Here is a 259,146-nt window from a genome sequence, read left to right on the forward strand (position 1 = left end):
CAAAATGAATACTAGTCGTGATGCATCCCTATTCTCTCCAGGATCAGAGGAGCATGCCTATTAAATTAGGGGCCATGGAACACGGGCAGGACGGTGCTGCTGCAGTGGTCTTGTTTGGGGGCTTCCTAGAGGCCCCTGGTTGGGCCACTGTGTGAACAGGCTGCTGGACTGGATGGGCCCGGGTCTGATCCAGCAGGGCTTTTCCCACGTTCTTCTCTGGCCGCCAGAAAATCCTCCCCAGCCCTGCGGATGGCCTGGCACCCGGCGGGCAACACCGAAGGGGAGGGAATCTGGCTCGGCGAAGGGGCCCGTCGCTTCTCACGCCCCCTCCCCGGCTCTCGCCTGGGCCCTCCGCCATCTGCCGCCAGCGAAAACACTGGCCAACCCCCCGCCCACCCCCGGTCCCCCGCGGCGTTGTTTGGCTTCGCCTGACCTCCCCGCAGGCTGAGCCGCCGCCGCCCACTCCTCGACCTGCTGCGCGCTGCGCAGTCCGTGGCCAACGTGCGTCCTCTGCTACCCCCTAGAGGAAGGCAAAGCCCCCCCCCCCGAAGGTCTCCTCTGGAGGAGAGGGAATCTCCGGATCTCCCCCCCGTCCCCCCTTTTCCAGTTGTTCCTCTTAACCAGGAAGAGCCCCACTTTTCTGGAACAATCTTCTATTTAGTTCCTAATAATGCCTTTGGGAAAACGCCTTGCTAAAATTTTGCTCGTTGCAGGTAGGGTTGCCAACGTCCAGGTACTATTCAAAAAAATTGTAAATTCAACTGTAAATTGGTAGTATTCAAAAACACAGATGTAGGCTAATAATTCACTTATGTCAGTACTAGCTGGGGATCTCCTGCTATGACAACTGATCTCCAACTAGGGTTGCCAACCTCCAGGTACTAGCTGAGGATCTCCTGCTATGACAACTGATCTCCAACTAGGGTTGCCAACCTCCAGGTACTAGCTGGGGATCTCCTGCTATAACAACTGATCTCCAACCAGGGTTGCCAACCTCCAGGTACTAGCTGGGGATCTCCTGCTATGACAACTGATCTCCAACTAGGGTTGCCAACCTCCAGGTACTAGCTGGGGATCTCCTGCTATGACAACTGATCACCAACTAGGGTTGCCAACCTCCAGGTACTAGCTGGGGATCTCCTGCTATGACGATTGTTCTCCAGCTGATAGAGATCAGTTCACCTGTGGGAGGGGCTGTGGCTCAGTGGCAGAGCATCTGCTTGGCATGCAGAACATCCCAGGTTCAATCCCTGGCATCTCCAGTTAAAGGGACTAGGCAAGTAAGTGATGTGAAAGACCCCTGCCTGAAACAATACTGACTGATGGGCCAAGGGGCTGATTCAGTAGAAGGCAGCTTCATGTGTTCACCTGGAGAAAATGGCCGCTTTGGCAATTGGACTTTATGACATTGAAGTCCCTCCTCTCCCCAAACCCCACCTTCCTCAGACTTCACTCCCAAAAACCTCCTGCCGGTGGTGAAAACAGACCTGGCAACCCTTTCTCCAGCCAACAGAGATCAGTTCCCCTGGAGAAAACAACCATTTTCTCCAGGGGATCTGATTTATATCACCTGGAGATCAGTTGTAATAGTGGGAGATCTCCAGCCACCACCTGGAGGTTGGCAACCCTAGCCCTGAAGCATCTGACTCTGGAAAGGAACAGAACACCCAAGTTTAACAGCTCTGGTGCCCCATTTAGTAGTTCTTGGGCGATCACAGAAGTGGCCACAATAGGCAGAACTGGGAACACCTCTCCCTCCCAACACAGCTACACCAAAGTTTCTCAGCCTTTTGGGAACTTCCATCTTCCGAACGTCCTCTGCCTTGTTGTGGTTAACTTCCATCTTTTAAGAACTCCCCCCCCCCCAATGGCCACTATTCTGTTCCACAGGGGGAACACATGGGGAGATTCTCATCTACTGTTGCATATGAACCTGCATCAGATCTTTACGCCGCTACCTTAGCATCATCCAATATGACTGGCGGTAGGAGTGTGGATGCTGACCAGATTTTCTTGGAGGGAGGGTGGGATGAAAACAAAGAGGAAGAAGATCCCAGAAATGTTCACAGGTGGGATGAGAGTGCCTCAGAGCTTGTGCAGAGTGCATTTCCCCCTTAACGAGTAATCAAAGTCCACCGGAGGGGCAGAGTCCCAACAACTCTTCTTTATCCTTACCTGTGTGTGTTAGGTGTCATCAAGTCGCTTCTGACTCATGGTGACCCTTATGAATCAAAATCCTCCAAAATGTCCTATCTTTGACAGCCTTGCTCAGATCTTGCAAACTGAGGGCTGTGGCTTCCTTTATTGAGTCAATCCATCTCTTGTTGGGTCTTCCTCTTTTCCTGCTGCCCTCAACTTTTCCTAGCATGACTGTCTTTTCCAGTGACTCTTGTCTTCCTTACTTACTTCATTTGTATTTTCACACACACACACACAGCCTGTCAGCTGCGTCTACCTTAAAACAGGATAACATATTTTACTCTGGCCTTTCTTGCCCAGAGGTTGTTTTTAGAACTCCGGTGTACTGTACCCAACTCTTTGTTTCTGCCAAAATTATTTTGCCCTTAAGGAAACTCACCTTTTTATATATGTATCCCTCATCTGAGATCAATAAACGTTTGCTTTGATAGATGGCTGAGAGCTGAGGAGACCAGGAAAAGAAGCAGACACATGCTTTACTATTAGGGTCCCCAAGATATCTGTGAATTTCTTTCCAGTGGCAGTTTACTACTGACTGAGTGCTCTATTGCTGTGAAGATGTACTGATTTGACCAGCGGCACTCTGGCATTCAGTTATCGCTGGTAGATCCAGCAATGGTCGCTGACCACCGTGGTGATGCAGAAGATCATGTAAAAAATAAGCTCCAAAGCAGAATGTAACTCCTTCTGTCCTCCAAAGCAGAAATGGTTGGGTTGAGTGGTCTTTTCAAAAGCAGCATCCTCAATAGTTCATGTGATCATGAGATAGCCGTTCGCTCCCCCACCCCCCTACTTAGCACGGGGCTAACTAGGGTTGCCAACCTCCAGGTAGGAATTCCAACTGATCTCCAGATGACAGACATTGGTTCCCCTGGAGAAAACGGCTGCTTTGGAGGGTGGACTGTATGGCATTATACCCCACTGAGGTCTCTCCCCTCCCCAAATCCTGCCCTCCCCAACCTCCAGGTACTAACAGGAGAGCTCCTGCTATTACAACTGATCTCCAGCCGATCAGTTCCCCTGGAGAAAATGGCCACTTTGGCAATTGGACTCTAAGGTACTGAAGTCCCTCCCCTCCCCAAACCACGCCCTCCTCAGGCTCAGTCCAAAAAACCTCCCACTGGTGGCGAAGAGGGACCTGGAATCCCTAGGCAACCTGCCTCCAGCGATTGCTTTGGGTGTTAATAAATATTAGGAATCCAGCTGCTTGTTTCAAAAGTGCTATGAAATGCTAGCGCCTCACAGTGAGATCCCATCCATATTTAAATCCAAGCACATCAGCTCTGACCGATTCCTAGGGGAGACAAGTCGTATTCTTGCACAGAAAAATAATTGCGGGCACACTGTGAAATCCTCACTACACAAAGATGTGTGTTTGCATCAGAGAGCTATTCATCACCATCTAAAACCCAGCACCACAAAGATGCAGCACTCATACTCCCCAAAGCAGAAAGTGTACATACACACACACGCAACTAGAGAGAGAGAGAGAGAGAGAGAGAGAGAGAGAGAGAGAGAGAGAGAGAGAGAGAGAGAGAGAGAGAGAGGGGATAGGAAACATACATGCACAAAGCCAAACCACAAAAAAAGACAGAGGAGTTATATAACACATCCAGCAGTCTCTCTCTTTCTGACACACATCAGCACAATTCTTATAGATCCCCAGAGACTGTCTTAGCACACAAAGAACACAGGGAAAAGAATTAAAAGAATGCATAAACATTCAGAAATGATCACACGCCAACTTCACAGACAGTCAGGTGTCCTCTCCAAGATATGTTAACAAGGATGCAGAGAAAGAGAGAAAGAATAAATTTGTATGTTTGTATGTATGTATGTATGTATGTATGTATGTATGTATGTATGCATGGATGGATGGATGGATGGATGGACAGACAGACAGACAGACAGATAGATGATAGATAGATAGATAGATAGATAGATAGATAGATAGATAGATAGATAGATAGATAGATAGATAGATAGATAGATAGATAGGATGAGCAAGTGAACAAGGAACACGTAGGCAGGATGTGGGGGTGTGAAGGCCATGGGGGAGACAGGGAGAGAGAGATGACTTATAATTAAAGTCAGAGAATAAAAGGCATCTCAGGTAGAGACTTGAGCAGCCAGACAAAGAGACGGGAAAGGTTAGAGACGGAGGTGTCTGCAGCTTGCCGCTGACAGAGGGATTCCTGTGCAAAGCATTACCTCCGCCCCCAGCTGCGGCTGCACTGCAGCACCAGGTGAGGGATCTCCATCCTTGTATGAACCCTGGCCCCCTCCTGCCCTGTAGTTGGCTACTCCCCATAGCTCCAGATGAGGAATCCCTGACAATACAGACAACTCCAAGCCCAGACGTCTCACAGTTTGGGATGAAGGCTCCCCTGTGAAAAGATTCAGAGGCATCTCACAGCCCAAAAGGGAATTCCTACCCAGAAAGCCACCTGATATCTAATTTATATCCCACGAAACCCCCTTTTCTCCAGGGCCCCCAGCATTTTAAGGCTGACACAAGCTTTCAGGTTGTGCGGCACTTCTCATCAGTCAGCGCAAGTTATTTGGCAAGTGTCCGCACAGTGGATTTATTCCCCAGGTAACTCACATACGTTTAAATCTCCAGACCCAAATGCCTGCGATAATGAGGCAAAAAGGTCTCGTCAGCAGGCTGGCAACGGTTTCAGCGAGGGCTTTTGAGGAAGTAAAGGGGTTTAGGCCAGGTTGTCGTCGATCGAAGAATAAGTCAAGACCGGGAAGGAAACGCAAGGCGCGGGAGAGGCTAATTGGGCCAGCTTGAAGCCAACAAACGAGACTATGGATTTAAAGGTTAGAGAATCTCCAGAGTGCACAATAAAATTCCTCCACTGCCTGCCAAACAGCCACCCCCGTAGGGATATAATTAAGAAACGGGGGCCCAGCTGGCGAGGTGAGAAGACAATGACAGGTGTCAGTCCAAAGAAAGAGGCCCCTCCACAGGAGAAGGAGGAGGAGAATTGGCTTGGGAGGGGAGGGCCTGAGGGCTGGTGATGGAAGACTCTCCCCACCCCTTTGAGGAGGGCACTGGCTCCAGTCCGGAAAAGGCTGGTAGTGGGCAGGGGGGTGGCAGGTTGCGTCAGCCTCTGAGGATAAGGGAGGGTTAAGGCAGAGGACGCTTTAGGATCTCATTAGCACAGTGTGATTTGCTGCCTCACCAAGGAACCTGCCACTTAATTAGGTCTCCACTGGGACACAGACAACCAGATGCGTCAGTCATTACTTCCCGGACTTGGTTTTGTGAAAGGGCTCCTGGGTTTTATGGGAGGAGGGAAAGGTCCCATGGGACAGAAGAAAGGGAGAAGAGCCAGGATTCCTGAGGGGGACAGTGGTTAGAAGTCGAAAGGGTTGGGAGGCAGCGATAAATTCAGAGAGATTTTAAGGATCTGACGAGGGGAGGCCCTTCTCAGAAACATGAGGCCGATCTTTGCTCAGCCGCTGCAAATAAATGAGGTTGGCCTCAGACGAGTTGCTGTCAGTCACCGCAGCCTGTAAAATCAACACATTAGTGACCCATCTCACATAGAAGAGTTGTGAGAATGAACCCTTGAGCAGTTCCATGGGTGTTAGGAACACCGCGGGTGTTTTCTTCACACAACACATAGTTAAATTGTGGAACTCCCTGCCCCTGGATGTGATGGCTGCCAACTTGGAAGGCTTGAAGAGGGGAGTGGACGTGTTCATGGAGGAGAGGACTATCCAATGGCTACTAGTCAAAATGAATACTAGTCATGATGCAGACCTGTTCTCTCCAGGATCAGAGGAGCATGCCTATTATATGAGGTGCTGTGGAACACAATAAGGTACCCAAAAGTTAAGGAATCAACATGAAACCATGGGCTAATATTGATACAAGTGATTTTGTGAATAATATATAGTAAATTTAACACAAACAGAAACATAAATATAAATATAGACAACTTGTATGTGGCCCTGTTCAAGCCTCTATGTATCTATGCTAAACATGCCAAATAAACATAAAAACACAAAATTACAACAGCACAACAATGTATCCAAACAATATCACAGCTCAGACCAAACACGTTTTGGCCGTGAAGGCTTCCTCAGTGGTCTGAATAATACAATTCTGAATATACCTCTGCCATTGTGAAAGTACATAAATGTATGAGAAAATTGCAATCCTTAGACTGAGTCAAATTACGTTCTATAGTAGTATACCTTTCACAGTCTCTCAGTCATCAAGATGAAGAAGAAGAGTTGGTTTTTTATATGCCAACTTTCTCTACCACTTAAGGCAGAATCAAACTGGCTTACAATCGCCTTCCCTTCCCCTCCCCACAACAGACACCCTGTGAGGTGAGGTAGATGTATAAAGTTAAAATGGCTGTGGAACACAGGCAGGATAACGCTGCTGCGATCTTGCTTGTGGGCTTCCTTAGAGGCACCCGTTTGGCCACTGTGTGTGTGAACAAAGTGCTGGACTTGATGGGCCTTGGTCTGATCCAGCATGGCTTTTCTTATGTTCTTCTGGACATCCCAGGTATCTTTCAACCACAACTTCCCCTGTGCTGGATGGAACTCTCCAAATGCAATTACCCCACCCCACCCCGGGACCGCTTCCTGAATGCCAGTCTATGTATCTTCACAATGCATTTTCTAGGCAAAGTAGAGCCATATTCCGAATTATCTCCCGGATCCATTTTCAGGCTCTCTACTGGAGCGGTTTTCGAATTGAGTGCTACCTTCAATTCCCATTCTAGATGCTTCCTGGACCCACCTGAGTCCGAAGGCTTTTCCACCCTCATTGCAGACGTCGTTCTAAGTCATCTCCCAAATAGCATTCCAGACGGTTCCTCGGAGGTTGGCCAAAACCCTGTCACCTGCAGCTTATATTGTCTTCAGATGACAAATGCAATACAATGCCAAAGCTGTGTTTTCTAAACCACATGTGCAAAAAAAGGTCCAGCCTTTTTCCATTACCCGCGGACACATCTACCCTTCTGCTAATAACTTGTCCTGTCATAAAGGCAGCCCAGTCGTGTTATAAATCAGCCCCTGAGACGAAAACTGTCTGTTTCAAACGAGGCTGTGGATGAGCAGAAGGGCGCCGATAAAACCCACCGGAGTTCTGCAACAAGCCACATGCCAAGTGTCCTAATTACCTGTGACCCGCATATCGTATTTTCTCTCTTGCCAACATCCACACACTTTGATGAGCCCAGACAGACGCAGACGGGTGTACTTATATGCATGCGTGCTCACACAGCCCAGACAAATGCAGGTGGGTACATGCGCACTCATGCCCTATCTTGGATGTCCCCAAATCCTTCTGCAGTGCTGAGAGCATTTCTGCCGTTAATGTGGTCCAACGGACAGGGACCTAGCAGTAGAAGGATTGCTGGAAACCCTGGACAGCCACTGTACGTTTTTCTGGGGACAGAATATCCACAGACGTATCCATCACAGCTCCCTTCTCCCTGTCTCCCACCCCGAACTGCAAACATCTTCCCTTCATTTTCTGCCTTCCATTACAGCCCCCCACACATTGTGGCTACTCAGGAAGGAGCTTTGTACAGCCTTCTCAAGTTCTTTTGAGATCCATCAGTGCCAATGCCAGAGACCCAGTGTGGCGTAGTGGTTAAGAGCAGTGGTTTGGAGCGGTGGACACTAATCTGGAGAAGCGGGTTGGATTCCCCACTCCTCCACATGAGTGGTGGATGCTAATCTGGTGAACCGGGTTGGTTTCCCCGCTCCTACACATGAAGCACCCTGACCTGGATGGCCCAGGCTAGCCTGATCTCGTCAGATCTCAGAAGCTAAGCAGGGTCAGCCCTGGTTAGTATTTGGTTGGGAGACCACCAAGGAATACCAGGGTTGCTGTGCAGAGGAAGGCACTGGCAAACTACCTCTGTTAGTCTCTTGCCATGAAAAACCCAAAAAAGGGGTCGCCATAAGTTGGCTGCGACTTGATGGCACTTTACACACACACACACATGAAGCCAGCTGGGTGATCTTGGGATAGTCACAGTTCTCTTAGAGCTCGCTCAGCCCCACCTACTTCACAGGGTGTCAGTTGTGGAGAGAGGAAAGGAAGGTGATTGTAAGCTGGTTTGAGTCTTCCTTAAGTGGTAGAGAAAGTTGGCAAATAAAAACCTCCTCCTCCTCCTCCTTCAACAGAAATCAGTCACCACCTGATTCCCTCCAGCACTCCTCTCATCAGGGAATGGAAGATCTCGCCAGAAGCATCTGGAATGTTGTACTGTGCATCTTCAATTGCCACTGGCCAATAGGAGGTCAACCCAGTATTTCCAGCCAAGGGAGGTCCCTTTGCCAGGTCATGGGTTGGAGCAGATGTTCCACCATGCCAACCCCTGATGCTGGCCCTGAGCTACTACAAGACAGAGTTGGCAGATTCTGACTAGACAGAGGCCTGACTTGGAATAAGCCCACCTCTTACGCTTCATGTTTCCCTCTGACTGGGAACATAGCCATCAAGCGGCCAGTGATGAGAAAAATTAAAGAGAGAGGAGGTCACGCATTTGGACACAGGCGATGCCGGTGTCCTGCTCGGTCATGAAGTTCACTGGAATGGCCTTAGGCAATCCCTTACATCCATGTGACATTAAAGCACTGCCTGGTAGGAAATAAAGGAAATGCTGCATGGAGATTCTTATACATAATGACTTTTTTGGGGGTGGGAATAGGCTACATAGCCACAATCAGCCAATGCTTCCTCTCCCATTATTAGTACAATGATCCTGTTCTATAGCGTCCTTAGTAAATAAAATTTTTTTTTAAATTTGCAGATAAAACAGGTAAAACAGAAACTGACCATACAGAGTAGATGTTTCCAACCAAGGCCAACAAAATTAGGAATCGCCCAATTTTACACTCCCACAGATTAAGGAAGTACATTAAGGCGACGTAGCTTCATTGCTACTGCACAGTATTTTGCGACCTGGGCGGTTATTGGTGAGCTGTCTCCCAGCAGACAACCTTTTGGTCCATTCGCCCTCATCACCAGAGCCCATTTCCCTAATCAAAGGGTCAATAATATTGAAGCGGGCTGTTTTGTAGAGGGGACATCTGAAAAATACACACTCAATGGTTTCCAGCTCCCCAGTGTTACACAGGCAAAGTCTCTCCACCCTGGAGATCTTCTTAAATCTCCCTTCTAATATGGCAGATGGTAGGGCTGCACATCTGGCCAATGTATAGGCCCTCCTATGTGTGTTCCTTTCTAGGAAGTATAAATATGCAGCTGGTGCTAAAATATACCTGGAATGTTGAGGTGCTATAAATGCCGGGGATCTCAAGAGATCCGTTTGACGCTCAATGTCTTTGACTCTTTCATTTATAGTTAGAGCGTCCTTAGTATAATGGTCCTTCTGGTCCCAATAACCACGATCTCACAGAGCCAAAACCCAACTCCTTGCAGCAAAGTAGTGGTACCCGCTCACTACCCTCCAGCCCCCCCCCCATCCCCAGTATGGAATCAAATTACTGATGAAGGGAGCTCTGACTCGGTTTATAGCCCCAAGGGACTCCAGCCTAGCTCTTCTATTGCAGACCAACACAGCTAGCCTCCGGAAACTATAACCCATTTGCATAATCCATGCAGCAGAGAAGTCTCAAAGGAGCAGGGGAAATCCCAAATATGGGAGAAAAGGATGTGTGTGTTAAGTGCCGTCAAGTTGTTTCCGACTCATGGCGACCCTATGAATCAACGTCCTCCAAAACGTCCTATCTTGAACAGCCTTGCTCAGGTCTTGCTAACTGAGGGCTGTGGCTTCCTTGATAGTCAATCCATCTCTTGTTGGGTCTTCCTCTTTTCCTGCTGCCTTCAACTTTTCCTAGCATGAGAAAAGGGTAAGGAATGAGAATCCAAAACAGACCAAAAGGCACCCCCAGGACTTGAGACACAGCCCCAGATGGGGCAGGGGGGCGGAATCAGGAGCTTCATGTCAGAGTTGTGAGATTTTGGAAGAAAGGTCAGAGGAGAAGTACAGTGCAATCCCAAAACATGTTATGCCCTTCTAAATCCATTGAAGTCAATGGGCTCCGAAGGGTATTAACTCCGCTTAGGATAGCGCTGTAAAAATTCCAACTCTCGCCTTTCTCAGTTCCCTCGACGCCTCCAGAGACAGGTGTCAGTGCCCAGATCCTCAAACCAAAATATCACATACACAAACAGGCAGGCTTCTGTGCAAGATGCTCCCTTATACACACCACCATAACCGCCGCCGACATGCCCCCCCCCCAGTAAACAGCCCTGGAGGCGGGTGCGAAAATGCTTCCAGGAATAGCAGCTGAAGGCAGAAACGTGCCAAGCAAAATCTGGACAGGCTGTGCTCGGATTATCAAAGGGCCAAGACGGAGGGGGATGCACGGCTGAGCTAGGGGCTGCCAGTAGAATTGGAAGTTTGGAGAGGTTGCTCTCTCTCACACACACACAACCTCTCTCTCTCACACACACACACACACTCACACAAATCCACAGTCCAGATTTCCAAATTCTAGGTATGTTATGTTCACCGGCTAGGACAAGTAGCAGAATGTCAGCCACCGTTCCTGCTGCTCTTGCATTCTAATCAGGCAGCCAATTAATAAGAAGGAGGAATATCAAACAAAACTATTAAGATTCCTTCCCCCTTCCCATTCTGCCACCCCCCTCCCCAGCTGGGGGGTCGAAGGTGATTGGCATAAACTGGCTCATCCCCACCCCGCCCCTGCTGTTTATCTGCCTAATTAAACCCGCTCTCTTCCCCAGCTTCCCCCCACACCCCACACACACACACTCCCTCTTGCTTCAGAACTTGACAGATAGCGGAGAAAATTAATGGCTGGGAAGGGAATTAAATTGATCCTTCTCACTGCGGCGGGGACAGAAATAAAGCCACGGAGGACGGACCCGGGGCCCTGGGATGTTAACACTGCCGCAGCCAAAGCAGCGCCGGGCAGGCAAGGTCTAGGGAATATGATCCAGTGCCCCCTAGAGGGGAAAGACCCCAAATCCTCGTTTCTGCAGGCATTTTCACACATGACCCTTTGTGCTCTACTTGTGTGGATGTGGGACGCGCAACAGAGTCAACAAATGCACAATCAAGCCAATGAATTTTTAATATTCATATTTCAGAGGCAAGATACATAAACTTAGAATCAGAATCATAGGCTCATAGAGTTGGAAGGGACCACCAGGGTCATCTAGTCCAACCCCCTGCACAATGCAGGAAATGCACAACTACCTCCCGCCCCCCCATAGTAGTATCCCGTAAAAATGCCTCAGTTCCATCAGTTATTCAAAATGCAAAACAGGGAAATAACGTGGGTCTTATTTGGGGGTCAAGGTCTTTTATAGGGTTTCCAGGTCCCTCTTCGCAACTTTTTGGGGGATTTTTGGGGTGGAGCCTGAGGAGGATGGGGTTTAGGGAGGAGAGGGACTTCAATACCATAGAGTCCAATTGCCAAAGCAGCCATTTTCTCTAGGTGAACTGATCTCTATCGGATGGAGATCAGTTGTAGTAGCAGGAAATCTCCAGCTACTACCTGGAGGTTGGCAACCCTAGTCATTTAGCTAATTAACTGTTTAGCTTCCCCACCCCAGTTAAATCAATGGAACAATTACTTGACTGAGAAATCAGTTATATCTATGGACACTTACGAAGCATCCTGAGTGAGGATGACAGTTTTTCAATACGGCTTGACCATTTTTAAAAAGAAAAGGCTACCGCTCACATTTGGAGAATAGAAAGCAGTCATTATTTGACAGCTTTGCAAAGGCAGGCGCTGTTCCGACGGGCTTTATGAATGCAACTGGTGACTTCTGAGGCCACAAAAGGTGGCCATGCTCTAGTCGCCTAATCAGCCAGAGGTCTGCCGCTGTGATTTTTCAACACCAGCAGAATCAAGAGATACATGCCAGGGACACCCTTCCGAAGGCCCAGATCTGGTTAGAACATAAGAACATAAGGAAAGCCATGCTGGATCAGACCAAGGCCCATAAAGTCCAGCAGTCTGTTCACACAGCGGCCAACCAGGTGCCTCTAGGAAGCCCACAAGGGGCTGTAGCTCAGTGGTAGAGCAACTGCTTGGCATGCAGAGGGTCCCAGGTTCAATCCCCGGCATCTCCAGTTAAAAGGGACTAGGCAGGTAGGTGATGTGAAAGACCCCTGCTAGAGACCCTGGAGTAGACAGTACTGACCTTGATGTACCAAAGGTCTGATTCAGTATAAGGCTGCTTCATGAGTTCATGTGACTACAGCAGCATTCTCCTGCCTGAGTTCCACAGCACCTAGTATGATAGGCATGCTCCTCTGATCCTGGAGAGAATAGGTATGCATCATGACTAACATTCATTTTGGCTAGTAGCCATGGATAGCCCCATCCTCCATAAGAACATAAGGAAAGCCCTGCTGGATCAGACCAAGGCCCATCAAGTCCAGCAGTCTGTTCACACAGTGGCCAACCAGGTGTCTCTAGGAAGCCACAAACAAGACCACTGCAGCAGCAGCAGCATCCTGCCTGTGTTTCACCATACCTAATACATTCGGCATGCTCCTCTGATCCTGGAGAGAATCAGAGAATCCTGCTTAGGGTGGAGAGCTTCCTTGGCGTGGGGTTCTTCTCCCTTTGTGTGAGACCAAGGTAGATCCTGAAGCACAAAAGGAATTTATTTGTTCATCCTTGGGCTGATTAGGATGCTTTTCTAAAGAATCTGCGACTAAAGCTTAAGCTGATTAATTGCCCCAGTTAACTGATTAAAGCTTGCAGCCTTACTCTGAGCAAACACTGGATGTTATAATAAGACCTAGAATTTTAATCACCTCAGAAGATCTCATAGGTACTCCAACATCTCTTAGCGAAGCCAGGAATTCTAATTCCTCTCTCACACACCTCCCTTGCATTCTGGAAGATCCAGGAACATAAGAACATAAGAAAACCCATGCTGGATCAGACCAAGGTCTATCAAGTCCAGCAGTCTGTCCACATAGTGGCCAACCAGGTGCCTCTAGGAAGCCCCCAAACAGCACGACTGCAGCAGCACCATCCTGCCTGTGTTCCACCGCACCAAATATAATGGGCATGCTCCTCTGATCCTGGAGAGAATAGGTATGCATCATGTTTAGTATCCCTAACCTCCATGAACATGTCCAGTCTCCTCTTAAAGCCTTCCAAGTTGGCAGCCATCACCACATCCTGGGGCAGGGAGTTCCACAACTGAACTATGCGTTGTGTGAAGAAATACTTCCTTTTATCAGTTTTGAATCTCTCACCCGCCAGCTTCAGCAGATGACCCGGCGTTCTAGTATCATGGGAGAGGGAGAAAATCTTCTCCCTGTTCACTCTCTCCATACCATGCATAATTGTATAGACCTCTATCATGTATAGAGTCCTGCCCCCTACCTTCCTTCTGCTATGGAAAACTATCACGTTTGGCAGGCAGAAAGTCCCAGGTTCAGTCCTTGGCCTCTCCTGTTAACAAGATCAAGGACCAGTAGATGTAAAAGATTTCTGAGACCTTGGAAAGCCAGCCCTGGTCAGAACAGACAACAGTGACCATAACAGACCCATGGTCTGGTTCGGTATAAAGCAGCTGTGTGCGCTCGAGGCAGGAAAACAGGCCTTTCCTCCCCCAGCTGTTTGTGGCTACCCAGTATTGAGGACAAGGCATTTTGCACAGGCACAGAAGGATTTTCCTCTTTATTTTTAACTTCACATATTCCCAAAGCCAAGCCCTGACATAGAAGGCAGCTTTCTGGAGCTAAAACCCTTGTAAGCCCTGACTGGGATTAAGCCTCATTACCAGAGGACTCCGATTTCTTGGCTCCCGGTTCCTTTACCCGGTCCAAACTCAGGTTTATCTATTTGACTTAACACTTAAAATGTCACTCAACAGCATATGCGGCATCACAAATATTTCCTGGTCTGGAGCCGGTCCAGGACAGGGTTGCCATAGTAACTGGGGGAGGGGGGGGGAGTGAGAAACTTCAATCCCCAAACTCGAGGGATGAAATATGGCCTCGTAGGATAAAATACTTGAGCCGTCTTTGAGGTCACACTTGGAAACTCAGTAAACAGCTCAGAGTGAAGCAAAAATGGGGTGGCGTGAAGACTACGACAAAGCGGATTGTGGTGTTGCCCCTGGGGAAGAGCCTTGGGTCAGGCCTGAGAGGCAGTAGCCTAGCATCAAACACTTGGAGCTGTCCTCTTGCTTGGGAACTCCTCGTGCACGCGATTATAAAATCCTCCTTTGGGTGCATCTGTTTAATCTTGCCCCTGGTGCTGTTCACACAACCTCCCGGCCTCCTACCCAGGGCCAGGGGTCAATCTTCTGCCGCGTTTTCAAAACCAGGATTCAACGCCTGTATGAAACGAACTGGGTTCCCATGAAGGCCCCACACACCATGGGTTTAGGGGCAGAGGCGAGTTTTCAGACCGGCTGGTGTTCTTATCAACCAAACTGGAGTCCCAGAATCTTTAAGCGATATTTTCTCATCATTTTTCTTTCTTTCTTCCCCACCCCATTCTTATTCCGTCATCTTTGTATTGTTCTGAACCACCTCTAGTACACCTTTTTCCTTTTAACACTTCCTCCAAGAAAGTCTCTTTCAGGTTGCTGGTTTTTTGTTTTTTTAAAATCCTGTCTCTATACTATAGAAAATTCTTTTCTCCCTCTCCTATTCATTCACTACACACACACACACACACACACTATCAACTCTAACCTCACCTGTTACCACAAGAGACCTTTCCCCCTATCTATAGTTCATCCCTCCTTTTTAAACTGCATTGTTAGTGAGATTCATTCATTTCATTGAATGGAGATATGATAGAGGTGGAGATATGATAGAGGTCTATAAAATGATAGAGGTCTATAAAATTGTGCATGGTATGGAGAGAGTGGACAGGGAGAAGCTTTTCTCCCTCTCATAATACTAGAACGCGGAGTCATCTGCTGAAGCTGGAGGATGAGAGATTCAAAACAGATAAAAGGAAGTATTTCTTCACACAACGCATAGTTAAATTGCGGAACTCCCTGCCCCAGGATGTGCCAACTTGGAAGGCTTTAAGAGGGGAGTTCATGGAGGATTGGGCCATCCATGGCTACTAGTCAAAATGAATACTAGTCATGATGCATACCTATTTGCTACAGTATTAGAGGAGCATGCCTATTATATGAGGGGCTGTGGAACACAGGCAGGATAATGCTGCTGCAGTCGTCTTGTTTGTGGTCTTCCTAGAGGCACCTGGTTAGCCGCTGTGTGAACAGGCTGCTGGACTTGATGGACCTTAGTCTGATCCAGCACGGCTTTTTTATGTTCTTATGTTATTGTGCAATTATTATTAATTTATATATATATTTATACTCCCCCCCCCATTTTAACAATGCATGGCCACCCACCTACCCCCTCTGAGACTCAGGGACCGAAAGGGCTCAAAGTTCTCAAAAAGATTTGTCGCTTTTCTCTCTTTGTCCCCTCCGTTTGCTCTCTCCATAGAGAGAAAGGGAGCTAAAGATGAGCTACAGATCTCTGGTCTGATACTGCGGACCAGATCTCATCCCCTTTCTTAAACCTGATGCTATCGACTGCAGTATCAGGTGGTCCCTCCTCTCCCTGAAGTGCAAATGCGAGTACAACGTGCGCTCGCAGGGATGCTCCAGCCGGGCTTTGCTATCTATCTCAATCTAATCTAATCTCTGTGTTGCATATCAGATCGCGCTTCTCTGCACCCTCCGCCTCCCTTTCCCCTCTTTCTCTATTGTCTCCACCTCCCTGCCTGCAACAACCCCCCCTCCTCGCTCTCTGGCTCTCTCTGTCTCTCTCTGTCTCTCGAAGTCTGTGGGATCCCCCAATCGACGGTCTCTCATTCGCTGTGCCATCCCCCTCCCCAACGTTACCTGTTGACAGGAGCAGAGCTCAGGTATGATGAGGGGTGGGTGGGAGAGAGCTGGGCTCCCAGGGGGGCAAGCATGGCAACCGTGGGCATGAACCTCAGAGACTTTGGGGAGCATGGAAATATGTGGGGAATAAGTTGGGAGGAGTGAGGGGAAATGTGTGGGGGGCAGTTTCTGGCAGAGTTTCGGAAGAAGAGGGGGAGTTGGGAGACTTGATGTGTGTGGGGAAAGCCTGGGGGCAATTTGGGGGCAGGAATGTGAAATATGGTTATTGGGATGTGGGGCTGCTTTTGGAGTAAAGGCAAGGAAATAACAAGGGGGAATTCAGGTTTGCCTCTGAAATGATGAGGAGGAGGCACTAAAAGATGTATTTGGCAGGTGTACGGTAATGATGGGATCAGTTTCTCAGAATTGGGATATCTAGGGGGAGAAGTTGGGTGGGGAACAAACAGGTGTTAAGAAATTGTGGGAGATTATTCACATTTATTCAGATGTGTGGGGTAGATGCTGGGAGGTGAATTATATGATCTCAGGCAGATCTGGGTAGGGGGTGAAAATCCTTTGAAAACGGACCCACGGAAATAACATTACAAAAAGAAAAAAAACACCTTCCCACAGACTTCAAAAAAAGGAGAGAGAAAGGAGGGGAGACAACTCAATTTAGCAAACTCATTCTATTAATATCTTTTAAATAACCGAGTTCTAATTAATTAAAAATAACCCTCTCAGGATGGCTGGGCATTAAAGAAACTGTCAAATAAAAATGTCATTCGATCCCGGCAATTAAACGCCTTATTCAATTATAATTTTCTCCCCCTGCCCTCCCCACTTGCCTCCCCCAAAAAACCAGCGTAGCAAATGAATTCTGCATGTGTAGAGTTAGGAATCTTGTTATCTGGCCCATTGATGTTCCATATGAACATTTAATCGATTTGTTAACACTTAATTTAATGTTACTATCATTACTAATAACTAACACATCGAAGGGTTTTTTTGTCATTTAAGTCACTTGGGGATTTTAGCACCTGTGAATGTCAGTTATGATTTTTGAAAATGGAATCATTTTTTCCCATTGTGTCATAGTCTATAACTTTTGACCTGCTACAAATTCATGGGAAAAACAGGTTTTAAAAAAGACAGCAAAGAGAAAGAATAAGCCAAATTTTCTGTTTCACCTGGGTAGGTGCAACGGAAAGATCTGTTGTTTTCCCAGCAGAGCAATGGGATATCAGGAGAAATTCACCATAAAAGCTCACATGTGACTGTTACATAGGGTTGCCAACCCCCAGGTACTAGCTGGAGATCTCCTGCTATTACAACTGATCTCCAGCCGATAGAGATCAGTTCCCCTGGAGAAAATGGTCGCTTTGGCAATTGGCCTCTATGGCATTGAAGTCCCTCCCCTCCCCAAACCCCCACCCTCCTTAGGCTCCATCCCAAAAACCTCCTGCTGGTGGTGAAGTGGGACCTGGCAACCCTACTGTTATACAAGATGCAGGGTGGCAGCTTTAGACCTGAGCCATGTAGCTAGGGCTGCCAGCTCAGGGTTGGGAAATACCTGGAGATTTTGGGGGTGGAGCCTGTGGAGGGCAGGGTTTGGGGAGGAGAGGGACTTCAGTGATGTATAATGCCATAGAGTCCACCTTCCAAAACAGCCATTTTCTCCAGGTAAACTGATCTCTGTCACCTGGAGGTCTGTTGTAATGGCGGGAGATCTCCAGCTGCCACCTGGAGGCTGGCAACCCTGCATGTACCCTGTAATGTGGAGATCAGAAACTGAGGCAAGCCACTAACATGCTGGCATCACCACAGGGCTCCGCTTGCTCCCAATATGTCTCTTTGCGAGCAAACCAACATTTTCATCTGTGGCAACTGGGGCTCCTAGGCCTGATCTAACCATTCTATAAAAATGGCTTAATGGGGCAAAGTTTCTTTACTTAAGAGCATAGGGAAGAAGAGAGAAAATGGTTCCCACTGCAAACCTTTGTGTCTCTCAGAGCTGATTCGCGTAACAACTCATGAACACCTGTCACGTGTGACGGGAAGATAAGGGTCTATGCAATAGTCTGAATAGCTGTGACCAATAGTGGCTTTATAGCATATGCCCATTGAATCAGAATCAGATAACCTTTATTGGCATAATATTGATGGTCACAAGATCAGAGAATATGCCCATTGTATGAAGTTCCAGAAGGTGGCAAGGAAGGGTATGTGCCAGGGCCCCAAAGGACTCAATGCCCAAGTAGCAAAGGGTTGCCAGTCTCCAGGTGGGAGGCTGGAGTCCTCCCAGAATTATAACTGATCTTCAGAGTACAGAAATCAATTTCCCTGGAGAAAAAGGCAGCTTCAGAGTGTGGATTCTATGGCGTCAATATCCCTGGTGACCTCCCTCTCCTCTCCAAACTCTGCCCTTCTTAGGCCCTGCCCCCAAACCTCCAGGAATTTCCCAACGCAGAGTTGGCCACCCTATGTAGTATCACCCTCCCCTCTGTGGATGAAACACAGAAGAAGAAGGAGGAAGAGGAGGAGGAGGAGTTGGTTTTTTTACCCCAATTTTCTCTACCAAAAGGAGTCTCAAACTGGCTTACAATCCCCTTCCGTTCCTCTCCTCACAACAGATATCTTGTGAGGTAGGTGGGGCTGAGAGAGTTCTGAGAGAACTGTGACTAGCCCAAAGTCACCCAGCAGGCTGCATTTGGAGGGGGGGGAAACAAACCTGGTTCACCAGATTAGAGTCTGCCGCTTATGTGGAGGCGTGGGGGGTTAAATCCGGTTCTCCAGATTAGAGTCCACTGCTTTAACCACTACACCATGCTGGAAGAAGATGAGAGAGTTTGCACATACCAGTTCTGTAAGGGATTCTGCTGATGAGGACATCCCCATACCACATGGAGCCACCACCAGAGTGGCCCTGTGTATTCACGGATGCAGGACTCCTCTTCAGACATTATGCTGCTCACCAACAGAGAGACACAAATGAACAATTTCACATGCCAGATGTATGAATGTGTGACAGTGCCTCATAAATTCGAGTCAGATCATTGGTTTATCAGGCCCTGTAGATGGCTACTCTACCTGGAAACATCTCACCAATATCTCAGGCATCAGTCTTTCCCTGATAACTGGAGATGCCAGGACTGAATCTGGAAACTTGTGCATATGAAGTGTGACCACTGAGCTATGGATGCCACTGCAAAGCATGAATGTGAAATGTGAACTCTCAGACGTGTTTCTAACCATTTGGACAATATGTCTCAGCAACCATTTTATCTGCCTATTTTCTCAGTGCTGGTGGATAACATCAGTAGAGGCCAGTGTTTTTTATGAAGTGGAATATTTGCCCCAGCAGACCATTCCTATATCAATATAGTGCTATCAAAAGGTGGGACATTTTCCACAAGAAAAAGATCAGTTGTTCTGCCAAAGCAATTACAGTATATATTTTGCAATCTGGATAAGATTTTCTGCCAAAAGTATATATGAAATTGTCAACCAAAAGACCTGACTTTATGTCTCCCACCAAAATAGACCCTTCTGCCCAAGATTTTTTCATGTTACCACTAGAAATAAACAATATTTTCTGAATCAAGGGAGATAGATAGATAAGATAGATAGATAGATAGATAGATAGATAGATAGATAGATAGATAGATAGATAGATAGATAGATAGATAGATAGATAGATAGATAGTTCAATTGAACAGGGTGGACAATTTCCAATAGAAGTACACATTTTCTGCCAACTAAGAAATATCTGCTAGGAACTCGCAAGCATTAAGTTCTAAGGAACACTGGGGTTTCTATTTGTTAAGATTTGGAGGTGGGGAGGCCAAAGGTTGAGCATTTTGCAGTCAAAGCATGAGATCAGCCTACAACTGAGAAGGGGGGGGGGACAATGAATCACAAGAAATCCCTCTTTTTCATCTTCCAGAACTGACCCCCCTGCCCTTCTGATGACGGTCCGCCGGGGAGAACGTGCGCCAGTCCCTATCCGGGAACACATGGCCATCGACGTATCCCCAGGACCAATCCGACCCATTGCCCAGATCTCCGCTTATTTCCCACACCCTGGGCTGGAGGGAGTACTGTCCACCAGGGACAGAATGAGGGGTCCAGGGGCAGCTAATGTATCTCCCGGAACCGGAGAGGGAGAAGCAGGTGACGGAGACGACTCGGATGAGAACAGTGAGTGTTATCTCTACCCCATGTGTGGCGAAGGGGACCCGGATGCTCTGGCCAAATTTTCTATTGGTTCAATGGGGGTTCACTTATCTACACCACACATTTTCACACAAGCAGATTGTCTCTCCACAGATCAGGTTTCCTTTCATGTACATCTTTGTATATGTGTTTGTTTATTGTGGTTATGGTCGTAGACCAGCACATATATAAAACACTGTCTTGAACCATCGCTTATATAAAATACAATCAACATTCCACACTAAGAGTTACATGTGTGTGTGTGTAAAGTGCTGTCAAGTCGCAGCCGACTTATGGCGACCCCTTTTTGGGGTTTTCATGGCAAGAGACTAACAGAGGTGTTTGCCAGTGCCTTCCTCTGCACAGCAACCCTGGACTTCCTTGGTGGTCTCCCATCCAAACGCTAACCAGGGCTGACCCTGCTTAGCTTCCGAGATCTGACGAGATCAGGCTAGCCTGGGCCATCCAGGTCAGGGCAAGAGTTACATAAACCGTCATAAAAGTAAAATCTTTGTGTATGTGGACTTTGTTACGCAAGATTGAGACACAGAAGACCATGAAAACACAACAAAAAGAATCATGTATGTTGTGTCAGTACTAGGGTTGTCAACCTCCAGGTACTAGCTGGAGATCTCCTGCTGTTACAACTGATCTCCAGCCGATAGAGATCCGTTCCCCTGGAGAAATTGGCTGCTTTGGCAGTTGGACTCTATGGCATTGAAGCCCCTCCCCTCCCCAAACTCTGCCCTCCTCAGGCTCCACCCCAAAAAGCTCTTACCAGTGGTAAAGAGGGACCTGGCAACCCTAGGCAACCTGCCCCCAGGGATTGCTTTGGTGTTAATAAATATTAGGAATCCAGTTGCTGGTTTCAAAAGTTCTATGAAATGCTAGAGCCTCACAGTGGGATCCCATCTATATTTAAATCCAAGTTTTACATCCACTCTCATACGCACAACACAGAGACATACATCCCAAAACATACACACACAAACACATTTCTTCCCTCACACTCAAACGCTCATTGTCTCTCCACAGCAGGTTTCCTTTCATGTACATCTTTGTATATATGGACTTTGTTACTCAAGGTTGAGACGCAGAAGACCACGGAAACAAAACAACAAAGAATCCTGTATGTTGTGTCCATACCCGTAGTCTTACATCCTCTCTCATCCACACAAACATAGACACGCATCCCAAAACATACAAACACATTTCTTCCCTCACACTCAAACGTCACAGACTCACTCCAGAATAGGGTTGCCAGCTCCGGGTTGGGAAATACCTGGAGATTTTTGGGGTGGATCCTGAGGAGGGGAGGGGCTTCAACGCCATAGAGTCCAATTGCCAAAGCGGCTATTTTCTCCAGGGGAACTGATCTCTTATTGGCTGGAGATCAGTTGTAAAAGCAGGAGGTTGGCAACCCTACACCAGAAACACTCCTTGCCCTGCATATAGAGATGTATACCCAGACACACATGCTCTATTTTATATACATGCACACTGTCTCACAAGCACTCTCTCTTGCACTCTGGGTAGGGTTGCCAGATCCCTCTTCACCACCGGAGGTAGGTTTCTGGGGCGGAGCCTGAGGAGGGCGGGGTTTAGGGAGGGGAGGGACTTCAATGCCACGGAGTCCAATTGCCAAAGCAGCCATTTCCTCCAGGTGAACTGATCTCTATCAGGTGGAGATCAATTGTAATAGAAGGAGATCTCCAGCTAGTACCTGGAGGTTATCTATACAAATAACTCACTCTACTGTAATGAGTGTTGATCAAATAAACAGTAGTAGGCAAAAGTAAACAAGCAAAAATAGCAAGTGCAATCAATGTATTACCCAAATGTATTACCCATCATCAGTACCTGGAGGTTGGCAACCCTAGCTCTGGGCCCCCAGATCTTTTTGTTTAATGCTTTATGCTGCAGTTGTGTTGAAATACGAGCTCATTGGGTCTTGCAACCTTCCCAGTTCTCTCACACATACACTCACAGAAGAACTGTCTCGCTATCGCGCCATCCTAAGCCGAGTTACACCCTTTTAAGCCCATTGACTTGAGTGGACTTAGAAAGGTGTATCTCTGCTTAGGGCTGCACTACCAGAGAGAGTCGCCTCATCGTGTGGAGAAGCTCGCAAACAGATATCGCGCACGGTCTCTCCAGTCTGCACCAAAGCTCCTTCCCTCCCCCTTTTTCACAAAGCCCGTTGAACAGGAGGCTACGGCAACTGTCCTATGAGGAGCGGTTAAAACGCTTAGGGCTGTTTAGCTTGGAAAGAAGGTATTTAAGGGGAGGTATGATAAAGGTCTATAAAAACTGCATGTTATGGAGAGAGTGGAATTCCCTGACCCAGGATGTGGTGACGGCTGCCAACTTGAAAGGCTTTTAGAGGGAAGTGGACATGTTCATGGAGGAGAGGGCTATCCATGGCTACTAGTAAAAATGAATAGTAGTTATGATGCAGACATTCTCTCCAGTATCAGAGGAGCATGCCTATTATTTTAGGTGCTGTGAAAAACAGGCAGGATGTTGCTGCAGTCTTCTTGCTTGTAGGCTTCCTAGAGGCCCCTGGTTGGCCACTGTGTGAACAGACTGCTGGACTTGATGGGCCTTGGTCCAATCCAGCGTGGCTTTTCTAATGTTCTTAACACAGTGAGACTTACTTCCAAGAAAACATGCATTGGATCGGGCTGCAAGACCCTTTGTTACCAGCACATATAAAGCCTCTCTCAACCAGATGTGCACTTTCCTCTCTCAGATGCATGCGGCCGTGCACTCACACATACCAGCTGCCCCTCACAAATAGTTCTTCTTCTCCACTGGTTCACACGCAGGCAAAGTCAGCTGTGACAGGACCCACAAACCCTGCTATGCAATGCACCAGCATCCTTACATTACCACCACACTGTGCGCTGCGATCCCCCCCCCCCGTTTGCATCCCCGTCAATACACCAAGGGGTGTATACTTAATCCAAGATACAGAAACAAACAACCACGCACAGCAACCCACCCCCAGAAGCACAGACAAAACACAGCTGGGGCTTTACAACTTTTGCGCTCAACCCTTACGCACCGAGAGGTTTTCACACAAACCAGAATCTTGTCCACAGACTGTCAAACAGACTAACGGAAGGTCAGTTTGGCCGCTTCTGCTTGATCCCCGCAGAGAAAAATCACGACACCTATACTTAACACAGTTTATCAGTACCCAAGTATGCGCCAAACACATGAAGATGCACCATTCCCCACGCACAACACAGGAGGGATCCCCAAGAAACACCCCTGGAATCATACAAAAGGATTTTACTCAAACAATTCAGTGAGTGAGAGAGAGAAACTCACTCACGTAAATACAGGAACACACACTTCTGGGGACAAAGTCACACATACAAATGCTCACTCAGCCTCTCTAACAGAAACAAACCCACACAAACTCACACCCTCACCAACACAACAGCCTGTTGCGAGGGACCCACATTCCTAACCCCCTCACTCGCTCTCAAAACTCATAGATACACGGAGCCACAGAAAGGAGGGGGGAAGAAGGAATGAACGAAGGAAAGAGGTAGATGAATGGACGGGAGGAGAGACAGGCAGAGGGAGGGAGACAAGGACTGATGGAGAGAGGCAGAGGGCGGGATGGATGAATGGGTAGGGCTAGACAGACCAATAGATCATGTCTCTACAGGTGGACAGGTGGTTTATGTGGATGGTCAGAGAGCAGTTCAGAAACCAGAGAGAAGGAGATGCAGACAGATAAAGCACCCGTAGATGGGCTGAAATAGGATTATAGATTGATGCTCGTGTTGATAGGCCTATCAGAGTTTATAAAACTGAGCCCCAGAACCTATTTGCCATGCCAGGGCTAGGGTTGCCAACCTCCAGGTGAGGCCTGAAGGTCAGGAATTACAGCTGATCTCCAGATAACAGAGATAATTTCCTCTGGAGAACATGGCTGCTTTGGAGGATAGGGTTGCCATCCTCCAGGTGGGGCCTGGAGATCTGCTGGAATTACAATTGATCTCCAGACTAAAGAGATCAGTTTCCCCCTGGAGAAAATGGCAGCTTTGGAGGGTGGGCTTTGTACCCCACCGTGGTCCCTCTACTTCCGAAATCTGGCCGTTCCCGGGCTCCCCTTCCCAAATCGCCATGGATTTTCCAACCCAAAGCTGGCAACCCTATTGGAGGGTGGCTCCCCAAACCCTGCCCTCACCAAAATATTTAGGGACTTCCCAACCTGGAGCTGGCAAACCCTAGCCAAGGTTCTGCCATAGAACATATGAATGAATGCTTTGAGCATGTGCTGAGTATAGAATGTCTTATCCTCACCATTAGGTAACTGCAACTCTACATCAGGCTTGCAGAAGGATACCGGTTCCATGCAGGCTCTTGGCAACCGACGGGAGGTTTTAGGGGTGGAGCCTGAGGAAGGCAGGGTTTGGGGAGGGGAGGGACTTCCATGCCATAGAGTCCAATTGCCAAAGCAGCTATTTTCTCCAGGTGAATTGATCTCTATTGGTTGGATATCAGTTGTAATAGCAGGAGATCTCCAGCTAGTACCTGGAGGCTGGCAACCCTATGCAAAGTTAATCTGGAAGGCACTGGGGAGGGTCTGTATTTTGGGAATTGAAGACAGCCTGAACACTTCTGGTTCTGCAATGATAGATAGTAGATATATGTATTCATTGCCCAATCAAAGAAAAGCCAACTAAAGATGCTCTACTTGTTATATTTCTTGCCATTACAAAAACCAAAAGGAATAACAATGGGCTGATAACCGCCATTCATTTCCCTATGGTTGGCCTTTCATTAGCTATAATAAAACTGGGTACTTGTCTATTATGTGAAATTTGGATGGGGGCAGAAGCCTTGAAATCATCGTCCAAAGGGAAGAAGTTACAGCCCAAAATGCTTCCTGTAGAAACCAGCAGAAATGAAACGAATTTAATAATTAAACCAAATGTGCGTAATAATGAATACAATTAAAATGAATGAAGGTGTTGGAACCACAACAAAAATAGTATGAAAGAAAACTGCACATCCCTAATAAACAGATGCAGAACCTCCAGTGGAGAACTTGAGAACTGGGGTTCTGACACCGAATTCAGCATCCAGAGTTTCCATTAAGAAAGGAAACAAATAAAAAAGCACCTAGTTTCTATCCCGCAGGGCCATAAAGACAAGAAGCAGAGGCATATGAATAACGCCTGCTGAAATCTCCAAAGTCAGAGGGGAGTTTAGCAGGATTTCTAGTAGTCAGTGTGGGGTGCAGTATTCGTCTCTGTCCCATAACCTAGTAAAAGCAAAACAAGCTATGCCATATAAGCCTATGGGCCTATAATTAGAAAATGCATACAGGTCACTGAATTCAGATCTCCTATCACCAAATATTGAAGTCACTGGAGAAGACAGTCATGGTAGGAAAAGTTGAGGGCAGCAGGAAAAGAGGAAGACCCAACAAGAGATGGATTGACTCAATAAAGGAAGCCACAGCCTTCAATTTGCAAGATCTGAGCAAGGCTGTCAAAGATAGGACATTTTGGAGGACTTTCATTCATAGGGTCGCCATGAGTCGGAAGCGACTTGACGGCACTTAACACACACACACATCACCAAATATAGTCCACTTGTACTGGAGGACAGAATTTTTATTTTGTTTAAGCACAGACCACACTGCCCTGTGTATATATCAATGGGTGGCAGGTAATGTCTATGTAGTGTCAAATAACTAAAAAAGACAGATTAAAAAAAGGCACAGGCCTGTGTGTAGGCAGATGAATGCAGTCAGAGTTGTCAGCCGAGAAAAAATAATATAACGAGAGAGAGGGGGGCGGCGGGGGGGACGGGAACTAATGCCACCGACTGACATGTTGATTCCTTTTCTTCATTCTGCTGGGTAACCTGGCCTCTTTCTAGCCTCCCTGGGGACTCTGGAATTTGACGTCCTTTATGATCCTGAGGGCTGCACTCTCAACTGCACCATCCTACGGGCCAAGGTAATAGCATCCCTCGGTCCCGAAAAGCACCCTAAACACACAGACAGACCGTCCCAGCACCAGCGATGCTTTTTTATCAGCCAGACCAGCGGACTTTTTTTTAGCGTCGCGTGTGCGGCTCGCACCAGTAAAGGGACATGATTTAATAAAAAGAGGCCACACAGGGATGGGAAAAACTCATTATGGAACCGGCGCTGCTCATTTCAGTCTGCTTCTCTTCTGCATCCAGCCCATCCCTTTCTTCTGTCCTTTGTGTGTGTGTGTGTGGGGGGGTGGCAAGTCCCTGAGACACAGATAGGCTCACTCAAAGGGCTCTCCACTCTCATGTTCCCCCACATAGCCTTCAGCTGTCTATGTTTGCACAACCCCTACCCTCACGTACATGCCAACCAACACAAACCCCTTCTTCCTTCCCAGCTGGTGGGCTTGCAGCATCTTCAAGCACCTCGGCGAAGCGCCAGGCAACCGGGTATCCGCAGGCATCTGGGGTTGCCACGGCAACAGAGGGGGGGGGAGCCAGGGAAACAATGCGGCAGCTCAATACCACAGCAAAAGTGAGGCTTGGCCCTCCATAGGAGGCACCACTCCCCATAACCTCCTTGCTCTTTCTTGCACTTCCTAGGTGACCCGATCAGCCCAACTTGTAGGTGGCCCTCTGGGGCTGCCCCACAAACTATGTCAGGTCTGTTTACATGAAGGTTTCAGGGCTCTGGTTTTTTTTGGGGGGGGGGTGGTTAAGTGCTGGAAGTGTGTGTCCCCGTCCCCCCCACCCCCGGCAATTCTGCAATTATTCCAATCTAGCTAGATGTTTTGGCAGCCGTTCCGAACATCCCAAGAGGACCAGCATTAAAGAGCATAGCACAAACAGTTCCAGGATTCGGAATAATTTATTTTTGCTTGGAGTGATGTATGACTTGTATCCCAATCAAAGGCAAACAGTATAAAGGTACTTTTGGAAGAGTTACTGAAGAGGGCTTCCTTCCAGAGACTGTTTAGGGGCAAGATGGTTGCATAAAAGATCACATTCCACTAAACCATATCATAATTTCCAAAGGGTCTCCTCTGTTTTCAGGGCACTGGCACCTAATGATGGGCAATAGACTCGGAACAGATAAAAGGAATCACTTTTTCACTCCAAGAGTAATTAGCTGGTGGAACTCACTGCCACAGGATGGCCGCTGCTTTCATTGACATTGAAAGGAGATAAGACAAATTTATGGAGGAGATGCCCTCGAATGGCAGTGAAGGAACAGGCTTGCAAGCCATTCCCTGGTACTTCTGGGTGGCCCCTGGGTGTTCAGAAAAAAAAGCTCATGGCCATTGCAAGTATATATGACAGTGATGTTCCTTCCACTTGCTCTCCAGGGGTGCAAAAAACAACTGGGCACCCATTGCCACAAAAGACTCTGAGAGTATCTCCTGCTAAATGGAATTGTATGTCTAGCACTCTGCACTTGCATTGCCATTTAAAGACTCCACCTAGTTGCCGTGCCTCCCACTACTCTTACAAGCAACTGGGGGGGGGGGTCTACTAACGCTATCATGCTCTAGGGATAGCCAGCTGATCTGCTGACCCTCCCCCATTGCCACACTCTAGATAGCAAGAATGAATTACAGTGTTTCCAGAGACCAGACTTAACAGATTCAAAATTTAAGAACAAGTAATCAATGAATAAAAGAACACACACGCATTGGACTGAGCAAGGGAACAAAGAAAAGGTAAAAACACGCAGTCCTCTTTCCCTACACTAGCTGCTTCCTAAATGATGTTAATATAGGACAGGTAGCTTTGATTGAAGTTGTGGTAGTTTAAAGTTCATTGTGAGCATAGATCTCTTGGTGGGGGCTTCTCCCCATAGTCCCTTGCTGCATGAACAAGATGAGGTCCCTAAGTAAAAGGTTAGTCCATCATAGCTTGTGTTCATCCAAGGAGCTGGAAGCTAAACAAGTTTCTTCCTCAGGACTTGAGTTTAAATAGCCTCTGTTGTTTCCCCTTCCCTCTAAGGATGACTTTATTGTCCCTGCCTGTCCCAAAGGAAGAGTTTTCCTTCGGTTGCTTTAATCTCCCCCAGTTTATGGCTCTAGGTGTGACTTGCCAGCAAGGTGAGAGGCAGTAAGACATTGTCTTGGTTCAGCCAGTGCTAAGTAGAGTGTTCTACTTGGGGTAGCCATGTTCGTCCCTCAGAAACTGAACTTCTCAAGACTTTAGGGAAGGAGTTGAAGAACGACAACTCTAACAACTCTGACTAGAAAGGAACAAGGCATTCTCTAAAGGCAAATTATAGCAACAGTGATTTTCAAGGGAGAGGCAATAGAAAATAGAGAGACTGTCCTTAGTAAATCAGGGAAATTGAGGCATATGCTCAGGATCGTTTCCTGCATTACAAAAATCCCATTTGAGAGGCAACCCCTCACTGAAATGCACAGTCACATCTCACACACACATTGCTAGCAAGTCTCTCAAGACATTCTAATTCACACATGTTTTTCATGCTGATCCCTACCTCTGTGTAAGAGATTTGTAATGTCCTTCAGACAAAGAGTCACAAGTGGGGGGGAAAATGTACACCAGGGAAGGTGTGGAATGTGATTAGGGTTTTAATGAAGCGCACCAGGGAGAAAAATGCATAGTTTGGAGGGAAAGGAAATGATTGCTGTGTTTTCCTCTTCTCAGGGGCTGAAGCCGATGGATTTTAATGGTCTGGCTGACCCCTACGTGAAACTCCACATCTTGCCAGGGGCCTGCAAGGTAATATGCCCCTTCCCTATTGCTTCTCGGTCTCTGAGCCTAACACAATCCAACACGAGAATGGAACATTCGACAACTCCTCCTCGGGGAGGCCGGGCCTGTCAGCATAGGTCTACATCCCCATAGAACACAAATAGGGCTGTGTTTCCCAATCAGAGAGGACTGGGTATGGGGCACCCACCGTCCTGGGGAACAAATAACGTTGCTCGTCTTCTTGGTAATAAGAATCCTATAAGCAGTCGTGATTCAGGGTTTTTCCAAGGGCTGACTGATGACCCCACTGGAGCTGATGAAAAGGAGATTGTACTCTCCTGACTGCCAAAAGCCAAGAGACCTAAGTCTGGAGGAGAAATCAGACAGGGCGAGAAGGTGTATCGGATCAAAAGCAGAGGCTAGATGGCCACCTGTCAGCATTGCTGACAGATAGCCATCTAGCCTCTGCTTTTGATCCAATACACCTGCTCGCCTTTTGATTCTGTTAACTTAGGCAGTTTATGAGAGGGAGGGAATCTTGGCCATCTTCTGGGCATGGAGTAGGGGTCACTGGGGGTGTGGGGGGGCAGGTAGTTGTGAAATTCCTGCATTGTGCAGGGGGCTGGACTAGATGACCCTGGTGGTACCTTCCAATTCTAAAAGAAAGAAAGAAAGAAGGAAGGAAGGGAGGGAGGGAGGGAGGGAGGGCCTGGGTGGGGAGGAACAGTGCAGAAGGTGGACAAGTAAACCAGTCTGGTTAGGTTTGCTGGCTCTGGGTTGGGACATTCCTGGAGATTTGGAGGCGGAGCCTGAGGAGGGCAGGGTTTGGGACTTCAATGCCATAGAGTCCAACTGCCAAAGCGGCCGTTTTCTCCAGATGAACTGATCTCTATCAGCAGGAGATCAGTTGTGAGGAGGAGGAGATCTCCAGCTAGTACCTGGAGGTTGGCAACCCTACTTTCAGGAAATCCTTGGGCAGGGTACTTACCTAGAAAGAGTGGAGCTGAAGCTGGAAAGTCATTTAGCAGCCAATGCGTGCATATCCCATGGCATAGCTTCCTGATCCCCAGCCTCAGCCCTGAAAACAAGAGGCAGAACCTGTGCATTCACCGGGATATACAGATGCCCTGTTCCAATTTCACCCACCCCTCCTCTTCCCCTCCAGGCCAACAAGCTGAAAACACGAACCCAGCACAACACCCTCAACCCTGTGTGGAACGAGGCTCTAACATACAATGGGATAACAGCTGAGGATATGGCCCGGAAAACTCTGCGGTGAGCAACCCACCCAGCCGAAAATGTCAGCCCCCTCCACTGCAGTGATCCCTTGACCGCAGCACCCCTTCATCCTTCTCTCTGTCTCTCACTCCCAGAATCTCTGTCTGTGACGAGGATAAACTGACCCACAATGAGTTCATCGGAGAGACCCGGGTGCCCTTAAGACGCCTCCGGCCCGGCCAGAAGAGACACTTCAACCTGTGTTTGGAACGGCAACAACCAGTGAGTGTCCTACATAAGGAGAGGGGTTATATTATACCCCCACAATCCAAAGTCAGTCATGAACTCTAAGGGACTACAGCGAAGGGTCTTAAATTCAGGGCCCTGCCTCCCACCTCCTTGGCCCCTCTGTCTCCTTGGTTGCCATCGTGGTCTAGTGGTTAAGAGTGGTGGTTCGAGCAGTGGAGTCTAATCTGGAGAACCGGGTTTGATTCCCCACTCCTCCACATGTGCGGCGGACTCTAACCTGGAGAACCGGGTCGGTTTCCCCACTCCTCCACATGAAGCCAGCTGGGTGACCTTGGGCTAGTCACAGCTCTCTCAGCCCCACCTCTCTCACAGGGTGTCTACTGTGGGGAGGGGAAGGGAAGGCGATTGTAAGCCGGTTTGATTCTCCCTTCAGTGGTGGAGAACGTTGGCATATAAAAACCAACTCTTCTTCTTCTTGCCCAACCAGCTTGGCCTTCTCTCCCCATTCTCCCTAACAGAATGCAGCCCCCTCCTCTCCACAGACCCCATGCAAGATATGTCCCCTCTCAGACCAACTGATCTGCTTTCCTGGCTACAGCACTCCATTATAGAGTCTTCCTCCTACACAAGCACAATGTTTGCAGATATTCTGTGGTCTAGCAGGTCAGCCGTCGGCCGGGGTGTTGAGTGAAGAGGCTCGCAGGCAGCAACATTTTAGCCTGGGTTGCAGAGAACCACTGTAGTTCCCCAGCCAGAGTTTCCCTCTGGGCTCCCCTCACACACAGACACTCCCAACTCAAACATAATATCATATGACTTACCTAGCTTTGTGAGCTCCCAGGGTGACATATTTCTAGGAACCCATTAGATCCCACATAAACCATTTTCGCTCAGTGGTAGAGCATCTGCTTGGCATGCAGAAGGTCCCAGGTTCAATCCCTGGCATCTCCAGTTAAAGGGACCAGGCAAGTAAGTGATGTGAAAGACCCCTGCCTGAGACCCAGGAGAGCCACTGCCAGTCTGAGTAGACAATACTGACTTTGATTGACATTGATGGTCTGATTCAGTATAAGGCGGCTTCATGCGTTCATGTGTGTACTTTTTTACAAAATCATTTACTGGGTACCATTGATTAATTTTTATAAAAGAGAAAACCTGTGGCTTAAAGTGCCAGAATGCTATAACCTTTTGACCAGCAAGTCCTTATCTAGGGTTCCCAACCTCCAGGTACTAGCTGGATGGGGTTGCCAGGTCCCTCTTCGCCACCGGCGGGAGATTTTTGGGGCGGAGCCTGAGGAGGGCGGGGTTTGGGGAGAGGAGGGACTTCAATGCCATAGAGTCCAATTGCTAAAGCGTCCTTTTTTGTCCAGGTGAACCGATCTCTATCAGCTGGAGATCAGTTGAATTAGCAGGAGATCTCCAGCTAGTACCTGGAGGTTGGCAACCCTATAGCTGGAGCTCTACTGCTATTACAACTGATCTCCAGCCGATAGAGATTAGTTCCCCTGGAGAAAATGGCCGCTTTGCCAATTGGACTCTATGGCATTGAAGTCCCTCCCCTCCTCAAACCTCGCCCTCCTTAGGTTCTGCCTCCCCCCAGAAAAACCCTGATTGTTCCCTCTTCCCTGAAAAGATCCAGGAATGACACTATCTAGCTGATTCCTTGTGGGTGAGAGGACACGGGGGACAACGTAACCACAGCCTTGTAATATTTGCTTTCTTGACACATATAAAAGCAGACGCTCCTACAAGGCAGAGCATCTACTGTCCCACATCAGATGCAGAGAGAGAGAGAGACAGGGAAAGAGAGAGAGAGATCCTGCACCGTCACTCAGGTGTGTCACCTTCAATCAGTTCACAGAAGTTCTCTCGCCTGCTTCCTTCTCTCTGTCCCAACTCAATCTGCTGCATATGAAGCTGCCTTATACTGAATCAGACCCTCGGTCCATCAAAGTCAGTATTGTCTACTCTGACCAGCAGCGGCTCTCCAGCATCTCAGGCAGAGGTCTTTCACATCACCTCATCCCTTTAACTGGAGATGCCGGGGATTGAACCTGGGGCCTTCTGCATGCCAAGCAGATGCTCTGCCACTGAACTACAGCCCCTCCCCTAAACACACATGAAGCTGCCTTATACTGAATCAGACCCTTGGTCCACCAAAGTCAGCATTGTCTACTCAGACTGGCAGAAGCTCTCCAGGGTCTCAGGCAAAGGTCTTTTACATCACCTGCTTGCCTGGTCCCTTTAACTGGAGATGCCCGGGATTGAACCTGGGACCTTCTGCATACCAAGCAGAGGCTCTACAAACTGAGCCACAGCCCCTTCAGCTCCAAAATGTTGTTTCTCTTAAACACATGCACATCGGCCCCTCTTTTCTCTTAAACACATACACATCGGCCCCTCTTCCTTCAATGGGGAGGTGTCACCTTCTCTTTCAAGAATAGGGGACTAATCCTTGACAGCAAGTCTAACTCGGAAGTAAGTCCTATTTTATTCAGTGGGTCTTACTCCCAGGAAAGCGTTCTTCAGATTTCAGCCAGAGCTCTCCAGGAACCATCTCCCAACAGTCAGCCCCTTACTAAGGAAATATCCACATCTATTAGCGAACATTAAGATCCTTAGAGTGGCTTTCGGCCAAACTACAGAGATAGATAGCAAACCCACAATCCTATTTCGTGTCAATGATTATTTTGTGCTACTCAACTACAATTTGTTGGCAATTGTAGGGGCGGGGGAAGAGATCCAACTGATAAAATCTGATACAACTGGGACAGGGGCGAATGGTAATCTGATTTTTTGTGTGCAGTTGTTGTTTTTTAAAGGAAATGTGCTTTTTTTTTTTGCAGAATTTATCCTGGTCATGCAATCCATCTTTTCTCGTTGCAGATTAATTTAGGTTACCTTGACACGTAATTCTTTCCCACACATGCAACGGGACAACAATATTCAGGATGTACATCCATCATGCCTTCACATCTCCATGTTTTTTTTTGGGGGGGGGTGTATGCTTTGACAGCTCAGGAAAGAATTCTTTTCTCCTCAGTTCTGTCTCTCCCAGATTCTCTGTCTTTCTCACACACACACACACACACACACTGTCTTGTGCCTCCTCCAAATAAGTTGCTAATGTTGGCTAAATTCCTGCTTCCCAACAGCTGGCCTCTCCCTCCTCCATGACGGCTGCTCTGCGTGGAATTTCCTGCTACCTGAGAGAGGTGAGAGCTTTTCTTCCTCCCACTCCCCATTAAAGGATTATGTAACTGTTAATGTATAATTATATAACCTGACTTTCACTCGTATGTATCCGAAGGGAAGGGTGGGAGTTAAAAGCAATATCCCATCTGAAGAAAAAACACAACAGGCTGGGGTATATGGAGTTAGGTTTGATATGGGGAAGGGCCATAGCTCAGCGGTAGAGCATCTGCTTGGTATGCAGAAGGTCCCAGGTTCAATCCCAGTCAAAGGGACTAGGCAAGTAGATGATGTGAAAGACCTCTGCCTGAGACCCTGGAGAGCCGCTGCCGGTCTGAGTAGACAATCCTGACTTTGATGGACCAAGGGTCTGATTCAGTATAAGGCAGCTTCATGTGTTCATATCTGATAGAATAGCCCAATTAACAGCAGAAATGTTTCTAGGAACCAGTTAGGTTCCACAATAACCATTTATTTTTTTTCACAAAATCATTTATTGGGTACCATTGATTAATTTTATAAAAGAGAAAACCTATGGCTTAAAGTGCCAGGATGCTATATACCCTTTTTGACCGGCAAGTCCTTACCCCAAATCTCAAATGTTGGTTTTGGTTCTTCATAGGGGGGAAAGGCATTTAGTCTATGATCAATCTTGGTTTTAAAAAAAAACCCAGAAACACCTCACATTTCAGGGCCTTCCAAATTATTTATCTATTTTACAAAATTTCCGTCCCACCTTTCTGTCCTCAGGAAGGCCACCAAGGCAGATAATGAATTAAAAAGTAGATACTAAAATCACATTTTATAGCCATTACAACCACATACACCCCTCCATAAGGAGCCCTGTGGCGTAGAGTGGTAAGCTGCAGTGCTGCAGTCAAAAGCTCTGCTCACGATCTGAGTTTGATCCCGACGGAAGTCGGTTTCCGGTAGCCAGCTCAAGGTGGACTCAGCCTTCCATCCTTCTGAGGTCGGTGAAATAAGTACCCAGCTTGCTGGGGGTAAAGGGAAGATGACTGGGGAAGGCACTGGCAAACCACCCCGTAAACAAAGTCTGCCTAGAAAACGTCAGGATGGGACATCACCCTGTGGGTCAGGAATGACCCAGTGCTTGCACAGGGGACCTTTACCTTTTTACACCCCTCCACCCCAAACCGCAGATCATTAAAACAATTAAGAACAGGGGCACAATGCAAAGACGTAAGAACAATAAAAGCATAGTTGTTCTTCCAATCAGAAACAGGTTCCAAGGTTGAAGTTTCAGGGGGTGAAATCGGCGGAGAGGCTCTGGGGAAGCGAAGAGACCAGAGGCCAGGGAACCAGTCAGCAATTAGGAAGCCGGATGGAACAGCTGTCTGACAGGACTGTGCGAATGAGAGTGGGTGGGTGAAAGAAGCCCGGTTGACGCCTGAAAAGGCCAAACTGGAGGCATGAAGAGCGCCTGCCTGACTCAGGAGCTCAAGAACGTGAAGCAGAATGAAGAGCCGCCGACATTTTCCCTGGAATGAATGCCAAGGCCAACTCTGATTTTTCGGGATGCGAGGATTCTTTTGGAGGGCAGGCATTCCATGCAAAAACACCCAACAGTCTCTCCTCTTCCTTGGTGTGCAGTTAGAGCCCCCGGCCGGCTGGGCCCTGGAGGAAAGGGGCCGCATCCTACTTGCCCTCATGTACATCTCCGAACGCCACGGGCTACTAGTGTCTATTCTCCGCTGCGCCCACTTAGCTGCGATGGACGTGTGCGGCTACTCCGACCCCTACGTAAAAACGTGAGGAATTCATGCATGAACAGAGGGGTGGGGGCAGCCGTTGATTGACATCACTTGCCATGAACAGTGGTTAACCAGAGGAGAGGCAAGAGGAATTCACATTGGAGAGGGGAGGAACTGGGGGTGAAGAGAGCGCGTGGCTAGTTTGTCATTCCTAAAGCATGAGTTTGGAAACACTTTTTGAGAGGATCGCTTCAGGGCTATCCTTAGGGTTGCCAGCCTCCAGGTACTAGATGGAGATCTACCTGCCCTATATTAACATCATTAGGAAGAAGCTAGTGTAGGGAAAGAGGACTGCATGTTTTCACCTTTTCTTTGTTCCCTTGCTCAGTCCATATGCATGTGTGTTCTTTTATTCATTGATTACTTGTTCTTATAGTTTGAATATGTTGTCTGGTCTCTGGAAACACCATGTCTATTCATTAGGGTTGCCAACCCCCAGGTGTTAGCTGGAGATCTCCTGCTATTTCAACTGATCTCCAGCCGATAGAGATCAGTTCACCTGGAGAAAATCGCTGCTTTGGCAATTGGACTCTATGGCATTGAAGTCCCTCCCCTCCCCAAACCCCGCCCTCCTCAGACTCCACCCCAAAAAAACTCCCGCCGGTGGCGAAGAGGGACCTCGCAACCCTAGGTATCCTGCAAGCATTCACAACAAAACACAACCTCAGTTTGCTGTTTAGGAAGGCTTTTAGGGTGGTTGTCTTTACAATGAGGATTCATTCTCTGAAGAAGTCCAGCAGCAGGTGTATTTGTCTTCTACATTCTCTGTGTATTTAGCCCTTTTGAGTTTCATAATGCTCTGTTATGTTTTACGGTGGCACTTAAGTGTCTGTGCATAGACTTATCAGGTTGGTTGGTCACCTCGATCTCTCTTTGGGAAAGAGGGAGACAGACAGTCTAGACAGACGGACTCATTCTCCGTTTCTTGGCAGGTATCTCAAGCCAGATGAAGAGAAGAAGTCAAAGCACAAAACAACTGTGAAGAAGAAGACGCTGAACCCGGAATATAATGAGGTGAATGAAGGACAGGCTTTGGAGGGAGGCTGCCTAGTTTCTCACCCCTGCTGGTGCAGCGTGCAAATCCAGCCCCCTGAGTCTTTATTATCTATTTCCTCACTGCGGAACATTTCCTGTTTAAATAAATGCATTGTTCAATGTTGCTATTATGTAAACGGCATAAAACAAACAGATGAGCAACACCAGCAATGGAAATGGGCAGAACATTAAGTAACACGAAAACATACAAAATAAACAGAAAGGGTCATATGAATGGGAGAGGTGTGGAGTCGGAAATCCTGGTTTCTAATGCTAGCTCTCTTCTGCCCCCTTCCCCCCCCCCCCAGGATTTTTTCTACGAGATCGAGCACTCAGATCTTGGTCAGAAATCTCTGGAGATAACTGTTTGGGATTACGACATTGGAAAATCCAACGACTTCATTGGTAAGAAAAAGTATAGCTTTTGGGGGGAGGTGTTTACCTGGTGTCTGTGAGACACCTAGAACTGTATGCATATCTCAGCACAGACTTAAAACTGGTTTAAGCGTCCCTATTTTCTCCAGGGAACTGGGTCCCAGGACGGGGGGGAGGGACATGATATAGCAACTTAGCTGAAAATGCTCTGGGCCTCATCAGTGCATGAATGAGAGAAAACCTAGGAATCCATAATTAGGGTTGCCAGGTCCCTCTTCACCACCGGCAGGAGGTTTTTGGGGTGGAGCCTAAGGAGGGCGAGGTTTGGGGAGCGGAGGGACTTCAGTGCCATAGAGTCCAATTGCCATATTCTCCAGGTGAACTGATCTCTATCGGCTGGAGATCAGTTGTAATAGCAGGAGATCTCCAGCTAGTTACCTGGAGATTGGCAACCCAATCCATAATAGAAACAAGGTGGGAAAGATATAATGAATTTTTTAAAGTTCCACAATTTGGCAGTGTGCTGTCTCCGATGTAGAATTCACAACCTCCTCGCCAAATTACAGTTCCCAAGATTTTTTGGAGGGGTGGGGAGCCATAGTACCCACACTGGTTTTATCACAGCAAGGAAGTCTCCCATCCATCAGATCTGACAAAGGGAGCTTCGACTCCTGGAAGCTCATACCCTGAAAATCTTGTTGGTCTCTAAGTAGGGTTGCCAACCTCCAGGTGGCAGCTGGAGATATCCTGGTATTCCAACTGATCTCCAGCCGGTAGAGATCGGTTCACCTGGAGAAAATGTCCACGCCGGCAATTGGACTCTATGGCATTGAAGCACCTCCCCTCCCCAAACCCCGCCCTCCTCAGGTTCCGCCCCAAAAACCTCCCACCGGTGGCGAAGAGGGACCTGGCAACCCTATCTCTAAGGTTGGACTGGACTCAAATCTAGCCGCCCTCATCTTTCAGTGGTCCCTTTGCTACAGGGAAAGAGAAGGCATTGTTTGCTTCAAAGAGCCATAAGATCCTCTTCCGTCCTTCCTTGCAGGAGGGGTGACCCTGGGGCTGGGGGCCCCTGGCGAATGCCGACAGCACTGGCTCTCACTCCTTCAGACCCCCAACCATCGCCTCGAGCACTGGCACACGCTCACCAACGAACTCCCAGAATCGTCCGCTTTCGGCCCCTGAGATGCCACCTGGACTGCCTACGGAACCGCATCCTCCCACCTTGCCTGCCTGCTGAAAAAAAAGGGAGGGGCACCGCACCAGAGGCCCCTCCTCTGCACGAGGACGTTTGCACGTTTTTTCACAGTTTACTTGTCGTCGATGTCCACTTATATTATGCTCTGGGGAGGGGCTCAAATGGAGGCCGTCCCCTCTTCTGGTTAGGTGTCTTGAGGCAGTGGGAGGGGCAGCCCAGGAGAGCCAAGGGAGTACAGGTGGAGCCCGATAAGTGAAATCAGGATGGCCACTGGTACAAAAAAATGGTTATATCAATGAACAGCCCCCCCCCAAAAAAAGTATACCTTTCTTTCAAAGTTGCCTCTGTGAACTCTGATCTGGGGAACTGGGTTCGATTCCCCACTCCTCCATGTGAGCTGCGGACGCTAATCTGGTGAACTAGATTTGTTTCCCCATTCCTCCACATGAAGCCAGTTGGGTGACCTTGAGCTAGTCACAGCTCTCTCAGCCCCACCTACCTCACAAGGTGTCTGTTGTGGGGAGGGGAAGGGAAGGCGATTGTAAGCTGGTTTGATTCTTCCTTAAATGGTAGAGAAAGTCGACATATAAAAAGCAACTCTTCTTCTACTACTACTCCCCAGCTGACTATATCTCTTTAATCACTCCTCGTTTCTTTTATGCCAAGTTTTGGCATGAATTTCAAGGGACAGGCTATTTGCTGGCCTGTGGTCAGGGATACAGAGCATGTGTTTTCTAAACACCCGTGAAAATGAAATCCCTTGAAAGGCATATCCCAGGACCGAATTTTTCCTAGTCCAACACGTCCTGTTATTTCCTTCTTGCTGTATCAGTTCCTATCCCTGCTTACATTACTTGGAGTGACATATGCAATTAGTATCCTTGAACAATTTCAAAGATGATCTGTAGCCTTTTGGCCTTCCTTTCGGGAAAACTGAAAGGGCTTCCTTCTGGCACGCTCCTTCCAAATAACACAACAGAGTCATGGAATCAGACTTCGCCACTCTCTTGTTAACTTTTCAAGAAAAAAAGGTCTCTCAGCAAGACTCCTTTCCCACCAGTTCTGGACAGGCAAGCAAGCTTCATCTCCCCTCCCACCTAGCAGTTTTAAAAACAGAGGGTAGGGGGGAATATTGTGCTGTGAATGAGGCGCTTTCTGTATTTTTTGCTTCGCCTTCTATCAGGAGCACAGCAGCTGCCAGTTTTGTGTTGTCTAGGACAGATGCTTCCAGATGAGGACTGATTGATGCTTTTTTCCCCACAGACAGCTCAGAATTTATCCTGGTAAATGCTGCTCTGTCTGAAAGGGAGCGGTATGTCTAAATATATGGGGACAAACAGTGGACGTTGCTCAGGGAACCGACACTGGCTGTGGTTCCCCGGTGGGCATCCATCATGCGTTGACAGCCAGCCCAGGGCCGGTCCTTCCTGCTGTTCAGCGGGGTAAAGAGGGCAGCAGATTGTACGGATACTCAGAAAGGGGGAAGCAGATTGTCAGGCCTGCCCAGCAGGATCCTAAGCACGTAGCAGTGATACTCACTCCCTGGTAAGCACACTCAAGATGGCAGCCTTATTATTTATTCTGTTGTTTATTTCCAATATAAGCTTTTAGAGACTTGCGTTCTCCAAAGCAGTTTTATTTTTTTAAAAAAGTAAATCAATTAAAACCAAATAGGGGATAACACAGAAGAGCAAATTAAAAAACAACACTTTTTAATGGAGGAAGCTGAATCCAGGCAGGTTTTTATTTATTTAATTTATACCCCCACCTTTCCCCTCATTGGGGACCCAAAGTGGCTTACAGCATTCTCTTCTCCGTTTTATCCTCACAACAACCCTGTAAGGTAGGTTAGGCTGAGCACGTGTGACTAACCCAAAGTCACCCCAGAGAGCTTCCATGGCACAAGCAGGGATTCGAACCTGGGACTTCCAGATACTAGTCTAACACTCTTAACCACTGCAACACACTAGCTTCTGGGGTTGGGATGTCTGTCTGCTGCCCCTTCCGTGGCTTCAGTGATATTGGCCATTAGCTGGAAGACAGGAGCCCTCGGCTAGTGCTGGTTGCAAGCATAACAGAACATTTTCCGCTCTGGCAAGCACCACTGGGATTTTCTGCCTTGGGTACCCAACACATTTTGGGCTGTCTCAGTCACAGATCCCGGTTCCCCCAAGTCTTGACCAGGAGAGACTCAGAACATGAGCGACAAGCCCGACGGCTGAGTAAAACGTAATTCAGCTCTAACAGGAGTGCAGTCTTCCATCTCTGTTTGTAAGCAGCTGCTTGCCGCCTGGCACAAATTTGGCATCTTTGAAAGGCAGCTGGCTAAATATGTTGCCTGTACAACAAACACGACATTCTCTTTTCCCTCTCCATTTTGACAAGATCATTTTCCCCCTTACATTTGTAATTAGAGGATGGTTTCGCAGAGAGGTGACTTAAAAAAAGTATCTGTAGCAAAAAACCAAAATGCTGCCAGTAACGGCATTTGAGTGCTTAACAAGAGACCTTCTAGTAAAGTATATATCTAAGATCCACTGCATTCCCTTTACTGTCTAAAAGAATCCCTTGGGGCTTCTGAAAGAGAAATTTCTCCACAGGTTTTCTTGTAAGCAGATTGATGTTAGACTTCACATTTTTACCTGCACAATGAAAAACTCTTTCCTGTTTCTTAAAAGTCTGCCCTTTCCTCCCCCTCAGAGGATATGAAGCACTTTTCGCACTTTCTTCCCTTTTAAAGAATTTTTCTCTCCACGGTCAAAAAAGATTCACTCCCCACCTCATAAAGCGAACAGTCCCCCTCCCCAAGGGTTTTCCTCTAGAAAATGATTTGTAAAGGAGCGTGCCTGACTGGAAAGAGACACGAAACCTCTGTCCTCGTTTTATGGGGCGATTCTTCTAAGGGCTCATGAGGTTTTCAGAGAGGAAGAAAGCTGGGGAGGGCAGGGTTTGGGGGAAAATATACAGAAATTGCAACATGGATTCTTTTTATACAAAACAATTGCATTTATTGACTGATTTGCATGTTTTTTGGAGTCTGTAAACAAGCAGAATAAAATATGGGGCGCAGCCCCCCCCACGTATCGCAAAGAGGCCTGTGTCCTTTGAACAAGGAACGACAGCTTGGCCAGGGTCATTCGGGAATGTCGATGACCAGCTCATCGTCACCATCCAGGGGGTCTTCGCCGCTTCCCTCCCCTGTATCACTGAACATCTGGTGGGGCACTGTGCTGAGGATGGTGGGTGGTGGAAGCTTGGGGGTCCCCCGGGGCGAAGGAAAGGGCAGCCCCACGACTACATTTCCACAGTCGGCCATGGAGGTAGGGGGCAATGGGAGCTGGAGTGAAGAACAGAAAAAGACATTGTGAATTGGACAGCGAGCAGGGTCTTTCCCCCATCCCTGTATGTGAAGAAGGACTGCATAGGATACCTCTTCCACGTGCAATGCCAGAATTTCTGGATACCTGCCCGTGAAATACCGTTTTTATTATAGATCATAATAGCTTTCCTGTAACGATTCAATTGAATTTTCCCTCTAGCTCGGGGGTCCCCAACCTTTTTGAGGCTGTGGGCACCTTTGGAATTCTGAAATAGTGTGGAGGGCACAGCCACAAAATGGCTGCCACCGGCGGTAAAGCCAGCCACAAAATGGCTGCCACAGCTTGCCTTCGGTCGCACTGTGCTGTGCTGTGGTGGCAGCTGCTGCCAAACCAATGTTTTAAAAAACCTGCACAGCCGATCAAATCTCTGGCGGTCGATCAGAAGCCTTGCTGGGCAGAAGCCCCACCTGGCCCTGCCCATTTCCTATGCTGTCGTCCTCCAAGGAACTCAAGATAGCGTTCATGGCTCTCCCCTGCCCCATTTTCTCCTCATGGCAAGTCTGTGAGGCAGGTTTGACACCAGGCCATCCGGTGAGCTTTATGACTGAAAAGTGACTTGCGTCTGGACACCCAGGTCCTAGTTTGGCGCTTCTAACCACACCACCACCACCACACTGGCACTTCAAATATTAAAGAATCGTTCGCCCAAAATATTGGAGATGGTGGCACAGTTTTTAAAGTTTGTTTTAATAGCCCGGCAAACAGAAAATTAGATGGCAGTATCAACAATCAGCGCACTGACCTGGATGGCCCAGGCTAGCCTGATCTCGTCAGATCTCCAAAGATACGCAGGGTCAGCCCTGGTTAGTATTTGGATGGGAGACCACCAAGGAAGACCAGGGTTGCTGTGCAGAGGAAGGCACTGGCAAACCACCTCTGTTAGTCTCTTGCCATGAAAACCGCCAAAGGGGTCGCCATAAGTCGGATGCGACTTGACGGCACTTTACACACACATCAACAATCAGCACTATTCGATGTCACTGTCTTTTAACTATTCTATAAAGGGCACTTTTTAATATTTCCATTCCTTCTGCACCCTTCTGTATTGTGTTTTATGCCAATAAAGGAATGATGATTGATGTATCCAGAAAGCATCAGTACCAAATGGAGTCAAGATGATCTTGCCTCACAGTAATTTACAGGATAGGCCTGCATCATCATACAAAGCCTTCAGTCCTACATGGGAACGCTCTGTCCTCCTACTTTGTCCCACAACATCCACCTCCCTTCAAAAATCAGCACATCACCTGGGATGCTATGCAGAAGAAAGGCAATGGCAAACCACCTCTGCTTGTCTCTTGCCTTGAAAACTCCATGACGAGTCAGCGTAAGTCCACTGTGGTTTGATGGCACTTGCCACACACAAACCCATTGAAAGTCAATGAGCTTAGAAAGGGTGCCACTCTGCTCCGGACTGCACAGCAAATGCACTCCCTGCATTTGATTCAGCACCACATGTTCAGATTTAGGTGTGCCTACCGCTCCGAAATGCAGGCGCCCCACGTGACACCCTCCCCCCCAATCCTGACAGTACCTTGAGCTTGCGGGGCCTCGGGGGCCTCCGGGCAGAATGGGTAGCGCTGGTGTCAGGTTGAGGGGCCCCAGCCTCAGGCCCCAGGGCCAAGTAGTCAGAGGGGAAAGGAGCATAAGGGGGCGAGGCCAGCTGGGTGGAAAAGGGGTGGTGGGAGGGAAGAGATGGGATAAGAAATCAAATGATAAATGATGAGCATGCGAGTCCTGGAAGAGTAGGTGGGTTTGAATTAAAACTTTTGAAAGCCGCATAAATATCAACACGCGTATAAGTGAGACCTCTGCTTCTGTAATCTTCAGCTGGGGAAAAGAATAAGAAGAGCTGGCTTTTATATGCCGACTTTCTCTGCCACGTAAGGAAGAATCAAATGGGCTTACAATCACCTTCCCTTCCTTTCCCCACAACAGACATCATGTGACGTAGGTGAGGCTGAGAGAGCTCTAAGAGAGCTGCGACTAGCCCAAGGTCAGTCAGCTGGCTTCGTGTGGAGGAGTGGGGAAACCAACCTGGTTCACCGGATTGGCCTCCGCTGCTCATGTGGAGGAGTGGGGAATCGAACTCGGTTCTCCAGATCAGAGTCCACCGCTCCAAACCACCACTCTCAACCACTACACCACACTGGCTCTCCAGCGATCTGTTCTAAGATACCACATGTTATTTAGGGTCAACTCTTTGCTGAAATTGCGCCCACTCCCCATTCATCTCCTCTTTGGCATGCACCCATACACAAAACCTGATCGACTGCACGAACACAACAGTCAAATCCCAACACTCTGCACAGGCGGATGTCGTGACACCAACACAAGCAACTGACGGTGCTTCATTGAGGCCTAGTCTTAACGAAAGCCTTTTTTAAACAAACGAACGGTACCCCTTTCTTGCCTGCACCCCGACACACCGCCCAGCCTCTGGCCAAGAGAGACATCAAGATGGAGCTTCAGCCTACCCACACACAGTGGCGCGTCAACATCTACGAATAAACATGGCTAGAGAAAATAATGAGGTGAAATGGAGGTGGTCTTGAGGAGGCCGAAGGGAAGGGGTTGTGGGGCAGCCCAAGGCAACAACATCCAGTGGCGGTTCTGCTGCCCTTGAAATTGGAACAGCCATTTTGGGAAAGAGGACAGAAATAGCTGCGCTCATAACAGAAGTGGCCAAGTCAGGGGCTGGTGTGTGTGTCCCCGACTAAAACGGGAAGCTCTACCTGAGGCACTGAGGAGAATGTAAGCAGGAAACCCTATCCACAGTTGGCAGTCACACTCAAAAGCCAATAAAAGTTTTTTATGCTTGGCTGTTGCCCTCACGGTCACATTTCCCCACGTTTTGAGGGACCTATTTTATCTCAAATTTGAAAACTCGGGGAAACGCAGGGGGAGAGCGAGGCAACCTCCGACGGTCAGAAACAGCGTGCATAATCCAAACAAAGACCCAAAGTCATCACAGGGGTGAACGAAAGGGAAACAGCCATGCATAAAAGGACACAGCCATGTTGAATAGTACACAAGACTAGTATGTTGATGTTGTACATGGCATCTTGGGCCTAGGACAGCCAAGGAAGCTTACCAGCTATAGCCTAGAAACCTTCACCACCACTTTGATTCTGGGCAGCAATATCATTATGGCTGCCATGTCAAAGGTGTGGTGGGCTCAACGAAAACCTGGCCAAGGCATCTCTGACACTAAAAGGGACTTCTTCAAAGTTATTCCCCGGTTTAGTGTGGGTGATGGCTCTGGGGCCCAAGGCTTGATTTGGGCAACATATTCTACCCAGCTCTATCACCCATCGGAAGATGGAGTTACTCACAGATGTCAAGTAGGGGGATGGTGTCCCTGACGCCGGAAGCCCAAAGCCGGACGTCGGCTGGAGGGAAAGTCCTGAAGACGAAGGGGATGAGGCACTGCCAAGCTGGGGACTCCGTTTTCTGTAGGCAAAGAGATTTGGGGATGAAAGTTTGCCACGAGCACACACCACAAGGCCACTTGACCTAATACACCGATTGATGTATACACATCCTCAGGAGCCCGGCATGTAACAGAAGGTGGGACAAGGAATCCATGTTCTAGTATCTAAAAAATAAATAACTTTACAGGAAGTTTCATTATACTAGAAGGGCTTTTATGCATTTTTCTACTGTGCATTATGACACTATTACATTATTAGGATGTGGACTAGATATAATTCTATGAATGACCACTGAGGAAGGCCTTTTTCAGGCCGAAACGTGTTTGGTCCTTACTGGGCCCTACTTTGGCCAATGTAAGATTGCACATCGCATGTGTATGAGTTTATATGTATGTTTTGACTGTGAAAGACTTGCCTATGTTATAGGCCTTATGTTTTTAACTTGACTGTGCACCTTATTAAAATTTATATATTTGTAATTTTAGCTTTTTTTTTAGCTCAACCTCTTCTGTTTGAAACCATATTTGAAATGGTCACGCTACGCCATGCAGGAAAACAACGCAGGGTCTTTTCTGCCTCCTAGCAAACAGAGCAGAGTTTTTGAAAGCAGACTGAAATTAAGCCAAAGGAAGGATTCTACCCCACTAATCTAAATTGGCCTCACAAAATGGCCTCAGCCTGTGGTCAGTGGCAGCCATCTTGGGCACTGGCGCTTTTCCGCTAGTTCATCTACTCACCTCTTTAGAGATGGCTGCTCTCCTCCTTTGGGCATCTCCCCATCACTATTGTCAGAAGAGGCTGTTGCTTCAGAGTCTGAAATAGAAATTTATTTTAGTTATATTTGGATGCCATGCTTCTGCCGAGGAATTTTTTGGTGCGCCTTCAAGTCACAGCTGACTTAAGGTGACCTCGTAGGGTTTTCAAGGCAAAAAGACGTTCAGAGGCGACTTGCTGTTGCCAGCCTCTGCATCACAACCCTGGTATTCCTTGGAGATAGCCTGGAGCTATCCAGGTCAGGGCCTGCCAAGGATTACATGAAGGTTATTTTGTGAGATAGGATTGCACTGTTAGTTATTTATGGCACACAGCCAGACTAAAAGAGAAAGGAGATACCAAACTCTCTTCCTTTTTTTTAAAAAAAAGTTTTCTTGCCTGATCACTTGGAAACAAATTTCACTCACCACAGGCAACCAGGTGCGTGGCTTTTTTCAGGCCTGTTTATGCAGGTGGATTACAACAGATCAGGTGCAGTGTAAATAACAAATATCAGAAAATCTACTCAGAATCCTTCCCCATCTTTCCTGGATGGAGAAACTGTCATTCAGTCAGTGAAGCCCTGGTATGGTAACCAGTCCCCTATTGACCCTACTCTTTTGACCTATTCCATATACGATTGGGAGACACACACATCCCAACCCCAAATACACGTGAGCCTCAAATTACCTGACGATTCTTCATCCACATTCTCATATTGGAGCAGGCGATCAAGTAGGAAACTTGAGGGAAGAAAGAGGCAGAAACAAAGGACATTATACTAATTCAATCCTGTGTCTCTGTTTCTAACAAGAGAGCGTTGTAAGGCTCACGTTCCTTTGGAAGCTGCACTGGCTGCTCTCAAAATCCCGCTCCTTAGTCCTAAGTCTTTGAAGACCCACTGTAGGGAGGAAAGCACTCTGCACATACTGGGAGACACTTTTTCTTTATTTTACTGCACATCGTCTTGCTATTCTGGAATCACAGATTCCAGGGCTGAGCGCTGGGTAGCTTTGGCTCAAACTGAATCCTGTCCCCTCACACCTACGCTGTCCCCCGCTCAGCCCTCCCCTCCATTACAGAGTTGCCACCTTTTTTTCTGAAAGGGCTCCTGTGCTTTGGAGACAGTCCTGTTTCCAGCAGGAACAAACCAGGCCTCTTTTCAACAGCATGAGATATAATACTGAAGGAAAGGCATGCTGTATTCCTTCCAGTTGTGCACTTGTTAAGGATAGATTAATCTTGCCAGGGGAAAACAGGAACATAAGAACATAAGAGAAGCCATGCTGGATCAGACCAAGGCCCATCAAGTCCAGCAGCCTGTTAACACAGGGACCAAACAGGTGCCTCTAGGAAGCCCACAAACAAGACAACTGCAGCAGCATTCTCCTGCCTGTGTTCCATGACACCTAACATAACAGGCATGCTCTTCTGATACTATAAAGAATACAAAAGAGGCAGCCCTCTTCAGCTTTCCCACCCTGGAGCATTTCAGCCCCCACTCCCAGCTCCCAGTTTGCCCCTCTCTCCATCCCACCTTTTATCGCGTGAAACTTTTAAAAGTTTTCTTTGTGCTTTTCTCAGCTCTTCTTGGAAACATTCTTGTTCCTGAGAAGTAACAACAGAGACTCAGTGAGAGCCAGAAAGCTACCCCACACAGTCGTTCTGTACCAGCCACCGTGCCTCAGGTAGTCAGTTCTGGGGGGCAAATATAAGACACCAAATTATCAGCAACACAGAGTTAAAAGCACTTCACCCGTATTCTTCCTTACAACAGCCTTGAAAGGTAGGCCGACAGCACCCCCTATTTTACATATGAAACGCCTCTTTACAGCCCAGTTTAACAATAGGTTGTACAGATGGAAAGTTTGGTCTCCACCAGCATGCCCTTAAAATTAGGCCCAAGCCTACAAATCCTAGTAACGTTCTCCAGGGATCTCATCCTATTTAAGTCAGGGGCACGGCAATCCCATCTCTGCTCCCTGAGGTCAACCAAGGCAGTCTGGCTCTAGAGGTTTTCATTCGACTCTGATGTAAACGCAAACTCAGATTTGAATGTGCAATGATAACGTTCCTTGGAAATAGACGAACCAGCAGGTCTAAACTTCCCCATCTTCCCACAACACAGAATGCAGACGTGATACAATACAGAGCGGAGAGCCCCTGAACCCATGAGTGTCCTTATTTGGGGGAATTATACACATTTCAATTTGGCCCAGACAGACACCCCTCCCTCCTTCCTTCCTTCCCCCTCTGTTCCACCCCAGTCTCATCTACCTCTAAAACACTGGCGCTTCTCCTGCTATCTCCCCCCCCCCAACAACAACAACTTGGCACTAGATAATTCACAGTGGGTAGCCGTGTTAGTCGGTCTGCAGTAGTAGAAAAGGGCAAGAGTCCAGTATACACCTTAAAGACTAACACAAATATTTTCTGGCAGGGTATGAGCTTTCGGGAGCCACAGCTCGCTTCTTCAGAGAAAAGAGCAAGAGTCCAGTAGCACCTTAAAGACTAACACAAATATTTTCTGGCAGGGTATGAGCTTTCAGGAGCCACAGCTCACTTCTTCAGAGAAAAGAGCAAGAGTCCAGTAGCACCTTAAAGACTAACACAAATATTTTCTGGCAGGGGATGAGCTTTCGTGAGCCACAGCTCACTTCTTCAGAGAAAAGAGCAAGAGTCCAGTAGCACCTTAAAGACTAACACAAATATTTTCTGGCAGGGGATGAGCTTTCAGGAGCCACAGCTCACTTCTTCAGAGAAAAGAGCAAGAGTCCAGTAGCACCTTAGTCTTTAACAAAATATTTTTTGGCAGGGTATGAGCTTTCAGGAGCCACAGCTCACTTCTTCAGAGAAAAGAGCAAGAGTCCAGTAGCACCTTAGTCTTTAACAAAATATTTTCTGGCAGGGGATGAGCTTTCGTGAGCCACAGCTCACTTCTTCAGCTCATACCCTGCCAGAAAATATCTTTGTTAGTCTTTAAGGTGCTACTGGGCTTTTGCTCTTTTCTACAACCTGGCACTAGGGTGGCCAGGCGTGGCTTGGGAAACCCCTGGAGATTTGAGGGCAAAATCTGGGGAGAGGAGGGAGGCCAGCAGGGCTGTATAATGCCAAAGAGCCCACCCCTCCAAAGCTGCCATTCCCTCCAGGGGAGCTGATCTCTGCAGTCTGGAGATCAGCTGTAATTCTGGGAGAACTCCAGGCCCCTCCTGGAGGATGGCAACCCCACTCGGCGACCACCCACCCACTTACCCACCCCTTCTCCTGCTCCTTACATAGATCAGGAACTTGAGCCTCCTTTTCAGGGCCCTGTAACGCCTCTTGTAGCCCCCACCACCAGGATCAGGCTCTCCCGCCCCATTCATGCCCAGCCGAGGAGCAATCAGGGACAGGGACGGAGACACAACGAGGAAGCCAGGTGGCGCGGAAGGACTACAGTTCCCAGAATGCCCCGGGAAGGAGGGGGCGAAAGGTGGGGAAGGAGCAAAACTACGACTCCCGGCATGCAACAGAAGAGAAGGGGGAGGGCTGAGACGGCCGTTGCCGGCAGATGTCTATCGTTGCAGAAGAAGTGAGCTGTGGCTCGCGAAAGCTCACACCCTGCCAGAAAATATTTTTGTTAGTCTTTATGGTGCTACTGGACTCTGGCCCTTTTCTACTGCTGCAGAGCAAGGATGCGCAACTTTGCAGCAGCTTGCGGTGCAATCCTAAAAAGAACCGGTCCATTCTGAGCACGTTCATTTCAATGAGAGACTGGCGTATCTCGGCATAGGACCGCGCTGTTAGTAAATGAATGCAAATTCTAGCGAGGATAGTAGCTGTGCTAGTCTGTTCCAGCAATAAAAGAAGCGATAGATAGATAGATAGATAGATAGATAGATAGATAGATAGATAGATAGATAGATAGATTTCTGAGTTACACAGAACTCTTCCTCAGGCTACATATTCAAGGCTTTAAAAAAAAAACTTGATGCCTCTGAGGGCGCATCAGATGCCAAATAATGCCTGTAATAACACATAACACATGCCAAATAATGCACTTTCAATGCACTTTGCAGCTTGATTTTACTGTGTGAAACCAGGGCACTTCAGTTTTAAGAATTCAGATTGGGGGAAATGTACATCTAGAGAGCGGCAAATCCAAGGGAAAACCTCCCAGGCATAAATGGTACATAAAGACTACATTTCCCATGATGCACGGCGGGCAGCCAGCTCCCTTCCCATTGGTTCCCTTCCCAGCAATAAGTGGAGGGGAACTGAGTCTTCCTCGAGGGGGAGGAGCACGGGTTGACGTCACCGCCCGTTTGGAAGGGAACTACATTGCCCATCGTGCAGCGTGGGACGAAAACTACATTGCCCATCATGTAGCAACGTGCGTTTCCCTTTGCTTGTCCTTTGGACTACATTTCCTATGAGCTCTTGGGGAGAAAGGAGGAAGACGTGAGCCTGGAGCAACTCCGGTGGCGGGAAAGCACAGCATCGCTGGCTGCAGCGGAGCAGGGCATGGAGGGATTCGTCAAGGGTCTTTTCCAGGGGAGCCCTGATCTCAGGTGGGAGGGCCCGGACTCCTGGGTGCTTCCCCACCCCCCACCCCTCCTGGGCTAGGTGGGACCTGGAAGCCCTGCGACCCAGGACTCCTGGATTCTCTGGGGGGGGGGGGGTCAGAGTAGACAATACCGACTTTGATGGACCAAGGGTCTGGATCAGTAGAAGGCAGCTTTCATGTGGGCTGTTAGAAAAGAGCAAGAGTCCAGTAGCACCTTAAAGAATAACAAAAATATTTTCTGGCAGGGTATGAGCTATCTGAGCAGGGCTGTCAAAGGCAGGACATTTTGGAGGACTTTCATTCATAGGGTCGCCATGAGTCGGAAGCGACTTGACGGCACTTAACACCCACACACATGAGCTATCTGAAGAAGTGAGCTGTGGGTTTTTGTTGGTTTGTTTTTTGTTTTTGCCAGTTTATCCCAATATGTGATGGCCTTTGCCCAAGTTTTTTTTTTTAATTTAAACTGGCAAAAATGGATTTTACTACTTTAGTTAGTGAGTTATAGAAACAAGTTTATTTGCTTTTTTATTATTATTATTAACAATTTTCAAAACTGTTTAGGCACTTCTGCGGAAGTCAGGTGATGGGTCACTTTTTAAGGCGGGTGGAGGGTCAAAAGGGTATTTTTGCTTGGTTGAACTTTTTAACTTCGTATAATTATAGCTGATACTCTTTTGTATTTTATTTTTTTTGTTATTATTGTATTTGTTTTGTTTTATATTATAAAAAAAATTACAAAAAAAATGAAAAAAGAAGTGAGCTGTGGCTCACGGAAGCTCATACTCTGCCAGAAATTTTGTTAGTCTTTAAGGTGCTACTGGACTCTTGCTCTTTTCTACTGCTATTGACAGGGAAGCACAGCTACCCATCGATATTTGCTATAAACAGCTGTATCGTATATTATTGTGTGTGTGTTTGGTGGTGTGGCGCACAGGGTGTACTGTAATTATATGGCTCTTTTGTGAGAGTGTGTTCAGTTTTGACAAGTCGCTTCTGACTTATGGAAAACCTATGAATTATAAGGTAAAGGTCCCCTGTGCAAGCACCGGGTCATTCCTGACCCATGGGGTGACATCACAACCCGACGTTTCCTAGGCAGACTTTGTTTACAGGGTGGTTTGCCGGTGCCTCCCCCAGTTATCTTCCCTTTACCCCCAGCAAGCTGGATACTCATTTTACCGACCTCAGAAGGATGGAAGGCTGAGTCAACCTTGAGCCGGCTACCTGAAACCGACTCCCATCAGGATCGAACTCAGGTCGTGAGCAGAGCTTTGGCTGCAGTACTGCAGCTTACCACTCTGTGCCATGGGGCTCCTATGAATTAATGACCTCCAAATCATCATATCATGAACAGCCTTGTCCAGGTCTTGCAAACTGAGGGTCGTGGCCTGCATGCCTGAATCAATCCATCTCTTGTTGCGTCTTCCTGTTTTCCTGCTGCCTTCTACTTTTCCTAGCATTATTGTCGTTTCCACTGACTCTTGTTTTCTCATAAGGTGACCAATGGCTGTTTTTGGTTGGTGGTTATTTTGAATGTGGCTGTCTATGGTGCCGAGTTGTTTTCTGTTGCCCCAGAAAGTCAGACAAGAACCAACAGGTTGAAATTAAATCAAAAGAGTTTCCGTCTAAATGTTAGGAAGAACTTTCTAACAGTTAGAGCGGTTCCTCAGTGGAACAGGCTTCCTCAGGAAGTGGTAAGCTCTCCTTCCATGGAGGTTTTTAAGAAGAGGCTAGATGGCCATGTCAGCAATGCTGAGTCTAGGACCTTAGGCAGATCATGAGAGGGAGGGCATCTTGGCCATCTTCTGGGCATTGAGTAGGGGGTCACTGGGTGTGTGTGTGTGGTGGGGGAGGTAGTTGTGAAATTCCAGCATTGTGCAGGGGGTTGGACTAGATGACCCTGGTGGTCCCTTCCAACTCGATGATTCTATGAGCTGCAGAGTGAATACCACTGCAGTGTGGCTTGGGTGAGTCCCCAAATGCATTTGCAGTGGAATGTGGGTAGCCAAAATAAAAGTTAGGATGTTGAATGAAACGCCAGCCAGGCCTTTCCCCATATCAGGGTTTTTGGTGGAGAAGGGCTTTTGGATCAGAAGGTATGGATTTCAAGCCCTCAGAAATGGGGGACTCTGCAAGATGTGTAAGCAGCTGGTAGAGAGATGCTGGCCCTGACCTGGATGGCCCAGGCTAGCCTGATCTCGTCAGATCTCAGAAGCTAAGCAGGGTCAGCCCTGGTTAGTATTTGGATGGGAGACCACCAAGGAATACCAGGGTTGCTGTGCAGAGGAAGGCACTGGCAAACCACCTCTGTTAGTCTCTTGCCATGAAAACCCCCAAAAGGGGTCTCCATAAGTCGGCTGCAACTTGACGGCGCTTTACACACACAGAGAGAGTGACCCACACCTGAGATGACACTGTAGCTTGGGTTCCTGTACTTATTTGGGGTGTAAGATGTGTATCATCCGTAAATGCCTGCCTTGACTTTTCTGTCCCATTGCAGCACCCTTACTCACACCATTGTGCGGAAAAAATATCTTGCCCATGTTGGGAAGGAGTTTTTGATGAAAGAGGAGAAAGATAATCTCAAACGGCTGATAGAGAAAGAACTGCTCCAGATTCAGGTACAAGCAGCGATTTGGGGGTGGGAGGAAGAGTGCTTCATCTCAGGAAACAGCTGAGCTGGAGAGGAAGAATGGGTCATGCCATTTGTGGAAGGGGAAATGATCTTAATCTTTATTTCTCCACCCCATCCTTGGTTGCAGATTGAAGATTCTGGCGATGAAGATTTATTGACTGAATTACAGCCTTCAGTCAGATCTGGGGGCCAAAAGAGAACTCTTTGCATCTCTGGTAGCTCTGGAGATGAGGTAGAATACAAACCCGAGCTGAAGAAGCGACGAACTGTGAAGGAGTCGGGTAAGTGGTGTGGTTGTAAATGTGAGAACTCTCCTATGCAAACGCTGCGTGACACAGGGAGCTAGACGGCTGGTTTCCACCATTCTTGGCAAACAGTAGATGAGCATTCCTGAAGAGCAGCTATACATTTGTTAATTGTCTTTATTTATTAAAGCATTTCTATCCCGCCTTTCCTCATGGTTCAAGGAGGCTTACAATAATAGTTAAAATAATAGCTAAACAATAATAGTTTAAAATGTTATCCGTTAAAACCAAAATAAAATAGCAAGCAAACCCCAAATCTTTCCTCCTGGACCCTTTAAAAGACTCCTGTCTTTCAGACCCCCTCAAAAGCCCTGGCAAACAGGTAGGCCTTGCAGTGTCTCCTAAAGATCACCAAGGAAGGCCCCCCCACCTCTTCAGGGAGCCCATTCCACACAGGCCGAGCCACAATGGAAACGGCCCAGGTTCTGGTTGATACTTTACTTGCAATACCGAGCCACATAGAAGACTCCCTGAGTGTGCATTCTAAGGCATGTGCTTAAGTTCTTTCTGGCTATAACATGCTCTGTGATTCTGTAAGGAACTTATGTGCTGTGGAAAGAAGCACTTCTTTTTCTGTGTCCTGAATGCACACAGCCAGTCAGTTTAGTAAATGGAGGCGGGAAAGGTCTGTGGTGCTGCAGAGCATCTGCCTTGCACGCAGAAGGTCCCAGGTTCCATCCCTGGCTTCACCAGGTCAAGGCTTTCAAATAGCAGGTGCTGAGAAACACCCTTCTCTGCTTCAGACCCTAGAAGAACCAGCATGGTATAATGCAGGTTTGTCTAAACTGTGGCCCCCAGGCTGCATGCAGACCAGGACGGCTATGAATGCAGCCCAACACAAAATCATAAACTTACACTAACGATAGCTGACTCATAATGTTTAAAGTATTTTATGTGCTGCCCGAGTTAGTGTTAATGTATTATATGTGCGGCCCAAGACAATTCTTCCAATGTGGCCCAGGGAAGCCAAAAGATTGGATAGTGGTTAAGAGTGGTAGATTCTAATATGGAGGACCGGGTTTGCTTCCCCACTCCTCCACATGAAGCCTGCTGGGTGACCTTGGGCCAGTCACAGTTCTCTCAGAACTCTCTCAGCCCCACCTGCCTCACAAAGTGCCTGTTGTGGGGAGAGGGATTGTGATTGTAAGATGCTTTGAGACTCCTTAAGGTAGAGAGAAGCAGGGTATAAAAACCAGCTCTTCTTCTTCTAGAAAACCTCTGCCAGTCACAATACACCATATCAAGCTAAAGGGACAGTCTTGATTTTTTGGTTAGCATGAGGCAGAGAATGAATAATTTGTATACAAAGAGAGGAAACAGATTGCTTGTCTCAGTAGCTGTTCTTTTTTCAGCAATGTTCTGCTGAAATCTGTCACTTTTTTACAATGCCATTTTGTTACTGTTTTCAAATTCCTACATTTGGTGGAGGAACAAAACGTGAAAAGATTATCTCCCTCCTCACCGAAAAAATAACAACTGTTGATGGATCGTTGAGGAATGGCTATCTAGGGAGGGCTCCGTAACCCTGGGAACAATGTAGTAGACGTGATCTGTTCATAATTGTTGTATTTTATTGCCCATTGAAAAAATCAATAACTTTGGAAATAGAAGGCTGATCTTTTAACAATAAGCAGAAGCCTTGTTTTGTTAAATTTGAAGTTATTGCCCCTCTTAAGGATTCTCATAAAGGTCCCTTCTTTGATATTTTTGATGTGTAATTTGCTTAATTAATTGGTGATCAATTAAGGTTGGAGGTTAATAGGGCTAATGCTCTATTAATTGGTGAGAGGTAGCCCTAGCTGTAAGTAAACTATTGAATAAGGACTGATTTGGACTTCTCCAAAAAGTCCAGAGAAATCCTGCCTTTCCAGGATGTATGGAACTATAATTAAACGCTCTACTATATCAAAACCTCCCTGTTCGTGGAAAGCCAATATATCAGCTAACAAGGGAGGAAGCCCCAGATTTTTCATGGGGTGCTAGTTTTCTATATGCAAGGTGTGGAGGAAACTTTCAAGCGTGCAGTTTCCCCATCTGCATTCAGAAGTGGCATAATACCGCTGCTAAGCTGCCACTGTCTACTTTTTGTCAACCTTCCTTGGCTAGGGCCTGGTAGTGAAGATCAATATCAGAAGGGAGAGTCAGCCAAGGGCACAGCTTTCACAGTGCTATTCTGCTTTATGGGGCCAGCACTATGTAGGCTACACACAGGAGCTGATGTGCTGTGGCACCAGCAAGTATTACACACCTGGAGACCACTTGGGGCAATTGTTATTTGCCCCCAAATGCCAGATGAGGTACTAAATTCCAAAGGTAGCATAGCAACTGCTGCCTATTTCAAGGGCTGTCTTGTGTTTTTTATAGTTTGTGTTCATCTTTTAGAACTCAGTTCCGACAAAGAGGATTCTGGTATTGATTCCAAGAAGGCGCAAGTCTGTCATGGCCCAAAGCATGCTGGGAAATCCTCGAGCTCTGACCACGGAGACTCTGGTGCAGAAGGTCACGCCGCCACAACTGGGAGCGAGGAGGAGAGTGTGAAGAACAGCACTACACCATTGGGTAGCCTGTCCAGCAAGGGGCGGCAAGGCAAGGGAAAGGGGGGAAAGTCGGGGACTGAGTCACAAGGGAGCAAAGGTGGTGATGTTGAAGAAGAGGTCAGCAAAACAAGGAAGGCAACCAAGGGCCAAAGTGGAGAGTCTGAGAATAATTCTGAGCAGGACCTTAAAGACTGCAAGCTCCAGAAGAAGAAAGGGACAGACAGAAAACGGAAAGGACCTAGCAGGGCGGAGAAAGGCGAGTGTAGAAAAAAGGATGAGCAAGGGGGGAAAAGAGAGGCTGAGTCGGAAGAGGAAAGCGAGCTGTCTGAGAAGTGTGGAACGAGGAGAACGGATTGGAGTGATAGTGAAGAGGAAAGGGCAGGAGGTGATGGCCGAAAGGCTGAGATCCCAGGAGGCCCAGGAAGTCAGAAGGCTCGAGAGCAGAGCCAGAGCGAGGAGGAATCCGACCACGCTTCAAGGGAGAAGCAGAAAACACAGGGAAAGGTGAGTGGTTATAAACACCGAAAGAAAGCTGCGAGCGCAGAGGAGTCGGAGAGCGATTCGGACAAGACCAAGGGCAACGGCCAGATGAAGAAAGACGCACGCAAGACCAAATCCCAGAGGGCGAGTGCAGAGAAATTGCAGTCAGACAGCGATTCGGAAGAAAAGGAGGTGCTTAAGAAGGTGAAAAAACAAGGGACGAAAAGGGCACAGGAGAGGAGGACGGGCAGGAAAGAACCTGAGGAAAATCAGAAGTGCAGGAATCCAGTAAAGCCACAAGGAGGGCTCAAGCCCAAGAGGCGTGTGAGCAGAAAAGAGTCAGGAAGTGAGGCGGAGGCAGAGAAGGGCTCAGGACAAAAAAAGAAGGGAATGTGGAACTCCAGCAGCAGCGAAAACGAGTCCCAAAGCGAGGAAGCCCTGAGGAGGAAAGGTAAAAAGCAGCCTGAGAAGATCACCATTAGCAGCGATGACTCAGAAAGCAGCTCTGAAGAACCTGCAGGGGTGAATCAGAGACGAAAGAGAATGTCAGAAGAGAGGAAAGTGAACAAGGAGGTGTCCGGGAGCGAATCTAGCCAGGAGGAAGAAGAACCAAGAAAGAAAGGAGCAGAGAAGCCCCGGCGCGAAAGCATCAGCGAAGCAGAATCAGAGAGTCATTCTGAAGACTGGGGCAGCAAATCTGCAGGGAAGGCGAAAAGCAAAAGCAGACAGGAGAAAGGGACACAGAAACTCAAAGGCAGAAGTAACAGCAAGGAAAAATTGAGCGAATCAGATGAGGAGGAAGAGCACGGTAGCTCAGGAGAGGAAGACATCCCTAGTTCTTCCAAACAGCGACATCAAGGAAAGGTAAAGTGGTCTGCAATTGGTGATTGAATGTTAGCAAATAAACTCTGCCAGAGTCCCATTTCTGCTTCCTGTGATGTATCCACTCTGTGCCACGCTTCAAGTGGGGAACCAAACATTTGAATGTTCCCCATGACATTAAAATATTCTGTACTTCTACAAAACTTGCATGCCAGTGAGAAGGTTCTAGCTAAGCTCCTGCCGTCCAGGGATATTAGTTTTATAGGGCGCATAGTTTTATAGGGAGTATAGTTTTATAGGGAGCGGTGGTTTGGAGTGGTGGACTCTGATCTGGAGAACTGGGTTTGATTCCCTACTCCTCCACATGTGCGGCGGAGGCCGATCTGGTGAACCGGATTTGTTTCCCCAGTCCTACACATGAAGCCAGCTGGATGACCTCGGGCTAGTCACAGCTCTCTCAAACCCACCTACCTCACAGCGTGTCTATTGTGGGGAGGGGACAGGAAGGTGATTGTAAGCCGGTTCGATTCTTCCTTAAGTGGTGGAGAAAGTCGGCATATAAAAAAACAAACTCTTCTTCGTCTTCTATTTTGTGTAGTAGGGATCAGTCAAACATTGGATTCTCCAGTCTGCAGTTGGATGTGGTTCAGCCCAGCAATCAGGATGGTCATCTCAGTGTCATATACCGGGCTGGAAATTTCTCTGGTTTTCATCGTCTGCCGTCCCCGACTGTTGCAGGACAAAGAGCATCGTTCCACAAAGGGCGAGGATCATCCTTCAGTCCAGCGTTTGAAGCGCTACATCCGGGAGTGCGGGGCACGCAGGAATTACAAGAAGCTGTTTATGGGATGCCGTTCCCGCAAAGCTCAGTTGGAGGTCTTGAAGCAGGAGTTGGAAAACCTGGGCCTGAAGGGTAAGTGGACAGCGGAGAAACTGGACAAGACCTCAGATGGCTGCCTGGAGGGGGAAGTTCTTTTCCAGAGGAGATGCATAAATGGAAGAGGACCCAAAGGGAGTACATGAAGCTGCCTTATATTTAAGGAAGATGTAGGCAAGGTGGAACGGGTCCAGAGGAGGGCAACAAAGATGGTGAGGGGTCTGGAGACCAAGCCCTATGAGGAAAGGCTGAAGGAGCTGGGTTTAGCCTGAAGAGAAGACTGAGAGGGGATATGATAACCATCTTCAAGCACTTGAAGGGCTGTCACATAGAGGAAGATACCAAGTTTTCTGTTGCCCCAGAAGGTCGGACCAAAACCAACAGGTTGAAATTAAATTAAAAGAGTTTCCGTCTAGACATCAGGAAGAATTTTCTAACAGAGCGGTTCCTCGGTGGAACAGGCTTCCTCGGGAGGTGGTGAGCTCTCCTTCCTTGGAGGTTTTTAAGTAGAGGCTAGATGGCCATCGCCCTGACCTGGATGGCCCAGGCTAGCCTGATCTCGTCAGATCTCAGAAGCTAAGCAGGGTCAGCCCTGGTTAGTATTTGGATGGGAGACCACCAAGGAATACCAGGGTTACTGTGCAGAGGAAGGCACTGGCAAACCACCTCTGTTAGTCTCTTGCCATGAAAACCCCAAAAAGGGGTCGCCATAAGTCGGCTGCGACTTGATGGCACTTTACACACACACACAGATGGCCATCTGTCAGCAATGCTGATTCTATGACCTTAGGCAGATGATGAGAGGGAGGGCATCTTGGCCATCTTCTGGGCTTGGAGTAGGGGTCACTGGGAATGTGGGCAGGGAGGTAGTTGTGAATTTCCTGCTCTGTGCAGGGGGTTGGACTAGATGTCCCTGGTGGTCCCTTCCAACTCTATGATTCTATACTGACTCAAACCAAGGGTCCATGTACCAGCAACTGGACCTGGGACCTTCAGCATGCACTGAAGCACAATTCCTTCCCATTCCTTGTCTTAGAGGATACAGTTGGCTGGACTGGGGTTATGCTGTCCCCCACCCACCCAAGAGTCCACAAAGTTCTGTGCTAAAGTAATCTATATTTTGACTACCAGAAAGGTGAACTCTGCAGTGAACTCTTTGGAGTGGGGCCATGGCTCAGTGGTAGAGCATCTGCTGGGCATGTAGAAGGTCCCAGGTTCAATCCCCGGCATCTCCAGTTAAAGGGGATAGGCAAGTAGGTGATGTGAAAGACCTCGAGACCTTGGAGAGCCGCTACCAGTCTAAGTAGACAGTACTGACTTTGATGGACTAAGGGTCTGATTCGGTATAAGGCTACTTCATGTGTTCAGCCAAACTGTATGAATTATTCAAGTCAAACTAAATTTTGCTTATTTTGCTGAAATCATCTTTGTAGAAAACATGGTTGGCATGCCGAAGGACTCGGTTTCCATCCCTGGCATCTGCCCTTAGAGAATCTTGGGTATTCAGGAGTTGGGAAATCTTCTCTTCTAGAGACCATGAAGAGCCCTTACCAGTCAGGGTAGACAATACTAAGCTAGGCGGACCAATGATCTAACTCGGTATAAGGGAGTTTGATCTGAGGATGAGCAAACAGCTATGCAGGGAATCTTGCTTCCTTGCTGTTCAGATTTCACCAGGCGTTTCTTCATGCATGTGTTCAAGATTGCCTTGCTTTGTCTTCTGGTAAACCAGTTCTACATTGTCACTGTTTTATCTGTTGTGATGGGAGCCAGTAAACGGCAGTGGGATGTGGAGGAAGTTGTTACTCCACCTGCTAGTAAATATTATTTTGTTCCGGGGACTGCCTGCCTGTCATGCAGCTGTTAAAGGCACAGAGTTTCTGTTGGGGGGGAAGCAACCTTGTTTCATTCTTTGGCCATTTCTGGGTTTCAGAATTTTAGGGCTTGGGAGCAATCGCCAGTGTGGTGTAGTGGTTAAGAGCGATGGTTTGGAGTGGTGGACTCTGATCTGGAGAACTGGGTTTGATTCCCCACTCCTCCACATGAGTGGCAGAGGCTAATCTGGTGAACTGGATTTGTTTCCCCACTCCTACACACAAAGCCAGCTGGGTGACCTTGGGCCAGTCACACTCTCAGCCCCACCCACCTCACAGGGTGTCTGTTGTGGGGAGGGAAAGGGAATTGTAAGCCGGTTTGAGTCTCCCTTAAGTGGTAGAGAAAGTCAGCATATAAAAACTAACTCTTAATATTATTATTATTTTCCCTCAGGGACACCCACTCTAGCCAAGTGCAAGGCCTTGAAGAAGAAGCTGGAAGAAGCTGCTGAAGTGGCATCACTTGACCTCAGCAACATTATCACTACGGAAGGTAGTGTGTGGTGGAAGGAGCCAAAGAGAGGCTGGCATAATGGGCCGGGAAGATGGGAAGCCCAGAAACATCTAGTTGTTTATGGGCAAGTGTGGCAGTTAAGAGCCACGGACTCTGATCCCGAGAACCATGTTCGATTCCCTTCTCCTCCCTATGAAGCCTGCTGGGTGACCTCGGGCCAGTCACAGTTCTCTCAGGACTATCTCAGCTTGTGCAGAGGCAGGCAATGATGGACTTTTTAAAAAATGGAGCAGTTGTGTAACACTAATGTTACAGTATGTGTAACAGGTCTGAATTCCCAGCTTTCATTTTTTTAAAAAAGAAGAGTTTTCATTGAAGAGATATAAGGGGAAAGGCACTGAAAGGGGCTAGAAACTTACTTGTTTCAAGAATGAAACCTGGGATTTCAAAAAGCCTGTTACACATATTGTTATTACATTGTAATTATATTCAGTTGCTGATTAAATTGATGACGGGGGGATGACTGCTCCTGGGGGACAAGGGTAGGGAAACTGTGTTTAAATCTGCCATGTGGAAAAATAGTTGTTGCTGTCCTGTATCTGCAGCTTTACCAGCAGCAGGGAAACCACACAAGCCTGTCCCCCATGGGGAAATCACACCAGTGTGTCCATTCATTCAATTCTCCTCTCTCCCTGTACCTGCCTTCCATCCCTACAGGTCGCCCGAGGCGTCGTAACGTCTGGAGTCTCTACCGCAAGTCGGAGGAGCCACCCAGATCCCCAGAGGAGTCTCCCATCCGCCGTCCTGCGACGGACTGGTCCCGTCTTCGAGGGGTCATCAGTTCAGATGATGAAAGCGATTGACTATGAGGTGGAAGGGAGGGCATCCAAGCAGTTATGGGTCTATGGACCCTAGGTTTGAGGAGAGGGGGGGGGGATTAAACTAAGAACTATCCTCTGATGACCAGGAGGGGGCTTCTGGGTTTTCTTAGCCCACCTCTCTTGATACAATAAGGGGAAAAGCTAAGCAACTTTGAGCACAGAAGTGGTTCCCCTTCTGAAAGTACACCTGATGTCAGAGACGGTGGGCAGAGAGGGGGCGAACTGTTCCTTCAGATACCCTAAGTACATTGCGTGTAACTTTGTCAGGCGAAAGGCATCCATCCTCATGTGGAGAATTCCAGAGAAGAGGGACATACATGTACACAGGTTCTTTAAATATTTGTATTTTTCGCTGGTTTAGTTATCTTCTGTATTCCTAAATAAGATGCAAATAAGCGTGAAGGGGGGGTTATTTTCATTTCAGACATAACGCTAAACCGTGATGCGGCACATGGAAATGGCTGGACTCGCCCACACCCTGCTTCCCCTCCCCTTTCCCTAGCAAACTTTGGATCAACAGCATAAACCATAGTTTGCATTTACATCCGACTTGAAGTTTACATCCGACTTGAAGTTTACATCCGACTTGAAGTTTACAGTTTGTCCTTCAGTCTAGGATTGTAAGCTACAGTTTGAAGCTGGTTTGCAGTCTGTAACAGGAGGGGAAGCACAAACTGTAACTTGGCAAATTTGGACTTAACTGCAAGATGTGGTTTGTATAAGAGTGGAAGGAGCTAATTGATTGATTTTGTTTGTTTAGGAACAAACTATGGCTTGGTGTTGCTCTGAAGCAACCCGTATTCTGGGACAAGGTCCTTTTCCTTTCCGTGTCCCAGCTGCCCCCCCCCCAATTTATTTTGGTTCATCCATGAAAGAATGGACCCTGTTCAGATGAAAGTAGATAGATGCACCTTTGTAATGGGGAGCATATATTATTGTAGTAAGTGTTGTGCTTTGGAGATTTTTATGACTGAAATACACTTTTTAATATTTGTTAAATAAAGTCTTCTATTGGATTCCTGGAAGTCTTGTATTTCTTGTAGTTTAGCTTAGGATAGGTTTCTAAATCTCATGGAACAAATACTCTGGTCCACAGGGAGGAAATCCTCTGGTGCATACATGCTTCCTTCATGTTCACACCCAATGGCCTGGGAGTCATTTCCATGTTGTGTTATCCCATACTGCAGAGGAATCAGTGTGAATGATACCATTAGGGTCTTTCCCATTAGCTGGGCACCAAATCCATGCAATCAGCACAGCCCACTTGTTCTTCATACACATTCTTCTCCAGTGTGAGATCATACCACAGGGATCATACCACAGCCATCTAAAGGCATGGCTGAAGAGTCCCTTCAGGGCCTCCACTGGTATTCTCCCAGCCCTCTCCCTTGGTTCATCCTCACTTGCTCAGAACTCTCTTTGTGATACTGCAGCATACTTCAGTAAAAACTTTCCCAATGGCTGTGGAAACCGAAAGATTGGTGTCTAAATACAGCTTACAGGTTTGGGAGAGTTGCAACAGCAAAATAAGGATTTTATTTTTCATGTGGAATAGGAGAGCCATCGTGGCGTAGTGGTTAAAGAGCGGTGGTTAGGAGCAGTGGAATATAATCTGAAGAACCGGGTTTGATTCCCCAGTCCTCCACATGAGCAGCAGACTCATCTGGTGAACTGGGTTGGTTTCCCCACTCCTACACACGAAGCCAGCTGGGTGACCTTGGGCTAGTCACAGTTAGACCTCAGCCCCATCTACCTCACAAGGTATCTGTTGTGGGGAGGGGAAGGAAAGGTGATTGTAAGCTGGTTTGATTCTTCCTTAAGTGGGAGAGTAAGTCGGCATCTTCTTCAATGTTTGATGCATAGTGTGATGAACTATCTTTCGTTGGAGAAGACTTTCTGGTCCATGTATAGACTTCCGGGATTGGCAGTAGTCCACCAAGGCCTTTTTCTGCACAGCTGTCTGGGAACACCTTACCCAAGCATTAAATTTCTCTACCTCTCATGTCTCTTTTTTGTCTTCTTGCAAAAAAAAAAAAGAATTTTCACAAAAAACAGGCATGAGTTTTAAAATGTTTATTATTTATTAAGATCTTTGAACTGAAGCCATAAGAAACCCAAATTTTAATTAATATAGAGACCCCCCCTTTAATCCTCTAATATGTACAACCTATACAGAAAGGCCGAGGCTTTAAATATTTATAGATATGTATATATAACACTCGGAAAGAAGACTCACTGTGCTTTAACCCTCATTAACCTGCTGTCTGCTCCTTGATGGGAGCTGAAATTCTCATGGGCCCAACCCATATCTTGGGAGGAAAATGTTCTGTATGGCTACATGACCGATGAATTAACCAGTGCTACATGCTGGCCTAAACATTTGTCTCTATATAGTGTGTTAACACACACACACGGTTCAGATGCCAGCCATTTTGTGAGATTCTAACCTCGGGTTCTGTGTTTAAACTGGAAGAATGAATTTGCTATGGTGTGAGAATAAATTCCAGCAGTTTTCAGCTCCCAAACCTTCCTTAGCAAACAGCACTGCCTGGAGAGCTGAAAAACAGACTTGAAACAGATTTGGGGGGGTGGGGGTAGAAATGTGTGTGCATGGGTGGGGGGGGGCTGAAAAATCCCTGAACAGGAGCAATCTTGCTCGCAGGTACCTTCAATTGGCTTTATTTCCCAACTCACCACTAATCTAGTTTCAGCTTTGTACATTCACAGGCGTCAGCCCAGAAGGTCATACTTGAAGGGTATTGCTCAAAACCATATTAGTTTTACAACTGTTACGTTCCTCCCTTGGGTCAGCTTTCAGCTGTTGCTAGTAATTTTGACCCAGGAAGCTTCTAGAATACTCTACCAAAGAGTAAAAATGGGTTTCTGTAAATATTTTGAAGGAGTGTTTTTGTTATACAACGCCCCTATTTTCTTCTAACAAAGTGAAATAATAAAATGTTTGAAAAAGGGAAGGGGGATATGCGGTCTACACTTTGAAAGTTGTGAGATCCAATCCGCCAAATACTGTCTGCCTGTTTTTCAGGCTGAGATAATAAAGACACTTCGATTTATTCAAGAAAAGTAAGGTGGGTGGGGGAGTAGTTATTCACCCTCAAAATATAAGAATCAACACATTCCAAAGCGGCTTAGTTTTTGCAAAGATTTGACCTAGAAATGGCCTGTTCTTTGCAAAGATCACATTAGACTAGTAACTTATTTCACTATGGCAGAACTCTGATAAGCCAAAAGAAGCTGAAACCATTTTCAAACATAAGGACACAATGTGCTGAGTTCTTCAAAGAAAATACTGATTTGAAACTGCTACTGCTACTGTCGAAGGAATCTGTGAATGTTCAGAATTCTACAAATGACCATGTTTACAAGATGGCAGGGATGTTTTTTTGTACAAGGGGCTGACTCTTGACAGAGGCTGGTAGAGGACGTGCTTCCTTCACAATAAAAACCAGCAGTTCCTTTCAAATTTCCTTAAGTGGGGGTTTGGATGGCAAATCTGAGCCTTTCAACAACCCTTTTGAAAAACTTTGACCTGACCAAAGAACAGGCATCGAAACCGCTTCTGCAGCTTAAAAAAAACAAAAACCCATGGCTGCTGCTTCCCTTCAACTTCTTGGTGCAGGCTGGTCTGCTTGTATGCACTATTTTGAAATGTTACGCAAAATGAGTATGTTTCTATAGAAAATGTCCACAACTGTAGAATGTATCTTTCCCTTTCATGTCACTATTGTAGAGCTCCTCTTCAAGTGGAAGAACTGTAACGTTTTGCTTGAAATTCACCCCTCACATAGCTTGTTTAAAACACAGAAGTGCCTCTTCAGATATTAAATTCACTACCAAGAATGTTGCTTCTTTACTATTCTTTTGGGTGGATTTTTATTCTGTCAGTCTCCAGTGGTAGATGCTTCTCTTTGGAAATGTGCTTCATTGTGAGCGAGATGTTTAGAAGACTCCCCTCTTCCCACCCACACACTACCAGGGCCCTTTGTAATTTGTTGGTCTTGAGGGGCAGAGATGAGATGGACTGGTTTTTAATACTAAACTGTAATTTCTAGTGCCAGAAGTAAAGGGATCTATCAGCCTCTAACCTTTTCCAGTTAATCTGTACTCTCCTTGGTGCAATATGTTCTCCCCATCTTTGGGTGGGCTCTGTACTGAGGTAATGCTACAATTCTTCCTCCCTTTCCCTCTGGATTCTCCTCCCTGAGTTGGAATGCTCTACTGAAACATAGTATTTATGCCATTCATGGGCCAGATTGCAGCCTGCTCAGTGAAAACCAGTGTTTATATTAGTTTCCCCTCCTTTTTCCGTCTTCCCTCTACCACTGGATGTTCTGTCATTTTTAGGTTCCTGACTTCTGGCTCAGTACTGGTACAGCACTCCTTGAATGTTTGGAGTAATGTTAACAGTGGTTTACATCGCCTTGGTGCTTCAATATCACTCCCTGAGGAGGAGGGGGGAATGTATTCTGTTCACTAATAAAAATAATTCCACCCTCCATTACTGGGAAGCAGTTATCTCCAAAAGGTTAATTTTCCACCTCCTAACTAGGGAGAGGAACTTTACTAAGACCTTGGGGCCCTTCTTTTAGATGGTTAAGAACAAAAAGTATAGGGAGTAAAGGTTACTATCTTCTCAGAATAAGCAAGTTGACATTCCTGGTAATTTCTGCCCACAGTGGAACCAAACATAAAAGCCTACCACACTGGAAGGCCCAAGTAATTCGATTCTTTTCCATGATCTAATATTGCAAGGCTTTACAAAAAGACTAACCATAACAGATTTTTCTTATCAAGGTCCACCATGTTGGAAGGTCATACCAAGGTCCTACCCTGGTGGAACATTTTGATCCTAAGTCCAGCCAGCCCACTGCCCGCCCAACCATCTTCCCAAAGCCACCCAGTGTCTATCTCAAGTTCCACAAGGGGACCAGCCCACGGGTCTCCTTCTCGTAGACATCCGGGACTAACCCGATGGGCGAGGGCACCATCTTGACAGTGTTCTTGCCGAACAGCTTGCGTTCGTATTCAATTAGTTGCCTCCAGAAGCCTACGTTGGGCCTCACGACGGGTCGCCTGCTCTTCACCCACTCGTGGGCATCCAAGAGACTCAACCGGTGGTACTTCATTAAATAGGCAATGCAGAGGGAGGCGGACCTACTTACACCCGCCACACAATGGACAAGGGTTCTTCCGTTCTTCTTCCCTGTCTGGTGTATCCTATCAGCCACAGAATCAAAGTACAAGGACAGCGGGGCGTGAGGGAGGTCAGGGACGGGCACCTTGACGTAGTCAATATCTGGCCAGTTGGTGTTGGGGATTTCCATCGTCGCATTCACGACGCACGTCACTGCCCTGGAGTAGACCAGATGTCTGTTGGACGCTGCGTTGCCAGAGCAGAGGTAGAGGCAGGGTGAGATCTGGGCGATGCCTCCTAAGACAGACAAAGCGTTCCCAGCGGTAGGGGACGGTTTGGTCACTGAAGGGGGCGGAGAACGGCGGAAAAAGCCGTGGTTCCGGAAATTCATGGTGGATGGTTCAGCGTACATAACAGCTGTGGAGAAGAAGAAAGGCAAGGCTTAAGAACTGGTGCCCTATTAAGAGTTAAATGACCCCATCCTATTCCCTAATGCTCTTACTTAACCAGCTAGTATTTGATTACCATGGGCACCCTACCAAGAGGTCACAAGCCACTCTTCCCCACACAATTCTTGATCCCGTTTTCTGACAAACCTCTATCAAAACAGTCGCTCAAAATTAAATCCTCTGAGCGGGATAGAGGGGTCTGGGCATGGGTTTGTGTAAGAGAAATAAATTTGGGCAGATATGGGGCGAACTAGGGATGGGGATTATAAGTGATTATTGGAGTAAACAGGAGAAACCTGACAGTAATGGTGTGTGTGTGTGGGGGGGGGGACAGTGATTAAGAGAACAGAGACAGATGAGAGGACTCAGCAATGTGAAGCCACAAAAAAGTCAATGAAGAAGCAAAAGAGGAAGGCAAAGGAATATGTATCAGCAAGTTCTACGTTTGTGCAAAGCCAAATGTCTGGCAATGTCCTACCTTAATCATTTCCTTGAAGTCCTCTAGCCGGCGGCTGCCCCCGACTACTGCTTCCAAGGGCCAGGGATGGGGGGGGGGGGGGAAGGAGGGAAGGAACTAGAAACTGTGATGCAGCAGGAATGATGCGCAGAGAGGGGATGATGGAGAAGAGGGGAAAATGGAGGGATGGGGGAGGGAGTGGACAGCCTCTTAAAGGGGCAGTGGGCTCTTTACCGGTCCCTGGGCTCTGCCCCCCCACCCCCTTTGCCAACACAGCAATGGGCTCCAAATGGGGGGGGAAGGTTTCGATACTAATTTGTAACTCGTGCTTTGCGATCATTGGTGCACAGGGAGGGAGTGGGCTTTGCATCAGAGGTTCCTTTCCCCTTCCTCTATACCAGGGCTTCTTAATCTTTTTCCACTCACGACCCCTTCTCGCCCAAGAAATTTTTATGCGACCCCGGGTATATAAAATAGGCATACAAATCAAACATTTACTGACAATAAATCATAAAGAAATTTAATTTAAAACAATTCTTTGGTATACATATTTTACCATTTACTGTTGCCAAACTTTTCACAACCCCCATATTCAGTTACACGACCCCATACGGGGTCACGACCCACAGTTTAAGAAGCTTTGCTCTATACGACAAACAGCCCCTCCCCCAATATCTGTATTCATTACACCCTACAGTTTACACTTTCCTGCTTCCCAAATTGCTTCCTGCTGTTCAAATATCACACCTCGATAATAAACTCCAGAACACACAAAACACCCCTGAGGCTCAGAGACTGAACCCCTCCCCCCCCCTTTCTAAATGCCAGCGTATTATCCAAACCAGGATGTACTGGTTTGTCCTGGAATGGGAGTTGGGCTACCAACGTATAACTGAAAACACAGAGTCTAACCAGGATACTTTGGGATAAGATTACCCCAAGATTAATAAATAGATTCTGTAGGCAATGTATTACAAAATGGTTATGCTCCCTGGGGTATATGCTCCCTGGGGTATACAACAGCCCAGAGAACTGTGCTGGGCCTTGCAAGTTAGGCCAAGGCATTCAAGAGCATGCTTTTATCTCCTTAGAAGGGCCTCATTACAAGAATCCCGCTTAGGTATATTGCACTGTGCAGTTATAAGTGCCATCCCAATGTACTTTGAACCAAGGTAGGGTTGCCAGCTCTGGGTTGGGAAATAGCTGGAGATTTTGGGGGTGGAGCCTGAGGAGGGCAGGGTTTGGGGAGGGGACAGACCTCATGGGGTACAACGTCACAGAGTCTACCCTCCCAATAAGGCATTTTCTTCAGGCAAACTGATCTCTGTATTCTAGAGGTCAGTTGTAATACCAGGAGATCTCCAGGCCCCACCTGGAGGTTGGCAATCCCTAAACCACAGGCACTCTAAGCTTCTTGAGTTAACTCATTTCCAGACTCAATTGCCAGCTCACACAACCCTTCTTGTGGCTACTGTACCCAAAAGCTGCCCCACCAGAGAACATAAGAAAGGCCCTGCTGGATCAGACCGAGGCCCATCAAGTCCAGCAGTCTGTTCACACTGTTGCCAACCAGGTGCTTTTCAAATCATGTTTGGAAAGTAGATGAGGACACCGTCAAGGGTAGAGGCACATGTTTGAGATCGCTTAACAGAGATCAGTTACCTTTTTAACCACATTTCCACTAACTGCAGATTTGAGCGGGGTGGGGGGGAATGCAGGCTTTCTACATGTATGTTTAAATCCAGGGTACACACATGAAGCTGCCTTATAGTGAATCAGACCCTTGATCCATCAGTCAATCATGTCTGCTCTGACCGGCAGAGACTCTCCAGGGTTTCAGGTGGCGGGCTTCCACCTACCATCTGATCCTTTTAACAGGTGTCTGAGCCTGGAATCTTCTGTGTGCTAAGCAGATGTTCCACCCCTGAGTCACAGCTCTTTCTCAAGGGTAGTAATTCCAATATGCGCAAGGGACGTTGAGTGAAGAATAAGGGGACAGATAAATATTTTGGTTTAATCAAAATAAAAGGTTATCTCGAGAGCACGCCTTGCAGCTGCTTCCCAAAAGCCCTTCCTCTGATTCAGCCTGGCGTTCATCTATACCCCACCCTCTGGTATCCCCCCCCCTTGACATAATATCTCCTCGCTCTAGGAATTAGTCAAGTCCAGCCTGGTTGCCTCTCTAGGAACGAGGAGCCAAAGGTTCCGCCTCCATCTACTCTATTGTTTCATCACTTTCAACCTCCTTTGGGCTCACATTTCCCTCTGGTGTGTGTTGAAATCATGTCCCTTACAAACCTCGCTTGTATGCCACTTATAAACACTGCCCCGCCCCCCTTAACCTCTGCAGCTCAGACAGACGCTTTATTTCGACGCACCCTGCTTAACTCTTTCAGCCTGCCTGGCCGCCCAAATGGATCTTCCTAACAAATATAGTCGAATACATATAATATTCCCCTTCAAATGCTAATTATTTATTGCACCCCCTCTTCTCCCTTTAACTTTCTGAGCAACTGTTCCTTTTCCATAGAACTCTAGATCTGTCTAGAAACAAACTGGCGTTTGCCCCCACTTCTCAAGAATGTACAAACCACCTCTTCATGCCTCATTTCTAACTCCTCTTAAACCACCCTTTTAAAAATAGCTTGAATAGGTTTTGTGTCCGTAAAAGAATAGGCTGAATTGGTTTTGTGTCTTTGCCACAAAAATAATGCGCTCAACCATTTCCCAGTTACAACGATGGTAGCAAAACAATGCCCCCTGGGCGAATGTATCCCGGGTCATATTTTTGTATGCAGAAGTGGAATGCTGACCCACCTTTAGTAACTATAAATACACAACGCAGGGTGTGTCAGTTATGTTGGATTAATTGCTTTGGGGGAAAAGGTGGAAATCTTACCACGTACACACCTCCAGCCCGGCTCCCATATAGTCACAGATCCCGGGCTCCCCTTCTAAGCTCCCCAAATTGTTCCACACCAATAAACCACTTTCTCCCCCCCCTCCAAAGCACAATTCCCACCGCCAATAAACACTCAGATGCTCTCGAGCCCTGGGATCCAAACCTACCCCCCAGCAACTCAAAGAGCCCTCCTCCTCCAAGTGCATCCACTCCCCAAACGCATAGGAGGTTTTGCCTTGGATTTGCCGCTCTCTAAATGCACACTTCCCCCAGCCAAATTCTCAAAACTAAAATAATAATAATAATAAGCTCCCATGCAGAGTTTTGAGAATTCAGATGGGGAAACTGTGCATCTAGAGAGAGGCCAACCCAAGGCAAAACCTCCCCTCCGTTTCCGCCCATACAGTTTCCCCTCCAAGGCCTCGAACCTCCTTTCCCCCCAGCTCAAAAACCACAGCTCAAAAACCACAGGCGAAACAACCCGAAACTTAAAAAACGAAATCAATTACCAGTCAGTTTCTCGCGGTCTTCCAGCAAAAAAAAAAAAACCTCTTCTCCCAAGTTCCTGTTCCTCTTTATGGGAAGAAAAATGTCCCCGGGGGCCGCCTACTGCCTTTAGGCCGGAGAGGGGAGGAGGATCTGAATGCCTCCGCCGCGCCTTCGATGCAGCGAGTCCTCCTTCCTTCCTTCCTTATTGATCACTTTTTCTAGGCGCGTATAAAATAATGCAGATAAATAAATATATATATAAATATATATATATATTTTTTTCTGCCTTCCTTCCCTCCTTCCTCCTGGGTGGGGATCCGGAGTTTCCTGCCTTGGCTCCCCCCCAGCGCTGCCTATATACCACCCCTGCCAGCCCCCTCCCTGGCTGGACCACTCAAGCGTTGGAGGTAACAAAGGGTTGCCATGGCGACGGGATGCGGGGGAGGATGCTGTCGTCAGAGCCGGTGACACAGGCCCGCCGCTCGCGCGAGGGGGGGAGGAGGAGGAGGAGGAGGAGGGAGGAGGAGGCGGCGCCGCGGCGGGGGCAGGAGCGCGCAACCCCGGGGCTTCCCCCCCCTCCTCCGCTTCCGGTGCAAGTTCCCCCTGCGGCGAGCCGGGGGAGGGGGGCGCCCAGTCGGGGTCCCGAAGACACCCCCCCCCCGAGCGCTGCAAAAATGTACCCCAAGGCTGTCAGCTTGCCCGATGGCAAGTGGGGCCCCTTAAACATTAGACAATATGTTAAAAAATGTTAAGGGCCTTTTCGTCGCTTGAAAATATAATAGATGCATTTAAAATGTTTTATTTAAAATGTTTTTTTTTTAAAAAAATCAAATATAACAATCTGGTCTGATCTCAGAAGCTAAGCAGGGTCAGCCCTGGTTAGTATTTGGATGGGAGACCAACAAGGAATAGCAGGGTTGCTGTGCAGAGGAAGGCACTGGCAAATCACCTCTGGTAGTCTTGCCATGAAAAACCCAAGGGGTCGCCATAAGTCACACACACACACACATTTAGTATCTACTGTATACTGCCAGTAATGTGTACAATATATGTACACTGTAATTACTAATATATATTTATAATATAGTATATCATAGTATAATATATACTAATATAAATATATATATTTTTTGCAAAAAAATTAATTGTACCTTTTCCCCACTTATGTATTTTTTGAAAATTTTATTTCTTATAAAAATTAAATGATAGCCTTATAGTTATGTGTGGGGCCCCTTTGTCTTCTGGCAACCAGTATTTTTAGACCCAGTCCGCCACTGACCCCAAGACGAAAATGCCCTTTCAGGAAAAGCTTCAGAAAGTTAGGAGGGCCCGTATTTCTGTAGAGAGGTATTTCTCACCAGGATCAGAGCATGCCTATTGTATTAGGTGCTGTGGAACACCGGCAGGATGGTGCTGCTGCACTCGTCTTTTTAGTGGCTTCCTAGAGGCACCTGGTTGGCCACTGTGTGAACAGACTGCTGGGCTTGATGGATCTTGGTCTGATCCAGCAGGGCTTTCCTTATGTTCTTATGTTCAAAGGGGTGCCTAGGATGGCCTAGGCTAGCCTGATCTCGTCAGATCGCAGAAGCTAAGCAGGGTCGGCCCTAGCTAGTATGTGGATGGGAGTGTGTAAAGTGCCATCAAGTCGCAGCCGACTTATGGCAACCCCTTTTGGGGGGTTTCATGGCCAGAGGCTAACAGAGGTGGTTTGCCAGTGCCTCCCTCTGCACAGCAACCCTGGTGGTCTCCCATCCAAATACTAACCAGGGCTGACCCTGCTTAGCTTCTGAGATCTGACGAGATCAGGCTAGCCTGGGCCATCCAGGTCAGGGATGGGAGATGGGAGACCCCCAAGAAAATCCAGGGTCTCTATGCAGAGGAAGGCAAGAGGCAAACTACCTCTGTTAATCTTAAAGTCGCTAACATTCAGGTAATAGCTAGAGATCTCCTGCTATTCCAACTGATCTCCAGCCGATAGAGATCAGCTCCCCTGGAGAAAATGGCTGCTTTGGCCATTGGACTCTATGGCATTGAAGCCCCTCCCCTCCCCAAACCCTGTCCTTCTCAGGCTCCTCCCCAAAAACCTCCCGCCGGTGGCGAGGAGGGACCTGGCAACCCTAGTTAATTGCCTTGGAAGTCGGCAACGCGACTTGACCCCGCTTTACACACGCACATTTTAAAGGGGTGCATCGTTCTCTCTTTCCCCTCCCCTCCGGTTATGATGCATCATGCATGATGGTGCTGCGTTCGCGCACACAAGCAGCGATACCAGCTGGGAGATCCTTCTGGGTCCCTGCTTGGGGGGTCGCTCACGGCCGCTGCGCGAGTCTCCCCCTCTCCTCCTCCCCTCTACCCACACTATGCGCGTCACAATCTCACCCCACCTTCTTCCTCCCCCTCCCCACCCCACTCTCACGCTCTCGCAGGAAGATTCGTGAGTCACAGCGAAGGTGCAAAGACTCCATCCAGCCCCTGGAGGGTTAATTAGCACAGAGTTATTCCAGGGGACCAGGCTGGAGGTTCAGCAGTGTGGGGATCCCAGAGGTGACGCCGGGACAGGGCAAAGACAATTTATGCCTGGGAGGGTTTGCCTTGGGTTTGCCACTCTTTAGATGCACTTTCTCCCTATCCATATTCTCAAAACTCAACAATAAGCCCCCGTGCAGAGTTCTGAGAATTCGGATGGGGGAAATATGCATCTATAGAGTGGCAAATCCAATGCAAAACCTTCCATGAATAAATGGCCAGAAAGAAAGTCAGCCTTTAGTCCTATCCTGTTGGCAGCACGTTGTTCTGAATTGAATAACCCACGTTATTGGGAGGGAGCTCCCCGCCCCAGAGACAAAGGTTGGCCTATTTAAGCCGTGGCAACTGAAGAGAACCTCCATGTTCAGAGGCAGTGTACCTCTGAATATCAGGCGCTTGCTTATTTATGTGTTTGTTTGTTTTGTGATTTGCAGCCCGCCCTCCCCGGCCGAAGCCGGCTCAGGGCGGATCACATCATACGAAAGCGTTAATACATCAATAATACAATTAACCACAAAATCTAAATTTAAAGCAATAAAATCCCAATTAAAACTTTTTTTAAAAAATACAAAATTACAGATGGCGTGGGGTGGAGCCTTGATTTCTTGCTTGTGGGGTTCCTGGGACCGTCTGGCTGTCCGTTGCTGGAAGCAGAATGCTGGACTAGATAAACCTTATTTAACAGGATAGCTCTCCCCCGCCCCTCCTTCCAGGCACACATGTTATGAAAGATATGAGCCAAGCTAATTTACTTCTCTTCATAACTGTACGCAAATGGATGACTTCTTCCGCATATTGAGATCTCGGGGTTCGAACAGGAATTCCATGCAGTTAAAGGTCGTGTGATAATGGCAGATCTGCTTGCGTACATCATGCGACTGGGAGTCTCAAAAAAGAGAGCGTTAAAGGACCCATAGACGTGTGCTTGTATTCCGCTTATTACAGTAAGCATGAGTCGGCATGTCAAAAAAAAACCCTCCCCTTTTTCTCCCTGGGAAAGCTTTACCATATTTTGCAAGCTGAAGAGCTTCTGCTTCCTAAAAAAGAACGCAGGAGGCGAATGAAATGGCTCAGCTGAACAGTGCCTGTTTGCACATGATAGATAAGACGCTGCCCTGGGAAAGGATGCAGAACTGCCAGATGCACCGGAGTAAACAGATCCCCTGCCGATAACGCTACCATAATTACTAGTGTGAAGGCTGTTCAAAGGGGATATATGAGGTGCTGTATTTAACAGAAGTAGGTCACTGCTATGCGTGACGTGTCCATTCAGAAGACGATCTGTGACCACTGGTGCTTACTCCCAGGCAACTGCGCACAGGATTCCACTGTTAAAGTAAAGTAAATAGCCCATTTCTTGGCCGGGGGGGGGGGACTATTAGAATAATATAATCATAGAGTTGGAAGGGACCACCAGGGTCATCTAGTCCAACCCCCACACACACCCAGTGACCCCTACTCCGTGCCCAGAAGATGGCCAAGATGCCCCCTCCTCCCATGAACTGCTCAAGTTCATAGAATCGGCATTGCTGACAGATGGCCATCTAGCCTCTGCTTAAAAAACGCCAGGGAAGGAGAGCTTACCACCTCCCGGGGAAGCCTGTTCCACTGAGGAACCGCTCTGTTAGAAAATTCTTCCTAATGTCTAGACAGAAATTCTTCTGATTTAATTTTAACCTATTGGTTCTGGCCCAACCTTCTGGGGCAACAGAAAACAACTCGGCACCATCCTCTGTATTAAATACCGAGCAATGTAGCTTTCCCTCATGACGAACTGCATGATGAAATTTTCTGTTCTACGCTGTTGGTCTATAATATATGGTGTAGCATCTATCTTATTTTTTCTGTATTCCCCCCAAGGAATCCTGGGAACTGTAGTTTGGTAAATGGGTTTAAAATTCAGCAACACAGAGGCCCAGTTTATACCAGCCATCTAGTTGTTTTGTCTACTCTGACTGGTCAGCCTATTTCATTTTCCAACAGCAGGGAGGAGCAGAAGATTTGCTCAGTATAGAATGGGACAGTCTCAGGTGAAATTTTCTTTCTCTCTTCCCCTTTGCAGCACAGAGACACAGACGCCACGGCTTTTACAAATGGTGCGTTTTATTTATTGCTCCAAAATAAAAGCAAATGACAAAAAAAAAAAAATACCCAAGGGCTGAAAAATTAGGGGTATGAGAGATTGCAAAGGGCAGCGTTCCCCAGTAAATTCCATCTCCCTCGGGAATACCCCTCACTTGCTCTTTCCCCAGCAAGACAGAATAGTGGGGGGAGGGGAGGGATAATCCTTTTGCCTTTTCCCAAAATCCAACAGAACATCCTTGGAGATGGGGTGGATCAGACAATCAGCAAGTAATAACAGAGAGGTGGGAAAGAGACCCTTGCATGTGTGTGTGTGTGTGGGGGAGGTAATACTCCGGTAGGAGGTGGGTGGGTGGAATTCTGAACAGAGACCACCAGCACGCGCTCTTAGGACCTTTTATTTTCCTCCGGGCAATCCCACCAGAGTTCTCTCATATGCTTGGGGAGGGTATATTAAAGCAGGGGTGGGGAACGTCAGGCCCGGGGACCATTTTAAGGCCCGCGAAATCATTTGATCTGGCCCTTCATGGGCCCTGGTAGATCTCTAGCTCAGAAGGATCTAAGACTGGCGATCCACCCCCTCCCGTGGACAGGAGTAGCCTCTATTCAAGGCAGATGTGAGTTTGTTTTGTTAAGAAAAGGAACCTTTTTCCCCCTTGCAGAAAATTCATGAGCTATGGAGCTGCTAGGACTGCCCAAGAAACTGTTAACCCTTTCCCGCCTGGGCAGTGGAGAAACGTATTCCCTCTATACTACAAGAGAGCTGGGGGCAGAAGTGGCGACAATGGAGGGGTTAAAGGGGGCAGGGCCAGAATTCTTGGGGGGGCAAGTTAAGTTGATAATTTTGTATGGCCCGCGAATGATGTTATAAATATCCAAATGGCCCTTGGTGGAAAAAAGGTCCCTCACCTCTGTATTAAAGGGATGAAATGGGAGTCTTTTTACAACCCTAAATTTCTTAAAAGGTTCTTTTGGCACTGTGGGTCCTGCAGTCTTTTTCAAAACCAAAACGGGCTTAAAGGAAAGAACCTTGGGAAATGGCCCCACCCTAGCAAAATGTCCTTAAAGTGGATGCCAAGTGACAAGGAGAAGACCTTCCAACTCTGCTGCTTAAAGGGGAATCCCTCCTTTCGTGTTTGCAAACTCCCTTCTACGTTTAATCCATAAAATACTTAAGTGCACATGTTATTTTCCTGGTAACAGGATATGGCAGAGACATCTCCTCTAAAACAAAACCCAGCCTCCAAATTAACATAATTTCCCATACAAAACCATTATCTCCTGTGGGGATTTTTTTTTTAAATCATTCAAGGGATACTATGAAAAATGGAGAGCACAAGGCCGCCAGGTTGTTGTGTTGTTGTTTTTTGTAAGCATACTAAATAGATGGGGGAAATATACAGGTGTGTTTTTTCTTCCTTAAAGAGTTGCAAACCAGTTAACAGTCAATGGCACAATTGTTCTTAAAAGCCTGTATGAAATTATTTGTGACTTTCAATGACTTATGATTTTTAAGAGGCAAAAAAAATATTGTGGAATGCCTGCGCTATAGCCATTATACTTGCATGCCCTAAATCTTATTATTAAAGGAACACCCTTGATAACAAAACGGCCTCCTGTCATTCTTTGCAGGAAATGCGTGTTCTGGATTGAGTTTCATCCTGCATTTAAATTCTAAAAGGCCTTTTTTGGGGGTGGGGGAGAATATGAACATATGAATCTGCCTTCTACTGAATCAGACCCTTGGTCCATCAAAGTCAGTACTGTCTACTCAGACCGGCAGCAGCTCTCCAGGGTCTCAGGCGGAGGTCTTCCACATCACCTACTTGCCTAGTCCCTTTAACTGGAGATGCCAGGGATTGAACCTAGGGCCTTCTGCATGCCAAGCAGATGTTCTACCCCTGAGCTTCCCTCTAACTTTCAGCTTGCTCAGAACTGACATCAAATGCTCAGGAATCCAAAAAGTGGGAAGCTCCACTGGGAAAGTGGTCCATGGAAACCTCACAGCAGTTGCTCAAGAGCAAGTCAATGGATCCTACGTAGACCTTCCTGGTGGATTGGGCCCTCGTTTCTAGGGAACGCTGGAAAGAATTTTTTTATGAGCCTTGCCAACCGGCCTCCAGTATTCTTTAGAAGGGGACTTATTTTAGAATGCTAAGGTATGTTTTCTTATTTAAAGGCAGAGAACGCCCAAGAAATTTCAGCACTCGAGACAGAAAAATCTAAACGTTGCCCTGATGCTGATAAAAATGTATCAAACTGAGCAAGCGATCGTTTTCTGCTCAGGGCAAGAAGCCGCCCCCCACCCCGCAGCCCCCAATGGCCAGCATGGTCCCACTTAAAGGGATTACTTCTTGAGGGCGAATTCTCTTTTCTGCAAGTCCTACACCATATAAGGCGCCTTCTCGACCTTTTCTTGCTTTTTGGAAGGGATGGGAGGCAAATCAGGAGGAGGAAGCGGGTCAGGAGTGTAATCAGAAAGCCCTTGGTAAGTAGTGCTGCAATTCTATGCACATTTATGTGGCTGCAGTCCTATGCGCATTTACATGGGAATAAGTCCTATTGAATGCAGTGGGATTGGGCTGCACAGGTACTATTATGGTGCCTTTTTAAAAAATAATTTTGCAAGAGCCCCTATATTACAGACCATTACAGCAGGGATTGGCTCCTGTTATGCTATCTTAATGTCTCTATAAAACTCTAAGTCATGTATGCTGGCTTCTTTCACATAAGACAACTTAATGACAGATCTGTTGTGCAGGACCTTTTCCAATCCAGATTGTGGCAAGGTCAGAGGGCACTCACTAGGGTTGCCAACTGCCTGGAGGAAAAACAACAAGAGGCTTTAATGGGACATTATTTACTAGTTGATGTTATTTACCTTCTTGCTGTGAAAAGCTTCAGCTGCCCATTTCATGCATTTAGCCTCTGTGGCCACTCTGAGCCCGGCCTTGGCTGGGGAGAGCGGGGTAGTAAGTCAAATAAATAAATACATACATAAATAAACATGGAAGGGACAGGACAATTTTTTCGCCAGGCCTGTTGGCAACCCTAGCAGCCGTGCGCACTCTGATCCCGCTTTACTCCCTCCTAAATTTAGCATGTTGGCTTTTTTTATGGGAGGCTCTAGCTTATTATTTTGCAATTTCATGTAATTTTATTTTGCAATTTTCCCGCACGGAAAAAGTCCTACTGAAATCAATGGGACTCGTTTCCTTGTAGAGTGTTCTGGGCCGAGGTTATGAATCTGGTTCCCTCATCATTGGATCTACCTGTATATAGGTCTCTTACCTGCTTATTTTCTTCTTGTTGGGACTCATCTGCTTTAGGATCTTGTTTATTTTTTGCTTTTTACGGCAGGATCTCTTCTACAAGCCACATATGCTGGTTTTTTAGTTATTTTACAACCTTCTTTATAAAGATATATATATCTATAAATTTTAAAATGGCAGCACCTAGATGTGATATCCACCTCACTAGAAAAGAAGTGGGGGGGAGGGCGGGGCCAGGCTACGAAGGATGGGATGGGGTACAATACCACCACCCCATTGCATTCTTCCTCAGCCACTACAGAAATACAAAACTGAAGGAAGAGAGGAGGCGGCATGGGTTAATAAATAAGATAAACAGATAAAGCAGAAAGTGTGTGTTTGTGTGTGTGTGTGAACGCATTTTGGCACATTGAAAGGGTATTTACAGGGGGAGGGAATGTGGATGGCATCCAAAACGGGGGAGGGGGAGTGGACGGTGAGGCGGCAACATAGGAAGGAAGGGAGAAAGCTGAATCTGTGGGGCAGAGAGGAGGGGTCCGTAAACCTCCTTTCTCCCCTCCCTTTCCCCTAAGCCCTCCCCCCAAACCGCCTTCCCACTATTCCCTCCTAAATAGGAATCGTTCTCAGTCACTGCTCCTCAGACTCGCTTGGGATGGGGAAAGAATGCAGATTCTTTAATAGCTTCTAGATGGAGACTTCATATTCTCTGGTGTCCTGCAGGCAGATGGTAAAGATAAGACAGAAGAGGAAAAGGTCAAGTTATTATGCCTATCAACATATTTCATCCGCTGGGAAATATTTCCCCAACCCTCCATCACATATTCCCCCCCCATCCCCCTTCATTCCAAGCCCTGGGTTGGATCCAGCCAGCTTTTTCATCACTCCATTTTGCCCAATTTTACAGCTCCCATTTAGGAAGAATTTTCTAACAGTTAGAGGGGTTTCTCAGTGGTGATGGAAAAGTGCCATCAAGCTGCAGCTGACTCAAGGTGGCCCCTCGTGGAGTTTTCAAGGCAAGAGACCAACGGAGGTGGTTTGCCATTGTCTGCTTCGGTGTCACATCCCTGGACTTCCTTGGTGGGTCTCCCATCCAAGTACTAGGCAGGACCAACCTTGCTTAGCTTCTGAGATCTGATGAGGTCAGGCTAACCTGAGCCATCCTGGTCAGGGCACAACCTGTTCTTTCTGGATTTAAATCCTTCTGCCATTCTTTAAAAATGTAGAATGGATTAAATCCACATTTAATGGATAACTGCATTTAAGGGAGGGGCTGTGGCTCAGTGGTAGAGCCTCTGCTTTGAATGCAGAAGGTCCCAGGTTCAATCCCCAGCATCTCCATTTAAAGGGATAGGCAAGTAGGTGATGCGAAAGACCTCCGCCTGAGACCCTGGAGAGCCGCTGCTGGTCTGAGTAGATAATACTGACTTTGATGGACCGAGAGTCTGATTCAGTAGAAGGCAGCTCCATGTGTTCAATGGGGTTGACTGCAATTTGCTACTTACCCCAGCCTCGTAGAGAGGGTTGTTAAAATCAGACTCCACGGTGATGGGACTGTAGCTGTGGGAGCTGGAGAAGGAGAAACCAAAGAGAGATTTTCCCTGGAACCTGCAGGGGGAATAAAGAGGAACACTGTTTGTTTGTTTTTTAAGTCTTTGGTGAACATCCAGAAGGGTTAGAAAATCCACACATTTTGATGTACAGATCAAGCGAAGGATGTCTATTTCTGTGGTGTGAAAAGCTTCCACCAGCTGATTTCCACATATCAAGCTGCTTGAACAGCCCCAAGAGCAGCTCTCGTTTTTCCTTTAGGTCAGGTGGCAACCCTACTAAAAACATGTAGATAATTAGAAAAACAGGATAAAGCTTAGCTAATCCAGCAGCATTTCCCCACCCTTTCACTCCCCATTTTTATTTATTTAGGGTATTTCTTTTATTTGTTTGTTTGTTTTATATATTGAGGTTACAGAAAGGAAAAGGGAGGGGGAAAGGGGGAAATGAAATAACACATTTTTTAATCTTCTGAGCTTTAACATAGTTTGTGTATAGAAGGAAAAATAAAAATACTGCCAGATATTCCATCCTTAATCCTAAAACCTAAAATATCATAAAAATCACAGTACATCGTCTCTATTGAGTGTCTTGAACATAACTTCACTTTGTATATCACTACAAATTCTCTGCTAGGTTACTATCTAAAGCGTTAAATGGTATTATTTACCACCTAAATAGTAATCATAAAAAGACTGCCATTTCAACTCGAATTCTTCCATTGGTTTCATATTAACCAATTACGTTAATTTGGCCATCAAACCAAAATCTGAAAGTTTGTTGGTCCACTCTATTATATCAGAAATATTTAGGATATTTCTATGCTGTGCCCATATGGAGTCTTGGTCAAGGCAGCTTACAATTAAAACAATGTAACAATGTAAAAATAAGCCACTGGACATAAACAGCGTAAAAACTATCCCTAAAACAGAAGCAAACTGTTTAAAAAGCCTGAGTAAAAAGATGTGTTTTTTTTTTTCTGGTGCCTAAGAGAAAGCAACACATATGCAGTGACATCACTTCTGGCGAGCACCGGAAGTGACATCATCATGTCACCAGCGATGTGGGGATGCTCTGGTATTTGGACAAAAACTCTAGGGTAAAAATGACTTCTACCATAGATTTTTTGCCCAAATAACAGAGAGTTCCCAGTAACATGATGACATCGCTTCTGGGCACACCGGAAGTGACATCTCTGCCTCGTTGGCCTAGTCCTACTTTTCTTGCCAGTAAGCCCAGGTGGTACCTGCCAACCCTATACAGGTTTAGTTCTTTGTGAGCGACCAAGAAAAATATTGCCTCCCTGCTTTTCATTTTACATCCCTGAGTAAAAGGGCTGGAGCTATTTTAACGAAAGCTAAAAGGTCACTGGCAAACCACCCCGCAAACAAAGTCTGCCTTGGAAACGTCAGGATGTGACGTCACCTCATGGGTCAGGAATGACCCAGTACTTGCACAGGGGACCTTAACCTTTTCAAAAGGTCAGAGTGGGGGCTGGCCCCCACAGGTTTCCTGGGTAACAATGTGAACAAGTTCAAGGTCCTTAAAACTCCGTCTGCATAAAGTGGGGCAATTCTAGTTCAGCAATGGAACCTGTTTTCCATGCCACGGCCAAGAAATAAAGGGTGCCTTTCAAGAGTGCCTCTGAGCATGTGCAGAATGCATTTCTTCCACTACAAGAAACCTGCAGCCTGCCTGCGTATGTGTAATTGGGGGGCCAAATGTTAAGGTTAACCATGTGCTTTCAAGGCAGACTCAAGGCCCCAATTCTGTTTAAAAACAAGCCCCAGATCTCTTGGCTTCATCAGGTAGCTTGACTTGTGATGCCACCGCCTACATCCGATTGGTTAATACCACCACCTGTCAGAGACACAAGCTCCTCCTCCACAAATGACACTCACTTGGTGTAGTAGACATAGATGCCACCGATCAGGAGGATGGCAAGAATGATGGGGAGGAAGATCGCCAGGGCGATGTTGCCGCCTTCCATCTGGTGGGAAGGGTCTGTCGTCTGGGTAACTGCCAAAGAAGTGGGGACATCTGGTTGACAACCTGGCCACACCTGGAAGCAGAGGTGCCCTCACCCTGTCGCCTGCCCTTTCCCAAGCTCCCCCATCCCACGCCCATCCGCCATCCTCACCTTCTAGTTTCCGGTCGTTCAGAAACTCCTCATAGGCCACTGGTGGGGGAAAGAGACCAAGGGGGAGTTTAGAGCATGATAAAAGAGGCAAGCACAGCAGAGGGGGATGGGATGGGGTGGGCTATACGTCACAAATGGGGAGGAGGGGCTGCAGACGCTACCTTTGCAGAGCGGCGGCTGACTGGTCCACTGGGACGGATGCCCTGGTATGCAGGTGATGGTGACCTCGCCAATGAGCTCGAAGCCCTCGTAGCAGAAGAAGCGCAGGGATTCACCTGCCTGGTAGTGGTGCTTGTACAGTGTTTGGTACCCGTTGTCCGGGACACCAGGGTTCAGGCAGGGCTCGTATTTCACTGTAAAGGAGACAAGGGAAAGTAAGTAATGCAGATATTTCAGTTTTCCTGGGGCTTCATCATTTATAGAAATGTTCACATCTCTCATCTCCCACTACATCAGGAGATTTAAAGGAACACGTCCAGGGAAGGCATGGGCACGTGCCCTCTGCTTTATCAGAACCTGCAGCCTCCTATGCTATGGGAGGTTTATATTTTTTCAGCTGGAGGTAAGGAAAAGCTACCCAGAATTTTTAGGTGTGTCTGCTTTCAGCCTTCCTTTCCAAGTGCCCCCCAGCACGTCTTGCAAACTGGAAATTATTTGAGGGATGCCATCTTGAAGCTGAACTTAAGCAAGCAGGCCACACCGCATACTTGCAAGGCAGTGGAAAGAAACGAAACTCGTGTTTCAGGACACTTTGGTGGGGAGGGGGAGCAAAATATATGAAGCTTTTCTCCCTCTCTCATAATACTAGAATATGGGGTCATCTGCTGAAACTGGAGGGTGAGAGATTCAAAACTGATAAGAGGAAGTCTTTCTTCACACAATGCATAGTTAAATTGTGGAACTCCCTGCTCCAGGATATGGTGATGGCTGCCAACTTGGAAGGCTTTAAGAGGGGAGTGGACATGTTCATGAAGGAGAGGGGTATTCATGGCTACTAGTTAAAATGGATACTAGTCATGATGCATCCCTATTCTCTCCAGGATCAGAGGGGCATGCCTATTATATTAGGTGCTGTGGAATACAGGCTGGATGCTGCTGCAGTCGTCTTGTTTGGAGGCTTCCTAGAGGAACCCGGTTGGGCCCCTGTGTGAACAGACTGCTGTACTTGATGGGCCTCGGTCTGATCCAGCAGGGCTTTTCTTATGTTCTTATTGCTGGCATGTTATGGCCCCCAATTTACAACCCTGGGGCTTCCCACAAACTCCCCGTGGCTCTCCCTCCCCATCCTTTTCTACTCACAGACACACTTGGGCACGCGGTCGCTCCACTTGGGGGTGCCCGTGTCCCGGTTGTAGCAAGTCAGTGTGCTGCTCCCTTCCACTATATAGCCCTCGTGACAGAAATACTGGACGTGGGAGCCGATGGAGAAGCGTCGGTCCGAGACGCTGCGCTTGCCGTTGCTGATTTCTCCAGGATCTGCGCAGTTCACAACTGAGGAAGGGGGCAAAAGCACAGAGTAGGTCAGATGAGACCAAGAAGGGTGTTCTGGGTTGTCTTCCTCTTGCTCCCAAGGATGGGATCAGACCTAACAATACAGGTGCTGCTGCTCTTCCCACTACTGTGTGTGATGCGGACCTGCTGCTTAGAGGTGCCCAAGTCTCTCAACTCTGCTTAGCAAAACAAGCTCCTAGTCCTTAGTGTAACTGAGAGAAGGCTGCACAGGCTGTCTACTGAAAACACAGAAGTGAAGTAGGATCACACGGGTCTTCAAGCAATCAGGTGACGTTGCCCCTCGTGACATTCCGCTGGACACTGCATTGGTCAGGCTGCACCTGGAGTATTGTGTGCAGTTCTGAAGGCCCCACTTCAAAAAGGATGTGGACAGAATCGAGCAGGTGCAGAGGAGAGTGATGAGGATGATCAGGGGCCTGGAGACCGAGCCCTATGAGGAGTTGGGAATGTTTAGTCTGGAGAAGAGGAGGTCAAGGGGGGACATGATTACTCTCTTTAAGTATTTGAAGGGCTGTTGCTTAGCGGAGGGCAGGGAGCTGTTCCTAATGGCAGCAGAGGATAGGACTGGCAATAATGGGTTTAATTTGTGGGAGGAAAGCTACCGGCTGGATATTAGTGGGATGGAGGGAGTTTTACAATAAGAGTTGTCCGACAGTGGAAATCAGCTACCTAGGGAGGTGGTGAGCTTCCCCTCACTGGCAGTCTTTAAGCAGAGGCTAGACAAGCACTCATCAGGGATGCTCTAGGCTTATCCTGAATTAAGCAGGGGGTTAGACTCGATGGCCTGTATGGCCCCTTCCAACTCTATGATTCCCCCCTTGACTCCCTCATTTCTTCCTTCCCCCCATTGAGCCAAATGGTCCCCGTTTCCCCACTGCTCTCCCTCCAGCAGATCTTCCCCATCACTCTCCTACCCCACTGCTTTCTGAACCCCGTGGGGCAGAAACAAAAAGGAAATTGGCGCTCTCTGAATTATCAGCCATGCTGGTGTTAGAGGTAAGGACGACTCACTCTTCTGGCAAGTGGGAGGGCTGTTGCTCCAAGACAGGTCCCATTGGCAGGTCAGGATGTCAGACCCCACTATGTCGTAGCCGGGCTCACACTGGTAAGTCACAACCGTGCCTCGGATAACAGCAGCATGAGAAGCGGTGCGCCAGCCAAACTCCACTTCCGGCAAGTCGGGGCAAGTGTCATTCCGTGGAACCTCTGCCACAGCAGGGAAAAGAGGAAGGGGTTAGGTACGGTCTTCCTCTTCCACCCAACCCATGAAGAAGAAGAGGAGTTGGTTTTTATACGCCGACTTTCTCAACCACTTAAGGGAGACTCAAACCGGCTTTCAATTACCTTCCCTTCCCCTCCCCACAACAGACACCCTCTGAGGTAGATGAGGCTGAGAGAGCTCTAAGAGAGCTGTGACTAGCCCAAGGTCACCCAGCTGGCTTCGTGCGTAGGAGTGGGGAAACAAATCCAGTTCACCCGATTAGCCTCCGCCACTGTTGTGGAGGAGTTGGGAATCAAACCTGGTTCTCCAGATCAGAGTCCACCGCTCCAAACCACCGCTCTTAACCACTACACCACGCCATGACTGTCCTGGCTCCACTTTTCACCCGTACATCTGATATACCTTGGGAGTTCTACTGCTTTGTTGACAATCCCTTTGGGTAACAATCCCTGAACTTAACTAAGCCTCTGTTTACACACTCAAGGGGTGAAGAGAAGGTTGCAGGTTATTCCAGGATAAAGGATCTAGGCAAACAAAACTCAGGGGATTCGTTTGGTGAATGAAATCTACATAACACAGACAGAAATGGGGTGTGGCTGGAACAGCCTAGAATTCCTCAGGCAGTAGGCATAGATTGTATTACAGGGTAATAATAGAAGAAGAGTTGGTTTTTATACCCCGCTTTCCTCTACCTTTCAGGAGTCCCAAAGCGGCTGACAATCGCCTTCCCGTCCCCTCCCCACAACAGACACCTTGTGAGGTAGGTGAGGCTGAGAGAGTTCAGAGAGAGCTGTGACTAGCCCAAGGTCACCCAGCAGGCTTCATGTGGAGGAGTGCGGAAACAAACCCGGTTCACCAGATTAGCGTCTGCCACTCATGCGGAGGAGCGGGGAATCACACCTGGTTCTCCAGATTAGAGTCCGCTGCTCTTAACCACTACACCATGCTGGCTCTGAAGAGACAACAAACTTTGAATCTGCACTGAGTAAACAAGCCATATGTTACACTTCAGGCTGTGATGCCAACAGAATTGGTTGCAGTATTAGGATTCTCATCTTCTCCAAACGATTGCCAATTGAGAGCAGCAGGTAATGAGCCGACTATGGGGAAAGGGGTGAGCCCTTGCTTGGAAACCATAGAGGAGAGGGATGAAGGAACTCCTTCCCCTGAAGGAGTTGCAGCAGGGGGTAGGTGGAGAAGGGATCTGTCCTGGCCTTAATTATTTGGGGAGTAGCAGCCCCCCAAAAAGCAATGGAGGGTATATGGAGGAGGAGGAGAGCTGGTGGGTCTTCCCCAAGTACAAATGGAGGGGCCGTGGCTCAGTGGTAAGAGCATCTGCTTTGCATGCAGAAGGTCCCAGGTTCAATCCCCGGCATCTCCAGCTAAAGGGACTAGGCAAGTAGGTGATGTGAAAGACCCTCTGCCTGAGACCCTGGAGAGCCACTGCCGGTCTGAGTAGACAATACTGACTTTGATGGACCCAGGGTCTGATTCAGTATCAGGCAGCTTCATGTGTTCATGTGTGTTCAAGCGGGAAACTGTGGGCAAGCTGATCACACTGAATGCCACGCTCTTTGACCCCACGCAACTCCCAGACACCTTTTGTTCACTGGGCCCCATCTTGCTTTTGGGTGGACCCCATGGGCTACCTTCACAGCAAGTGTGTCAGCAAGATACGCAGCTTCATCGAGCTCTCTCCCGCATCCCGCCCGCCATTCTGAAGTTCTTTCTCATACCCTTGTACCGCACCAGGAATCCCTGGCTGAGTCCGAAGAGGGGGTCCCCCGGATCGGACTGAAACTGGAGGGTGACTGCTGGGCCTGAAGAATAAAGGCTGAAGCGGGGGTGGGGCCCCAAGTACTGGCCAAGAATCCGAGCCGTTAAGTCCCCCCCATCGAAGATGGTCAGCACGTCTGACTTGCGGATGTTGAGGCTGGAGGGAGAATTGGGGGATGGGAAGGACACACAAATGGAAACTAGAATTAAGAGGGAAACAAGGAAAGGCCTTGGAGCAGGATAAAGGACCCCTACACCCGCCGTTATTTCTCTCATCCAAATGAATGAGTGGCTGTGACACAAAATGAATAAATGGATTGAAGGTGGTGGCGAGAGAACACGTTAGATTTTTCTTGCGCTGGTAAAGGAAGTGGGGTCCTTTAAGAGAAGTTTGTTTAATGCAGTAAAACAAGGGGCGTCTTTAATAACCGTTTCAGTTTGGTAAGTACAGAGAGAGGGTTTGTAAACATGTTCCCAAAATCGGAGAAGCTGCGATAACCCTGGGAAGCAGCAGAACTAGGTTCATGTAGCCAGTTCTTCTGTTTTATGGAATTGGTTTTGATTGTATTTTAATCAATTGGATGGAGTAGAAGAAGAGTTGGTTTTTATATGCCGACGTTCTCCACCACATAAGGAAGACTCAAACCGACTTACAGTCACCTTCCTTTCCCCTCCCCACAACAGACACCCTGGGAGGTAGGTGGGCTAAGAGAGCTCTAAGAGAGCTATGACTAGCCCAAGGTCCCCCAGCAGGCTTCGTGTGGAGGAGTGGGGAAACCAACCCAGTTCTCCAGATTAGCCTCCGCCGCTCATGTGGAGGAGTGGGGAATCAAACCTGGTTCTCCAGATTAGAGTCCACCACTCCAAACCACCGCTCTTAACCGCTACACCATGCTGGCTCTCCAGTGTTCGAAAGACTGTACCACTGTTCATTTTTAGAATGTATTTATTAGGCAATTGAAGCCATAAATGTATTTTTCCCCAGAAGGTTGGGTCTCCAGGCTGGGGAGGGGAAGAGAAAGGTTGGACAAAATCAATCAGGTAACTGATACTCCATTCCTGCCACTTTTTTAATGGAATCACATCCTCTCCCATCACTGTAATGCTACCCAAGGCTTCGTGGTAAAGCATCAGCTCTGCATGCAGTAGGTCCCCGGTTCGATCCCGGGCATCTACAGCTAAAAAGAATCAGGGAGTAATGTGATAGGCAAGACCTTGTAAGGAGACCCTTGCGAACTGTTGCCCATCAGAGTAGACACCCCTGGCCTTCAGAGACCTGTGTTCTCACAGTCTACAGCAGATCCAATCTGTAAACTCTTTGGGGCTGGGGGCACGTTATTTCCATGCTCTCTACTGCCCCACCTGCACTGCTGGTGATGAGCACTCCCTAACCAGCAGGAGAAGCTTAAATTACAGCTTTAATGCCCCTCACCATCAACTCCATTTAAAAGACTCCTATGAAAACTGCAATACAGGTTGGTTTAAATCACTTAGATTTGAGTCCAGCAATACCTTAGAGACCAACAAGAGTTTCAGGGTATAAGCTTTAGAGTGAAAGCTCCCTTCCTGTCACCCAAGTTACAAAAGGCATCCTCTTTGTCGGGTGAGATGCTTCTCAAAACCATACAAGGGGCCTTACCATATTTAATGGATGAGATGAATGACTTCAACAATCAATCTAATGATGGGTGGTGGTTTCGGAAGACCATGAGGACGTGATGGGATGTCGATGCCTGAGCCATGAGGATTCTCCCCCAACGAAAGGAGCAGTGGTGGTTGTGATGCAGGACATGGTGGTGGGCAGGGGGTACCTACATCTCGATGTCCAGCAGCACCCGCTTCTCCTCCTGCACCCGGATTCCCCAAACGCAGTCTTGGCCTTTCCCGTAGGACTGGGGCCAGTCGGGCGAGAGGACCACTCCGGTGGGCTCAGAGAGCTCCCCCCCACACAACGCTGGAGGGAAAGGTAGAACAGTCAGCGGGAGGCTGAGACAGAAGGAACACCTGCTGTGCAAACCAGGAGGCAGTTTCAAATGAGTGATGGGTTTCCCTCCCATGTTCCTAGAGAGAAAAGTGTTCTAAGCATGGATGCCAACAAGGGCTGTCAGGTCTCCTGCTATGGCCTCCTCCTCTGGACCTACTGTCCCCACCGCTGCTATGCAGGGAGGTGGGGGATAAATGGGTGGGGGGAGGACAGTGTTGTGTCTATGCCGCAACACCACTTCTGGTTGTGCCAGAAGTGATGTTGTCGCATTGGTGCGACACTCCAGGATTCACCCAAAATTCTATGATTAAACCAAAGAGTTTGGGGGTGAATTCTAGAGTGTCATGCCGACGCATTGATGCCCCCTGCAGTTTGCGCCAGAGGGGAAGTCGCAGCGTCAGCGTGATGCAAACCAGGTAGGGCCTCAGGCACCCCACAGTCTCTCTTTGGGTGCCAGTGCTAGGCTGGCATCCTTAATACCAACTAATTATTAGATTTGAGTCCAGTTTCACCTTAGAGACCAACAAGATTTTCAGGGTATAAGCTTTCAAGAGTCAAAGCTCCCTTTGTCAGACACAAGCAGTGATGGAGATCTCAGTCTTTTTATCCCAGTCAGAAGGTGAGAGGGGTGTTGTAAAGAATGCTTCTGCAGGATGCAAAGGTACAATCCATATTATTGCTTCTCGGCCTTTTGGCTAAGATCAAGTGTGTACAATCCATATTGTAATTATGAACTAATTATGAAAAGGTAAAGGTCCCCTGTGAAAGCACCGGGTCATTCCTGACCCATGGGGTGACGTCACATCCTGACGTTTACTAGGCAGACTTTGTTTACGGGTTGTTTGCCAGTGCCTTCCCCAGTCGTCTTCCCTTTACCCCCAGCAAACTGGGTCCTCATTTTACCGACCTCGGAAGGATGGAAGGCTGAGTCAACCTTGAGCCGGCTACCTGAAACCAACTTTCGTCGGGATCGAACTCAGGTCGTGAGCAGAGCTTGGACTGCAGTACTGCAGCTTACCACTCTGCACCACAGGGCTCTGTATGAACTAATTATAAAAACCCTAATACCAACTAATTATGAAACTGCTGGCCTGAACTGACACAGACATCCCACCTTCAGTCTGAAACTGTTTACTTGGAAGGAAGACCCATTCGAAGGGCCATTTCCAGGGGAGCACACTGCAGCCACAACCACTGGCCAAATCTAGCTGAAGGGTATTATTTCCTTCATGGCCTGCGCAAAGCGATAGATGGAACTTTCTACAGCTTCAAACTAGAAAGCCAAAACCCCTCCATGCACACTCCAAGGAACAGGGTAAGAATTCTCCCACCCAGTTCTTTTAAGAACACCACCTTTGATAACGTTCTCTGTTTATCTTTAGAGCTTCTTTTTCTTCTTGTGTAGAGACTTTATTCTTTCTTCTCTGTGTGATCAATTCCTACCACATTTTAAAAAGCAAAACAAAACTCTGTTCCCTGTTTTTGTGACCTGGATGTCTATGAAGCAGGAGGCCACTTTCAAACAAGAAGAAGAAGAAGAGTTGGTTTTTATATGCTGACTTTCTTTGCCACTTAAGGGAGAATCAAACTGGCTTACGATCCCCTTCCTTTCCCTTCCCCACAACAGACATCATGTGAGGTAGGTGGGCCTGAGAGAGCTGTGACGCACACAAGGTCACCCAGCTGGCTTAGTGTGTAGGAGTGGGGAAACAAATCCAGTTGACTAGATTAGCCTCCGCTGCTCATGTGGAGGAGTGGGGACTCAAACCCGGTTCTCCAGATCAGACTCCACTGCTCCAAACCACCGCTCGTAACCACTACACCACACTGGCTCTCCAAGTCCAAGAAAGTCTGCAGGAAACAAAACTTTGCATCCTTTTGCATTGGTGAAGACTAGAAAGCACAGAGTTGTCCCCACAAATGGTCTAAGCAGCCCCACAGAAATCAATTCCACCGCTGTTATCTTTCCTGCGTTAGCTGGCTGAGGCGGGGGGGGGGGCTGTAGACTGATTACCTTTGCAGGTAGGCTCACTTTCGTTCCAGCGAGGGTCTCTCGAATCCACGCACTCGATGGCAGACGGCCCTTGTTCCAGCATGTATCCAGCGCTGCAGGCGAACTCGACCACGGTCCCCACGCGATACAGCGGGTCCGACGTGCTGAAATTTCCGTGCGCCAGGAACGGCTCATAGCATCGGTCTTCGTCGAAAGCTGCCAGGAGGGGGAGCTCGGGAGTCAGGAAAAACCCTCCTCCAGGTGCAGTAAGGTGGCCTGGCCACTCCCCACTGCAATATCACACTTGGCCAGTAGATGGGGGCAGCTGAACACCTATGGTTGACTAGAAGCCTGCCTGAGAATTGGCTGGATAGGTCAGATAAATGTGTGATAAATGTGTGAACCTAAGAACATAAATAAATGTGTGAACATTAAGAACATAAGAACGGCCATGCTGGATCAGACCAAGGCCCATCAAGTCCAGCACTCTGTTCACACAGTGGCCAACCAGGTGCCTCTAGGAAGCCCCCAAACATGCTCCTCTGATATTGGAGAGAATAGTTCTGCATCATGACTAGTATCCGTTTTAACTAGTAGCCATGAATACCAGCTGCAGAGTCAACAACACCATCACAGCCTCTCAGTCTATGCTGCCTCCCTATGCCGCTGAACTGACAGCAGAAGCCACAAGCGGCAGAATTCCCCTGTCCAGACCTAGCAACCCAATGCCACTCTGCTAAAAATGCAAAGGTCCTCCCTAGGGTTGCCAACCTCCAGGTGGTGGCTTAGGGTTGGGGTGGAGCCTGAGGAGGGTGTGGTTTGGGGAGGGACTTCAATGCCATAGAGTCCCACTGCCAAAGCGGCCATTTCCTCCAGGGGAACTGATCTCTATCGGCTGGAGATCAGTTGTAATAGCGGGAGATCTCCAGCTAGTACCTGGAGGTTAGTATAAAAATAACACCTCTATACCTATTATAGTTGTACAAAAACAGTATAGGTCACACACAAAAACATTGAATGTGAATATCTATACTATAACAACAAAAGTTCAATTCCTTAGAACAAAGCTCAGTTCTATAATATTCCAACCGGTACAAGATCCAAAAAGATACTTCTTCATGAAGCCAAACAATTGTAAAGGAAAGTCCAAATCTGGATCGTTTCACCAAATGACATAAGCTCCAAAAAATCCTTCACAGAGGTTGGCAACCCTATGGTGGCTGGAGATCTCCCGCTATTACAACTGACCTCCAGTTTCCCACTCCCTGCCTTCAGCCTCCTGGCTTCTCTGTCCATCAACTCTCCTTCTTATACCAGGGCCACTTCAAAGTCCATAGCCATCTGCTGTGCGGGGTTGAAAGCCCAGCCAAGCTGACAACTTCCCCTTCCTCCAGAGAAACTGGACTGCGAATTGAACATTCTGAGCCTTCCCATTAGCTCACCCTTCAGAGACTTCATCAGCACCAGAGCCATACAATAAACAGGAGACTTGTTGCTATTATGGCACCCAGTCAGTGACATTACCACATTTGCCAGATTGAAAATATATTCCCCCACGGGGCCAATTCCCCTACAGGGTGCTTGCAACGAGCAGATTGCACCCTTCTGCAAAATCCTAAAATGATATAATGGTTAACAGACTTAGTCTTGTACTCTGTTTATAGGATTAAACATGTCCACTAAACACCATGTGTCACAGGTTAAATAGTTTGGATTACCCACCCACCCCCCAAAACCTGAGTCATTTCTTCAGTGCTAAATATGCATTGGCAAATGGCACATTATTCCATTTGCTGGCCTGAATGAGAAGAAGAACAGTTGGTTTTCATATGCAGAATTTCTCTACTACTTAAGGAAGAATCAAACCGGCTTACAATTACCTTCCCTTTCCCCTTCCCACAACAGACACCCTGTGAGGTAAGGTGAGGCTGAGAGAGCTCTAAGAGAGCTGTGACTAGCCCAAGGTCATCCAGCAGACTTCATGGTAACATCAGGAACATGCGGGATCTGAAAGTTTTCTACAGGGCCTGCAAGACAGAGCTTTTCCACCAGGCCTACAATTGAGGACAGCTGCCTATATTTGCTCATATTATTTATACCATCTACTGGCCTCCCATACACACACACACACACACCTTTTCCCCTTAGTGGGAACAACATTCTATCTTCAGGACGTATGATCCAGTCTATCAGTGCGGTCAAAGTGGCTGCCTGGTGATATAGTTTAAGATTGGGTAAATTCAATCCGCATCTGTTTTTCTCGTCTTGTAGGACTGTAAATCTCACTCTAGGTTTTTTGCCATTCCTAACAAAATTGTTCAATCTTCTCTGCCATTTTTTAGAATTTTATTGATGGTTTTATTATGGATTTTACTGTATATTTATATTTGTATTTTAAAAATGATGTTACCCGCCCTGAGCCGGCTTGCTGGGGAGGGCGGGTTGTAAGTCTAATAAATAAATAAATAATAAATGTGGGGGAGTGGGGAAACCAACCCGGTTCACCAGATTAGCGTCTGCCGCTCATGTGGGGGAGTGGGGAATTAAACCTGGTTCTCCAGATGAGAGTCCATCGCTCCAAACCACCGCTCTTAACCACTATACCCCGCTGGCTCTCAATCATAAAGCAGAAACGGCCACCATCCGAATAGGCCATCTAGGAGAGGGTCCCTCGCTTGCCTGCCTCCAGTGTAGGGTTGCCAGGTCCCTCTTCGCCACCAGTGGGAGATATCTGGGGTGGAGCCTGAGGGCGGGGTCTGGGGAGGGGAGGGACTTCAATGCCATAGAGTTCAATTGCCAAAGCAGCCATTTTTCTCCAGGTGATCTGATCTCTATCAGCTGGGGATCAGTTGTATTAGCAGGCGATCTCCTGCTACTACCTGGCAGTTGGCAACCCTACTCCAGCAACGTTCGAGCGTATGGCCAGGGGAGCAACGTTCTCACCTTCATAGCGCAAGCTGAGGATGAGGGGTGTGGCGGGACCCTCGCTGGTCAGCTCCACAATGAGAGACTGGGCATCGCTCAGCAGCCCCCGTTCCGGGACATCGTCCATGTCGGAGTCGTAGGTGATAGGGGAGAATGCGCTGCTCCCACTTCGGATCATCAGTCTTAAGGAGAAGGCAAAAGACCCTGGGTGATGGAGGCCATTGCTTCCACCACACACACACCGCACCTTGCCCCTCCATCCCACGATGGCACCAATCCCACATTCAGGAGGCTGCCTCATGTTCCAGCCTTTCCACACAGCTGCCAACAACCTCTCCCTTCCCACTACTCACCGACTTCTCTTCCTGGCTTCTCCTCTGCTTGGCCCCTCCTCAGCCCCATTCCCACATTCCCCAAACCCATAAGAACATAAGAGAGGCCATGCTGGATCAGACCAAGGCCCATCAAGTCCAGCTGTCTGTTCACACAGTGGCCAACCAGGTGCCTCTACGAAGCCCCCAAACAAGACGACTGCAGCAGCACCATCCTGCCTGTGTTCCATGGCACCTAATTTAATAGGCATGCTCCTCTGATCCTGGAGAGAATAGGTGTGCATCACGACTAGTATCCATTTTGACTAGTAGCCATGGATCGCCCTCTCCTCCATGAACATGTCCACTCCCCTCTTCAAGCCTTCCATGTTGGCAGCCATCACCACATCCTGGGGCAGGGATGTGGGGCAGCCCTCTCAATTCATTCCCCTCTATCCGTCACGCCTCCCCTCCACAGACGTCCCTCTTCTCTCTCTCCTCTTGCCCTACAACCTCAATGACTTCCACTCTGTTCTGCCCCTTGTTCCCTCTGCCCTTCCTCCTCTTCCCTCCTGCTTTTGCCTCCCCCGCCTCTTCACCCCAGGGGCTCTCTTACTTGTCATTATCCTCATCCAAGGCCACTCGTTCAAAGTGCAGGTGGAGCCGCTGTCCCTCAGGTGCCTCCACCAGCCAACGGCAGGTCAGGTTCCGACCGTGAGGCCCACCCGGCGCCTCAGGAGCCACAATACGCCCACGAGTGGCATTGTGAATGGTCCCTCCACAGGAAGCTAGGGCGGGTGGGGGGAAAGGAAGGGTAAATGTTATTAACAGGAATTATTCCATGGCGTGTTTAATATTACAACTGCCTTCTAGTCTTTTTCTAGTCATCCTGACAATTTTGTGAGGTAAGTCATTAAAACTCCTCAGAAAATGGAGAGTGTAGGCTGGCCTACACCCGATACATGAGCCTCCCTCTCCCAGGTCCACATTTGATGCTGTCCTCTGGAGTTCAGGTCTGCTTCAGACCTAGGGTTGCCAGGTCCTTCTTTGCCACCAGCGGGAGGTTTTTGGGGTGGAGCCTGAGGAAGGCAGGGTTTGGGGAGGGGAGGGACTTCAATGCCATAGAGTCCAATTGCCAAAGTGGCCATTTTCTCCAGGTGAACTGATCTCTATTGGCTGGAGATCAGTTGTAGTTAGGGTTGCCAGGTCCTTCTTCACCACCGGCTGGAGATTATTGGGGTGGAGCCTGAGGAGGGTGGAGTTTGGGGAGGGGCGGGACTTCAATGCCATAGAGTCCAATGACCAGAGTGGCCATTTTCTCCAGGTGAACTGATCTCTATCGGCTGGAGATCAGTTGTAATAGCAGATCTCCAGCTAGTACCTGGAGGTTGGCAACCCTATTCAGACCAGATTTTGCTGAAGAAGAGAAGGTGGAAATCTCATACATTGGTCTCTTGCAGTGACTAGCCCAAGGTCACCCAATCAGCTTCATGGCAAACCAACCCAGGCCTCCCAAATCCTAGTCTGGCATTCTAACCAACACACCACACAAGTCTTCATATGCTGTACTGTACTGAACTTTCTTTGTCTTTTCTATGAGACTCTGATTCTTGGGAGACATTCTGGGAGCCAATTTTTAGCTGAAAGATACCTATAAAGCCCTGAGATAAAAAGCAGCTGCCCTTCTTGTGCAAATCTTTAGGGCAGGGGTGTCAAACAGAAGGCCTGTGGGCCGGATCCGGCCCCCTTGAGAGCTCATATCTGGCCCACAAGCCAACAGAGGCAGCCACCAACTTTCCATCTGGGCTGGCAAGGCATGGCCCGGCTTGACCAAGTGACATTTATGTCATATCCAGCTCTCGTCACAATTGAGTTTGACACCCCTGTTTTCAGAAGTCCCCCATATGGCCAAACTCCTTCCATTCCTGCTCTGCATTCCTGTTATTTTTCGGTGAGGCCAGCATAGCTCCATGGCCTGTGACCCCTCACTCACCCACACATGTGGGGCTGGTGCCACTCCAGCGAGGGCGGCTGACATTGAGGCAGATGAGGGTCTCCTCTCCTCGCAAGTGGAAGCCCGACTCGCACTTAAAAGTGGCGGACCCTCCGGGATGGAGGTCGGTTACCATGACATCGCCGTTTTCTGGCCGGCTGGGAAAGCCACAGCTAAGCAAAAATGCTAGAATGGGGAAAAGAATAAAGGAGAAAGGTTTTTTGTCTGGCTGAGGTTAACAAAAAAGAAAAGAACCTCCCCTGATGATTTACTAACTTATTTATATCTTTTGCCAAAATAAAGGTAGAATTTGTATATTATTTTAAATCCAGAAGGCAGAAAGCAGACAACAGCAGATGGAGATAACATTGTTCTGAAATTGTCCTGATGGAACTTGAGTCGGTCTTGAAAGATTTCAACTTATGCATTAAGAAACAGACCAAAGGGTATCATCTTTCTGGCTATGTTCTGGCTCATTGTTTTGAATCCCTTATGGTTTTTCACCAATACATTTCCAGCGTATTTTCTAAAGCACGAGGACTGGAAAATACAAGACAACAAAACCCCTCCAACAGGCCCAGATTTAGGTTTGATGAGGCCCTAAGCTATTGAAGGTAATGGGGCCCTTTATGTGTCCAGCTGTCAACAACAAATTCTTGCTGTTTTTTGTGTTGAATATATGCTATATGGTAATTTATGGACCTAATAGGTTTCTAAAGCCATTTGCACATAACAAAATATGTATTTTATCAAAGTAATTGTTGATTTTGGAAATGTACATCCAGGTTTTTTTCCTTTAAATTTTTTTGGGGGGCCCTAGAGAGTGGGGCCATAAGCTATTGCTTGTTTAGCTTATACGTAAATCTGGCACTGCCCTCCAACCAAACAAAAGGTTTGATTCTATTGTTTCTCACAAGTCCCCAAGGGGTTCTCCACAATGTGTGTATCTTCAATGAAGGGTGCGGAATGGAGGGACAAGCCCACCTGCGTGCTCAGGTACTCTGAAAAACAGCCTCTCATTCCTACCTGCCATATACATGATGGGGGACAGAGGCAGGTTTACACAGCTAGGTTGCTGCTGCCGTGTCTAGTTTGCCCTTAATGACATTGTGTTGCCAACTCTAGCTTGAGAAATTCCTGGAGATTTTGGGGGTGGAACTGACCTCCAAAGCAGCCACATTCTCCAGGGGGAACTGACCTCTGTAATTTGGAGATCAGCTGTAATTCCAGGAGATCTCCAGGCCCCACCTGGAGGTTGGCAACCCTACACAAGTGGCCTGTGTGCTCCCTGGCTGGGCCCAACAGGTCTTTTCAAAACCTCAGGCTGTCACTGGAGGAACACGAGTCTCCAACCTATTTTTTCTCTCCTCAGTGGTAAAGGGTGTGTGTGTGAATTTGCTCCATCCCCTGTTTAAAGGGGAAAGGGCCATTCATTACCTTGATAGTGGAATTTGAAGACTCCAGGGGTGGTGGTGTGGTAGCTCTGAAAGTGAATCAAGACTTGGTTGGTAGGACTGCGAATCACCTGTCCCTCGACCATCAGGGACTCGTTGGCCAAGACCACGGGCTTCTCTAGTCCTAGGCCTTCCACGGTTAAGGAGTCCTCTTTGGACAGATTCAGGCTTTGCACCTGGGAGTAGAAGATAGAAAGTGGCAAGCAGAGAAAGAAGCAGATGGACACACACACACAAATTTTATTTTTGTCGAAGGCTTTCACGATCAGAGTTCGTCGGTTCTTGTAGGTTATCCGGGCTGTGTGACAGTGGTCTTGGTATTTTCTTTCCTGATGTTTCGCCAGCAGCTGTGGCAGGCAGGCAAGAGGAGTAACACTGAAGGACAGTTACTACTCTGAAGATGCCTGCCACAGCTGCTGGCAAAACATCAGGAAAGAAAATACCAAGACCACGGTCACACAGCCCGGATAACCTACAAGACATTTTATTTTTGTTCCTGTTCAGTGACAATAAATTATTTTAAGAGGACATATCCATCCTCGCTCACCTACCAGCCTCCCACCCCAATAAGCCTGAAAGTTGCTTAATTTTCTGAGAACCCAAAGTTAGAAGTAAACGTTTTCTGTCAGACGGAAGCAATTATTGGCCTGTAGAATGGATCTTGTTAGAAAATATCAGAGTACAACAAACTGTCTGTGGGACAGGTAACCAAATAAATTGTTAGTATTTCTCCGGAGCGAGAGAAGGGAGTTTCAAACATAGCCGCATTCACACATCCTACATCAAGATAAAATGTTTGAGCTTCCACAACTGTAACAATGCCAAGAGCTAGAAGCAGTTCTCAGTGGTCAAGCTAACTTTTTCCGCCTGGAGGACAGAAAACGAGGCAGTATGTATCAATATAGAGGACAAAACGCAAAGGCAACAGTGAAAGGGGTGGCTATTATGCTACCTCCAGCAATGGTTTCCTTTAACCTTTAAAAAGAAAAGATCAGACCATCAAGCTTCCCCAACTTCTGACAGTTCAGTTCTGTCCCCACCAATCCACACAGCTTACCTGTACTTCTATCCCATACCCCATGTAAACGGAGATAGTATAGGTACAATCCAGGCCTCCATAGAAGGTGGCACCAGCGTAATCCGGAGATTCAACATAGCCCTCCACATCGGTGATATTATTGTTGCAAAGTACTGGGGAAAACACAGGTAATTAACATCCATTTTAATAAGTTTTATTTTCAAAAGAATAAAGGGATGAACATAAAAAAGGGACAAGGGGAATAAGGGATTAAGTTTCAAAAATCTTATATCTACTATTCAATTATATAATATACACACACGCATGCACACATACACACAATGGGTGTGAATATACCTTGTCCCAATATAATCTCTATCATTCTAAAATACAATATATTTATTCTCTATTCCTTGGTATTCCTTGGTGGTCTCCCATCCAAATACTAACCAGGGCTGACCATGCTTAGCTTCTGAGATCTGACGAGATCAGGCTAGCCTGGGCCATCCAGGTCCTCATAGTTTATGCTATTCTCATGTAAGCATAATAAAACCTCCAGTTTAAAAAATTATTCTCTGGGTCTTTTATTTACTATATTAGTTAGTTTTGCCATCACAGCATATTCTGCCAATTTATGCTTCCGTTCTTCTATGTTGGGACCTTCGTCCAATTTCCATTTTGCAGCTAGTACCGCTCTGGCTGCTGCGACCACATATCTGTATAATTACTCAGATGCCTTACACAGGCTACTAACATTTAAATCAGCAGCATCAAGATAAGGCCCTATAATGGGAAACCACCATCCACCACCACTGAACACATGAACATATGAAGCTGCCATATACTGAACCAGACCCCTGGTCCATCAAAGTCAGTACTGTCTACTCAGACTGGCAGTGGTTCTCCAGGGTCTCAGGCAGAGGTCTTTCACATCACCTATTCGCCTAGTCCCTTTAACTGGAGATGCCAGGGATTGAACTTGGGACCTTCTGCATGCCAAGCAGATGTTCTACCACTGAGCCATGGCCCACTGGAGCCTTCCCAACCCACTGCACTGTTCCCACTCACCAGGCGTGTGCACTGTTGTGATGGTTGTGGTGGTGATCAGGGTGGTCGTGGTCTCTTCATCGCCTTCGGGGATGAAGGCTGTCGTAGTGGCAGAAATGTGCTGGCCGGTAGAACCGGCCTCATCCGGCGGCGGCGGGAGGCGTGGAGGAGCAGCAGCCGTGGAGGCTGGTGGGGTGGTGAGAAGGAAGCCCGTGGGAGGCGCTGCGGTGGTCAGAGGGGACGGGCCGGTGGCCGTGGCTTCAGAGGTCTCGGGGACCATCCCGCCATCTAGGTGCTGGATGGGAGGGTGGAACGGGGGCAGGGTGGACGGGCTACCTCCTGAGATAATATGGTGGTGGGGAGAGAAGCAGAGAAAGGAGGAGAGGGGTTAGGAAGGTAGAGAGGAAAGCTTTCCTGTGGCTGCAGCCCCACCACTGCCCACAAAAACCCAGTTTTTTCCACTTGAGTGCTTCTGTTAGAAAAAAAAGGTAAAGGTAGCCCCCATGCGCAAGCACCAGGTCATGACTGACCCATGGGATGACGTCACATCCCAACGTTTACTAGGCAGACTTTGTTTGGGGGTGGGTTGCCAGTGCCTTCCCCAGTAGTCTACACTTTACCCCCAGCAAGCTGGGTACCCATTTTACCGACCTCAGAAGGATGGAAGGCTGAGTCAACCTTGAGCCGTCTACCTGAAACCGACTTCCGTCGGGATCGAACTCAGGTCGTGAGCAGAGCTTTTGACTGCAGTACTGCAGCTTAACACTCTGCGCCACCGGGCTCTCTGTTTCCATTAGAAAACCATGTATAGATAATGTAAATATTAGAACCCAATAATATAAATGTTAGAACTATATTTTTTCCCAATCGATAATGGGAACTTCCTTCCAATAATCCTCCAACCAATGACTGAGAGCCATTCTCTCATCTGCTACCCTACTTTACCTCAGCTGTTCCCACAGGAGCACCCACCCACCCCCAGTGCACCCCACCCCACATGCCACCCGATTTATTTCCCCTAGGTGCTTCTCTTTCTCTCACCAGGGATGGGCTCCTCCATCAGTTCATCCCCCAGAAACTCCTTCCTCAGCAGGGCCCCCTGCAGCAGCTCAGAGAGGCCTTCAAGATTTGGGGGCGAGGATCCCTTCACCTCAGCCGAGACCCCCAGTTCCTCCTCCTTGGGTCCAGCCATGGCCTCTGAAGACAGGGCCTCCAGCTGAGGGGAGGGGGTGGCCGGGACCACATCGTCATTTTCCCAGAGGGGCAGGCCTGCAGGGAAAGAAGGGTTAATGGATGCCTATCGAACCTACTCCACTCAGAGGAGCTGCAAAGGTAATAAAGACATAATCACCACCACCACCCTGCCTGACCCAGATTGTTCGGGTTGCCAGGTCCCTCTTCGCCACCGGCGGGAGATTTTTGGGGCGGAGCCTGAAGAGGGTGGGGTTTGGACAGGGGAGGGGCTTCAATGCCATTGAGTCCAATGGCCAAAGCTGCCATTTTCTCCAGGTGAACTGATCTCTATCAGCTGGAGATCAGTTGTAATAGCAGATCTCCAGCTAGTACCTGGCAGTTGGCAACCCTGCAGATTGTACATCTTCCTCCCTATATTACACCTGGGCTGCTTGTAGACTTGGGTACCAGAGCATGTGTGTTATAGGGCTGCCAAGACCCTGGCAACCCAAACCCCAAGACAGGATGTGGGCTGGTGATGTCATATTGAATTAGGGTTGCCAGCTCCGGGTTGGGAAATACCTGGAGATTTTGGGGGCGGATCCTGAGAAGGGCAGGGTTTGGGGAGAGACTTCAATGCCATAGAGTCCAATTGCCAAAGTGGCCATTTTCTCCAGATGAACTGATCTCTATCAGCTGGAGATCAGTTCTAATAGCAGGAGATCTCCAGCTACTACCTGGAGGTTGGCAACTCCATACTGAATATCGGTACTGCACTAAGGGCTGTAATTTCTCTACCGCTCAATGTGTCGTGTGAATACTTATGCTATGCTTCAGTTCTTTCTGGTGGTTCCAGACATCTAAAAACCTAGGGCATTGGTTGCTGAATGTCCCATTTTTGTCATTGTACCGGTTCGCTATGTGTAATCCGCCTTGAGACCCTGTGACAAAGGCGGACTAAAAATAACATAAAACAAACACATAAAATAGGAATTGTACCACATGGTATCTTTGACTGTGAAGAGCCACAGTTATTTATTTATTCAGATATTTATACCTCACTTTTCTCCCCAATGGGGACCCAAAGCAGCATAAAACATCATTCTCCCCTCCTTCATTTTATCCTCACAACAACCCTGTGGAGTAGGTTGGGGTTGGAGAAGATCATTGACCCAAGGGCACCCAGCAAATTTCCACGTCAGAGTAGGGATTTTAATCCTGGGCCTCCCAGTACTATAACCACTACACCATGCTAGGGCTATTTATCACACATACACATAAGCACATGCACAATAAGCATAATATGTAGCTGGGAATGAGATACTATTGCTTCCAGTTTAAATGTACAATAGTTACCACATGGAGGCAAGTATAAAAATCTTGAAAGAAGCCATCAAGTGTGGACTTGATCAGGGCTTCTTAAACATTTTTCCACTCGCGACCCCTCTTTGTCCAAGAAATTTTTACGCAGCCCCAGGTATATAGATATATAGATAGGTATACAGATCAATAATAAATCATAAAGAAATGTATACTGTTGCCAAATTTTTCGTGACCCCCACATTCAGTTACGCGACCCACCAAAGATTTGGGCTAGATGATGGTTCTGATATTTCAACGTGTTGCCCTGAAGCCCTTGGAACGAACCCTGAAACATCGGGGCCAAACCTCAAAACCTTGCAACCTCATTTTTAGGAAGGCACTAGACATTAGAAAGAATTTTCTAACAGTTAGAGCGGTTCCTCAGTGAAACAGGCTTCCTCGGGAGGTGGCAAGCGCTCCTTCCCTGGAGATTTTTAAGCAGAGGCTAGATGGCCATCTGTCAGCAATGCTGATTCTATGAGAGAGAGGGCACCTTGGCCATCTTCTGGGCATGGAGTGGGGGGTCACTGGGGGTATGGGGGAGAGGTATAGGGTTTTCAGGTCCCTCTTCACCACCGGCGGGAGGTTTTTGGGGCAGAACCTGAGGAGGGTGGGGTTTGGGGAGGGGAGGGACGTCATTGCCATAGAGTCCAATTGCCAAAGTGGCCATTTTCTCCAGGTGAACTGATCTCTATCGGCTGGAGATCAGTTGTAATAGCAGGAGATCTCCAGCTAGTACCTGGAGGTTGGCAACCCTAGGGAGGTCGTTGTGACTTTCCTTCATCGTGCAGGGGGTTGGACTAGATGACCCTGGTGGTCCCTTCCAATTCTATGTGTACATATCCAGGCCTTCATGCCACAATGTCCCCCTCCACTGCAGGAAAAGAGAATATTCTTTTATAAGTGAAGTGGGGCAACCACCCTGGGGTCGGGACCTCTCATGGCTGAGCGAAGTATAGGGACCAGGGCTGCTAGGCCTGCTCGACAGAGACCACAAAGACAGGCCCGAGGGGCAGATGGGCCAGATGGCACTGAACCGGCATGGCAGGTGAAAGAGGAAAGAGGCACCATTGCCACTAATCTGTGGTGAAATACAACCAGCCACTTCTTGCCTAGGCCCCAATGGCACCGTATTGCATCTCGGACGTTTGGCCTCTGCAGGAATGTGAGAAGCGCACGTATCGTTTGCCTCTTCTTCAAAATCGCTTGTGCCACCACATTTTTTAATGTCCGGCCGCCTTCTCCTCACCCCTCCTGGATATATGAATCCCGACCTATGGTTGCACAGACATTTACATTTGACGGCGGCATAACGTCACAGAAAATATTTTTCTAGCTTTGTAAGGTGAGACCTTAAAAATTGGATGCTGGCATCTGAAAATGTGAAAAACCTGATCGCAAACCACCACCACCCCAAAAATGATTTTACTCTCCTATTTCACCCGGTTAATTAAACCAGAAAAGGTGTTTATCTGCTTGCTGTTTTAAAGCAATAAATTAACACGTTTCGTTCAATGGGCCTTCTTCCTAGAATTATAGTATTAATCACATTTTTGTTTCGAGTCACAGCTAACATGAGTAAAGGTGGATTTCCCCCATGCATTCACTGCATGCTCCCATGATCCTATGATGATCCTAAGTTTTCTATTTAATACTGAATTAACTTGAAGTGTTTTCACTTCAAAATGCCCCCAAATCATCGCTGCTCCACTTACTAAGCCCTTTTACTAAGGAAAAATCCACCCACTTCCGTTACTAACCACCTTGGCAATATGAACATAACGGAGGGGCCACTGATGAGTGTTAATTAAAATAATTCATTGGAAATAAGTCAGCTTAACAAAAATAGGTGGCTTAAGTATTTAACACTAATTTGGTGTTAAATCAATCCTGTCAGCAAACCGGGTAGCTACTGTATGCCAAAGAGGCAACAGATTTGTGCTGTAGGATCTTGTGGATTAAAAAAAGGGTAGTTTAAAACACCTCAGGGGAAGTCATATGGCCATTTATTCATGGGAGGTCTTGCTTTGGATTTGCCGCTCTCTAGATGCACATTTTCCCCATCCAAGTTCTCAAAACTCAACAATAAGCCTCCAAGCAGAGTTTTGAGCATTTGGATGAGGAAAATGTGCATTTGGAGAGTGGCAAATCCAAGGCAAAACCTCCCATAAATAAATGGCCATAATGTGTGTGAAGTGATTTTTGTGAATGCCAGCCTCCCTCCTCCCTTGTTTTACTGCAGCAGGCTGCGTCATTTAGCTCCATATTTTACACATTAAGCTTAGCCTTGGCGCTGGGGGGGCGAAATGTGCGTGGGGGGGGGGTTGGGAAAATGCCTGCGGCTAGGATGCAGGATGCTGGCTGAAGGGTCTGGGCAGCTCTGGGGTTGGACAGGAGGGGAGGCTGCGGCTGAGGGGCTGAAGGGTCTCGAAAGACGAGCCGGGCACATCACTCGGCGCAGCCTTGATGTGACAAGTTCGGCAGTGACAGCCGTGGCCGCCGCGGGCGACTGCCAGCGTGTCAGATCCTGGCAGCTGCTGGCGAGCCATTAATTGCTCTGAACTCGCTCCATTAAGAAGGCCAGCTGCCTCCTAGGCCTTGTGGGCCCAGCCCATTCTCCACCACCACCACCACCACCACCACCACCGCGCCATGCGAAACGGCAAATCTCTACCCCACGGAATAGAAAAGTCGCGCCGAACCCATCTCCCAACGTGCCCACCCTCCCCTCATCCGCTCAACCAGCCAGCTGCCCAAAATCAAAAGCAGCTGTCTCTGGGGTGGGGCAGAGCCATTGTGAAATGGCAAAAGAGACCCTTCTGTGGAAGACATTGACTTCCATCTCGCCGCACACATTCTGCACGTCCTTGGGACCTGCGTGCACGTGTGTGTGTGTGTCTGTGTGTGTGTCTGTGTGTGGTATATGTTGCTTACTTTCCCCTTAGATCAACAAGGGGGGGGGACACTTTCAGAATGGGCTAAAGGGAACACGGTGAACTTGGAACCCCAGAAAAATCTCTCATCCTCCACTGGTGAGCATCCCTCCCTCCAGTACCTCCACTTCCTGCAGCAATGCTTCTCCATTTGTGACCCCTCCTCTCCTTCATTTTCTCCCAGGCCCAGCTCTCTATACAATCCTCCATCATTCCACCCCACAGCGTCTCTGTCACCCCATGCCTTCCTTCTTCGCTTCCTTACCTCCTCATTGCCTGATGGGCCTTGACCTTGCAGCCTCCTGCCCCCCCCCCAGGTAGGCACCCCAAATTATGTCCAGTCTTTCGCAACACTGAAAGTCTCCCCCCACCCCATCGTACCACACCACCAAGTGCTTTTGCAAAGCTTCATCAGTGTGAAACCCCTAGTTGTTCATAGCATCTTCTTCACATCCATTCCCTTCTTGTCGTTCGGAGCAGCTCCTTCCATTCTTCCCTCCCCCCAAACTGTACAATACGGCACAGCTGTCTTTAACCCATCGCTTACGGTTGGGCACCCGTTTTCCTGATCTTGTTTCGAAAAACCACCTTGTTCTATCAAGGGGCAATTTTCTGGGGCTGGAATTCTACGATGCACAGAACCATGTCTCCTTTTAGTAATTTGTGTCTCCAACATCTGTTTCCCTTTGCAAACACCTACATTTTTGCCAGCTCCTTTCCTGCGTGGCACCCATTAACATCTCTTTGAACCCCAATTCTGCGACCTCCAGGTCACAAAATTCATCACAAAATGAGTGGTACCCATAGCAATTATTCCCCGTTTCCACCTAGGGCCGGCCCCTAACTTCTGCTTCTCCGGTTAATATATTCTGCGACAGTCTTGACACCCCTATTTGATCAGTCATCTATTCCTTTCAAGTCTGTTTCCCTTTACAGCCTTGAATGGGAACATACCAAAAAGCAAAATTAAAGCTCACCCTCTCCACACCACCTCTCTTAATCTTTTAAACCGTGTCACCGTTTTTCCACCTAGGAGCACCCCAGATTGGCGCATACAACTCCTCCGATCTCCCTGCTACGCATTCTCAAAAAGGGGCAGCCCAGCCCCCCTGCCCAGAGCACCCAGTTTTCCATCCCCCCATCTTTAAAACATCATTTGCAAGTGCCTCTAATCCCGACATGCTTCTTCTAGCTACCCCGTCTCCCCAATCTCATTGCCACATCTGTATTAATATATACGGGTCCCCCATGCAATACAGACAAATGTTTCCCTTTATACTGAATATGTTTTCTTCAAAAGGCACATTCGGACATATTGTTCCGATGCCTGCAACACCAGGTCCCCCACAAACCCACCTGCCATTTACAGCCCAGGGGGTGAGAGATGTATTCCCCATCCTTATTTTCCCACCCTTTAGCACAAAACCCCTCTCCCCATTCTGACAGCAAAAGGCAACAAGCCCGGTTCCTTTTTGGGACCCACCTCCCCAGCCCCTTTTCTCCCCTTACCTTTGAGAAGAGGAACGGAACAAAGGAGCAGAAGGAAGAGCATTTCGGACGCGGCTCTTTCCGAATAGCCCATTTTGGATTTCTTCTAGACCTGCAGAATACCTCGTCTGGCTATTTCCTTCTCCTACCAGGCAAGGGAGCCGTGGAGCCAGGAGCCTGGCTTTGCAAATGAAAACGCAGTAGATTCCTTTGCAATGGCTCTTTCTGTATTTTATGTCCCCCTCCTTTGGAAAGAAATCTAGACGATATATTTTAGAAAGATGCAGCTGTCTATCTCTGAAGAACAAAGCCCTGCTATATATTCATTCGTGCTCTTTTGCAAATTTACAGCACTTAATCTCTCTCTTTCTCTTAAATGAAAAATGCTATAGATATCTTTCTTTGTATAAAAATCTTTTTTTTTAAGGTGAGGCAGCAAGACACCGCTTCGTTTTAGATTCCAGGCCTCTTTAGCAGTCTCTCTTTCCCTCTCTTACGGTTGGCCGAAAGGATTCAACCACCTAAGCTCACTTGGCCAGAGGAAATGCACGAAGCAGAGATGGATTTTTTTTTTTTGCATATCAAAAAAGGCACCAGCTCACGGGCATCTTGGCAAGAGGATGTCTCTCCGCAAAGCAAAACGCTACCTAGAAACTAGTCAGCAGGACCTGTAGGCAAGCTCCCCCCACTTCTGCTCGCCCACTTTAAAAGTCACCTCTGGGTTCCTGTCGTTCCAAGGACTCTTTATTGTCCCTAACCCGCAATTTCTATCTCCACAGCCTTGCCAAAGCAATACGTAGATTCTGTTGCAAAGAATAAGCTGTGAGCTGTCGGTTTTTTTTTAAATAGGGAAAACCTGGCCGCTCTCTCCCTCTCTGCCCTTGACAATGCAAGGCAACGGATGGTGGTGTGCGCCTTTGCAAAACCTACGCAGCTGGCCGCTACAGATTGTTCTGGGCTCCTAGCCCTTGCCTTTTGCAGAATGTAGAATATGGATTCCCCACCCCCAACCTAGTGGATGCCGGTAGTTCTGTATGGTTTGCAAACGCAGCCAGGGAAAAATAATTACCTGCTCTTCACAAAAAAAGAATGGTCTGGCGTGTAGAACCTCGCAGCCCTTGGGTTAAAAAAAAAGGCACGCTTTTCATTTGCAAAATAACAACTGCAGGTTTTAGCACTCTCTGTTTTCACACAACCTGATCACGAAGGCTTTTGTTTGACTGTAGTGGGGAGGGGGGAATGTTCCAAAGCAATGGAATTTATTCATTTGCTAATCCGCCTTCCCCTGAGGACTAGAATTTTGGGTGAAAACAATGAAAATGAATCATTTTGTTTGATTGCAGAAAGGCTAATGGTGAACTCTCAGGCCCTGCTTCGAGTTGAAGGAGGTCTGGGGACGAAACACAACAGGGCCCTGGTTTCATCCATTGGTTGAAAAACAGTGCAGCAATGTGGCGTGCCAAGGATTTAAAAGTCACAACCTTGCAAATCTAAGGGCCAGCAAACAAACCACAGCTTTATTCAGCGCACACCTCTCTCTCCAGGCCAGCTTCAGTATCTTCATCCTTTGCAGCCTTTTACAAACTGCTGGCCTCAGGCCTTTCAGGAGTATTCAAGGGCCCCAAATCTCTACACTTTAGGCTAGACCATGTTTGTGTATGGTGCAAGGCTCCAGCTTTTCTTTTTCTTTGTTTCCCTTTTGCTAAGGCCCAGATTGCCTTTCGGAAAAATACAGCCCCAGTGGCTGCCTGTCATGCACCAAGCTGTTACTTCTGCCTTCCTTTCCACCATTCTTCATGGCCATTTCCCCCAACCATCCCCACCCATACATCCCCCTTCATTGCACTGAGACCTTCCTCCCACCTATAGCATCCACATGAAACTCTCACCACCACCACCCCCAACCCCGAGGAAAGAGCTGCCCTCTTTCCTCCAGGGATGCTCAAGGTGCTGAACAAGAAAGATCAGAGAGAAAAAAACAAACGTCAGTTCCTGAAATGGATGGATTGGGGAGGGAAGGGAATGAGTGCAGAGGGCTGTGGGCAAGGGGGTTTGGGGATGGAGTAGCAGAGGAAGGGGAGGGTTATTATGGGAGCAGCAGAAAGGCTCCCACAACCTTCCTTCACGACGGTTACTATGGGAGGGTGGTTGCTAAGGGAGGCGCTGCGGTTGCCAGGCGGTCGCTAAGGAAGGTACCAGAAGCTGGCAGGGAAGTTGCTAAGGGCGATTCACAGGGAGGTTGCTATTTTCAAGCATGGGTTGGTAGGGAGCTATGGGGTTCGATGCTGCATGAGAGGTCCTGGGAGGGGCAGACAGGGAACGGGTTTTCTTTCAGGCTCTGTTCCAGGGAACTTGGAGTTTCCTTAGAAGCGTATCAGTCATTCCTAGGGTTGCCAGGTCCCTCTTCGCCACTGGCGGGAGGTTTTTGGGGCAGAGCCTGAGGAAGGTGGGGTTTGAGGAGGAGAGGGGCTTCAATGTCATAGAGTCTAATTGCCAAAATGGCCATTTTCTCCAGGTGAACTGATCTCTGTCGGCTGGAGATCAGTTGTAATAGCAGCTAGTACGTGGAGGTTGGCAACCCTAGTTGTTCCTCAAGATGACAGCAGCAGAAACTTTCCCAAACACCGCTTGTCCTCCACGACAAACCTTCCTTCTACAACATGCAGTTACGGGAGTGGGGGGCAGGTTGTCAGTTTGCGTGAGGCAGCAGTGAGGCCTTCTTTACCACCAGGGGGGAGGTTTTTAGGGTGGAGCCTGAAGAGGGAGGGGTTTGGGGAAGGGAGGGACTTCAATGCCATAGAGTCCAATTGCCAAAGTGGCCATTTTCTACGGGCGAATTGATTTCTGTCGGCTGGAGATCAGTTGTAATAGCAGATCTCCAGCTAGTACCTGGAGGTTGGCAACCCAACCGAGGAGGCAGTAGACAGTACCACTTCTGACTGGAGGAGTCCAGCTTTGAATGTTTCTTCATTAAAAAAAATTTAAAAAAAATATATCCATGAAATCAGGAAGAAAAAAAAAACGCACAGGAAGGAAAATATTCTACCCCCCCTCTCTCACTCTGCTGGTTTTCTGTTTGCAGGGAAGATTTAGCAGAGGGGAGCATTCCAAAATGTGATTGGCATTCTGAAGTGGTACAGTCCTTTCTAATCCTCCCCCTCCCCCTAGGGTTGCCAGGTCCCTCTTTGCCACCGGCGGGAGGCTTTTGGGGCAGAGCCTGAGGAGGGTGGGGTTTGGGGAGGGGAGGGACTTCAGTGTCATAGAGTCCAATGGCCAAAGTGGCCATTTTCTCCAGTGGAACTGATCTCTTTCGGCTGGAGATCAGTTGTATTAGCAGATCTCCAACTAGTACCTGGAGGTTGGCAACCCTATCCATGTATGGACCTGGCCTGAGTACAAGCCCTAGGAAACTGCCCCCAATTCTCTGCCATATAGAAAAGATGACAAAGAGCTTTAAAAACGCTGATTTTTAGGCCCCACACAGAGGTAGGCGACCCTAGTCCCAAGGTATCTCCCTCCTCTCTCCCTCTCCTCTCCCCCCTTTTTGTCTTTAACTTCCATGCTAGGATTGCCAGGAGCCTCTTTGCCACTGGCGGGAGGTTTTTGGGGTGGAGATCCCACCAGAGGATCCCCAGGTCCCACCTGAAATCTGGCATCCCTAACTCCTTGCTGGGGGAAGTGGGCTCGAGGAGGAAATTGGGAGCAGTAGGTAGGGCTGCCAACCCTGGGTTGGGAAATTCCTGGAGATTTTGGAGGTGGAGCCTGGGGAGAGCAGGGTTTGGGGAAAATAGGGAAGTGATTGCTATAATCTGTTGTAACACTGGGAAATCTCCAAGCCCACCTGGAGACTAGCAACCCTAGTTGGGGGGGGCACCTGGGAAGTAGTTGCAACAATAATTGATGGAGACAGAGGTTTCAAGGTGGAGTTGTTGCTAGATGCAGGGTTGCTAGGCCAGTTGCTAAGGGAGGCGGTTGCTAGGGGGCCGGGATTATCTCCTAGATATGAATGGAAGAGGTGGAGGCTGATGAGTGAGCCCATGCTTGCTTCAGACTGGGGGGGCGGGTGAGGTTGTCCAAGGCAGGCCCTGGCCCACAGCGCTTCCCCTGACCGCAAATGTGCAGGTGGCAAAATCGGTCCTACAGTTCACACACCCACCGTGGAAGCAGAAGGGTGGTACCGTTTCTCTGTCCTTTGTTGACAAGTCCCTTTTCTTAGTGTTTTAATCTGGAATTTTTTTGGGAGGGGGGGAGGAGCTGTTTATTCAAGGGTTCTTTGCCCAGTGCTGAGATGCAGCAGCTCTCTGTTGTGGGGGTGGCTAGATATGCAGCGGAGCCTCTCCCAGCCCTGATACGAGGAAGGATTCGGACGTCAAAGGGAGGGATGAAGCCAGTGGCGGATGGAAGTGTGTGCGTTGGGGAAGGGGGGGGGGGCTCATCCTAATATTTTCCGGATGTCCCTGGCACGAACACATGCAATGAAAGGCTACAGGGTGATGGAGGTGTGAGTGGTGGAGAAAAACTGGAGTTGCAAGTGGGTAAGAGGGAATTCACTGAGACGGAGGAAGAAAGACTGGAAACCCTGCATGAGCGGAGATGTGACAGAGGTTGGTCCGGCAGGGGGTCATGGGGAGAGAGAAGAGCTTTGGCAGCAGAATCCAGCAATGGAGCAGAGAGCAGGGCGGCTGGGGGACGCGGGAGCAGCAGAGAGGACCAAGGAGAGGATGAGTCAATGGTGCTTGAAGCCAGAAGCAAAGCCTTGCTAGAGATGCGAGACGGAGCGAATTGGCGCAGCGGCTGAGTGAAGTACGGAGAGGACAGCACCCACCATAGCGCGAGGGGTTAAAAGGGCACCAGGAAGGAGCTACGGCATGAGAAGGCCGGAGAGGTCCACAGACGCTCATGGGGTGCTCTGAGCCTGCCTGAAGATGCCCTGTATCATGTCCGACTGGGGCCTCCGGGGCCTCTTCTCGCCACTCCTCCCGGATACGTCGTCGTGGCGGCCTCGGCCAGAGTCCACCATAGCTGTCCTGGGTACCCTGGCCTTGCTGTTTATCTGGTATTGCTACCGGGTGGGGAGCGGGCAGGCCACCCCTGCATCCCACCAGCAGGGAGTGCCAGCGGAGGAGCGGTGCCCTCGCCGTGCCCTCCGGAGCGACGCCGTGAACCAGCGCCTGTATCGCAGCCTGCGAGATTACGCCAAGCGCTACTCGTGGTCTGGCATGAACCGGCTGCACAAAGGCATCCGAGACCAGGCCCATTACCAGCTGGGGGAACGCCTTGCTATCCAGAAGCCCAGCACCTTCTACCTCCCAGATTTGCCCTCTGCCCCCTACTTCCCCCGGGAGTCCCTGCGCCACGACGTCGAGATCCTGGAACTCAGTTACGCGGCTATCCTGCGCGAGTTCGAGAGCATCGTGTGGGATTTTGCGCCCGGGGCACCAATGCCGCGGGGATGGACGGCCAATGCAAACCCTGGCTGGCATAGCTATTACCTCTACCGGCAGGGGGAGTGCGTGGCACAGAACTGCCGCAGCTGCCCGTGGACCTACCGGGCCCTCAGTGCCCTGCGCACCTTCGTGAACGCCAATCGCTTTGGAAACGCTTGCTTTAGCGTCTTGCAACCGGGAACCGTGCTGCCAGGGACCTATGGGCCGACCAACACCAGAGTGCGGTGCCATCTAGGTGAGCAAACTCTGGGGGGGACAATGAGGTGGGGGGAGCTTGGTGGGAGAGGGCATGAGTGTGTGTGTAAATGCTTGTAGTGCTAGTGTCTTCCTTCCCGGGTGTTTTTGCGGTCCAGTTGTTGACCTTCTCCTTAAGAAGAAGAGTTGGTTTTTATATGCTAACTTTCTCTACCACTTAAGGAAGAATCAAACCAGCTTACAATCACCTGCCCTTCCCCTTCCCACAACAGACACCCTGTGAGGTAGGTGAGGCTAAGAGAGCTCTAAGAGAGCTGTGACTAGCCCAAGGTCACCCAGCTGGCTTCATGTGCAGGAATGAGGAAACCAACCTGGTTTGCCAGATTAGTGTTCACCGCTCCTGTGGAGGAGTGGGGAATCAAAGCCGGTTCTCCAGATCAGACTCCACTGCTCCAAACCACTACACCACGCTGGCTAAGCAGGAGAGGGGACTTTTCTGTTTTTAAAGAGCAGAAATTAGGGACTCCCCTTAGCGAATTTTATAGCCGAGCAAGCCCTCTGCCCGAACTCATCAGATCTTGGAAGCTCGGCAGGGTTGGCCCTGATTAGGACTTGGATGGTAGACCACTAAGGAAGTCAGGTTGCTACACAGAGGCACACATGAACACACATGAAGCTGCCTTACACTAAATCAGACCCTTGGTCCATCAAAGTCAGAATTGTCTATTCTGACAGGCGGTGGCTCTTCAGGGTCTCAGGCAGGGGTCTTTCAAATCACCTACTTGCCTAGCCCCTTTAACTGGAGATGCCGGGGATTGAACCTGGGACCTTCTGCATCCCAAGCAGATGCTCTACCACTGAGTCACGGCCCCTCCTCAGGCAGGAAATGGCAAACCACTTCTGAGCATCTCTTGCCTTGAATACATGCAATAGCCACAAAAGGTTCTGGCATGCAAGAGGTTTCTATTCCCCGTCCTCTCCTTCCTATTCTCCAGTCAAGTTTCCCCTCACCAACACATTCCTGCTCTGACCTTTGCAAGACGGAGCAAGAAAACCCCTCCTTCCCACTTTCTGCACAATAAGAGGATCACGATACAGTGGGCAAACTGAGTGTATTCTTCACACAACGCATAGTTAAATTGTGGAACTCCCTGCCCCAGGATGCGGTGATGGCTGCCAACTTGGAAGGCTTGAAGAGGGGAGTGGACATGTTCATGGAGAGGGCTATCCATTGCTACTAGTCAAAATGGATACTAGTCATGATGGCTACTAGTAAAAGTGACTACTAGTCCTGATTCATATCTGTTCAATATCAGAGAAGCATGCCTACTATATGAGATGCTGTGAAACACAGGCAGGATGGTGCTGCCGCAGTCATCTTGTTTGTGGGCTTCCGAGAGGCACCTGGTTGGCCACTGTGTGAACGGACTGCTAGACCTGATGGGCCTGGGTCTGATCCAGCATGGCCTTTCTGATGTTCTTATTCATGCACTATAATCTCCATGTGGGGCCCTTTGTGTACACAGCTGTCTTGTGTTTATTTTTTCCAGTTCATTTTGTGAGGAGGTAAGAAAGAAGTGGCAATTCAGGGGCCCTCCTTCTAAACGCTGCTGCTTTGATCCTCTTCCAGGGCTGAAGGTGCCTCCCTGCTGCGAGCTGGTGGTGGGCGGCGAGCCACAGTGCTGGTCCGAAGGATACTGCCTCCTCGTAGATGACTCCTTCTTGCACACGACAGCACACAATGGTAAGACGGGACAGGCGACAGGTTTTGAAAACCCCAGGTACATTCTTAAGAGACCCAGGTTCAAGCTTTAAAAAAGTGTGCAGGGAGTAGCAAATTGTCCCCTTTTGCATCCTCAGTACCCCAATCTGTAAAGTGGGGAAAATGTACAACCACCCCAGCTGCAGCAATCGTCAGGATCTGACTCCCTTGGGTCAGAGTCTGAGGGTGCCGCACCCTCCAGAGAGCCAGCATGGTGTAGTGGTTAGGAGCAGCGGACTCTAATCTGGAGAACCAGGGTTGATTCCGCACTCCTCCACAGGAGTGGCGGAGGCTAACCTGGTGATCCGGGTTGGTTTCCCCACTCCTACACATGAAGCCAGCTGGGTGACCTTGGTCCAGTCACAGCTCTCTTAGAGCTCTCTCAGCCCCACCTATCTCACGGGGAGGGGAAGGAAAGGTGATTGTGAGTCGGACTGATTCTTTCTTAAATGGTAAGAAAGTCAGCCTATAAAAACCAGCCATTGGAGGAGCCCTTGCCAACTGCTGGGTGGGGAGGGCGGCCTCAGAGCCAGAAAGTGCAGAGGCAGGGCCCCCAACAGCAATAATTTGTAAGTAATGGGGATGAGGTTTGCTCACCCATGCAGTTTTCCTTTAATCTTCAAGATCAGAAAGAGCCAGGGGCTCCGCTGACATAGCCTTGCCTGTTCAATAAAATAGGTGCACGGTCACCTTAGGCCACAGTTAGTTATCATAGGTGACCAAGACAAACGTCCTATTGCAAGACAGGACATATCTCACCTGGATTTCCTAAGGCTACCTCAAGATAAAAGATTATGAAGTACGCCACACCTTTTTTTTCTGCAGACATGATAATTCTAACAATGTTTATTGCAGGCTCCCCCATTGATGGGCCACGGGTGATTTTTATCGTTGACCTCTGGCACCCCAACGTGGCAGGCCCAGAGCGGCAGGCTCTAGACTATATCTTTGCTCCTGGCCGATAGGTACCAAGAAAAATGTGTTAAATGTCACCCTTATCTGCTGGCGCTCACTGCTCCTTACAATCATCAAAAGCCTCTCCTGTTACTGCCTTGGTATGAATATTCTTATTTGCACCATTGCACACGCTGAACTAGAGGGTGGAACCCCCACCACCATTAGAGGTTCTGAAGTATCATGAGAACGGGCCGTCAATGTGCGTCATTCTGTCTCAAGACGATGCTGTGACCGGTCCCGTAGCTCTTTTGGAGACAGTGTATCTAGGTTGCTTTCTGCTTCTGATGCACCAGTCTGGATGGGTCCTTCTCTTCTGAGTTCTCTTCTGAGTCTAATCTTTCAGGGGCTCAGGTGTGGATGCTGCCACGGTCCATCAAAGCCCCATAACCCTATGGTTTTAGTATTATGGACCTCTCTGTTTTTTGGGGAAACAGTGAGGGAGAAGCAAGACCAGTTAAACACTATGTCTCAACCAGTCTGTAATCCTTTGTTAATATTTACCCTGTATCTGTATTGCATTGTTTGCGTGATGGGGTTTAGTCCCGTGGATTTCTGCTAATTAATCTGTACTCTAATAAAAGTCAGAAGATTCCCCTCACCTCTCTGTCCCACCTTTGTTTCATTGCAAGTGTTCAGACTCCTTTTAAAGAGTTCGTTTTTATATGCCGACTTTCTCTACCACCTAAGGCAGACAATCACCTTCCCTTCCCCACAACAGACACCCTGTGAGATACGTGGGGCTGAGAGAGCTCTAAGAGAGCTGTGACTAGCCCAAGGTCACCCAGCTGGCTTTATGTGGAGTGGGAAAACAAATCCAGTTCACCAGATTAGCTGCTGCCGCTCATTTGGAGGAGTGGGGAATCAAACCCAGTTCTGTAGATTAGAGCCCACCGCTCCAAACCGCCACTCTAAAATCACTACACCACACTGGCTACACCACACTGATCATCCTTAACCTGACATGCTTTATTAGAGCAGAACCCACAGGCCCAGAACCAAATAATTGCTCGTCCAATATAAACTCAAAAATTTTAAATCCAAACATCAACAGAGGGATCCATGACATCACAAGGAAGTTAATAAAGGCTGGCAAAATTCCCTCCTGAGGAACGGATTCTGATGGGAACGAAGATGTCAGCAGCAGCAGGAAGGACGCTCTCCTGGAGGACTACGGATGCCCTGTGAAAGTACTGAATAATACGGCTCTGTGTACGGGAAGGGAGTGGGCGCCAAGGGACCGCGTCATTCCCACGATACTGCTCTACAAAGGCAGGCAAATCTTTCTGCCAGCCTTTCATACCCATTAGGTTACACTGGTCCTGGAGAGCCAGCGTGGTATAGTGGTTAAGAGCAGTGGTTTGGAGCGGTGGACTCTGATCTGGGGAACCGGATTTGATTCCCCTCTCCTCCACATGAGCAGCAGAGGCTAATCTGGGGAACTGGATTTGTTTCCCCGCTCCTAATCATGAAGCCAGCTGCAACACCTTGGGCTAGTCACAGCTCTCTCAGCCTGCTACCTCACAGGGTGTCTGTTGTGGGGAGGGAAAGGGAAGATGATTGTAAGCCGGTCTGATTCTTCCTGAAGAGGTAGAGAAAGTTGGCATATAAAAACCAACTCTTCTTCTTTATCGCTGGTTGCCCAATTAAGGCTAAGCGGCTTTTGATTCACACACAGTATCCCGAGCCATTTCTGTGCCCTTTACCAATTTTTGCTAAACTTTAGTGCCATAAAAAAATCTTTATGTAAAAAAAATAATTCTCAGAGTCCTGAATTCAACTGTCAATACTGGATGCGCTCAGCTTCCTTCTTGTTCCTCCTGCCCTTCGAAGCACTCTTTCTGAGCCAGCCAGAAAATGGTTTCCTAAGCATATGCAGCTTCCACTAAGGCAAGACAAATTTGACACTGGCTCCCTCTTCAACCTGGGATGGGGAAGAGACGGAGAAGGGTAGGAGAGGATTACATGCAGAGTGCACATCCATGCTGCTTGCACCACTTTCTTGGCTGAGGCCTCTACCTCCTAATTCACCCACCAATTTATTTCTGGGGGAACAAACACACCCAAAATCTCGATATCAACAAGTAAAAAAAAAAAACTCATGGAGTTTTATTATTCCTGGATAACTCCAAGTAAATACTTCCCGCAGTGCAGGATCTGAGTTAAAGTCCGAGACACTGTCTGACTTAACGTGGCAGTGTATTAATTTGCTTCTACATTCAAGAACTCAAATGACCTTAGCTCCATTTAACCCACCCCCAAAGGTCCAACAGCACATCTCCTTCACTGATGTTAGTATTTGCGCTGGCGCAAGAAAAGACCCGGAGGCCGTTTTGGAGTGGGCACATCGTCAGAGTCGAGGTCAAAGAGGTCCCTGCCGGTCTTCAAAATCTGCTCCTCTAAGACTTTGTGGCGCTTCATGTCTGACAGCACCTTATCCATGCGGGCCTCCCTCTTCTGGCTCTTGGCCAAAGTCCCTGAAAAATGGAATAGAAATTAGGACTTGCGTACTCGGCAACAGGAGTGAGTGAACAGAGGGTCAAGGTATTCAAAGTGAGTTGGTGTGTGTATGTGTGTGGGAGGGGTTAGTGCAGGGAAGCATGGCTTTCCTTGGTCACATACCAGGGGTTCTCCGGCGATCGATCAAGGAGCTTTTGGGTGAGATAGGCTCATCGTCAAAGTCAAATTCTGTTGGCACGTGAGGCCTGGAGCAAAGAGAATTAGAATCACTACCGCCCTGCCTGCTAGCGGCTCCCCCCCTCCAGATCCTTCCTCCCACCCCTTAAATCAAATATCAGACCCCCACTCTCACTTTTCTTCCTCCTCTTCTTCCTGATTGTCAGGCTCCCCCTCGGATTTATCCTCATCTTCACTGTCAGGCTCCGGGGTGGGGTTGCGTCGGGGCAAAATTTCCGCCTGGATTTCCAGAGTCCCCTGGGCAGCAATGAGTTCGTAGAGGCGGCGGATCTCCCCAGGGGGAGGCATCCAGTTGTCTGGGGAGTCCAGCTCCTCATCACTGCAGGGCACGCACCAATCCTCCTCGGCAGATTCACCTCCCTCTCCTGCCTGTTCCCCCTCTGCTTCTCCTGGCGCCTCCTCTTGTTCCTCCGTGGGGGTGGCCAGCTCTGAGGCAGGCCCGTCTTCCACTGCCAAGGACTGCATCCCCGAGGTCACTTCTCCTTCCTCCACGACGCTGGCCTCCTCCATTGCTGCAAGAGATGGATGCCACAAAACTGAAGGTGAGACTTCAAGACCAAAAGGCAGTTGGGCGAAGGACTTGCCTGGATCAACACAGCAGGCATTCTGGAGCTGCAGGCATGGGGGAGCGGGGCAAAGTGTGGGATCTGAACTGGTGAGATCTAGGCTCAAATCCCCCTTCGCTATAGAACAGGTAGATTCGAGTCCAGTAGCGCCTTAGAGACTAACCAGATTTTTCAGAGTATAAGCTTTTGAGAGTCAAAGCTCCCTTCGTCAGATGCAAGGATTATAATAATCCAAAACACAAGACGCAAATGATATATGTTATTATTTTAAAATGCTGATTGGGCTTTATTAAAGAAGGGGGCATCCCAGCTTTTGCCCAGGGTGCCATGAAAAGTAATCTTGCCAAGGAAGTTTAATTCCTCTGGCCCAGCGTGATGTAGTGGTTAAGAGCGGTGGACTCTGATCTGGAGAACAGGGTTTGATTCCCAACTCCTCCAAATTAGCGGCAGAGGCTGATCTGGTGAACTAGATTTGTTTCCCCACTCCGAAACACGAAGCCAGCTGGATGACCTTGGGCTAGTCACACTCTCTCAGCCCTACCTCACAGGGTGTCTGTTGTGGGGAGGGGGAGGGAGGCCGGTTTGATTTTTCCTTAAGTGGTAGAGAAAGTCAGCATATAAAAAACCCAATTCTTCTTCATATACACTTATCCATGGAGTTTTTCTCAAAATGCATGTGGACTTAAAATTATGCAGCAAGAGATGCCAATAGCCCTTATTCCCACACAGATTAGAATTTGGAATTGGTCTTTTAAACTTCGGGCCTCTCCCCAGGGTCTGATGGATGAGAATAACAGAGATCCTTCTACAGGGCCACAGGCATAAAACCAACTTGCCACACAAGAGGCCTAGTTTGTTTATTTAGCTTATTTATAGTCTGGTGGATTACAGAGTAGAGAAGAAAAATGTACTCATACAACAGTAAGACATCCAAGGAACAATGCAAAGACAAGGCGAGCAACAATAAAAACAGCACACTGCCTAAGGCATAGGTATTGTGTGAGCTTAATGCACTCATAGCTTATTGTGACCCAGCAGACCAAAACATGGTGTCGGCAGAAAAGTACCTTTTATCAGGAGCCCTCAAAGGTACAGGGAGATGAAATCTGTACACACAAGCAGTCTTTGTGAACTTCCTAGAAGGTGATCTCAGCCCAAGCCTATAGATTGAAAATACAAAGTCATTAGTTTTCAGGAAAACATCTAAAAGATTGTACAATGATGAATCCATGGTCTAGACTGGGAGTTGTGTGAAGGAGCACCTAAGGTCCCCCCACATTTTAAAAAGCAGGTGCATGCAAACCTGGTTTTTAAAAACAAACAAAAACTTAGGAGTCCAGTGGCATGTTAAATACTAACAAAATTTGTAACAACATGAGCTTTTGTGAGTTAGCTCATTTCTTCAAATGTCAAATTATTTGCATTTCCTTTTGCTTCTCCTGAACTTGTTTCCGAATGGGTGCTCCCAAGTCCCAGCTTTACGGGAGAGGGAGAAAGAGCTCTCTGTATCCACTTTCTCCACCCTATGTCTCCTCTTAGCTGTCTTTTTTTCTAGACTGATAACTCCTGGAGTCTCTGGCCCATTCCGAAATGTAAGGGGAAAGGCAATAGAAACCACCAAAGCCATACTTAACTGCCTAATACACTTTCTGCATCAGAAAAAAATTAGCCCACAAAACCCTATACTGGGGGGAAATTGTTAGTCTTTAAGGACTCCTGTTTAATTTTGCTGCTACAGGCCAACCTGGTTTTTTACTCCTCTAGAATTTTAATGTACACAAGCCACTTTCCTGCTATACTACAACGGTAACGCAAACTGCATTAGCAATTAAAAATACAGTAACGTATTGCTTAAAATGGCACAAGCGGACTTTCAAATTACATACAAGTCTCCCCCCAAACTACATGCATTTCTTCCTTTTTCGTACTGAGCAATAGCGAAAACCTGCAGCCAAGTGCAAACAGGCCAGCTAACATCCCAAACTGAAATGTTTATTTCTGCATTTAAAACACTTTTTTTTTGGGGGGGGGCATCCAGCCTTAAGAAGAATTGCATAACTATCTAAAGCAGCCGCAGACTGCAAAAGCAACCGCCCCTCTGGACGCACGATCCGGCCACCATTAAGCACATCCCAAAACCTAGCGGAGTGAACGCAGGAGGCGGTCCTCTGATGCACACTTACTTGGGAACAGGCTCCACTGAACTAGGTGGGGCTTACTTCCGAGTAGGGGTTGCTCTGCCATTGTAGGATGCGGGCTCTTCTCCAGGCGAGCCGTCCAAGAAAGGAGCCCGGCTGGGGCGCGACTCACAAATCTCTCCGCCCTTAGGGCTACCCAAGGGTGGCCATCTCTGGCTCTTCAGCCCTTTCAGATCCCGCGACTCAGCCTCCTGCTGCTGGGAACGAATTACAGCCAGAGGGGGGCCCGCGCTCAAAAGGCTCCCCTCCCGAACGGACGGCGACTCTATCAGAGTTGCTCCCCGGCCCTCCTTCGCACGCAGCCAGCCAGCACTAGCGGAAGTCAACACAATCGATCGCCGCTCGTTCCTCTCCCCCGGCCCTTTCCCATCATGCCAAACGAAGGTGGGCCATGTCTTCCCCCAGGCGCATGCGCCGTTTTTGAAACTTCCCTGCGCCGTCTTCTAAGCGTCCCCTTCCCCCCCCCTCAATCCTTCCCGTCAGCCTCTGCGGCTCTTTTCTCCTATTATCCTGTTGTGTGGCTCACGAAAGCTCCTACCCTACCAGAAAATATTTTTGTTAGTCTTTAAGGTGCTACTGGACTCTTGCCCTTTTCTACTGCTCTTATTATCCCCAACCCCTTCCCGCTTCAGTACGCGTGCGCGGAACCTTGTGACCGCGGCCTCCTCTCCAGGCGCAAGCGCAAATGACAGGCGGCCGTGCGCATGCTCAGGAGTCAACCGCTTCCCCTGCCTATTGGCCTGCTGGGGCGGATGGGGCGGGCTTAGCGCCAAATACAAACGGAGGTCGGAGAGTTTCTTAACGTTTCTTTGTGCGCTGGGTCGGTTTGGACGGAAAGAGCCGGTGAGTGGCTGCACGGAGAGGCCCACGGGGGGAAGGGAAGGTTATGTTCTCCAGCCTTCCTCGGGAGTAAGCTCCGTTGGGCTAAATAGGGTTGCCAACCTCCAGGTGGGGCCTGGAGATCTCCCGGAATTGCAGCTCACATCCAGAGCTGAGTCCCCCTGGAGAAAAAGGGGGGTTGGGAGGGTGTGTCCCACGGAGGCCCCGCCCCTTCCCAAGCCCCGCCCTCCCTCGGCTTCACCCACAAATCGCTATTCCTTTCCCAGGGTGGAGTTGGCGACCTTCCCTAAAAGAGCCTTTTATATCTGAGTATATCTAGGTGCAGCCTGTGAGATGGGGGGTGTGTGCGCGTCAGGTGGAATTTTATTTCATTTACTTTATTTACATCCCAACTTTCTTCCCAATAGGAACACAAAGCAGCTTACATCATTCTCCTTGCCTCCGTTGTATCCCCACAACAACCCTGTGAGGTACGTTAGGCCGAGTGTGTGTGACTGGCCCAAGCTTCCCTGGCAGAGTGAGGATTCGAACCTGGGTTTCCAGATCCTCAAAGGGCCGTGGCTCAGTGGTAGATCATCTGCTTGGCATGCAGAAGGTCCCAGGTTCAATCCCTGGCATCTCCAGTTAAAGGCACTAGGCAAGTAGGTGATGTGAAAAACCTCTGCCTGAGACCCAGGAGAGCCGCTGCCGGTCTGAGTAGACAATACTAACTTTGATGGACCAAGGGTCTGATTCAGAGGAAGGCAGCTTCATGTGTTCAGACAGGTGGACATACTCCAGGATACTGTTTCACATAGTAGCCAATCCTAGTCTGACAATTCAAACCTCAGCACCATGCTGGCTCTCAAGCTGGAATGGCTTAGATTGGGTCACGTTCCTCTAGTGAAGAAAAAAATGTGTGTCTGTAAAGGGCTTTGGGTGCTGGAAGTGCGATAGGAGGCCGATGTGGTGTACTGGTCATAGGGGAGATCCAGGTGCAGATCCCCCCTTTGCCATGGAAGCTGTCTGGGGGATCTTAAGCCAGTCCCTTGCTTAGCCTGATCTACCTCACAGGGTGGTTGCTGTGAGTCCAAAATGGAGGAGGAGAGTGAACAATGCTGTAAGTTATCTTGGATCCCCGGGGGTGGGGGGGTGGGAGTGAGGTACAAATATCTAACTAAACAAACATTGCTACAGTTTTACTGTCAGAATAATATTACCTTTCATTTGTGCTGGAATACCCCATGTCCTAATTTAGGTACCTCTTGATTAGCAAGCGATTTGGAAATATGTGGGTGGAGACTGGGTCTTGATGAGGCTGAAGCAGTTATGTCACCCTAGTATTTGGCTACTTGTGAGCACTGGGGCTGTGAAGCTCCAAACAGCTGCTGGTACTTCCCGAGGCTGACATTGACAGGAGGCCACCGAAAGAACTTCCAGTTTTGCAGAAATGTCAAGATCACAATCAAAAACCCGGTAAACATTTCTTGGAGTATAGGACTGCTGGTTGCCCTTCCGTCTAACCCCAAAACTTTTCTCATCGTAGGTATTCATGACGACTAGTCAACGATTAAGTCAGGCTGAGTTCCGCCGAGTCCCTGTTAAAGCACAGGCACAAGCCCGGGTACGGGTTTGTGTGCGATTGCGCCCTGCTGTGGGAAATGGACAGGGTCAGGATGCCCCGTGTGTACGAGGTGTGGACTCCCACTCCCTGGAGATCCTCAACTGGAGAAACGAGATGGAGACCATGAAGTACCGGTGAGTTGGGAACAGAATTCAGGAAGACTGGATTCCCCCGGATCAGTAAGTAATTTCTGACGTGAGTGAAAACTGACGGGACAGCTGTGTTGGCGCCGCCTATTGATTTATTCTCACTCAAGGGCTCTTCAGTGTTCTTGTGCCACTCACCCAGTGAAAGCGGGAATATGGTGTGTGTGTCATCGAGTCATAGCTGTCTTAAGGCGAGACCCCGTAGGGTTTTTAACGCAAGAGACATTCAGAGGTGGTTTGCCATTGCCTGCCTCTGCATGGGTTGAGAGAGTTCTGAGGGAACTGTGACTGGCCCAAGATGACCCAGCAGGCTTCGTGTGGAGGAGTGGGGAATCGAACCCGGTTCTCCTGATTAGAGTCCCGCCGCTCTTAATTCCTATACCACGCTGGACCCCCTCCCCAATTAGGAACTTTGCTGCTTGCGGCCATTTGCTTCTGTCTTGTTTTCCATGTGGGAGTGAGTGGATGAGTAACATAAGGGGGGAAACTCTCACAGGGCCTCTGTTGCTGTTTGCACTGTGAGGGAGGAGTCCAAACGAGTCCTTTGCTGGGTCTTGGCTTGGCCAATGTGCACGATGGTGTCTCTCCACAGGGGAAGGGTCTTTTGATGTCATGGCTATGCAAGGGGAAGTGCTTGAGAGCTGGATTTGACCTCGGGTTTCCTCTCCCTACCTTAGAAACCACTGGTTTCCCAGAAAAGCCAGTGGGCTGCAATCACGCCTCCTTTCTGACCAGGTTCGATGCCTTTTACGGTGAAACAGCCACCCAAAATGACATCTACGTGGGATCAGTTCAGCCTGTTCTGAGCCATCTGCTGGAGGGGCAGAACGCCAGCATTCTGGCTTATGGGCCTACCGGAGCAGGTGACTATAGAAAGGGGACAAATGGACAAAACCAACCTGGAGGAGCTGGGAAGAAGTAGAGTTGGCTTTTATATGCCGACTTTCTCTACCACTTAAGGGAGTCAAGAAGTGGGCTGAAATTTGGAACTGACCCAGAACTCTTCTCTGAACTTCTCTCTTCCCATTGCCTTTTCTCTCACCAAAATGGCAGGCAAAACACACACCATGTTGGGGAGCCCGGATCAGCCAGGGGTGATACCGCGAGCACTTCGGGATCTCTTGCAGATGACGAGGAACGCTTCAGGGGATGAGTGGAAGTACTCTATTTCCATGTCCTATCTGGAAATCTACCAAGAGAAGGTAAATGATGATGAACTAGAGCTATGTGAAAGAACCGAAGCGCAGTGGGGAGGAAGAACTGGGAGGGGAGGTTTGGGGAAGAAGCTGGCATAGAACAAGACAAGGAGGGAGGAGCCAGCCATCATGGGAATCAGAGTGGGAAGAGACCACCAGGGTCATCTAGTCCAACCCCCTGCACAATGCAGGAAATTCACAACTACCTTCCCCCCCCCCCACACACACACCCAGTGACCCCTACTCCATTCCCAGAAGATGGCCAAGGTGCCCTCCTTCATGATGTGCCTAAGGTCCCATAATCAGCATTGCTGACAGATGGCCATCTAGCCTCTGCTTGAAAACCTCCAGGGAAGGAGATCTCACCACCTCCCGAGGAAGCCTGTTCCACTGAGGAACCACTCTGTCAGAAAAGCACTGCCTGCAGGCTTGCAACAAGGGATACCAGCAACGCTTTTCTTCTTTGATCTAGTTCCCCTCTTAGCGTTGTGTTGAAGGGTGCCAATGCAGGTAGTGCTCCATCCTGGGATTAGCTGGTGACTTTGTCATTCCTCAGGTTTTGGATCTCCTGGAGCCCTCCCTCCACGACCTGCCGATCCGGGAGGATCGCAACCACCACATCCTGGTGCCGGGCCTGACGCAGAAGGAGATCACCAGCTTCTCAGACTTTGAAAGCCTCTTCCTGCCGGCCAGTGCCAACAGGACTGTGGCATCCACGCAGCTGAATCAGCGCTCCAGCCGCAGCCACACCGTGCTGCTGGTATGGGTGAGCCAGACCCAGGGCTGGCCCCCATATGCGCGCCGGGCTGCCAAGCTGTGCCTCATCGACTTGGCCGGCTCGGAGGACAACCGGCGGACGGGCAACAAAGGCCTGCGCCTGAAGGAGAGCGGAGCCATCAACTCTTCGCTCTTTGTGCTCAGCAAGGTGGTGGATGCCCTCAACCAGGGGCTGCCTCGGGTGCCCTACAGAGACAGCAAGCTCACCCGTCTCTTGCAGGTAGCTGGGTTCTCTGGAGGGCCAAGGAATCTTACAGTCATCGGGGCAAGGAAGTGGAGTTTCTCCTGGATATTCTCTCTCTCTCTTTAGGATTCCCTGGGTGGCACCGCTCACAGCCTGATCATTGCAAACATCGCCCCAGAGAAGAGGTACTACTTCGACACCCTCACAAGCCTCAACTTTGCTGCCAAGTCCAAGCAGGTGGTGAATAAGCCCTTTACGCAGGAAACCCTGCCAGATCACGGTAAGGCAAAGCTGGGGGTAATTAGGTTTGAGCTAAGATTCCTGATTTACCTAGAGCAAAAAAAAAAAAAAATGCCAAAATACTGCCCTAGACTCTTCCAGGGTCAACCCTTTCTCATCCTCAGCAGCGGCCAAGAGACCTTGTGCAGACACCAGTGATGCAAATGTTGAGGCTAAGAGACCCTGCCTTGAGGAGGAACACCCAACTGAGTTGAACGAGAAACCGCTCAGGTTAGGCAGCACGTCTTTCAGTGGGGGATGGGTATATTTACAGACGCATTGTAGCTGCATCAAGAGGATGCCCGCTTCTAGATGTGAGACATCTAACTGAGAAGGAATATGGCTTTGGTAGAAGTTGTGGCCAAGGCATGATAAAGAACTGTTAAGTCTTCCTCCCCCCACCCTTGCCAGTTCTTTGATACCTCTGGAGAACCTTGAGCCAGCTGTGGCCCAACGGCTGTTGCGCCTGGAGGCCCTGGAAAAAGAGCACTCGAGGGCTGGGAATCACGGGCTGCCCCTCCTCAACACTCCCCGCAAGGAGCGGCAGGGCCTTGTGAAGCAGCTGGAAGAGACGAAGCTGAAGCTGAAGGTGAGGCTTTTTTCCTTCTTTTTTTGCCATCAAGTTGCAGCCGATGTACAGTGACCCCCATAGGGTTTTCAAAGCAAGAGAAATTCAGAGGTGGTTTGCCATTGTCTGGCAAAGTGTCGCTACCCTGGACTTCCTTGGTGCTCTCTCATTCAAGTACTGAGAGCCAGCATGGTGTAGTGGTTAAGAGTGATGGTTTGGAGTGGTTGACTCTGATCTGGAGAACCGGATTAGATTCCCCACTCCTCCACATGAGCGGCGGACACTAATCTGGTGTGCCAGGTTGGTTTCCCCACTCCTGCCCATGAAGCCTGCTGCGTGACCTTGGGCTAGTCACAGTTCTATTAAGAGCTCTCTCAGCCCCACCTACCTCACAGGGTGTCTGTTGTGGGAGGGGAAGAGAAGGTTTGATTCTGATTTTGATTTGATTGTAAGCCAGTTTGATTCTGCCTTAAGTGGTAGAGAAAGTCAGCATATAAAAACCAACTCTTCTTCTTCTACTACTAACTAGGGCCGACCCTGTTTAGCTTCTGAGATCTGACGAGATTGGGCTCGCCTGGGCTGCTGAGGTTTCCTTCCTGTGGAATATGTGTTACTGTAGCTCAGAGGTCTCCTTTCTCCTCCTCAAATAATTAACTGTGTGTGTGTAAAATCACATTCTTGACATTTGATATCTTATCCTGTAACCAAACTTTTTTCAATGCAAGTACTTCCAAAATATGCAGCTGGCGGGCAGCCTCTTAGAAGTGGCTGTTCTTATTGTTCCTCACAAGAGAGGATGCCTCTGCTAAGATGCTGTCTTCCATGTAAGTCAAACTGGCTATTTTTATTAGTCCCAGAGCATGTGCGGCGTGCAGTAAAAACACAGTAGCCAGATGAATCCTAAATTTTAAAAAAGATAGAAAGTTTTACTCAAAGGGGTACTTGGATGGGGAACTCTGACTTAGAAGTCAAGGTAAATATTGTTCAAATTCCACCAAAGACCAACTCTGCAAGGATTACATATCCTCTCAGGTACATTCCTGACTCCAGCCTGATCTCTGGAGTTCTTCCCTTCGGCTGGATCCACAGCACGCCACTGGATTGCCCTGGGCTGCATTTCAGCAAAACAGAGACCAAGAAGAAAGGATGCTCTTGCATTTTATAATAATTTCAAATCTTAAAGCCCCATCGTGGTATTGGCTGCTGTGTTCTTGCTTGAACCTCTCAGTGTAGTGTGCAGAGCTGTTACAAGTAAAAAATCAATGTCAGTTGCTGTCTGTTCCAAGGCCCCTGCCAATCTCTGGCACCTTCCGCCTTACCCACACCAAAGGATGGGGGGGTAGTTTGGTTGAATCTCTGGAACGTCCTACTGTGCTGGGCTGTGAGCCTGCTGGTAGCCTCCTTGATTCTGCACAACCTCTCTCTGCAGGCTCTCGAACAGAGGCAGCTGGAGATGGAGGCCAAAGCCGCTCAGAATAAAGAAAATGTGCCTGCTTCACGGCTGCCTGCCAAACCCCGAAAAAGGGCGGTGGTATTGCCCCTCCAGAAAGGTAAGCATACTTGAGAGTCCCAAGTCCTGCATCCAGATCCTTTCTCCTCTTTCTTATGAGGTTCAAGCTCCCCCTCTTTTCCTGTGCAGTACAGAGACCTGAGAATATCCAGGAAGAAGACACTGTTACCATCATACAACAGAAGAAGAGAGGACGGAAGAAGGAGGTGTGTATGTTCAAGCAGGGGGAGGGGTTGCTTAAAGATGAGGCTGGATGGGAAATGAAGACAGGAAGAAGGATAGTTTGGGAGATGTCAGACCAAAACAGCACAGCTGCTAGTCACATGAAGACATGAAGCTGCCTTATACTGAATCAGACCCTTGGTCCATCAAAGTCAATACTGTCTACTCAGACCGGCAGCAGCTCTCCAGGGTCTCAGGCTGAAGTCTTTCACATCACCTCCTTGCCTAGTCCCTTTAACTGGAAATGCCAGGGATTGAACCTGGGACCTTCTGCATGCCAAGCAGATGCTCTACCACTGAGCCACGCCCCCCCCCAAAGTCAAAGCCATCAGTGTCCCTTGCTCACCTATCTGACACCTTTTTAGCGGAGATTGAATTTTGTGCTGCATACGTGGAAAATGTGGACTGAACCAGTGGTTTTCGAGCTTTGAGCATGGTTTTGTCTGCTTAGGAAGCCTGTGTGCTGCAGGGACCTCTGGGATGTGGTCTAGCCTGTGTTCTTAGTTTGCGCAGAGTGTTTGCCAGGCCTGTGGAGCAGCCTCCTTTTTCTGCACAAATGAGGAACGTGCCCTGGAACACCCATAACGACAGGAAGGATTATTTGTTTAGCTTTGTGTATTTACAGACCACCTTGGTACTAAACAGTCCCCAAAGTTGTTTAGAACAAGAATAAGATACAGAACAAATCAATTAAAAGCCAGTAAAATACAGTCAAAAGCATTTGTCCTGCCACACCATACCTTACTGATCTAACTCGAAGGCCCTTAAGTAAAGGCAGGTCTTCATACCCATCCAGTCAGCTTTTCAAGAAAGTCGTCCGCAGCTCCTGAGGGAAGGAGTTCCAAAATGGGAGGGAGAGAGATCATTAGCGGGCAAACTTCCTTTCAGGGAAGGTATATCCACCACAGCTCACTGAGTTTCTGAGATGTGTAGGAAGCGGTCAGGTCAGGAAGCGGTCCAAGGAAGTCAGGGCAACATCTCACCCACTTTTCCCTTCTGACGAACGAGCAGACATCGACCTCCAGCTGTGACAACGAAGCTCCCACCGAATGGGAGATGGCCTTGCGACCCGACCTGCTAGCTCGCGGCAAAGAGAACATCTTGGCCATCCTGAACACGGGCTCAGAGAGAGATCTCATGGCTCTGCACCGGATCGGCAAAAAGAAGGCTCGCCTAATTTTGGCCTGGAGAGACCTCCACGGGTCGTTCGAGAAGGTGAGTAGATGCTGCTGAGAGTAGGTATGCCTTTATTCTGATGACGGAGCTGCTGCTTCAGAGGGGGAATAGCTGTTTGCTCAGAAAGCCCCGTGTGGACTTTGGCCTATTGCCTTAACAGGCAACACGGCCCTGATTCACTGCTTTGAAAGCCAGCATGTACAGTAGTTAAAATGGGTTGGATTATGAACACCTGGGTTCAGACCCCATTTCGTTGGGTGACCCTGATCTAGCCATTCCTCCTAAGCATGATTCAACTCAGATGAGAAAAAGAAAACTATGTACCCTGCCCTAAACACCCTTTGAAGAAGAGGGGGATAAAAAAATAATAGTCCAATCTAAGGAGCCAGCATGTTCTAATAGACAGAGCTGGTCTTGACCATAGGGAAGCTGGATTCAAATCCCACCATCTGGGCAGCCTTGAATATGTTGACTCATGCTCAGCTGAGGAAGAGAGGAGACACTTAGAATCACAGGATCATACACTTGGAAGGTTTATCTAGTCCAACCCTCTGCACAATGCAGGAAGTTCACAACTACCTCTTTGCACCACTTATTCCAGAATGGCTTCCTTCCCTTAAAAAGGTAAAGGTCGGGGGTGATGTCACATCCCGACTTTTACTAGGCAGACTTTTGTTAATGGGGTGGTTTGTCAGTGCCTCCCCCAGTCATCTTCCCTTTACCCCCAGCAAGCTGGGTACTCATTTTACAGACCTCGGAAGGATGGAAGGCTGAGTCAACCTTGAGCCGGCTACCTGGAACCGACTTCTGTCGGGATTGAACTCAGGTTGTGAGCAGAGCTTCTGACTCTGCGCCACGGGGGCTCCTTCCTTCCCTTAAAGAGATTTATAAACTGTTAAGAGTTATCAACTTCCATTGACACAATGGACCTTCATGCCCACAGCCTGTTTTTGCACGAGATCGTCTTCCTCCCTCCCAAGAGCACACCTTAACCTATGGTATTGTCCTTGATCCGGAGTGGTATGTTCCCGGAGTGCCTCATTCTGCGCAGTTCTTATGCCAACACCTGATTCCTAGACTTGTCTCCTCCTCGGCGTTTTGGCACCTGTGTAACGCCACTGCATCTCTTTCCAGGTAGAAGACTTCGAAAAAATTGAAGGGGTCTCCACCAAGCAAGCAGCTTCCTTTCTAAAGGTGCGTGTTCAACTTCATTTACATGAATGGTTAAGGGTGAAAGAAGGCAGGGCTGCTTTGGAGCACCTCATAGTTTGTACTAGCAATTTTTTGGATGTAAGAAATAGATTTTTAACATTTTATATTTTAGGGGTTCAGAAAGGAAGAAAAAAACAGGGGAAAGTAAAGTTTAACATATTACATCTTCCTTGACATAATTAACACGTTAAAAATAAGCATAAGATATTGCCAATATTCAATCTTTAATTATACCCAAAGGCACCTTAAAGGTTACAGTTGATCCTCACTATCTAGTACCCTAAACATACTATAATTCAATGCAACGCTATATATTATCTACAGTATATTCTCTTCAGTATAATTATCTGGTAAATTAAATTGTTTATCTAGCTCCTGAATGATAGTCATAAAACGGCTGCCATTTCAACTCAAATTCTTCTGATGGCTTCATGTTGACCAGTTGGGTTAATTTGGCCATCAAAGCAAATTCTGACAACTTGTTAATCCACTCTATAGTATCAGGGATGGTATCCGATGGTCCAGGCCAGTCTCTGGATTATCACCATGTTCTGGCTAAAGTTGTTAAACCAATAAAAAGGGTTGATAACAGGAACCCTGTTATTAACAGACTCTTTTGTAGCACCCTGGCAGTTCGCTCTTAATAAAAAAATTGGGTCACTATGGGCTCTCGTGTCAGCGACTCATGATTTGGTCAAAGAACTTATTAAGACTAGAGTTTTTGAGGTAGAGAGGCAGCACGATCCGAATAAGATTCAGAATCTCCTCTTTAGAAAGGACCTGCTTATTAGGAATGCCACTATGCCTTATCTGTCAGGTATTACAAATCATGAATATCGTAAGGCTTTTATGCTCCTTCGATATAATGCTCTTCCCTCTAAGTTTCTTGAAGGGATATATAATAAAAGGCCAATGGATGCACGAAAATGTATATGTAACCAGGACGCATTAGAAACCACTGAACACATCCTATTTGAGTGCACATTGTATGATCATATACGATCAGGTCCTCTGATTTCCTTGGTGGATTGTCACAGACCTCTCAGAAAGCATCATCTAGAGCTCCTTTTGTCAGACATAGTACCAAATGTATCTGTTAGTATGGCTAGATTTGCCTGGCTGGCAACTAAAATAAGACAAAATGCACTTAAGGCTCTAGAACAGGGATGGGGAACGTCCGGCCCGGGGGCAAATGACTGGGCCGGTTGGGGTCTCAAAGGGGGGGTGTTGCACCTAGATAATCCTGTGTAGGAGAGGCTAAACAGATAGTTTCCTCATCAATGTCTTTGTCACAGCAAGGAACTCCCATAGCAGAGGCTAGCAAAAAAGGGTCATAGTTGACACACTGACAGCAGAAAGGGGCAATACTTTCAATTTATATGGTGGCCATTTATGCAGGGTCAATTTTGATGCTTGCTCAAAGCTCTTTTTAAAAATGCAACTTTAAAAATGCCCTTTCACGGCCCTGACGCAAAAGGAGAAATTCCACTCCCCCTTTTGCCTGCTCCTTCATTCATTTGCATAGCCATTCGCATAGCTAACGCACCCCTGTTGTTTTGCATGGTTCGCGGCGGAGCAAAGACAAAAGGTTGAGTTGATTGGGCTCTTTTGTAATGCGAAGGTCTGTGCCGGCTTGGCAGGTTCAGCTTGCAAAATTCAAAAAAATATTCGGGGCAATTCAGCCTGGAACACGTTGCTAATTACCATGCAAAAATGGCCAGTGAGTCACCAGGGTGCAGTTTGCCCTGGTGCTTCCGAGTCACTATTTACAAGGTTGTTCCTAAAAAAAGCTTGAGGGTTTGTATTTAGAAGCAGAAGGGAGGATGAGTTCAAAACGGGAGTTGTGGAGGATCACTTTGTGCCGTAAGCCGTGTGACGTACTTGTATGCATGAGATCTTGAGAGAATAAGAAGCTGTTTTAATATCCTTGTTTTTCTTTTCTCTTTCCCTCCTTTCCAGGCAAATATCCTCAGCAGTCTTGGAAACCTTCAGCCGCTAAACTGATTCTGCATCCCCTGCATGTAGTTTTTGGGTATCAACTACAGAGTCTGAGATTTGGCAAAGGAAAATGTTTGGGACAAAGGTCAATGGAGAAGAGGGAATCTGCTTTTATGAAAGGAAAAACTTCTAATAGTGTGAATGGTCTTCGAAAGGATAAGTGAACACTGACTCTCTACTAACAACTGGGTTTCACGATACTTAGTAAGGCAGAAGCATGCTTGTAACCATTGAGGCTCGAACAAGAGATGCATCATGTATAGTTCAAGGGTGTCTTGGATTTTTTAAAAAGCTGTTTCATTTATATGCCCCCTTACAATGTTTATCTGCTGGTCAAATGACCGTAAATAAAACTGAACTTTATATGCCCCCTTTCCTGCTTCCCAGTTCATCATCTCAACAACTGTGAAGTCAGGCTGAGAAAGTTTAACTGACATACAAAAACCAACATATACGTGTGTGTATGTAGCCCTTGGAGCGGGGCATATCAGCAAAATCTATCTGCCACTGGCTCCCAGGCGCGGAACCCCGGGTAACCATTCCTATTTCCTGCATCCGAGGTCTAGAGCGGGCATTAACTTGTTGGCAGATCTCGTAAGCAGCTGGGACTTGCCAGATTGTTGTTGCCAGGTGATGCCCAGTGAAGTGTTGGGAGATAAGGTGTGTCAGCTTTTCCCAACCTGCATGACATCCCTGGTGAAGCATGGACACAACTGCATGTTGTTGCACAGATTGCAGGAGGACCACAGGACCATTAGGAAGTGCATACCACCCATCTGGAGATCGCACACCCATTCCAATTCCTCTTTGGAATACGTTGGGTGTTGGGGCAGGGAGTGAACAACTGGCAACCGCGGGAACTGGCCCCATGAGGTTGAGTAGGCAGCATTCTTAGCTGCTTCATCTGCCTGCCTGTTCCCCTTGGCGACAGGATCACTTGCCCTCGTCTGAGCCCTGCAATGCACCACAGCAACGGGAGTGGGGAGAAGTGCAGCAATCTCTGAACCGTACTTTACTGGTTCCCCTGAAGAAGTCGGGAAACCCGTTAGCCCATAGTTGCCCAAAAGCATGAACCACCCCAATGGCATATTTTGAGTCTGTGTAGATATTGCAACGCTGACCAGCCTATTTCCAGTGCACGAGTATGAGCCACAAGTTCAGCTTTCTGTGCTGAAGTACCTGCAGGCAGCCCCCCACCCCCGGCTTCCAGAACCTCATAACCCGCCCTCGGGATACCATCACGCATAAAGCTGCTGCCATCAGTGAACATTTCCAAATCTGGATTGTCAAGAGGCACCTCAGACAGATCAGATCGGGGTTGAGTGATCTCGTCCAGGACCTCAAGGCAGTCATGCGTCCTGGGAGAGTCCGTGGGCAGCAAGGTGGCTGGGTTCAGGGCATTGGTCACCTCAAACTAAGCCTGGGGCATCCAGAAGAATAGCCTGGTACTGGGAGATACGCTGTTGAGTACAGAAGTGAGAACCCTTATTTTCAAGAACAACCAAGACAGCATGTGGAACATAGAGTTAAATCTGCTCCCAGTCAAGTTCATAGCCTCTTTTGCTAGTAAGGCAGCTGCCGCAACGGCTCGCAGGCAAGCTGGCCACCCCCTTGCAACACATAAGCAACCGGCCTGCCGGCATCTGCCCACCGCTGAGTCAGCACCACGTTTGAAACTTCCTGCCTCATGAACGAAAAGGTAGAAAGGCTTCCTAGGGTCAGGGAGTCCCATTGCAGGGGCAGACATGAGTGCCTCCTTCAGTTCCCGAATGGCATTATAGTGTTCCCTCTCTAGCACTAAGGGCAAATGATCACCCCCCTTTAGAAGCTCATAGAGAGGTTAAGTGAGTGAGCCAAAGTTCACAATCCAAATTCTGCAATAGCCCACCAACCCAAGGAAGGAACGCAGTTGGTGCATAGTTTTTGGAATGGGTAGACTACAGATCACCTCCCTTCTGTCCCTAGTCAGATGTCACTCTGCCTGAGAGAGAGTGAAACCTAAGTAGTCCACTCGTGGCTGGCAAATCTGTGCCTCATCCTTTGATACCTTGAACCCTTCCTGGGTTAAAAAATTCAATAGGCTGACAGTCCCATCAATGCAATCACCCCTATTTTCAGCTGACAGGAGCAAATCATTCACATACTGGAGCAAACGAATATTGGGGTGTGGGGGTCCCCACAGAGCCAGCCTGGCTGTCAGAGCCCTCCCAAAGATTGTGGGGAGATTTTTGAACCCCTGTGGGAGAACCTGCCAAGTCTTCTGGACACACCCCACCTTCATTCTCCCATTCAAAAGAAGAAAAATTTAAACTGTAAAAAGCGTCTTTCAGATCTAAAGTGGTAAACAAGGCAAGTTCAGAGGGAATCTGGTTAACCAGTGTGTAGGGATTTGGGATTATGGGGTGAATGTCTTCAATTATTCGATTTATTTATCTCTGATCATGCACCAACCTGACCTTGCCATCTTTCTTAGGGACCCCAATGATAGGTGTATTGAAAGTAGAAACAATTTCTCTTAACAGCCCAATGCGAAGGTTTTGAGCAATCAGAGAAGCAAGGCCCTGCTTGATTTCTTGGGAGGGCGGGTATTGTTTCTTTCGCACTGGGCGGGCCCCTTGCTTTAGCTCAACTACAACAGGTGGAACATTCTTTTCCCAGCCTGGGAACCCATCTGCCCAAACCCAAGGTGCCACTGCCTCCTCTACTTCCTGGGGGATTGTGGGGGCTTGGGAATGAGATGGATCTGGTTGTGCAGCCTGGGTTAGCATAAGGAGATACCTAGGGGCTTCTATTGTGGGTAATTCCAGAGTGCAGCCTTGATCATCGAAGGTTAGCGTAGCTCCAAGTTTGCACAGAATGTCCCTACCCAGCAAGGCTACGGGGCAGTCCGGTACCAGCAAGAACTGATGCTGGAAAGTTTTCCCATTATGGCACACTCTGCACTGCCCAGGAACTGTGTGATCTGTTCCCTGTCAGAGGCCCCCTGTATATCCTCGTGTGTTCAGGGGCAGCTGCAAGACCTATTGCTTGGGGAAGGACAGAGAAAGTGGCCCCTGAATCGACCAGCATTTCTACAGTGTCAGACCCCACCTGTACCCTGACCATAGGATCCTGCCCGTGGGGTAATAGGGCTGTTGTGGATCCCGGTCGTTCCCAGTCTTTGCTGTGGGAGCGTGTAAGGGAGCCCCTTTGGCGCAGCACGTAGACAGAGTCAGGGTTCACACGGCCACCCCTGGAGGGGGGATGGTGTGCGCCCCGGTACTGCCCCAGCAGAAAGCAGTGGGGTAGGTGTTGGGATGGTCAAAGAATCCCGTGGCATGGGGGCATTCATTTCCCCAATGTCATTCTTCCCCACATACCCAGCATTGGTCCCTGCCAAGTGGAGGTCCAGTGGCGAACGGACCACGTCTCTGGGTCACGGCCATTCTTCTGGAAAATCCCCCTCCTCCCTTCTGCAGACCCAGAGCAACAGATGCTAGCGCTGCTACCAGAAGATGGAAGCTGAATGATCAAATCCTGAGTAGAAAGAAGGTGGTGGACCAATACGAACGCGACTTTACCAAGTTTCTTAAATTCAATAGCACTTTCATAAGAAGAGGACAGATTGCTTTTAACAGCAAAAAAAAAAGCATCTGTAGAGATCTTCTAAGACAATTGAGAGAATTAGAGAAAAGTCATCAGAGCCTCTTGGATAAGAAAACAAAGCAGAAAATAAAACTGGTTAAACGTAAGATTGAAACCACTGAGGCAGAAGAAATGCAAAGAAAAATCAAATATGCTAAGCAAAGATTTTTTGAAAAAGCCGATAAGCCAGGTAGATATTTAGCAAAGATATTTAGCAAATCAAATAAGACACTGAGAAATGAAAAGGAAAATTCTGGGTGCCAAAAGTAATGGAAAAACATAAGAAGAAATTGAAAGAATTTTTAAAGATTTAAAAAAAAAACTCTACACGAAAAATAATTTACAGGGGTCTGAATTGCCACAGTACAAAAAAGTTAAAATCACTATCTCCATGGCCCTTTTCAAGAAAATGGGATACAAGGGGCGCGTCTTTTACCCTTGCTCTGATACGGGAGCGGTGTTCACAAATTTTGTAATCTTTGTAATTTTTGTAACTCTTGTAAGATTTATATATGTATTTCGATGTAGACACGTTAAGTAATTTTCCCCACACTCCCCAGGCAGATGAAGCCCTCCAGCGAAATGTGATTAATAATCTAGAGACCACGTTCTGTTCACCTTGTCTTCTGTACCAATTTCTATGCAGCTAATTATTATAACATTTAAAAGTTGTGCTAATTCTTCCCTGCGGAGCTTGCCTACTGCGCATAAACTATTTCTTCCAGCAGTCACTTACCTTCAATCTTTCTACTGCGCATGATCAACTTCACTCCGGCAGCCGCTACATTGCGCATGCCAATTAATCTCTGCCTTCGATTGTTTCAAATGGGGCAAGCTTTCACGCTTACCAACTTTGAGAATGAACTTTTCAGCTACACGCATTGTTGATTTTCATCTGTTCAGCTGTTATGTTGCTTTTGCCTCTATGCCTATGGTACAGTTTGTTTTTTGTATTTGTAGTAGTGTGTGATTCTATATTCCATACTATTGTCCTAGAATACAGCATTGTTCTTTGCTAAGTTAAGAGCCTGTGCTGTTCTTTCGTATTCACCTCCAGGTATTAGCAGAAGTCCTCCTGCTATTACAACTGATCTCCAGTCGATAGAGATCAGTTCACCTGGAGAAAATGGCCACTTTGGCCATTGGACTCTATGGCATTTAAGTCCCTCCCCTCCCAAACCCCGCCCTCCTCAGGCTCTGCACCAAAGATCTCCCGACGATAGCAACGAGGGACTTGGCAACCCTACCAATAAAGGTGGAGTCTGACCTGGAGAACCGGGTTCAATTCCCCACTCCACCACACCAGCGGCAGAGGCTAATCTGGTGAGCTGGATTTGTTTCCCCACTCCACCACAAGAAGCCAGCTGGGTGACCTTGGGCTAGTCCCAGCTCTCTTAGAGCTCTCTCAGCTCCACCCACCTCACAGGGTGTCTGTTGTGGGGAGGGGCGGGAAAGGTGATTGTAAGCCGGTTTGAGTCTCTCTTAAGTGGTAGAGAAAGTCAGCATATAAAAACCAACTCTTTTTCTTTTCTTATCCTAGTAACCATTTTTAAAAGTTTCAAAGAGTACAAAAACTCCCCATACTCCACCAATTCGCACCCTGTGCACAACCCACCCTATAGTTAAGGTTAAAAGTAATTGCAAAATAAATACAAACAATAGGGTACAGACAATACATTACAAACCATTACAAAAATGTTTTAATAAGACTATAATGTTCCTAAATATCTAACACCTACCTGCACAATTTCAGCTGACCGCAGAGGGCTCCTCCAAGACCTTAATAGTTACGATAAATCTCTCCATCTAACCCTAGGTCATTTATAGAAACGCTCGCGTTCATGGGGTCCCAAACTCAGCTGCGCTGTATTCGCTCGTTAGCATTCTTAAAGGGACAATGTCATTAGAAGAGCAATACAGTCCGTGCCTCGGGGGAACTGGAGCCTTGGTAAATGAATAATTTCAGTATGATGATGGAGAGCATGTGCTTGCAATGCAAGTTCTACAATACAAGTGTGTGTGTGTGGGGGGGAGGTAGTTGTGAAATTCCTGCATTGTGCAGGGGGTTGGACTAGATGACCCTGGTGGTCCCTTCCAACTCTTATGATTCTGTGTGTGTGAGCACGCTAGGGGAATAATGTGTAAACAAATAGGTATGCTGTCAAAAAAGCACAAATTCTAACTCTTCATTGTCAATTCAGGCTTAGCACTGGAGGAAAATCCATTTTATTCATATACATATTATATATATATATACTATATTATATATAATATAATAATTATATATATTATATATGTGTGTGTGTATACATACACATATGTGTGTGTATGTGTGTGTATATACACACACACATATATACACACACATACATATGTGTATGTGTGTATATATATATATATATATATACACACACACATATACACACACATGCTATATATATATATATACACACACATATATATACATATAGTCAAAAAGGGCAAGAGTCCAGTAGCACCTTAAAGACTAACAAAAATATTTTCTGGTAGGGTATGAGCTTTCGTGAGCCACAGCTCCCTTCTTCAGATATCTGAAGAAGTGTGCTACTGGACTCTTGCCCTTTTTGACTACTGCAAACAGACTAACACGGCTACCCACTGTGAATTACATATACACACGCTCGATATATATATATATATATATATATACACATACACACACTAACTATCTATCTATCTAAATAGACTAGGGTCTCCACGCAATGGCTGCGGGCCCACAGTAAACTGCCAGAGATCTGTGCCTTTTAAAAGTCCTGTTTTGCCTCCCCTTCATGCCTCTGAACCTTCTACAACACGGAATTGAGGGGCGATCCTGGAGGGTCTTGTCGAGGGTGGGGACAGAGAAAGACGCCCAACCCATTCCGGCCTGACCCTCCGGGCTTCTTTGGAGGGCGTCGCGGAGGGAGGGAACACCGCCTGTCTCTTCCACCGGGTTTTAGAAACGGGGGAAAGAAAGGGGCGACCGGCTGCGAGGAGGTTTCCCCTCGTGCCTCCTCCGTGAAGCCAGGACGGTACCGGTCGAGGCCTCCTCTGAAGACCAACTGCCTCCGTACCGGCTTCAAAGGCTTTACGCGCATGCGCCTTCCCCCGAACTGTCGCCCCTGTCGCGTTTTTCGCGTCACGTTCCCGCAGGCTCGAGTTTTGCTTTTTTGCGCAGGCGCGAGCCTTACATCCGCCCCCGCCCTAAAAGGAGGGGGGGAGCTCTGTCGGTGCGTCGCCTGTCTTAAGGCGGGCTGGTGCCCGGATGTTGCTGTTACCTATTCGGCGAGGCTGAGGGCACTCAAGCGCATGCGCTGTGGCTTTTGGTCCCTCTTTCTCCGGGGTTTCGACGTCTGAGCTGGTCGCTAGGCCCTGGGTCCAGGCGGGGCTAAAGGGGAGGGGCTTGGGCTGAGCCCACCCCACCCCCCTTGGGGAGGTGAGTACCATGGGGGATAGGCAAAGGTCAAAGGGCACCTGGAGCTGGGTGGGTATAGATAGGGCTGTCAGAAACAAGCGATGAAGGGGGTGGCTCACAAGACTGTGGGGGAGGGGTACAGACACATGAAGCTGCCTTCTACTGAATCAGACCCCTGGTCCATCGAAGTCAGTATTGTCTACTCAGACCGGCAGCGGCTCTCCAGGGTCTCAGGCAGAGAGAGGTCTTTCCCATCACCTCCTTGCCTAGTCCCTTTAACTGGAGATGCCGGGGATTGAACCTGGGACCTGCTGCATGCCAAGCAGATCCTCTGCCACTGAGCCACGGCCCCTCCCCAAAAATGCAGGCATGAACACATAAAGCTGCCTTATATTGATGTCTCAGGCTGAGGTCTTTCACATCACCTGCTTGCCTAGTCCCTTGAACTGGAGATGCCGGGGGTTGAACCTGGGACCTTCTGCATGCCAAGCAGAGGCTCTACCACTGAGCCACAACCCCTCCCCTAAAGAAAAGCATGTGCCCAACGTGGGGCTCGAACCCACGACCCTGAGATTAAGAGTCTCATTGGGGGGGGGGTAAAAAGGGATGAGTGAGGGAAGAAGGTCTAAAGGGAATTCATAGATTCATAGAGTTGGAAGGGACCACTAGGGTCATCTAGTCTGAACCCCTGCACAATGCAGTAAATTCACAACTACCTCTCCCCCCCCCCCACACACAGTGACCCCCTACTTCATGCCCAGAAGTTGACCAAGGTGCCCTCCCTCTCTCTGATTCTGAACCAAAAAGGGAGCCTTGGACAGGAACTCAGGTGGAAACTAGTTTAGTTACTGTGTGCATGCTTGTGTGGGGTGTCTTTGTCAGCCGTGTTGGGGGTGGTGGTACTAAAAGGCGGTGTATAAATAGTGTCAATGGATATAAATAAATCCAGGGATAGGAGGTGAATAGTAGGTGTTAAGAGAGGTAGAAGCACAAAGGAAGGGCTGTGGGTGAATGGGGAGGAGTAGCAGGAAATAATCCCCAGGGATACGTCTGTAGGGCAAAGGCTAGCAAGTACAGCCGTGAGCACAAATTTTGTTATCTTACTGGTATCCTGTTAACAATATCCTGCTAGAATCTTTTTTGCCATCTTCCTAGTTCCAGTGCCCCTTTTGCGTGTAAAAATTAATCAGTGGTCCAGCGGCACCTTAAAGGCTAGTGAAAAGTACTCTTACATGAACTTCTGTGAGTTACAATGCTGAGCTCTGACTTATGAAAGCAAATGCCAGAATGTTTTTTGTTAGTTTTTAAGGTGTCGCTGGAATACCGTTTAAATTTTTTTACAACAGATTGACATGACTGCGCCTCTGGATTTAGTTTTAGGGGCTGTAAAGAACATGTAATCAACCCAGTTCTTGCTCATGGGGCTTAAAACAGAAGGCCAGGGTGTGATAAAAAGGTGGTGTGGGGGGATTCCACTGAAATGGCAGCAGAATAATAAGACATTATGAAATTGCCCTGAATGCTTCAAATACTTTCTTAGTCCCCCCCCCCCCATTTTTTGAAAATGTTTGCTTTTTGGTCGTTAAGACAAAAGGAATTAAGTACTCAAACGGTCAAGAAAAAAATAAATAAACATCCAAGGCCAAAGGTTGGGCTTAATTGTTTATTTATTTTTTCTTGACCTTTTGGGTACTTAATTCTGTTGTTTAGGGTTAAGTTTCCCCCCCCTTTGTTGTTGGTGTAGCTAAGACAAAAGGCCCTAAGTCCCCGATCTGAGCCCTTTGCAGAAAGCCTGATGCTGAAGATCGCTATGTCTTGTCTCTCTTTCCACAGGCGGTGATGTCAGCTGAAGCCACAGCAGACCTGGTCCCGCCCCCTGAGGCCTGTGCTCCGCTGGTCCCAACCCAGCAGCGACGGGATGGCGGGGTAACGGGTGTGACCTTTGATCTCAAACCTCTGAACCCCAGCAGCAAGTATGTGAAGCTGAACGTGGGGGGATCCCTGCATTACACCACGGTGCAGACCCTGACCAAGCAGGACACCATGCTCAAGGCCATGTTCAGCGGCAGGATGGAAGTGCTGACGGATAGTGAAGGTATCTCCTAATTGCATGTTTGCCCTACCCTGTAGCCATTTTGCGGGACAGGAAAGCCGGTAGAGAGATATCTTAAGTAAATAATTGCTGAAGGCCAGCCAGGAACTCTGCTTTGTGGCAAGATGGTGCCTGCATCATGAATCACATCTGCTGTTCAGTGTGGTAGAGGGAAAACCCTTAAACGCTTCAGATTTTAAACAACTTTCTAGGAGTTCTGGGATGAAACCTTTGATGGGTTGGAGGCATTTATTTGGTGAACCTGAATACATTTCATGAAGCTGCCTTATACTGAATCAGACACTTGTTCCATCAAAGTCAGTATTTTCTACTCAGACCGGCAGCGGCTCTCCAGGGTCTCAGGCAGAGGTCTTTCACATCACTTACTTGCCTAGTCCCTTTAACTGGAGATGCTGGGGATTGAACCTGGGAACCAGCATGGTGTAGTGGTTAAGAGCAGTGGTTTGGAGCAGTGGTCTCTGATCTGGAGAACTGGGTTCAATTCCCCACTCCACATGAGTGGCAGGCGCTAATCTGGTGATCCAGGTTGGTTTCCCCACTCCTCCGCATGAAGCCAGCTGGGTGACCTTGGGCTAGTCCCAGCTCTCTTAGAGCTCTCTCAGCCTCACCTACCTCACAGGGTGTCTGCTGTGGGGAGGGTAAGGGAAGGTGATTGTCAGCCGGTTTGATTCTTCCTTAAGTGGTAGAGAAAGTTGGCATATAAAAACCAACTCTTCTAGTGACAGGAGCCAGGCTTGAACTTTCCTTTATTGATGAACTATTTTCTCTGAGGCCTGACAGGCCCAATCCCTGTTGGCCTTTCTCTTGTCTCCTACCAGCTGGTTTCCCTCAGTCCCATGACATTCCTTTATTTTAATTAACAGCCTACCCAGTCCTGAGGGCTTTTAGTTATTTATAATGAGTCATCTGTGTACTTCACAGAACAATGCAATCAGGACCCAGGCAAACAAGAAAAAAACCCTGATACATTCCTGTGCCTGGGATTGTTCAATTTAACTTTTGCCAGAGAGAAGATACATGGTTGTTGTCTTTTTACTTGAATATTGAGAGGACAGGATCTGAGAAGTCATGTTGGCTCTGTACAGCAAACTGGTACTATTGCTGTTCTTAAAGCTCAGTAGCAGATGTCAAGTAGGGGAGGGGCTCTGGCTCAGTGGAAGAGCCTTCTTTGCATGCAGAAGGTCCCCAGTTCAATCCCTGGCATCCCAGTTTAAAAAAAGGATCAGCTACCAGGTGATATGAAAGACCTACTGCCTGAAAACCAGGAGAACTGCTGCCAGTCTGAGTAGACTATACTGACTTTGATAGACCAATGGTCTGATTCAGTAGAAGAAGAAGAGTTGGTTTTTATATGCCGACTTTCTCTACCACTTAAGGAAGAATCAGTCGGGCTTATAATCACCTTCCTTTCCCCTCCCCACAACAGACACCCTGTGAGGTAGGTGGGGCTGAGAGAGCTCTGTGACTCGCCCAAAGTCACCCAGTTAGCTTCATGTGTAGGAGTGGGGAAACCAACCGGGTTCACTAGATTAGTGCCCGCCGCTCATGTGGAGGAATGGGGAATCAAACCTGGTTCTCCAGATTAGAGTCTGCCGCTCCAAACCACCGCTCTTAACCACTACACCATGCTGGCAGCTTCATGTGTCACATAAGAAAACAGATTTAGCAAAAGCTAAATGAAACCAATGGTCCGTTTTGTCCAACATCCTTTTTCATATGGTGGCAACCCCTAATGATCCTGGAAGGCCCACATGTAGGATGCTCAGGCCGAAGCTTCCCCTTCTCCCCTCCCTAATGATTGGTATTCAGACGTCTGCTGCTTCTGAACATGAGGTTCCCTTTAGCCCAGGAGCCCCAACCTTTTTGAGCCTGCGGGACATTTGGAATTATGACACGGCATGGTGGCAGAAGCAACACAATGGCTGCCAGCTGCAGGAGGCGGAGCCAGCCACAGAATGATTGCCACAGCTTTAACGTCAGTAACACAGTGCCAAAACCATATTTTTTGAAAATGCACAGCCCGTCAGAAGTCTTGTTTGGCAAAAGCCCTACCTGGCCCCTTCCACTTCCTAACAACGCTTGGCGGGCACCAGAAAAGGTGTCTGCTAGTGCTAAGGCACCCATGGGCACCATGGTGGGGACCCCTGCTTTAGTCGTTATAGCAGGTAGCCATTGATAGACCTGTTATCCATGAACGTTTCTAATCCATGTTGTTTAAGGCCATCTAAGCTAGTGCTCCCCACTGTGTTTTGTTCCACTGAATGTTGTGTGAAGAGGTCTTGTCTTTTGCCTGTCCTGAATCTCCTGCCTGTTGATTTTGCTGGCAGACCCATGTGGGCAGGTGCTGGTCTAGTGTCCAGCTATTTTTTAAGTAATGAACTGTCCCTTGAACTTTATGGCAGAAGCTCTCTGAAGAGAGAGATTCTTTCTATCCTGGTTCAGATGCAGTTGAAGTCATTTTGTGTTTCAGAGATAATCTCCCAAGCTCGACACCAGTTTTCTCTTTTGTCCCTCAGTTTGCTGTTCTTAATACAAGCCAAACACTATGGCAACAGACACACAGATATATGACTCAGATATAAAAAAGGAAGCGATAAAAAAAGAAGTTAAAGAACTGTAAACTAATATGTATGTAGGATTGTTTTTGCAACATCATAAGCAAAATTAGCTATAGAAATAGTAATAGTTGGGCTTTCCCTCAAAGTGTTAGTCTTCTGTAAAACCGAATTATCGATAATCTTACGTGAAACAGGCCTGCCTTCTAATCATTTTTCCCTGCCCCTCTTCTGGTGGGACTAAACATCGATTTGCTCTTTCCAGGGTGGATCCTGATTGATCGAAGCGGGCGCCATTTTGGGACCATCCTGAACTACTTGCGAGATGGTTCTGTTTCCCTCCCCGAGTCCCAACGGGAGCTGGAAGAGGTGCTGTCCGAGGCCAGGTACTACCTGATTCAAGGCTTAGTGGAGGACTGCCAGCTGGCGCTCCAGGTGAGCATTTCCCCCACTGAGAAACCGGGAAGTGTAAATCCTATACTTAGAAGCCCATGCTGCTCTTTACAAGGGCAGGATAGCGGCTTCTGAGGAGGCTGCAGTGTGCAACTCACACATCTCTCTTTGTCTTTTTGTTGTTCTCTGCTCAGCAAAAGAGTGAAGCTTTTGACCCCCTCTGCCACATCCCCATGGTGACCTCTCCGAAAGAGGAGCAGCAGATCATTTCAAGCTGTTCCAAGGTAAAATGGTTGAGGAATGGAATGGGGCAGAGCCCCAGGAAGATTGTGTAGGTGAGGTCATTCTCAGCACAGAGAAGGAGCTTGGCTGGGTGCCCTCTAGTGTATCAGGGACCAGCACAGCTGTTTTGTTGAATAGAATGTACGGGAGGCTGTCCCGTATGCTTCCATCCATAAAGGCATAGCTCAACAAGCTATAGTACAGGGGTACCCGACGTGGTGCCGATGAGCACCATGGCACCCGCTCACACCTTCCCTTGTGCCTGCCAAGTGTTTTTAGGAAGTGGGTGGGACAGGTGGTGTTTTGCCTATCTGGGCTGCTGATCGGTCGTTGGAGATCTGATTGGCTGTGGAGACTTCTAAGAAGTTGCTTGGATGGCAACTGCCACCACAGCACAAGGATCTTCACTGCGTGACAGAAGAAGAAGAGGAGGAGTTGGTTTTTATATTCCGACTTTCTCTACCACTTAAGGGAGAATCAAACCAGCTTCCAATCGCCTTCCCTTCCCCTCCTCGCAACAGACACCCTGTGAGGTGGGTGGGGCTGAGAGAGCTGTGACCGGCCCAAGGTCACCCAGCTGGCATCATGTGTAGGAGTGGGGAAACCAACCTGGTTCACCAGATTAGCCTCTGCTGCTCATGTGGAGGAGGGGGGAATCAAACCTGGTTCTCCAGATCAGACTCCACTGCTCCAAACCACCGCTCTTAACCACTTCACCACACAGGTGTAAGCTTTGTGCATTGCAAGAAAATGCTTTTAAATGGTATGTTCATTTTAAAAGGCATTCTGTTAATCAGAGCTTCTGCCTGAAGTGTTGAAGAGTTACTTTCAGAGTTGCTCCCTGACATTTTGTGTCTGGCAGCCATTACCTGGTTATGCCCACCACCCTGTTTCAGAATTTCAAAAGTGCCTACAGGAGGGATCCTCTGAGGAATGGGTAAGGTGCAGGTCGTTCTGTGAGATCCCAGATGCTCAGCCAATTAGCGAAACAAGGCTTAAAAGCAGCTTGTGCGTAGCAATCTAAAAAGACAACAGTAGTAGAGGAACAGAATCCACTCTATTTTGTTGTTTTAGGAAACGTCTGCTGTGTTTGCTTTATCTGTGTGTGTTTCTCTCCTTTGCTTTTAGCCTGTGGTGAAATTGCTGCACAACAGAAGCAACAACAAGTACTCGTATACAAGGTAAGAGACATTTTTATTTATTTACACTCTTTATAGTCAGCCTTTCTCACTGGGACTCGAGTTGGATTACCCAGAGTTGAGTCAATACAATCAACAAAATGAAACATTCGATAAACAATGTGAAAGGATTGGGGTAGTAAAAGTCTGGAGCCAACCAAAAAAGTCTGAAAAATAGAACTGAAGCATAGCATAAATATTAACTTGACGTATTAAGTGGTGCAAAAATTACATAGCAGGATCCTACTTGCAACAAGCTATATACCAGTGGTTCCCAAACCTTTCAGGCCCACCGCCCCCTTGGTTCCACAAACTCAACCCCAGCGCCCCCTATCCAACAACACAGTTGAATGGGCTCACCTCTAGCCACCCCCCTGCTGCCCCCTTGCCTCTTAGTGACCCCTAGGTAATCCCTCCGCCCCCCAGGGGGTGGTACGGCCCACTTTGGGAACCACTGCTATATACAGTCGTGTAGACCACAATCCCTAATCGTTTATCCAAGTAACTTTGTTTTTTAAAGAGAGCTTGGTATATTTCTTATATCTCCTGTTGATCTACAGCGGATGTAGTCTCACCCTTTGCTAAAAACAGTGCATCTTGTAGACCTACCAAACCTTTTTCTCCCCCACCCAATCTCTGTTCTCTCCCCACCCCACCCTCATCCAGTAACTCCGATGACAACTTGCTGAAGAACATCGAACTCTTCGACAAGCTCGCTCTGCGGTTCAACGGGCGGGTGCTCTTCATCAAAGACGTCCTTGGGGACGAGATCTGCTGCTGGTCGTTCTACGGTCAGGGCCGCAAGATTGCTGAGGTCTGTTGCACCTCGATTGTGTATGCCACCGAGAAGAAACAGACTAAGGTAACTCGCTGTGTGGATGCGCTGCTGCTCCATTCTGTGAACTATTCAACCAAGGTCATACAATGATAAGACGGAATTCAAGCCCAGGTCTCCTAGGCCCAATACCAGGCCTTCCACCTAGCTTAAACTAGCTGTTTCATTTCCCCCCCAAATCTTCCCTTTCTCCAGGGAGTTCAATCAGTGTTTTTTTTTTTTTTTTTAAAGATCTTAGCAACCACCATTTGAGGTTAAACTGAATGACAACGACAAGTGAGCCAGAGTGAGGATTTTAACCCAGAATTCCGTATCAGATCTGCCCACTCACATCACACGCTCTTTTTCCACTGGTGGGTAGAATCAGTGTAACCTCGCACTCTCTCGTGTACAGGTGGAGTTCCCAGAGGCACGGATCTTCGAGGAGACCCTGAACATTCTGATCTACGAGACCCCAAGGGTGCCAGATAAGGCTCTGCTGGAAGCGACAGGTGGGGTAGCGGGAGGGGGTGGAGGCCCCCTCCGCGCAGGCGATGACGAAGATGGGCGGGAGCACCGTGTCCGGCGCATTCATGTCCGCAGGCATATTATGCACGACGAACGTCCTCACGGTCACCAGGCCGTTTTCAAGGACTAATCCTGCCTCGATCCCAGTGTTGTTGTCACGCTGCCCGTCCAGTGCCAAAGGAGGCCCCATTTCCTCCTTTTGACCTTTTGCTCTGTGGTCTCCTCAAGGGTATTTGCATCCTTTCTAACCCATCCCTCTCCTCCTCCTCGGCCTTGCCTTTCTCTCGAGATCCCGAGTTCCTCGTTGACTTTATTGTGACAGTTGTCACCTCAGTTCCTCCTGCACGTGACTCACCTGCTCTTTCTAATTGTTGATTTATTTCCTCCCCTTAATATGACTCTTAATCTTAAATGCCTGACCTTTTCCCCCCTTGCTATTTACTCCCCCTGTATGCGCCAATGTTCTTCTTGCCTCATAATCCTTGGATGTCTCAAGTCTGGACAGTGACCCATTCGTTATTCAAAATGTCTTTGACCTAGAATATTGTCCTGTCAGACTGGAGAGCAGTCCAACTTTGGGGATCCTCAGAAAAGCATTAATACAAGAATGGGTGTGTGATCGATGTGCACAAACCCGAGGGACCTACTTCTCATATTCCACATTGGAACGCTGACCTCTTCTCCGGTTTCTCGAGGGTCAGGGGTAAAGCAGCAGCCTAGTCAGAAGCATCCAGAATCTTTTTCTCCTCTGTATAACCTTCTTGTGCTCTCTGACTTCAGATCAACACCTCATAATAGATTTGGTTTTTAAATCCTGCCCCTCCCCCATTAACATGCACTTTTTGGTTTCTCATTCACCCGGTTTTAACTTGTCGGTGTTTCCTGTGTGGAAGAAGCCACCTGGATTTAAGATGAAGGACCTAAATTATTGTAGGGGAAGTTATAGTGGCACTTATGTTTTGTTTTTTTAATATAGAATGGGGCCAGAATAACTGGGGCTGTACCTTGTTTAGTCCGTCAGCCAAGCAGGCTAATCCTCTTTAAAACTGCCCAGAAAGAAATCCTCATGTCGGCAAACCCGGACACATTCAGTCTTCCCGCTAGAGCAGGGCTAACCGGAAGCTTCCAGAAAGCTGTTCTTGGCTTGCTGGGTTAATACAAACTGTTCTGGGTTAAATATGTGTTCTCCTTTGACTCCTATCTCTGTGGCTGTTGTGCAAGCTGCCCTCTGCCTAAGGATTTGCCCCCCACTCCTAGGACAGGGTATGTCTGTTCTCCAAAAGAAGTAGGATGCTTCGAACCCCAGGTTCAGTAGGCGACTTTGGATTTATCCCAAACCCTGCAACATTGTCGAACAGTTTCTTCCCACAATCCATTGCAAGACTGGGGCATAGAGTTGTTCTGACCTCCATTTCCTCCACACACACCCAGTGTTCCAGCATGCTTCAAATGCACCATACAGGGAATATTTACTCTCCTGCAACTTATCCCAAGAATGCTTTCCCTCCTCTCTGTTCTCCCTTGAGGATAGGATGTTCCTTCACAAAAAAGAACTTTGGAGCTTTCTAGGTTGCTCTTTAGCCAGTTGTTCCATTGGATGGGAAGGGTTTTGTTCCACCTGCTGATGGGTGGGGAGGTGTAATGAACCATGCATTTCATGAAACTCAAGGCTGTGAAGGTACTATCATGGGGAAGGTGGTACTGTGCTTTCCCCTTCCCCTTTTGTTTCCTTTGGTACATCCTCTCCTCCCTGGAGGAGGTAATCTTGCATTAATTATTGTAATTTTTTTTGTATTTGTATAATTTATTTAAAAAACAACTTTGTTTTTTCTATTAAATTATTATAATAAAGGCTTATGCTTAAAAAAAACCTACTTACTGTTCTTTTCAGCAATAATAAGCTTTTATTTATACCCCGGCCAGGCTGGGTTCAGGGCAGCTACCAACACAATCAAACACAAATACATAAAACACACACAATTAAAACATTCTAAAACATAATAAAACCCTAATGCGCTGTAATTCCATGACTCCAGCTTTGGCGCCCAGTTTCCCACGTAGGGAATGATAGTACACCCATATAGAGGTGATATGATAACCATCTTCAAGTACTTGATGGACTGTCATATAGAGGATGGTGCCAAGTTGTTTTCTGTTGCCCCAGAAGGTCAGACCAGAACCAGTGGGTTGAAGTTAAATCAAAAGTTTCCGTCTAGACATTAGGAAAAATTTTCTGACAGGAGTTCCTCAGTGGAACAACTTCCTCAGGAGGTGGTAAGCTCTCCTCAGTGGTAGAGCATCTGCTTGGCATGCAGAAGGTCCCAGGTTCAATTGCTGCCTGAGACCCTGGAGAGCTGCTGCCAGTCTGAGTAGAGAAAACTGACTTTGATGGATTGAGGGTCTGATTCAGTATAAAGCAGCGTCATGTGTTCTGCTGCAGAATTTATTTTCATCCCCGGCATCTCCAGTTAAAGGGACTAGGCAGGTTGGTGATGTGAAAGACCTCTACCTGAGATTTTGGAGAGCTGCTGCCGGTCTGAGTAGACAACACTGACTTTGATGGACCAAGGGTCTGTCTGATTCAGTATAAGGCAGCTTCATGTGTGGGTAAGGGAGGCCAGCTATGATATATTATATACACACACACACACTGTTGCTGTCCTCAACCAAGCCTCTTAACGGGTTGAGACCTTTAAATGAAAGTTTTTAAAACGAATGTAAGAAAAGCCCTGCTGGATCAGACCAAGGCCCATCAAGTTCAGCAGTCTGTTCACACAGTGGCCCACCAGGTGCCTCCAGGAAGCCCACAAACAAGACAACTGCGGAATCACCATCCCGTCTGTTCCACAGCACCTAATGTATTCGGCATGCTCCTCTGATCCTGGAGAGAATAGGTATGTATCATGACTAGTATCAATTTTAACTAGTAGCCATGGATAGCCCTCTCCTCCACGAACATGTCCACTCCCTTCTTAAAGCTTTCCAAGTTGGCAGCCATCACCACATCCCCAGGGCAGGGAGTTCCGCAATTAAACTATGCCATTGTGTGAAGAGCAAGGCTGACAAAGACAGGACATTTTGGAGGACTTTCATTCATAGGGTCGCCATGAGTCGGAAGCAACTTGATGGCACTTAACACACACACACACATTGTGAAGAAAGACTTCCTCTTATCAGTTTTGAATTTGAACGAATTACCCACCTGTGCCAACAATGCCAACGAGCCACCGTGATCTAACCACGGGTGTGTGTGTGTGTGTTAAGTGCTGTCAAGTCGCTTCCGACTCATGGCGACCCTATGAATGAAGGTCCTCCAAAATGTCCTATCTTTGTCAGCCTTGCTCAGGTCTTGCAAATTGAAGGCTGTGGCTTCCTTTATTGAGTCAATCCATCTCTTGTTGGGTCTTCCTCTTTTCCTGCTGCCTTCCACTTTTCCTAGCATGACTGTCTTTTCCAGTGACTCTTGTCGTCTCATGACGCAACCAAAATACGACAGCCTCAGTTTAGTCATTTTAGCTTCTATGGTCAGTTCAGGCTTGATTTGATCTAGAACCCACTGATTTGGTTTTTTTGGCAGTCCCGTAACCCTCTCCTCCAACACCACATTGCAAAGGACTCTATTTTCTTCCTATCCGCTTTCTTCACTGTCCAGCTTTCACACCCATACATAGTAATGGGGATACGATGGCATGACTGTCTTTTCCAGTGACTCTTGTCTCATGACGTGACCAAAATACGACAGCCTCAGTTTAGTCTTTTTAGCTTCTAGGATCAGTTCAGGCTTGATTTGATCTAGAACCCACTGATTTGTTTTTTTGGCAGTCCACGGTATCCGTAACCCTCTCCTCCAACACCCCATTTCAAAGGAATTATTTTCTTCCTATCAGCTTTCTTCACTGTCCACGGGAGGGACAAGAAACTACGGGAGGGGGCAAGAAAAAAGCAGGTCTAGCTGCAGGGTGGCGGGGGGGGGAGAGAGGCGGGGGGGGACCCGCCGGCCGCAGGATAACGGCCGGGTCACATGACAGTTCCCCGAGGGTCACGTGCGAGGGTTCCCTCCCCGGAAGCCGCCTCCGCCGCCGCGCTCGGGCGCGTCACATGACCCGAGGAGGCCAAAGGGGGAAACGGTCACGTGGCGGGGGCTGGCTGGCTGGCTGGGTGAATGTGCCGGGCGGGCTTCGGGGCGGCCTGGGCCTGAGAGAGACAAGAGGGAGCGAGCAGCGGCGGAGGGAACGCGCGGGGTCGGAGCCGGCCGGGGACGAGGGGGCGCGCGCGAGAGAGAGCGAGCGGGGGGCCTGGGGCGGAAAGGTCGGGGCCGCCTCGGTTCGGGGCCTGCGCTTCACGCGGAAGGCGCTCCCTGCTCGCGTCGAGGGCTGCCGGGCTGGGCCGAGAGCGCGGAAGGGCCGCGGCCGCGAGCGGAGGGCCGAGAAGCCTCGGAGGGGCGTCCGGGCGACCCACCCGCAGGGGGGAGGCGGAGGCTGGGATCGGGGCGCCGTCCGCCTGCAGGATCCCGGCGGAGTTTGGGCGTGGTGGGGGGGAGACCGAGAGCTGTAGGGCAGGAAGCCCCCTGGGAGGCGCGGGCTGCGGGGTTTCGGGTCTGGCCCCTGGAAGCTGCAGTCGGAGGGGGTCCTTATAGGGCGGGGAGGCGAAGGGGCCGCTTTCCCATTTGATTTTCCTTGTCTTTCTACAGTAGGCTGTAAGCGGCACATCCCTTGAGGGTCAGCTGAGGTGAACTGAAGTGTTAGGACACGACCGGGGGGAAGGGGTCTCCACACCGGCGCTAGAGATTTCGCTTTCTTCCTCCAAGGTGTGGTCGCGAGGCTTCTTAGGGCAGCCCTTACACCTTTGGAGTCGAGCTGACACCTTTTTGCTTTGTGCGGGTTGGTGTTTAGATCCGCTTCCGCAAACAGGCCGCTGGTTTTTAGGGTAGGGGGGTAGAGATACGGTAGTCGCTGTTTCTTAGCAGGGGGTTGGGCAAGCGCCGTAGCCGGGCTTTGCGCATCCTTGGGGTTCCTCTGTCGTCGGCCGCCTGCCACCCGAGACTAGCTGCAGACCATGCAGAAGGAGGAATTGGGCATGGATGAGAACCGCAATCCTGAGGAAGAGCTGCGCCTTCTGGGGGGGAAGAAGGAGAAATGCCACAGCCTCAGCAACCGCATCAGGACAGGTAACGGATCCTGGCATTCTATGCTTGATCTCTGACCCAACTTCTTATGTTGATTTTTAAACATCCAGGTGCCTGGGCGTTCAGATTCTAGCAATTTGCCATCAGTAAAGATTTTTAAAAAAAATATTTTTGCTTTACCCCCAGAAACCAAAGAGTTCTCTCTGTCCCTTGCCCATCTGTGCACTCACCCCACCTAGCGCTCTTTGCACACAGCCCCCTCATTCATAGTGCAAGAGGCTTACAATTTCTCAGCACATGAAGATGTGTCCCTTTCTTGGGAAATAGAAATGCACCTTTGGAATGCGCTCATCTCTCACTTCATATCTCAACTGTAGCTGAGCTGTGGATCTTGTACCGCAATACAGCCAGGCTGCCTAGTACAGAAAGCCCTGCTCTGATTCACTAGCCACCCTAACCCTTCCACAGAGCCCACGCATCCACAGTCCTTTTCTCCCCCTTGGTAACACTGAATTCACCACACTGTGTTTTGGTCCCAGAGTATCAATGTTTGCTTTTCACGGAGGCAAGTCCAGTACGGAGGCTCCAGCTTGAGTTACTGCCCTTTATAATGTACTTCTGAGTTATAGCTGTCCTTTAATGCCTGTCACTGTTAAGTAAAACCTTCTTTCTGTCATGCAGGAGCTGGAGCAGAGCTGGGCTACAGGCCAAGCCAGGGCTCCAGAGAAGGTGAATTTGGGACTGGGGCTTTCCCCTTCTGTCATGTTCTGTGTGTTTCTCTCCCAGCGGTAGCTGTACCTCCGTGCTGGAAAAATCATGCACTTCCTAATTCAGTCTGCCTGATCTCCTCAACAGCTGCTGTTGAGGAATATATCTTACTTCTTTCCCCATATACAGCTTTGGTTCATGACCTTTCTTGCTTTTGCCAGGAACATTTATCTTCAGATCTGATGATTTTCTAAGCCATTGCCAGAGGGAAAAAAGTTCATGGCATTCAGAAAGCCCTAACTGCCTTGCCAAATTGTGTAAAGGTGATCCTTTTAGTTCTTGTTTGGATCGCTGTTATAGAATCTTGAGAGATGGCAGCGCTGAAGTAATTTGTTTAGAACACTTGACAAGAAAATTGTGTCTAGTGATGGAGCCTTCTGGATGCATGGCTGTAATTGCTGGGTTACTGTGTAGTCACATGGCTCTGCTCTCAATTTATTTTTAATCTGCGTTCCCAGGGGTGGGGAGAAATACGTACATATTCTCACCTTTAAAATAATGCTGCTTTTTAAAAAAGGTGCTAGCATCCAGTTTTTAGGTACTGTGGTGACCTGCTATCTGATGTTATTGTAGCTTTCTTTTTTAAAAAGAAAAACTATTTTGAGTTTAGTTTATAATGACAACAACAACAAAAATAAAAATACAACAGCAGTACGTTAAACATCCTTGTACATTCAAGATAAGTTTCAATACTTGGTTCCAAAACATGTTCCAGTGTTATACTTTGTTCCGATATTATACATCAGTGCTTTTTACAGAAATCATACAACTTAGCAGAACTTAATAAATCCAAATCATACGGTAGGTTTTTGTAGCTTTCTTAATGCCCCCCCCCCCAAGTTCTAGTTGAGCAGCCTACCTAGTTTTGTTGTATTACAGGAAGGGAGACTCAAATATGATGATGTTAAATCAGCGAACAAAAACAAATCAGCAAGAAAAAATGGCGCTATACAACTCTCCCTGAAGGGGCAGTTCCCTGCCTCATGGGTTTGCAGCCTAAATTTCAAAAAGGGAAGGAAACCAGTAATAATGTATGGGGGGGATCCATCTTTCATCGATTTAGATGTTGAGTTCACCCCACAATCCTTCTGCTGTAGGTTCCTGGGAGTCCAACGGCTATACTGCGTCCTCGGAGATTGCCGATGAGCCCAGCGTTCCCTTGAGCCCTTCTAACAGCCTTAACATCCGCAACCTCCAATTGTCTGAGCGGGACCCCCCGGTCGCCCACCACCCCCACCGCTATCCCCACCGCTTCTACCATGGCCGGCCCTTCCATGCAGCTGCCTACCGCAAGACCTACCGAGGCAGCCCCTCCGACCGCAAGGAATGGGGCCCCAGCACCAACGGCCACCACTGCGCTCCCGAAAGCATTTCCAATGGGCGGTGGCAGCACCGGCGCCGTGGCTACTCCGACCCGCCGTCTCCATCCTCGTCTCCGGAATCGGAACGAGATGGGGCTGTCAAAGTTGGCGAGAAGCCTGCCGTTACATCAAACACCACCAATGCATCCGTCAAGGATTCTGGGAAGGAAACGTGGTCACTTTTCCGGCCCCTCCCTGCTTTCCCGGTTGATAGCAGCAGCGCCCGGATCATTCCTAAAATATCTTACGCTAGCAAGCTGAAAGAGAACTTGGATCAGCCAGGGAAAGCCTGCCACGTTCCCGCCTCAGCCGTCCGCACCACCAATAGCCTCCCCAACTGCGTCCTGGCACCGCCCCCAAGCAGCCCCCCACCATCCGACAGCAGCCGGCAGCAGCACCTGGGAGCCATCTTTCAGAATGAGTGGGGCTTGTCCTTTATCAATGAGCCAGGAGCTGGGCACGGAGGGGGTGGCGGGACAGCACCAGAAAAGGAGGTGGAAGATGCAAACACTGGAGCATGCTGGGAGAAAATGGAAGCCAATGACTGGCAGGCCGCAAGAAATTATCACCTGGAAGGTAAGCTGGATGAACGATGTTGCCATCTAGGAGAGGCAGGCATAGATGGAAAGATTTGAGGGTGGGAATTGGAAAGTGAATGGGATTTTGCAAATCTTGGGGGGGCAGTATGGGATTGTGGGGGATATGCAGAGATGCTGGGGCCAGAAATATTCCAGGGGTCAAAAAAGTGGTCACAGCAATTAGTGAAAGGGATGGCACCAGGAATAGTTCTGGCTCCGTATAAGGACTTGTAGGAAACAAAGGAGCAGTGCTACACATTTCGCCATTTGCGTTTCTCAGCTTTTCATTGCTTAATATGTGAAAAGGGCTGGGGATGCCTAGAAACGAACAAGACTAGTGTTTTGTTGGTTTGAACATGCTTCTTCGTCACGTGTATTCAACATGCTGTCCCTCCTGGCTGTATAAAATAGGTTCTGTGATCTCTAATTGAACAGCTTCCCTTTGTTTTCTGCAGTAAACAAATTTCTATGCCCACTTTTAGGCAGGTTGAGCAAAAGCAATTTAAAGGACTCCCTTGGGGTGAACGGGAATTGGCATCTGAATCCCAACTCTCAGAACCTCTGTTTAGGAGTGAGCTGCCTAAACTGTAGCCGAGGGACAAAGTGGGGTTGGTTTTGGGGCTCACTTTGGCCCAGGGTACATCAGTGCCTGGCTTCTAATTTCCCTCTTTCTTCCTTCTAATACAGAATGGACTCATATATGGGAGCTACACAGTCAAGGTAAGGAATCTCAAATCAAGTGAGCATTTGCTCGGTAAGACCAATTGTCTGTCTTGTCCATTTATCATCCTGATTAACTGCAGATTTCAGACTCCGGTGAGGTAGTGGGATGCATCACATACATGTAGGCTTCATACATGTAGGCTAGATGGCCATCTGTCAGCAATGCTGATTCTATGACCTTAGGCAGATCATGAGAGGGAGGGCATCTTGGCCATCTTCTGGGCATGGAGTAGGGGTCACTGGGGGTGTAGGGGGGAGGTAGTTGTGAATTTCCTGCATTGTGCAGGGGGTTGGACTAGATGACCCTGGTGGTTCCTTCCAACTCTATGATTCTATGTACTTTGTTGTACTATGTTGAACAATGTACTATGTTGAACAATGGCCCCTATAGTTTCAATTAAGGGCATATTGCAATTTGCCTGGGGGTACAATTGGACAAACTGGAAGGGATGCTGGTATGAGTCCTGCGATTTGAATAGCCAATTGCAGCTGTCCAAGAAATTGTATTTACCTATTTAATGTGTTTAAAAATATCATGTTGCTTTTGAATAGAAAATCATTTTTGCAAGTTTTGATACACTGATTGAACGTTACTACTTTTATTTGGGCTTCGTATATAATGCCCCAGACTTGCATGGACATAATATGCTCCGTAACTGTGGAACCCCTATTGGGAGGTGGTGCTGGCTTTATTCTATAATCTGGTCAGCCTTTAGTGGACTATGCTACAATGCTTGTCCTGCCCCAAGAGCCCCCTAAGCAGAGTGGATCCTGAGAATACAGAAATTAATCTGTCAGCAATGCTGATTCTATGACCCTAGGCAGATCATGAGAGGGAGGGCATCTTGGCCACCTTCTGGGCATGGAGTAGGGGTCACTGGGGGTGTGGGGGGCAGGTAGTTGTTAATTTCTTACGCTGTGCAGGGGGTTGGACTAAATGACCCTGGTGGTCCCTTCCAACTCTGATTCTATAATCATTGCCACTTGAGGTATCTCTGCAATAGCAGGTGCAGAGGGAATGAGGAACCGGGGCTGTACCTGCAGTATGAGAAGATGTAGAAACTGTACAGCAGGAAGACCAAGAGCTACTGGTACAACTTTCTAGTTTTGGAGAAGGGAGGATGAGGCTGCTTATGGTTAATTCAGCCAAGCCGTGCAAGAACTATATCTAGGGAATTAATGGAGTATGTGTTGACCACTGTAGTACAGTACAGGAATTGAGGGGGGCGGGTTGGAGGTGCAGATAGGCACTGGAAGATGTGCACTGCCTGTAGCTCCTCTTTCTTTGTCCACTGCATTATCACCTGTTCTTCTTTTCTCCGTACAGCTCCTAGCAAAGTGACGGTCTATACGGACACCTTGGATGGGAAGGGTTAACACCAAGGATTCCCTGGGGAAGCACTGCTAAGATCCAGGGGGGTGGGGGGGCACACGGAGAGAGGCAAGGCACCCCACCCCACCCTATGAAGACTGGAGAAGCCCGGGCATCTTGAAAGGGGAAGCTATGCCACCTGCCTCCCTCCCTCCTCCCCTCCCTCATCCTACTGCTGTTCTAGCCCAAATTGTCCTGGATGGGGCTGATGTCTCACCCTCACCCTCTGATTTAATGCTCTGGTTTTTAATTTCTTCACATGGTTTTTAATTTCTCTGGATTCCCCTGAAAATAAAATTTAAAAAAAGAATTTATTTAAATTCACCTCTGTGCTTTGTATGTGGTTTGTTTCTTATCCATTGCGACTCTGGGGTGATTGTGACAGGTCATGCAGGATGATTGGGGAGGGGCTGTGGCACAGTGGTAGAGCATCTGCTTGGCACGCAGAAGGTCTCAGGTTCAATCCCCGGCATCTCCAGTTGAAGGGACTAGGCAAGTAGGTGATGTGAAAGACCTCTGCCTGAGACCCTGGAGAGCTTCTGCCGGTCTGAGTAGACAATACTGACTTTGATGGACCAAGGGTCTGATTCAGTAAAAGGCAGCTTCATGTGTTCAATTAGGTGATCAGGGAAGGGGAGAGGTGAAGATCTTGTTGGCATTTTTGGAAGCAGAGAAAGAAGGCAATGGGGCATCTTACTTGAAGGAAACAACAATATTTGATTTAGAAACCAGGGCATTTGAACCTCTGACTACTGCTAGATGCTGAGAAGGCTCCTTTACATCTGCATTGGCAAAGATTTCCTTTCTGTAAAAGCATGCATCTTGGCATCCCAGTGACAAGTGAAGCCACTGGGTTTTCCTTCAATGCTTCTTTTGGAGGTACACATTTGCAACCTGGCAGCCATCTAGGTACCTTGAATAGGGATATGGAACCTTTTGGGCTCAAGTGCTGGAAAAAACACATCAGTGTTGGTATGACAACACATAAAAGAATGGGGGGGAAGAGACATACAAAACAGCCTGTTGGATCAACTGCTCCCTTTAAAAGCATATTATTCTTTTATCAGAAACCCGGGAGCTGGTACAGGAAGTCCATTCCTATAATAAGAGCAGTCAGTTGATACTGGGTGTGTCTGGGCTGGTTCATGTTAGGAAATAAATAGAAGCAACTTGCTGTATCCTGGGGAAGACAAGCCATGGCAACACTAATAGTGAATGATTGGCTCCTTGCTGGGGTGAAGGATTCTTTAGTAAGAACGATCCTTAAATGTTACTGGGACTTGAAATGACCTAACAACTACCATGCAGTGGCTAATATTCCATTCTTGGGCAAGGTACTTGAGCGGGTGGTGGCTATACAGCTTTAGGCAGTCTTGGAGGAGACGGATTATCTACACCCATTTCAATCTGGATTGAGGTTTGGTTTTGGGACGGAAATGGCCTTGGTTGCCCTGACTGACGACCTTTGCCAGAAGAATGATGGGGAATTGATTCTCCTGGATCTCAGCAGCTTTATCATTAACCATGATCTAGAGAGGCTGGTTGGGCTGGCAGTAGGGGGCACTGATTTGGTAGTGCTGTTCACACTTGACCAATTGATTCCCAAAGGTGGGGTGGAGGGGTGAGCTCTTCCCTGTAACACTTATACTATGGTGTCCCACAGGGTTCCATCTTATCCCCCACACCGTTTAAATTCTACATGAAACTGCTGGGAGAGATCAAGGGATTTGGAGATGTCACCAATATATGGGTGGCACTCAGTTCGATTTCTCCTTAAAAGATAAGATACCTGGGTCCATGGCGGTCCTGAATAGGTGCCTGGAGAAGGTACTGGGATGGATGAAGCCAGTAAACTGCAGCTCAGTCCAGACAGGACTTGAGGTACAGTTTGTCAAGGAAGAAGCTTGTTAGGCGATTGTGGAGTCATCCTGTCCTGGAGGGGTATGCATTCCCCCTGAAGGAGCAAGTTTGTAGCTTGGGGGTGCTACTAGATACTGGCCTACTGTTAAGAGACTCAGGTCTTGTCTGTGGCATGTAGTGCCTTTTTTCAGCTCTACCTGGTTTGCCAGCTATGGCCATTCCTCAGAAAGCACAATCTGGTCACATTGGTCCAAGCTCTGATCATATCCAAGTGAGATTACTGTAATGTGCTCTGTGTGAGGCTGCCTTTGAAAATGGAAACTTCCGTTGGTCCAGAATGCAGCAGCCAGGCTACTGTGAAGGGTTGGTTACAGGGATCAAATCATCCCAGTTGCAAAAGATCTGTACTGGCTCCCCATCTGTTCCCAGGCAGAATTCAAAGTGCTGATTCTCTTACCTTTAAGGCTGTAAATGGCTTGGGAGGACCATCTCTCCCATACTAGCAAGTTAAGGTCTGCCTCAAGCTCTGGTCTCTTGGCCTTCAAAGGTGAGGAGCGCGGCTACTAAAGACAGGACTTTTTCTGTGGTTGCACCTTGCCTTGGACTGCCTTCCCGCTTGAGGCTTACCTGGCACCTATGGCTCAGGCTAGCCTGATTTCAGAAGCTAAGCAGGGGTCAGCCCTGGTTACACACACAGGCACCAAGCTAAAACACATCTTTTTACCCATGCTTTTAATCGGAGTTTTTGTCTTATCAGCTTTTAATGGTCTGCTCTGTTTTATGGGTCATTTTTTATGCTGCTTATGTCTATTGGCTTGTTCTTTATACTGTGGTTTTTAATTGTAAGTGACCCAGAGCAAGACACTGAAGAGGTGGCATAGAAATATTATAAACTGTTAGTTACAAGCAATATGGAAAGCCTTCCCTCTGAGCTCTTGGTTTGCCTATGTCTGGTGGCCTGGTTCCCCTCTGTACAAACCTGGGTCTGTTTTGTTAAAAGAAAATGAAAAGCAAAACTTACAAAAGGGGCCAATATAATGTGCCCGGGAAAAGAGAATATCACCTGAGTAGTGGGAGCACATAGAAAAAGCAGCCAGAGTCTGTGTGGTAGGGTTGCCAGGTCCTTCTTCGACTCCAGCGGGAGGTTTTTGGGGGCGGAGCCTGAAGAGGGCGAGGTTTGGGGAGGGGAGGGACTTCAATGCCATAGAGTCCAATTGCCAAAACAGCCATTTTCTCCAGGTGAACTGATCTCTATCGGCTGGAGATCAGTTGTAATAGCAGGAGATCTCCAGCTAGTACCTGGAGGTTGGCAACCTTAATGCGTGGGAGAAGAAAAGGTGGAGGGGGGTTGACAGGAGATAGTTTGTGCTAACTGGGAGAAGTCATTGCTCAAAAAGGTGCCTCAAAGCGCGTTTATGCTCCTTTAATAAGGGAGGAAGTAGATAATTACCCTGAAATGTAAATGAAATCGTTTTAACCTGGCAAACGGGGGGCTTCCATAAACGGGCACTTTTGCCCTCACTGAAAATGACTCTCGGAGCTTCCATCCGTTAGCGACCGCTCTAGACCTCTGGGAAAGCGCTCTCTATGGCGTTAAGAATCCGTTGGCCCACGCGCGCTCTCGCCCTAAGTAGCGGCGCTTCGAAAGGAAACCTCAATTGTAGGGGCGGGGAGGGGGAAGGAGGAGAAGCAGAGGGACGCACGCGCAGTAGAAAAGAGCAGCGACGGAGAACGCGCCTGCGTAATTCCGACGCGACCCTTGACTGGGCGGGCTGAGGTTGGCGCTCGGGGCCGCAGTTTGCGCACGCGCGCCGTACTTGGTCGGACAGCCTGGCCGAGGAAAGGCGGAAATGGATAGGCGCAGGTTTTTCTTAAAGGGGCAGGGCCCTTAATAGTGGGGGGGTCTCCCCGGAGGAAGAAGGCGCCGTAGCCACAAGCTGCAGGGTAAAAGAGCAGAGGTAAGATGGAGTGGCGCCCCCTTTCTCACCTTGCTTTCGGCTTCTTTTTTCTATATAGCCTTTTCTCTCTTTAATCCTTACCTTGGGTATTTTCCCCTACTTAGATAGCTGCGATCCTAAGCACGTTTTGGACTAAGCTTCACTAAGCACAGAGGGATTTTACTTCTAAGCAAAGTGCATAGGAATGCACTCCATGTTCTTTCCCCGCGGTCGTACCAAATGCAAGCTACTTTTTTTCTTAACAGTTGGGGCAACATCCTCAAGGGTTTAAGTTTTGAAGAATTTAGCCCCCGCGATAAAATAAGCGTAAGAAGTTGCCTTATACGGAGCCAAGTTATGGCCCTCTAGCCTAGTATAGTCTCTTCGTTGACTTAACAGTAGCTTTGCACAATCGCTGGCAGGGGTCTACCCTAGCCGTTTCCTGAGATCCAGCTGGATATGTCTGGGAATTGAAACTCAGACTTTATGCATGAAAAGTGCTCTAAAACTGTTACTTCTTGCCACAATTAATATGTATTTATTTTAAGTTATTTATTATTATTTTAGGAGGGTTGTATCCTGCTCTTCTGTTAAGTAAAATATAAATGCCACACAATCAAAACACAAAATGTAACAACCCAATTTTAAAACTCTGCAGAAAATAAAACGCAATTATACACCATCAAGAGCCTTCTGCAATGGATGGGTCTTCAGCATTTTGTAGAAGGTTTGTAAAGGCTCTGTCAGCCACTCCTAGGCCAGGGAATTCTGCAATCTAGGGACAGCAGCTAAGATATTCTTCCCAGGTGTTACCTCTGAAAGGGAGGTCTCCCATCATGCCACTCCCAGACAATTACAGGAATCCGGCTGGTTCATTCAAGGAGAGGATAGCCTGCATGTCCGTTGACCCAAGTCATTGAGAGATTTAAGAGGCCCAAACTAGCACTTTGAATTGGGCCTGGAACCAAAGTGGGAACTGGTGCAACTGATTCAGCGCTGGTGTCCCTAGCCTCTGCGTTTTATACCTGTTTCTTCCATGTCCTCAAAGGCAGCCGTATGTACAGAGGACTACTGTAATCTAGTCTGGATCTAGCAAGGCATGTGTGACAGTGGCCTTTGGTCAGCTTCTTCTTGGAACATATGCAGCCTGCTAGCCAGCCTGTGCTGCACCCAGATTTTATGAAGGCACAAGAAGTCCAAGAGCACCCCGAAGTTGCATTTAATAGCATTTATATAGCTTACTTTGGGCTGGTTAGGCCTTAGGCCAGGGGTGTTGAACTAATTTGTTACGAGGGCCGGAGATGTCACAAATGTCTCTTGGAGGGCCTGGGCAACTCCTCGCCAGCCCAAATCGGGATTGGAGGGGGCGGATGGCTCGCGGGCCGGATAAGAGGTCTCAAGGGGCCAGATCCAGCCCACGGGCCTTATGTTTGACACCTCTGCCTTAGGCGCTTGCTTCCCAAGTAAAAGAACAACTCCTTTCTCTTCTGATCCAAACAACTATATTCTTTGATATTTAACAGGAAATATAGAAAAATGCAGAACTGGATTCAAAAGAACTGTCTTTGTTCTTATTCTATATTAATTCCAGCTAACAACCTTCAGAGGCCCTTTCTGCCAGCTTTCTCATGGGGGGAGGGGAATATCCCCTTCCCTGGACTTCAGTGCAGTAGCTCCCTTCGTGGCTATAGTCCGGCTCCTGGGGCCTAGCTGTCTCCCAGCTATTCAGGCCTCCCTGGTCTACAGCTTCCTCAGCTCTCCGGCTTCTTCCACCTCCTAAGGGAATTCTCTGCTGCAAATATCTAGATTTCAGTTCTGTCCCTGACTTCTGAAGTCCTTCAGAATTCTTCCTCTGTGTCTCCTTTTTGATTGACTAAGCTACTCCTACTTATAGTTTGGGAAAGGGATTGAAAACTCTTAATTTGGGATTGGCTTTTATCAAAGTTTGCTAAAAGGGCCAATAAGATTGCTGCATTCTCCCTGCTGCCTGATTGGTTCTTTTCTTACCAGGCTAAGAGACCAATATTACAGCTCTATTTTCTTCCTTCATCTCTGATAGGTTACCTTTACAAACCCTGACTTACATGATTGTTCAGCTGTCTACTACACATGAATTCATTCTGATACATATACTTTTCTCTTTACGTTTATGAATATACAAATATATACTTGGTTTTTAAAACATTCTTCACAGTGTTTTATATGCATGATTGTGTTGTAACCCTTACTACAGCTCTGTAAGGTAGGCTGGCGTTATTGACCACGGGAAGAGTTTGAGCTGAGAGAGAGTGTCTTGCCTAAAGCTGCCTGGTGTATTCATGGCAGAGGTGAGATCTGAGCTAGGTGCTACCAGAGCACAATTTGGCTGCCTTACTACCTCAACTCGTATTGAGAGGTCTTTCCACGTTTCCCCATTTATAGATTTTGTGGTTGATTATTTACAAGTTAACCGTTTTTTCAAATAAAAAGAAGTGTTTGTCCCTGAAAGAGAAGCAATACGCTTACATTCATATAATCCATCCTCCCCCTTCTTATCATGAATTATTCATAAGCACTTTTTAGCAAGAAACTTGGTTATCACAGAATCATAGAAACATAGAGTTGGAAGGGACCACCAGGGTCATCTAGTCTAAACCCCTGCACAATGCAGGAAATTCACAACTACCTCCCCCCCACACACCCCCAGTGACCCCTACTCCGTGCCCAGAAGACAGCCAAGATGCCCTCCCTCTCATGATCTGCCTAAGGTCATAGAATCAGCATTGTTGACAGATGGCCATCTAGCCTCTGCTTAAAAACCTCCAGGGAAGGAGAGCCCACCACCTCCCGAGGAAGCCTGTCCACTGAGGGACCGCTCTAACTGTTATAAAATTCTTCCTAATGTCTAGAAGGAAACTCTTTTAATTTCAACCCATTGCTTCTGGTCCGACCTTCTGGGGCAACAGAAAACAACTCGGCACCATCCTCTATATGATAGCCCTTCAAGTACTTGAAGATGGTTATCATATCACTTCTCAGTCTTCTCCTCTCCAGGTTAAACATACCCAACTCCACAATTTCATAGAATCATAGAGTCGGAAGGGACCACCAGGGTCATCGAGTCCAACCTCCTGCAGAATGCAGGAAATTCACAACTACCTCCCCCTCTGCACCCCCGGTGACCCCTGTTCCATCCAGACCCTCCACCAACACTTCCCAAAGGTTGCCAATTCTCATCTCGTTTTTGCATCACCCTGGAAAGTACATCGTTCTGAAAATCATTAGCTTGCCTAAGCCTTGTGTACTTAAGAACTGAGAGGGAAACCAAAAGCTAAGTCCAAACCTGCAACTTTTTGCAGAACCCCAGTTTGCCATTTGTTACGTGTGCATCCCAGTTTACCTTTTCATTCCAAGCCCTAAGCATGCCTGGAGCCTGTTTCAAATGCCAGAACTGAATCTAAAGTTTATAGTGATAAAAGAGCACATCTGAGCATATGCAGAATGTCCACATCTCTGAGCAACTGTAGTCAGCCCCATACATAATCTGAAATTTAGAGGGCTTAGTTTCAAGTCAGAATGCAGCCGTTCCAGGCTGTGGAATGCCAGCATCTCTGGTTCCATAGTTTAAGTAATTGCCTACCTTCTGACTTTCTATCTATCCCTAAAAATACAACCTCTGCCTTTCTTCTTGCGTGCTCCTGGTGCCTTACAATACTGGGAGGATCAGAAGACAAAGAAACCACACAGAACCGAGACTTCCATTAAAACTCTCATCCTCTGTTGTTGGTAAGGCCATTTCTCTGGCTGAGTGGGTTATTGCCCCACCAGAAGCAAGTAGCACTGAGTTCCCTAGAATTTGCTTTCAAACAAGGATACTTAGGATTGTATTCCTAATGTATTAAGAACATATGGGAAATTGTGACCTATGAGGAAAAGAAATATCTCTTAGAGAGTGGGTATGTGAGTCAGTTCTAGATGCTCGCTTCCCCCCCTGCCCCGGTCAGGAAGTAGGATGAAAAAAATCAATGGCCGCATTGGTGCGAATGGAGAAGGAGCACCTGAGCAGAATTATTTGGGTTACTAGGTCAAAAGAACTGCTTTGATTCCTCAGGCTTTAACCGCTGAGAATACATTAGCGTTTTGCTCATTTCATGGAAAAGAGGATTTAAAATTTTCATTCAGCTGTGATTGTAGTTCCGTCTACTGCTGGTTTCACTAATCTGAATGGTTCAGGGGGTGGAATATTGCAGAGGGAAACTCAAGAGGCTTCCCTGTGACGGAACAGCGCGGTGAATGAAGGCCTGTGAGCACTGGCATGGCTTACATTGATCCAGGACAAATTTGGTTTGGTGACAAGTCTATCGGCACGTTCAGAGTACCTCTCCCTCACCACTGAATAACTACAGCCAGACTCAGTATGCCCGAGATTTGGACTTCAAGTCACAGGGGATGGGTCCCAGAGATCCTTAAACATCTGCAGCTCTCTATGCAGTGGAATGAGGTGGCCGAATTCTGAGGTTGTACAGTGGAATGTACCACTTTGGAGCGCAGGTGGCCGATACTGTTTTTGAACGTTTCCCCAGTGTTAAAACTGGGCATCAGGAAAGAGGTTTGATCGCACCTGCTTCTTGCTTTTCTACTTTCTGTTCTACCAGTAGAATGTTTAAAAGTAACCCATAAGGGAGCATTCAAAATGGTTTTCTCTACCCAGCCTGTGAAATGGTACAGTCTTACAACCTCTGGATTCTACCACCTCATTCCAATGTGTGTGCAGAACAGCCTTTGGGGTTTAAGGATCAGTTGGTCGGCTGTGTGGAAGCTTTACAGATACTAGCTTGAGAAGGTGGAGTCTGGGTTAGAGGAGATGGGCGTGGTCTGATGCCAGGAGAATAACAAGGAAGCAGTAAAGGCGGGCAACTGATCAGTTGGCATGCAGGATTGGGGGATACGAGGAGGAAGCTCGGGTGGAGTGACTGGGTAGAGTCACAACACATGACCCCTTGAAAGCTTAAGGATTTTGGAATGGGGAATGGCTGGGTGTTCTGTTGAGTGTGGTGGAACCATCCCCTTCAGCTCAGTGGAAAAAGAAAAATCCCATCAGCGTTGAAATGTAAACGTGATTCGATTGGTGAGCAAAAACCCAATTACGATTTATTGCCCTTCAGTTCAACAGCGCCTTTCCAGTTGGGAGAGCAAGGACTGGTCAAGCCCTGCCTGGTGATGTTATCCCCGCCTTGGCTAGTGGCGTAAGCAGGGGACAGGTTGTCTCGTGGCACACTGGCATCCCTTCCTCCTGAGTCTGCAGTGAACTTCCGAAACGGCTGGGGGAGACAAAAAATGGAGCACGAGTGCCTGGCTCTTGTCGCGGCCTGCGTCCAGACCTCCCAATTGCTAGTACAGCAGTGGATGCTCAACAGGCGCACTGTGATATTTGCCATAGTGAGGATTCTGCAGCGGAGGCGCTTCCGCAGATCTGCTGCCGTGCTTCGCCGCATCCTCTCGGCTAGCGTCCGCCGCAAGAGAGCCCTGCTGCGGCTTCATCGAAACGCAATCGTCTCTGTGGTCACGATGGTGTACTCGTCGTCCCCTGCACTCCACTACGAGCACGAGCTGATGGCCTTGTCAGAACGGTCGCACTGGATGCTTCCGAGATGCAGTGAGTGGTGGGAGCGGATGATCTCTTCAGAGCAGGACGACAAGTGCTGGATTTCTTTGTTCAGGATGTCACGCTCCACCCTCATGTACATCGCAGAGGAGCTGCGCCCGGCTCTGCAGCGGCGAGACACCGGAATGAGGTCCCACATCCCTGTGGAAAAAAGGGTTGCCATGACCATCTGGAAGCTGGCCCACCACGACAGCTACAAGACCGTTTCTGAGCTCTTTGGGGTGGGGATTTCGTCAGCTTGCTCCATATTTGAAGAGGTGTGCGAGGAAATAAACAGCCGGCTCCTCACCCAAACCATTCAGCTGGGAGATCCTCAGAAAATCATGGAAGGCTTCGAGGAGATGGGCTTCCCCAACTGCCTTGGCGCTATCGACGCTGTGCACATTTCCATCCTGTGCCCCCCCTTCTCTGCTGACTCCTACATTAACTGTAAGGGCTTCTACTCGATGGTCTTGCAGGCGCTGGTGGACAGTAAATCCTGTTTCACTGACATCTACGTTGGTTTCCCAGAGCGGTCCCATGACTCCCGCATCCTGCACAACTCGCCCTTCTTCAACAGTATGGATGACGGCACCTTCGGGCCGCAGACTTCGACGGCTTTGGAAGGCGTCTCGATGACCCCCGTCATCATTGGGGATGCTGCCTACCCGCTCCGCCCTTGGCTGATGAAGCCGTACCCTACACCAAAAACTGTGGCGCAAGAGCAATTTAATGAAAGGCTAGCGAAGTGCCGGGCGTGCGTGGAGAGAGCATTTGGGGTCCTGAGAGCTCGCTGGAGATGCTTGCAGATGAGACTGGATGTGAGGGAGAAGCTCATTCCCGTAGTCATAGCGACGTGCTGCATACTGCACAACATATGCGAAATCAAAGGGGATGAGTTGTTGGAGCCGCTGGAAAGTCCTCCAGCGGCTGAAAATCAGAATGCTTCAGCCAGGCCAAGGGTGCCCTTATCGGAGGCTGGGCTGACCAAGAGAGCGTGCCAGATAAGGGCTGCATACTGCTCTTACTTTGAAAAGAATCCTCTGTAGAAGAAAAAAAAGGAAAAGGTTCGCTTTCCTGTGTGATTTCACTGGGGGTGACCGCCAACATCTTTAGTGTGCATACCCAAGTTTACATCAAATAAAAAGGATATGATTTTGAACAAATTGTCTCTTTTATTTTTAACCAATGAAATTTTAAGACAATTGCTATTTTTAAAATAAACTGTTTGCCCTCTGAATATGGGATGGGACAGGAGCCAATGGCAGGAGCCAATCATTGCTTGCAGATACGTTCTGTTTCCACTTGCATAAACCAGTGTTGTGCAGTCACATGTTTGGTGCCTCCTGGACAAGACTTGTGCTTGCAGACATCCACACCATCTCTTCTCAGTGTGTTTTCTGATTCACTTAGTTGTCTTCAGCATAGTCCAAGAAGCCCCAACTCTTAAAAAGGGAGGGGCCGTGGCTCAGTGGTAGAGCATCTACTTGGCATGCAGAAGGTCCCAGGTTCAATCCCCAGCATCTCCAACTAAAAGGGCCAAGTAGGAGGTGATGTGAAAGACCTCTGCCTGAGACCCTGGAGAGCCGCTGCCGGTCTGAGTAGACAGTACTGACTTTGATGGACCGAGGGTATGATTCAGTATAAGGCAGCTACATGTGTAACTTTGCTGAACCCTGTGGGTAGATTGGGAATTTTGAAAATGGGCAAGTGGGTACCACCATAAAATGGCTGCAAAAAATGGATTTTCAAGCCATCTAAAGATATGGCAGCTGCCCAATGAATCGCTATGGTGGGTTGGCAGATAGTATTGAGAGGTATAACAAAGGCTTTGCATGACTTCTGTATCCCTAAGAGTTATATTTTGCGGTTCTTCAAGGACACTGTTTTGTAAAATTATATTAGAGCACGTAGAAGGGTATTTGGAGAAGATTGCCACCTTTGAAAATGACATGGCAAAATTGCATTAGCAGAGCTTTCTGTTTGATCAAGCACCTGTTAGGTGAGATAAAAGAGAAGGCCACAATGATAGGGTGTGGCTAGAAAAAGGATTATATTAAGATACTTATATCCTGTCTTTCCCCCCTGACGAGAGCCCGTTCTCTACACTGCCAAGTTAAAATTCATTCATGTGTCTATTTTACTTTAAGCACCAATTTTTAGTAAGTCAGAAAGAAATAGCCCGGCAGGAGCTCAGAAGCACCAAAATAGCAAAGCCTCACAAAATTTTGGAATAAGAAATCAAACAAATTATGTATAATTTCCTATATTGTCTGTTGTTTGCCTGATTTATGAGGCTTCTCTTGCTTGGCTAAACTGCAGAATCAACCAGGAGAGAGTGCATACATTTCTATCTTTTAGGTCACGTCAAGGATGAAATTGCCATGTTGAGTGTCACAGATGAAGCAACCTGCTGTCTCAATTGCCCATAATCTTAGCTGTTTCTTTCCAATTCTATATTTTTATGTACAAGCTTTCAACTATATATAAAAAAACAAAAAGAATGGGAAAACTGATTTGATCCTGATGACCTCAGTTAACATGTAAGAGCAAGCGGCAAATTCTCCCTTACCAGTACAGTGTTCCAAGCAGTTTGCATGATCTAACTTCCAGGGCACAAAATGTAAAGTTCTTCAAAATAGAGAGATTTAGAATTAATACACTTTTTGACACAGCAAGTGATTTAAAATGTGGAATTCACTGCCAGAGGATATAGTGATGGCCACAGGCATAGACAGCTATCAGTGGCTACTTGCCATGGTTACTAAAGGGAACCTTCACATTCCAATACTAGGAGGCAATATCAAGGGAAGGCTTAGAGCTCTATGCCCCATTGTAGGACCTCCAGAGGAATTGGTTGGCTGCTGTATGAGACAGGATGCCGGACTAGATGATCCAGCAGGGCTGCCCTTATGTAAGATGACTTTGTCTCCTAGAAGTACCCTTTTCAAACCCCATTTTATTTTTAACACCTGAATAAATTTCTTCTCTGTTTAACTGAAACTAGTCTGGCTATTGGAGTTTTTTTCCCTGCACATACTCTGAAGCAACTTATTAAGGCTCCCTGCAAGACAAAGGCAAGGGGTAAACTTTGCCTGTTGTTTTACCCTGTTGTTAGCTCATACAACTTGTTCGTAGAAGCTTGGGTGAAACCAAGCACCCGTCCTCCTGGCTACGGGGAGCCAAATCTGGGTTTGGTGGCAGATTATAGGAACCCTCTTTTGAGGACCTCCAGAAGTCCCACTGATGTACAACAGAGAGCCTCCATCTAGACCACCACAGATGGTTATGGACTGTGCCATGAAAGGGCAAAAGGGGGGGGAAGTGCAGATTACCAACCTCTCCTTTTTCATGGTTTCTGGCTGTTTGGATATTCTCACCCACAAAGGGCTCAGCTTCCACCAGAGCAGCAATCTTGACACCACAACCTTCTCACCCTTAGGGCTGGCCATGGTCATCTGCCCCCTGCTGGTCTCCCTGCGTGTCTGTCTGGAGCGACACCCACCTCTGGTCACCTTCTTCTTCTGTCTCCTTTCGTTGGCTGTTGCCTTTGGCAGTTTTGCCGCTTACATCCAGTCGCATGAAGTCCCCAACCCAGATGTCAAAGAGGTGAGCTGGGGATGAAGGTCTGAAGGACTTTGGATGGAGTTGGGTTTGAGGGTACAGGAAATTTCAAGAGGCGTGGAGGAAAAGATAAGCGTGAAGCCTTCGTGTTTCCCCCCCTCAAGCTTGTTAACAGTTCAGGTTAATTAAGGGAGGTGATTAAACCACTTGATTAAAAAGTCATGCTGAAGCTTTGGGCTCATTGGCGGTCTACCCAGATGGATCACATAGGGTCTCCCTAAATGCTAGAGGCCAAGCTAGGAAAAAGTAGTTGAAAAAACACACAACTAACTGTATACAATGTTTGTAGCAGAAGATGCTAGTCTGTGCTGATTTAGCTGGATTTAGGAGGATGTGCTGATTTGATCTTGAGAAGGGCAGCCCCAGCAATTTTCATATAATAGTCTACCAGACTATTGGGGGTGCTATATTTACAAAATCACTGTAAAAACTGCTTCCTCTTTCAAAGGAAACTGACCTTGGAGAGCTCTAAATGTTCTTCCACTTGGAGGAAGCAGAGCAAAACAAAGTGAACTTAAGCAATTTGATCTCTTTAGACCCTTGGGTTCAACTTCTATAGCATTGCTTTTGTTAATGGTTTGCGTCTTTCCGTTTTTACACTGCTGAGATCAGAAATCGGGTTTTAAGAGGAAAGATCATTTGAAACAAGGAAAGGGTTTTAAAAGGCAGGCACCAAAGGGGGGGGGGAACAAGCAACTAAGGCAATTTGCAACCCTTTCCCCTCATTTTTAAGGACTGGAACTCTCTCCTGACATCTCTGGCACATCTGATGTTCTGTATCCCAAACAAGACCCACAAAGATACCTCTCCGTCATCTCCCTCCACAGCTGCTGAATCCCATACGACCGTCTCTGTCCTGGTTGGCCTCACCTTTGAGCTCCAGAATGGCACAGATCCTCCCAACGGCACTCACCTGGCTCTGACCGTCACGGGGAAAGAGTTGGGTCTCAAGGGTGAGTGACCTCTCACTCTTAACAGACTGAACTATCCTTCTCTTTCTCTTCCCCCTTCCCTTTGACCTTCCATTCTGTCCATCCTTCCCACAGGTCCAGATGCCCAGGAGCCAGTCCACCTTGTGATAGCCATCACGAACCCACTAGCCCACGAGAGCTGCCTTAGCATCATCGCACCCTCTTCCCTTCTGCCCAAGACCAGGTAAGCCCGAGAGCAAGAAGCCAGAATTGCAAGGTGGCTTTGGCCCACTGATGCAACAGTCCCATCTTCTTCCCCAGACAGCCACCTAAATGTGTGATGGGGGAGCGAGGTACGCATCCGGAAGAGCCAGGCCTTTGCTACCGATCACATTACCAGGCTAATCCTGCCCTGTCTGGCATGCTGGACCAGGTAAGACATGATGTATTGGGGATGTATCGGGGGTCAGAACTTCACTCTTCTCTAAGGATGAAAGTGGAGAAGGACTATTCACTGATGCGCTCCTTTGCACTCCTAGGTGGATCGTGCTCTCTGCAGCCAGCGTCTCCTGCTTACCAGTGCTTTCCTTCTCTGCCTCTGTGCCATGATGTGTTGCATGGCTGGCCTGTGCTATCCTGCCCCCAGAGACAAGAGGGGGCGAATTTAGGTAGGTCTGACCCATGCCGCTCCCTTGGTCCTGTTCCAGAGAACCCAGGTGTCCTGGATATTTATCCTCCTCTAAGTCCCTGGGTTACATAACACTTGAAACATTGCAGTTCTAATGCAAACTGTGTGAGGGGTTTCTGAGTTGTGAATGGGATTTAGCCCATCTTGGTTCACGGCTGGGGGGACTGTCTGAATCCCTGCTAAAGTGGAATAATACAATAAACTCTGTATTTTAAAAAAGAGTATGCTTGGGCTTTTTCATCATTAAAGGCAGCATTACCATTGACACAAATAGATTCATGCAATATTTCTCAGTTGGTTACCAGGAGAGGGTTGCATCCCATTGAGTGGGTTAAGGACTACTGTAGTATTGTCCTGAACAGGATTGTCACATTGTTGTCAGTAAATGTTCTTTTAAAATTAGGAGGCATTGGCAACAGCTCCTTGACATAACATAGTCATTGCTTCATTGATAAGAGATCAAAAGATCAAAATTCAAGTAAGTGGGCACAAATGATGTGACCGTAATGAATCCTAGTCCTTGTTGATGTGAATAGTGTCATAGTTATCTGGTTCGTTATTTAAAGGGACCATACCAAAGGCTCAATTAAACGACCCTGTTCCTAGCTACCATTCCTCAATGCTAATCTGAACACAAATATCTTGCTTGCACTGCCTCCAAAAGAGGCTTTGGCAGATCTTCGGAGAAAGAGATATTCCTAAGGCAGCACTGCCTATGAGGTATCATGGAGGAGAGGCAGAGAATTTGAAGTGGTTTAAGGTGTGTGCATGAGAGAGAGAAAAAAAAAACTACTGAATAGAGGGGAAGAAGTATTTACATCATATTTCTTAAGTATGACTATAGTTTGTTGGCTTGACTAGGATCTCTAACACTAAGTTGAGCTTGAAGAATGCAAACTGAACTTCCTGGCCTGTCAGGGACGGTATCTTGGTCTTAATGATGCTAGTGAATCGATTTATCTAAGACCCCTAAGAAATAAGGGGTCATCAGTGATATGGGAATGTCTGGGGCATGCCTTTCTACCAGGAAAATAAATTCTTATTGATCTGAACGGGCTTCACAGGTGCCGTTCTTTCATATATACAATAATAATGTATATGTCATGGCCCTCTACTTGGATACCTAAAAGGAACTCCACATCTTGCCCCTCTGCTTTCAATTAAGCATGCATTCAAGTAAGCGTGAAGCAGGAGCGATTAATAAAAACAAGAACCCAGCAACCAAAGAGTTGGGCTGGTTAATTTAAATCAAATTCAGTTTGGCCACACCATTACCTTCCTTTAGAAAAAAATTACATTTTTATCCTATCTTTCAAGATGTTCAAAGTGATACACACAGTTCCCACCTATTTCATTTTCATAACATCCCTGCAAGATTGTTGCCGACTGATTGGCCCAGAGTTTTGCTTTCTCCTTCACTCCTTTCTTCCGGCTTTGTATCGCCATTGTTTCCTCAGATGTTTGTTCCTTAAGCCACCCCGATCCCAGACCAGCTTCACATGCTCTCCTATGTCCCCATATCAAATCCCATCCTAATTTTAAATCATGTTAATCTTTTTAAGAACCCACTTTCTATTTAAGCAGATTATGAGAGGGAGGGCATCTTGGCCATCTTCTGGGCATGGAGTAGGGGTCACTAGGGGTGGGGAGGTAGTTGTGAATTTCCTGCATTGTGCAGGGGTTTGGACTAGATGACCCTGGTGGTCCTTTCCAACTCTATGATTCTACTTCATGTCTCAGTTCCTGCTGTCTGTCCCTCAGGTTTCCGTTTCATTTCTTTCTTGACTGATCTAGTTCCTAAGGCCATTTCAATGTCCTCAGCCATACCGCGTAATGTTATAATAAATCCCCAGGCAAACTGCGCACTGCCTTTTCCCTCACAAAAGCTGGACTGCAGAGGGCTCTTTCCCCTGAGCCACTGCACCAGTCAAATACTTAGGGCTCACCGTCACATGGCCCATGAAGCATTGATCATACTGTGGTAACATCATTTTAGGGTGAGAAGTGAGGTGTCGGACCCTCCTACCAGGGGTCCTACAAGGCCTAGAGGCACCTGGTTGGGCCACTGTGTGAACAGACTGCTGGACTTGATGGACCTTGGTCTGATCCAGTAAGGCTTTCCTTTTGTTCTTGTGGAGGACAGGGCTATTAATGGCTACTAGCCAAAATGAACACTGGTCATGGTGCAGACCCATTCTCTCAGGATTAGAGACCCATTCTCTCAGGATCAGAGGAGCATGCCTATTATGAGGTGCTGTGGAACAGGCAGAATGCTGCTGCAGTCATCTTGCTTGTGGGCTTCCTAGAGGCACCTGGGTGGCCACTGTGTGAACAGACTGCTGGACTTGATGGGCCTTGGTCTGATCCAGCAGGGCCTTTCCTTATGTTCTTAAGGCCACTTTACAGAACTGTGGATGGGGCTCCCTTTCAAATCGACTTTAATCTTGTTTAGTCAGCTTTTGTTTTTTAAGTATGACTTTTAAGAAGAATGTATTCATGTAGAATATCAACTAAAAAAAAAAAACGGGGGGGGGGGGAAGAGAAACTCAACCTGAAAGTGAGAAACTAGTGTAACAACAAATCTAGTGGAACAACAAATATACTTTTATTGTATAGTGTGCACAATTGTATTTAAAAACACAGGGTCTAGTATAACAACAAATATCTAGAGGAACAACAAATATACTTTTATTGTATAGTGTGGATAGGGTTGCCAGGTCCCTCTTTGCCACCGGTGGGAGGATTTTGGGGCGGAGCCTGAGGAGGGTGGGGTTTGAGGAGGCACTTCAATGCCATAGAGTCCAAGTGCCAAAGCGGCCATTTTCTCCAGGTGAACTGATCTCTATTGGCTGCAGGTCAGTTGTAATTGCGGGAGATCTCCAGCTAGTACCTGGAGGTTGGCAACCCTAAGCGTGGACAACTGTATTTAAAAACACAGGACCTAAAATACAGGCTATATTTTAGGCCCTGTGTTTTTAAATACAGTTGTGCACACTATACTTTGGCTTCCCATCATTTATAATATTACAATCCTGCCTTTCGGCTAAGAAAAAAAAATAGATCCAAGGCAGTTCGCTTCAATTAAAACGCTGTTATGTACAGTTTGTGACTTTCTGCCAGAAGGGGCGTGTGATTTATTACTGGTTCCTTCTGTCAGAAGGAACAGTTTAGCCCGAATTAAAGTCAAGGGCAGGCGCCTGGTGAGGTGAAGGAAAGGTCACCCTTCAGGCAAGACAGACGGCTCGAGCGTTACGTCGGTGAAGCGGTTCTAGCCCCGCCCCCTTTCAAAGGCGCTCTAGCGCGCGCGAGGCGACAGTTTAACGGTCGCCTGCCAACGCGCCCCAACAGCTGCCGCTGCCTCCCCCCCCCGCTTTTTATGCCTCTTAACAGCCGCCCTGCTCTGTCTGAATCCTGCCCCAGTAACAGCTGAGCGACGGCGCCCCGCCCAATAACACCAGCCCACCAATCACGCCCCGCCTTGTAAGGCAACGTCCAATCAAAGCCGCTGGAGGCATACGAGCGTCCCACTGGCTCCTTTCGTAAAAGGGGCATTTCTAGCCGATCCGGATGCCAACCGCCTCGCGTCCGCCTTTTCCTAAGCCCCCCTCCTCCAATCTAAACTCGTTTTCCTTATTTTTACTCAGATTTTAAACGTGGGGGTTTCCTCCCCCCCCCCCGTTATTGCGAAGTACCAAAGCCCCGTCTACAGACGATACAGCAATCTAACGAACGCAGCGCTCCCACTGGAACTATTAGTCCCCGCCCCCGACATATTGCGCGCCAATCACGTCCCGTCAGCCCGGCCTGATCTTCAGAACGCCCTCGACAATGCGCATGCGTACAATGCAGCTCCACTCCGTCCTGCGCAGGCGGCCCTTCCTTTCTGCGTCGGGAACCCTTTCGGCGCGTGCGCCCTCCGCGGCGCATGCCGGCTTCGCCCCCTGGTCGCCGCGCGTGCGCGCTCTCCCGCCGCTGCTTTTCCCCACCCTTCGCCTTCGCGCGTGCGCCCGGAGCTCTCCCTGGCTTGGTTCCGGTCTGGCTCCTGCCTTGGGCGCCATCTTGGATTTGGGGACAACTGGAGTGAGCGAGAGGGAGGGAGGAGGCGGAGGAACCCGAGGAGGCGGCGAGCGAGGGGAGGGGGGGCCGGATAGAACAAGGCCCCCCACCCCCACAGCACCCCCTTGCCGTATAGAGACTCCCCCCCTTCCCCACCCCTCCGTCCCCCTTAGCGCTCCCCAGACCTTACAGGATTTCTTGGGCTCCTGTAGGACCATCCCGCCCACCCTTCCTTCCTTCTCCCCCCACCTTCCCTAAGAGGAGCTTTGTACGTCCTCCTCTTCTGGTACCTCCTAGATCCCCCGTGCTGTTCATTTGCTGGGGGAGGGGGCCCTTAGAGCTAACCCCGCCGTGTTATATTGATGCATATGTAGAAGCTCCTTCTCACCTAGGAGAGGCTGCAAACAGCCCTCCTAAGCCCACGTCGTCTTCCTCTCCTAGCTTGTCCCTTAGCCCCCTTAGTGTCATCTGCGGGCACCTTGTCTCTCTCCCCCACCCCCATTACCTTACAGGGTTCCTCTCCAGTCTTCATAAAGAGACCTCATAGCGCTGGAGCTGCTGGGAGACTCCCCTCCCCTCCTTTCCCGGGGATGCCCCCATCCCATCCCCTTTAGTGAATTCCGCCCCCCGCAAGGCTTCACTTCTGTAGCTCCCTTTTCCCTTAGCTCCGCTGAAAGCCCACCAGAAAAAGAGGGAGAGGCTGGAGAGGACCCCCCACCCCCCGATGCCCTGGGTCTCCGATCGAAGGGGGCCTTCCTCGTCCAGGGGAGCCGGCGATAGTCCCCTCTGAGCCCTTTCTTTGGCTGGAGGAGTTGGGGAAGAGGAGGAAGTCGGGGGTGTACTCCCCACCCCAATATCCTGGAGCTGGAGCCTCAAGGGAGGCAATACCTAGGCAGCTGCAAAGACTTACAGGTGAGACTCGAATACGTAGCTTAAGGGGGGGGGATGGTAGAGGTGGAATCTTCTGAGGGAAAAGGTTGTGGGGAGGAAACTGATGGTAAAAGGCCTGGGGAACAAAGACAGGCGATAAGCCTATTTTGCAACAATTCTGCGAGAATCCTGCACTCCCTTCCCCCCCCCCCAACGATCTCTTCCAGAACAAGTACAAAAATTGTACCTCTTAGGTTAGGAAGTACATTTCTTCCTCTTCTTTTTTTTTTCCTCTGAAGGCTTAAAAAGTAGTGGTTTACCCCTTGTTTGCCCCACAAATCTTCAGGCCCCACTTCTTTTCTAGCGAGTCCAGGAGTTCTGGATCAAAGACCATTCTTCTTTTCCCTTTCCTGCTAAACTTTAGTGTGGGGGCTCCTGGCAACCTCTTGCAGGAAGATTGTGGATTCTGACTTTCTATTCTATCATCCAAACGCCCTTGTTGCCCTACTCCTCTTGTGGAGAACTGGGAAGGCTGGTGTTGGCGCTCCACCCCTAACCTAGTTAACCCCCCTCACTCCCTCTTTGGAACTTATAGATTGGAGTTCAAGGCCTGTCCATCCTCCCTATCCAGTCCTCTCCCGGGGTCTGGCCCCACCCCTTAAGACCCAGTTCTGCTTCCAAGGAGTCCCATCTTTACGTGCTTAGATGTTTCTAAGATGGTTTGCATTAGTGAGACAGGTTAGAATGAAGGGCCTTAGTGAATCTCCTTGGGAGTTATGATTCTGTTGGAGAGAGGGCAACTGGAGTAAACACGGCCTGTTATTGAGAGTTCATTTCAGGAAGGTGAGGTGGGCGACCTTTCCTCTGCACCTGGATTTTGAGTTTCTTTTTTTTAACGGGGATGGTGGAATTGTACTTAATGTTTTTTGCTATGGGAGGGGATGGATGTCACACCAGCACTGCAGAAGAATTAGTTTTGACGTTAGGAACTTGGTTGGAGAAAGGGGTGAGGTGTACCCAGACTAGAGTGGTTTTTCTTAAAGATCCCATGGTGTTCTTGCAGCTGGAAAGTCATACTTCCCAACGGTGACAAATTCCAAAGGGGTAGCCTGTTAAGTCTGTTGTGATAAAAACAGAAATGAGCCTCGTGATTGATCTGGGGAGGGGCTGTGGCTCAGTGGTAGAGTACCTCCTTGGGATGTAGAAGGTCCCAGGTTCAATCCCCAGAGTCTCCGATTGAAAGGATCAGGGTGGTGTGAAAGCCTTAGACCACTTGCCAGTATTAGCAGACAGTTACTGACCTTGATGGGCCCATGGCACGATACAGTGTAAGGGAGCTCCATATGTTCATGTGTGTATATATGGGACAACTTGCTGTCTAAAATGTATCTGCTATCTAAGAATACACTTCATGCATCTGACAAAGTGGGTTCTAGACCTTGAAAGCCTGTGCCTGCCTCAGTGAAAGTGTTCGTTTTTATCGTGCCACAAGATCCCTTCTTTTTTTTTACTTTTCCGTGGGTTTGCCACGGGTTATTTGAAATATATTTTTCCTGTTAGCTTGTCTTTCAAAGCTGTTCATTTTCTGAGGTCCAAAAAAAAATGAAAATAAATGAATGCAAAAAAATCCAGATTCCACAAGCAAAAAAATATCCTATTTGGCATTCAGCATACGATGTAGAGAGAATGAATTCAGATTGGTTCATTTTCAGCAGTTTTCAATTTCCTGTTCTATTTGAACTTCATATTTGAATTTTCTTAGAATTGGGCACTGCAGTGGTGGGGGACACCCCCAGCTCCTGAACATTGGGAGCGTTTGTCTTTTTCTGCAGGAATTGAATTGTTTGAAACACGAGACACTGGAGTGCTTGTAACTTGTCTAGTTCTAATAAAAAGTGGGATTATGCAGAGTTCTAGGCATCTTGTGAAGTTGTGCGTCCAGTAGAACCTCAAAAGACTTGTAAGCTGCTCTGGGCACCATGGGGACTGGAAAGCGGCACATAAATATAATTAAATAATTAAAGGCCACATTTGTGCCTAGTGTCACTTGTGCAAAGCAAGCAGATTTCAGGCTTAATGTATCAATATTCTCTGACCAGGGTGCAAGGGGATTTGGAACATGGTTTCCTGTAGAGCAGTGGTTCCCAAACTTTCCGGGCCACCACCCAGTTGGTTCCACAAACTCAACCCCAGCGCCCCTTACCCTATTCTATAAAAAGCGATATTCAAAATAGGGGTTTGCATGACTCACTAAAGAAGATAATAACAGTGAAATTTCAAAGCAGTAACAATCAATTGCACATCTATTCAAAATCAGATTAAAACTTTTTAGTTGAAATGTATTTAACAAAACTGATGGACTTGATCCAATGGTGCCAGCTCTTCAAAGTCTGGAAAAAAATTCTGATAGTTTCCACCTAATTTGCCAGTGTGGTGCTATAGCTTGATCTCTTGTAAATTAGTGAACAACATAATTGAAGGGGCCCACTTCTAGCACCCCCCTGCTGCACCCTTGCCTCTTAGTGCCCCCCTAGGTAATCCCACCGGCCCCCGGGGGTTGGTACTGCCCTCTTTGGGAACCACTGCTGTTGAGGGTTGCCCGTGGCTCTGGAATGCACTGACTTGAAGTAGGGAACCCAGAGGGTTGAAAAAGGAGGCTTTCTCTTCTGGTGTGCACCCAGCCATGTCTGCGTTTGCTTGGATATGGCCTCAAGGCAGCCTGTGTGTGTCATGCCTTGGTCAAAGATGAGTAGTTATCTATGTGAGCTCTGTTGCTTTTTGGGGCTCCTCCTGCATTTGTTGCTTTGACTCTGTCCTCATAGCTGGTAGTTTCATCATGCAAGATAGAACTTGCCATCTCTCTTTTGACAACATGTTTGGTGTATTATTTACAAGAAGGAATTTGGAGAGATTTGTGGCCATTAAGTGAGTGGGGCAGGGATTTTTTTTGGTCACGATCGTGCTGGACCATAGTGGTTGTTGGGGCTTTTGGGCTTCCTGGTTCTCACTTCTGCCCTTGCAATTCTGCCCTTGCCGGTAGCCTCTTTAATTTGCACATAATTGTACAAAAGTTAACTAACCCATCAGCCCTTTGTTTTACAGCAACAGACGACAGACTACTTGAGCAGAGTATCATTAATTTATGCAATTCACTTCTTCAGCGTATGGTGAAGATCGCTAGCTTAGATGGCTTTGAAAGTGGATTAGGCACATTTGTGGGTGATGGGTTATTAATGGCTAGTGGCTATGATGGCTAAGTGCATTCTTCAGATTCCAAGGCACCCCTGAATGCCAGTTGCAGGGGTTCAATAGTGGGGGAGGTCTATTGCCTTCCAGTCCTGCTTTTGGGCTTCCTAAAGGCCTCCACGTGGCCACTGTGGGAAGCAGGGTGCTGGCTGGTGGACCTATGTCCTGGTTCAGCAAGGCTGCTTATCTGTTTTGGACAGCCTGAAGAAAATACAAGAATCAACTTTTCCCCAGTTTCCTTGACCAGCATTTCTGACCACTGATGGCCAGGCAAGAGCAAACGTAGCCTTCATTAGGTGGCCTCCAGTTATTTCTGTACAACGTTTCCCCCACCCTTCTTTGCAGATACAGGAGCAAATTTATCTTTTGGCTTCCAAAAAATGAATCCTGAGCTGCTTTTGCACTGGGCAGCTTCTCTTGTAGTGAAGCTTCTCCTGACTCTCCAGGTTTAGAATCATAGAGTTGGAAGGTACCACCAGGGTCATCTAGTCCAGCCCCCTGCACAATGCAGGAAATTCACAACTACCTCCCCACCACAGCCCCAGTAACCCCTACTCCATGCCCAGAAGATGGCCAAGATGCTGTGCCTCTCATCATCTGCTTAAGGTCATAGAATCAGCATCGCTGACAGATGGCAATCTAACCTCTTCTTAAAAACCTCCAGGGAAGGAGAGCTTAACACCTCCCAAGGAAGCCTGTTCCACTGAAGAACCACTTCTGGAATCCATTAATGTGTGATGAAGTGTTATTTTGAGCCAAGGGGGTAACTCACACTCCAGTCCAGAGCAAGAAACAGAGTCGTCTTTCTTGACTAGCCCTTGGAGAGACAAAGATGCTGTTGCTTCTTGAGTGACTGTTAACTTGCTGAATGTCAAGCATCATGTCATCACAGTGTGGTATAAGCTGATGAGCAATGATGTTTCTGGTCAGAAGTTTCTAGGAGCTGGGAGTTCCCAGTTTTTATTGTGTGCTTTCTCAGATCCTACAGCAAGCACGAGTAAGCAAATGGGCGATTAACTTGCCTTGCCATCATAGAGTCTGAAACTGCACTTGTGGAAGCTCAAGATTCAGGTACAACTTCCATATCTCCTTCTGCATGAATTCTCCTTGAACATGGTGGTGGGAGTGTGACAAGCGGAAGCCCTTTCTGTATGGCCATAGGAAGTAGGGCCTTGCCGGATTAGACTAAAGGTCAACCGTTCTTTCTCTCAGAGGCTAATCAGATTCCCCCTGCCCCAGGAAGCTCACCAGCAGAGCAAGAAAAGGAAATCAGGTTATCTCCTAGTAAGCGCTATTAAAAGGTATGCTGCCCCTGAACGTGGAAGTTTTCCTGAACCATCATAGCTAGTAGGTATTAATATATGTGACTTCCTTTCCATTGTGCAGTCCCCTTTTCAGAACTGTCTCTAAAGTGTGTGTGTGGGGGGGGGAAGGCACTATCTCCACTCCAGCTATCAAAAATAAGTTTCCCTTTGGGACAGAGGAAGTGTGTAATGTGGAAGCACTTTCTGTAGTGCCCATAGCTACTCCTTTAGCCGAATGTGTGATTTCGGCTACACCTGTGTTTTTAACACGTGTGACAGAGCATGTGTAAACTTTCCAGAATGCATTTCCCCTTGCTGGCAGAGGTCGTTTGTTAGAATCAGGAGGCTCTCAGCTTTCCCTTCCTAAAATAGTTTTCTAATGGTTGCAGCAAAATCTCTGAAAATGACTGCAGTGTGTTCCCAAAGCATTTATTTTTTTTCGTATGCTGTTGTGGAAGAATGCAGCCCCTAGGGGTTGCTCCTGAGTTAACCACAGGTTACACTGCAAGTACTGTCTTCTTCCAGCATGGACAGGTGGAGTTCAGGAGAAAGTGGCACTTGGAATCAGTTTCCCAGAACCTCTTTGATAGGGCAGGTGCAGAATATTTTTAAACAGTCATAAAAGGTAAGAGAGCTAGGGAATGCGTGGAGGAGAAAAAACCGGAAGCAAAGACCAGAGACAAAACTCTCATCTGCGCTGCTGGATTATCTGTAAATATGGGGATTACCATTGTCAAGACTCTGTTTTGCTCTGTTTCTTAAGTTTCTAGTCCTCATGCAGTGGGAAACTTGCTGGTACAGAGGGTTGTGACAATTGAAGCTAGATAGCTGGGTAGGTCTTTCAATTGGTAGGTAGTAGGGCTTGAATGCCCGAGACACATAAGAACATAAGAAAAACCATGCTGGATCAGACCCAGGCCCATCAAGTCCAGCAGCCTGTTCACACAGTGACCAGCCAGGTGTCTCTAGGAAGGCCACAAACAAGACAACTGCAGCAGCACCATCCTGCCTGTGTTCCAAAGCCCCTAATATAATAGGCATGCTCCTCTAATACGGGAGAGATTAGGTATGAGAACATAAGAAAAGCCCTGCTGGATCAGACCATGGTCCATCAAGTCCAGCAGCCTGTTCACATAGTGGACAACCAGGTGCCTCTAGGAAGCCCACAAACAAGACAACTGCAGCAGCTTTATCCTGTCTGTGTTCCACAGCACCTAGTATAATAGGCATGCTCCTCTAATACTGTAGAGAATAGGTATGAGAACATAAGAAAAGCGCTGCTGGATCAGACCAAGGTCTATCAAGTCCAGCAATCTGTTCACACAACCAGGTGCCTCTAGGAAGCCCATAAACAAGACGACTGCAGCAGCATTGTCCTGCCTGTGGTCCAGAGCACCTCATATGATAGGCGTGCTCCTCTGATCCTGGAGGTCTGCACCAAGACTGGTATTCATATTGTATCACCTTTGTATCAAGAAAGTTATACATGAGAGAGAGAGAGATTAATGGCCTGCAAGTGAAGATTTTGAAGGTCTAGGAAATGAGAAGGGCTTGAAAGAACTTTGTGGGGATGTAGCAGTCTTACTCTTGGATAAGCTCATAAATCTGTTCCAGACTCACTTTTCTACCAAGACATTTCCTTACCTAGTGATAGCTGCTCCTTGTCTGAGGTTTAACGGTGGCTCCGGCAACAGTAGTGGTGCCCCACTTGCTGTGTGTTAGTGCTGCAAAGGATGATGGGATAACATTTGGATATGAGGAGCAATCTAGAAAATGTTGATTTCCAGGGTGACATTTGAGAGTTCAGTCTAGTGATTTTGGGGGCTCCTGTGGTTTTTTTTTTCCAGTCTTGTTTTGAGGAAGCCTTTGCGTGCCGTTCAAGACTTTTATTTCTGAAGAGGGCCTGCCTAAGGACCTCACATTTCACTTCTGGCTTCTGTCATAAGCCAGTTTAAGTTTCAGAGTTGGGACCTCTTGTGATCTGGCATATTGTGGTCATTTTACTTCTCTAACTACTTGTCCTGTCCTGTATTCATGTCACGCACGAAGCTGCCTTCTACTGAATCAGACCCTTGGTCCGTCAAAGTCAGTATTGTCTACTCAGACCGGCAGCGGCTCTCCAGGATCTCAGGCAGAGGTCTTTCACATCACCTACTTGCCTAGTCCCTTTAACTGAAGATGCCGGGGATTGAACCTGGGACCTTCTGCATGCCACGCAGAGGCTCTACCACTGAGCTACAGCCCCTCCCCAAGTCAAAGCCAACAGTGCTCCTTACTCACCTATCTGACACCTTTTTAGCAGATTGAATTTTGTGCTGCATACATGGAAAATGTGGACTGAATCAGTGGTTTTCAAGCTTTATGCATAGTTAATGATTGCTTAGGAAGCCTGTGTGCTGCAGAGAATTCTGGGATGTGGTCTAGCCACACCCCAGTGTTCACCAGGCCTCTGGAGCAGCCTGCTCTTTGTGCACAAATGAGGAATGTTCCCTGGAACACCCCTAATAATGAGGACTATTTATTTAGTTTTGTGTGTTTACAGGTCTTCCACACCACCTACTTGCATGGTTCCTTGAACTGGAGATGCTGGGGATTGAACCTGGGACCTTCTGCATGCCAAGCAGAGGCTCTACCACTGAGCCACAGCCCCTTCCTCCTATTGTACCAAAGAGAAGGAAGTAGCCCCAGAACAATCATGGTGCTCTTCTTGGTGTCTTTGGGTAAAAAAAAAAAAAGTAAAATGCAATGCAAACAGTGCCCAGCACTTGTCATTATATGCACAGTAGTTAGAAAGGAATAGTCAGCCTCCACCAGCCTTGGTTGTCTGAAATGCAAACAGCCCCAACTACTGGAGACCAAGTCCTATGAGGAAAGGTTGAAGGAGCTGGGTTAGCCTGAAGAGGAGAAGACGGAGAGGTGATATGATAACCATCCAAGTACTTGAAGGGCTGTCATATAGAGGAGGGTGCCAAGTTGTTTTCTGTTGCCCCAGTAGGTCGGACTAGAACCAACGGGTTGAAATTAAATCGAAAGAGTTTCCGTCTAGACATTAGGAAGAATTTTCTAACAGAGCGGTTCCTTAGTGGAACAGGCTTCCGTGGGAGATGGTGAGCTCTCCTTCCTTGGAGGTTTTTAAGCAGAGGCTAGATGGCCATCCATCAGCAATGCTGATTCTATGACCTTAGGTAGATCATGAGAGGGAGGGCACTTTGGCCATCTTTTGGGCATGGAGTAGGGGTCACTGGGGGGGTGGGGGGGAAGGTAGTTTGGAATTTCCTGCATTGTGCAGGGGGTTGGACTAGATGACCCTGGTGATTCCTTCCAACTCTGTGATTCTACTGTGGGTGGGAACAAACACCTCCTTTTCCCCACCCCACTATATGGGGCATAGAGGGCTTTCACCCACTGAGTACATATTCTGTAAAGCATTTTTACTCTTTAGATGCTCTCTTGGTTCTGTGCCCTGCACATTTAGCCTCGCCCTTCTTTTCCTTACTTAGCGGGGGGTTCTTAGCTCATCAGATGGACGCCTCCGCTACTAACTGAAATCTGGTGGCTCCTTTCTAGGCACAAGGTGGTTGTTGCTGCAGTGGATTCTGGAATAACTCCCTGCATTTGGAACAATGGACTGGAGGAGCCAGGGTAGCACCTTGCAGTTCCTGCTGTCTGAATGGCCTCTGGGGCCATCTGCTTCTGCATTATGCCCTAAAGCAGATTTCCTCTTTTCTTCTGCCCCTCAAACCCCTTGCTCTTTGTGGAGTTCTGCAAGCGGAGAGCTGGATGTAGGAAGTGACCATGTGTCAGGGGCTGTCTGCATAATTTATTTGAGTGGCTTTCAATACTTATACAACTTAAGCAAGCAAGCCAAAGTGCATGCGGTGCTGTCAGCTACTCTGTTCTGAGGGAAGAGCACTTTCCTTGTTTTCAGATGTGATCTGCAGGCTCTGCAGGTGGGGAATGAACACTTTGCCAGCCCTCTTTTGGGAGCTCCCCTGGCCCTTTAGCGCCAGTGTTGTTAACCTGTTGTTTATTAGAGAAGGGCAAGAGTCCAGTAGCACCTTAAAGACTAACAAAAATATTTTCTGGTAGGGTATGAGCTTTCGTGAGCCACAGCTCACTTCTTCAGAATTATTCTTATTAGAGAGTATCTGTTTACATTGTTTTTTTCATATTGATCTAGCCTCCTTGATTTATTGTACAGGTGACATAGGAGCAGGGTATATAATTGCCCGTGACATTCAGCTTCCCGTTCTTAGTCACAGCAGATAAGTTCGAAGGGATTTGGGGAGGGGGATAAAAATCTTCAAGTGCTTGAAGGGCTGTCAAAAAGGGGAGGGTTCCAAGTTATTTTCTGTTGCCCCAGAAGGTCGGAGTTTCCATCTAGACATTTGGAAGAATTTTCTAACAGAGCAGTTCCTCAGTGGAACAGGCTTCCTTGGGAGGTGGTAAGCGCTCCTTCCCTGGAGGTTTTTAAGCAGAGGCTAGATGGCCATCTGTCAGCAATGCTGATTCTGTGACCTTAAGCAGATGATGAGAGGGAGGGCATCTTGGCCGTCTTCTGGGCATTGAGTAGGGGTCACTGGGGGTGTAGGGGGGAGGTAGTTGTGAATTTCCTGCATTGTGCAGGGGGTTGGACTACATGACCTCGGTGGTCCCTTCCAACTCTATGATTTTATGATTCTGTAACATATGTTTTGTGTTGGGTGAGCGGCTGCTCTAGTTTTGCCCTTCTACTTTTGCAGCGGCGCAACTTATGCTACGGGGTTTGGGGTCGTCCCCCCCTGTAGAAGGATTAGCTGCAGGTGCCTCTCGTATGCCACATCCCCTTGCAGCTTCGAATGTCGTACCCAAAACCAAGAGTCTTGCTGAGGTTTGCCTGCCTTGGTGTGTGAAGGTATTGACTCTTGCAGCCAGATGCCTTCCCACCAGGATTGCTGCTGCCAGGCTGCCACTGACGCTTTGGGTTGTTCCCTGGGAAGCGACCGAACAATGCAAGGATTTCCTCTCGCCAATGCGGCCTGCCTGCGCTCTCTCGATTTCCCTGTTTCTTAAGTTTACTGCCTGAGTGGAGGAGGGGAACTGGTTCAGTGACCGCTTGTGGCCCCATCTGCTGAAGAGGAAGGGCTCTGAACTTGATGTGGCTGGGTTGAGTCCCAATTACTGTGTTTCGGCAAATACGGTTGAGATGCAGGTAGGTGCCTCAGAGATAGAAAAAAAAACCCCGGCTCTTACGTTCCTGGTGTTCGACTGAGCCGGCCTGGCTCTGACTCGAAGCCGCTGAGCCAGTCCCAAAAAGGAAAGACTGGGAGACAAGCGGTCCAGATAGCTGGGAGCTAGGAGTCCAGGATTACTTACTACGCGTGACCCTTGTAGTCTGTGTGTCTTTAGTGCTTCAGTCCACACCACTGTTTCATGCACTTCATGCATGGGATCAGTTGTCTGCAGAAGCCGCATCCTTGGGTGATAAGAAATGTACCTAGCCTTCCATGTGATGTTTCCCATGTGCGCCTGGTTCGGGGCTACAGGTAAATTCACCTGGGTTTTGTGGAGAAAGAAATAAAGCATGTCCAGCCTGCCTGCGTGAAATTCCTGATCAGGTCTGATTTATTCTGGGGAGGAGGAAGTACTTTGGATCTCAGAGCTTGTTTCTTCTCTTGGACCAGTGATTCCCAAACTCTTAACGTGGGCCCTTTCAAAAGGAAGCAGGCAGTGACATTTACAGGGCAACCCACGGAGGGAGGGAAGTCTTGTTTGGGCTGGGGTGGGGACTGTGCGCCGGTCCACCTCCCATCCCCTTCTGCACAGTGCTTTAGGGTGTCCCTCCAGACCTTGTTTTTGGTGTGATACCCAGACATTCATGAGTGTGTGTGCCTTCTCAAAGAGCTCTCCTGGTATCTGAAGATAGGCCCTCGAGGCCCAGACTGTTTTGTGTGTTTTTGGGTGGGCAGGAGTTTTTTGTTTTTGTTTTTTAATTGGTACCGTTTGCCACTGGGGACCAAGAGTACAGCTTTCCAGGCAGCCTTGGTCTCCTGCTTTCCAGGGCGGGGCTCCCCGCGATGCCTTGAAATCCCCCCCAACGAGAAGTGCGCTGGAGGCATTTGTGTAATTCTGACTTGTGTCCCTTCCCTGTCCCGAGGGCTCAGAACATCCAGCAGTGTTTAAGCATGGTTCCTTGTCCTTTCCCGGACTCGTGAATAGGGACCCCCTACCAATGCGCCAGCAGGGAAGGGAGGGTTGAAGTGGAGAACACGACAGCGCCACCCTCCCACTTATAGAAAACGATTAGTTCCTCTGAAGGTGCAGGGGAGGCTGCCCAAAGGGATGCAGGGATGCCACTGTATATAAAGAATGCTCCTGATTCTGGAGCCTGCGTGTAGAGGGTGCTTTTCCCTGGTTTCTTGTCCAGGTGCTCTGTCACATAGGGCACTTATTTTGCAGTAGTGTGCAGTTGCTTTGTGTGCAGCCAAGAAATGCCAGTATTTAATTATATGACCAAGGCTGCATTTTGTAATTGTGAACAACTTCAGTACCTCTTGTGAGGATTACAATAAAGAATTGACTTCCACTTTGTTCGTGCTTTCTGTGCTCCGAAGTTCATTGCTTCCCCTCCCATAAAGAGTCCCAAATCCAGGTATCCCAGAATTCCTCTTTGCTGGGTGTTCCCAAAATTCTCTTTAATCTTCTCTCCTTTTCCTGGCCTTATATACGCCAAACAGCTGCCATAGATAATGGTGGAGATGATCGTTCACTTCTTGGTGGACAATTATGTAGGCATTGTGGACAGGAAGGAAAAGGATCTATAAATTTAATAAATAAATAAATAATAGTAGTAATAATAATAATAATGGGTAACGCAAAAAGAACCATATTGCTGCTCTGGAATAGCAGGCTGTGTCTTCTCCCTCGCTTTAAGGCCACATTCAGACACCATGTCAAATGTCTGTTTGTGACAGGTATGAGCAAGGCTTTTTTTGCTGTGCTCCTCCCCTCATGCGCTGAGCATGACTTAAAGCTTCCTGGCTTGGGAAGCATTCAGTCAACCCCCAGTTTGCCACGATGCTCAAACACAGGCAGACCGTAGTTTGTTGGTTTCTACCTGCCATCTTGTGGGTTTCTACCTGCCATCTTGTGGGGAGGAGACAAGCTCTTGCTGGCCCAGGTGCCTGCGTTGGAATATCCTGGTAAACTGATCAAAGGCCAGACAAGGGAGCTTTCAGTCTTGCTTCACGCACCAAAGGGGGAGGAGGGGGAAGAGCACACAGGCATGGCAGGCGAGCTGGGTTCAGGAACGAACAAGGGTTCATCGTGGCTGCTAAATGTGGCCTGGCTCTTTTGGAAAGAACAGAAGAACACCTTCTGGGAGGGGATACCTTCGTTGGGGAGCTCAGACAGGTGTGCTTTGAGTTGGAATGTCTCGAGTTTCTGTAAGGTGGGATTGGGACTCGTGAATTTTCTCGGGAAGATCCGGGGTCCGTTGGAAGGCAGGCACGTGGGAGTAAGAACACTAGAGTTGCTCACAACAACCCCGCGTCTCTGGTTTCCAGTTGGATGCAGCCGTATGTGTCGCCATCTTGGCCAGCTTGCTAACAGCTCCCTCCCTCCTCAGAAGAAGAGCGAAGGTGAGGCCCGGCCCCCTGTGCTGCCACCATGCCGTCTAATGCCCGGGCTGGCAGCTTGAAGGACCCTGAGGTTGCGGAACTGTTCTTCAAGGATGACCCTGAAAAACTCTTTGTTGACCTGCGGGAGATTGGACACGGCAGTTTTGGAGCTGTCTACTTTGTGAGTGTTGGGGAAATGGATGGAGACGTTCCTGTGTCTACTCGCATATGCATCACCGCTAAATTTGATCAAAGTCTGCTGCATACTAATTTTCTCGCAATTTCGTTGTTCCGGCCTCTTATCACCACAATTCTCCACGAGAGGCAGCGTTGCATAGTGGTTAGAGCGCTGGCCTAGGATCTGGGAGCTCCGGCTTGGAATTCCCCACTCTCCCATGGAAGCTTGCGGGGTGACCTTTGACCAATCACACAGTCGGCCTAACCTACCCTGCAGGGTTGTGGGGATAAAATAATGAGAGGGAGACTGTTATAAGCCACTTTTGGTCCCATTGGGGAGGAAAGAGGGGTATAAATGAAGTAAATAATAAAGAAAATATTATTTATTTACTTATACCTTGCCTTTCTCCCCAGTGGGGATCTGAGGGGGCTTACTTACATCGTTCTCCTCTCCTCCATTATATCCTCACAGCAACCTTGTAAGGTAAGTGTGTGTGACTGGCCCAAGATCACCCAGCAAGCTCCTATGGCAGAACTGGGATTTGAACCTGAGTCTCCCATGTCTTAGTCTGACACTCTAACCACTCAACAAAACGCTGGCTCTGGAACAGGAGAAACAGTTGGAGGAGATACTTCTTAGCACCCAGATTTCAGGTTCCTGTCATTTCCTCTTTCTCTGATAATTTGCCAGCAGGCAGTTCTGTTTCATTCCCTGTGGCCATGAGAACACCTAATTAGCCATGAGTTGCAAAATGGACACCCCCTCGCAAGACTTGTGTTGCCTTTTTCAGGAACTGAAATGAATCACATTCATGCTTGTACACATTCCAGCTCCCCACTAACTCTGAATACTAGATAGATCACGATGGGTAGCCATGTTAGTCTGTCACGAGTAGTAGAAAAGAGCAAGAGTCCAGTAGCACCTTCGAGACTAACAACATTTCTGGCAGGGGTATGAGTTTTCGTGAGCCACAGCTCACTTCATATCTGAAGAAGTGAGTTGTGGCTCACGAAAGCTCATACCCTGCCAGAAATTTTTGTTAGTCTTGAAGGTGCTTCTGAATACTAGCTGTGACTTTCAGCTCCCCCCTCCTTTTCCCTTGGCTGATTCTGTCTGCCTTCTGCAGGCCCGAGACATCCGCAACAATGAAGTGGTGGCCATCAAGAAGATGTCCTACAGCGGAAAACAGTCGAACGAGGTTTGTGCTTAACCCCTCGCTTAGCGTACGGAAGTCGTTTTGAGCAACAGGTGCTGCTGGTCTGTTGGTGGGACCCCATTCCCCAGGCCTCTGGGCCTGCTGGTTCGACAAGACCTAGACCTTGTGGGATTGTCCTTGCTCAGCCTCACTTTGCTTGTCTTTCAGAAATGGCAGGACATTATCAAAGAGGTGAAGTTTCTCCAGAAGCTGCGGCACCCAAACACCATTGAATACAAGGGCTGCTATTTACGGGAACACACAGCATGGGTAAGAGGAAGGGGAAGCTAATCCTTTGGAGGGCAAACGTTCTAGGAGGATTTCCCGATCGTAGAATAATGGAGTTCTTGAGGAAGGGGACTATGTAGGGGAAACTGACTTCCGATTTTCAGGGGCCTGGATATAACTTTAAAAAATGGGTAAATCTGCTGTATGCACAATGCCATGCTAAAATAAAAGTAAATGGATGTTTGTCCTCACAAATAGGAAATTTTAGAGGAGTATGTAAAGGTTGCCGCCTTTCTGCTCTTTTATTTGCTTTTTCATTAAAACCTTTAGCAATTGTAATAAGAGAAGAATCAAGAATCCATGGCATCACATTAGGAGCAAGTCAGTATAAAATTAGTCTTTATGCAGACGATATAGCCATTTTTTTATCTGATATGAAGAATTCTGGTAAGTTTTAAAAATATGCTAACATATTGTGGGGAAGTGACTGGATATAAATTGAATGTAGGGAAATCCGAGATTATGTGGTTTAACACAAATTTAAATTATAGAAATTATGATTGGGCTGTGGAAATGAAGACAATTGCCCAAATAAGGTATTTGGGTATTTGGTTAAATAAGAATAATAATGACTTGCTAAAATTAAATTGTGACCCGGTAATAGCCAATATAAAAAAACAGTTTTGACTCGGGCAATCTTTAAAATTACACAACACAGCACAAGCCTTTATTGGCATATAAAAAGGAAGAACATACATTTGGATAAAACCGAGTACAAATAAATAAAATTGGATAAAACCATCCCAAATCAGCCATTAAGGAAAGCTACACACCATTCACGATACCTGATCGCTAACTGTAGGAACCTTGCCACTGATTCAATTATTATTGGGTTTTGTGTGGTCATAAGATAGGATGTCCTTATTTCACCAGAGAGCCATTCCCTATTTACGAACAGTGGGTCATTAAATTGGGATCGGCTACAAGCATAAAAGCAACAATTTAAAAAGGACATGCACAAGGGATTAATCTTTAAAATCATCTATTTTGGGGTGAAAATTATACAGTAAAAATGATGACCCTTCCTAACTTAAATTTCTTATTTATAAATCTTCCAGCTGAAATCCCAGAAACGATGTCAAAAGAGTGGCAGAAAGTACTTAATGCATTTATTTGGGAAAACAAAAGATTTTCAGGGGCCTGAGCAGCTATGAGCTTTCGTGCTGAGATCAATTAATAAATTAATTTGGGAGTGTGTAACGGCTTGGGGGGGGGGGCTGTGTGGGACTAGATACCTGAGTTCTTGTGCCCTCCGCTGTTAACTCTTCCCCTGCCTTCTTACCCCATCAGCTGGTGATGGAGTATTGCCTAGGTTCGGCCTCAGACTTGCTGGAAGGTGAGTACCCAAGCCACAGGAGACGGGAAGATTTCTGATGGCCCCTTTCCTCCTCCTCTGTGTAATTGTTTTCTCCCCTCTCCCTCCTTTCTTTCTCGCTTAGTGCACAAGAAGCCTCTGCAGGAGGTAGAGATCGCGGCCATAACGCACGGTGCTCTGCAGGGGCTGGCATACCTGCATTCCCACAACATGATCCACAGGTGAGATAAACCACTGTGGTCCACCTGTTGCCATAATCCTTTGAGCATGATGGAGGGAATGTTGGAGGCCAGAAGAAATGGCTGTAACCTTATCCTTCATCGGGATTAGAGAACCACTGCATTCCTGATTGGCCTTTCCAGTATTAAATGAATGTGTTTTTTTTTCCTTTTGCTACTCCAGTTGTCAATTCATAATGTATGTGTGTATGGTTAAGAGCGGTGTAGTGGTTAAGAGCAGTGGTTTGGAGCTGTGGACTCTGACCTGGAGAACAAGGTTTGATTTCTCGCTCATCCACATGAGCAGCAGAGGTTAATCTGGTGAACTGGATTTGTTTCCCCACTCCTACACATGAAGCCAGCTGGGGGACCTTGGGCTAGTGACAGCTCTATTAAGAGCTCTCTCAGCCTCACCTACCTCACAGGGTGTCTGTTGTGGGGAGGGGAAGGGAAGGTGATGGTAAGCCAGTTTGATTCTGCCTTAAGTGGTAGAGAAAGTCGGCATATAAAAGCCAACTCTTCTTCTTCTATATATATATATATACACACACACATATACAGTTAGCACCATATAAGCTGTTCTGTCACCTCTGTGCTGGTAGTTTTATGCACAAACTGAATGCTAACTTGGAAAGAGCTGTTAGCAACATCGGATAGGATCCAGCAGTGCACAAGTGGAAACATAAGCAGACTTACCACGGTTCCGCCAGCGCGAGATCTCACGCAACACCTGGCGCTTTCCTCCCTGTATGTTACAGTGCCCAGAAATCAGTTGCGCAGTATCTGTCACATGCAGAAACGCAAGTGGGGATACAACAAGCTTGCCTCAGTGCGAGTGGTTGCCGCAGTCCCTTTCGTGCGTTTCTGCTTGTGCGGGCGCTCTAGTGCAAGTGGATCTGACCCAGTGTCTTGCAAGCGATGGGATATGGCCTGGAATCTGCTGTACCATAAAGATTGTCCTCTGACTTCATATCTGTGGCTCAGTGCGTATCCATAACCAATGATGGCTTTCTGTTTAAAGTTGGAAGTTCAGGCTGTGATTCTAGTCTCTGACTTTTATGCATCTCACATGACTCACATAGTTAAATTGTGGAACTCCCTGTCCCAGGATGTGGACAGCTGCCAACTTGGAAGGCTTTAAGAGGGGAGTGGACATGTTCATGGAGGAGAGGGCTATCCCTGGCTGCTAGTCATGATGTAGACCCATTCTCTCCAGGATTAGAGGAGCGTGCCTATTATATTAGGTGCTTTGGAACACAAGCAGGATGGTGTTGCTGCAGTCGTCTTGCTTGTGGGCTTCCTGGAGGCACCTGGTTGGCCACTTTGTGAACAGACTGCTGGACTTGATGGACCTTGGTCTGACCCAGTATGGCCTTTCTTACGTTCTTATGACCCAGTCCTGTTCTGTCTCTTCCTGTCCAAGATCCATAGAGTGAATGGCAAGGCTTTGCTTTTGTTTATTCTTACTCCATTCTGTGACACACAAGACCTTGTTTTCTGAGCTTCCCACAGTTCAGCCTAACCTGTCCATCTCCCTCTGTCCGCATATGCGCTGCTTCCGATGCACACATCTGTTGATTTGGCTCCGCTCTTCTCCTGTTGGTGTCTTGTTGGCTGCCCATCTTTCCCCCTCAAGCGCTGTTTTTTAAGAGCCAGTTTGTCTTTTGCAGAGATGTGAAAGCCGGGAATATCCTGCTGACTGAGCCAGGACAGGTGAAGCTGGGAGATTTTGGCTCTGCCTCCATCATTGCTCCTGCTAACTCTTTCGTTGGCACCCCATATTGGTGAGTGAAGGGAACGGTGATTTGTGTTAATCTGGGAAAGACAGGCAGGGAAGGTTTGTGGCAGGAAGCATTGCAGGCTACATCTTTGTCTTCTTGCCAGAGATCTGGCAGGTTAATATTAAGTTAAACTGCTGCAGAAGGAGACATGGTGGGCGGACAGATGAACACAAATCTGTGACACTCCTGTTGCTTGAACTTCAGGAAGAATTTAGAGAAGGTTAAATAATTAGGGACCAAGTGAAAAGGTTCTCTGGAGAAGAGAGGGACATTCTTGGGAAGGAGGAAGGCTAGATGACACTTAGGGGAGGAATGGGGCGGTGGGGTGGATATTCTCATGGGCTGTGAGTTGTGTCCTTACACTGTTTTGCTCTGGACTCTTTCCAGGATGGCTCCTGAGGTGATCCTAGCCATGGATGAGGGGCAATATGACGGCAAGGTGGATGTCTGGTCACTCGGCATCACGTGCATTGAACTCGGTACAGGATGGGTGTCGGGGGGCGGGGAAGGGGTGGCAGCGTTCTCCGGGAGCGCCCTCGCTGAGCTCGGAGCCCCTTGAGCATGGAGGGTGAAGGACAGCACTGATGCCAATTTTCCTCTCTTCCCAGCGGAGCGGAAGCCACCCCTCTTCAACATGAATGCTATGAGTGCCTTATACCACATCGCCCAGAATGACTCTCCACTGCTCCAGTCCAGCCACTGGTAAAGCATAGTGGCATCCTATGAAGGAGGGAAGCTTTCTGTGGAACGGGGACTAATGAGTTTGAGACTGAGGGAGCAGGGGAGGAGAGAACAAAAAAACTGGGATGCCAAGAGAAGCAGAACAGACTTTCTTCTCCCACCTCTTCCAGGTCTGAATATTTCCGGAACTTTGTGGATTCGTGCCTGCAGAAGATTCCCCAGGACCGTCCGACCTCTGACGTGCTGCTTAAGGTACTATCTTGCCTTAGCCATGCTTGTGTGATCGAGCAGGGGTTTCCTCCTGCTCTTCCATGCAGTGTGGAAGCTGGAATCACAGCACAGTGCTGTCTGTGACACAGTGCACATAAGATTGATAGGGGATGCTTTGTGAACCTAGTGGATTGGAAGTTGGGATAAGAATTGTTTTGTAGACGAAAGAATGTGGGAGCCAGCGTGGCATAGTGGTTAAGAGCGGCGGATTCTAATCTGGAAAAACCGTGTTCGATTTTCCCACTCCTCCACACAAAGCCTGCTGGGTGACCTTGGGGCGAGTAACAGTTCTCTCTGAACTCTCTCAGCCCTCATGGAGGCAGGCAGTGGCAAACCACCTCCAAAACGTCTCTTCAAGGCAAAACCCTACCGGATCGCCATAAGTCAGCTGTGTCTTGACTTTCCATCGCCTGGAGAAAGAATAAAGTATGTGGAGGGGGAAGTCAAGAGTTTTGATTGCTGGCCCCCGTTTTCCCAAGTGTTTGCAGTTCCTTTCATTTCCAGTTCACCTCCCCCAGTTGGCTGAGCGTCTGCTCCGTTTCTTAGAAGAAGAAGAGGAGTTGGTTTTTATATGCCAACTTTCTCTACCACTTAAGGGAGACTCAAACAGGCTTACAATCACCTTCCCTTCCCCTCCCCACAACAGACACCCTGTGAGGTAGGTGGGCCTGAGAGAGCTGTGACTAGCCCAAGGTCACCCAGCTGCCTTCATGTGAAGGAGTGGGGAAACAAATCCAGTTCACCAGATTAGCCTCCACTGCTCATGTGGAGGAGTGGGGAATCAAACCCGGTTCTCCAGATCAGAGTCCACCACTACACCACGGTGGCTCATTAGTGATCCAAAACTAGCCTAATGGCAGAGTGGCAGGATCTATGAATGATTCACCTTGATGATTCAACTTCCAACCTCATGCTTTCGCTGCCCCACAGCATCGCTTCCTCTTGCGGGAACGGCCCCAGACCGTCATCATGGACCTGATCCAGCGAACCAAGGATGCTGTGAGGGAGCTGGACAACCTGCAGTACCGCAAGATGAAGAAAATCCTTTTCCAGGAGGCGCAGAACGGTCCAAATGCTGAGGCCCCGGAAGAGGAGGAGGTGAGGACTTGCGTCTTGTTACGCCTGGCCACGTCTTGCCAAGAGGGAGCTCTCTTTCTGCCCCATCGTAGAGGGTAGTTCCAGTTTCTCTCGTCTCCTCCCTGTAGGAGGTAGAGCAGTTTCTCCACCGGACGGGTACCATCAACAGCATGGAGAGCAGCCATTCGGTGCCCAGCATGTCTATCAGTGCCAGTAGCCAGAGCAGCAGCGTCAACAGCCTGGCGGATGCCTCCGATGACGACGATGGGGCAGAGATTGCCATGATGCAGGAAGGCGAGCACACGGTCACCTCCAACAGCTCTGTTATCCATCGCCTCCCGGTATGGGGCTTCTGTGACTTCCACAAGGTGGATCCCTAAGTGGAGGGCAGGGGATGGTGGCAGCAAGTAAAAACACTTGGGTGTGTTGAAGCGTTGGACTCTGGCCTCTCGTGCTCCGGCTGTAGCAGAAGACCAAATTGATCCACTTAAGCAATAGGATACTTTCAAGGCACAGGTTGTGTACAAGAATTCAGCCCTTTTTGCAACTCCCCCATTTGTGAATTGGCGGAAGCAGCACCACAGATGAGACGTTTATGTAGATCTTGCCAGAATGAACAAAGGATGAGACAGAAGTCCTCTTCTTTAATGTAAATTGGCTAAAAACACACACACAAACCCCGGTGTTGTGAGTTAGAGCAAGGGATGCTGATGTGAGTGGTTGTGGGAAGAGCAGAAGGTGGAGTTTCCGTCTAGACATTAGGAAGAATTTTCTAACAGAGCGGTTCCTCAGTAGAACAGGCTTCCTCGGAAGGTGATGAGCTCTCCTTCCCTGGAGGTTTTTAACCAGAGGCTAGATGGCCATACGTCAGCAATGCTGATTCTGTGACCTTAGGCAGTTTTTGAGAGGGAGGTCATCTTGGACATCTTCTGGGCATGGAGTAGGGGTCACTGGGTGTGTGTGGAGGAGGTAGTTGTGAAATTCCTGCATTGTGCAGGGGGTTGGACTAGATGACCCTGGTGGTCCCTTCCAACTATGATTCTATGAATACCATGTAGCTAAAGCATTCCTGTGAAGCTCTTGAAATCTGCTGCCAGGTGGCTGATTTCATAGTTGAACTTCTTTTGCTCTGGGAGATTTTTCGCTTTGCTTCTGCCCCTTCAAGTTTTAAACTCTAGGAATGCCGCTTTGGGTTATGGGAGGTGCTGCTGTTTATATCCTCATTTGATAGGATGAGGAATTGTTTCCTCCTTTTCTTCCTGGCAATGTTTTTTAAACTATTTGGAAACTGTCAGCATCTCTCTCTCTCTCTCACCTCCCCTTTGTATTTCTGCCTGGGTCAAACATATCTGGTCTCTTCATTATCCTTGCATTTGTCCCCTGGCTCCTTTCCCACCTATACACAGCACCTTGCTGTGGTGCCCAGAGATGACCCTGTATTCCACAGGAAGATTTAACCTCCGGAGTCTTGGGGTCTGCATTCCTGTCCCTAACATGCCCAAGTAGTTTTGTCCAGCAGTCTGATTCTCTTACTCGTCTTCAGCCTGGGATACTCAGTGTAACCCCTAAATCATTCTTGAAATTTCTCTTGACGATCCAGTTTGCTAGCCTGTTTTAACATTACGTGGTGCTGGAAGCCAAGGTTTGCTGCTCCTTATTCCTGTTCTGGTGTCATTCAGGGTCATGACAACCTATATGATGACCCATACCAGCCTGAGATGGAGCCCCAGAGTTCATCATCAGCTGCCCGACGCCGTGCCTACTGCCGCAATAGAGACCACTTTGCCACCATTCGTACGGCTTCCCTGGTGAGTGGAGTTTGGAGTCCTGCTTCAGCAGAACTAGGTTCTGGCCCAACCTTGCTGTTGTCTGGGCTTCAGGGAATGCAGGATTGGGGAACTAACTTCTGAGCGGTAGTTAATTGCTTTCCTCCAAAATTCTCTCCTACATGAGGGAGCAGTGCTGCAATTCTGATAGAGCAGCCACTAAAATTCTTTGCTGGGTTGAATCTGAGAGTCCACCGTAGCATTGCAGGGGTGAGTGAAAGGCAGGAATAAATATGGACATAGAATGCAGGGTGGTGGTTGTTTTACCTGGAGGGGCCCATTTAGGCTTAGAGTCATGGGCCAAAGGACCTATCAGTGGCCTAAGATACATATTATAGTTCTGTGTCATTTTGGATCTATCTATCAAGACGGTTCTTAGGTCCTGTTGCAAGGACCAGAGCTTTTTCACTCTCTCCCGATTCCCCTTTTTATTACAGCCCCTGTCCCATAATTCTCAGCATAGCCTTTTTTGATGATCAAAGGGACTCCCCCCCACCCAACACATACACACGGACATATGAAGCTGGTTTATACCAAATCAGGCCATTGGTCCATCAGAGTCAATATTGTTTACTCAAACTTATCAGTAGCTCTCCAGAGTCTCTGGCAGAGGTCTTTCACATCACCTATGACCTGATTCTTTTGGTAAACTGGAGATGCTGGGGATTGAACCTGGGACCGTGCTTTTGCATGCCAAGCAGAAGCTCTGCTGTGGAACCATTGCCCCCACCCCCACCTCGCTTTTTCATAAACCAAAAACTTGGCTGGATGCAACTAACACTCAGAACGATTGTAAGAAGGGAAATTCCTGGCTCTTTTCAGGTGACTCGCCAGATCCAGGAGCACGAGCAAGATTCGGCGCTGCGGGACCAAATGAGCGGCTACAAGCGGATGCGGCGTCAGCACCAAAAGCAGCTGCTGGCACTGGAGAACAAGCTGCGGGCTGAGCTGGACGAGCACCAGCTGCGCCTCGACAAGGAGCTGGAGGCCCACCGCAGCAACTTCTCTGCCGAGGCTGAAAAACTGGCCAAGAAGCATCAGGCTATTTTTGAGAAGGAGGTGAGACGGGGGTGGGGGAAATTTGCACCGGAGGAGCTGCCCTTGCCTGGGTGTAGAGGGACCATGACGTGATCTGCAAGAAGGAACACATGAAGCTGCCTTATACTGAATCAGACCCTTGGTCCATCAAGGCCAGTATTGTCTACTCAAACCGGCAGCAGCTCTCCAGGATCTCAGGCAGAGGTCTTTTACTTCACTTACTTGCCTGGCCCTTTTAACTGGAGATGCCGGGGATTGAACGTGGGACCTTCTGCATGCCAAGCAGATGCTCTGCCACTGAGCCACAGCCCCTCTCCAAGGGAGGAGATGAACTACAGGAGATGGGGAGCCTCTGGCCTCCAGGGAGGAGGAGCTCTGGAGAGGTTGAGGTTGCTGCCACATCGCACATTTTGGCATGATAGGGGAAGAGCTGCAACAAGTTGTGTGTGTGTTAAGTGCCGTCAAGTCGCTTCCGACTCATGGCGATCCTATAAATGAAAGTCCTCCAAAATGTCCTATCTTTGACAGCCTTGCTCAGATCTTGCAAACTGAAGGCTGTGGCTTCCTTTATTGAGTCAATCCATCTCTTGTTGGGTCTTCCTCTTTTCCTGCTGCCCTCAACTTTTCCTATCATGACGGTCTTTTCCAGTGACTCTTGTCGTCTCATGACGTGACCAAAATACGACAGCCTCAGTTTAGTCATTTTAGCTTCTAGGGTCAGTTCAGGCTTGATTTCATCTATAACACACTGGTTTTTTTTTTTTTGGCAGTCCACGGAATCTGTAACACTCTCCTCCAACACCACATTTCAAAGGAATCTATTTTCTTCCTATCAGCTATGCAACAGGTTGGACCCCCATTATTGTCCTCTTCATTTTTTGGGTCCCCTGGTTCTTACAGGTTTATTCTGGTTTGAATTACTCTGCTGTCTCCTGCTACAGCTGTCTGTTTAGAAAATGTATATGCCACCTCTCTAGAAACTGCTGAATGCGGTATACCACATGGAAATGTTAAAATAAGTAAAGTTAAAACTACCAACCTAAGTCATGCCAACCCAGCCACTGATAAAACAATCCTAATACCACCGTCATAAAACCAGCAGTACATTAGCAGAGAAAATGGCACAAAAGCTTACCAAAACCCAGTTCAAAACCGGCTGAACACAGGCCACGGGGACTGCACAACGATGCCAAAGAAGGGCAGTTTCATTATGCACACAGGCCATGATCTGCCCTGTGCACTTGAAGATCCCATCCCAAGGTAACTCTTGCTGTTTCCAGTAATCCCTTCTCCAAGCCCAAACAGACAGAATACAACTGTCAGAATACAAGACAATAATGTGACCTGTCTCGTCCAGCGCCTGGAGCTTGGCACCCCAGTCCCCTTTTGAGTAGTGACAACAGAACTCTTGATGTCCACAAGGTTACATCTTTATTATTTCTTCATACAAATTCATAAGGATTAATCTCTCAACTCACACATTGCTGAACAGAAGAGGTAATGCAGAACATGTCTAGAGTCCATGAAAAAACAGATGAATTAGGGAGCCTCTTTTCTCCTCTGCCCTGGTCACAGTAAAACAAAGAATTTAAGCACATGACCAACTAAAAAGTTTAAAGCCTCAGTTAAAAGCCCCTTCTTTAGCTAGAGCAACTGTGACCTGGCAATTCAGTGCTTGGGGATAACCACGGTTAGTTGTTGCAAGAGAGGCTTGGGAATCATCCTCCTGAATTCCAGGCTGAGCCGCTGGCCCAGCAAACGACCACCATTCACATTGAGTTGAGCACTCAAGACGGTCAGAGAAAGTGGGAGAGAATTTGTGGTAAGCTCTGGTTAAGGGAATTCTGAGAGCGCCTTGCCCAAACCCCCCCCCCTACTCCTAGAGCTGATGCTATCTATGTACAATCCCTAAGACTGTACACCAGGAAGAAGTTCAGTTGTGACTTGCAGTACACTGTGCAAATTTGCATTTTTGTATCTTTCTACATAGTTGTGCTATTTAAGAATCTTTGTGCAAGGCACTGAAACTCCTCCCCGTTGGAAATCTCACTCAGACCCTCTCATTTCTGTGTCCAGAATTCTAGCAGTTACTTGCCCTTGTGAGCCTTTTTTCACCCCATAAAGGGCTAGAAACTCTTGGCTAAATAAACGCCGACATTTTCAGCCTGCCGAATTTTGTGCTGAATGCTAAACTTTCGACGCTTGTCTGAAGTTGCGGAATAACGTGCAGCCCTGTGCAGTCGTCATCGCATCTGTTCTTCCTTTGTTGAACCGCTTTTCTTTCTCCAGGCAAAGGCAGCCTTGGCCGAGGAGAAGAAATTCCAACAGCATATCTTGGGCCAGCAGAAGAAGGAGTTGGGCAACTTGCTGGAGTCACAGAAGCGCCAGTATAAGCTACGCAAGGAGCAGCTCAAAGAGGTAGGGGTGTTAACGGTTAGCGTGTTGGGCTTGGACTTGGGGAAAACCCCGTCTGAAATGCTTGCTTGAGCCATGAAGCTTGCCTGGATGGTCGTGGATTGGTCATTCTCTCTGCTTCACCTGTCTTATAGAGTTGTGGGGAGAGGGAGTGGAAAACCCCACCCACCCCCCACACTTGAGCTCCTTGGAAGAGATGTGGGATCCAAATGTAAGGAATTGGGGGCAGGAGACATGGAGGAACTGAAATGAAATGCTACCAAAGAGTAGTACAGTGAGAGTTGTTCAGCTGCGGACTCGGCTGCCTAGGGAGGTGGTGAGCTCTCCCTCTCTGGCAGCGTGGTGTAGTGGTTAAGAGCGGTGGTTTGGAGCGGTGGACTCTGATCTGGAGAACTGGGTTTGATTCCCCACTCCTCCACATGAGTGGCAGAGGCAAATCTGGTGAACTAGGTTGGTTTCCCCACTCCTACATGCATGAAGCCAGCTGGGTGACCTTGGGCTAGTCACAGCTCTCTTAGAGCTCTCTCAGCCCCACCTACCTCACAGGGTGTCTGTTGAGGGGAAGGGAAGGTGATTGTAAGCCAGTTTGATTCTTCCTTAAGTGGTAGAGAAAGTTGGCATATAAAAACCAACTCTTCTTCAAGCAGTGGCTGGACAAACACTTGTCAGGGATGCTCTTGTCTGATCCTGCATCGAGCAGGGGGTTGGACTAGGTGGCCTGTTTGGCCCCTTCCAACTCTATGATCCTGTGATTAAATGATTCAGAGGCCTCCTTTTGGCAGCCGCCCTTGTGCCCCACCCCTGTATCTTGCCCTTATATTTTTTTCCAACAGGGTGGTAGCCTGTGACACCGGCTTGCCTCATTTTCCCACCCTGGTCCTCTTTGCTCTCAGTCTGTAGTGTGGCTTTGATGTGAAAAAGGCCCTCGAGGGGCTCATTCTGGAGCAAGCGTAGTACTCATTTGATCTTCAGGGAGCTATAAATATTTTTTGCCAAGTTTAGGAGAGTATTTGATATCTCCTGTTTCCCACCCACCCAGCCCAGCTATTATTTAATGAAATCCTATGTCAAGGAACATTCTGTCTTCCGCTGAGTGTTCCTGTAATTCCCTGCAGGCTATAACTTGCCTGTAATTTCCCTGCAAGGAAGTGGTCATGTTCTCTGTGGCTGGTTTTTTTGGGGGGAAAGGGCTGGTAAAAGTTTGGCTTCAAACGGCCCGCGCTGCTTGCTAACTCCTTATTAAATGAGAACAGAACAGAAGCCAGGATGTGTTAAAATGAGGTAACTGTTAGTGTAAAATGGGGACACAGGCATGCTTTGCAGGAATGCTGGAAACCCTGTGTAAGTATAGCAGTAATTTTCATCGGAGTAGAAGAAGAGGAGTTGGTTTTTATATGCCGACTTTCTCTACCACTTAAGGAAGAATCAAACTGGCTTACAATCACCTTCCCCTCCCCACAACAGACACCCTGTGAGATAGGTGGGGCTGAGAGAGCTCTAAGAGAGCTGTGACTAGCCCAAGGTCACCCAGCTGGCTTCATGTGGAGGAGTGGGAAAACAAATCCAATTTACCAGATTAGCCTCCGCTGCTCATGTGGAGGAATGGGGAATCAAACCCAGTTCCCCACATTAGAGCCCACCGCTCGGAACCACCCCTCTTAACCACTAAGTGTGGTGTAGTGGTTAAGAGCAGTCGTTTGGAGTGGTGGACTCTGATCTGGAGAACCGGGTTTGATTCCCCCAGTCCTCCACATGAGCTGCTGATGCTAATCCAGTGAACCGGGTTGGTTTCCCCACTCCTCCACATGAAGCCAGCTGGGTGACCTTGGGCTAGTCACAGCTGTCTCAGCCTCACCTACCTTACAGGGTGTCCATTGTGGGGAAGGGAAGGTGATTGTAAGCTGGTTTGATTCTGCCTTAAGTGGTAGAGAAAGTCGGCATATAAAAACCAACTCTTCTTCACTGCACCACGCTGGCTCTTCATCCAGCTTCGGTAGAAGTTGTTCTTAGTCCACAGGCGCAAGTGTAGAGGGATCAGCCGCCGTGCTTGACAATCTCCAGCTTCATGCGTCTGACCTTTAGTTCTCGTTGGTGTCTCAGGAGCTGCAGGAGAACCAGAGCACACCCAAGCGGGAGAAGCAGGAGTGGCTGCTGAGGCAGAAAGAGAACATGCAGCATTACCAGGCCGAGGAGGAAGCCAACCTTCTGCGCCGCCAGAGGCAGTACTTTGAACTGCAGTGCCGCCAGTACAAGCGCAAGATGCTGCTGGCGCGCCACAACCTGGACCAAGACCTGCTGCGAGAGGTGGGGACTTGATCGCCAAGCACTTGGTGTAGGGCAGGGGAAGGGACCAGAGGTGCAAAGAGATGATGGGATGTGCCCCAGGATGTGGTGATGGCTGCCAACTTGAAAGGCTTTAAGAGGGGAGTGGACATGTTCATGGAGGAGAGGGGTATCCATGGCTACTAGTCAAAATGGATACTAGTCATGATGCATACCTATTATCTCCAGGATCAGAGGAGCATGCCTATTATCTTAGGTGCTGTGGAACACAGGCAGGATGGTGCTGCTGCAGTCATCTTGTTTGTGGGCTTCTTAGAGGCACCTGGTTGGCCGCTGTGTGATCAGACTGCTGGACTTGATGGGCCTTGGTCTGATCTAGCAGGGCTTTTCTTATGGAGGATGGGGCTATCCATGGCTACTAGCCAAAATGAATGCTAGTCATGATGCATAGCTATTCTCTCCAGGATCAGAGGAGCATGTCTATTATATAAAGTGCTTTGGAACACAGGCAGGATAATGCTGCTGCAGTCGTCTTGCTTATGGGCTTCCTGGAGGCACCTGGTTTGCCACTGTGTGGACAGACTGCTGGACTTGATGGGCCTTAGTCTGATCCAGCAGGGCTTTTCTTATGTTCTTATGATGTGGCTGGAGGGTCAGAGCCACAGGAGAGGGGGTTGGAGGTACTGACCGGGCTAGGATTGCATCTCACCTTCTTTGGTTTCCCTTTTTGGCGGTTCGGTGTTGGGGACTCAGTAGCCCCAGAAGAACTGGAACTGGCAGCCACAGTTTGGGTGACTGTAGTGGAGTGGAGGAATGAGGGAATTCAGAGGGGGGTGGTCAGTAGAACTGGAGTAACAGAAGGGTCATCCGTGTTGAAGGGCATTGTGCAGATGCTTTCAAGCTCTCCTTTACATCCTTTAGCGATAGAAATTATTTTGCTCTGTGTATTTTTTTTTTATTTAGAAAAATGTATTCACTGTCTCCATGGAGAGCTGGTTTGGAGAAAGCAGTTTCTCAGTATACCAAATCTTGTGTTCTGTGCCAGATTCTCTGTTTGCACAGAATTGCAGATCTAACAGCTCCTGACACTGAAGTGTATCAAGTAGCGTGGTTATTCTCAGACCAGTAAGAAAAAATAATCAATTGGAAGCATTTAGGCCAGGGTTGTCAAACATAAGGCCCGCAGGCCAGATCCGGCCCCTTGAGAACCCCTGTCCAACCAGCCGAGGCAGTCACCCCCTCCACTCTCAGTCTGGGCTGGCAAGGCATGGCTCAGCCCCCATGGCTCAGCCCCCACCAAGTGACATTTATGTCATATCCGCCTCTCGTAACAAATGAGTTTGACACCCCTGATTTAGGCCAAACAAAGAGGATAACTAGGTTCTTGAAGCTGGAGAGGGAGGTCTTCATGGCCTGATTCCGACACGCTTCCTGCTTTGCTTCTTCAGGAGCTGAACAAAAAGCAGACGCAGAAGGATCTGGAGTGTGCCATGCTGTTGCGCCAACACGAGTCCACCCAAGAGCTGGAATTCCGCCATCTGCACACCGTCCAGCGCACCCGCACAGAACTCACCCGCCTGCAGCACCAGACGGAGCTCTCGAATCAGCTGGAGTACAACAAGCGCCGTGAGCAGGAGCTCCGCCAGAAACACGCCATGGAGGTCCGGCAGCAGCCCAAGAGCCTCAAAGTAGGTGCTACCTACACACCGACTTGCTGCCTGTGGTGCCCTGAAGGGCAGGATGTGGGGGTTCTGGAGCCAGGAGAGGGGCACCCGGGGGTCATAGAAATGGACAGATGTGAGGCTGGAGGTTTAGAGTCTGTACATGAACAGCTGGGCTGGCCACATCCAGACGGTTGTGAGACCGGGGATCAAAAACCCCTGGCAGATGCAGAATCCGAATGTGTGCGCATGGGGCCACTTGACCCAATAGGACACGAAGCCGCTCTTCTGGAGACAGGCAGCCCAAGTTACAAGGCTCTGGGTCAATGCAGACACGTTAGAGAGGTTCTGGAGCCAGCTCAGGGTGATGACGATGAGGCTGTAGGCTCAAGGATAGCTCGTCCGGATGTCTTAAGGAAGTGTACCTTTGGAACTGGGATCCCGGAGCCGAAGCAATACGCTCCCGGGCATGTGGCTCCAGAGTACGGACTTGATGAGGATGACTTAGAGCTGGAAGCAGAGTGTATTGAACCGAACTGGTTACAGAAGAGGGATCTAGATGAGCAGGGCATGGCGATTTTGGTGTCGGGATCAAGGTGTTCTGGAGATGTAGAGCCAGGTTGGCAATGCCCGGCAGATGCCATTCCAGCTAGTCAGGAGGCTACAGTTGTGGAACTGAGGCAGAGGCATCTTGGGCTTAACGGGAAGAACAGCGAAGTTCTAGGTCTCAGTGATAAAGAAGGACAGAGTCTAGGTTTCAGTGGAGCAGGTCTGAAGCAGCTAGAGCCGTATGAAGAGGGAGCTGTGGATCTAGAACTAAACCTGAAATTTCGTGGAACGCTGGACCAATGTGGAGAGGGTTCTGAGTTTCTGTCAGCAACCCAGGGACGCCCAGGCGCCTCAGAACCCGATGGGCAAGAGGCCGATAAGCTAGATCCATTCAAGGGCGAGGATCTCTTATACCCTCATTCCTTACCTCCCATCCTGGGCGAGGGCGCACTGCGAGGCCCTGGCGACGGCTGCCCGGCCCCTGAAGACCCCTACCCTCAGCAGGGCACCAGCAAAGCCCGCCCTGTCCCCCCTCCGGTGGCAGCTGTCTTGCCTCATGCCCTCTGCGTGGCCTTGGCATTGTTGGTCTCTGCCTATCCTTGCGCCCCGACTCTCCTTCTGCTTCTTGCTGCTCTGTGGGCCCAGGGCGGAGGGTTTCAGGATATTCTCCTGGCCCTCGAAGGGGCGGTGGTGGGCCTGGGGGTCACCTACACGCTACTGCACTCTGTCTTCCTCCTCTCAGGTGCCTCCTTTCTGCTTCTGGCCAAAATGGCAGGGGCGGTAGGCGTGGTGGGCCTGAGTGCCAACAGGGGGCGCCTCTATGTCCCCGTCATCCTCCTGGCTTCCTATCTTTTAGCCTCTCCCTGGCTTTTCCTGCCCCTCTACCTATCGGGGGCAATAGCAAGGCGCAGCCTGAGAGGCTTCCCCCGCCGTGCCCGGAGGTTTTGGCTTCTCGTCCTCCTGCGTCTCCCACGTCCAGCTTTCCGCATCCTTCAGCACTTGGGGCTGGTCAGCGAGCGGGGCCTTTTCCGCCTCTTCCCCAAAACCAACAAAGGCGGCTTCCGTAGCCGCATCCCCGTGCTGTCCCGCCAGCGCCTGCCTCCTCTCCCTTGGCACCGCAAGGCCGTCGCCCTCTTTGCCAAACCCGTTCGTAGCCTCAACAGGCTTCTGGCAGAGGTGATCTGCGCTCAGTTGCCACCGGTGGCCCTGCGCTGCCTCCAGGGGCTGCGCGTCTTGCGCGAGGAGAAGCCCAGCCGCATCCCCCGCCTGGTGGTGGGGGTGGCCCGGTCAAGAGGGCGTTCCATGGGGTCGGCCAGGCAGATCAGTAGAAGGAGTCGTGGGCAGGCCACGCATGTCCGGAAGCCCTGGAGATAAGCGAGTCGTGCGCTCAGAAGTGGGTATCCGTGCTGAGGCTTGCCAAACGTTATTCCGAAACCGTGAAAACACCCTCTGGTGAAAACACCAATCAGTGTTGACTTCGAAAGTTACTACTTTTCACGTAGTGTGCAGTGTTGGCAGGAGGTTGCCGCAGAGTTGAACCGCAGAGGGAAGGTAAATGGATGTCTTAATGCCAAGAATCCCTGGGGCTCCACCTGGGGCAAGGAAGTACTTGGGGGGGGGGAAACGTTTTTTGTTGGAGGTGGGAAGGGGAAACTTGCAGGCTCCTTGTTTGCTTAAAGATTGGGGGTGGGGGTGAGGCGTTGTTGCGTGTTCATTATCCTGGCGAGGAAAGAATCACCTGATGCCCTTTAGAGCTGCCGGTGTGGGTGGGGTTGGCTATGCCTCCACCCACTTAAATGAATAGTTCTGATGTGGGGAGGGGACGTCCGAGGGAGCTGAAAGGGGCCGGGGCCCTTGAAACCAGGATTGGAGATGCACATTCTTTACCATTATCTGTAGCGTTGAAGTTGATCCATCCACCCCTCGAGTGGATGGATCAGGGGATGGGGGATATCACAGGTTGCACAACCTTCTACTCTTGCAAGAGTCCCCTTTAAAAACTTCGGGTGCTGCCGGCTCCACCGTAATCCTATGTTGAATGGGGGGAGGGGGATCCATCTTCAGTTCCGGCCAACTTAGCAGGCCTCCCCAAAAGTTGAAGAGGGTGTTAGGGCTTAATGCACCGTCATCAAATGATATCAGGGTGCCCATTCATTACCATCTGTCTGAAAGATCAGCATCTGAATCCCACTTAAATCTACCTCTCCCCGCGCTCCCATCCCGCATAATACTGAGCCTTGTTTCAGTCAATTTGGAAATGTATAAGACTAAGGGGTGTTTGTGTTTTAAGAACAGGCTCTTTCCAGCTCCTGAGGGGTTAATCGGTTCTAGGTGATTCTTTCGCCGTTCCCATATATATATATATATATTTCACCATTTTATAAATATATATATTTATCATTTTCCACCCTATTTGTAATTTCCCTTTTACTTCATTTTTTTGTTTTGCCTTGAATGTATATATTTCAAGCTGACTTCATGTTTGTGTATGTTTGTGACCTTTTTTTCCCCTGGTAAATTTTATATACAAACATTTTTTGTGGGGAGGAGAAAAGGATGCTAACGTTGAGATGTATATTTTTATAATTTAACTGAAAATGGGAGAAATTCATTAAATATGCAGTTGCTCACTTTAAAGCATAGTGGGGCAAACCAGTATTTTCTTTGATGTGGTCGAAGACGAAAAACTTGGAAATACCCCATGCTGGGAATTGGTGGGGGAGGGGAAGGCACAATTTTTGAGGCAGTTGCCCCCTGGTTTAGGAAAGTTCATGTCAGAAAATATGTAAGACACCTTACAGTGGATTAATTTCTATTGAATCATGGTCACGTGCAAGCTCTTTAGTTCATATTTAAAAATAAATTCGTTCAGCCATTTTTTACAAATCCAAAATGTTGCCACCTCTGTGCCTGGAATTCCAATACTTTGCATGCCTGGAAACCTTTTATCTGCCAGAATTGCAAAGTACAGAAACTGCAGTAAGTGAGGGGTTTAGACAACTGAAAATTTAGATTTCCCCCATTCTTTACAGCTTGGTAAAGCACAGGGAGTCCCTGAATTATTTTTTTTAGCTGGGGCCTAGAGCTTCTGGGCCTCCCACCTTAGCCTGAAATGCAGCTGCGACAGCTAGAGGCTTAGCAGCCCACGATCAAACTCCTTCCCCTGTAATGCAAGCAACAGTTGTGTTGAAGCGTTCTGTGTAACCCCAAGGACCCATGCATTCCGATGCCAGTTGTAGTCCTACCAATAAAAGCGTTACCAAACATATTTTCTTTCCAATCAGGCAAGCAACAAAACACTAGAGAACAGCACACATAATTACTGTTTGTTACTGGGCTTTCTTTTATTATTATTATTTAGAATATTAGCTTTTAATTTCCTATCTTATTTATAACCAATGCACTAACAAATTGGCAAAAAAAGAGTTGCTAATTTATTTCTTTTTTACCCAAATTGGGATGATTGACCTTGAAGAACATTTCTCAACCCACTTACCTAAGAGAATAAAATCCTGTTTATTTCAAGTAAGTGCCCTGAGATTGAAAGCATAGCTAGGGTTGGGGTTTGGTTTGGTTTGGTTTGTTCCCTTTTAACTAATTCTTTGTCATTTAAATGCTATGGAAGACCCTGATCTGTATAGTCCAATCACTTGGGAACTATTTTCTACATTTCTGGTTACTGATTTTTTGTTTTGTTTTCTATTTGTATTTCTGTTCATTTTCATAGCTTTTATTAGTACAACAGTGTTATCACATCTTTTTTTTAACCATTCTGAGCCTATCCCATTAGTTTTAATTCCACCTTATTCATCCTGTGTTTCTGGATTTTAGACCCATTTGTGCGTTTGGGCACATCATTGTATTTCTCCCTTTTTTGGTTCACCTGTGGTCTTTTATTTATTCCAGTTTTGTTTATCTGTGGACTTTTTTTAGCATTCCTCTGACTTTTTGGCCAAATTTGTTCTCAGTATTGATTATGTTTTGTCCATTTAATAGTGTATTTGTATTTCTCCCTTCCCCCCCCCTCACCTTTTTTTTTAGTTGTGGTTTTGCTTACCCTCGCATATCTTTAAAAAAAATCTATTAAATATTTTTAATTTATTTCTCCCATTTTGAGGGGGCAGGTGTTTTATCTGTGGTTTATTTATTTCTCCCTTCCCTGTTTGTGGATGCATGTTGAAATTTTGAAGAGAAAAAAATAATAAAAGGAAAAACATTCTGCACCACAATTCACCACCACTGTATTCTGAGTTTTGAGTTTGATTTGATTCTTTTTCTGGCATTTTTAATAAAAGGGGGCACTTTAAGCTTAGGAGCCGGGCTGTAAGACTGTTTTTCACACCCTGATCCCAAAGCTACCTCCCCATATGTTCCCCCCACCCCACCCCACCTGTTTAAACTATTCAGAATCTGCCTGTCACCACCTAAATAGGAGATGTTACCTATTTTATCCTCTATCTGCTTTCAATGAAGAGCATTTCAGAGGGCAAGCCGTGTTGGTCTGCCCCAGAACAGCTAGATTCGAGTACAGCAGCACCTTCAGGGTATCAACTTTTGAAAGTCAAAGCTCCCTTTGGTATCTGACGGAGGGCGCTCTTGACTCTCAAAAGCTTATACCCTGAAAATCTTGTTGGTCTCTAAGGTGCTGCCGCACTCGAATCTAGCTACCTGCCTTCAGTTTCACTTCACTTTCTGAAGAGCTTTAAGAAGTCCTCCGTTACAACGTTCTGCACTCACAAAGGCTAGGATGTTCAGAAAAGCATTTAAAGGATACGAGCAGGATTTAAGGGAATCTGTGCATAGTTTTACTTGTGCCCCCCCTTTCTTACTGTGTTTGTCAACACTGAGGGTTAGTTGTAGCACACACACACACACAACCTGACCGCTAAATCCAACAGGAGACAAATAAACTTTGGAATCCAAGTGGCACCAACCTCTTATTGGTTAAGGCCTGTTCTAAAGAGTGTTTAAAAAGTGGGAATTTTAATAAGAACATTGGAAGGGGAAGCTCAGCTTAGTTAAGAGGTCTGCGATGGGGAGTAGGATTTTGGGTGGCATTAAACATAGCTGGGTGTCTTGTGCAACACATTGAAGTGAAACAGAGTGTCTTCCTTGTTTCTGTAAGACTTTATGCCAGGGTCCTTCCCCTCTGTTAATGGGGGGCAGGGAGGAAGAAGGATTTGGATTTTTCTGCTGCTGGCACCAAATTGTCTCGGACCAGCCATTCATCTCCTGGAACTACAGAAAAATGGCAAATGCTGCTTTACTATAAAGGTTGTATTGGCACCCCCACCCCAGTTTTATGCCAATGTGGGGGAAGGGCAAGTAAAGGTTTTGTGATAGTCACTCCCCAAAACTTTAAGGTTTACCTGGGGCCAACTGAGAGAATCTGAGGTTGCAGGGGTTCTCCTCAAAATGATTTTAAGCCTGCCTGCTGTATAAGGCGTTCTCAACTTGGGTCTCTTCCTCCTTGTTTTGTAAAGACACTTGACACAATTCTATTGCTTCCTGATCTTCAGAATTTTAAATCTTCAGACAACCCAGCTGGGGAGCTGAGGTTTTGTCCAGCTATCACCTTCTGTCCTGCACGAAACCAAGAGTTAGCGTGATGTAGTGGTTAGAAACTCACCTGGCCCAATCGGATGCCTAGCCTACCTTGGAGGGGTGTTAAGATACAATGGAAAAGGAGTGAACCAAGTTTGCTTCCCTGCATACAGGGAGGGCAAGCTATAAAAATATGTTAGATAAAACTGCCCACCCATCCCCTGGTGCACATGTGAATTGTGTACCCTTGCTTGTTTCTTTCATGGTAAAAGGATCCTCGGGTATAATTCTCTGTGTTTGGTACTTCTTTTTAGACCAAACTGTAGCCTAACAAGGCGACAATAGAGAGAAGTTCACTTTGGTGGAATGTCTTCTAACGCATGACAAATATTTTAAGTTTTAAATATGTTTGGCACATCCATGTACGTCTCCTCGACTCAAGTCCCCAGTGTGTTTCTTGGAAAACCAGGATTCTTTTTAGATCAGGTGAGGCCAGTGGAAAAGTCTCTTAAATGGAGGATCTCTCAGTAGGAGCTGGTTTTGAAATACAGGTAGAAAAGATGTTCTCAAAAGCAGGTTTCTCCTACAGGACAACTGGCAGATGGGGTAAATTAGGGCGGAGAGTGAAATATTAGTGGAACAAACTGTGAAGGAGGCAATGGAAATAGGTCATGGGCATTTCACAAAAGCACGGTTTTAGTCTGATATGAAGTGCTCTTTGGCTTAGTATAGGACTAAGTTGCTGGCCGCCTGGGGCTCAGTTATGTTCCTCACATAGACCACCCTGGGGGATGGCAACGGCTTCAATTACACGTCTCCCAGTCCTTTCTATTCCCTCCTTTACACCCGGCGTGAACAGGAGCCAATAATTAGTCCTCCCCTTAAACGTTTTCATCTGCTGGTCTTTGGCTCCCAGGTTACCTCAAGCATGTTGCTGTACTGCAGCAGAGGCACTGTCGCTCCTGCCACGGGGGTTGGGGTTTCAAACGGCCCTTCCCCGGTGTCCCAACTTGAGTTGGAGTGATTCCGTGGGGGCGTTAACGTTGCTGGCCCTGCAGCCCTTTCCAGATTCCCAACCTGGCCCCTACTAAATTTATTGCCGACCCGAGCTTTAGCCGCCACGGTTTTAGTATCATAAAAATGCTTTCCGTGTACAAACCTTGTCATTGGGTAAGTAGGAAGTGGGTACTGTGGAAACGGTTACATCAGTTAGTGGGCCCCCACCAAAACCCCTTCCTGGTGGGAGTCGTTTGTCTAACACGTGCTCCTGTCTCTTTCTTTCTCTCCCCCGGCTACACCCTCTTCCTTTTCTTGTTCTCACGTCCTTCACCATTCTCCTCCTCCTCCTCTGGTCTCTTGGGCTCGTCCTGTTTTTTTGTCTTCCTCTCACCTTTCCTCCTCCCCGCTCCAGTCCAAGGAACTGCAGATTAAAAAGCAGTTCCAGGACACCTGTAAGATCCAGACGCGGCAGTACAAGGCCCTCCGCAACCACCTCCTGGAGACCACCCCGAAGAGCGAGCACAAGGGCATCCTCAAGCGCCTGAAGGACGAGCAGACCCGCAAGCTGGCCATCCTAGCCGAGCAGTATGACCACAGCATCAATGAAATGCTCTCCACGCAGGCCGTAGGTACCCCACCTGTGGGCGGGGCGGGGAGTCGGGGAGAAGCAGCACTTCGCAACCCAAGAAGAGTTATCGCGCTGGATGAGCGGTGCCCAGCAAACTCGTTTTAATTGACCGGAGGGCACAGCTCGGAGTTCGGGTGTCCTCAGTGCGGAATTTGTGCAGCTCTGTTTAGTACTAATAGTTGTCCAGTTCCACAGTGCTTTATCACTCTTTCCTCCCGTGGAATCCTGGGGATTTTTGTTTGATTCAAGGGTTCAAGAATGTTCTGTTTAGAGCTCCCCAGCCCTGATCCCTAAGCTACACCTGAAAACATGAACACATGAAGCTGCCTTATACTGAACCAGACCCTTGGTCCATCAAAGTCAGGATTGTCTACACAGACCGGCAGCGGCTCTCCAGGGTCTCAGGCAGGGGTCTTTCACATCACTTACTTGCCTGGTCCCTTTAACTGGAGATGCCAGGGATTGAACCGGGGACCTTCTGCATGCCAAGCAGATGCTCTACCACTGAGCCACAGCCCCTCCCCACTTCTCAGCACTTTCAAGGAACAGAGCTTGATTGCTGATGTGCCCTAAGGTAAAGGTCCCTTGTGCAAGCACCGGGTCATTCCTGACCCATGGGGTGATGTCACATCCCGACATTTACTAGGCAGACTTTGTTTTACGGGGTGGTTTGCCAGTGCCTTCCCCAGTCATCTTCCCTTTACCCCCAGCAAACTGGGTACTCATTTTACAAACCTCGGAAGGATGGAAGGCTGAGTCAACCTTGAGCCGGCTACCTGAAACCGACTTCCGTTGGGATCGAACACAGGTTGTGAGCAGAGCTTTCGACTGCAGTACTGCAGCTTACCACTCTGCGCCAGGGGGCTCTTTTTTTATGTGCCCTAGGCCTTCTTGCACCTCCTTTTTGCCATCTTGCATCTCCTTTTTACTCTCTCAGCATCCCCACAAGAATGGTCCATGTCGTTCTCAATTTGCTGAAGCTGGTGGAGACCCGTTCACTTGGGAGTGGTGTCCGTGGCTGAGACGGGGTTTGGTCTCTGGTCTCCTGTGGTGCTGGTTCCAAACATTCCTGTCTGCTCTATATTTTAAGGCAGTAAAGCAGAGTGCTGGACTAGGATTGGGGAAGCCCCAGTTTAAAATCCCTACTCAGCCTTGAAGCTTAGTGAGTGACTTCCCCACAAACCTTGAAATGCCCCTCCCCACAAACCTTGAAACGCTGCTTTGGAGTGGGGTGGGGTTAAGAGTTGAACACATGAAGCTGCCTTATACTGAATCAGACCCTTGGTCCATCAAGGCCAGTATTGCCTACTCAGACCGGCAGTGGCTCTCCAAGGTCTCAGGCAGAGGCCTTTCACATTACCTACTTGCCTACTCCCTTTAACTGGAGATGCTGGGGATCAAACCTGGGACCTTCTGCATGCCAAGCAGATGCTCTACCACAGAGCCATGGCCCCTCCTGAATTCTCAGGAACACGGAAGGGGGAAGCTAGAGGTCTGAAGCAAGATGAGAGAATTAGATAAATTAGTCTCCCCTTCTGCTTGTGGGAATCCTCTGCTGCATCCAAGCTTTGGTGTGTTTTGTTGTTGTTTAAAAGGGCCCTCTTTTCCCTTCCCAAGTGGGTTTCAGATCTGCATGGCTGCCAAAAAGGCAAAGATGCATTTCTCCCCAACCTTGGGATGGGAGGAAGCTGCTCTTGTTCGATTTTTGGCCATCATTCCACTGTTAAAACACCATGGAGCCCTAGCAGACAGAAGCCATATTCCTTTAAAATATAGTTTTAAAACTTGGTATCACCCCTAGCATTAGCATTCCAAAGCATGGCTCGTTTTACAGTGAAGAGCAGGACGACAGCAAGTAGGTGATGTGAAAGACCCCTGCCTGAGACCTTGGAGAGCCGTGGGGAGGGGCTGTGGCTCAGTTTGTAGAGCATCTGCTTGGCATGCAGTAGGTCCCAGGTTCAATCCCCGGCATCTCCAGTTCAAGGGACTAGGCAGGTAGGTGATGTGAAAGACCCCTGCCTGAGACCCTGGAGAGCCACTGCCGGTCTGTGTAGACAATATCGACTTTGATGGACCAAGGGTCTGGTTCAGTATAAGGCAGCTTCATGTGTTCCATGTGTTCAAACCTTGCAAGAAGAGCTCTCCCGGTGCTAGTCGAACCACCGGAGTCGGCTCTGTCCCTGGTTCTTACGTCCCTTGTTTTTCCACTCCTAGCTGCGGCTGGACGAGACGCAGGAGGCAGAGTACCAAGTCCTGAGGATGCAGCTGCAACAGGAGCTGGAGCTGCTGAACGCCTATCAGAGCAAGATCAAAATCCACACCGAGGCGCAGCACGAACGAGAAATCAAGGAGCTTGAGCAGCGCGTATCCATCCGCCGGGCGCTGCTAGAGCAAAGAGTGCGTATCTTTTCCCCCAGAAATCCCCCCAGAGCCTCCATTCCTTCGCCTGTTGCTCTGACCTGCAGCCTCCTCTCCATTCCAGAGGTTTTTATTTCCCACTTCCTCAGAATCTAACCTCCCAGCTTAGTTTGTACTAAAACTTAGAAGAGACATCTTTCTGAGGCTGTATGACAGCGTGGTGTAGTGGTTAAGAGCTGTGGTTTGGAGCGGTGGACTCTGATCTGGTGAACTGGATTTGTTTCCCCCACTCCTACACACGAAGCCAGCTGGGTGACCTTTGGCTAGTCACTCTCTCAACCCCACCTACCTCCCAGGGTGTCTGTTATGGGGAGGGGAAGGGGAAGGTGATTGTAAGCCAGTTTGATTCTGCCTTAACCGGTAGAGAGAGTCAGCATATAAAAACCAGCTATTCTTGTTCGTGGGACCTGCATGGACAAAAGTCATGTGGGAAAGAGGCTTTAGTAATGAAGAGTTGAAAAAGCTGCCTAGATTTGACCTTAAGTAACTAAGTAGTTATACTACCTCTACTGCCCAGTCAAACCCACCCTTTGGTCACTTTTCCTTTCCCCAGTCTAAATGTTAGATGGAGCTTCTACAGCCAGCGTTTATCTGTAGTTGCTCTTTTTGTGAGTTTTTGATACACACACTTTTGGCCCTGGATTTAGAAGAAGGGTTGGTTTTTATATGCCGACTTTCTCTTCCACTTGAGGGAAACTCAAATTAGCTTATAATCACCTCCCCTTCCCCTCCCCACAACAGACACCCTATGAGGAAGGTGAGGCTGGGAGAATGTAACTAGCCCAAGGTCACCCAGCTGGCTTCATGTGGAGGAATGTGGAAACAAATCCAGTTCACCAGATCAGAGTCCACCGCTCCAAACCACTGCTCTTAAAAACTACACCATGCTGGCTCTCATTTAGACTCTTCCTTCTTGGGCAATTTGCACGTTCTTGCTGGGCCCCTCCTAAGATGTATTTTTTTAACCTCTTGCTTTGTTGCCCTTCTGTCCCTCTCCAGATCGAGGAAGAGATGCTAGCCCTGCAGAACGAGCGCTCCGATCGAATCCGGAGCCTCTTGGAGCGCCAGGCCCGGGAGATCGAGGCTTTCGACTCGGAGAGCATGCGCTTGGGATTCAGCAATATGGCGCTCACGGGCATCCCCGCCGAAGCCTTCAACCAAGGCTATACTGCTCCCCCTCAGCCCTGGCCTTCCCGCCCCGTCCCCCGCAGCGGCTCCCACTGGAGCCACGGCATCCAGAATACCGCCGGCGCCCCCCACGCGTGGAGGCAGCCCCCTATGCTCGCCCCGCCCCCTTCCGCTTGGCTCCACCCTCCTTCTTCCTCTCCCTCCTCCTCATCTTCCTCATCGTCATCAGCCCCAGGGGGCCGCACCAATGTGGTCATGCTGAGGAACAGCCCTCAGCCGTTGCGGCGCACGGCTTCTGGCGGCCAGTCGGACCAGGGCATCAGCCGCTCGGCCAGCGTCACCTCTCACATCCTCAACGGGTCACACTTTTCTTACTCGTGAAGCGATTGGGAGAGAACAGGGAAACTTTGCTGGAGGGGCGATGGGGGGGCGGAAATTGGCGGTTGGAAAAGGGGGAGGAAAGCAGGGGGGCCCTCGAGCTGTGGACGGGGAGACAACTGTGAGACTGAACCACAGTTCCAGCCCCTCAGTCGTCGTCTGTGGTCTTTGTCTTGCCCCAACTTTGCAAGCGCAGGGCCACAGAAGATTGGACTGTGAGACTGTGGAAGGCTGAATACTTGCCCACTGGCTGGTGCCTCCCCCCGCCCCCCGGGTCACGGTTTTGTGTCCCCCTCCCTCGCCACCACATGGAAGGAGACAACGAAGCTGTGGGTGTGCCTTCGGCGATCGGTTTTTGCATCCCTGATCGTTGGCAGTGGCTTCCCCCCAGCGTTGCAACAATCTGTAGATGGAGAGAGATGGCGAACAATGCCGCCGCCCCCCTCCCCAAAATGCGGAGATTAAATTATCATTTTTTTCAGTTTGTGGCTGAATAATCCCAAATCCCACTCTTGGGCAGAGAAGAATACATGGCAACGAATCCCGAGTTCTCAGTTGTGCACCTATAGCTTGCTATGGGCTGGGGAAGGAGGTGCAACCGTCAAGAAGAGCCTGTTCGTTTTTTCTCCTGCAACATGGTTACTTTAACCCAGTTTAGGTAGAGAGAAATGATGGGCACAGATCTTGCGGGGGTTGTGGGGAGGGGGGAGGCCTGGATTGCCATCGGTGGCGGCCAATCTGTGCATGCGTAGAATTATCAGATTGACAAAGGAAGACTTTGAGCATTCCTTCTCGGATGTGGACAGTGGGGGCCTCTGTCCTGCCCAAGTACACAGGCGGAGATCACAGCATTCACTCGGTTTCCAGAACATTCTCTACTCCAGGAGCCTTTCTTGCCTCGTCACCAGTCCATGGATAGAGAGGGAAGTGCAAATCGCTGCAGGCTGCTGCGGCTTTCTACCTGCATCGCCACCTTTCTGAGAGGTGTGGCGAACTCCATCTCTTGAGACTGTCTTGACACCGCTCCAGACCCATCTGGTTTTAAAAAAAGGTTCCTGAACCAGTCCTCACATTCCTCTCATGAACCAGAATGTAGATTTTAAACAATTGCCCTTCTCTCTTGTTGTTGTTCTTTTTTTTAACATGTGGACTTAAGCCCCTGCCAGCCCAGGGATCTTCTAACGTTACTAACAACCCTCTATTCCAATGTATTACATCTCCTCCTCCTCCAGAAAGACATCCAAATCCTCTTTGAAAACCCTGAAGGGCTTTGAATCACAGCTGCCCCTAACTCCTAAGGGTTAGGCTTGATTTCCTAGCTGCAACCCACATCTCTGGGAGGCCAGGCAATGGGTCCGCCATCTTTCCTCTCTTGTGCTGCTTGGTTCCTCCTCAAAGATTCCTCTGTCTTAGAGCCTTTTTCTTTCTTCTTCCCACCCACCAAAATGGTTTGCTAGCACTTCCATAGCCCCAGTCTTCTTTCCCCCCCTCTGTGCTAATAATTCGCATCGCTCCCAGTTTAGTCTCCCCAAGTCTGCGGCAGAGTTTTGACTGCGCATGCAGGGTACGGGTGACCAGGGGAGTTAAGAATGTCTCTTGGTTCAGAATTCGCATCCATGAACACCCATCTTCATCTCATCTCCTTTCTCTGTGTGTGCTTGTTCCCCTGACTTTTTTCCCTCTCCCTTCACGCTGTTTCTTGCTGTAATACCCAGTATGAACAAACCCCCAGATTGCCAAGGGTTTGGGATGAGGGTCAACTTTTCACAACAAACCAATGATTCTGGTGGCCAGTTGCCTCCCCTCTGCCCCTGGCTAGTTGCCAGTCAATATTTCTGAGCTCAAAAGTCTAATGGCTTCTCTGATTATTTTTTTAAAAGTCTCCTCTCCTTAGCTCCCCTAGAAGCTACAACTTATCTGGGTTAGGACTTAATATCCAACTAGCCAGTAGAAAACAGTTTGTGAACCGATGTGATCTCTGTTGGAGCCAGGAGGTGAGCGGTGTTTCAAAACCAGCTTCTCAACCACGGAAGCTGAAAGAGAACCTTAAAGCACCTTTTTTATGCTCAAAACTGCTTTCTGATTGAACTTGTGGGCGCTGTGTCAAAACTTGGCATGGCGTATCTAAGAAGGGATGGAGAGGTGGCAAAACAAAGGTTTTGTGAGTGTATGGGTACCTTGGTGGACGTGAGCAGTTCCCCCATCAAAACTAGAAATAAAGTGTCCTGAGGGTAGACAAATCAGTAATTGAAAATAGCCTTGAAATCTTCCTCACCGCAAACAGGACTTTAAAACCTTGATTTGTTCTGTGAAAACACAGATGTATAGTTGCTCAGAGCGGGTGTCCAGATTTACAAATCTAGAAAGGAACTTTTGTTCACTTGATTTATTTTCCTCTCCCATTGCAGCGGAAGAAAGTGGCCCTAGAGTTTAATACCACATGCACGAGGGGTAAAAATATTCCTGGACTATCATTCAGGTGGTAGGTGGGTGGGTGAATACTTACCCCCATCTCCCCCAAAAAAACTGGAAAATGAGATGTTAGGTAGATGATTTCTAGTCTAGTGTCCCTGTCCCAGAAATACTAGTTTAGCCTGCCACAAAACACTAGTTTTCCATGTTCAGGAATTGCTTTCCCCTTTAGAAAATGCCTTGTATTTTTTCTGCTTCTTTCCAAGAATTATACATCTAAATAATCAGAGAGGAGGGCATCTTTCTCAGGCAGAGGGAAAGGACTTTTTTTTTTTTAATGGCAGCCGTGTCAACTCATACAAATTAATTTTTGATGGGAAAGGGAGGGTAATTCTGTCATCCTTACGAAAAGGGAGAGAAACGTGAAGCCGAAAATATCTCCTCGCAACTATTCCTAGAGACCTGGGAAAGTTAATCAGGTGGACTCCGGAATCTGTTTTTTTTGCTAGTGAGAAAGGGAAGATCCCAGATGAAAGCAGAGTGAAGGGGACCAAGCAAGGAAACTGGTGTGGGGGATTCCATCAAATTTCTTTTCAGTGATGGAAGATTGTAGAGACTTCCTTTTGAGGGAGAGAAATATATACTCCTCTGAGACTTCCTTGGTGGGTTTTTTATTTTCCATTTTGGGAACCAGAAATCTTGAAACAGTAATTTTACATGGTAGTGCAGCTAAGGCATATTACTGTCCTCAGACCCCACCACCGCACCAGTCCCTTTTTCTCACTGAATTATCCTCCCTGCGCCATTCGTGGTCCACCCCCCCACCCCACTAAAGGGCACCAATCCATCCTCGACCGCAAAATGTTCTTGAAGCTGCTTCGACTTGTAACGAAAACAGACCTCTCCTCAAAACCCAATTTCTCAAGACGGTTTTCTAAATTTAATAAGGCCACTGTTTTAAACAAGCTAGGGGGGTGGGTAGGGGGGGAGAGAAATGGGATCTTTTATTTCAAGATGTTGCGTTAGTGATACCTGCCTGCCTGGGTTTGGGAAATGGGGTTATGGGGAGGGATCGGGCTGGAGGGGCTTGATGTATTATAATAATCAATTCTTTTTGTTTTTGAAAAGAATCTTTTTTTTCTGTTTTTTGGTGCCATAACTTTCCCCAATGTACAGTTTACCTTTTCTGGTCTTTTTTCTTTTCTTTGCCCCCTTTCCCTTTTCCTGTCTCCCTCTGTGTGGGTGATTAAAAACTAATGTGAGTGTGTGTATGTATGTGTGTATGTCTTTTTTTATATATGAAGAAAAAATGTTTGGGGGGAACTTAGACATATGTGTCCTATGGAATGTATTAGAAAATAAAACACTTTTTTTAAAAAAAATTGGGCGGGTGGGGGAGATTCGAACATACTTGGAAGAGTACAAAGGGGGAGATGGAATTGCTTGCTCTCGAGAAGGTTACCAGTGGAAGAGATTTTGGGGGTGGGGTGAGAAATCTTTTAATAAAAATGTTGACTATTAAAAAGTTGTATTCTGTCTGTTTGGGCTTGTGGGGGGATTACTGGAAGCAGCCACAGTTATCTTGGATTGGGATCTTCAAGTGCATTGGGCAGATAATTGCCTAGATACATACTGAAATCGCCCTTCTTTGGCATCTCTGTGCAGTCCCATATTCCCATATTTTATGATTTTAATTTATATTTATTAACCTTTCTAACGTCTGAGACCCAAGACAATTTACAGTATACTCAGAATAAAAATATATATTAAAACTCTGAATTAAAACCACAATTTACAGTAAATGGTGTGGGGGGGGGAGCTAAACTAACCAAACACCATCCTGAGTAAAACCGTCTTCAGCTGCCTGCTAAAGATCAAAAGTGAAGGGGGAGCAGGTATATCTCTCTGGGGAGGTAATTCCATAATTGTGGGGCTGCCTCCAATAAGGCTCCTATCCTGTTCATCCATAAGGGTCAGGAAGGTGTATGAAGTTCTCCCACCCTCCAATTTTGTTGATCTTCACAACACTTCTATGTGGGTTAAACAGCCAGGCCTAAATGTCAGCTGGTGAATGTAACGGTAGATTGGAGATTTGAATCAAAGTCCTGTTCCCCCCCCCCAAAAAAAAAAATTAATATGGTGCCTTGCATTGAAGTCGCCTTGGAACACGATGGTAAGCTGGGCATTTGCTCCTCAAAGACTAATTAAATCATGGAATACACTGGCATTGGATGTAGTGATAGCCATTTGCCTAGATCGCTTTTAAGGGGGATTAGACATTCAAGGAGGAGAGGTCCATCATGGCTTCTAAAAGAAACGTCCATGCCCAGAGGCAACATCAGAGGCCAATGGTTTCTGTTTCTCATTTGTTGTTTTCTGCGTGAAGCAGGATGACTGGACTAGATGGACCACTGTTCAGTTCCCGCAGGGCTGTTCTTAAATTCTTTGGCCTAGTTTACAGATCAACATTTACTTTTAGATTCCAGCCTCAATGTTGTTGGCTAAAGTCAGCAGTTGCATTCAGAGGGTAATTTTGCGACCCATTTTCACCATCCTGGACAACACAGAACCAGAGAGGGCCTTGTTGTATGTGCTAACCTCTGAAAGCAGGGGTGCGTGTGTAGTGGAGAATGATCCCGTTCCATGTTAAGTAATTATGTCTATGGAGTCAAGAGGGTGGTGGTCAGTATTAACATCTGTACTTCAAGCTTTTGCTTCCAATCTTTAAGGTGGCCAACAAAACTTTGATCAAGAAACAAAAGTACATGTTGAAATCATATAAAACACCACCACCATGAGAAAGGAGAGGGCAATCAGAGGAGAATACAAATATAATTGGAATAATTTGTAGGAAGGTCGCCGAGGCATTACAGAGGCTCTTCGAAAAGCACCTACTTTTGCTTGATACTGAAACATTACAGGAGGATGAGGTGAACTTTGATAGCAGGGAGCCCTGAAACCTCAGTGCCGCTGTGGAATAAGCCTGATCCTAAGTAGCCATCCACCCTTAAGTCAAACGTGGAGCAGGGCTTCAGAAGAGGTTCTTGATACAAAGGAAAGTTCATATAGAAACAGGTGATTTGTAAGTATTCTGGGCTAAAACTGCTTTAAAGGACAAAACGTAATTGGAAGCCAAAGGATGATCTTTCGGAGTGGTGTACGTGCCCTGGGTAGCCTACTCCAGTTAGTATCCTAGCAGCCACATTCTGAATCCTGTGTGTTCTCCAGAAGCTGCTTGGTCAATATTCTCATCCCACTATATGTTTTATTAATGTGTTTGGTTTTTTAGGCTGGGGCTCTTGGATTCTCAGGACCCAAAGGAAGGTTTCTTGGCCCTAGCAGTATCTTTGATCCAAGTGCCTCCCATTTATATCTAAATATGTTTTTATTTTCAGTTACCTGATAAGTAAAAGTGGAGTGCTGGATAGAAGTTAAACGGGAAAGCTTTCATTAAAATCTTTTCCTCTTCCTTGCAAAGTACCACGTCCCCACACACAAGCATCAGGTTCTCCAGATCTGCCCTCTTCTGCAGCTCTCAAACACTCAGCCCTCTTACATTACAAGAAATCCCATCTCCTAGCAACTGGGCTCCTGGAAGCATTCCCATGGCAACCGCATCCTCCGGCAGTTGACTACCAAGTGAAGGAGCATCTTGGTTGCATCCCCACCCCTACAGTAGGGGGGAGGTGACGGTTAGTATCCAGGGGAGGCAGAGGGCCCTGTCAACATCTATGCTGGGGTTGTTGGGGGTCAAGTCTTCTTATGCTAGGCATAGCCTCCAACAAACCACCTTCCTACTCCCTTCTCTTATGATCACCTCTGTTATTTCCACAGCACATTCAATCTGGGCTGGATTTTCCTTTTGAAATGGGCTTCTGTGAAGTTAGCTGACAACCTAGTAGTTTTGTATCTTCTTAAAACTGGAGCCACGGTTCTATAATATTAGTGGGTCTGAGAATCAAAAGACGCTGGAATATTGAACTGAATTTGAAAAATTGAAAATTTACAATTATCAATGTTTATGGAGTTAATAAACATAACTATAGCAGTACAACAAATAATAATTGAGCTGGTGTGTTGCTTTAATTATCAGTTAATACTATAGCAACACAGGTTTATTGTTGAATTGAACCTCCAGGTGGCGGCTGGAGATCTGCTATTACAACTGATCTCCAGCCGATAGAGATCAGCTCACCTGGAGAAAATGGCCGCTTTGGCCATTGGACTCCATGGCATTGAAGACCCTCCCCAAACCCCACCCTCCTCAGGCTCCGCCCCAAAAACCTCCTGCCAGTGGAGAGGGGGGACCTGGCAACCTCACCTGGAGGTGCCACTCCCAAGAACTGACCATACAGCCCTGGATCCATCATTTGCAATCCTCCGTGACTTGACTGCCAGACAGCTGTGAGAAGAGCTTGCCATTGCCCTTCCTATGGCATTGCCTCTTAGGGCCTCTGAGCATGTGCTGAGTGTTCCTTTCCTTCTCATTTCATTGAGCCTCTAGAATTTTTGCCACAGAGTGTGTCTTCCATGGCCTTAAAAAAAGGCATTAAAAACTCTAGCATGGATACAGAGAAGCAGGTACACGTCAACGCATCTGATGAAGTGGGCTGTGACTCAAGGAACTTTATTGCTGGAATACATTTCATTAGTTTTCAAGGTACAAACGGACTCCTGTTTTAAAGAGACGCAGGCTGTAGAATGGACCGTGATGCGTTTCTTGCTATTTTACCACTCAGTGACAGTGTCCTCAAGCAAATTTGGGGGGGGGGCATCTTCTGTCTGGGGAATGGGGAAAAGAGGGACGCCGTCTCCATATCATAGTCAATTGCAAGAGCTAATCATAAGCAATAGAAAAAAGGTCTGCAAATTGTGTGCTCCAGCAAAACAGAAACCCCCTCCCAAAAAGCCAAAAATATAAAATCCCGTGACCTGTGGAAATCATGCATGTGGCATAGGGTTGTTTAATTTACATAGCTTATTCTGCTTCATGAGGATGCCCTGGAGGACACTAAAGCTGTATCCAATGGGAACCCGATTCAGCTTCCCCCCCCCCACATTTTCAAGTCCCTTTAGAATCTCAAGAGCCAGCAACCTGCTTCAGAAGTAGCATCTGGAAAATTCACTCATTGCCTGATGTTCTCTAATTGCTTTTATGTGTGGAAATTCAGAAAGATTCTTGGAAACAGAATTATGGCTGATCTTTTTCAATCTGTGACAGCAAAGTATTGATCTATCAACCCAGGGGTGGGGAACCTTTTTTCCGCCAAGGGCCATTTGGATATTTATAACATAATTCGCGGGCCATACAAAAGTATCAACTTAAAAATTCACCGACCAAGCCCCAAGCAGGCAGCTGCCCCAGATTACCCCCCCCCCCGGCGCGGAGAAGCAGGCAGGCATCCAACCCGTGGCGCACTCACCCACCTGGTGGCACAGGTTGGTCTGTCGCACCAGCCGGGCATAGCCGTCCAGCCGCACGCCGGAGTTGCTCCTGCTCCGCATGGTCGGGACTGGATTTTACAGCTGGCTCTTGCTACCTCCACCTGCAGGGATGAAATGAGGACACACTGGCTAAGAACTGCCCCCCCCCGTGCATTCTGGCCCTGCCCCCTTTAGCCCCTCCATTGTTGCCACTTCCACCCCCAGCCCTCTTGAAGTACAGAGGGAATACGTTTCTCCACAGCCTGGGTGGGAAAGGGTTAACACAATTTCTTGGGCGGTCTTAGCAGCTCCATAGCTAACGACTTTTCTGCAAGAGGGGGAAAAGGTTCCTTTTCTTGGCAAAATAAACTCACATCTGCCTTGAATAGAGACTATTCCTGACCGCGGGAGGGGGCGGATCGCCAGTCTTAGATCCTTCTGAGCTAGAGATCTGCCAGGACCCACGAAGGGCCAGACCAAATGATTTCGCGGGGCTTAAACGGCCCCGGGCATGATGTTCCCCACCCCTGAATTAACCATCCAGTGCTGACTGCAAGAGGAGTGTTGGAATCTGGGTGCCTGGGTCTGGCAATGTCAGCGATGAAGGAAAAGCACTTTGTGCATGCTCAGAAGTACTCTCTGCTCTAGCCAACTTGAGGGAGTGTAGAAAATCAGCTGCAGTCTTTGTATGGTGATTCAAGCTTTGCAGCAAGGGCCGTTTCTGAAATAGAATCTGCAATCAGATTAAAGTTACCAGCTCCAGGTTGGGAAATACCTGGAGATTTTAGGGATAGAGTCTGAGGACGGTTGGGGAAGGGAGGGACTTCAATGTAGGGCTGCCAGGTCCCTCTTCACCACCGGCAGGAGGTTTGGGGGGGCGGAGCCTGAGGAGGGTGGGGTTTGGGGAAGGGAGGGACTTCAATGCCATAGAGTCCAACTGCCAAAGCTGCCGTTTTCTCCAGGAGAACAGATCTCTATCAGCTGGAGATCAGTTGTAATAGCGGGAGATCTCCAGCTAGTACCAGGAGGTTTGTACCTCCAGCTAGATCTCCAGCTAGTACCCGCCCCTCTTTTTTTCCCTTTCAAACTATTGCTTTTTCTCATACGTGATTTCTATCGATGGATCTGCTTAATCCGGCTCTCACAGTCATTCGACTAAGGTTGTAACAGCAGGAGCTCTCCAGCTAGTACCTGGAGTCTGGCAACCCTAACTGCCACTGACCCCCACCCACACACTTCTCCTGCCCCATCTGCACCCATGCGCCCCACTAGCCATAGTCACCCCGGCGGTCCCCCTCCTCTGGCATGGAGGGACTTTCCCCGCTAGTGTCCGAGCAGGACCTCAGCACTATTCAGGTACCCATCTGCCAGGCCCAGGAAACCGGTGAGGGATTGGCAGGGAAGGCAGCGGGAGGGGAGGGTTTGCTGTGGGCGTGCATGCTAAGAGGCACCAGCCAACTGGGACAGGTTTACTTGGCGTGGGGATGAAGAGATGGGAAATTCTTACCAGTTAACTTCTGCCTTTATAGGCCAGCTATTAGAGGCTGTGCCTCCCCCCCCCCCGCCCTCTAAAAGAAGAGTGCCACACTAGGATCTGGGAGGCTCAGGTTCGAATCCCCACTCTGCCACGGAAGCTCATTGCGTGACCTCGGGCCAGTCACGCACTCTCAGCCGAGCCTACCTCACAAAGTTGTTGGGTGGGTAAAATAGAACTGAGAAGAAGGCTGCAAGCAACTTTGGGTGGAGAAAAGTGGGTGTTGAATGAAGGAAATTAAATAAACAAAAGAAGAAGAGGAGGAGGAGGAGTTGGTTTTTCTATGCCAACTTTCTCTACCATTTAAGGAAGAATCAAACCGGCTTACAATCACCTTCCTTCCTAGGGCTGCCAACCTCCAGGTGGTGGCTGGAGATCTCTTGCTATTACAACTGATAGAGATCAGTTCGCCTGGAGAAAATGGCCGCCTTGGCAATTGGACTCTATGGCATTTCAGTCCCTCCCCTCCCCAAACCCCGCCCTCCTCAGGCTCCGCCCCCCAAAACCTCCCGCCAGTGGCAATGAGGGGCCTGGCAACCCTATTCCTTCCCCTCCCCACAACAGACACCCTGTGAGGTAGGTGGGGCTGAAAGAGCTCTAAGAGAACTGTGACTAGCTGGCTTCATGGGTAGGAGTGAGGAAACCAAGCCGGTTCTCCAGATTAGAGTCTGCCGCTCATGTGGAGGAGTGGGGAATCAAACCCGGTTCTCCAGATTACAGTCCACCGCTCTCAACCACTACACCACGCTGGCTCAATGTATATGAAGGAACAATAGCCATTCCTGACTCCCACTGAGAAGTGGCAACCCTACACAACGCCCTTCCTGCCTGCCATCCCTTCTTGGCCCTAGAGCCTCATTTGTCTCCACATTCTCCGCTATGGCCACAGCAACAACACTAAAACAAGAAACAACTTGGGGGGGGGGGCGGCAGCTTCCGAACTATGCCCTGCTTCTCATTTCCTCCCCTCCCTACACTGCAGCCCCTGATCTGCTGCCCTTCCCGCCAGGGTGGGCCAGGCAAATTCCTGAGCAAAGTGACCTGGCGGCGCAAGGATCAGCCTCTGCGGGAGAATTCGGACAGCGACACTGACCAGTCGGAGAACTCGGCTAAGGACACTGTATCAACTTGACCCCCTTCCCCCCCCCCAGCCCCACTGTATTCACAAAGCATAATAAAGACATGGCTTAAACCCCACTCCTCTATTTCCCCCGCCCCGCAAGCCCTAGATAGCTGGGCATGGAGAAAGATTATGCATCTCCCACCAATTAACAGTGCAATCTTGAGGACTCCCAGCCAATGACCCAGCAGAAGAGAGCCAAATGGAAATGGGGCCGGGCACAGAAGAAGGAGGGTTGGTTTTTATATGCCGACTTTCTCTACCACTTAAGGAAGGATCAAACCGGCTTACAGTCAGCCTCCCTTCCCCTCCCCACAACAGACACCCTGTGAGGTAGGTGGGGCTGAGAGACTGTGACTAGCCCAAGGTCACCCAGCCGGCTTCATGCAAAGGAGTGGGGAAAGCAACCCGGTTCTCCAGATCAGAGTACGCCGCTCCACTCTTAACCACTACACCACGCTAGCGTCAGCGCCAAGGCAGGCCCTGGGCCACTCCCACCGCCGGTGGAGCAGAAAGGGGGCTGCAGGAGCTGGGGCCAGCACAAGGCCATAGATCGCGGCCAACAGGACCTCCAACGGCACCTCTAAGCACTCCTGCCTGCTCTCCGTGACCCTAGTGAGAACCACTGGGGGGATGCATCGGGTGCCTCAGCCCATCCCAGTACTGCCCACCTTGGGACACAGCATCCCTCCACTCGTGGTGAATCCCCAGCCGTTCCCTCTTGATCGCTGGCAGAGCGATGGGCTGTGCCGGCTGTGGGCTTTGTGCCCTGGGGGCCTGGGAGCCAGCTTCAAGTCCCCCACTCCTCCGAGGACCCCTACAGCTGCAGCACCCAGGGCTAGGGTTGCCAACCTCCAGTTCACCTGGAGAAAAATGGCCGCTTTGCCTATCGGGCTCTATGGCATTGAAGTCCCTCCCCAAACCCCACCCTCCTCAGGCTCCGCCCCCAAAATCTCCAGGTACTTCCCAATCCGAAGCTGGCAACCCTACCCAGGGCAGACCCAGGACGCTCCTCTGCCACTCCTCTGCCAGCCGCCGCCACCCTCTGCTGCGGCCCCACCTGAGGATGCGGAGCCTGCCCTCCGCGACGGCTCGTTCACAGCTACCAGCTCTGGGTGCCCCATAGTGCCCAAATCCAAAAGACAACCATCCCGGTCCTCACAGGGTCAGCCAGTGAAGATGCTCTATGGCTCCAGGAGAGAACATAAGGGGAGGGACCTCAATGCCAGAGTCCAGTGGCCAAAGCAGCCATTTTTTCCAGGGGAACTGATCTCTGTCGGCTGGAGATCAATTGTAATAGCAGGAGATCTCCAGCTAGTACCTGGAGGTTGGCAACCCTAGATACAGCTAGAACAGTGGTTCCCAAGCTTTTTTTGACCAGGGACCACTAGGACTTTTTTGTTTGGTGCAGGGACCCCAAGGTTCAAAATAAAAATTCTGAGAATTTGAAAATAAACTTTAATCATAACTGTTAAACATTATATTTTTATAATAGAGAACTTTTAATTGAAAATATTAATTTATTATGGGTTTATAACTTTGTTTCGCGGACCTTAATTTAGTTCTCGCGGACCCCTGGGGGTCCATGGACCCCTGGTTGGGAACCAGTGAGCTAGAATGTGATTCCATCTATCCTTAAATAAAGAGTGAATTAGACACACAATGGCAATGTTAGGGTTCCCAGGTCCCTTTTCGCCACTGGCAGGTGGTTTTTGGGGTGGAGCCTGAGGAGGGTGGGGTTTTGGAGGGGAGGGACTTAAATGCCATAGAGTCTAATTGCCAAAGCGGCCATTTTCTCCAGGTGAACTGATCTCTATCGGCTGGAGATCAGTCGTAATAGCAGGAGATCTCCTGCTGCCACCTGGAAGTTGAAAGGAAAAACACACCTATACTGTAATGTTGCAGCTGGTAAGAAAAAAACAGCAAAGAGCTCTATATATTTCAAATGCAAAATCTACATTAAACTAATAAATATACATGTTACTAACAGTGTGACAAGTGCATCCAACCACCCAAAGTGTAACAAAGATAAACAATACAAACATAGAAAGACATTTCTAAATATACATCAAATTGGTTTATACATTCTTCTTTGCACATGGCATACAAGTGGTTGTATGCACTTGTCACACTGTTAGTAACATGTATATTTATTAGTTTAATATAGATTTTGCATTTGAAATATATAGAGCTCTTTGCTGTTTTTTTTCTTACTAGCCTCCTGGAAGTTGGCAACCCTAGGCAATGTAAATGTCCAAAGCAAGTAAGTGACATTAGCAGGCATGACTGGACTAGGTGTGATATGCAGGGGGGTGGTAGGCGTGGAGGAATCAGCATTGGTAATGAGACAGGAAGCCCAGATCTCTATTAAATCCCGGAGGATGCATTGTATCGAGCTTCATTATTAGTTGTCATTCAGCAGCCTCTCTTTCTAAGCTTCCTTTGAAATCCTCCGATTGGTTAATAGGAGAAGAGATCGAGCCTATAAATGGCAGCCTCCCTTCGGGCTTCAGTTCCTATAAGTGGGGCTTCTCTAGCCTCGGTCCTCCGAGAGCTCTATGAGCCAGCTCCCCTCCAGGGATCAGAGAGGGGCGAGGAAGTAGGCCTCTCGCGCTTGAAGTCGGCTTCTTCTCTATGGTTGGGCTGAACCAACATCGGAAAGTAGGGGTGGGGAGGTGTTTTCCGGAAATGGGGTGGAGTGCAAGCGACAGAAATAGCTGGACATGTGGGACTGAGTGGGGGGAGGTTTCCATTCTCTAAGCTTCTGATATATATATTTTTAAAAAGGAGCCCTCCCTCCTGGTATTCCTTCTGTGGTACAGCCCAATCGAGCAGGGAGCGGTGAACCAGAAGGGCTTTTAAAGGGACAGCCTGCAACTCCCCCCTTTTCCAACCTGATAAAGAGCGGCTGAAGGTTGCAGAGGGTGGTGCATTAAGGGGGGGGGGGAGAGCCCGGGGCTGCTGGGAGGAAAGGGCAGGGTCCCGCGTGTCCCTGGAGCAAGAGGGGCTGGAAAGCAGGACTCCTGGGTCCCCTGGGAAGGGGGTATTTGCAGAGGGAGGGGAGGGGGCCATTGCATTGCATTGCATTGCATTGCATTGCATTGCATTGCATTGCATTGCACAGCATTGCACAGTCTTAAAGCTTGCATTTGGGCTCCGGGGCTGGGCAGGGCTTGCAGGACGGCTCGGGTCGCCGCGCAGCCGCCGAGATGCAGCAAGAGAATATCTTCCTCTTCGTCCCCAACCTTATCGGTATGTAATGGGATGGGGAACACTTGGCTGGGGGGGGGGGCCGCGGGGGGGGGAAGCGTGCTTGCGCAGCCTTTAAGCAGGGGCTCTCTAAGGCTTCCGCCGTAAAGGAAGCCAAGCACGCCCAGGTTGCGTTTGGAGGGATTGACTCCCGAGTAGACCTGGGCAGAGCCTTTTAAGTGCGTTTTCTGGGGGGCATTTATGCATGGGAGGTTTGGCCTTGGATTTGCCGTTCTCTAGATGCGCCTTTTCCCCATCCGGATTTTCAGAACTCAACAATAAGCCCCCATGCAGAGTTCTGAGAATTCACTGAAGAAGTGATCTGTGGCTCCCGAAAGCTCCTACCCTACCAGAAAATATGTTTGTTAGTCTTGAAGGTGCTACTGGACTCTGGCCCTTTTCTGCTTCTGAGAATTTAGGTGGGGAAAACGTGCCTCTAGACAGCAGCAAATCCAAGGCCAAACCTCCCATGCGTCAATGGCCTAGGGCTGCCTCGTTGCTGGGCAGGTGTTCATGTGTTGCATCTGAAATGGAGAACTGGATCCCGGCGAGCAGAGCAGCCTGTTGCCTTCGCGCCTCGCTTGCCGGCTTCCTCAGTCTGACCTGGTCCCCTGCCCACCGCTGCTGCCTTTCTAAGTGGGGATGCTGCAGCTGAGCAGACCGGTCTCCCGGCCTCCTGGGCTAGGTGGGGCTTTGGCCTGAACCAGAGGAGTCCCTTTTTGCGGCCTGTGGCTCGCTCGTCCCTCGTCCGCCTCGCCTTCCAACCCAGTCAGGCATTTCTGGACTGGCTGCTGCCTTCCGAGGTGGTCATGCGGAGGCCGAAGGAGGCAGCAATGGCAGGGATGCTCCATTCGTGCCAGGCTGGCAAACGGCCCATCTCGCTTCGATGAGCTGGCCTGGCCGTGCCCACCTTTGCTGTAGCTTCAGATGCCACCAGGGAAGGGAGGGAAGAGGCAAGGGGAACAAAATCCCAGCAGTCTGTTCACACAGTGGCTAAACAGGTGCCCCAGGGAAGCCCACAAACAGGACGACTGCAGCAGCACCATCCTGCCTGTGTTCCAAAGCACCTAAGATAACAGGCATGCTTCTCTGATACCAGAGAGAATAGGTCTTCATCATGACTAGTTTCCATTTTGATAAGTAGCCACGGATAGCCCCATCCTCCATAAGAACATAAGGAAAGCTCTGCCGGATCAGACCATGTCCAGCAGTCTGTTCACACAGTGGCCAACTAGGCGCCTCTAGGAAGTCCACAAACAAGATGACTGCAGCAGCGTTCTCCTGCCTGTGTTCCACTGCACCTAATATAATAGGTCCTGGAGAGACTAGACATGCATCGTGACTAGTATCTATTTTTACTAGTAGCCGTGGATAGCCCTCTTCTCCATGAACATGCCCAATCCCCTCTTAAAGCCTTCCAAGTTGGCAACCATCACCACATCCTGGGGCAGGGAGTTCCACAATTGAACCATGCCCCCTCCCCCCATGATCAGGCCTGAGTTCCACAGCACCTAATATAATAGGCAATATAATAGGTAATATAGTAGAATTTTATGATTCTATGACCGTCCTAGACTGGTTCTCAAACCTTTTTTGCTCCATTCCCCCCTTTCACCATTGTTCAGAATATATTTCCCCCCTTCCCAATATAGTCTGTCTCAAAAGGTGCATTCCAAATAATATGCACTTTGCTGAATAGTGGTCCCAATTCCCCCCCCGGAACCCTAAAATACCCCCCAGGGGGGATTCCCCCCTTGTTGAGAACCCCTGACCTAAAGGACTGTCTGGGGGCAACCCTGGTTGGTGAGCACGTTTCCCCTTTTCTCCAGCACCGTATGCCGAAGGTAGAATGACAGGCCACAGTTTTAGTTCAGAGGGCAGTCTTATTGGTCTGCAGCAAAAGAGCTAGCTAGCTTCAAGTCCAGTAGACCTACGAGACCAAGAGGATTTTCAGGCTATACGGTAAGCCTTTAGAGAGTTAAAGCTCCCTTCTCCAGATACCTGACGAAGCGTCTGGCAAAGCTATCCTTGATTCTCAAAAGGCTTATACCCTGAAAATCTTGTTGGGGTCTCAGGCGCTACTGGAGACTTTGAATTCTGTGTGTTTCGTGGCTCAAAAAGAAGAAGGTGTGGCTTTGGGAGAAGCGAGGGATCTGCTAAGAACTGGGAGAGGGCTGGAATTTGGGATGCAAGGTTCAAGACCAACATCAAAAGGGGGGAACTTAACCCTAAAAACCATCAGAATTAAGTACCGAAAGGTCAAGAAAAAAATAAATATCCAAGGCCTAAAATAGAGGAAGAAGTTTTGCAGTTATATATTATTTGTTATCCTGCAAACCCAATGCATGTATAGTCATGAAGAATTTTAGAAATTTTTGCATATATTTTGTAGTCTGGAATGGTGATTGTTTAGACCACTGAGGGAGGCTGTATAGCCGAAACGCGTATGGTCAGAGCCTAATTGTGTGAATTTATGTCTAATTGTGTTACATCAGAATGTTTATTTGGTAGGTTTTTGCAGGGCCTTATATATGAGTTACTAGATTTTAGCCTGTAATAAATACGTACATATTTTATTCGGACATAACTTTTAGATTGTATAACTTTTGGCCTTGGATGTTTATTTTTTCTTGACCTCTGGGCACTTAATTCTGTTAAAAGTTCATGGACACCATCTTTCCCCCTTCTCCTTTGCAGGTTACGCCCGCATTATCTTTGCGTTCATTGCTTTCTATTTTATGCCAACGTCCCACCTGACGGCGTCTTTCTTCTACCTACTTAGCGGTTTCCTTGACGCCTTTGATGGCCACGCAGCACGGATCCTTAACCAAGGTAGGCAAGTCTGTGCTCCAGCCTGTCGTGTGGCAGGTGGCAACTTCTTCCTGGGATATGGATGGAATGGGTTTGCTGTCATCGGGCAGCCCAATTTTTCTTGCATTTATTTTAAGAACTGGCAGGGTGTGTTGGTTGACGCGTGTGAGCCACGGGATCCGTGGCTGTGAATTCTGCTGTGAACTCGCTTGGGTGGCTCCAGGGAAGCGAATTATCCCTTCGTCATCCTCCTTCCCCTTTCAAACTTGTGACATGGTGATGATGATGCTGGGCTCTTACCTCTGCTGAGGATTGAAGAAGAAGAGCTGGTTTTTATATGCTGATTTTCTCTACTTTTTAAGGAGAATCAAACCGGCTTACAATCTCCTTCCCAGCGTGGTGTAGTGGTTAAGAGCGGTGGTTTCGATCTGGAGAACCAGGTTTGATTCCCCACTCCTCCGCATGAGTGGCGGAGGCTAATCTGGTGAACTGGGTTGGTTTCCCCACTCCTCCACACGAAGCCAGCTGGGTGACCTTGGGCTAGTCACAGCTCTGTTAGAGCTCTCTCAGCCCCACCTACCTCACAGGGTGTCTGTTGTGGGGAGGGGGAGGGAAGGTGATTGTAAGATGGTTTGATTCTCCCTTAAGTGGTAGAGAAAATCGGCATATAAAAACGAACTCTTCTTCCTTCCTCTCCCCAACACAGACGCCTTGTGAGGGAGATGGGGCTGAGAGAGTTATGGGAGAACTGTGACTGGGCCAAGGTCACCCAGCAGGCTTCTTGTGGGGAATCCAACCCGGTTCACCAGATTGGCATCTGCCGCTCTTAACCACTACACCTCTCTGGCTCTTTTCCTGAGCACATAGGAAGTTCACCTCTGGGCCTTCTCTTCATATATCAAGATTCAGCTGAATAAATTTGCACACTTAATTCATGTTAATCTTATATTAATTTGACTTAAAAAATACTGTTCAGGCATTATTCCTGGGCTTGGGAATGGGTATTCTGTACTTCTTGTGCTGCCTACAGCGCCATTTCTAGGCTTTCTCTTTCTAATGCTTAGTTTCTAGATCTCATTATTTAGGAGGTGCAGTCAAAAGCCTGCAGGGGGTCAGTTCAATCTCTGCCCTCCCCAGCACCTTTTCTTTCCTAACGTTTTCCTCACAGGCACCCGCTTTGGCGCCATGCTGGACATGTTGACGGACCGCTGTGCCACCATGTGTCTGCTGGTGAACCTGGCCATGCTGTACCCTGAATCTGCCCTCTGGTTTCAACTCAGCATGAGCCTCGACGTGGCCTCCCATTGGCTCCACCTCCACAGGTATCAAAGGAGGGAGGAGGAGGAAGAGAAGAACGTTGGGGAGATCATTTCCTTGCTGCTGGGGCTCTCCCTGGTTTGACAAGCCAACTCTTGGCGGCTTAACCCTGAGAACTCCTGGCCTTCAGGATTTGCTTGCAATTGTGAATTCATTCCGATATGCAGAAAAAGCACATGGTACAATCTTTCTTGGGCTTCACCATTTCAAGGCAGCTTGGGGAACTGCATTTTTTAAAACACTGTTGAACATTAAGAATGCAGAAACAGAGCTATGAATCAAATCACCTCTGGTTCAAATCCCACATCTGTCAAAGGGGTCTTAGGTGAGTGGCTTACGATGCATTCCAAAAAGAGTTAGGTTGGAGTAAGTCTCCTTAGGAATACACTGTTAGCATCATAGAGTTGGAAGGGGCCATATATATAGGCCATCTAGTAGAACCCCCTGCTCTATGTAGGATCAGCCTATCTGCAATATGGGAGAGTAATACTGCTTTGCCTTACATGGTTGTTGTGAGGGTTCCAACATCATGTATGTGCTTTTGAAGTGCTATATAAATGCTGAGAAGAAGGGTTATTTTGTTATCTAGAAAACAAATCAGGGAGAAACCTAGGTGGACACCTTTTTTTATACAAGTTGCCCAATTTGTTTTTCTTAGTAAAATTATTTGATTTTTTTTTTAAGCATTCACAGTCCCGATGGGGCAGCTCTGCAGAGGGCTTGTTGAGGAGCAGGTTGACAAGGGGAATTTAGTGGGGAAGATCATAGGAAGGAGAGAGATCCAGCCTGTGGAAGTGGAAAGGGTTTCGTATGAGGCTGTCATTCGAAAGGGCTGAGAGTTCTGAATTCCGGCTTTAACTCCTGCTTCTGCTTCTTCCAGCACGGTGGTGAAAGGTGGGGAGAGTCACAAGAGCATTGATTTATCGGGGAACCCGATCCTCCGGATATATTACAGTTCCCGGGTGAGTGAGTACTACTTGAACGCTTCCTGCCTTCTCTCCCCTGTCCTGCGACACATCTCCAGTTTCTCATGAACACATGAAGCTGCCTTATACTGAATCAGACCCTCGGTCCATCAAAGTCAGCGTCTGATTCAGTATAAGGCAGCTTCATGTGTGTTCATGTACTGAAAGGTGTTTTTCTACCTGACTGATCTAGTTTCCAGCTGGAATAGGCCTTCTCTCTGTGTCTGTGGTCTCTCTGTTGTAGAAATTTTAGGCGATGACTCCCTTTCTATTGAAGGCTTTGGCGCACATGTTCGTTTTGTTTTGTTTGGATTGTTTCTGTCCCACGTTGCTGAATAAATCATCCGAAATTGGTTTCAGCGCTAAAGTAGAAACCCTAAAAATACAAAAACATTATTACGCATACAATAAAGCCGCACAAGTTATAAGCCAACAGTAATTAAAAAGAAAATCACCTTATGAAAAAGTTTGACAAGCTCCAATCAGAATTTTAAAAAGAGTTGCAATAAAAAAGATCAGCATTTGGGGGTGGGGGAGTCGGTGCAATTAATAACTTGCACTGTACTGGAAGTCTTCCAAAAAGATCACATCGTTGATAACTTCAAAAACACATGAAGCTGCCTTATACTGAATCAGACCTTGGTCCATCAAAGTCAGCATTGTCTGCTCAGACCGGCAGCGGCTCTCCAGGGTCTCAGCCAGAGGTCTTTCCTGTCACCTGTTTGCCTAGTCCCTTTAGCTGGAGATGCCAGGGATTGAACCTGGGACCTTCTGCATGCCAAGCAGATGCTCAACCGCTGAGCCACAGCCTCTCCCCAGAAGGGGACTCGCAATATCAAGATGTTGCATTACCTGTGGGTGACTGCCAAGGACGGTTGCCTTGGGTCACTGCTTGCTTGGCTTCTGATAAGGTTGGCTCAGAAAGCACAGCGCCACCTACAGGCCTTGGGCAGGGGAGAGCATGGCTGGGAATGCTTCGAACCACATCATTCTTTCTAGTGGGTGTGTAAGCACACACATGGAATATCAACCCCACTCGCTTCCTTTTTGCTTCTTTTTTCTTGGCCTGACGAACTCTTTTTCCTCCTTCCTTCAGCCCGTCCTCTTCATTATGTGTGCTGGCAACGAGCTCTTCTACTGTATGCTGTATTTGCTGTGCTTCGGGGAAGGACCAGAAAGTGAGTATACGGAGCTGGAGACAGCACGCTCGCGGGGGTTGGGGGAATGGGCTGGACCAGCAAGGCGGGCAAAGGGTAGGAATCACCTGCCTCTCTTCTTTGTTTCCTCTGCGCCTTCCAGTCCTGCCGGGACCCGTGGGCCTCTACCGCCTGGTACTGTGGGTCTCCACCCCCATCGCTCTCGCCAAGAGTCTCATCAGCCTCGTCCACTTGATCTGTGCCTCGTGCAATATGGCGGCTTTGGACGCCGCCGAGCGCTCCAAGAGGAAGTAGCCTTGCAAAGGCGATGGTTACAGGGGAAGGAGCGCCACTCCCCGTCCTCAGGCTTCCACTGGGACCAGCGGCCAATCCTCCCCATGACAGGATGGGGGTTCGACTCAGATCAGCCACTCCGGTTGTGCCGCAGTTCTTGCTTGGCACAACGCCACCTCCCACCCACCCACCCCTATAAAAAACAAACTCCTCATGCTCCTCCCTCCCCGCAATAAGTCTTTGTGGCTGTGTGAGACTGCTGGGACAGATCCTGTTCTCCTGGTTGCTTCTTTCGTGTACACAACGTTTTATCCTCGCTAGATAATCGGCCGATGGGAAGGACTTTGCCTCCGTTGCGGGCTGGTGGGGAGAGATTTGGTCCACCATTTTGTGCGCAGCTAAACGGATGGCCATCTTGGGCCTTGTGGTTTTGTTCTTTGCACACCGCTGGCGTGTCTCCACTGATGGAACGGAGTTCCCTTGTGAGAGTAGCCCTGTTAAATCCTGGCCTAGTTGTCTGTGTTCCAGAAATATATGGAAGTGTGACCCTTTAAGGAGGAAGTCATATCTTCCCTTACTTGTGGCCTCCTCAGTAGGTCCCATATCTCATGGCGAATACCCTGGGGTTATTTGTGGCGGTTCAGTTTAACCGTTGGGCATCCATTTTTAAGGAGTGGCCTAGGTGGGGCTCTCTCACAATATTTTCCGCATTGCTTAAATGGTTTCTGCAAAAACGCTTGACAAAGAGGGGCTGTGTGGAAGCAGCTACTGGGGATTCTGTTCCCAGTCCACATTTCTTCCTGCAATGCTTTGCCTTCAGGGTGTCTGTTAGAGTCCGTTGTCTGCCACCCTTGGCCATGCTTGCCGCACAGCTGAGGGATTCTCTGACGGGGTGGAGAAGGAACCGTTCTGCTATCGCATCGCCGAGTCTGATTCTAATGGCTTCACAGCCCTTCCCTTCATGCACAATTGCAGGCTGACCAGGATTGAAACCTGCTGATCCCCACCCCCACCCCGCTTCCTCATAATCATGTGTTTACACTTTCTAGGACTCTGCTGTGAGATAAAGGGTGACTATTGTTGGCAGCCGTCTTGTTTACTGTAATTTCCCCCTTCTTTATTCATGTGACGCTTTGCCTGCCCTGAAACTTCCTGGGACCAGATGTGACTCCCCTTCCTGTTTGTTTTCCGTGGGACCCTGGGTTAGTGGTGCCCGCGAATGATAGGCAACGCCCAGGAGCTTTTGGGGGCAGGGCAGCATGTTACCTGACCCTGCCGTTTCACTTCTGGCTGCATAAGCGGTAGCGATGTCACATGTCACAAGCGATGACACTTCCCATTATCTGACCCACAGTTTTGCTCCCACAATTTCTCCTGCTGCTTCCCTGGGCAGGGGGCTAAAGCAGGAGACCAGGTTCCCTGACTGGGTCCACAGCAGCTTCCAGAGATGGGAGTGACTCTAGGTTTGAACTCGTAGGATCCTTTCCTCTTTCCCCGATCATTTAGGCAGTAGTTTAAGTTGCCATATTGCTTCACAGGCCTATTTCCCTGAGCTTTCTTTTACCAGTGATGGCTAGGTTTACGGTGACATGATGGCCATCTTGGATCTACCTATGCCTTTTAAATGCCGTCTTTCTCTTCACCCTGCAGAAGTTAATTCTTCTTATTGGCCATAGGAGTACTTGTCAGATAGTGGGAGAGAAGAACGGGCAGCGTGGGAGCAGAATTGGGCAGCCATGTTGGAAGAGGCAGGTTTAGAGGCGTTTTGGCAGCCATACTGAAGGAATCTTCGTTGTATATTGAGCCAAATGAGCTATATTTGCCACATACTCACCTCAGTTTGTGGGGTGGGGACACACCCATCTAGCTGGGTTATTTATTCTTCCTTGCTTCCCTTCAACGTCCCACGCCGTCTCCTTCAGGAAGGTATTTTTTTCCAGTGTTACCTTGCAATACCTTCACAACGTCACTGCCACAACCTCAAATTGTATGTAATTTGTATGTGTTTTTATATTTAAAAGAAGACTTTGCGCAGTAAGAGGCATCTCTCTTTCAAGAGAGAGAGTTGCTAAAAATAAAACCTGTGTGATCATCTGTGTACATCGGGATTTGGTTGTCTTTCAAAAGGTTTGGAAGAATGGCCAGGATATGGGTAGGAGCTGAAAACATGATTTAACTACAAACTAGAATTTATCAGAGAAGACAATGGTGGTTTCCACATTGGTTCTGCGATTGTCTATACGGCTGCCTAATATGGCTTCCACAGGGCAGGTTTCCTTGCTCCAGTCCCTCTGCAGTGACTGTCCTCCTTCCTCTGGGATACTGGGTTTTTTCCAAATGGGCAACTGAATATTCTTATGTCAACATAACATTACAATTGCACATATCGTGTTTTCTGAGTTCACAGCTTTCATTTTTTAAAAAGTCTCTAGTCCCTTTCATCGCTGAGATGCCTTTCTCATATCTTTGCAACGAAAAAGTCTTACTTAAAAATATATATGAAAGCTTGAGAATTTAGAGATGCTGGTGCACATTGTTATAGTGGTGTATCAATATAATGGTAACTGCTGATTTTTTTTTTAAAAAGCCTTCCTGGTGGCAAGGGAAGAAATAGCTAACATGGGCACAGAATCATGAAAAATGGCTGCTGTGTGGGCAGGGAAATCCAAACTTTGCCACCCACACAGCAGCCATCCAGGCTTACTGCAATGTTTTGCACTACTTGGCCGCAACGTAGGTTGGAGAGAAGCCAGGGAAACGCTGGGAGGGGCGCAAATGCATTGTGGTGCTGCAGGAAAAGCGGTGTGTGTGTGTGTGGGGAAACCCTGCTTCCCAACAACATCAAACCCTGGCCAAATAACCCAGGAGGAAATGGCCGATATCATCAAGCCCTAAGTGCTTGGCACCTGGATTCTAAACCATGGATACTCTGGGTAGCCTGCGGCAAGTAACTTTTTCTGATGATGAGAGCTAGTGTGGTATAGTGGTTAAGAGCAGTGGTTTGGAGTGGTGGACTCTGATCTGGAGAGCCGGTTTTGATTCCCCACCCCTCCACACAAGCGGTGGACGCTAATCTGGTGAACTGGATTTGTTTCCCCACTCGTACACATGAAGCCAAGCTGGGTGACCTTGGGCTAGTCACACTCTCAGCCCTACCTACCTCACAGGGTGTCTGTTGTGGGGAAGGGAAGGTGATTGTAAGCCAGTTTGATTCTTCCATAAGTAGTAGAGAAAGTCGGCATATAAAAACCAACTCTTCTTCTTACACGTTCAATTTCATGTAACTAAATTGGGAGGCTTCTACCTTTTTGGCCTAGCTCACACAAACAGCGGCTAAAGGCAGGGAATTTTTCCTGGATTGAAGGTAAAGGTATGGGGTGACGTCGCGTCATGACATTTACTAGGCAAACTATATTTATGGGATGGTTTGCCATTGCCTTCCCCAGTCGTCTACACTTTCCCCCCAGCAAGCTGGGTAAACATTTAAGCAACCTCAGAAGGATGGAAGGCTGAGTCAACCTTGAGTGTCTCAAAGAATTTCATTTGGTGGGTACACAAGAGAGGGCCTTTTCAGTGGCAGCCCCATGATTATGGAGCAGTCTCCCCAGGGAGATGTGCCTGGCCCCCTCCCTTTTGGTCTTTAGGAGGCAGCCAAAAACAGTTTTATTAGGGCTGTATTTGATTAAAGGAGTCCTAAACTGTGATTTTAAAATTTTGGTTTATGTATTTTTATGTACTTTAGTTTATGTATTCTATTTATATTTTAAGCCACTTTGAGCTCCTTAAGGAAGAAAGGTGGCTAATAAATGTTGTCAATTAAATAAGCTGGGAGTTCTAAGAAAAGGAAAACAAAATTTAGTGCGGATGAACTCTGGCAAGACCCCCACACACACACTCTCTCCCGTTTCCTGGAAAAACAAACAAGCATGAATTTTCATGCATCTGAGTTTATTTACTCGATTCATGCATTCATACAAAAATCTGTAGCAGTTTATAATTTGATCATGTCCCTTCTCCCACTCCCACCCACCATTTCTTTATACAAACTGGTATTAGGACTCGTAATATTTGGCGAGCCCTCCGAAAAATAACAGAATTGTAAATAGCACAGAAGGATCGGATTGGTCCCATGCTGAGAGAGAGAGACCCCTCCGCCAACCTTTCCAGTTTCGAATGAAATCAGCAGGCACGGCCGATGCGGAACACACACAAAAAATAAATACAAGAAAAAGAACCGTAATTGATAACAGAAAATCTTGTGTGTACAAAACACCGATCCGTTTTTGGTAAGCAATTGAGTAAAGGATGAGCACCAGGTAGGGAAATGATGAACTGTGCTTTGCTGTTAAAAGGGAATGTTTGGAAAAATGGACCTCCGCGTTAAGACAATTCCTACTTCTATATCTCACAGGCAAGAATGAGGTGCAAGTTGCGTTTCCAGTTCGATGGCGTGGCAGAGGAGCGCCTGTGCCCCCCCCCCCCGGGATCGCCCTGCGCCGCCATCGCTTCCAGAGTTGTGCTGAGTGCTTCGTAAAGCGTGAATCTAAATAAATGGCATCTCAACGGGTGTGTTTGTGGGGGGGGGAAGAAAATAGAAAATAAAATATCCCTCTTGTTGGTTCCCCCCCCTTATAAATCTCATTTTGTTCCCCTGAAATCCAAAACTTTGCCCCCTCCCACCCTCCCCAAATATGAAAACATCTATCAAGCATCATGTCAAAGATATAGGTTACGTGGTTTTTCATTCAATAGTTGATATGTGTAAATGTAAAATTCCTCCCCTCCCACTAAACCAATCCTCCAGTCTCTCCCTCTTTCTCCAAACAGACCATAATCCTCCCTGCAATTCCTATTTTAACCCCTTCAGTATCCCACTCCTCTAGTACCCCTTGCCCCCTAAGTCTGGTGGTTGTTTAGAGCCAGGTTAGGAGGATAAAACTGAAGGCAACGGATCATTTTATAAAAAAATCTGTGGGGAGGAAGCTAGTGTAAGGTAGCTTTGAGGCAATAGCGAGCCCCCCCAAGCGAATCCTGAACCCTAATTTCATCTTAAATCTTGGCTTAGCCGCTTGTTTCCCCAGAGGGTTGTTCTGAGCAGGGGGCAAAAGGCCAGGGCCCTGCCCTCCAAGTGGACTCTTTGGTAAATCCCACAGGTTACATTTCCTTTTTATCTTTGGGTTGGCAACGGAGGCTTTTAGCCAGGAGAGGGGTGGATGAGACCCTTCAGGAGGCCAGGAATCTGCAGTGACCAGCCTTGCATACAAAGTCCTGATTCTATCCTCAGTGTCGTCTAAACTGAACGCCGCAATCTCTGTGAGATTTGCAGCGTCTCTGCCTCCCTCCAAAAATCATCTTGCCTCCTGTCCTTCCTCACATTAATGCTCCTTTGCCCCCTTTCTTCCGCCTGCTTGGCCCCCATTTCCGCCTTCACCACCAACCAAGCCCTTTGCACATTTCTTCGGCTGATTTCCCAGTTTTCTATCCATTGAAACCCATGTGGGCTCTCCGTACCGAATCTTGTCCCAAACTCCCATTTTCTGACCCTCGTCCTTTCAAAAGGTTTTTCCCCCTTCCCTTTGTACCCTGCCTCTTTCCCGCCCCACCCCAAATATAAGTATATAAAAACATGCAGATAGAATACTTGCATCTCAACATCAAAATACAACAGTCCTGCCCTACCATCCTTTCCACCCGGAGGTTAACTACCCCCAGGATGGGAAAAAATGCCTTTTCTTCTACACCATGCACCCATCGAAGAAAAGGCAAGTTTTTTTCTTAAGGATGGATGAGGGAAGGTCAGAGGTTAATAATTCGTGCAGATGGGATTAAAAGGAGAGGGGGTCTCAGGACCCCCCTCACCCTAAATAAACCCCTGTGCCCCTCCCACCGAGCACAGATTTTAAAGGGGGAAGACAGCAGATCACCGCCCCATAGCGTCCCCTGCCGCCCTCCCCCAAATCCCATTATGTAACAGTCTGAGGGAGAAAAAAAATTAAAGTCACATTGTGCCGGGTGTAAATTTGTGTCTGACACACACACAATTCTTTGCTGGTGCCCCCCCTCCCCCCAGTTTTTCCATCCAGTAGCATACACAGTTGTCCATGAGGCCCTTTGTAATATTTTTGCGGTTTGGTATGGTGTGTACGCCCGCTCAAGTATTCCTCCCTCAGCGACTTAGCGTTCAGTTTGTTCCTGCTGTCAGCAAACACTTTTCCAAGAGTGTCCTTCTGTGTTCTCTGGATCTGCTTACCAAGGTGTTCTTCCCTTTGGCTGTTTTCCACTCAGAAAGCGTCCGTTCCCGTCTCCGCTCCTCCAGATTCAGTCGTCTCCGTTCCTTTTAGGGTGGCGACTCACAGTCCTCCTTCGCAGTGGTTTCAATCAACTCACGCGTCTCTCTCCATCTGTTCCTTTCTCTTTCTGTCGCTCCAGAGGGTATTGGGTAGCCAACAAGACCCCCTATTTGGGTGGTTCTCTTCCTTCGTTTTCCACCAGCTGGAGCCGCACGGTTCTTTCCATTTCGGCTTCCGAACGGTGATGGTTGATACCCCTGCCATCATGTGCATTTTCCATTCTGTTATTCCCAAATGGTATTCTTATGTGCACACGTGTGTGGGTGTATGCATGCATGCGGGTAAACAGCTTCCTCTGTCCAGCACTTCCCCATTCTGTTGTGCCGTAGGTTGGTATGTTTAATACACACATGGGAGAAAAAAACACACACACTCGTCACTTTGATCTTTTTGCTCAGAAACATTGAAGGCTCACATATCTCCTAGTAGCCTATTGGATCACTTTCTTTGGAGGTTTCCTTTCTGGATTACGCACGTTCCCCATACACCCTTCCTTGGCCTCTCCATTCATTCTAATGCTGTGATTACCAGGGCTGCGTCACTCAACACCGTGACTCAGGATTAAACCCCACTGAACTCCAGGGGATTAACTACCAAGAAAGCATGTACGGGATCGCGCTGTCAATCTTCCTACAGCTTATTCCTCTGGCTATTGTGGTTTGCTGCCTTTGATAAAAACATGTCTTTTTAACCTAATTCCAACGGGCATGGCCGGTTCTCTGGTCTGCCCTAAAACAGCCCTGAACTCTTTTCCTTTGCCAGCTGCCTCCTCTCCCTGCCTGCTATTTTTGATGTCTTTGAAGAGGACTCAGACCAGAATAGCCAGAGGCTGGAGAGAGCCAGTATACTTCCCTTGCTGCCTTCAGAGCCAGGTCAGCTTTTCGTTCCCTGCCCAAAGGAGGAGTTTTGCACAGGCCGAAAGCTGGCGATCCCTGCACTGGCCTGGGAAGAGGAGGAACCCGTTTTGGACAGCGCAACGGGATGCCTGAAAACACTCTCTGCTTCTTCATTCACAGGACTAGCATCCCCCATCCCCAGTTGCCAGCCTCCAGGTAGGGCTTGGAGATCTCCCAGAATTACAACTGCTGCCCAGACTACGGAGATCAGATCCTGCCCTCCCCAGGCTCCACTCACCAAATCTCCAGGAATTTCCCAACCTGGAGTTGGCAACCCTACCACGACTGTTGTCTCTGGCTATTCTTCTGCCCTCTGGAGCTGTCTTCTCCTTCTTCCTTTCTGTTCCTTCCTCTTGTTCTTTCGACTCACCAATAATTCCACCTTTCCAGTAACACCCTCCACTGCAAGACTCTAGGCTTGTTCTTTCTTCTCCATCGCCTCTTACACACACACACACACCACTTTCATGTCCCAACATCCATTTGTCCCAAACTGTAATCCGTTGACTGCTGACTTTATTCCTTTCTTTCCAGCCAACCGCTTCCATGGCCGCCTTCTTTCTCTTTCTTGTTAACTTGCTGTGTGATGGGTTTCCCCGTGCATGCCTCTCTTCATGCTGTATGCATGCAAACAAATCTACTCTGAACGGTCCTCCTCCTTTTCCTTAGCGCGTCTCTGACGCCCGGTCACCCTCCATTGCTAGCCACCCGATTCCAGCTCCTAAGCCAATCAAAGACGCTGATCCCTCCCCCTTCTCATCTTAATCCTTTTTTTTTTTGTCTTTGTAAACACGATGGATGAGAGCAGAAGAGCCCAAGAAGTGTTTCCTCTCGTCTTTGTGCTGGTTCTGTTCACTGGGTGCCAGCAAACATGTAAACGTGCTCCCCATCTCCTCTGCTGGGGACGGGGGAAGCTTTTCTCCGGCAACTTCTTGTAAACATGGAATATCGAAAGAGTTTTATTTGCTGTCGAAATTTGGCAGTGGATGAAAGATGGATGGATGGATGAGTCACTGGTTGAACGGATGATTGGATGGGTGGAAGGAGAGAATAAGAGGGGTCAGGAGAGAAAGGCAGAAAAAGAAAATATGGAAAGAAGAGCTCTGTTTTTTGGTGGGTTGTTTCCCCCCCTCCCATGTGATATTTTTTTCTGCTCTATCTTATTGGGTATCTAAGTTCCTAGAAGGAGTGGATGAGTCTGTGCATGACAAGATGTCTGCTTCTCTCAATTTCACACTTTTGTGAAATTTCCTTTCCTCTCTGCCAGTTTTCTTTCCTCTTGCCCTCCCTTTCTCTCTCCCCTCATCTCCATCCATGTGCTGCTATGTTTTGCTTGGTTCAAGAATGGAAGAAGACATGAGATGGATGGATGGATCAATGAATGTAGTGTGGTCATGCTGGCTCCCAGCTCCAAAGATGGAAATTTCGGTGCCAGGGGTAAGTTGGCAGCCAAATGCCACCTTCACTGGAACACTGGGGAAGAAAATAGATTTGGGGGGAGGGGGAACAAGGGGGAGGAATTCAAAAGGTGGGCAGACAGGGTAAGAACACAGGGAAGGTGAACAAAAGGAGGACAAATTTTACTACCTGGCAGCAAAACATTCAGGGAAACATTTCACACATGCCCCAGTTCAAGTTCATCCTCCCAACATTTGGCCTCCTCTGGAATCTGGAGCATGTGAAAGCAGGTCATTATGGAAAACAATGTGCGGGGTTGGTGAAGCAAGGGTGGGCCAGGAAGCTTGAGGAATATACCAATATACCTCTCTTCTAGGGTTGCCAACTCCAGGAATATCCTGGAGATTTAGAGGTCAGAGCCTGGGCAAGGCAGAGTTAAGGGAGGGAGTTCAACAGGGACGTGATGCCATAAAGTCTACCTTCAGAAGCTACCATTTTCTCCATGGGAACCGATCTCTGTGATCTAGATATCAGTTGTAATTCTGGGAGAACTCCAGGCCCTACCCAGAGGTTGACAACGACTTGAGTCTAAATAGGGTTGCCAACTGGGTTGGGAAATACCTGGAGATTTTGGAGGTAGAGCCTGAGGGAGGGTTTGGGGAAGAGACAGGACCTCTGTAGGGTATAATGCCATAGAGTCCACCCTCCAATGCAGTCAATGTTCTCCAGGAGAACTGATGTCTGTTGCCTGGAGAGAAGCTAAAATTCCAGGCCCCCCTGAAGGTTGGCAACCCTAGACTCTAAAATCAATGCTGGAGCAGGAGGAATTAAGAGTGGGAAAGAGTTTTGAGGAGGCATTGGTGGGTATGGAGATGACCTGCGACACGATTAGATTCCAGATTGTGGCTGGTAGTTGTATGCCCACTTATCACTAAACACCATAATGTATATTATTTGGATTCCGTGATGGTGGGAGCGGTAGGGTTGCCAGCTCCGGGTTGGGAAATACCTGGAGATTTTGGAGCCGGAAGAGGGCGGGGTTTGGAGAGGGGAGAGACATCAGTGCCATAGAGTCCAACTGCCAAAGTGGCTATTTTCTCCAGGTGAACGGATCTCTGCCGCCTGGAGTTGTAATAGCGGGAGATCTCCAGCCACCACCTGGAGGCTGGCAACCCTAGGGAGCGGGGATTTGTTTTCTCTGACGGGAAAGGAGCCAGTGGGGAGAGACAGAACACAGACCAAAAGCGGGAGATGTGGATCTTTCAAGATGCTCCCTCTATCCTTAGAGTGTTAAGAAGAAAATGCAAGAGGTCGGGGCATCTATATGAGGAAAAGAAGGGTTGACTTCCTTAAAGAAAGGAAGGCAGGGGACAGGATTTGCTCAACTGATAGTGAGCCTGATTTCTTGCCTGAACTCTCAAAATACTTTGGTAGGCACAGAGCAATACACTGAAGGGGTAGGAGCAGTTGTTTCTTCTCTCTGTGTTAGTTTGGTACCCCCTTCCCACACACACATTGCGTTCCGGAGTACTACTAGTAGATAGGGTGGCCAGGTCCCTCTTCGACACCTGTGGGAGTTTTTTTGGGGGGAGCCTGAGGAGGTCGGGGTTTGGGGAGGGACTTCAATGCCATAGAGTCCAACTGCCAAAGTGGCCATTTTCTCCAGGTGAACTGATCTCTGTCGGCTGGAGATCAGTTGTAACAGCGGGAGATCTCCAGCCGCCACCTGGAGGTTGGCAACCCTAAGGTTTGGATAAAATCTCAGCTGATGGTTACCCATTCGCCACAATGCTTTGCTCAGCTCCCAAATCTATCTGAAAAAGAGCAGTTGGGACTGACATATGGATAGCCATTTTGGAACAGTTGCCAAGATATTTCTGATATAAGAAGCCCTTTCTATTTTAAAGGATTGGAGAGAGTAATTTAAAATGGGTTTGTTTGGCATCCTCCTATGCCAAGAGTTCCTACGGTGGTGGCTGTGAGCACCATGGTGCCTGCCGATACCTCTCCTGGCACCCGGCAAGAATTTTTAGAAAGTGGGTGGGGGAGGGTTGCCAGCCTCCAGGAACTAGCTGGAGATCTCCTGCTATTACAACTGATTTCCAGGCGACAAGAGATCCGTTTCCCTGGAGAAAATGGCCGCTTTGGCAATTGGACTCTATGGCATTGAGGTCCCTCCCCTCCCCATACCCCGCCCTCCTAGGGCTCCGCCACAAAAACCTCCCGCGAAGAGAGACCTGGCAACCCTAAGGAAGACCGGTCAGACAAGGTAGAGACTCCGTCTGGTGCAGAAGGGGAGTCTCAGGCTAGGGTTTCCAGGTCCCTCTTCGCCCCCGTTGAAGGTTTTGGGGGCGGAGCCTGAGGAGGGTGGGGTTTGGGGAGGGGAGGGACTTCAATGCCATACAGCCCAATAGCCAAAGTGGTCATTTCCTCCAGGTGAACTGATCTCTTATCGGCTGGAGATCAGTTGTAATAGCAGGAGATCTCCTGCCACCACCTCTATCTCTATCGGCAGAAGTTCAGTTGTAATAGCGGGGAGATCTCCAGCTAGTACCTGGAGGTTGAAGAAGAAGCTGCGCGTTGCAGCTTAACTTTGATAGAGAAGGATCAGCAGCCCTTTTTTTGGGAGCTATAAATCTCTTATAAACTAAAAAAATTGCAAAATCGCAAAACTAACAGAAATATTGTAAAAACAATAATACTTTGAAATTAACTTAAAAGACTTGAAGAGACTACAAAGGATTAAAAAGGATTATATCTCCCTATTGGTATGCTTCCATCCCATTGAGAGGTAAGCTAATATTGTCCAATCTGCTTGAACTTTTGTGAAGCTCGGTAAATTTATAATGGAGGCTAGAGGAATACTGTAATAATTGTATAAATTTTATAGGCTGATGAAGCTGTGCTTTGGTGAAAGCGCTACAGAATATCCGGAATAGCGTTTCCTCCTTCCTTGGATTTGTTTTGGACTTCGTGCCAACTAATTTGAAATTGCCAACCATTTGGATTAGAAGACTTTTGCCCCGGATAAAACCTTTGGACTTTGCCAGTGGCGTTTTTGAATATCCATTGTAAATATTTGTATACAGTTGTACACTCTGCGGTTTTTTTCATTGTTAGCACGTTGTTAATGAACTGTTTAATATAATTGAGTCGTACTAGTTTTTTCTTCTTCAGCTTTCTGTGACTAGTATTGTGAGTAGTTTTTTACAGTACCTGGAGGTTGGCAACCTTATCTCAGGCTGAAGTCAGCGCGCCACGCCCTCAGTCTCACCGCCCAGGTTCCAAGGCTGAAACAGAACCAGGAGGGGAGGCGCCGTAGCGGCGCTGTGGTGTGCGGTTGGCAGCCCAGCACCCGGTCAACCTCTGCCTGTGAGCGTGAGTCAACACCGGATCGGGGCGGACAGTAGCAGAGGCTGCTCAGCCCGCTATGAGTGGCACCTGTCTGTGGATGCCTCAGCAGGTTGAGGGGTTCCACCTGCTCCAGGGCTTCCCCGATAAAAGCAGCCCGAGACGGCTGAACCGGTGTGGAAGCGAGTTGTCCGCAATCCCTGGGTACTTGTTGCTGCTCTGTGCCGTAGAACTCTGCGAGTTCAACTTTGGACTGGATTTGGACTTTGTTTCTTGGATTGACCCCTGACTTTGGACTGTGACCCGGTTTGCGCCTTCTGGATTTGCCCTTCTGTTTTGGTGTTGGAACTTCTAACTACTTGTGTGCTGATCCTGGACTACGCTTGTTGCCCCAGGTGCCTGAACCCAGACACAGCCTTTTAAACACTCCGGGAGTAGGGTTGCCAACCTCCAGGTACCAGCTGTAGATCTCCTGCTGTTACAACTGATCTCCAGCCGACAGAGATCAGTTCACATGGGGGAAATGGCCACTATGGCAATTGGACTCTGTGGCATTGACGTCCCTCCCCAAATCCCGCCCTCTTCAGACTCTGCCCAAAAACCTTCCACTGGTGGCGAAGAAGCTGGCAGCCCTACTCCGGGAGGATCCATTCTCAGATCTCCCAGCAGATCTCTGTCTTGGCCCTCACCATTGCCTGACATTATAAATATTCAATAAGTCTGCATATATGGAAATACACGGTGGTAATGTGTTCTTTTGGGAGGAAGAGCAACCATAACTGATTTCTCCTCTAGGGCCCCTGCATCCTATCATACCTTGTGCTTTCTGGTAATAGGGTTGCCAACATTGGGTTGGGAAATTCCTGAAGATTTGGGGGTGGAGTCTGTGGAGGGCAGGGGAGGGACCTCAGAAAAGTATAATGCCATAAAGTCCACACTCCAAAGGAGCCATTTTCTTCAGGGGAACTGATCTCTGTAGTCTAGAGATCAGTAATTCTGGGGGAGCCCAGGGCCCCCCTGGAGGTTGGCAACCCTACCTGATAAGCTCTTCTCTGAATGTATGTCATCAAATTACAAATGTTAGCTTAAAAAAGAGAGAGAGAAAGATAAATTGCTGGGGGTGTATTCTTTTTAATTTATCTTTGCTAAAATCGGGCCTGAGATGTGAGTGGGCAGGAAAGCAAATAATTGAGGGAGAAGTGGGGGAGTTAAGATAAAAATAAGACTTTGACAATCCCATCCGCTTTAGATTTCCCGGATACTCACATCCAAAGTTGATGGCGCAAGAAGCCACAATGATGAGCACACCCCCGACCAATGCAACAACGCTCAGCAGCTTCGCGACCCTTCCCAGGCGTCTGGCCCCGTCGATGTCTCCTTGCTGGAAGCTGTTCCGCGACTGACAAGAAGGTAAAGAGGAGAAGCATCAGGTAATTGATCCAATGTCCTTAAGCTGGGTAGTGATCTTTTTTTAGGAGGAACCGAGCAAACGTTTACGGGAATAACCACAGTCTAGTCAACACCTAGAGCTTGGCAACCCTAAACTAGACCACTCTTATGAGTACTGGTTCCAACTAGAAGGGCAAGTGCAGCTAGGGTTGCCAACCTCCAGGGAATAGCAGAAGATCTCCTGCTATTACGACTGATCTCCAGCCGATAGAGATCAGTTCCCCTGGAAGAAATGTCCGCTTTGGCAATTGGACTCTATGGCATTGAAGTCCCTCTCCACCCCAAAAACCTCCCACCAATGGCAAAGAGGGATCTGGCAACCCTAAGTGCAGCCGAGATAGGATTACCAACCTCCAGGTGGTGGCTGGAGATCTCCCGCTATTACAACTGATCTCCAGCAGACAGAGATCAGTTCCCCTGGAGAAAATGGCTGCTCTGGCAATTGGACTCTATGACATCGAAGTCCCTCCCCAAACCCCGCCCTCCTCAGGCTCCGCCCCCCAGAATCTCCAGGTATTTCCCAACCTGCAGCTGGCAGCCCTAAGCAGAGAGCAAAGGGAACTGAGCCAGGGAAATGGGCAAAAAAACACACAGAAAGGGGGATCAGTCACGTGGGGGACGCAGGTGTGGGGATCAGGAGATGGAAACGGCCCTGGAGTGAGTCAGGGCCACTCAGCTCAGTGGGGCCAACAAACTGGAAGCAGTGCAGGAGGGAACAATTGGTGAGCCGGGCCAAAGGGTCTGGACCAAACAGCCCCTGAGGCTCAGGCGGAGTGGCTGAGATCGGCTTCTGCTGACTTCTGGCCACCAGCTAGGGTTGCCAACCTCCAGGTTCTAGCTGGAGATCTCCTGCTATTACAACTGATCTCCATCCCAACAGCGATCAGTTCACCTGGAGAGAATGGCCGCTTTGGCAATTGGACTGTATGGCATCGAAGTCCCTCCCCAAGCCCCGCCCCAAAAACCTCCCGCCGGTAGTGAAGAGAGACCTGGCAACCCTGCCAACAACAGCCCTGTAAGTTAAACGGCCACAGCACTGCTGGTGGGGATCCAGGGGGCAAGGGTCTCTCCCTCCCTCCCAGGGTGGGGCGCTCATCTTTTCCAGCCCTCTCCCCTACCCCTTCTGCTCACCATGACAGAGTACACGAAGGCAACGATGTTGATAGGCCAGATCGGGCAGAAGCAGGAGAGGGCCGCAATGAATATGTAGTCTCTGGGCTTCTCCCTGGCGTCGCCAGCCGTGGAGCCCGCTGTGGAGGCCTGCCGGCTCAGGCTGGCCCGCGGGGACCCCGCTGCTCCCGCTAGCTGGACCTGGGACCCAGAAAGGCTGCTCCGCACAACGGCCCTTGGACCGCCATTGATGCTGTTCTGGGGCTTCAGGTCATTCAGTGATGCAGATTTGGAGCGGGCAGGGGGGCTAGTGGGGGGCGCCGGGGTGCTCCCCAGCTCCTCGGCCGAGCCAGCCCTGATCCCCACAGGATCCCCGTTTTCCTGCGGTCCCTCCACGGTCTGTTCCTCGATTGTCACCGTCACCATCACGGGCGATTCCGGGGCTTTTGGAGCTGGGGGGCTCTGAGGGGGTGGCGGCGATGCCTGGGGCGGCTCCTGCGGCTCCTGCGGCTCCCCTTGGGGCTGCTCTTCTCCTTGCTGTCCTTGTTCTGGGGGGGCCTCCTTCGTCTCGGCGTCGTCCGACATGACAGGCAGCTATCTAGAGCGGAACAGAAGAGTGTGGGTGGTTGACGCGTGGAGAATTGCCAGCATCTTGTGCCCGGTACGAGGGCTTGAATACCACCTGTTTTGAATGCCAAGGCTCAGTCCAGGAATAGAATCATAGAGTTGGGACCACCAGGGTCATCTAGTCCAACCCCCTGCACAATGCAGGAAATTCATAATGACCTGCCCCCCCACACTCCCAGTGACCCCTACTCCATGCCCAGAAGATGGCCAAGATGCCCTCCCTCTCGTCTTCTGCCTATGGGCATAGAATCAGCATTGCTGACAAATGGCCATCTAGCCTCTGCTTAAAAACCTCCAGGGAATGAGCACTTACCACCTCCCGAGGAAGCCTGTTCCACTGAGGAACCACTCTAACTGTTAGAAAATTCTTCCTAATGTCTAGACAGAAACTCTTTTGATTTAATTTCAACCCGTTGGTTCTGGTCCGACCTTCTGGGGCAACAGAAAACAACTCGGCACCATCTTCTATATGACAGCCCTTCAAGTACTTGAAGATGGTTATAATATCCCCTCTCAGTCTTCTCCTCTCCAGGCTGAACATACCCAGCTCCTTCAAACTTTCCTTATAGATGAAGGCATAAGCAGCAGTGTGCCTCTGAGCAGGTGCAAAATGTCTTTGCCTTCCCTCTAAGCATCCACCCACAGCTAAAACGCCCAGTCAGCTAGAATTTAGGTAGACGCCCCCCCCCCCCCCCCCGCGGGCAGTCTTTAGACATCTAACTGCTAGCTTGATCTCGACAAGTCTTGGAAGGTAAGCAGGGGCAGCCCTGGTTAATACTTGGATGGAGACCATCAAGGAAATGCAGGCTCACTACGCAGAGGCAGGCAAGGGCAAGCTACCTCTGAATGTCTCTTGCCTTGAAAACCCTACAGGGTCTCCATAAGTCAGCTGCAACCTGATGGCACTTTACACACACACAACCTAGAAGAAGAAGAAGAGTTGGACATTATTGCTCTCTCTAAGTATTTGAAGGGCTGTCACTTAGAGGAGGGCAGGGAGCTGTTCCTGTTGGCAGCAGAGGATATAATGGGTTTAAATTGCAGGCAGAAAGGCTGGATATTAGGAAAATGTTTTTTACAGTAAGAGTTGTTCGACAGTGGAATCAGCTACCTAGGGAGGTGGTGAGCTCCCCCTCACTGGCAGTCTTTAAGCAGAGCCTGGACAAGCACTTGCCAGGGATGCTCCAGGCTGATCCTGCATTGAGCAAGGGGTTGGACTAGATGGCCTCTATGGACCTTTCAACTCTATGATTCTAACACCTAAAAATACGTGAGCCGTGGCTTTATCATTGAATCATAGAGTTGGAAGGGACTACCAGGGTCATCTAGTCCAACTCTCCACAATGCAGGAAATTCACAACTACCTCGCCCCCCCCCCCACACACACAACCAGTGCCCAGAAGATGGGCAAGGTGCCCTCCCTCTTATGATCTGCCTAAGGTCATAGAATCAGCATTGCTGACAGATGGCCATCTAGCCTCTGCTTAAAAACCTCCAGGGAAGGAGAGCTTACCACCTCTCGAGGAAGCCTGTTCCACTGAGGAACCGCTCTAACTGTTAAGAAAATTCTTCCTAACGTCTAGACGGAAACTATTCTGATTTAATTTTAACCCGTTGGTTCTGGTCTGACCTTCTGGGGCAACAGAAAACAACCTGTCTAACTTTGTTTGGTCTGGTTACTGGGTGTGTGTAAAGTGCCGTGTATGTAAAGCAGCCGATTAATGGTGACCCCAGCAAGGGGCTTTCAAGGCAAGTGAGACACACTGGTGGTTTGTCATTGCCTTCCTCTGCAGAGCCTTCCTTGGTGGTCTCCCTTCCAAGTACTGACCCTGCTTAGTTGCTGAGATCTGACGAGATTGGGCTATATCATGTTGCCTTCCCCCCCTTGGTCTAGTTACTACTACTCAATTAAATCCCTGACTACCAGTGTTTTCTCTAGTACAGTCTTTTCATGGGGATGGGCCATGGCTCAGTGGTTAGAGCAGTTGCCCTGAATGCAGAAAGAAAGTGTCTGGTTCATTCCCTGGCTTCTCCAGCTAAGAGGATCGCATAGCAGGTGATACAAAAGACCTGAGACCCTGGAGAGCTGCTGCCAGTCAGAGTAGACCATGGCAGCTTAGATGGATCAGTGGTCTGATTTGGTACAGGTCACAGAATCATAGAGTTGGAAGGGACCACCAGGGTCATCTAGTCCAGCCCCCTGCACAATGCAGGAAATTCCAAACTACCTCCCCCACACACACCCAGTGACCCCCTACTTCATACCCAGAAGATGGTCAAGATGGCCTCCCTCTCATGATCTGCCTATGGTCACAGAATCAGCATTGCTGACAGATGGCCATCTAGCCTCTGCTTAAAAACCTCCAGGGAAGGAGAGCTCACCACCTCCCGAGAAAGCCTCTTCCACTGAGAAACCACTCTGTTAGAAAATTCTTCCTAATGTCTAGACTGAAACTCTTTTGATTTAATTTCAACAGCTTCATGGGCTCTCTGGGAACAATCCATGCTGGGGACCACCCATCCTTTGCGTTGCCTCCTGTACCCATTCCCACCAGTACAGTTCTTAAACGACAAGTGTAGATCCTAACCTCCCCGGTGACAGCGCTGGCCTTTCTGCTGGAGAGCCAAGACTCTTGGCCCAGATAAAATAATGTTTGTAAATGTTGCAGAAGCAGCATGACAAATATGAGTTGGCTGGTGAGAGGGCTGAATTTCCAGGAAACAGAGGGAGAGAGAGAGAAGGTGGTACCTATTTCAAGAGAATTATAGAATCATAGAGTTGGAAGGGACCACCAGGGTCATCTAGTCCAATCCCCTGCACAATGCGGGAAATTCACAACTACCTCCTCCACCACCCCCAGTGACCCCTACTCCATGCCCAGGAGATGACCAAGATGCCCTCTCTCTCATTGCTGATGGCCATCTAGCCTCTGCTTTAAAACCTCCAGGGAAGGAGCACTTACCACCTCCCGAGGAAGTCTGTTCCACTGAGGAACCGCTCTATCTGTTCTTCCTAATGTTTAGACAGAAACTCTTTTGATTTAATTTCAACCCGTTGGTTCTGGTCCGACCTTCTGGGGCAACAGAAAACAACTTCGCACCCTCCTCTATCTGGAACGAATTGGTCCAGATCAGGGTGTACAAGGAAAAGCCAACTGTTGTGTAGAAGACTAAGACCTAGTCTTTCCATTTTTTGTTTTGTGCCATCAAGTCACAGCTGACTTATGGCAACCCTGTAGGGTTTTCAAGGCAAGAGATGTTTGGTGTTGGTTTGGCATTGTTTGCCTCCGTGTCATGACCCTGGTATTCCTTGGAGGTCTCCCATCCAAATACTAACCAGAGCCCAACCCTGCTTAGCTTCTGAGATCCGACTGAGATCGAGATATCCTGGAGCTATCCAGGTCTTTCCACAGGGCAGCAAATGCTCTAAATTTGCTGTGTTAAACAGGCGCATTTCCCCACGGAAACCACTCTGAAACAAATTCCACTGATTTCAGTGGGACTTATTCCCTGGCAAATTTGCATAGGATTGCAGCCAAGAGTGCTTAACAGATCTCCAGAGCATCGTTCCCTTAAATTTAGGCACAATGCACTGGGGATGTTCTCATGCACATGCTCCAATGAAACGAATGGGAACACTGCAGGAGCACAGCTGTCCTTTGGACCCTACTAGAGAGCGAAGTTTGAGTTCTCCTGCAAAGGCAACTGAACTGAACTGACCGCTGCACTCCATTTCTTGACCTTCCTGCTCCTGGGGGCACTCTACTTTGGAGCTACTAGCACCAAAACCAGGACTGAGGGCGGGGAGCAGCCAAAGTCCCCTTTATAGGATAGATGGCCATCTGTCTTTTTGTGGGATCCTGCATGGCAGAGGGTTGGACTTGATGGCCCTTGTGGTCTCGTCCAACCTTGTGTGATTTTGTGATTTGAGTCCCAGAATCTGGGGCTGTATGACTGGGGGTGGTCCAAAGAAGAAGAAGAGGAGTTGGTTTTTATATGCCGACTTTCTCTACCACTTAAGGGAGAATCAAACCAGCTGACGATCACCTTCCCTTCCCCACAACAGACACCCTGTGAGATGGGTGGGGCTGAGAGAGCTCTAAGAGAGCTGTGACTAGCCCAAGGTCACCCAGCTGGCTTCATGTGGAGGAGTGGGGAAACCAACTGGGTTCCCCAGGTTAGCCTCTGCCCCTCATGTGGAGGAGTGGGGGGCGATCAAACCCGGTTCTCCAAAGCAGAGCCCACCGCTCCAAACCCCTGCTCTTAATCACTACACTACGTTGGGGAGAAGAGCTTTTTATTATGGGGGTGAAGAGCTTTTTAAATATCAGTATTTGTAGCTGGGTTTGCAAAGAAGAGACTGGGAGGTGGGAACCACCTTCAGCCTTGTGCGTAGGCACAGGTCGGTTAGAGAACCATCTGTCAAAGCAGTAGGAGGGGGCCTGGGTCCTTCCCTACCAGGCACCAGTCTTATACAACTCGCTGTGTGTATGTGTGTGTGGTGTGTGTGTGTGTTTTTGTAAGTGGAAAGGGCGGCAGGGACTGCCTGTTTTGTTTACAGCGTTTGAAGTTATATACCAGTTTCAGCTCTTGTGCTCCTGCTTTCTGACTAACCCACTGTGTGATTTGTGCACTGGCGCCGTGAATGTGACGCTGGCACACAGACCCCCACAACGGATTCTCTCTCTAACTGACACGGCCAGCCCAAAGACGCTTGTGAACTCGACAACAAATAACACACCTCATTGTGCACCAGACATGCCACTCTTCAGCTGGTGTGCAAACAAGATTGACATGCCTCATGAACTTCGTCTTGAGTAAGTTTTGTACTTACTATGTGTGCATATAATATAATATAGTATAATATAATAATATGTAAGCTCCAGGCTAAGGAGCCCCATGGCGCAGAGTGGTAAGCTGCTGTACTGCAGTCCAAGCTCTGCTCACGACCTGAGTTCGATCCTGATGGAAGTTGGTCTCAGGTAGCCGGCTCAAGGTTGACTCAGCCTTCCATCCTTCCGAAGTCGGTAAAATGAGTACCTGGCTTGCTGGGGGTAAAGGGAAGATGACTGGGGAAGGCACTGGCAAACCACCCCGTTAACAAAGTCTGCCTTGGAAATGTCGGAATGTGACCCGGTGCTTGCACAGGGGACCTTTATCTTTTAAGTGTCAGGCTAGCCTGATCTCGTCAGATCTCAGAAGCTAAGCAGGGCCGGCTGTTGTTAGTACTTGGATGGGAGACTACCAAGGAATAGCACGGTCATTATGCAGAGGAAAGTAATGGCGAACCACCTCTGTTAGTCTCTTACCTTGAAAACCCTACTGGATTGCCATAAGTCCGCTGCGACTTGATGGCACTTTACACATACACGTGTCGTCAAGTTGCAACTGATTTATAGTGACCCCAGCAAGGGGCTTCCTTCCCCCGCAGAGCCTGCCTTCTTGGTGCTGATTCTGATAAGCCTCCCTTCCCACAAGCTTGCATGCACACACAGTGTTTGCCAGATGGCAAGCTGGCCCCCACCAATAAATCCTTGGTCTCTCTCCTCGTTATGCCTGACCAGCTACTGTCCAGCACAGTGGTTCCCAAACTTTTCTGGCCACCACCTCCTTGGTTCCACAAACTCAACCCCAGCGCCCCCTACCCTATCCTATAAAAAGCATTATTCAAAATAGGGTTTGCATGACTCACTAAACAAGATAATAACAATAAAAGTTCAAAACAGTAACAATTAATTGCACATCTATTCAAAATCAAATTAAAACTTTTTAGTTGAAATTTATTCAACGAAACTGATGAACTTGATCAAGTGGTACCAGCTCTTCAAAGTCTGGAAAAACATTCTGATAGTTTCCACCAAATTTGCCAGCATCGTGCCATAGCTTGATCTATTGAAAATTAGTGAACAACACAGTTGAAGGGGGGTACTTCTATTGCCCCCCTGCTGCCCTCTTGCCTCTTAGTGCCCCCAGATAATCCCACCGCCCCCCAGGGGGTGGTACTGCCCACTTTGGGAACCAGTGGTCTAGCATCTCACCCCAAGGATTGGCACTGATCACCATCAGATTGACTCTTAAGGGAGGGGCAGGCTGTGGCAGAGTGGCACAGCGTCAGCTTTGCATCCAGAAGGTCCCAGGTTCAGTCCTGGCATCTCCAGTTAAACAAAAAGGACCTGGGTGTGGTTGACATTAAAGGCTGCTATCAGCCACAGTGGCGAAACCAACCTTGATAAGCCAATGGTTCAGTTTTGGGCACCACAATTTAAGAAGGATGTAGACAAGCTGGAACGTGTCCAGAGAAGGGCAACAAAGATCGTGAGGGGTCTGGAGAGCAAGTCCTATGAGGAAAGGTTGAAGGAGCTGGGTGTGTAGCCTGGAGAGGAGAAGACTGAGAGGGGATCTGATAACCATCTTGAAGGGCTGTCATATAGAGGAGGGTGCTGAGTTGTTTTCTGTTGTCCCAGAAGGTCAGACCAGAACCAACGAATTGAAATTAAATCAAAAGAGTTTCCGTCTGGACATTAGGAAGAATTTTCTAACGGAGTGGTTCCGCAGTGGAACAGGCTTCCTCGGGAGGTGGTAAGCTCTCCTTCCCTGGAAGTTTCTAAGCAGAGGCTCGATGGCCATCTGTCAGCAATGCTGATTCTATGACCGTAGGCAGATCATGAGTGGGAGGGCATCTTCTGGGCATGGAGTAGGGGTCCCTGAGGGTGTGGGGGGGAGGTAATTGTGAATTTCCTGGATTGTACAGGGGGTTGGTCTAGAATAGATGACCCTGGTGTTCCCTTCCAATTCTATGAGTTGGTATAAAGCTGCTTTGTGTGTTCGTGTGACTGGGAGATAGTCAACATGAGAACTTCCTCATGTGTGTAGAGGGGAAGATGATTTCCCCAATTGATTAATTCATATACCACTGACGTAATCCTGGCAAGCGTGATTATCCCAGCATAAGTGCAAAGTGGAGTTACACCCCTTCAAAGCCTATTGACTTCAATGGACTTGGAAGGGAGCGACTTCGGTTCAGATTGCATTATAAATGTTACGCGAGTGGCATTATATTGTTGCAGTGTTTTCTCCCATAAGAAAAGCTCCTCAGACTCCCCTGTCCTTTGCCATGTGGCCGTTCCATATTCTCCGTCCCTCACTGATCTAACCTCCGCAAGATGCTCTGGTTGGAAGACAAGCAGTTGCTTCTTGGGAGGTGTGAGAATTGGGCCGGGTCATCTTTTTGACAGATGCTTTTTTAAAAGGTGAGACGAATTTTTGAATAGCAGAAGTGTTCTTAAAGCGAGTGAGTTTTACATAAGCTACAAATGGAGGGATGCATATCTGGAAGGCATCAGAATCTTGGCGAGAACGTGGGAGCACGTGCCCTGCGCCCCACATACACACCATTCCACTCTAAGGGAGGCAAATGTAGGAGACAGACGGCGGCTCCATCCCTTTCCGTCTCAAATTGCAACTGGCCGGCTAACTCTGCTGTTGAGGACTGCCCCCCATCACTGGTCC

The 259,146-nt window shown here is 48.3% G+C and overlaps 15 protein-coding genes and 1 non-coding gene across 20 annotated transcripts; 11 read left to right on the forward strand and 5 right to left on the reverse strand.

The window, feature by feature from the left end:
• The first annotated feature begins 16,009 nt into the window (after nucleotides 1-16,009).
• Nucleotides 16,010-38,105, forward strand: DOC2A (double C2 domain alpha). Its single transcript, XM_056863096.1, has 11 exons — nucleotides 16,010-16,116; nucleotides 20,022-20,275; nucleotides 26,201-26,280; nucleotides 28,955-29,029; nucleotides 30,168-30,277; nucleotides 30,376-30,502; nucleotides 33,625-33,684; nucleotides 35,273-35,430; nucleotides 36,366-36,447; nucleotides 36,777-36,873; nucleotides 37,889-38,105. Exons 2-11 carry the CDS (start codon nucleotides 20,044-20,046, stop codon nucleotides 38,026-38,028), a joined length of 1,161 nt encoding a protein of 386 aa, XP_056719074.1. The 5' UTR covers nucleotides 16,010-16,116; nucleotides 20,022-20,043; the 3' UTR covers nucleotides 38,029-38,105.
• Nucleotides 30,436-171,294, forward strand: TMEM219 (transmembrane protein 219). Its single transcript, XM_056863103.1, has 7 exons — nucleotides 30,436-30,446; nucleotides 160,367-160,425; nucleotides 169,470-169,636; nucleotides 170,385-170,604; nucleotides 170,698-170,806; nucleotides 170,884-170,995; nucleotides 171,102-171,294. Exons 3-7 carry the CDS (start codon nucleotides 169,478-169,480, stop codon nucleotides 171,228-171,230), a joined length of 729 nt encoding a protein of 242 aa, XP_056719081.1. The 5' UTR covers nucleotides 30,436-30,446; nucleotides 160,367-160,425; nucleotides 169,470-169,477; the 3' UTR covers nucleotides 171,231-171,294.
• On the reverse strand, nucleotides 41,175-49,018 carry INO80E (INO80 complex subunit E). Of its 2 annotated transcripts, XM_056863101.1 has the most exons (7): nucleotides 48,884-49,018; nucleotides 47,146-47,216; nucleotides 46,299-46,351; nucleotides 45,593-45,668; nucleotides 44,757-44,874; nucleotides 42,956-43,084; nucleotides 41,175-41,378 (listed from the first exon to the last, which is right to left on the reverse strand). In XM_056863101.1, the coding sequence occupies exons 1-7, from the start codon at nucleotides 48,971-48,973 to the stop codon at nucleotides 41,175-41,177; spliced, it is 741 nt and encodes a 246-aa protein (XP_056719079.1). In that variant the 5' UTR covers nucleotides 48,974-49,018. The 2 variants fall into 2 exon arrangements, with proteins under 2 accessions (XP_056719079.1, XP_056719080.1); XM_056863102.1 differs by lacking the exon at nucleotides 42,956-43,084.
• Nucleotides 50,091-61,004, forward strand: HIRIP3 (HIRA interacting protein 3). Its single transcript, XM_056863095.1, has 7 exons — nucleotides 50,091-50,158; nucleotides 52,658-52,778; nucleotides 52,920-53,073; nucleotides 55,480-56,978; nucleotides 57,675-57,849; nucleotides 60,082-60,180; nucleotides 60,859-61,004. The coding sequence occupies exons 1-7, from the start codon at nucleotides 50,112-50,114 to the stop codon at nucleotides 61,002-61,004; spliced, it is 2,241 nt and encodes a 746-aa protein (XP_056719073.1). The 5' UTR covers nucleotides 50,091-50,111.
• Nucleotides 65,730-66,603, reverse strand: LOC130489400 (dual specificity protein phosphatase 14-like). The gene has a single exon (XM_056863108.1). The coding sequence runs from the start codon at nucleotides 66,584-66,586 to the stop codon at nucleotides 65,945-65,947; it is 642 nt and encodes a 213-aa protein (XP_056719086.1). The 5' UTR covers nucleotides 66,587-66,603; the 3' UTR covers nucleotides 65,730-65,944.
• On the reverse strand, nucleotides 78,926-100,439 carry SEZ6L2 (seizure related 6 homolog like 2). Its single transcript, XM_056863109.1, has 16 exons — nucleotides 100,316-100,439; nucleotides 99,296-99,613; nucleotides 98,267-98,400; nucleotides 97,193-97,385; nucleotides 95,756-95,941; nucleotides 94,379-94,550; nucleotides 93,470-93,633; nucleotides 90,548-90,742; nucleotides 88,365-88,503; nucleotides 86,510-86,706; nucleotides 84,563-84,757; nucleotides 83,339-83,530; nucleotides 82,201-82,392; nucleotides 81,801-81,918; nucleotides 79,854-79,956; nucleotides 78,926-79,065 (listed from the first exon to the last, which is right to left on the reverse strand). Exons 1-16 carry the CDS (start codon nucleotides 100,332-100,334, stop codon nucleotides 79,036-79,038), a joined length of 2,547 nt encoding a protein of 848 aa, XP_056719087.1. The 5' UTR covers nucleotides 100,335-100,439; the 3' UTR covers nucleotides 78,926-79,035.
• Nucleotides 79,618-79,689, forward strand: TRNAS-UGA (transfer RNA serine (anticodon UGA)). The gene has a single exon. It is a non-coding gene; the product is annotated as a tRNA-Ser (tRNA).
• Nucleotides 111,103-114,599, forward strand: ASPHD1 (aspartate beta-hydroxylase domain containing 1). The gene is made up of 3 exons (XM_056863100.1): nucleotides 111,103-111,912; nucleotides 113,503-113,616; nucleotides 114,490-114,599. The coding sequence occupies exons 1-3, from the start codon at nucleotides 111,156-111,158 to the stop codon at nucleotides 114,597-114,599; spliced, it is 981 nt and encodes a 326-aa protein (XP_056719078.1). The 5' UTR covers nucleotides 111,103-111,155.
• On the reverse strand, nucleotides 116,881-120,076 carry PAGR1 (PAXIP1 associated glutamate rich protein 1). The gene is made up of 4 exons (XM_056863107.1): nucleotides 120,035-120,076; nucleotides 117,401-117,797; nucleotides 117,211-117,293; nucleotides 116,881-117,065 (listed from the first exon to the last, which is right to left on the reverse strand). Exons 2-4 carry the CDS (start codon nucleotides 117,793-117,795, stop codon nucleotides 116,881-116,883), a joined length of 663 nt encoding a protein of 220 aa, XP_056719085.1. The 5' UTR covers nucleotides 117,796-117,797; nucleotides 120,035-120,076.
• On the forward strand, nucleotides 122,420-131,776 carry KIF22 (kinesin family member 22). Its single transcript, XM_056863110.1, has 12 exons — nucleotides 122,420-122,626; nucleotides 123,374-123,501; nucleotides 123,692-123,840; nucleotides 124,391-124,831; nucleotides 124,922-125,075; nucleotides 125,167-125,305; nucleotides 125,486-125,663; nucleotides 127,072-127,192; nucleotides 127,282-127,358; nucleotides 128,386-128,589; nucleotides 129,685-129,744; nucleotides 131,722-131,776. Exons 1-12 carry the CDS (start codon nucleotides 122,421-122,423, stop codon nucleotides 131,764-131,766), a joined length of 1,902 nt encoding a protein of 633 aa, XP_056719088.1. The 5' UTR covers nucleotide 122,420; the 3' UTR covers nucleotides 131,767-131,776.
• Nucleotides 138,761-146,885, forward strand: KCTD13 (potassium channel tetramerization domain containing 13). Its single transcript, XM_056863099.1, has 7 exons — nucleotides 138,761-138,838; nucleotides 140,651-140,912; nucleotides 143,751-143,920; nucleotides 144,073-144,162; nucleotides 145,289-145,341; nucleotides 146,005-146,200; nucleotides 146,568-146,885. The coding sequence occupies exons 2-7, from the start codon at nucleotides 140,657-140,659 to the stop codon at nucleotides 146,808-146,810; spliced, it is 1,008 nt and encodes a 335-aa protein (XP_056719077.1). The 5' UTR covers nucleotides 138,761-138,838; nucleotides 140,651-140,656; the 3' UTR covers nucleotides 146,811-146,885.
• On the forward strand, nucleotides 151,687-156,669 carry LOC130489392 (uncharacterized). Of its 2 annotated transcripts, XM_056863097.1 has the most exons (5): nucleotides 151,687-151,847; nucleotides 152,487-152,534; nucleotides 153,671-154,510; nucleotides 155,200-155,232; nucleotides 156,563-156,669. In XM_056863097.1, exons 1-5 carry the CDS (start codon nucleotides 151,736-151,738, stop codon nucleotides 156,610-156,612), a joined length of 1,083 nt encoding a protein of 360 aa, XP_056719075.1. In that variant the 5' UTR covers nucleotides 151,687-151,735; the 3' UTR covers nucleotides 156,613-156,669. The 2 variants fall into 2 exon arrangements, with proteins under 2 accessions (XP_056719075.1, XP_056719076.1); XM_056863098.1 differs by lacking the exon at nucleotides 152,487-152,534.
• Nucleotides 165,721-167,076, forward strand: LOC130490406 (uncharacterized). The gene has a single exon (XM_056864233.1). The coding sequence runs from the start codon at nucleotides 165,721-165,723 to the stop codon at nucleotides 167,074-167,076; it is 1,356 nt and encodes a 451-aa protein (XP_056720211.1).
• A 4,762-nt stretch (nucleotides 171,295-176,056) lies between the features above and the next one.
• TAOK2 (TAO kinase 2) lies at nucleotides 176,057-216,228 on the forward strand. 3 transcript variants are annotated; one of them, XM_056863093.1, is made up of 20 exons: nucleotides 176,057-176,218; nucleotides 188,333-188,505; nucleotides 189,629-189,700; nucleotides 189,866-189,967; nucleotides 191,276-191,321; nucleotides 191,425-191,521; nucleotides 193,189-193,302; nucleotides 193,687-193,778; nucleotides 193,908-194,001; nucleotides 194,151-194,232; nucleotides 195,181-195,348; nucleotides 195,456-195,668; nucleotides 197,007-197,135; nucleotides 197,976-198,212; nucleotides 200,481-200,609; nucleotides 202,707-202,910; nucleotides 204,338-204,577; nucleotides 212,055-212,267; nucleotides 214,485-214,667; nucleotides 215,688-216,228. In XM_056863093.1, exons 2-20 carry the CDS (start codon nucleotides 188,374-188,376, stop codon nucleotides 216,195-216,197), a joined length of 3,057 nt encoding a protein of 1,018 aa, XP_056719071.1. In that variant the 5' UTR covers nucleotides 176,057-176,218; nucleotides 188,333-188,373; the 3' UTR covers nucleotides 216,198-216,228. The 3 variants fall into 3 exon arrangements, with proteins under 3 accessions (XP_056719071.1, XP_056719069.1, XP_056719070.1); XM_056863091.1 differs by lacking the exons at nucleotides 212,055-212,267; nucleotides 214,485-214,667; nucleotides 215,688-216,228 and having other exon boundaries at nucleotides 204,338-206,473; XM_056863092.1 differs by lacking the exons at nucleotides 212,055-212,267; nucleotides 214,485-214,667; nucleotides 215,688-216,228 and having other exon boundaries at nucleotides 188,336-188,505; nucleotides 204,338-206,473.
• A 13,615-nt stretch (nucleotides 216,229-229,843) lies between these two features.
• CDIPT (CDP-diacylglycerol--inositol 3-phosphatidyltransferase) lies at nucleotides 229,844-236,477 on the forward strand. Its single transcript, XM_056863111.1, has 6 exons — nucleotides 229,844-229,936; nucleotides 232,631-232,765; nucleotides 233,913-234,066; nucleotides 234,942-235,023; nucleotides 236,123-236,204; nucleotides 236,326-236,477. Exons 1-6 carry the CDS (start codon nucleotides 229,894-229,896, stop codon nucleotides 236,475-236,477), a joined length of 648 nt encoding a protein of 215 aa, XP_056719089.1. The 5' UTR covers nucleotides 229,844-229,893.
• Nucleotides 236,478-245,062: 8,585 nt separating this feature from the next.
• PRRT2 (proline rich transmembrane protein 2) lies at nucleotides 245,063-251,595 on the reverse strand. Its single transcript, XM_056863104.1, has 3 exons — nucleotides 251,032-251,595; nucleotides 249,718-249,850; nucleotides 245,063-245,175 (listed from the first exon to the last, which is right to left on the reverse strand). Exons 1-3 carry the CDS (start codon nucleotides 251,593-251,595, stop codon nucleotides 245,165-245,167), a joined length of 708 nt encoding a protein of 235 aa, XP_056719082.1. The 3' UTR covers nucleotides 245,063-245,164.
• Between the last annotated feature and the right edge of the window lie 7,551 nt (nucleotides 251,596-259,146).

The sequence above is a fragment of the Euleptes europaea genome, chromosome 18 (assembly GCF_029931775.1).
Source record: "Euleptes europaea isolate rEulEur1 chromosome 18, rEulEur1.hap1, whole genome shotgun sequence".
Lineage (NCBI taxonomy): Eukaryota > Metazoa > Chordata > Lepidosauria > Squamata > Sphaerodactylidae > Euleptes > Euleptes europaea.

Excerpts from the sequence above, each read along its gene's own strand:
- LOC130489392 (XM_056863097.1), top strand. The coding sequence starts at position 151,736 with ATGCAGAAGGAGGAATTGGGCATGGATGAGAACCGCAATCCTGAGGAA. Across the intron at positions 151,848-152,486 it reads CAGCAACCGCATCAGGACAG|GAGCTGGAGCAGAGCTGGGC; the intron begins GTAACGGATCCT and ends TCTGTCATGCAG. Across the intron at positions 155,233-156,562 it reads ATGGGAGCTACACAGTCAAG|CTCCTAGCAAAGTGACGGTC; the intron begins GTAAGGAATCTC and ends TTCTCCGTACAG.
- HIRIP3 (XM_056863095.1), top strand. The coding sequence starts at position 50,112 with ATGGAGGGATTCGTCAAGGGTCTTTTCCAGGGGAGCCCTGATCTCAG. Across the intron at positions 50,159-52,657 it reads CAGGGGAGCCCTGATCTCAG|CACCCTTACTCACACCATTG; the intron begins GTGGGAGGGCCC and ends GTCCCATTGCAG. Across the intron at positions 60,181-60,858 it reads CAACATTATCACTACGGAAG|GTCGCCCGAGGCGTCGTAAC; the intron begins GTAGTGTGTGGT and ends CCATCCCTACAG.
- ASPHD1 (XM_056863100.1), top strand. The coding sequence starts at position 111,156 with ATGCCCTGTATCATGTCCGACTGGGGCCTCCGGGGCCTCTTCTCGCCA. Across the intron at positions 111,913-113,502 it reads CAGAGTGCGGTGCCATCTAG|GGCTGAAGGTGCCTCCCTGC; the intron begins GTGAGCAAACTC and ends ATCCTCTTCCAG. Across the intron at positions 113,617-114,489 it reads GCACACGACAGCACACAATG|GCTCCCCCATTGATGGGCCA; the intron begins GTAAGACGGGAC and ends TGTTTATTGCAG.
- KIF22 (XM_056863110.1), top strand. The coding sequence starts at position 122,421 with ATGACGACTAGTCAACGATTAAGTCAGGCTGAGTTCCGCCGAGTCCCT. Across the intron at positions 127,193-127,281 it reads GGTATTGCCCCTCCAGAAAG|TACAGAGACCTGAGAATATC; the intron begins GTAAGCATACTT and ends TTTCCTGTGCAG. Across the intron at positions 127,359-128,385 it reads AGAGAGGACGGAAGAAGGAG|ACATCGACCTCCAGCTGTGA; the intron begins GTGTGTATGTTC and ends ACGAACGAGCAG.
- LOC130489400 (XM_056863108.1), bottom strand. The coding sequence starts at position 66,586 with ATGTACGCTGAACCATCCACCATGAATTTCCGGAACCACGGCTTTTTC.
- LOC130490406 (XM_056864233.1), top strand. The coding sequence starts at position 165,721 with ATGGAGCACGAGTGCCTGGCTCTTGTCGCGGCCTGCGTCCAGACCTCC.
- DOC2A (XM_056863096.1), top strand. The coding sequence starts at position 20,044 with ATGACGGTCCGCCGGGGAGAACGTGCGCCAGTCCCTATCCGGGAACAC. Across the intron at positions 26,281-28,954 it reads GCACCATCCTACGGGCCAAG|GGGCTGAAGCCGATGGATTT; the intron begins GTAATAGCATCC and ends TCCTCTTCTCAG. Across the intron at positions 29,030-30,167 it reads TCTTGCCAGGGGCCTGCAAG|GCCAACAAGCTGAAAACACG; the intron begins GTAATATGCCCC and ends CTTCCCCTCCAG.
- TMEM219 (XM_056863103.1), top strand. The coding sequence starts at position 169,478 with ATGGTCATCTGCCCCCTGCTGGTCTCCCTGCGTGTCTGTCTGGAGCGA. Across the intron at positions 169,637-170,384 it reads CCAACCCAGATGTCAAAGAG|GACTGGAACTCTCTCCTGAC; the intron begins GTGAGCTGGGGA and ends CTCATTTTTAAG. Across the intron at positions 170,996-171,101 it reads TGTCTGGCATGCTGGACCAG|GTGGATCGTGCTCTCTGCAG; the intron begins GTAAGACATGAT and ends TTGCACTCCTAG.
- PRRT2 (XM_056863104.1), bottom strand. The coding sequence starts at position 251,595 with ATGTCGGACGACGCCGAGACGAAGGAGGCCCCCCCAGAACAAGGACAG. Across the intron at positions 249,851-251,031 it reads CCTTCGTGTACTCTGTCATG|TCGCGGAACAGCTTCCAGCA; the intron begins GTGAGCAGAAGG and ends CCTTCTTGTCAG.
- SEZ6L2 (XM_056863109.1), bottom strand. Across the intron at positions 83,531-84,562 it reads CCCTCCCACTTGCCAGAAGA|TTGTGAACTGCGCAGATCCT; the intron begins GTGAGTCGTCCT and ends CCCCTTCCTCAG. Across the intron at positions 82,393-83,338 it reads CCGCGTGCCCAAGTGTGTCT|TGAAATACGAGCCCTGCCTG; the intron begins GTGAGTAGAAAA and ends TCTCCTTTACAG.
- TAOK2 (XM_056863091.1), top strand. The coding sequence starts at position 188,374 with ATGCCGTCTAATGCCCGGGCTGGCAGCTTGAAGGACCCTGAGGTTGCG. Across the intron at positions 188,506-189,628 it reads GTTTTGGAGCTGTCTACTTT|GCCCGAGACATCCGCAACAA; the intron begins GTGAGTGTTGGG and ends TGCCTTCTGCAG. Across the intron at positions 194,002-194,150 it reads CTGCTCCAGTCCAGCCACTG|GTCTGAATATTTCCGGAACT; the intron begins GTAAAGCATAGT and ends CACCTCTTCCAG.
- INO80E (XM_056863101.1), bottom strand. The coding sequence starts at position 48,973 with ATGAATGGGGCGGGAGAGCCTGATCCTGGTGGTGGGGGCTACAAGAGG. Across the intron at positions 47,217-48,883 it reads GGCTCAAGTTCCTGATCTAT|GAACAAGAATGTTTCCAAGA; the intron begins GTAAGGAGCAGG and ends GTTACTTCTCAG. Across the intron at positions 44,875-45,592 it reads GAGCAGCCATCTCTAAAGAG|AAAACGGAGTCCCCAGCTTG; the intron begins GTGAGTAGATGA and ends CTTTGCCTACAG.
- CDIPT (XM_056863111.1), top strand. The coding sequence starts at position 229,894 with ATGCAGCAAGAGAATATCTTCCTCTTCGTCCCCAACCTTATCG. Across the intron at positions 232,766-233,912 it reads AGCACGGATCCTTAACCAAG|GCACCCGCTTTGGCGCCATG; the intron begins GTAGGCAAGTCT and ends TTTTCCTCACAG. Across the intron at positions 236,205-236,325 it reads CTTCGGGGAAGGACCAGAAA|TCCTGCCGGGACCCGTGGGC; the intron begins GTGAGTATACGG and ends TGCGCCTTCCAG.
- PAGR1 (XM_056863107.1), bottom strand. The coding sequence starts at position 117,795 with ATGGAGGAGGCCAGCGTCGTGGAGGAAGGAGAAGTGACCTCGGGGATG. Across the intron at positions 117,294-117,400 it reads GAAGAAGAGGAGGAAGAAAA|GCCTCACGTGCCAACAGAAT; the intron begins GTGAGAGTGGGG and ends TCTTTGCTCCAG. Across the intron at positions 117,066-117,210 it reads CGATCGCCGGAGAACCCCTG|GGACTTTGGCCAAGAGCCAG; the intron begins GTATGTGACCAA and ends TCCATTTTTCAG.
- KCTD13 (XM_056863099.1), top strand. The coding sequence starts at position 140,657 with ATGTCAGCTGAAGCCACAGCAGACCTGGTCCCGCCCCCTGAGGCCTGT. Across the intron at positions 145,342-146,004 it reads AACAAGTACTCGTATACAAG|TAACTCCGATGACAACTTGC; the intron begins GTAAGAGACATT and ends ACCCTCATCCAG. Across the intron at positions 146,201-146,567 it reads CCGAGAAGAAACAGACTAAG|GTGGAGTTCCCAGAGGCACG; the intron begins GTAACTCGCTGT and ends TCTCGTGTACAG.